The sequence below is a fragment of the Plectropomus leopardus genome, chromosome 4 (genome assembly GCF_026936395.1).
Source record: "Plectropomus leopardus strain MGB_pleo_1.0 chromosome 4, ASM2693639v1, whole genome shotgun sequence".
NCBI classification, from domain to species: domain Eukaryota; kingdom Metazoa; phylum Chordata; class Actinopteri; order Perciformes; family Serranidae; genus Plectropomus; species Plectropomus leopardus.
This window is the reverse complement of record NC_142179.1, coordinates 6,118,801-6,407,158: the sequence shown is the minus strand read 5'-3', so window position 1 is coordinate 6,407,158 and position 288,358 is coordinate 6,118,801. Positions and strand designations below refer to the sequence as shown.

The window sequence follows — 288,358 nt, the reverse complement described above, 5'->3', positions numbered from 1 at the left end:
GCCTCTACCAAACGGTTGAGATGTCCATTCATGGTAATGGTAAAACAAAGAAAAAAACAATCACAATTACAAATCATTTACTGTTATAATGCTTGAAATATGTTAGTATACCAACATATATCAATTTACCACCATGGAATTGGTAGTATTACCAGCACTTGTACTATTTCCACACATTTTTACAATTACAGGACTTTGAAAACATCTCAGAAATGGTGAAAAAATCATACTGATATAATTTTTTTCACCAAATATTTAATGGACCAACATGAAAGATATAGAATTAACAACAGTGAATATTCATCCTTTTTTATATCATTAAAAGAAGTAATTTTTGTTGTCTCAGCATCACCACTTTTACCATATAAGGCCAACTCAGCATGGTTTTATACAGTAAAAAAAAAAACATACGATTTTTTTCACCGTATATATAATGGACAACATGAAATATATAATTTAACAAACAAAAATGATTAGAAGTGTATTTATATCTTAGCCAATTGTCAATTCTAGTTTCATTAGCTGAGTTTCACTACCTTTACCATGGAGGGCCAAATCAGCTGTTTTTTAAAGCATGTTTTCTTTAAAAAGATCTTTGACCATTATAAGATGTTTAATGTTTTGTATTAAATTGCAGAAATCTGTTCATTAATCTGGAACTATGTGTTGAATAAATATGCCTACCTTTGAAATTCCCGCCACACAGAGGCCTCATGTCCGGTGTGATTGTTGTTGCTCCTGACTTCCTGTAACTTATAACTTCCTGGTGAACTTAAAAGACAGAGTTTAAAAACACAGCGACATCTAGTGGACTCTTTTCAGCATGACATACCTCAACTCAATGGTAGAGATGGCTCAATCTGGTTGAGTTTAATTCAACACATTTTTAATCAAGATATAGTGACTCAAAATGTGCTCTATCAAACAGTTAAGGCAGCTAAAGGGTTAAATAAATAAGGCCATGGGTAGTTCAAACATGTTCACTGGGGTGTTTTACAAAACTGACATAATTATACTCGTTAGAACTGGTAATATCGGCTTTAATACTTCATACATCCTTTCATAGGTTTTGGGGTTTTCACTTTGTTGTGGTTTTGAATGATTACACTTTTTTAAACCTCCTGTTCCCTCAGTGTTTTTGCAAAAATCTGTTCATGCCGTGTTTGTAATGTGATGCATTAAAACGTGCATCTGGTTGGCTGAAATAAGAATATTATATACTCTTTCTATATTTATAAAAGTTTGATCTACGGTTCAGGAAAAGACAGTTGTTATTATGACATCATATTAATGTTGGGCTAAATCATATTTTATGTGTTACATTAACACACTGGACTGGATTTCTTCACACTGCAGGTTAATTTATTTATTTAGACTTAAGATATTTACACTGTAACTCCAACATCTGCACAACTGCACAAGCCCTTCATTGCACCTTTTGAACATATATTTTGTGTTCTTTATATTCTATTTTTTCATTTATAGTTTTAAATTGCTGCTATATCTTTATCTTACGTCTTGTACTATTTAAATTCAATATTTTTATTCTTCCTTTATGTTAATTATTTTGCACAATAACATTAAGTCATTCCTTGATTCTGAATGCCAGTGGCTCCCCCTGCTGGCAGGATGTAAACCTGCATGACAAATCCTGCAGTGAGACCATTGGAAATTATGAATTTATTTGGATGGTAGACAGACATGTAAATTATGATGTAGTATTATGTATAGTGTACACTTAATCTAAATCTAAACGAAATACATCTGAAGTTACAAATTCACTTCTCAATAGTGCTATAGTGCTAAGTGAATAATCTATGCAAGTATCCAATATGTAAATATTTCTAAAAAAAAAAAAAACACATAAAAAAAACCCATAAATCCATATTGGAGTTTTGTTCATGTACTTTGGACAGTTTAAATATCAAGACTTATCATACTCATAGCTGCAAAAATAATTTCAAGTAGTTGTTTCAAAGCCAAACATGCAACGGGTATTTATTTAAAGATAAAATATGTCATTTCTCTGAACACACATTTTTTAAAAAAACTTTTTTTTATATTGAAAAATGTAAAGTACTCAAGTTCAGGTCATTTCAGTTTGTGCATGCATTTAGGTTCTGTAGGTACATTTTTAAAGATGATCAAATCTTCAAACCATCTTCTCCACATATCAAGTAATCAAGTGTATAGTAGTAATATGTGCCTGACAAAAGGCTCCACAGTGAGGCAGAAACTGCAGGACCAGCGTCACCTGATCACAGCAGCTGAGGATCACACTTTAAGTTTGACACATTTGTTGACGCGCTATAAACAAAAACACTGTAGCAGAAGACTGCAATAACTTGCTTGCAATTTTTTTTCATTTTGATGTAAAAAATTCAACTTTTAATACATCACTATCCATGTGCAGTTCAAAATATTACAGTAAGTCAAAAAAAGCACCATCTCACATGTAGCTGTAGTTACCTAATTTGCTGTCCAAAAAGAAACATCTCCTTAAAAACTTGTATTATAGTAAACAGCGTAACAAGAAAATAACCACAAAACAAGTTTCTTTTATATAAAAAATGTTTTTTAACAATTTCTTTCAGTATAAAACATTACAGAGTCCCAGGCCAATCAAACAAATCCACTGTCACCATTTGAAAGAATAATGAACTCCCCAGTCAAACGTTCTACAATGACATACAAAGATTTTTTTTAGTTTTTTTTTGTCGTTAGGGGGTTTTCTGAACTTTTTTTCTAGTTATGGGAAAATATTACAACACAAATCCTAACAATCACTCTTCGTTTTGCTATAATATTAATAATAAAAAAGAACAAATGTGAACTCCTGGTCCGATCAAAGCCCAAGCCCCGAAATTTCTGGTCAACATGGCATCTATGCAGTCTTCTGCTGGCCCTTCTTCCCAATGAGGGATTTGTGGATGTGGGGAATGACACCTGGAAAAACAAACAAACAAACAAAACGGTGAGATTAAATGATTCATATAGACGTGAATATCTCTACAGAATGAGTATTACAGAATTTGCAGAGCACCCAAAGACACAAAAACTTGACAAAATGTGGACCAAAATGAACAGTTTATGTCTTTGCAAAGCGGTCAGCTCACCTCCTCCAGCAATTGTTGCCTTGATAAGGGAGTCCAACTCCTCGTCACCACGGATGGCCAGCTGCAAGTGACGGGGAGTGATACGCTTCACCTTCAAGTCTTTGGAGGCATTGCCCGCCAACTCTAGTACCTGAGAATCACCATAAACAGCCATTAATACGACAGTACCATATCACACAGAAACACAGCATGACATTACATCCCGGGCCACAGTTAATCACAAACAGGCACCACATGGGGAAGACTTACTTCAGCGGTGAGGTACTCGAGGATAGCTGCACTGTACACAGCTGCTGTGGCACCTACGCGGCCGTGGCTGGTTGTGCGAGTCTTCAAGTGCCTGTGGATACGACCCACTGGGAACTGACAGGAAACAGACGCAAAAAAGAGGTTTTAGTAATAAAAAAATATTAATTAAAAAACAAACTGGGTGGTACACAATGCATGCCAAAAAAAAAGGCCACAAAATGTCCCTTAAGGCAAATTTCTAAATTGTAATACTGGACTTTAAACATAAAAGTGACTTGACAAACACTGAAAGACATTTACCTGCAGCCCAGCCCTCTGGGAGCGAGACACTGCTTTCGCCTTGGCTTTGCCACTGTCTTTTCCTGCCTTGCCACCAGCCTGCAGGTGTGATTTCAGGAAATTTTCAACCGGAAATAAAAATCAGACAAGAGAGACAAAGCTGAGAAAGGAAACGTGTGAACGTAAAGTGTTTCGTGCAATAAGTCAAACAGCACACCATATTTTCAAAATTGCAGGCAAGGGAGTTTAATCCACTGAAAAAGCGATTGCTAATCTTAATGGGACTGACCTGGTTAAATAATGTGAAATAATAATAAATAAGGGATGGATCAACTTTTGCTGTTTTCTTGTGATGTATTCTGACGCCTTTCAGCAGCATTTAAACCTCTTACCAGAGAAAACTGGTAAAAGAAATGTCCTGCACTCTGCAAATATGAATAAATAATTAAAAGGTGACAAGGAAATTGTCTGAAAATTAGCAAAGAGGGATAATAGCGCTTTCTTAAGGTCAATTTCAGGTAATTTTCTTGTTTTTTTTCCTTCTTTTTCTTGCAATTTCTTGTTTATTTTTTTGACTATTTTTGTCAAGTTGCTTAGCACCCTCTTCCCATTTTTTTTAAAGGAAATCATTCCAATTTGCTCAAGTTTCAAAGGGTTAAAGTAGGATTCCTGCAGCTTAAGACTTTAAGACATTTTTGATGCCACTCGGAATTAAGTTTTAGGCCATTTTTTTTAAAAACAAAAATTAAGGACATGTTTAATTTGCCCTGTTTATTGACACATACAAAATGATACGTTTTTTTGTCCAGTGAGAAAAAATTGATTACCTATGTTATTGGTGGGAAAAGACAACAATCTCTTTCAGACTGGAACACACGGAAGACAATGAACACATTAAGTTATCAATAATAAATATATCTGTTAGGTTTACCAACAAAAGAGGGATACATCTGGCATTTTTGCAGTTTTCTTGGCCATTTCGCTCTGCACATGAAATTTAACAGTTTGGATTCCCATGATGTCCAGTTTAGGAAGAATAATGTTTTAAATTATTTCACTTGCTATAAATGTTACCTTTTCTTTTTATTTTAAAAATTTTACAACGCAGTGTAAAACGACTCTTAAATCACACCTCCCAATTCTGAGCAGTACGAGACTATAGAAATATAAATTTGTATATATATATCTTATTTTTACCAATTCAGGCCTTAATTTTAGATGTCTGAATTCAGTGCCTTTTAACACTTTTTAATGATCCGGGGGAACCCTGTAAAAACCAAATATAAGTACGCTAAGTGGTTAAACGACAAATAGAAAATTCAACTACTGACCGAGTCAATACTTAAACAGATGCCCGGTTTGACTGTTATTGTTTTCCCGCCAATCACAAATAACACATAATGTTAGAAAAAAAACTCTAAGGCGATAATGGTGGCGTTTACCAGATGCACCATGCATAAAATAGATGGAAAATAGACGATTTCTGTGAGAAAACTAACACAGAGCCATTCTGACAAAAACAGCAGAAGCTCTCGGCGGGGTGCTGCCAGTGAACCCGCGACAAACACAAAACAGACGCGCCGCTTTAAGACCATCAAGTTTTCATTCACGAAAATCAACAGGGAAAAAAGTTTGGATCAAGAAGTCACCCATGAGCACAAATATCACATTTGTTGTTTTTATCTATTTGTTTAATTAAAGATTTATTTTGAAATCCTTGTAGTCAACTACTAATAGCTAAGCAACCGTTGGGCTAATGAAATAGCTAAACTTGACGTGCTAATGGTTGCTAATCCACCGTTACACCGAGTACAAGAAACACTACAATCAGTGTAAGTTTATACTTTATATGAACCACTTCACTTCAGCAACAGAGGAATCATCCGACACACGGTGTATGTATTGTCACAATTAAAGAAAAAGCAAAAAAAAACTCGGACTTCTGAAGCTAACGTTGATGCTAACGCGTTAGCTGTCAGTTAGCTCTTTATCAAGCTTTTTAACCACACACCTTCTGCTCGAATTTCCTCACTTTAAATTCAATACTGCGCCTTCTTCAGTTGTCCATTAATTACAACACAAATGTACCCACGCCCCTGTTTAGCCGCTAAGCACCAGCCGAAGCGCACATACCATTTTTCCGTCTCGTTATTTGATTGTAGAACTGAGCAGATAGCAAACAATTTCGGCTCCCGAAAGCAAAGAAACAATAAACCCTTTCGTAAATCTTTTGCATGCGACCCCTCGTGGGAGAGTGGACAGCCAATCAGGGTGTGTTTTGTTACTTCGAATCTCCGTTTCGACCAATCCGCGGGCGGCTTGCAGAGCACTCACCCATCCCCCACCCTAAGATCATCTTGCCTGCCTTTGCGCACGGAACCAACAAGTAGGCGGGACGGTGTGTGTGTGTGAGTGTCCTTCCAGGGGCATCCATCCCAAAAATGTACAAAATACATTATTAGGTGGCCGTAGTTGGAATAAACTATTGATTTTCAGCACAAGGGCACTCATGACTTTTTCAAAAAACAACAGCTGGCGTTACAAAACTGTTTTAGCCGAAGGTAAATTCACCAACGGACAAATTCTCGGTTTCACATTAACGTTACACTTCAGTTTAATACTAACAGGAGAGCAGCTATGAGCTGTAATATATATACTTGAATGTCATCTACTGGGCGGTTACCTTTGAAATGACGGACAGAATGATTAGCGAATAGAAACGCAAGCATTCTATCTGCTGTTGTGATTGGCGGCGGCAGCAGCCAATCAGAGCCCAGCAACCAGCGTCCGGTTTCCTCCGCGAGCTCGGCGAGTACGGGGAGGGGGAGGGGGGTGTGTGGGGGTCAAAGATACGCAGAGAAACGGGCTGCTGGTGGTGAAGATGGCGGATGGGGACAGTGGCAGTGAGCGCGGTGGCAGCAGCGGCGGCGGAGGGGGAGGAGGTGGCGGATTTCAGCATTACCAGCGGGAACCGGAGACCCAGGAACTGGCCTCGAAGCGGCTGGACATTCAGAACAAACGCTTCTACCTGGATGTAAAGCAGAACGCCAAAGGCCGGTTCATCAAAATCGCTGAGGTCGGCGCCGGGGGCTCGAAAAGTCGGCTGACCCTCTCGATGTCAGTTGCGGCAGAGTTCCGCGACTACCTGGGGGATTTCATAGAGCACTACGCCCAGCTCGGGCCTAGCACCCCGGAGCAGATCGCTCAATCATCCGGTGGGGATGACACCGGGCCTAGACGGGCCTTGAAGAGCGAGTTCCTGGTGCGTGAGAACCGAAAATACTACCTCGACTTGAAGGAGAACCAGCGGGGTCGGTTTCTCCGGATCCGGCAGACCGTCAACCGAGGCCCCGGTTTCGGAGCTGGGGTGGGTGGCATCCCCGGGGCTGGCCTACAGGCCGGACAAACCATCGCACTCCCGGCCCAGGGGTTGATAGAGTTCCGCGACGCCTTGGCCAAGTTGATAGACGACTACGGGGGAGACGAGGAGGAGCTGGCCGGCGGCGGAGGGGCCGGGGGCTACAGCGAGCTTCCGGAGGGCACCTCGATCATGGTGGACTCCAAGCGGTTCTTCTTTGACGTGGGGTCCAACAAGTACGGAGTTTTCTTGCGGGTGAGTGAAGTGAAGCCCAGTTACAGAAACTCTATAACAATCCCCTTCAAGGCGTGGAGCAAGTTCGGGGGAGCGTTCAGCCGCTACGCCGAGGAAATGAAAGAGATCCAGGAGCGGCACCGGGATAAGATGTACGAGAGGAGAGCCGGAGAGGAGTCAGAGGGCGACGACGTGGACGACGACTGATGGAGAGGAGGCTAACGTTACATGTGATAAATGCTACAACATGATGCAAAAGCCTGGCGATAAACAGAGAGAGAGAGGAGCGACTATTCTGTGCATGACGAATCCAACTTTAAAATGCTAAATCAACGGAGTTTAAAAAAAAAAGTATATTTGACTGAGAAATTACTGTCTATATAAGAGAATCATGTCCTAAAGTTTAGGTGGATGTTATAGCTTAATGAGTGCGGACTGCAGTAGCCAGCTCCTGTATGAGATTCCCCATTGATATAAAATTTTTTGAAATATATATCTATATACATCTATATATATAAATATATATTGATTTTCTATTTGATAACCTCACATGTAGCCCAGCAAATTAAGTTTGACAGTGCTCAAGATACACCACTTCCTGCTTGATATCCAATGGTAAGAGCTCACCTGGCGCTGACCTGTAGTCTGTGTGATGATAATAAGGAAGTGTACAACGTGTGACATACTCATACCAGCAGGTGCAGAGTGGGAGTGAGACAGAGCGCCTGCGTTACTCACCATGGCTGTGTGTGTGTGTTTTTGTCGAAAATGACCTGTATCGAACAGCTCGCCCGGACAGACCCACAGCACCCAGAGCCACGATCTCAGCTATAGGGGGCATCTCTGGCACCGCAGGACATCTGCTCAGCCCAGTGAGGGCCCATAAGGTGATCTGTTACAAGCACATGACTCATTTGGATTCCCAGGATGATCCAAATGAGTCCAAATGACCCTCCCCGCCCCATTTCTCCCCGTCTCTTCTCCCTCCTGGGCATCACTCAGGTGCTGACCCCCCTCCCCGCTCTGATAGCTGAAACGTGGTCGTGTGTGGCTTGTTTTGTCTCAGGGTAGGCAAGGGCCATCTGTATTTTGGGGTATATCAGCACTACCTGTGCCTGTGCATCATCCTCAGAGAGGTTCTGGGTGCAGTTCTGGTCAGCCAGTTGCTGCAGCAGAGACGTCTGTGGCAACTGATGATGTCTCATATGATGCAGGCCCATGTTTGACCCCTGTGACCTTTTTGTTAACAGGGACACGGTGAGCTCAGGCCTCGAGCACTGGTCACAATTTTTCAAGTCAAAGCTTAATATTGCCGGGCTCGAGCTACGGTCGCAAGGGAATCGACCTTGTTGACTTATTTGGGGTGCGCCATTTGGATCCTTTAATCTTGAACTCAGACCATTTATGACTGAAGCATTATTCAGTCTGATTGTAAGAAAAATTAGGTGCTTTTGGAAAACAAAACCCACAGTGGGGTGCTGTACCTTAAGGAGAAAAAAATATAAAAAAATATATATACTGGAAGAGATTTACTTACTAAAAAGATCAACTATAGATAGAATTATTTTTCAAAAGAGATATATTGAAATATGTCTTAGAATAATGAGACATTTATTAGATAATGCTGCCTAAAGTGGCTTATTTAAAACACTAAACTTGGATGCAACTGTCCAGGGTGATATTTCATACCTGCTTTTTTTCCTAACATTTCTTTTATTCCTTAGAGGAAATTAAGAAGAGTACAACAAAATGATAACAAAGTATGTTATAGCAATTTCTAGAAACAACTTCATTGAAGTAGTTTGTCAGCAAACACTCAGCACTCCAGTTCACTTTACATAGCATCGAATTGTCCCCTCGTTTCAGTCCACCCGTTTTACCATTTTTTGTCACAAATTGGCTCTCCATCAGTTGCCATACGACGCAAACATAAACACCTGCAATCATCGACATTTTGTCTTTAGTGCTCCTTTTAAAAATATAATAATTTTTGCATGCGTGCTCTTGCGCAGAGCTGCCTTGTGTTCTTTTCTTTTGCATACTCTGATTGCTGTATGATGGTATTTATCCATTTTTTTTTTGAGAGCGGTTTCAAGTTTTATTTCTTGCAATGGAGAAAAAAGTTAAAAGTTTACTTCTTAGCCTAATAAAAAAAAAAAAGCCACAAAGTTCCCGTGCTTTGGGGAATGTCACTTTCATTGTCCCACTTCCTTTGGTGTGTAAACCTCTCGTTGAATTTTACTTTACCCACTTCAACACAGCAGAGAAATGCCATATGAAAAAAATAAACACATGGGAGCAATAGTTTTTTTCTTTTTCTATTGATATAAATATACTATATATAATATTACACATGAGATTGAACTACATCCTTCTTCCTGTACTGTGTTACGTGAAATGGCAGCTGTTTCAGTCATGTGTGTTCTGCTGTAATATTCTACCAAGTTACTTTCAACGAGAAATAAAAAAGGTTTTGCTCAGGAGAGGTGTGATCTTTTTATCCTCCCTCTTCAAGGTGGATGTTGTGCTGTCTCTATGGGATCAGTGCAACAAAAGTGTAGGAATTTTTCTTGTTAATGTTTTAGGTAAGAATTTATCTCATTCACTGATTGAAAATAATTTTGTCCATAAAATGTCAAAAAACTGAAAAATGCTCATCAAAAAAGGTGAAAGAAATGTCTTTAAATTGCACAATTTGTCCGTCCAAACACATATATTTATTTTACAATCACAGAAGAGTAAGATTTTGCAGATTTTGTTGATTGACTATTAAGTTAATCAGCTCTATATGATCAGTATCTATGTGTTGTGAATTAGTTGTGTTTTAGTAGCTTTATTTTGCAACAATTGCCTTTTTGGATAACAGAGCATTTATTGTCAGGTGTGTGTTCCCGTTTCTCCAAATCATTGACATACAGTAAGCAAAGAGTTAAACTCCCATAATAATTCCAGTTCCATTATTTTATGTAACTAGCAGACTTGAACTATATTCTGTACCAGCTCTTGACTCCCTGAAAGTAACAGTGGCAGATGAAGTAAAAGTACTGGTGCAATCATGTAAAAATACTCCATTAATAGTTTAAGTTCTGTATGCAAAATCCAAAGTAAAAGCACAGAGATGTTATCAAAAAGCAAAAATAGATTCTCAACAAAAAGGCCTCGTGTGGTGATCATCACAGTGTTATCGCTGACACAGTTTAAATACACAAATATAAGTTTGCTGCTGTAGGGGGAGCTACTTTTAACTACTTTTGTTTAGTCAGGTAAGTTCTGCGGTTCAGGCCCCTCCGAGGGGTCACAGGATCAAATTTAAGGATTGTGAGATGACTAACATACGCAAAAACAATGTTCTGTTTCACAAAGCTTTTCACGTTTTAGAATTTTCTGTCATTTTCTCTTTTTTGTTGGTGAAATATTGAATACTTTAAAATTTTACTAGGCAGGATTATTGGTTAGTGTTTGTAAACACGGTGGCAAGAGTGAAAAAAAGCCAACTCCAGATTCACTCGTTTGCTGATTGTCTCACTATATTTGTGTTTTTCGGTGTTTTGTCTCTTGCTCTTTATGGTGTGACACCTGGTCACAACCTTTTTAGAAAGCCCACAGCTCACCTGAGAGCTGCGGGGGCACACATCCATAAACGTGCCAAACACAGAAAATAAGAAAATACAGATAGAGGGCAGAGTCTCTGATCCAAACGCCATCGCAAACATCTAGTGCATTATAGGTGACGTTGAGATTACTTTAGTATAAATCTATACATATATATACACGTTTTTTTAGGAAAATCCTGCACAGTATACCTTTAGCTGATAATCAGTATCTGCTGTGAGTTGTAAGGATGGCAATCAGTAAAGATGAAAATTACACAATAATTATCAGCAAATTTAATTTAAAATATCACAACTAAAAAAAAAAAATGCAAAAAGGCTCCATTCAGAGGGTTGTTGAAGTGGAGTTAATCTCAACTACTTCATAATCTGCTGGGTAGTTTTAATTTGTAGTTAAATTAGACTCTTTAGTCTGCGAGTTACTTTGCAGATTCAGATTCATAATGCAAAATATAAATTAAATGATATATTACTATAAGTTAAGCTACCTACCAATATATGAAGTAATCACGATAAACCCAATTTCTATTTGCTTAAACATTAAAGTGATGTACATCATGCTGCATCAATAATTATAATCCATTAATATCATATATATGATTCTGAAATGGTCCATACTGCACAATAAGTACGTTTACTTTCAGTACTGTAAGTATTATTATATGCTCACACTTTTTAACTTTTAATTAAGATTTTGAATACAGGACTTTTACTTTTAACAGAATTTTTTTTTGCCTGATTGCTTCAGCCAGCTGACAATCCAAAACTAGTCTTAAACTGAGGAAGTAGAGTCACACTTTTCTAACACCTGCTGCAACATCCTTAAACGAAACATCTAGGAAGCAGGGCCTAAAAATACCCGCTCTGTACAGGCCTACGTGGTGCAGGTCAGCAGGGTAATGTGTGAAAGGGCAGACAGGGCAGGTTCCACCAAGCAGTTTTATTTTAGAGGTACTGGAAGTTTTGCAGCTGTCTGCAGTCTGTCAACCGTCTCAGACAGAGGAAGGATGATTCACAGAAAAATCTGCTCAGCACAGACAAAGATTTCAGGTGATGACATGGACACATGATGTGATAGGGCACTCCAAATTACCCCAAACTATCACAGAAAACATGTTTAAGATGATTATTTGATGTGTTGAGCTGCGATTTTTTAGCCATATATAGTCTGTACTGTATATATCTGATCTATAGTGTAAACACTGTATCTATCTATTTATTCTGTATATCATGTCTTCCTTTTGCTATTGCTTATACTTTCCATGACCTACACTAAATATTTTTCATTCTGTTACTGCTGCACATCTTCACACGCTGACGGTAATACTGTATATGTATGTTGGTGTATTTATATCTACCCCGTATTGTTTATTTTATGTATATATTCTGTTTATTCTATATATCATGTACATTACTTTGCACTTTATTGCTTCTGGTTAGATGCATGAGAGGATTACTGAATAAGTCTACCAGACTTGGGCCAAAAATCTTAGCGCCCTCCTGGCTTTCACTTGCAAAATTTCACTTAAATGAACATTTAAGTGACATGAACTAAGATACAAAGCTCTAAGAGACATAAAGTGACCTTCAGAAGCACAAAACGACAACAAAGATGTGCAAAGGAACTACATAGAGACACAAAATAAATAAAGAGACACAAAGTGACCAAAGAAAGACAAAAAAATGGCCTCAAAGAGACACAAAATGATTACAACAAAACAACCACAACATGCAAGATTATTACCACAAAGAGACACAAAGCCAAAAAAAGATGCTGACAACCACTAAGAGTAAAAAAAACCAAAAAAAAAAAAACCAAAGAGGCAAAACCAGCACAAAGTCTCTGTGTTTCCTATGTTACCTGTATAAACGGAGTAAATGCTGCTTCACATAAAGTTGAATATCTACTAACTCTGTTCTTATGAGCTGAAAATCAGAATATGAAGTCTATGGAGGCCATCAGGAGACACTTAAAGTTGCACCACAGACACTCACTGACACTGACTGGCCTAAATAGAAAGCTGTTTTATCAAAATGAGTTTTAGTTAAATGTAGTTGTACCATGACATAAAATACCTGTGAAAGCTTCATAGCTGCTGTACTCGAGTCCTGGCGTTAAAATGGAACAGTAGTGGAGAACAGAGATGGCCAAAATAAATCATTAGACATTTGTTAAAGGCAAAGCATTCCTGTTAATAATTAAAATACTTATTATATGTGAATATATTGTATCTTTGAATTATTTTCTGTTTATTTTTCTTCCATTAAGTCTGTGTAGTAGCTCAGGGATTAGTATCTGGATGACATAATCGGTATCCAACCAGATAAAACCAGACAGCACCGAGGCCAAAAATATTTGCAGATGGGCTCCATCGGGCATTTAAAAAAATAAAATAAAAAAATGCAATTTGTAATTTAACTACATTCATGTAATATAATATAAACTCATAAAGTTAAAAAAATTGTATAAAATACTGTATATATAAATATATAAAATAAAGCAATAATATAAATAACTATATAAATATGGTATAAATTCTAAATAATTATAATATGTATTCAAATCTCCTGAAATTAACTGCCACACTGGGTCTGGATCAAATTCACACATAAGAATTAAAATTTTCCAATATTACAAAAGTAATTTGGATTAAAATAGATGCTTTTTAGATGCTCTCCTGTTTAAGACTTTAAACTATTTCACCACCAGGGAGCAGAACATTCACACCAGCACAGCCTTCAGAAACCTCTTTGATTTTGTTTTGATTTTCAGGTAGTCGGTAACTTAAAAATACAGCTGCATTTCTTTAGAGTTGTGCTTCTGGCCACCCGATGGTTACAAATGCAATGTTTACTTATATTTTAGCTATGATTTGTAATTAAGTCTGTATCTGAAAATTCTGAACAGATTTACAACACTACCAATACAACAATACCTGTGCAATGCAACCGAACACAAATCTCTTAACCACCACCTGAACGTCACACCCTTAAAGAGGAACACCGCCTTAAATAAGATGTTTTTTCATGGCCAAGAAAAGTTCAATCAATATTTTTGAACATGGCAGCTACAGCACACACACTGTGGGCAGCGGGCCTACGGATTCAAGATTCGATCAACCAGTGTCACCAAAAGGGGCAAAACACCACGGGAATAAGTCCTAAAACCAAAATTAGCTATTATTTCAACTCTTCCAGTTCCTTTGTCTCAAAGCCTGTTGTAGAAAATAATAATAATTCTACTATTATATTATGTAATTGTAATCATGAGTAATTGTAAGGATGTATTTGATGCCAAAAGATGTAGATTTACACTATGTTTAAGAAAAATGACAATAAAGTTGCCTTGTACCTTGTACAGTTCTTCCATGGTCATGTTTAGGTATTTTCGGAGGCCTCAGAGTCCTTTACTGTCTGCATGCAGACGTGAGGAGGCTCCATGGTGTCTGAATGTTAAGATACTGCAAGGGCAAAACCTTGATGTGACGTGTGAAATGTACTATTTAAAGACGAGTGATGTTACTTTAAGGTTTTGGTATGTCTCTGTCCGTGTAAATGTGTTGTGCTGAAAGCTTCTCTGATCAGATATATGTAAAAAAACAAAACAAAACATATATTCAAGGACAACTAAGGCTTGTCAAGTTTATTTCTTTTGTCACCAAGTTTTTGTTATTATTTATTAAGTTTACTTTTTTGTTAATCAGTTCATCAAGAGTACAAGATTTTCTACAAAAAAAAAACAACAATGGGTTATTTGAAAGGGTTTGTGATTAGATGTCTGAAATAAGGTCTGTGGTTAACACAAGCTTAAAAGATTTTCACATTTTGTTCTATGAAATAAGATATTTTAATGAATCCCCCAATCATACATTTTGAGTTTTTGATGCATGGTTGATAACAAGTGGCTAAAAGAGACTAAAGAGTATCACACTGAACACAGCTTTACAGACTTCTATGTTGCTGTGGTGGCAACATAGAAGTCATGTGACCATAGTGTAGTTCATTTATACTAATGTTAACTTTCAACTTCTGAGGATTGAATTTATGCTCCAAAACTTATAAAAGTGGTGTTCATTTGTGAAGATGATCAGACCCTGTTCACAGCCACTGTCTCGCAGCAAACTCAAAATCCCTCCACGCAACACACATTCACACAACCACTCCCAATCAACGTCAATTAGTACGATGGTGAGTCAGAGTAAAGCTGAATGATACAGGTCTCTCCTGTTACACTACTCTCTCTCAAAGCCACAAACCACAGGAGAAACCTGTGATGTCATCAGGTATAAAGTCTGGAGCTGCTCCGTAGACAATGTATTGGAGCCTGATTTCGTGGGCCCACAAATCAGTCCAGAAACTAAAAATGCACCCATATTATCAGAACATTAATATAGCTGTTCTCTGTCACTACATTTACATGCAGTACAGTACGTGCTTGAGTAAATGTACACAGTTACTTGCCAACGCTGAGTGATGCTTATGCAGCACAGCTGTTAGAAAAAAACAGAGTTGTGGTCAAATAAATGCGGATCTTCTGAAGACATGCAAGTGATGAAATGCAATCAAGCACTTTTGCATAATTTCACAAGTTAGATTCGTGCAGATAAGACGTCTGCAGAGACCTCTCAGGAATACACTTGAATTGGTTTCAAAACATCTGTCTGTCATAATGTTTGTGAAGTGACCCTAACAGGAAGAATCGTGGCTGACATGACGGCAGCACTGTCTGGGGAACTAACTGATGAGGTAACTTGCCACAGTTTCACAATCTTATGTGTAGTGAGGTTAAACATTCATGCTTTTTGCCATCTTAACGAGTGCAGCAGCGCTTTCAATAAGGCCACTGGAAAATCTCTTAAAGGGACAGTTCACCCCGAATATATAATTAATCTATTTATATATTTTTGATTTGAGTTGCTGAGTGTTGGAGACATCAGACATAGAGATGTCTGTCTTCTCTTAAATATAATGGAGCTAGATAGTGCTTAGCTTGTGGTGCTCAATGCACACACACACACAAAAAAAACATTTAAAAAACACAACAGGAATGTCTCTTTTCAGAAATCATGATCCGGTTACTGAACATAATCCACAGACCTTGTTGTGAGCAGTTCAACTGGATCCAACTGGATTACCATGCCGAAGGAAGCATGCATCTATATGGATCTGGCACCACCGGACAGTCCCTCCAGAATTTTGAGATCACAACAATTAACACAAATTCAGCCAGTCCCTGTGATCTCATAGCAACTTTGCAATTTTGTCCAATCACAGCAACTTTACTGCAAATTTAACTATTTAAATTGGGTACATCTCATTTCACTGTTGAGCTGCATGCAACATATTGATCCACTCAGCCCCTCTCTCCCTCTCTGTTTATCATGAGACTGCTGCTGCGCCTGCAGCAGACACAGCTAATGTTACCTGGTGTTTATCAATGGTTGTAATGACAGAGTCCAGCCGGTTTGAGATTACTTGGGGCTGTTTAACTGCACAGAGTCCGGTGTTGTGCTGCTCATGTCGGGCAGGGAGAGAAGGAGGAGAGAGGCTCACAGACTGATGGTCCCTCAGCGCTGATCAGCAACAGCCTTTCACCAGCAGTAACTGGGACATGATTTCTGGAAAGAGTTTTTCCAAATTATTTTGTCGTATCTAGTTTCATTGTATTGGAGAGAAGGCAGACATCTCTACGGCCAATTTCTCCAACAATTGGCAACTCACACCAAAACAATCTACACTGATTAATAGCACTAGAGGTGATGATGCGGGGGTGAACTTCCCCTTTAACATGGCATCAACACAAATGTTGAGCAAGAGAATGACCTTTGAGACTCATCTGCATACTTCATCCGTGCAATAAAGCGACTATGTGAATCTCTGAGCCAGAGGCTCAAGGCTAGCTGATAACATGACTGTTTTTTCGGGAGAGTGTCGGCACCATTTCAAAAGGTTTATTATCTGTATGATCATTCATCACATCAGCGCGTTCTGTAATCAAAAGTACCTGCCCTGAAAATGATATTAAATCCTCTGCTGCATACTTTACTTTCCACTTCCACTTTCCATAGCTTTTTGTTTTATACGCACAAACGCTGCTCATTTCCACCAGATGTGCACAGAATACACACAGGCACGCAGGTTTCTGCTCACATAAAAAAGCTCCACCCCTTCTGTTTTGTGTTACACACAGCCTCTGTGACCTCTTTGAGTGATGACTGATGAAGAGTGTGTGTGGAGAGAGGACGGCTCAAGGGCATGTAATACCATGCTGAGCTAGGTTCCAGTGAAAGAAGGGATTATTTCACATGGCCCTGGTGTCCTGATGGCCACGCTAAGCTGCCCATCCATCACTCTGAGCAGGTGAGGAGTGAGAGGGGGTGAAGGCCGAGCGCTGGATCTCGATGAGGCTGAGGGGCGTTGAATAGTAATCAGTGCCACTTGCTCAGCTAGATGCATTCACGTCGCCCATTAGTAATGCATGATGATACAAGATGTTAAATGGAAACGTGAATGAAGGCTCTTTGTTTGCTGTTGAAACCCATTTTTGAGCACATCCAGTCTTTATGTTTCTAAACGCAGGGACATTAACCATCACACCTTACAGTAAAGCAGATCCTTGTGTAAGGACAGCTCAGAAAAGTGATAGATTAATAAACTGATAGATTGTGATAGCACTGACCTGCTGATCATGTGCTAAAGTCCCTGATCTTTAAAAAAGGTAACTGAAGCATGAAAAGCAAAAACACAAGGCCGGAGAGCAACATTGCAACATTGACAATCTGACAGGAAACAAGTGGAAATGGGACCATAAGACACCACAGGGCTGACAAGGCAGTGCAGTCTCTAAAATAAAATGTTTTTTGAATACATCCCATGGAAAGATTTCTCAAGACCAACAAACAACAAAACTAGTTGTCTTTTCACTACCAATTGCTGTGCTTTCTGCCAGGATTGTGCTGCAAAAAGCAGTTCTTTTGTACTTAGACATCACCGAGTTTCCTGTTGAAATAGTGCCATTAAAAACAGTCTTTATTTTTGCAGAGACATTGCTGTGTTTGTAGTCAGGATAGCGTCACAAAAGCAGTTATTCTTCTACCAAGACATCACTGCGGTTACAGCAGGTCCTACTGAGATGGTGCCACAAAAAGTGGGTAAGCCAGGTCTTTTCCTAACTATAACCAAGTTGTTTTATGCCTAAACCTCAACTCCTAACCTAACGCTACATAATAATGCCATGTAATGTATCCTTGGTTTGCAAAAATGATCATTGCCAACATTAACTATGGTCATTTGGCTGGACAAGGGGAAAGTGGGAACAGCTGAGCACGTGGATGAGAGGGTCAGGTGACTGGAGCAGGAAGAAAAGTAAGAGGGAAGTAGGTGGACAAGCAGAGAATGGCAATGAACAGGTTTGGGATTTTTTAACTGAAAGGAAGCACAGAGACACCGAGTGTAACAGAAATCCTGCCTACGCTATATGAGTCACTGCTTACCAATCAAGGGAGTGAAGTAAAACTTAACCAACACCAAATGTTGATTTAATTATGACCTTTCCAGAAAGTGTCATGACCCAGCACACAATGACCTACTACCCACAGTTCAAACAACAGGATGTTGCTGCTTGTTCCAATCATAATCAAAGCAGACTTGTTATAGTAACCCCCACATGATCAACTATGCACTCATATAATTGTCTTAAAACTCTCACAAGTCATAAACATGAGAATCTTCTCCATCTCATCCATCACAAATAATGAAAGGATCATTACTATTGCAGCTTGTTGTTACCAAAGACAGTATAAATAATGGAGGTATCTACTGTGACACCAATCATTGGTTTGAGGACTTCTGTTTTGAAGCCTCGAGCTCAGCATTTTATCTGTGTCAGAAGTGACCATATGTGGACGAGATGGCGGCAGCAATGCTTCACGGACAGCTTGTCACTCAGGTGGCATAACTTTAGCTATGAATAAGTGATGAATTATAAAAACAAATTCACACCGTACAGTTGTCACAAATTTTGAAGTTAGCTTTAGAGACCAAAACTGTTTTTTGTACCAGGCTTCATTTTGGAGCCAAAAAGCAAGACAATCTTAAAAGCAGCTCATGGGGCGTCCGATGGCTGAGTGGATAGAGCAGACGCCCCATAAATGAAGGCAGTGTCCTTACTGCAGAGGCCTCGTGTTCAATTCCAACTTGCAGCCTTTTGCTGCATGTCATCCCCTCTCTCTCTCCCCCTTTCATGCTGTTCATTTGTCCCATCTAATAAAGGCAAAAAAAAAACAAAAAAAGAAAAAAAAGAAAAGAGCAGCTCACAGACCAGGGCTGTGAGCTGCTCTTTTCCTTGTAAATAACGGCTTTCTGTATCGAGACAACGAAAATCACTGAAATTACCAAAGATTTACCAGTCATCTGAAGTCTGAGGAAAATGTTTTTCATCTGGCTACCTCCCTCTATTTGATCATCCAAAGCCAGGCAGCCAGCAGTTCACCACAGAGAGCCCTGCGTGGCACTGCAAAAATCTGTGTACGTTCTCGTGGGCAGAAACCGTTTCATACCCCGACTGACTATCATGTTATGCTCTGCTGCCTTCCCCTTAATGAAGTGACTTCAGGCTGTGAGTCACTGCACGGCAGTGTGAAAGCAGCGCAATGACAGTGCACTGAGAAAATCAAAACAGAACTTGTCAGAAATACTCGAATCCTAGAAAAGCCCCTGTGTACCTGTTAAGGGATGCCGACTGGCACCTGACCTCCTATCTGTTTGCAAAAGTGACCCCAGGGCAATGCAAATTGAGTAGCCCTGAACTACAGTTTTTGGCACTTCTGCATTGGCTTAATTCTCTCAGCCTCAGTTTCACTTGACCACACCCAAGACACAACCATGATCAGATGCTTGAATCATTCTGAATGTTTGGCAAACTCACTTTTCATCAGATTTCATACATCCTGGGAAAATCCAGTAAAACCTGATGATGTATATGTGTAATTTTTCTGAACAGTGAAAGCAAAGAATCAGCAGATTGGTGTCAAAAACAGCTATGAACCGATGAAAAAAAAAACACATTTGTGCAGAGTGTGCAAGCAGAAGGAGTGAGAATTGTGACTGGTTTGGTGGGAGTTTTTTCTGTCCTTCACCAGCCTGATTGAATCCAGAGAACAGAGATGATGATGAGAGGAGAGGTGATGAAGACAACAGAGAGGAAAATATGAGGTAACAGAGTAGATCGCAGACATCGAATCTGGACCAAAGCAGTCGGGGACCCCACATCTGCCCAGCAAATATCCTATAGTGGTGAACGAGGGGCCTCTGAGCTATTTTTAGCCCGTGTTGCCATGTGTGAGGAATGCTTACTGCTGCGCACTCAAGCAAACTACAGACAAGACTCAGCATTATCCCCATCCAATGCATGAACAGAGGAAATGATCAACTTGATTACACACAACTTCCGACAGTTGCAGCACAATGCGATGCGCACGTACACACACACACACACACACACACACACACACACACACACACACACACACACACAAAATTCTGTTTAATGTTGTTATATCTCTACTCTTCTTCTTCTCCTAGTATCTTAGCATTTCTTTCTCCTTCTCTTTTTGCTCTCAATGTCAATCCAGTCCTCTGTGCTTTTCTGGCATGACAGCCGAAGACGAGTAATTTAGCCAAACCAAAGTCGTTTCTACTACTATTTTCCTTTATTTTTTGTTGTCTGTCCTCATTTCTTTATGTCCTTAATTAGTATGAGAGTTTGAAATTAAAAGCTGCAAACTGCACAATCATGGGAAGACTTTTTTTACCCCATATGTCCCTTTATAGTAACAGTTAAACAATAATTTTCCTATTCTTTTTTCATTGGTTTTAATTTATGGATAGGGGATATTTCATCCTAAACACATATAGGGAAAAAAACATTAAATAGCAACAACATATTTATTATATGAGACGATCATGTTATAAGTGAGAAACTGGTGTTGTTATTCCAAGATTATATTATAAAGTTGTGATTTTGACTGGAAAGCAGATTAAAGATCTCAAGATTACGAAACTGTGTTTTCCCAAGAAAATAACATTAATTTTAGATCTAGAGATGACAAATTAAGGCTTGAGATTTCTATCACACGTGACATGTCATGCCGTGCTGACTGATGGATACTCTGGACACTAATGAAGATAAGCTGTTTGCTTTGTGCTTTTATGCTTTATATTCTAATTTTTTTAACAAACGAATGAGTGTTGTGGTAAAAACTCGTACTCTTGATGAACCGATTAACAATAAAGTAAACCTGACAAATAATAACACAAACTTGATGAATAGTTCAATAAACTAAAAGAAATAACTCATAGAGAAATTAAATAAACTCGAGTGTATGGTCACTTAGGGCTTTCATAAAGATGCCATTTTTGGGTGCATTTTTATGTATTAATTTTGTTTTTTTTTTTTCATAGGGGCATCAGGGGGGATCCACTGAGTCCCTTGAGTCACCAGTGAATGCTGTGTTCTTCAGCTTATTCTGTTGCACAAGATATATTACAAATATTTCTGCTTTGAAGGCAAAAAAAGCTTCCTTTCCACAGAATTGCTTTGGGAAAAACCCTGCTAATTATTCTGCTCTCATGACCCATCTCTGGGTAAAGATTATCAACTCTTCCTTGCAGCGTCCTTCTCTGCCTCCCTTCTCGCTTTGTGGAACACAAACTAAGGTTTGCACAACTGTCTTGCAACCTGCCAATAACCAGCTTCACTGTTTGCAGATGTTTTGTCTCGGGACTTTTTCCTATGAATATATCACACGGCCGTAGAACAAAAGCAGCATGAAACCCTTCAGCAAAAGTTTGAGGTACTAAGTATGTGCAAAGACTTGGGGAGGGAGTGAACAGTAATGAACATGTCACGGGAAAACATACTTGGACCAACCCTGAACTCAGTCTCTGCCAGAACTCAAGGAGAGATTTACCAGAAGCTAAAAAAAATTTTCCGGCCTACATTCATGGCAAGTTTTTATCTTGCTGCAGTAATCAGGATGAAAAATGTTTCTGACATGCTGAAGGATGTCGATCCCACACATCAGCATCAGTGTCAAGGTGACACCAAGAGTGCAAGTTTCTGAGGCCAGTTTCAAAAGGAACTTGAAACCAAAAAAAAACTGTGTTGTAAAAGAACGAGGTCGAGGCACTCAGGATGGTCAGAAAAGCATTAAAGGCCTCTAATTTATAGGGCTAGAAACATTGAAAATACACCACACCAAAGCGCATTGTTATTCTTCAGGGTGTAGTGAAATACTGAGACAAAGAGAGTGATTATGGTTGCAGCCATCACAAGTATGCACTGGTGAAAGCAAACAACAGCTTTTTCTGGCCTCTATGTTGCCCTCTTTGTTTGCTGTTGTCATTTCAAGTTTAGTCAAGAACTAAATAGCTTTGTGCTGAGTATGAATTTAGACGAGAATCTTTCTGAAGTCTGACAAATAGTTTGATTTAAGAAAGTGTTTCCCAACATGGGGGGCCAGAAGTAAACTATGGGTCAACTATGAGTCACTATAAGTCTTTAACCGGGAGATCAAGAGACCTTCTTGACTTTAAGGGATGTAAGAAAACTTTTAAAAAGCAAACAAATAAAGTAGGCCTACATCTCAGAATTTCATTAACCCTTAGGGCCCGCTTTAGTGTTACACACATTCATATTGCTATGTGCACTAAATGTGCCTTTCAAAATCAAGCTTTAAAAAACATTATACATTAATATGATTTTATACTTTCACTGAGTTTATTTTGTAACCAACATCATTCCTAATCAGAATTTTTAAACATTCATTCATTTTCAGAATTTTAACCCTTTAAATGACAGTCATAATGTTACTAGATTTAAAAAAAAAAACAACTATCATAGCTTTAACTGACAGTATGTTTTTTCAGTCAGCTCCCTGTATTTGCTTTGAGATTGTTGCATTTGTTAACCTTAAGTTCTTGTTAATTCAAACTTTCTTTTGGTTTATCTCCACATGTGCCTCCTTTGTTTTTTTATGGTCTCAGAGCCAGGCCATAGCAGCTAATGAGACAGATATTCCAAAAAAGCTGAAAGTTAAATGTAATTTCAATTTAATTTAATTGAACAAAAACACATTCTGGCTGAGGTTCAGTCACCGCTACAACACAACGATACTCAGTACCATGCACAGAGTTTGCTCAGTCAGTTTCTTTTTAAAGTTTATAACTCAACAATCCAAGTGTTAAAATGTCACACTCATGTCTAATAGGATATAATGATGAAGTGCTGACATTTTATATCCATGGGTTCAAAGGTCAACTGCGACACCATCATGTTCTGCAGAAACACTTCTCTGGTCATTACTCAACGTCATGACTGTGCAGATCTTCCGTGCTGCCGGGGGAAGATGTGTGTTAAGTGTTTTCACAGACATGGATGTAAACTGTAACTTTACTGGAGCACAGAGGGATACAACTGCATGGCGGTAAATATTCTAGTACTAAATGTTCTGTTGGTGTCTCTGTGACAAAGAACGCCAATAAATCAAATCAAAAGTATCAGCAGATGGGGCTGCATGTCATTCCCTCTCTCTCTCCCCCCAAAAAAGGTATCAGCAGATAACCCAAGGGCTGCGGGGAAAAATATGTTCAGGTATTCAGTCAGGTCATGTTCAGGCTGATTTAGGGAAAGATGCAGCTGTCGGCGATTTAAGAGTTGGATGAGATCTCTGGAGTTTCTCCAAAGTTAACATGTCAATTCAAGTTTTTCATGAAGAGCAGTCAATTATTTTCCTCAAGTAATTATGCTAAACTCCTGTTTACCAATGAACTTAAAGCTGCAATTCTTCAACTTCTCAGATTTTCAAACTGCAGTGCAGATGACAGAGCTCCTAGACATTGTACGTTTCTGCAGAGCACAGATATGTTGCATTTGTACGTTTTATATGCATCATATCAACGTTTCTACACTGTTGTGACATTGTGTTGATTATGTGTTCATGAGTTGAGTTTCTCATTGGCAGTTGGGAAGGATGGTGTGACAGACCAGTGTTCAAGCCCAACAAACAACAAAATCAGTTTTTGTTAACATAGACATCGGCAGTATTTCAAAAACGTGATTGTGTCACTAAAAGCAGGTGTTATTTTGCAAGATATTTACAGCCATATTTCTGCCACCAGAATCAGGTGTTTTTTTTGTGAATCATCCGCAGTATTTCCAGCCATCATTTGTGCCACCAAAAGCGTTTGTTTTTTAGCAAGACATCAATGGCATTTACAGCTACATTTGTGTCACCAAATTAGGTTGTTTTTTGGCAAATCACCCACAACATTTTTTGTCACAATTGTCCCACTAAAAGCAGACTTTTTCAAAATTAAATTCTTTGGCCTTTGCCTTTATTGGATGGGACAGTTAAGTGTAAAAAGGGAGAGAGGAAAGATGAGATGCAGCAAAGGGCTGCAAGTTGGAACTGATCCCACGACCGCTGTGGCGAGGACTTGATACATGGGGCACTTGCACTATTAGGTGAGCTAAAAGAAAACAGATGTCTTTTCTCCAAGACATTGGCAGCATGTCAAGCTGCGATTGTACTACTAAAAGTGGGAGTTCTTTGGGAAACCTTGGTGGCGCTTCCAGCAATTGAGACAACAGTAGCATTTACGGCCATGATTGTGCCACCAAGAGGGTTGGTTTTTGTGAGACACTGGCAGCATTTCCACCCATGATTATGCCACCAATACCGTAAGACAAAGTTTGTATTTCTAGCCATCATTGTACTGCTAAAACTGAGTAGTTTGAGCCCAAATGCAATCTTTTCCCAACCAAAGCCAAGTTTTATGATATTCTTTGATTCACCGAAACTTGTCCAAATCCTGTGAGGAATGTGAGGGGCTGTCCCGTTTCTGATGCGGATCGACGCTACGCTGTGCAGAGGCAGCTAAAGAGCTGTTCAGGTCGGGATGAGCAACCACATGGCTGTACTGTTCAGGTCGGGATGTTTGGACAATCAAATCATCCCACAACCAAGAACAATGGATAACCAGAACCACCCAGACACATGGCTAATTACTGTATAAAGCAGCAGCCAACAATGTAAGAATATGCAAAAAGGACTAAATTACAGCGCACAGCTGATGGGATCACATTTCACTGGAATTGTACTTTTTATAATTCCATGTGACAAATAAATCATTGATTTATTGTTTGAAGTAATTGTCAAAAGGTACCAACTATATCTTTAACTGTATCTGTCACCAGTACTAAGTATCAGCACTTCTAATTTCAGTCCACAAGTACTTTTATTTTTATTGCATGCGCACCCCTAGGCACCCACGTAGCTGCATTTCGGTTTAAACACATAGTTTGCTTAACACTAAGAAAACTTCCTGAATGCTGCCGTGACTGTGCCATTAGTACCTAGCTGCAGTGCCAAGGACGCAGAGGATGTTGGTGCTAGTTCAGCGTCAATACCGAATCTCCTCTTTCAGCTACCAACTCCTGGAAGCACAATGGTCATGCTGGAAACAAAGCTGACTACTTTCCTAAGGCAAATAATGACTCATTGTGAAAGATAAGAAGCTCTGATGCCGGATTTGCAGGGAAGTTAACTCTTTAGGAGTACACAGTTGTGGACATAGCTCCTCAAATTGTTGCTTCTTCTTTGCTTTATTTTTCCATTTTTTTTTTCAATAGAGAAGCACTTATCAAGATCAGGAAAAGATGTGTGGGTTTTGGACTGAATGCAACAGACCACGAGAGGTTCCCCACATACACACACTTACAATATTCTGACTCTATATTCTGACTAAAAAATTAGGTCTCCTTGAGGAAACAGGACATTCTTCACAGCATTGTGTAATGCCAGCCCTTCCATTGTTTGACTTGAACATGCACAAGAAAGATAACCCGAAAGTGCATGTGCAAACATCTAAAGTGTTCTTTGGACTGATGTTGTTGGGGTGGAAATGGGACACTAAAACTCAGCAAATAGATCCACCACACCTGTTCAGTGAAGGAGAGGCCGTCATTGCACATTACAACGCTCAGATATCCTTTTAGTCAATTGTGTGAAATGTTGTCATAATTAGCTTATGAATTCTTGAGTTGTAGCCCCAAAGGTCTTTGAATTTTGAAAACCAAATTCTAATCACTCTGCATTCTTGTGAACGTTTGTGTCAAATTTGAAGAGCGTCCCTCAAGGCCTTCTTGAGTTATTAAATTCATGAGAACTAATAGATGCAAGGTTACAGTGAACTTTAACTACTAAATTCTAAACAGTTCATTGTTAAGTCGAAGTGGACGTTTGTGCCAAATTTGAAGACACTCCCTCAAGGTGCTCTTATGATATCCCGATCATGAAAATGAGACAAATGCAAGATCACAGTGACCTTTGAGTGCCAAAATGTAATCAGGTCATCCTTGAATCCAAGTAAATATTTGTGCCAAATTTGAAAAATATTCCCTCTAGTTGTGCTTTACGTTTGCATTCACAAGAATAAGACGAACAACGTTACAGTGACCTTGACCTTGGACCTAAGACCACCAAAATGTAATCGGTTCACTGTTGTGTAGGACAATTGCACAAACGGGATGGATGGCTGTACAGGCAGACAACCCAAAAACATAACTAACCCAACCACGACTATCCCCGGTGTAGAGAAATCGATAACATATTGGGCGTGAGTTGCATATGTATTTAGTCTGAATCAATAAATGTGTAATGCCTAAAGAAAATGCGATATTGCTCAACGAGTGATTGTTTTGTTATCAGAAGATACTTATGCTGCTGTTATCAGCGAAAAACCAGCCAGAACCAAACAGCATCCCAAGATATAATTCAGTCACTTAAAACAATATATGCTTGAGAATGACTCATAGAAACTTCAGTTGTAAAATAATTTTGATAAATTACTCATCTGCACAAGTCTTTCCTTGCAGCAGGTTTATGAAAGCACTCCCTGTCCTGCCTACTTACAGTACAGTTAGGGAGGAATCATCAGAGTTTAATAAGTTACCGTACAACACTGCAGCCTTTTCAAACAGGTGTGCAGTGGTGTTGAGGTATTGTGCAACAACACTGCAGGTGAGATTACATACCTTTGTCTCAGGGAGGTCGTTTGTGAAATGCTGGAAACAAACAGACAGTTTCTGCTTTAATCACCACACAGTTATTAGGGTAAAAGCAAAAGTTACATGATATTGATGAGATTGTTTAAAGCCTGGGTTGCTGACCCACAAATTATTATTTCACAATTTAATTAAAGATAGAAGATGTAACAATGGCCCACAAAATTATCATTTCACGATGTATTTAAAGATGAAAGATATCTAAGGTGTGTAAAATATTTCTGAAAATACACATTGTGATGAATCCAACATTCTGTTAGCAAAAATAAATTGGCCTATAAAAGTCTTTTAATTTACAGTATACAACATTAATTATGAGCTAAGTTAGACCAAAGAATCCTTGTACAGTCATGTGAGCTAGCAAATGCTTCATCACTGTGTGGCACAGTCAGCTAACATTCACATACTATTGAAACATGCTGGAAAATCAGCTTTACTTCTATTTCAAGTGTACAAACATTCATGTGAACCACAATGGATTGTTTTCTACTTTTGGAGCAAGAGCCTTTGACATAGTGTCCACCTCTGGCAACCACTGGCAACAGTGCAGTGAGTGTGACTAACTGCTGCTGTCTTAGCAGAGAGGAGACCCAAAATATTCAGAGAAGCATCTCAAATGCCACTCAGCTTCATAGGATTTGTAATTGGGGCTTCCCTGCTCTGTTTCTTTTTTAGCTAAACAGCATTGTCCTGAAAAACGAAACAAAATTTAAAACAATGCCTGAAGAAATTAATATTAACTCAAGGTGAAACAGCGCCTGACAGTGTATTGATTGATCAAAATGTTCTCATCCAAAGTCATTACATGTTGCTGTTTTGCAGAGGACTCCCGAGAACAAACACCAGACTCCTGCATGAAAGTCCGAGGTTTGTTGGATCCATCCACCCCCACTTTACCAGCCTTCGCACTCCATGTGAACGCTACAGGTTCTGTCCAGCTGCATTTACAAATGATGACGCCTATCCTCGAATCAGGCTGCCGCAGCAAGTGCCATCTGGCAGCGTATAACAGTAATGCTGAAACCGATTTTGTGCCGGCGTGTTCTCAGTTGATGCTGCCCATGGGCATATCATGTAACGCGAAAGTTGGCTTTAGGCGTCTGGGTTGTACACCGAAAGCACTGTCACGGCGAAGGTATTTGACAACTTCGGAATGAGAGCAGGCTGGAGTGACAGGCTGTCTACGAGGCACTGCTAAAGTCTATGAGTCAGATCCATCCCAAAAGTACAGGCATGGCTGTGGATTCAGTGAGCTTCTCACCACCATACGCACAAAAGGTGAGGGTGACAAGAGGTGATGAGTGCGGGAGAAAAGGAGTTTGGAGGTTGTCAGGGCATCTGATCAAGATCCCTCTGTCAACACCTCTCTTTGCGTTTTTTTTGTTTTCCTGGGCACATTCAGCTAGGTGAGGCCCAGACTGAAACCCAAAATACGATTGAGGGAGTGCATATTCTGTCTGGCCTGGGAATGGCTCCGTACACATAGTTAAGTTTTGTGAAAGGACATTAATACAAGGCAGCGAATAGCTTAACTTTCATCCTGGATTTTTCTGTTCTGTGGAATCCAAAATCCTATCACTTTGCATATCTCAGGCGGTTTGTGATTATCCCATTCATAATGGCTCACTCGTTTCCTCTATTTTGCTTTTACAATAAGATTTCTAACCTGCCCTGATTAGTGAAATTAAAGAATTGATTTATTGGTGACAGTCTATTCTATGTCTATTGTCTTTTGTCGCCACTATCCCTCCTTTGTCCCATACACACACACACAATGAATACTGTTTTTCTGTGTAAGTATTTTACTTACGTACTTCACAGGAAATGTTTGTCGTTGGAGACTGTGATTGATGGCAAAATGTGTTTAGTCTGTAAGCTTCGGCTGTGGAAGGGCTTGGATCGTGTTTCCACAGGAACCCGGGGAAGCACACTGCATCTATTTGTCTGGCCTGCAAAGAAAACAGGAGTGTGTAAGAAATCTCTGTTGTTTTTTCTTTATCATGCCCTCTGTTTTTTTAACTTGTTAAAAAAAATGTTGCACAATGTAACTTGATATTTTGGTTCCTGATTCTCACTATAAACTAATTTTGCAATGTCACTGAAGGGTGAGGGGTTATGTACAGTAATGGATGAAACATCTGAGAGCTGTGCTTGAGTAAAAACAGATATCTTACCACAAAATGACTTTGGTAGAAGGTAAAGTCACCTTTTATGTGATTAGTAAAAGTTTTTAAGTATCTGATATTTAATGTACTAAAGTTTTAAAAGTAATTTTGTTATATTAAATGTCTGTCACTCAAGTGGCACTGCCCCTATGCCTAACTTTGGGCCTTAATGAAACATAAACAGGTGAGTCATATAAAAATTCACCCTCTGTACAGTTTTCATGAATGTTTAAATTAACTACAGAGGCCAAACAATTTTGTTGTATGAAGCTGTAACCATGTTTATTTCTGTTGGAAAGTTCGGCATTTTAACATAGGGATCTATGGGGATTTATTCTGTTTTGAAGCCAGCCTCAAGTGGCCATTCAATGTACTGCAGTTTTGTGGCATTTCTGCATTGAAGTTTGCACGAGAAATGTGAAAAAATAAGGTATACTCAAAGCAGACGGCATGCATGCTTAAAAGTTGCACTTTCTCATCCCAGTTCGTCAAAAATCGCTGTTTGGTCAGTCGACTTTCACGTCTACGTAATGTCAAGCATGAAGTGTATCCTCCTGCGTTTGTCATTGACGTTCTGGAAAGGTGTGTCAATTCATGTCTGTTACATGCCAGGTGTCTTTTAAAATACACGCCTGTTTTCACAGGAAATGTGCAGTTCCTGCTCATTAAATGCATGCAGTCACCCAACCAATAAAGCAAGACTGCACATTTCAGAGTGGCCTTGATATGCCACACCTGTGAGGAGGGATGGATTATCTCAGCCAAGGAGAAGTGCTCACTAACACAGATTTAGACAGATTTGTGAACAATATTTGAGAGAAATGTGGGTTTGTGTATATAGAAAATGTTTTAGATCTTGGAGTTCAGCTCATGAAAAATCATCATCAAAAATAAAAGTGTTGCATTTGCATTTTTGTTCAGTGTACATATATATATATATATATATATATATATATATATATATATATATATATATATATATATATATATATATATATATATATAATGGTTTGGCTCAACATTCATACTGGTCGTTAACAGATGGGTCCCAGGTAAAAGTCTTATGTTTCTTAGACTCACTGCTCTAGAGGAACTTTCTCCTTGTATTACCTTGTTACCAACAGTGTCTCAAAGTGGCGCCATGCTGGCGTAACATACCGCCTCGGCAGATGCCTTTTGACATCAGTGTGCGATGTCAAAATCATTGACCAAGTGGTGATATTTGACAACTGAGACAATGAGCTGGCTTTTAATGCAAACTATTCTCCCAAAATGTAAAGCACAAATATGTATACAGTATGAATGAGAAGCTTACCCTCTTACCTACATGTACTGTCATAATACTGATTAGTATGGATTTGGGACACAGCTGGAGTTTACAATTTTGACCAACTTAGCTTAGCATTTTATCATGCTGATAATTTGCTTACAGGTTCTAAAGCCAAAGTACAGTTAAGCCTGATGGAAATGTCATTAGTATTGCAGGTGCTTTGTTATAAAGTGTTGAACTGAAATTTTGATCTAGTGATTTTTTCTTCTCTCTCTTTGTCTTTTGTAATTGAACGTGACTCACCATCCCAGTCCATTAAAAGTTCAAGAGCGTGATTACTGCTCTAACATAAACATGAAAAACCTGCACACCTGTCACACAACCTCCCTCGCAAAGAGGATCCGTCAGTTATTCTTTGAAGCCTTTTTGGCAGGCTAAATTATGCAGAGGGTATTTGTGGTTTATGAAAATATGTGTGTGGGAAGAGAGTGAGACTGACTGCGGTGAAGGAATACGACTCATATAACTGCTTTTCTACAAATTTAAATTCAATGTGCATAAACTTTGCTTGGGCATTTTACTTTTACGCACCTGTACTCTTTTACTTGATATATTTGTCTTACAGCTATACTAGTTACTTTTCAGATTATCATTTTTCATACCCTACCCATCCCTTTTGATTTTGAATGTTTCTGAAAAACTGAAATATGCAGTGTTCCTCTCTGTCGAGTGAAAATTATATGACTTCATACGCCAAATCAGCTCTTTAAAAGCCTCTTGAATTAGCTTCAATGCATCGTAACAAAGCTGAAAACAGGGCTGTGTTTCTGACACCAAGAACAGTTGACTTTTTGGAGATGGGTGACTGTCAGGACAAAACAAACATATGAAGAATTACAGAATATGATGCATTGTTGTAGAATAAATGAGTTAAACAAAAAACAAAAAAAACTTATATTTCTAAATGCAACATACACATTACTGCATCAGTAACATTAGCTCAGACACTTCATATATAATAGTAAAATATTTGACTACTTTGACTTTTCATATTTTGAGTAAATTTATCTGACATATTTCTATTAAGGTAACGTTTTGAATGCAGGACTTTTACTTGCGGTTGAGTATTTTCACAGTGTGATATTTAGTACTTTTACTTAAACAAAGGATTTAAATACTTCCTCCACTACTGCCTTACTCACTAACCATTTCTCCAGATGCTTCTTACACGATCACTCTTTCAAAGACACCAGGACATCCATTCAAGATATGTAAGTGTTTATTAAAATATTTGTTTATATTTACAATTACATTGTTAGTATAAAAATTACCCCCAAAATACATACACACATATATAAAAATATATACGTTTTTGTTTTACAGTGCCAGCAAGACAAGACATTAAAAGGCATGTGGCAACCATTGACATGCATTAAACAGCAATTCTTATGCGTCTGGATAAATTTAGCTGTTGCAGATGCAGCATGAGTCTGCCTTAATTGTTAAACCTACTTTTTTACATCATCAAACTGCATAAATAAAATAATGATTATCTCAACAGAATTGTTGCTCAAAGTGCAGTCCACGGACCAATGCTGGCCCTCGGAGACATTTTCTGAACATGTCGTGAAATGCATGTGTTGTATGTTAATCATTTGCTGCTTATTTCAATGCTTTTGCTTTCAGTAGCTTACATTTCACACACTGCTAGGAGACTGCATCAAAATGCGCCCCCCTAACGAGCACCTGTCAGGCTAGGGACGACAGCTTGTAGAAAGCTACTTGTTGCACGGCAACGGCGACCCTCAATTATATGGTAGCTCCCTAAATTCTCACTTATTCATTTAAACTTTGAGTACCCCTATAGTAAAATATTTAACTGCTAAGTCAGGGTCAGAAAAAGGCTTGTAAACTGGTATGGTTTTGATAACGCAGGGTCAGCATTAATGACAGTCAATCACTGTACTGAATCCTAAACATTGTTGCATTAAAGAACCCCAGACTGTTTCAGTAGAGAGTGGCCAAACCAAACACCTTAAATCTGCTTCACGGGCCCCTTTTACACAAAGATCGCAATATAGAGTTGCTATGAAGTCCCTTCTTTATGCCATCTTTTCATTTTTACACAGAATAAAATAAAGATGAAATCATCTGGCATCTTAGAATCAAAAGACGCGTGACATTTGACACAACAGCATCAGCCTCTAGCGTGACATTTAACATATTGGCAGAGCTTCATAAACAGTTACAATGGCGCCACGAGGCAATAACAACAATTTCCTGTCTCTCTGATAAAGCGGCTGATCTTGTCCTCTGCTCCAAGGGTAAGGAGTTCCTGAATCTCATTATTTTCCTAATTTGTGAACTTTTATGGCTGCTGTTCTTCTTCATTTTCTTTTTTCTTTGTGTTAAATTATTTTTTTAATTTCCCATAATGGGTTTCACGCATAACATGCAGTCAAAATGTCAAACTTGTCACACCCATGATCCCGTCCTGCTAAAAAGTGAGACAACTCTCTCACCCCAATCCAAAACTGTGCCTTTTATACAGGATGGCGAGGCGGCATAACAGCGCAATCTTTTCGCCTAATAGAGGCTGTGTAAAAGGGGCTAAAGGCATACAGTAGTCAACATCCCCTTCCCCACTTAAATACCAACACATTAAAGACATTTAAGAAGCACTTTCACATTAAAGGGACAATTTTACAAATAAATATCAGATTACTAGCCATGTGGAAAACTAGTCAGGATTGAAAACAGTTGTATAATGTTCTCTAACACTCGGGAGGAGTGTGAGAACATAATTTGTTTGGTAATATCATCTGGGAGCTTTTCAAAGTTTTAACAGAAATTTACAAACTGGGCCTTTGAAACACATGTTTAACAGAATCTACCACAAAGGTTGAACAGATTAAATCAAATGATAGTACAGGAGTATTTTGAGCTTGACCCATTCTGGTGATTAGATATCTCGAGCAACGCTGCCTCAAATTTGACCATTCTGTCTCAGTCTGTCTTTTCCAAGTCCCCCAACTTTCTGAATATATAGTACAAAATTGCAAGAGCACCCTATTAATAAGTTTAACAAGAAGACACTTAGCTACCCAAGAATGACAGGCTTACTAAACAACCCCCCTCTCTGCTTGGTCCAGAGGACGGCATCTCACCCAATATGGAAATCTTGTAATGTAGAGGATGAAGCTCAGCTTATGATGGAGACCTGTGGAATAAACAACACAGACGGACAGTGAGGACTGGGAGGATTGGCTGAATTAGTGTGAACTTCAGTTTTAATGAAAAGATACAGTTGGTGTCAAATCACTGTTGGAGCCAAGGTCGGCAAGGGGGAAAATAGTCCTTTTTCCCAGCTTTTAAATGTTGGGAAAGCACTATTACACTTAATATAGATATGACTAATTAAAATGACCATTAAAGCAAAGAGAAGTCATATGTTCTTGGTTAAAATGTTCAAACATTTTAAAGAATAAGAAATATAGAACATAAAAACAAATACAAAATAACTTTGGAAAAAGCAATCAGTGCATACCTCTACGCTGTGGTTCTAGCTGTGACCTGAACTCCCTCCTCCATGACTGCACAGAGGCGGACAGTGCTTTTATTGGAATCCAATGCGAGGAACTGACTGCTTCCCACAGACTGAAGGTAGTGATATTCACCAGCTTTTGGGTTTATCATCTCAAACCAATGACTTTCTGTGAAAGAAGACTTGGGAGGGATGGTACTGCTGGCAATCCTATCCAACTGTGAAAACACAAAACACAATGTAAACACACGTTTTCATTCACATGTTGATGAAGGTTCTCAGTCATCCAGATCATGTATCCATGAGTGCTTTTTCTTTGGCAGCTTGACTTATTTCAATTAAAACAATCCCAGTTGCCAAAGAAAAACCACTTTTGGATTTTTTTTTTTTTTGGATTTGGATGGATTTGATTCACAATGGATTTCACTAGCATTTTCATGTCTATTACTGATTTGGACATTGTTTATGCGATGAAGGTTTATATTTACCATGAGTTTTGTTCCATCAACCTTTGGGAGATAGAAACTGTTTGTACGCTTGAAAATGAAAGCTATCTGCTTTTTATTGTTTAGTTCCCGTGTCTGCACGTAGGCTGTGGGAGCTGAGGACAGAAGCAAGACAACAAATTATGTGCTTGAGTCAATAAATTTGCCTCAACAATCGATAATCATTCAATGAGGCATCAAATTAGCGGGCACTTTTTGCAGTTCTGTTACTCTGAAAATAGTCAAGGTCATTAGGAAGCAGTTGTACCTTGCTGATTATCCTTAGCGCACAGCTTCACTTCGCCGTTCTTCAATTTCGAGATTGTCACATATTTCCCACCTTTAATCTTAAGAACAGATTGCTCGGTTCCTTCAACCATGATGTCTCCTCAGTGTTGTTCTGACATGAGGGGAAGGACAGAAAAAACCTTCGATTAGACAAACACAATCTGCGGCACTTCAAAAACTTTATACTTTCCAGTTCAACATGGTTCAGAAGAGTCTCTCAGTACTCGCTCAGTACTCTTGAGCAGGCAGTGTAAAACAGGCATCAGATTCTCAGTCTGCTTAAAGCTGAGTGGATTAGAGATAAAGCAGATCCAGTTGCTCACTGATGTTTTGTTACTCTTTTTGGCATGAAGACAGTGTTTTGTTTCCAGTGGCTATGTCCAGCTATAATCACTGTTGACTAGGTTAGATTAACTTTTGTAATAAACTACACTACAAACTACACATTTTACATACAAAACACATTACTAGTGGTTAAGATGCATAAAGTATTCTATGTACACAAAATATTTCCAATTCTATTCCATGTTGGAACCTCTGTTACATGAAAGGGCAGCAACTACCTTTTTCTTTTATTGGTTCCTGTTACTCTTCAAGTCAATCAATTCATTGTATACTATAAAATATAAAAATATAAAAAATAAACGTCACAATATTCCAAAACCTATGACAAATTCTAGCTCCAACCAAAACCCAAAGATATTCAATTCTTGATAATCTAATAGAGATGAAAGTTGCAAATCCTCACATTTTAGAAGATGGAAGCAGATAAGTTGTCATTTTTGCATAAAAAAAAATGTATTATCTGATTGTTTAAAAATTGTTGCAAATTAACTTTACAACAATCTATATCAGCTATAGTTGCAGGTCAACCTCCCCTGTTGTAATTATATTCTTATGTGTTAAAAATACTCAAATTTCTTGTTTTGTCCAAATTGTGATCCAGTCCAACTGTTATCCAGTTTACTGTTAATGAAGACAATGATGACTTGACTGATTATTCTCAAATTTTGCATACTGTTGGGTAGTTGTACAATGCATCATATTAATAATCTTGTGTTTTGTATGCACATTCTTAATTTGTAAAGTAACTAGAGCTGTCAGATAATGCAGTGCATTTAAAAGTTCATGTACAAGTATAAATCGTCATGAAATGAAAATACTCTCGTCCAAGTAACTCAGAATTGTACTTAGTTACATTATTAGTGCAATAATATAATAACCAAGGAACGATTAATTGAGGTACATTTCCCCCAAAATCCGTTTTTACTAAGATTTTGAAGGAGTTACACTTTATTTTTTAATTGTGCTACTTTTACCGATAACCGATCTGACTATTTCTCCCACCGCTGGCACTATTTAGTTGAACTTTTAGCTCTGAGTAGTGGGATAAATAAGGACTGCAGTGCCACGCTGGTTGGATTAAAGCCCCATCCTATCAACACTGGCATGATTGAATTTCTGGCAGCATTATCTTGGCGCAAAACTGCTTCAGAACACAGAGACGCACGAAACAAAACATGGTAAAAATAATGCTTTCTATTCTGGCATAAACAAAGTAGGCTCCTTTCTAAAACATTTTCTGTAGACTGGAATTATAAACGAGTGTTATGCTGCAGAGTAATGTTTGAGGTGCATGCAGTTTGGAAATAAGTGTCATAACACCTCAGTGATCACGGCTGGATATTACACAGAAGAGAAATGCAAAGTTAATGTGCATGTTTGAAAAGTATTCAACAGTCGCTTACCTTAAGTGATGAAGTTTTGTGAAGATGCGCAGAGAGCGTATGAGGTTGTTTGTGAGGTCGGCGGTGTGCAGCGGTGCAGCTTTCTCCTCTCAATGCAGCGACGTGAAACCCTTTAAATAGGCTGACAGGCTGACTACGTAGTTTCAGCCTCAGCCAGCGGGACGCGATAATGGGATGGACCAAAAACACCACATTCCCGGAATGGCCATGCTGTCTCGCCAATTTATGTCTTCAACTGCATGTGACATCGCTCAGAAACTTGAGTGCAGATAAATGAACAACTTTTTCTTTTCCATGACGCTCCAGAGAAATAAAAAAAAAATTAAAATCTGATGTTTTTCTTGAAATATTTTACTTTTTACTTACCCGCGACCTATTTTTTTCTGAGTGCAGCACGCTCCTTATCTCTCCTTGTTGTTGCCTTGAATTGCCCCCATGATATAAACATCAGATAAAAATAATAGCAGGACTGTAAACTGATAGAGAGCCTGCAGTGTGCCCTTGATATTCAGCAGAAATGGGCGTATTTACACACAAGCAGGGTCTGGGGCATTTCATGAACTGCTGGCCCTCACTGACCCCCCTGTCGATCTCTTTGTTTTGTTTTGTGTTATGTAACCCATTCAGAAGATTACATATACATTATTACTTTTTTTTTTTGTCAACCAGAAATAAAATTTCTATTCTGCTGATATTTTTTTCCAGTTTCCTTTTGGGGAAAACACTACTGCAGACAAGATTATGTTTGGATGGGGATGTTTTTTTTTCCATTGATAGAATTGTTCTTACTGTGTGTTCTGTAAAAATGCTTGGCAAAATTTAAGGTCAAGACACACCAAACTGACATCAAAGAACTAGTGGTGACAAAAGTCAAGTGCTCCATCACCTATAGCTCGGACAAAGTTGCACATTAATGCACCACAAAAACTACAACCAGAGGCCACCAAGTACGTACGTTCTGCAACTGCATTAAAGAAAATAACTCTTAGCAGCGGCTGTCTGTATCATCATTCAAAAAGGGAAACTGGAAGATTGACAGGACGGACTTAAAATGCTAGTTAGCCAGTTAGCATGTTGACAACACAACCCGATTCTGAAAGAACTAAGGACATTTACTTTGTGCTAGCAAACAATAAAACATACAGTGACAAACAGTTTCTGCTAAAGACAGACAAGCTCTGTCATCTCCGAAGCCCATTCTATACGCTGAATTAATAATAATAATAATAATAATAATAATAATAATAATAAACTTTATTTGTATAGCATCTTTCATACAAGAAATGCAGCCCAGCATGCTTTACAACAAAGAAGTGGCCAAATAAAGCTGACATGGGTCTGCAATGGTGTGGGACACAGTGCAAAAACTAGGATGGCAGATGCTCACCCACAGCTGACCATCATATCAATGTTTCTAAAGTGAGGTATTACTGTAGATGACTGACTTTCTCTGCAGGAGGTGGAGGGTTTGGTGGATGGTGTTACATGTTGGCAAGACACCTGCCAAGCTGCAGACCGCTGTTGGAGACCAACAAACAAACTTGCTGGGATTAAGTGAGTCTTTGCTGCGTTTCCACCAGCTGTTTAGGCACAAGACATAATTGCGGGAAAAGCGGTTATTTTGCACAGACAAGTGGCTGATTTTCCTGCCAAGACAATGCCCAATGAGGTGTTTTAAGCCAAAACATGATCTTTTCCTGACCATAAACAAGTAGTTTTTGTGCTTTAACCTAACAACGTGTATTACAGCATTGTTGAAACATAAAATTAAAATGTATCTGCTACATAACGTGCAAATGCAATATATCTGTGACTTGTAGAAGTGTACAATACCAACTTTTTTTCCACTTTGTTGAATTAAAAGAAGCTTAAATTTGAGACACAATCTTGCTGAAAAGATGAGAACATTGAGCAGATATATTTGCCAGATACATCAGTTAACATTTTTCCACATTTTTTTAATCAAAATGAAATTAAGGTTCTAAGAAAACATATTTCCTGTTCTGGTTTAGTACATGAACAAATAGTACACCTAGAAACCATCCATTACTGGGCATACCATTAGAGGTCAGTCACTGTCTGACCGCACCTCGTTTAATTTTGAACACATTTTCTTACATGTGAATACATATAAAGACGAAACACAATATTCACTTCTTTTGAGAATTCAGTAGGCTTCTTAAAGGTCCAGTGTATATGATTCAGGGTCATAGATTTGCAGAAATGTTTATAATATTCTTAGAAATGTTTAATTTGTGTATAAGCACCTGAAACCATGAATCACTGTCAGTCAGTCAGTCATTTTCTGTAACCTCTTGTCCTCGTAAGGGTCGCGGGGGGCTGGAGCCAATCCCAGCTGTTATCGGGCGGAAGGCGGGGTACACCCTGGACAGTTCGCCAGACTATCGCAGGGCCGACACATATAGACGAACAACCATACACACTCACAGTCACACCTCAGGGCAATTTAGAGCCATGAATCACTGTGTTTTCATTATCTCAGAATGAGCTGTGTTGTAGCATAAAATGGACAAATCAAAAAGGGCTATTTGTCTTTTTACGTTTATGCTTCAGCCACCATAGTTTTCCTAAAATGGGTACACGGCAGAAGTGTCACTCCTGCAACCTCGTGATTTTTATATGCCACTAAATCCTACACACAGGCATGAGGAAATGTGTGTTGCATCATCCCATGGCTCCAACTGCACTAGAATACCTCTCCTCTGATTCAGCGGGACTGATGCCAGCAGCTGTTGATTTACTGAAGACTTTACAAGCTCCTTCTAGAGGCCAACAGGGCAACTATCCCTGATTGCTCAAGTGTGTAAGTTATTATTTTTCCATGACATAACCCCATAAAGGTTAAAAAGGTCAGGTTTATAGAATTTTTCAGTTCAGAAAGAGCCTGTTTACACCTGCTATAAAGCTCTATGTGTTTCTGCTCACACGTGGCATTAGACTGTAGCCCCTTTTACTCTGCCTCTTCAAGGCAGGAATTTCATGGCTTTATGTCCCCCTGCTGTTCTGAACTTCATGTTACACATTTTGCACGAGTAAAATCAGCACCTTGCACGAGTAAAATCAGCATGAAATCACCATTGCATCCCCAAATGTAGAAGCTGCACTGGCAGAGTTCAGATCAAATTATCTTAAACAACAGCAACTTAAAACGGACAAATTTTAACACAAATATCAGCAAGTGGAACTTTACAGACTCTCAGACAAATGAGTCGATTTGTTTTGCAATTCATTTCTGTGAAAAGTGTCAGGAAGACGCATGATACCTGCATGTCATGACATATACGTTTTGTCATGGTCACTTAATGCTTCACTTCACTGAATCACTGCCTGTCATTTGAAGGTGTGCTGAAACCCTTTCAACAAAGTTTCATGTTGCGTGGCGTACACAGTTTCAGTTCGAAATGAGGCAAGTGTGAGAAATTGCTCATCACTACCGACTCAAACTTGAAACTTTGCCCAGCATGACAAAGGTTTTGGTTGCGGTTCTAAAAGTGCAGGCGTCTATATGATGGAGGGGTCCACATGGAACATAAAGACGACAAAAGCATAAGATAAAAACATTGGGTTTAAAAAAAAAAAACAGCCATTTATTTTACATAACTATGTACACCACATTATTTGTTGGGATAAACCCAATAACGTCTTCATAAACAAGTGCAAGAAATACCTTATTACATAAAAACAGGACATTGCCAAAAATGTCACGTTCTACCTTTACAAGGATAAAACTCGCCATCTTTTTAGGAAAAGGGTGAAACAAGCCAAAACCAAAGTATGCACATACTTTTTCATTTTGTGAATCTGATTTTTTTCTCAGCTGCAAACTGGTGTAGATGAAGCATGTGCAACTAAACGCCTTCATCGTAGACAAGCTGGACGAACACTTTGTCTTTAAGGGCTTCATTCTGTCTGTAGACGTACATCGGCGTGTTGTTAACAGACGGGCTGGTTTCCCTGGCCGCCTGCTCTTCACTTTTCTCGTTATCCTCCTCGGAGATCAGGTCATTGTAGGAGGTCACGCAGAGATCATGGTCCTGGAGGGACGTGGGGTATCGCATTGAGGATCTCTCGATTCGCACTGAGCGTCTAACTGGAGTGAAAAAGCGAACCTCTTGGCCGTTAACTCGTGCAGTTTCTTTCTGTTGGCTTGAAGGGCCGCTTAAAAAGAAAAGAAAGAAAAATTCAGAATTTTCAACTGTTTCAGCCTTCGAGCAATAATTATAAATTAGTTTTGAGTACACAGTGTCATGCCAGCCTCAGTGTCATCTTTCTCCCTCCTCAGCCCTTTGACCTTACCAGCGTCTGCATACAACTTACTCACTCGTTGTTTTTCCTGTTAATAAAATGATAAATATAGATATACGTTGAGTAGATCTGTGAAATCGACAAGATTTCCTTCCAACAATCATTTCCTTTCCAAGGAAAAGAATGACTGTCATGTCTGAGGGGGAATGACTCGCCGCGCGTTAACTAAACAAGGATCAAGCATTACATTATCCCATGTTAATACTTGCCCTTCAGCCATCACATACTTTCGGTAACCAATGTCTGCCGGGCTCAAAAGTAACGGTTGCCGAATTGCAATTGGCAACCATTTTGACAAATTAGCAACCAATTATTGGCCTTTGGCCACTTTAACATATACAAAATAATGGACAACAGACAGCTGACAATGTGTGCCCAAAATCAAATAATTTCAATATAAAAGTGTTAATCACAAGTTTCATTACAATATACCGACTATTTCTACAACGATACGATATCTGCTGATATCACTAAGAAGTCCGCCACAATATGATTTCGGTGCGATTTAATTCAGGGCAGTGGTCGATATGAGATGACATCAATAAATATCTTCATTTTCTTTGTCTTGGCTCATTACTCTTGTCTGCCAGTCATCAGGCCAATAACACTGTGTGAATGTTAATGAAGGAGCTGCATTTGGACAGAAGTGGCAACATAGTGTGCCATGGGAATTTAAAATAAAAGAGTATCTTGAAACTGATGATATGTATTGATGTTCTCACTTTGCATCTGTGATTTTGGATCGCTGACCACTGAATAAATATATCGATCCTGTTTGATATCGACATCACTACACATGCATTGGTGTTTACTCGTGCGCACACAGACATCTACTAGTATTCTGAATACTGGGAATGGAGGGTGGACACTGATTACACTTGAGACTAAAAATCTGTAAAGAATCTGAGAAACACAAACCACTATTTTAAACTGTAATTAAGCCTTTAAATCCTAGTTTATGGCACGTCTATTGTTAAGCTGACCCATGACTGCATAGTGTTTTCACTACTCAAAAGACAACGTGACTAACAATGGCAACCAAATGTTTAGTTTCTGCAACATAAAGCAATTCTACTTTTAAAACTTCCTGCTGGCCTACAAATATAAGTAAACAAACATTAGTGGAAGATAGAAAACTCTATCTTGACACCAGGGCTGGAAATTAGTACCAGCCATCAGCAAAATGCTGTAATATTATACAAATGGCTGCCAGATTTGCTCCAATCATTAGTCAAAATAGCCATTGCAATTGAGTGGGTGGTAGGTTTTGTAATCCAACAGTTAATTTCCAACCCTGCTCGACATGTAGGCACATACTTTATGATTAACTAGTACATTACCTGTCCAAAAGCAGCATTGCAAACTCTCATCATGCTTGAATCTCTCTTCCTCATCCAGATGTTTCCAGTGTGAAGATATCAGGCAAAAAATTCGCCCTCGACTTGGAACAAATTCTTGTTTCTGTCTCTCGCCAGCTGCCATTTATGATTCAGTCATTCAGGCAAAGCTGAAATTTGTGCTGGCGACTAATATGTATTATCGATAATTACAGTTGAATTCAAACTGTTGGTTTCTGTTAGAAACTTTAAAAAAATGGGAGGAAAATGCATCCTGTGTGCCAAGTCTGATGGAAACACATTTTACTGGCGTTGTTAGCCAGCAGTTCAACCGAGTCTACGATGCAGATAACATAAAACTACTAAATGTGACCTGTGTTCATAACTAATGTTACAGATTTGAGAGTTTACAATAAAACAATAACCAGGTTCAGTAAGGAGTCTGGAACACTGACAAAATATTTTCTACTTCACTAAACAAAGCAGAAACAATTTGTGCAGCATGAAAAACATTCAAACTTAAAGTTGCTCAAAGTTGTAATAATGACCACATACCCAGGAGTTGCTGTGATCTTGTACTTGACTACAGATGAGTCTCCTCTCTCTCCACAGATGAGGGCTCTGACAGGTTTAGGAGTCATCATCGGGTTGTTGATGCTCTCAGGAGTGCTGTCACCTGTTTGACTGTGGTCCTCCTCTCTCTCATTTTCTGTAGATGCTGATGAAAACATGAAAATCTGACTTACTTCATTTTAGAAAACCTTATAATTTGCAAAACTTTGCATTCTATTTCAATTTCACTGCTGAAATAAAAAACAATAATAAACTAAACCTAATGCTGCATTAATTGATTTTTTAGTCAATTATCTGCAAACACAACAGCCACTTACACAGAGCCTGTTCAAAGCAAGAATATCGTGCCGCCGCTCTGAATGTAACACACATTTGGGAAAAGAAATCAACTGTTGCTGTTAGTTAACTGTAGAAAGGGCTGCTGATGTGTACGTTCTCCATCACACTTGAAGCAGACACTGCTGTTTTAAAAGTCAAAACCGTCACACCTCTTTTGTTCTGCAAAGCTGGAAGCTATTTAAAATCACAAACTGTAGCAGGATAATGCCACCATTGTTTGATTCTGTGTAAAAATGCAAGGAAGCATAAAGTGTGGTCTCTGTGTAAAAATTTTAATATCTCACAAATTGCCGAATGTGTTAGGAACTATGGCATCTACAAGATACAGAGCAACGTAGCATTAATCTGCCAGTAGTTTTTGTGTACCCCCAAACGCACGTCCAACATTTAGTCATCTTTTAAATTAGTCTTGGCCGACAACGCAAACGAAAAAATATCCACCTCTTCAGCTGCTAAATGCTCCCCTGTGTTCACCACTTAGTTCCTGACTGTCTGCCATTTGGTGCTGGGCACGCAACTGGATTTTTGAGCTTTTCACTTAAGTCTACACTGAGAAAATCAGTGAGCATAAATAAAAGCAGAAAAGCTGCCAAACCAAAAAAAGACTTAAACCCCTCCATAGAGTTGAGAGGAACTGCCGGAGTGGAAACTACAGTGGTTCCAAACATGCAGGCCAAATACCTTTGATCTCGTCCTTTTTCTTCAGAATCTCAAACACCACAGTCCGCAGCTCGTCCACTGGCTACAATAAAGCACAAGCAGAGAAGAAATTATTAATTTCAGATAACAAAACAACATAAATTGTTTATTCTGATCACTTTATAACAAATAAAGCTGTCAGGCACAATCTAAAAAATCCAAACTATACAGTGAAGGGAGGTGGGGGGGGGCACAAATCAGTTTTACAATAAAATGTATTTCTTTTGTTGAAAACAGACATTAAAATGACGACGACATGGGCTCTGGGCATCTGAGGGTAAAAAGTTAGAGCAACAGAAATGGCAATGTAAACAGATCTTTTACCGTTAAACGCAATGACTGACACTAAATTATTCTCAAGGTAAGATGTCGCCGGAGATTCTCCTATAAAAGATTACACGTTTGACAAGGATTGCACAACAGGGTGGATACTGCATCATTAAAAAAGTAAAAACTACACCTACAGTTAGCATGCACAACTGTCAATCACTATTCAAGGCAGATGATGTATTTATGACTAATAATATTACATCGCTTAACATCTGAAGTTATTTATATTTAGTTAGATAGCTAGTTTATTTACATATATTATATTTATTTTTTAGGTAAGCTTCCAAATTGAATTGATTAATGTGTAACAATAATAAAGAAACTATTTGTCCATAACATGAAAATCTTGTATTTAAATCACATTACCGCTTTGTAACTTTATTCCCATACATTGGTCAAAAATGTGATATTATGTCCAAAACAACCTCGCTCTGTGATGTTTGTTTCTGTTTTGCTGCAGCCAGCTGTAGCAGCCATGTTTGCCTTTGATAACTACAATTAATAGGCAGGAGGAGGTCAGCTGAGATAACTTTTGTTGGTTTTGTTTTGTTGATAAGTCCCAGTCAGCTATCTGCACTGGAAGGAAGTTTGCACTTCCATAATTTTTTGCTGCTGTGCCTGTCAATGATAATAGAGACTTAGCTGAGAGAAGTCAAGCAGAGTTCAGGCAAAATACTAATGCTGGTGCTTAAGCTGCTCAGTAATTTCAACAGGGCCGCTACATTAAACGTTTTTGTTGGATTCTGTTTTGAAGTTAATATTAAAATAACAAAAGCCTGAACTTACATATATATTTATAAAATATGTACAATCAGCAGTCTTATTAGGCAGTGCTTATATGAAACTTTTGTAAATGACTGAAAAATGTATCTGAGTTGACAAAGTTTTTCATTAAATTGCCGTTGAAAAAAGTAATAAATTGCAGTTTATACTAATATCGGTTTATCCAATAGTCAACATATCACAAAGCATTTTAAATGGCATTAATGTTGTATTGTGAGTTAAGTATAGTGATAATATCATATTGCGGGGGCTCTGGTAATTTCCACCCCTTTCTATCATACTGCCAAAACGTACAACGTACTATGTTTTGGAAATTTAATTGAGAAACTGTTTTTAGATTTAAAAAAATATATTATCAGGAAAATTAAACACACGATTCAATGTACAGTATGTGCAAATGATGCAAATGTATATACAATACTGCCTGAAACCAGGTCTGCTCACTACACATACACTATTACCTCCAACACAACACCAACAGCCTCTTCAAACATGGGCAGGACATCAAGGTTGCCCTCTTGTTCCATCAGGCGGACCTGACAGATCCAGTATTTGGCAAACTTCTGGGACACTGCCGGCAGTCGTGTGAGAACCTCCTTCACCTGGTCTGGAGGGCAACCCTGTGGATGCAAGGAGGGCTCACATCAAACTCACACAAGTAGGGGCATCAGCATGCTTCAACTAAAGTGCTTGTTGTGTGATCCAGCAACATAATAATTTGTCTAACTGCCCAAAATTGAAAATTATGCCCACTTATGCAGTGATTGGCCAGGTGAAGCTCAGTATGATCCTCTCCCAGAACCTCTTTTTTGACTTTACATAAACAAGAGCAGCACTATCAATGCCTTCCAAAAGAGACTGTGTGTGCATGGTTAAATTATTACTAGGCCTTCTGTATATAAGTCATCAAGTTTGGCCTTTTGGAAACATTTAGCATGCCAACGTGGCCAGGCAAAGTAGTCCATTTCGAGTACAGCGCCAACTCACATGGATTAAATTTTTTTTCATTTGCTCTCTCATTTTATCATCATATTAAAAAATGTCTATCGAACCCCACCTTCCAGGGTTTGTCCACCACAAGCATTCCAGTGAAATGTCATATCCAGTGGGAAATCAGACTAAACCAAAAAATCCTGACTCCTCACCACATACCTCTCCAAGCAATTTGATACAATCAGCCAGGGATCTGTCCACGGCACAGATGAGGGAGTGAGCCTCATCTTCCTCATTCATGGCTCCCCAGAAAGGCTGGGGCACAGCTATAGTGCGCCTGACCTGAGGTTTCACCGGCATTGGGGGGCGCTTGTAGGAAATTCCCTTGGCTTCCCGCCATTCCTGTAGTTTTCTCCTTGAGACCAAAAAATAGAGCAGAGAGCACATTGAAAAGACAGCTTTTTTTGTTTACTTTATTGGACAGCACAGTAGAAGCTGAATACCAGAGGTCCCTCAACAAACTGGGGTTGATGCCTTTAACATTCTATTCTGGATGAACGACTCTTGGTGTCTACTTATAATTAAAGAGACATATTAACCTTTTAGGAAAACCATCTACTCCTTTAAACAACTAGTGCACATTTTGACGGCACTTCAGACCTGAGTTTGTAGTTGCTTTTACTTTGAAACTTACTGTTTAATTAACCATCAAAACAACATGGAGGTGTGTGTTTGACAGTTTGAGTATTATAAATACACTGAGTATAAACTGCCAGATTGCTGGTGTGTCCACAGGATTCAAAGACCAGGGTGATGTGTGGGCATGTGTATCACCATCAATCAAATCTGAATAGAGTGGTGAAGTAACGAGTCCTAAAACGGTTCCCTTGTCTTAAAGTCTATGGGTTTTTGGTAAAATGCCGTAAATAAGGTCTGTGGTTAACACAGGCTAAACCCGATTTTTTAACTTTTAAGATTTTACTCGTCTTAAAAAAGGCGGTTGCTAACAAGTGGCTAAATGGGACTACAGTGTTTCTTTGGGGATGTTAGACGTCATCACAGCAAACTCATTAAGCCCACTTGTACGCCTTTACAGCTTTACAGACTGGCACTCGAACTTGAAGATTTATCTGTTTACAATATTTTTCTATCGTGTTTTAAAGCGTTTTTACAGGGTTTGACGTTATGACGTCTAAGTCGTGCGACCGTGGTGTAGTTCGTGTAAAGCCTAACAATAGCTTTTTGCTTCTAGTGATTTCATTTACGCTTCAAAACTCATAAAAGTGGTGTTCACCTGTGAAGATTATCATGCTAAACAAAACATGTAAGTCTCATAAACTTGTGCTCATCAGAAAGCTTATTTTTGGCAATAAATGCAAATCCCATTCAAAAATCCCATAAAGTTTTTGACGAGGGAACTAGTGCGATGTGAACTTCCTGGTTGGCCTACAAAAATACATCATCCCTTCACCACTCTGTTTCACCAGCTCTGATTGAGTTGGGGCACAATCAAATTGATTAGGACATCACCAATAATGAGAATCTTCGAATACAGATTCCCATTCTGATATTGAGATTGCTGCACAGCAATACTCAATCTGAAGTATTCTTCAATAAATCTTGTAAATCCATAAAACTAAAGGATGTTTGACAAAGTGAATCACCGGTAAAAATACATTGTGCAGGATTTTTCTAAAAAACCGTAAAGCATCAAAACTTAGCTTGGAAAGCTCAATCAGATTTCTTATCTTGTTTCATTGCCTGATGGCAGACAGAACTGTCAATTCAACTTCTTGCCAATGGTCAAATACAGTGGATGCAGAAAATGTAATGGTTCAGTGTTGTCTTATCATAGTTTCGGGCTATAAATTTACCGCTAGCTGTACCTCTTTACCCAAATTCTCTCCTCTTGGGTAGCAGGCAAAGTGATGCGTCTTTAGACCTCTGAAGACACACATGCAGAAATAATCTCTCTCAATCATCACTTATGACCCAATAGAAGTGTGTGTTGGTGCACCGTGTGTAAAGTAAAGTGGAGTTGAGCTAAGAAAGCTTTGTTTGTACATACTTAGCAATTTAATCTTGCGAATTACACTTTGTGAACTCCCAGAAAGGGCTTTGTTATTGGTAAATATTTTGACCCTTTGTCTTATCATGGTATAGAAAGCTTGGTCACATTCCTAATCTGTCACCTTAGTGCCTGATATCAGACAGAACTGTCAACTAAGAACTGTTACCAACCGTCAAGTACAGCGGATGCTGGAAAAGTAATGTTTCAATGCTGTCATATCATAGTTTGTGCTATACATTTACTGATAGTCATATTTTTCTACTTACATTCTCTCCTCCTGGGCAGCAGTCAGTTTCTTTCCCTCAGTCTGGGGAAGATTCCTGACAGGGAGCTTTGGCGTCTTCATGTCTGTGCCCTGACAAGTAATGCTGATGGTCCGTGGCGGCTGTGGCACTGTGTGGGACATCACTGAAGCGCCTATTCTTTTTGGTGGAGGGACATTTGCTGAACTGTGTCCCTTCTTGCCATCTGTCTCTTTACATGTCTTGGTTTTCCTTTCAAGCTCAGCCACAGCACCTCGCGTAACCCCACTGACTGCTCTGGAACTGCACCTGCTTGCTGGTCCCGAGGATGTTTGGGAGCCGACTTTGCATAACTGGCCGTTTTTATGCACTTCAGTCTGCTTTGTGGACCTGTCTGTGGGTTGACCAGCTGATTTATTAATTTTTGACAACCCAACTCTCCCCCCTGACTTCACAGGTGCTGCTGTGCACTTGGAGGATGTGGATGTTGATTTCATTCCACTTGATAGTTGGCTCCTGCAAGCTGGCTGAGATTGTTTACCCAGAAGTGGTTTAGAGTTTGGTTTGGTCCGATGCTGAACTTTATTCCCAGCAGTACATCTCTCATTAACAGGGTTGTTTAGGGTTGTGGATGGTAATGTTTTCCTCGGAACCATGGCAGACTGCTGGGAAACAGAAGCTGATGACGAGGCACTGGATCGCACCCTGTTAGCTACAGTCAAGGTTGCGGTGGTTGTTTCAGCTGCTGTGGTAGAGGTGTGTGTTAAGTTTTGTCTTTGATTGTTTCTTGGCTGCGTCACTGCAGGAATGAGTCCTGTTTTTGTTTTGACCATGGGGCCTACGCTCATCCTGATACTAGCTGTCTTTATTGGACATGACCAGTTAGCATTTGAGCTCCCACTGACTCTGCTGTTTGCGTTTGTTACAACTGTACGGGCTGCATTCACAGAGACTCTGCCTGAAGATGGAATTCCTGTATTTGGCTGCTTTTTAAGATGGATGGCTGCATTCAGGTTGGATTTGAGTGACACAACGGTGTAGGTTCTTGTCAGCACAGGGTTATGATTAGGTTTTGGCTTTAATGGGTTCTGGGTTTCAGATGAATGATTGGTATTCTGCCGTCTGGTCAGGATGTTGGCTTTTACATTCACTGTGTTTGTGACACCAGATGCTCTTCTGGCAGGTTGTTTTGTGGACTGAGCAGCCACAGTCGGAATTTTCCTAACTTCCTGTCTGAATGTGCCAGCTGGAGCCTTGTTCTCTTTTCCCATAACCGCCTGTGAAAGCAAAAACATTAAATGGAAGAATGAGTGAGACAAAAAAACAATTCAGTCCAAGTATCGCACATACCTCAGCACCATGTGGATGACAACATCATTCTTTTGAATAGGGGTGTCAACGTTTACAATTTTACACGTGTAAACGGGACTTCTAACCGACGTGTACCCGGTTCCACGATTTATGATCTTTTTCTATCGCAGTTGCTCTATATAACCACTAGATGGTTCTGTCTCCATTCAAATACCTCCTAATCTCATTAAATCAAAGCCATTCCAGTAGTTAGTTATGGCACAAAAACGTTTATTCAGCGAACAGAACTTAAAAAGTAGGCAATCCATCTCACCATTTAAGGCTTAGACCTACTTATGACAGAAAGTAAAATGAGTTGAAAATAAAATCATCAATTTTAACAGACAAGAAAACGTACAAGTGAAAGCTGGAAAAGGTTTAACCTTCTTTTTTAATCATTGTTTTAACTATTGCTCACTTTTGTACAATATATTTTTTTAAGCTCCGCTTGTTCATCGCTTGTTGCTTGTTGTCCATGCGGCCCAGAGTCAACTTGAAGTGACGCGACACTGGCTGTGGCTGCGGTTTTTTTTTAATATCAACGTAACATTGCCACCTGTGCATCTATAATGTATGCGGATAACTGCATTAGTGGGAACATTTAAGTGTATAGTTAGTTAATGTTATTATCTTAAGCTTTCAGGCAACATTATCACCCCTAAAAATACTATTGGTGAGAAATGAACGAGGAGGAGGAGAGGAAAAAATGACGTGTAAACGGTTATTGATTTTTCTGAACGGTTATGATTTGTTATCCGTGTATCCGTTTACACGTGTAGATGTTGACATCCCTACTTTTGAAATTATGTTGTTTTACACACCCTTAAATCTGCAAATGAGGGCTAAGAGTCAATATACTGCAGGTGAGTTTTGGTATTTTTTTGATAAGATATACATGCGCACTCATTAACACACTTTCACTCACTCACACACAAAACACACAACTGTTTATAAGGCACACCCACCTTTAGTGTCGATGTGACAGGCTTTTTAACCTGGTAGTCATTGCGAAGGTATGGCCTGAGGAGTTAAATTTAGTTACATCATTAACCACAACAGCAGTAGCAGATGAAGTTTAACACATTGTTTGTGAGATGTCATGCAAAGGGTTGTTTTTTCTTACTTAGGGTTTGGCTGTTTCAGTTTTCCTTTTCCTGACAAGTATTCCATCAACTTCTGCTTACGCAGCTCTGTGAAAGAAAAATTACAAAGGAATATAGCACTTACTTAAAGTGTACTTAAAGTATTTCACTGCTGAAAACACATTATTTTCATAAAACTGGGCTGTCTTCCCATTAGAAAGATGCAATTACTTTTGAAAAGTGGTGCTACATCACCAGATAAGACAGAGAGAGCTGTGGCATTTATTTTTGCAACCAGAGTGCACTGTGCTGCACAAACCAATAAAAGCTCCTGCAGCTGGGTGACATGATGCAAGTTGGTTTTGACAACATTTAAGTCAGGCAGACAAGGGCTGCAACTGAGAATTACTTTCACTGTCATTCAATCTGTCGATTATATTCTTGATTACTCAGTTAGTTTGGTCAATAAATTGTCAGAAAATGATGAAAATGTAAATCAGTGTTTTCCCAAACCCAAAATGACATACTCAAATGTCATGCTTTGTCTGTAACCCAAAGTTATTCAGTTTTCTGTCATATAGAGGTTGAAAAACAGATTCACATTTAAGAAGCTGGAAGCATAATATTTTGACTTTAAAAAGATCTAATTAGTTCGCAATTAATTTAGGAGTTAACAATTAATATTTGCAGCTTCTCAAGTATCTCAATAACTGAGCAAATGATTAGACACTTGCTGCCATCTAGCTACAGGTTTGTGAGACATGATGACTTTAAATTAGGCTCAGATAGTGTAATACAGTAATAAATCCAACTTGAGTCTTGGACTTTTGGTATTTTTTTCCTATTGCTTTCATAAGGTTTATAGAGATTAATGCAGAAAATAATGGGCAAAATGATTTATGAGGAAAAAGTCTATTCTCTGTTGACCACGACATCCAACTGTGTTCTTTATTTGTAAAATAAGCCTTTAAACCTGTTTTTCCCCACATTATGTTAACCCTTTAAAACCTAAGCAAAATGGCTTGATTTCCTTTAAAGAAAAAAAAAGGGTGTAGGGGGGGGTTCAACGTGTTTTACCATTTTATTTTTTGCAGGACATTTCTTGTCAAAGTGCTAATTAAGTGGGGTTTTGTATGTGTTTTAAATACTTGATATATTTTTTCTTAATTTTTAGTAATTGCCCTCGACCGGCTTATCTTCAGATCATTTCGTTGTCACCTTGTACTCCTTTATTTTTTACAGGACATTTCTTGCCATGGTGGGAGTTTTTTTTTGTGTATTTAAAATACGTATAACTTATTTTAAGATTTCAGCGGTTTGCAAGCTAGTAAAAGGCACATGGATGCAGCACAAGAAACCCGATGTCGAGCTAGCTGTTTAAGGGTTAAATTTTGCTTCGATTTTAGGGCATAAATCCATGCCTGGCCGAGCATGTTGTCAACATATTTTCGACGCTCTCATGACTTATCAAAACATATGAGCCAACAAAGGAAACGCCCACCACCAGAATCGTGCAGTTTAATCTCTTAAATTTTCAATGCGTTTCTTTATATGTAAAATAATGCAGATAGTCATAGCAGCTGAATTAAGTTCAGCATGAGAAAATGGGAACCGATAACGTCCACCACGAATTATAGAAAGCCTATTTTAGACTCAGATATAACACTACAAAGCCACAAACATAATATTAATATATATTTAGCATCAGCTATACATGTTAAGTTTCCTTTATGTTAACTTACAAACACCGAAGATGCTATAAACACGTAACATATGCTAAAGCTACCTAGCTTTCGCGCTAACACGGTCAGCTAACGCGCTAACAAACATTAGCTTTTATGAAATTTGAGGAGCTCGCTAACCTTTTCTGGAAAGTACCGGGACAGTCTCCGCTTCTTCCATAACTATCACAATTCACTTTCTTCTCTAAACTCGGTCCAGCAGGGTTATAAACACGGCTTGTTGGACTTGCGATGGTTCAGCGTACGTTAAAGTAACGTTAGCTTCGTAACAACTAAGCTCGCGCATCCGGTTTTGAAATTGCCGGCGGTTAACGCCTCCTCTCGTCTGATTGGTTGATTTAAAAAGTTCAAAAACATAATACGCATGCGCAGAATCCCGACGATGATTGGAGTAAAAAATGTAAACAAAAGGCAGTATTTTGAATACACAAGTGATGGAAAAAGTACTCAGGCTTGGTGAAATAAAAGTAGCAATACCTCACTGTAGAAATACTCCGTTACAAGTAGATAATTCAAAACATTACTTAAATAAAAGTACAAAATATTTAGCATACAAAATATAAAGTACAAAATGTAATAGTGTTCATCCTTCAAAATAGTGCATTTCAGAATAATATTCTGTGATATAATTAAGATGCATGTATGTATTACTGCAGCTTCTCAAAGTAGATCTTTTAATAAAGTTTTATCTTAATCCATAAAAAGATACTTAATAATTTATTAATTGAATTAATCTTATATCATTTATTAGTCTGCAGATTCAGATTTAAGAAGGATCCCTAACATGACACCAGACATACTAAAATTCTATAATTTCCAAAGTCTGGAAAACAGATTAAATTGAACAGTGTTGAAAGTCATTATGGGGGTACATTCATTGAAAGAGTTCACATTATTCTGAAAAAAACCCAGCATGCTTTCTCATAGACAAATTTAGCGTTATATTCCAAACTTTAAATTTATTTATTTATTTATTTATTTATTTTACAATAAAATGCATCATTATACTCTGTGCAAAACTAAAAAAAATAAAATAAATCTCAAAATACTTGAAGGTATTAAAAGTAAATGCTTTCTTGCAGAATTACCACTTTCAGAGCGTTAGATGTTTGTTAATTATTTTCATCAGCTGATTGGCTACAGCCAAGGTCTATTACAAAGTCCTTCATCACAGTAAGCTATGAATTGTGTCATTTACCATATCTTGAGTGAGCATGTAAAACACAAATCCAAATAAGTTATGAGGCGTTATTAAATACTTCACTGCACATCAAATATAAATAATTATTAGTAAGCAGATTTTCAAATAAATATATATGCTAAAATGGTGCATAAATAGATAAATAAATTAATAGATAAAAGCATTAACAGTGAGTCATGTCATTCAGCACAATAAATACACAGGTGCTCACCAGACAGCACAATGGTGCCACCTATTGGTGAAACTTGACTTATGTCAATACACCAAGCATGTTACTCTCTGTACTTGGTACATACAGTAATAGGATGCTCTGTAATACTTGCAGAAGTCTTTGTCACAGACATTGGTACTTACAACAAAATTGGAATCAAACTAGCTGAAGTGCAGTATATATTACACTCTACTCAGTGCCAAAATCTTTTCTTTTTTTAAAAAAAAAAGGATTAAGCTTGACCCCCAGATGTAGATCCAGTCTCTGCTATCTCTCGGATGTTGAAGGTTCGGTAGCGGTTGGCGGACTCTTGGCACATTTCCACGGGCATGTTGTCCGTATCTGCTGCTGTGCTGATGTACCAGCCAGGGTGAGCGACGGACATGAGGGTGCTGACGTTCACACCGCTGATCTGTTTGTAGAAGAGAAATCGCACCATGTCGCTGTCCGAGCTGATCGTCGCCAGACTGGCTTTGTCAACCGACTGAGGAGGGAAAACATGAAGGAGGATTGGTCAGGAAGAACTCATAAGCTCATTATGTTTACAGTACCTTTACAGTTTAACAGCACTAGAAAGTGTATTATCTTTATGTGAGATTCATGTCATAAGTGATTAGTTTTACCTCCAGATGCAAAGTCGGCTCGGCACCGTCCTTGCGGCAAGATAGGTAGTAATCAAAGCCCTTGATGCCCAGAGCAACAGTTCTGCCCTCAACACTTGGTGTAGCATGAAAGTATGTCGCCATGTTCAGTTCAACTGAGGAGAAAATAGAAGATACAGATTTATTTCAATGAAAGCTGAAAGACTATGTCACCGTCTGTCATGATGATACTGTCTTTGTAGGCCACCGAATGTTTTGCACTCTTTAAAAGGGAGGGCTGAGGAAAGAGGAAGTCAGCTGGTTGCAATCTGAAACCTCACCACTGGATGCCAGTAAATCCTGTACACTAGTCCTTTAATCTTTTAAACCTGAGAAAATTGGTATGACTTGTTTAAAAGACATGGGTAGAAAGCTATGAGAAACTCAACAGGACATTCCATTCCACTTTATGATTATTATTATTATTATTATTATTATTATTATTATTATTATTATTATTATTATTATTATTATTATTATTATTATTATTATTATTATTATTATTATTATTATTATTATTATTATTATGTTGAGCCAGGTTTTAAGGGGTTAAACCTCTTCAGTCAAGCTAACCGGTGCCACATGAACTAAAACAACCTTGTCATCCCCAAATTTTGAACATCTACATTGAAGCAAAAAATGATTCTCCAACCATATGATTACCTTTTTTGGTTTCATCGCCTCCCTGCAGCATCACCGCGTGCAGCTCCATGCTGTTTTGGACCAGAACAAAGGACCTCTTCTCGCTGTCGGTCACACTGCACCGGTACTCACGCCGCCTGGTGATGTCTTCTGGTGGAGTTGACTCACACTCGAACACGTTTCTCTCTGAGGGAATAAGAGGCACACATGATCAGTTATATTTTGATTTTTATCTTCTTTCTTCAGGAAGCAGCAGGAATTGCAAAAGTAGTTTCTTCCTGCATAGGTGAGTCTTAAAAGTCATAAATCAGAGCACCTTCCTGAGTAATGCACTGCAGTAAAACCAATAACTTAACGCCCCATGGCAAAGATATATATATATATATTATGGGCATTTACGCCTCAGCTTCCCACTGTTCCAACTTCAATGCCAGGATTTCTGTTTCAGTATAAACAATTAGCATTTTGGAAATTTTAAATGACATAGAGTTAAAACTCTAATCAGTCCATTGAGTTTTTTAATGCAATAATTAGGGTGACTATTACCTTCCACGATGCTGTCCAGCATGATGCTGAGCAGGTGTTCATCTGTGAATTCAGTGCTCAGAAATGATTCCGATTGGCTGCCCTTAAACCTCTCCATGGCGATGATGAGGTTGACCACGCGCTTCATGGTCAGTGGATGATGGGTAATCTCAAAGTCCAGTCCCTCGGGCATTGTGGGGCTCCACATCTTGCTCACGTTGCATGTCATCTCGGATTCCATCTTTTTCTGAGTTAAAAAGAGTCTGCAGAAAGAAAATAGGGGGGTTTCATTGTCACTAAATCTCAAAATATTTATGGAAAAACATGTACAGCTGGATTTTCAGGTTTACTTTTATGTTTTTACTTAAATATGATCATTTAGCCCTTTACTCTCCATTGTAAAGGCTGCACTTTATCTCTGTCTATTTTATGACTCACTACTGTATCGATACTTGACTATATACAGGTATACCATCACACTGAGTGGGAAATAGGTTTAGAAAACATATAAATATCTAGAAAGTGGACATTTTATACTTGTAGTGCAAACATTTCATCTGACAGCAACAGAATGAATCTTCAAGCAGTTGAAAGTGACACAGAAACTGCAAAAAGAAAAGGAAGGTAATTTTACCTGTAAAGTTCAGAAGATTAGAAGTTGTTGTTTTCGTGTTTGCTTATGATCCCAGCAGTTGTCCTGTCAGTGTTGATCTGCCTGCCTGTGCTGACATGCGGGGTTTTTATACACACTCAGTCGAAGATGGAATTTTCAGAAAGGAAGTGGGAGGGCCTTAATTTTCTGTCTTCACCTTCACTTCGCTGTGATGATGAAATACTGTAACTTACACACTGCGGCCGCATGCTCTTGGCTCAGGTAGTGTATGGGATTATGACAACCACTGAGAAGCATCAAAGTAATTAACAGTGACAAGCACACTGGTTAGAAATGAGGAATCAAATATGGCATTCTGTACACCATCTCATGCAGTTATTATGAATGTATTGTGGTTTTAGGAATATTTTTATGTTGGAATCCTGAAAAAAATATATTTATATAGCAAGTTTCATTTCAGGTGGAAGCACAAAGTGCCGCACAAAGTTCCCAGTACAAGTTGCAGGCACAAAACAATGCCAGTAACAAACCAAAAAAGTGAATGAAATCCGTTAAAACTAAAATAATAATCAAAGTGACAAACACACCAATAAAAGATGCAAGGACATGCAAGTAAGAACTGCTAAAAAAAATAAAATTAAATAAAATAATTATGCACACAGTAGACAATTAAAAGAGAATGATACATATGAATTGAAATAAATAAAATAACTAAAAACAGAATAAAATAAGACATAAAGTTAAATTTAACAATACATGAGTAAAACCAACAAAATAAGATAAAATAATGTATAAACCGATAAACTAGTAAAAGTAAAGACACACACTTAAAACAAATAAAGAAACAAATAAAATAAAATTTGGAAAAAAATCCAAAATAAAATGAAATTGTCGAATCAGAAAAAGGAATATCTTTTATTTAACCTTAAAAGATGATATTGTAGGGGCAACAAATGCTGGGGGTGAAACGTCTAATTTTTAATTCATATTAAAAGAACGTGTCTGTAAAGTATTAAAGGCTGATGAAAAGTCAGAAAGTGAGTACAAGTGAGTAAAAGTAAAACTTTGGCATTAACTACTCGGGTCATAAGGAAAACATCCTCCACTTCTCAACTGCTCTGTGTTTAAAATGTGAAGGGTTCAAAAATGATAATTATAACAACAAAAACAAAAACAAAAACAAAAACAAAAACAAAAACAACAACAACAACAATAATAATAATAATAATAATAATAATAATAATAAAATCTTGAAAAATTACTAAAGATACATTTTGATTTCACAATTTAGTCACAAAATGAAACTGAAAGTACCAAAAAATACACATAGCCCTCTGTAAATGGGTAATAGTTCAGATCATATGAAATGCTAAATTTTCTTATCTGCTGTTACCTAACATTTTCACGTCTTTGAGTAGGTTCTTTGGGGTTTTGCGGTTTTTTTGATGTGGAAAAAATTCCACGAGCTATAGTAGAATGGCTTGTTGTTTAGACTTGCATAAGAGCGGCTGAATCTGATATTTCTTCACTTCCCTGTGATGCAGGAAGAAGCTGCGTCATCCACGACTCACAGCCGAAGTTCAAACTGTCTGAGAAAAGGGCTGCAATAATATATTTATATCGTACACTGAGCGTGCTTTAAATAAGCTAAAAATATTAAAAAAGTATTTAGTTAGTAAAGTTTGTATAATGTTATATTGATGGGTTGTTTATTTATTGCTCCTTCAATATTGGTTACTTTTACATTATAACAGTATAATTCAGAAACCTAATGTATTATTTACATTTGAAATAGTTTTGGCCCCAAAAAATGAAGAATGGATTTCGCTGATGTCCCCATGGTGTTGCATGACAATGGAGAATTTGATCAATGCAACCCAATAAATGCAATAAATGTTGGCATTGTACATTTACGCAAACCGTGATACACTACATTTATATGTTATTATGTAGCTCATACAATAAAACTTTACATTTCAACAAAACTGTGGTTAACGAGTGGCTGGGTTTAAGCACAAAAACGACTTAGTTGTAATTAATAAAACATCAAGTTTTGGCTTAAAATACCTAACAGCCGCTTTTTGTGGCATATACTGGCAGGAAACACGATGATGTCTCTGTAAAAGACAACTGTTTTTGTTGTTTGTTAGTCTTGAGCAGTGGTCTGCATGCCCTCGACCATCCTCTCCAGCTCCCATTGATAATTTCAGCTCATACAGTACGTCACTTTAGAAACGTTCTTATGAAACGTATGATGTGTAAAAATGCACCATATCAATGGTTTGCAGAGATGTTCAATGCCACTTTCCTCTGGTGATTGGGCTGATCTTAGAGTGGTGAAGGGATGACGTATTTTTGTAGGCCAACCAGGAAGTTGACATCACACGAGTTCCAAGTTTATGAAACTTACACATTTTGTTTGGCATGATAATCTTCACAGATGAACACCACTTTTGTGTGTTTTGAAGCATAAATGAAATCACCAGAAGCAAAAACCTATTGTTAGGCTATACATGAACAACATCGCGGTCCCATTACTTAAATGTCACAAGTAAAAACACTGTAAAAACACAATAGAAAAATATTATAAACAGATAAATCTACAAGTTTGAGTGCGACTCTGTAAAACTGTAAAGGCAGACAAGTGGGTTTACTGAGTTTCTGTGTCCGCTGTGATGACGTCTAATGTTCCTGACAAACACTGTAGGCCGTTTTAGCCACTTGTTCGTAACCGTCTTTTTTAAGACGAGTAAAACCTTAAAAGTTCAAAATCGTGTTTAAGCGGATGTTATTTATGTTGCAGAACAAAACGTCTAAAAACCTTTAGCCTGTGTAAATCAGAGACCTCATTTAAGGCATTTTACCGAAAACCCTTTCAAAAAACCCGCAGACTTTAAGACGAGGGAACCGTAAGTGCTCAAAGACTAACAGACTTCCACGTTTTGGGACTCATTACTTCACCACTCTATTGACCATCGATCATTACTGAACCATAATGTTGGAACTGGACTCTAAATATTTAGAAAAGTATTTTTCTTTGGGCCCTCTGCAGTCTACACAGTGTGGATAAACCGAACAGGTTTAAACTGATTTTTCAGTCCATACTACATTCATCTGACAATCCCTGATCACATGCTGCCTTCACATGGTTCCCAGAATTATCATACTTCCTATCTGTGCAGTCGAAATGAAAACGTCAAAAATAAAAAATAACATTATTATTAGCTAATATTTGCTGAGCTAGCTCACTTTATGCTCCTGTTGTTTCAGTGTATATAAAGGGGCTTAAAGTGTTGCAGACTTAAATACAACAAAAAATCTGTTGACACTGTTTCCATGATTTCCACCAATTCTGCTGCCCTGAAACGTCACGCAAAACTCAAAACTCAGCAACTCGAGTGTCATGGAAATATCCCAATTTCCCACTCCTAATTACAGCTTTGGAGGGCTGTTCATGTTCTTGTAACTCCTAAATACGGCAAATACAACATTTACGAGGAGCACATGAAGGCATCAGCATTCAAGGAGATTCCAAACTTTTGCTAAACTGAGCTAACAGACCAAAAAAAAAAAACATTGTCTCATTAAAAACACTTGAACTGCCTTGTTTTAAACATGCCGCACAAGGATGCGGACGTACAGAGCGCTGCAGGGACGACATTTTTCTGTAGGCCGATGCAGAAGTTAGCATCGCCTTGGTTCCCTCCTCTAAAAGCCCAGGGGATCTCTCCATTAGATTTTGGATATCGCAGAAAATAAACTCTGTGGTACACAGATGTTTATGTTAGGTAGTAATCCAACTTCTCAGTCCTCTGACAACACGTATCACCCACCTACAAAGCAGTCCTGAGTTCTCTCCCCAGAGGGTTTAACACCTGTTCACACCTGGACCAATTTAACCCTGACGAGCCACATGACGGCCAGGTGGGTCAACGACTCACCTGTGACCTTAACGAGTCTGAAACTCAGAGCTCACATGTCATCTTTCAATTACTCCATTAGCGAACTGAGACTGCAAATTTAAAATACGTCTAATGGAAACACGTCAGTTTCGGAGAAAATAAAACAAACAAAAAACTCCCATTTATCCCATTTTTTTTCGCTCACGGAATAATCTTACTCTTTTATAAAAATAATTTTTCTTTAATACTAAGCGTTAACAACTTGAAGTTAGTTAGTTTGCCGTAACTTGATCATGACAATGCTGAATTTAGGAGATCTGTGAGTTGTGTTTTGTTAACATGTTTAAGAAAATACAAATATGACTGACTATTGCAGCCAGCAGAATACAGGTAACGAGCACAGTAAACTTGGTTTATTAAAGTTGCTAAAAATTAGACGGATTGATTTAATTAAACATGTTATTTTTAAGTTGCAACAACTCCACAGAATTAAGTAAATACAACTAACTTTTAAGTCAACTTAACATTAGATATAAAGTAAACAAAAATTAAGTATGATAGCTATATTTACTCATATTTTTCAAGGCAACCAGTTTCTTAGATTTTCTAAAAGTAAAATCAACTTTTTCAGATTTTATAGTGCAGTTAAAAGGACACTTTTGACGTAGATTTTTTAAAAAGTCTTTATCATTATTTTTAAGTTTATTATTATTATTATTATTATTATTATTATTATTATTATTATTATTATTATTATCATCATCATCATCATCATCATCATTATTATTATCATTTTAATTATCTTTATTTTCATTATTATTAAACCTTCTCAGGAACCTGGGGCAAAAGCTGGAAAATCAGGACCACCTTGTTTGACGTTTGATCATTGAGTGCAGCCTGATCAGCAGGAAAGTTGTGGAAATATTTTATGTGTGTGCGTATGTGTGTAATAGGCAGGGTGTGTTATTAACCGCACTGACATGCTGGTGCTCTCCCTCTGTGTGACTCACAGTTATCTAATGGCTGCTGTCTCCTTTTGGCATCTCTCAGCATCAGAGCAGCACTTTCACATCCCATTATCAGTTATCTTTTCTTGTTAAATTGGAGGAAGTGAGCAAAAGTATTAAATTTCACAATGGAGTTACTGAAATTTGAAAATATATGAAGTTGGGTTATTCTGCAAAAAAAAAACAAAAAAAAAAAAACGAGTGACGAATTTGTACTTTGAAATTGAAAAGCCATTTTAACAACTATGCATAATTTTGAACTATTAACACATGACTAGACACTTAACAGGGATTATTTTACTCATCATCTGAAAGACGGCAGAATTTAATTTGGGCAGAATAATAAAGCCGGGAAAAAGGCAAGGCAGGTTTATTTATATAGCATCTTATCATAGACAAATGTTATTCAAAGTGCTTTACAGTCAAAAGATGAGAGACAAGCAAGAAATTTAAATTTAAAAAAATTCAAGAATAAAAAGCTAAATATGAGGACAGGAAAATGTGAATCACAAATCAAAATTAGGCCTAAATGAAACAATCAATGATGAAACTTCATCTCAGATACTACATATTCTACATATTGCTCAATTGTTCTCTTAGCATTAATTGATGAATTAATACAGACACTTAGTATCATTACTTACTTTACATTCACTGGTGACTTTGTAAATGTGTCTTGTATAGTTTTATTTTTATTTATTTTTTACTTTTATCCTTATTTTAGTTGTATGCAACAACTAGATTTCCCCTGTCAAAATCAAAAAATGATTATAATATTTGAATGTATCATAACATATATTCATTCCTTTATTGTATTGTATTTGCCCTTTAACCCTCTGAAGCCTGAATCGACATCAAAATTTGGCTTCTTTTGAAAACAAAGGAAAAAAAGGCGGTGATCAACTGAATGTATCATAACATATCTTATTGTATCATATCACATTGCATCATATCGTATCGTATTGCATCGCATTGTATCGTATCGTATATTAATGCATTTTATTTTACTTGATCTTAACGTATTTTATTGTATTTTAGTGTATTGTAGCGTAGCAAATCTTATCTTATCTTATTATTCACTGAAGCAAAACTTTAACAGAAGCCACTCTAATTTCTAATGAGTACTTTACATCTGTGATTTAATGTACATTTACCTGGTAATGCCTCTTTACCTCTACTTTAGTCAAATTAGAGATGCAGGAGTATTTTCTCACTAAGGTATAATGACTTTTGTTCAAATAAAATATCCTTTTTCCCTCTTATCTGTGATTTTATGAATGTTTAAAATTGAGTAACGTCGTAGTAAGACTTGAGGGAACTTCTGGCCTGACAAAACCTCAGTACGGATTAACACAGGAGGGTGTGGTGGTTCTCCGTCACCCTAAATCCTCAGCTGAGCCCTCTGGGGGAGTGGTGGCAGTGGTGGTGGATGCGGTTAGAACAATGTGATGAGAGATGTCCAATTAAGGAATCTTGTGTTTTCTGTTTTCAAACAACAGGTTTGTACTCGCCCTCATAAATATCCGGAAGCTCCATCAGTTGCGGTGTAATTAAACACTGTGTTGTAATATCCATCTTTTTTCCTCCTATGGAATATCAGCTGTTAATGATTCAGTCAGTAACACCCTGCAGAGCCAGTTTGACAAACAAAATTCCCAGTGATGCAAGAGGACAGGAGGAACAACCCGCTTCCCAAAACTCTCACTTCCTCGTCCACCCCCGGCCGACATGTGCCATCCACATCTGCCGATCTAATCAGCAATAACTGCGTGTCATCATCATTGTTGTCTAACAGATGGAAATGTTATCTGATTTGTCTGTTACGCATGTAGGTGAGTAAATCTGCTTCAAAGATTATTACACACCAACAACGACAGAGGAAGGAAAAATACCACAGAATTCCTCCTCATCCTGAACTGGAAAAACTTTAAAGATATGGTTGAATATTTAAAAATTAAGTGTTTAAATGTTATATAAAGCTTATCGACAACAACATCAAAACTCTTGGGGGCCTGAAACCAAATAAAGGCAGTAAGAAAAAATAAAAAAAAATTAAAAAAAATATAAATATAAAGTAATAAATAAATAATAAATAAAATATAATAAAAATAAATAAAAAATAAATAAAAATAGAATTATGCTCAATTAAGTTGATCTTCTTTTAAAAAAAAAATGTTGTGGCTTTTTCTGCTTTATTTGATAGGAAAGAGTATACGTGTGAAAGGAGGAGAGAGAAGGGACGACACGCAGCAAAGGGCCGAGGCCGGGGGAGGACTCAGCCTCTGTACATGGGGCCACTTTTTTATTATTATATCCCTTAGACATTTATGTGAAATTTTGTCATAATTAGCGCATAAAATTCTTGAGCTATGGTCAAAAAGCATATTTTGTGAGTTCTCAGTGACCTCTGACCAACACATTTTAAACCATTCATTCTTGAGTCCAAGTGGATGTTTGTGCCAAATTTAAAGAAACTCCTTCAAGGTGTTTATGAGATATCGAATTCAGAAGAACAAGATGGATCCAAGGTCACAGTGACCTTTGACTTTTGACTGCCAAAAATCGAATCAGTTCATCATTGAGTCCGAATGGACGTTTGTGCCAAATTTGAAGAAATTCCCTCAAGGCATTCCTGAGATATCACTGTCACATGAATGACACGTACAGACAATCCCAAAACATAAAGCTTTTGGCCACGGCTATCGCTGGCATAAAAATGAAGCTTCATGCTTTACTTTGAACTTTAAAATAGTTGTTAAGAATAGAGAGAACCCTTTTTCCAAAAAAGTTAACCAATACACCTGTTAAACTAAAAAAAGCCCACTTTAAGTAATATTTACCAGCATGTGCTTTTTTGCTCATTTATCCTTCATTCCTTTATTGTACTGTATTTGCCCTTTAACCCTCTGAAGCCTGGATCAACATCAAAATTTGGCTTCTTTTGAAAACAAAGGGAAAAAAAGGCAGTGATCAACTTAGCAAGAAATGTCCCACAAATTACAAGAATTTTTTACCTGAAAAATGATTTTAAAAAGAGGGGAGGACTTTTAGAAAATAATCCAAAAAGGGGCAAAAATGTCCAGAAACCTATATCTATAATTATCATAATTGTAATCTTGGTTATGTTACAGAGAAAAAAAACACATAATAAAATATGTAAATTTTTTTCAGCATTTTTCTAGGTCATTTTCTTTTTTGATTTCTGGCTTTTTCTCAGGTACTTTTCTTGCAACTATTTTTCTATTATTATTTTTTTTTTTGCTGATGTTTGGCCCCTGTCTTGCTCAGTAGGTTAATGCCTTCCTCCTTTGTTTTTGAAAAAAAAAAAAAAACATTGCCTTTGGTTTCAACACTTGTCACTGTCCCCTTTTTATGCAAACAGGTTTTATTGCGGAATAAAAAGTGCAAAAGTCCTCTGAAGAAATCAACTCAATCACAAAGATCCATAGAGAAATATATCTCGGGTTTATTAATAACTTTCTTCATCTTCAAAACTCATTAAGACAGAAATTATAAAACAGTATTTACACCTTGTTTCTCTGTTGTTGTTTTTTAAGTTACAGCATGCCAGAGAGAATGAAGGACAATCAGTTTATTTCTCCCAAAAACACAAGTCGCTCCATTCACTCTGTTCCCAAATTAAACTCATGATAGATTAAAAAAAAAAGAAGACTGTCGTTTACCACAATTACTAACAGTGTTCTGAGGTACAAAAAAAAAAAGATTCACAGACGCACGCACGCACACACACACACACACACACACACGCATAAGGAACCCAAACCCAGTACAATTTAATGAATGAGGGAGGGGGGGCACATAAACAAAAACAATCTCAGCCATAAAAATCAACAAAATGAACAAAAACAGTTCTTTGAAATGAGAGAGTGTGTGTAAGAAATAATTCAGGAATGAACACCAGTACAGTCAACTTGAGTCGGCAACTTTGGCAAATTTGTGGTAATTTGGGAAATACTGCTTTCCTTGCTAAAGTGCTTCTATTTTTAAATCACAGAAGAGTCCGAGCTGTTTCAACTTCCTGCAACCCCTCCTTAAAAAAATGGAGAACAATGTGGAGTTCTCTTTGAAAACGTGAACATTTGTTAGAAACAGCTGCAAGAAACCAACTGGTTGAGTTAAACATCAGAACCTTTCAGAATAAAATCACTGGCTGAAACTAACTGGGACTTTTATATTCATATAGTTTTTTCTCTTTCTCAGAAGAATAAACACGTTGCTGGTGTTTTCTAAGATAAACAGGTACTATGACTGAGCTGGATATCCTCAGCAAATTGGCTTTGATGTCTTTCAAAAATATTGGAAGAAGGCAATGAGAAACAAATGCAGAAAAGATGCAAGAAATTACTTAAAAATAGAAGAAAATTACCTGAAAATGTTTGTAATAGTAAAAAAAGAAAAAAAAGGAAGTTAAAAATTATCTGAAAAAGTACTTAAAAACCACAACAATTTTATAACATAATTTCAAACATACAATTACGATAATTTTAAATATAGTTTAGATGTTTTCCCCTAGCTTTTTAAAAATAATTTCCTAAATCTACTAATTTCTTACAAACTGTGTAACATTTCTTGCCAAGTTGCTCATTGCCTTTATTCCCATGTTTCTGAAAGATGTTTAGGGTTCAAAGGTTTAAATACTTGTGAAAGCCATCTGACAGCAGCACAAAAGTGATGTCGCTCAGTATTTCAAAGGTTTCAGGTAAAACAGATGACTATATTTTCAGTCTTTAACAGCTTGTATAAGCCATTCTTGTTATCCAGTTTTATGACCTCAGCACTCCCTGCATGTCCGACAGACTGAGTCATAAAGCTAACCATATAGAAACCCGAGAGAAAGACTTTTAAATCCTGTTATCAGGCAGCAGATTGTATCTACAAAGGTACTTCCGTGAGTTTACAGACAGTCTGCCCGAAATGATGCAACGCTTCCCTCCAGGAGAAACCAATCTTCAAATCCAATATTTCCACAGACTGCACCAGGAATTAGCCACGGCCTCCCATACATGGTAAGAGGAAATTTTGGAGTTGCGTTTTGTTTTGGTACCAGCAAACATCTCATCATTTGGAAGAGAGATGGTGAACATGTGCAAGGTTATATACATAAATGTTAGGATTAAATTTAAAAGATTTACTTTGGATCAATGATTAAATCCAGCCTTTTCTCTGAAGATTTGAGATTGGCAAACTACCGAATCACAAAATAACGCACCGATTGTTATAGTCACAATTTGGGCTGCAGCTGTTGGCATGTTAAAGGCCTCATGGGAGTTGTGGTTTTTGAATGATAACAGTCCAGCACAGTACCTACCCATTTTTCTTTGGGATGTGAATATCAACACTAAACCTCATAAAAATGTTCCTGCTTTTCAAAATCAAAAGAAACTTTTTATAAGAAAATAAAAAGCCCAGTTATCAGAAGAATATGTTGGCTTTGTACGTTTCTGCAGACTTCGAATATGTTACATTCGCACGTTGTTGCAAATCTTAAATTTTTAACTTCCATAAAATACCTTGAAAACAGCAATATTTGATGGGCAAAATTGAAATTGAAGGCATCAAATTTTATTTTTTTAAAATTAAAAGATAAATATGACAAGGTTATTATCATGACAACCACAATTTTGCTTTTTTGGTTTAGTAGCGGAGAACAGCACGATGACCGTAGAAAACATTAACAATAAATGAGAGCGAGGAAGCGCAGCTGGTAATGATGCTGCAGGAAATTAGTATTAAAACCATTTTCAGTGTTGAGAATAAATGTGTATCAGTCAATATTTATGACACTCCATGTTTCAATCGTATCATATAATCATATGAGCTGACTTTGTCAGCCAGGCTGCAGACGGCTGTTTGAGACCAAAGAAAACAAAAGCGTGAGTAATTCAGGGAGTCATTGCTGCGTTTCTAGTGACTAATTAGGCTCCGGATGTACTGTTTTTTAGCAACATGATATTGTTTAGCGAGTCAGAATAGAGGCACAAAAATGGGTTGTTTTTTACTGTGACATTTATGCATTTGCAGCAGGGATTGTTTCACCAAAACTGGGTATTTAAGCCAAACCATGATCTTTTTCTAACCATAACCAAGTGTTCTTAGTGCCAAAACCTAACAACACGTTACCCCAAGTGCCGTTATAATGTTGAGTTTCAACTTATATATAATAATGTGCGAATGTTAGGGTTCTGTGCTTTGCAGAAATGTACAGTTCCAACATTTTTCTGAAGATTGGGTTGAAATACAGAAGTTTTATTGAGATATTCATGAAAAGTAGATGACTGAAGAATTAAGATTATCTTAAACATTAAATTGGTTTTGATCTGTCATAAAACGACCTGCACATGACACAGTCAATCAAATATTCACCAAAAAAAAAAAAAAAAAATTAAATCACTTTAACATTTAATCAAACTTTAATCACCAGTGCATAAAAAAATAGTATTTTAGTTTTTCTTCTTATTTATATTCTGACCAGATTTCCATCTTTTGCCCTCTTTGCTAGTGAGCGAACTTCTTGGCTTCGCCCACTAAAGTTTAACTCAACCAGTAATGTTCTAAAAAATACAGTCTGATGTGATTTTAGTGTGTGATCAGTTTAACTGTGAACATTTTCCAGTTAAAAATAAATAAATTGGACAGTACCACAGTGTATTAAAGGATCAGGTAAACTGGACACCAGACTCAAACTGAAGTGTTTTTAAGGCAGTGTGAGGCACACTGTGTTACGAGCTCAGAGAGCCTCCAGAACGGCCTCCAACATTTAGTTAAAAAACAAAAAAAAAAAACCCCACTGTGACTTGAATAGAGCATTCCCCATGTTAACTGACAAAGCATCGAGCTGAGCTCAAATAACAGTAACTTGTAGATAAATCGTAGCATCGTTGGCATAATGTTGAAAAGACAAAACACCAGAACGCGTCAGCCCATAAACCACCCCGTCGATTATTCTGTAGATCATCACGGCTGGAGTCTTTGGCAGAAAGTCGTCTCGTACTCAAACACATCACAGAAAGGGATTCAAATAAATGCTCTTGGCTACTCCAAGACACCGGCTGCTTGCTTCACATGATATTCACGTGCTCATTTGAAAGGCAAAACCTTTTTTATGTAAATGGGTTTTTGAGAAATATATTTACCAATATCGAAACCTGAAATTTACTGACTAAAAAGGGAGGTTGCTTTCTTTCTTCTCTAGAAACACTTGTGACATTTAAGTTTTTCCCACTGAAAACCTCACAGCACCAAGTCATGCTCATCAATCTGGAAACAGTCATGAAGCCACCTTCTCGTGTCAAGCATTTTGTTTCAGATTCATTTCAGAAAATGGAAATAAAAGTGCTTCAAAAGTCCTCTTTTAGGACAGTAGGAATCCTAATTTTGGCTGGAGAATGAAACGTCATATTTGCCGTGCTTCAGTAGTTTTACTTCCACACTGTTCTTTTCACTGACAGATGTTGAAACTGTTGGTTGAGGATCTGATGCTGTTGATCTCAGAAAAGCAGCAACATTAAACAAAAAAAAATCTAACTTTACCAACTCAGAAATATTCCGTTTGTGATGACGTGTGCCTCTGAAATTAAGTTACAAAAATGTTTTTGGTGAACCCACTTCCCTTCACCTTGTATTATTTACCCTATGTTTCCCGGGAACTTGTTGGATTCACCTGCGATTTATGTGTATTAAGTATATTAATTAATTATTAGTATATATTAAGTAATTTTTTAAACCTGGACTCTATTTTCCTGAGTTTTTGTGTCTAAATGACTAATGGGAACAACAATTCTTCAAGTAGGTCCAGTATTGAGTGAGACTGCTGCAGACTGCAGCTATGAAACAAGCTCCAATTAAACCCCTTCTGGCATGTTCGCAGTAAATTTTCGTCCACTAAAAGTGTTTATTTCTGCCGCTGACAGGCTTAGGTTTGCAGCCTGTTTCACCACTGCCGTCTGCAGCCGTCTCACTCATTCATGGCCCAGCTTCAAAAATTGATGTCTCCATTAGTCACTTAGACAAAAAAAACCAAAACAAAACAAAACAAAAAAAAACAAAAAAACAAGAGAAAATAGGTTCCAGATTGAAAAATATCAAACTTTAAGTGTAAAAAAAAAAAAGAAAAAGAAAAACTTGGTGATACTGACAGCGCAGCAAAAAACAGTATGGGCAGTGCTTACTAAAAACCTCCCCTATGGCTGCACTCAATCTCTACCATAGATATCTTTGCACAAAAATAACAACTAGAAAGCAGCTGTCTGTCTTTGGTTATAAAAACAAAAACCTGATGTATGATTTACTTCTAATGTTGTGTATATATATATATATATATATATATATATTTAGAAATTATCTATGACACTTCACTGTGGTTCTGCTAGACATCAGGCAAAGAAAAATCCGTCACAAGACACAAAATTTACGAGTTTCAGGAAAGATTTCTCCTTTAAAATCTCCTCAGAAGGTACAGTAAAATATAACTGGAGTGTGTGTAGTTCTGTGAAAAACATGCATTGTGATAATCATAAAATATACAACATTGTTTCCCGTAATAACTGATAAAAAGTTGGCTGATGTCGGGGCTGAGCGGCGAGTTTGGCTGCAGAAATACAAATAACAAAGGTTTGCTGTTCAGAGTGACCCCCTTCCCCTAAATCTGATTTACAAAAAAAAAGGAAACCCCAAACATAACCACTGAATGCAAACGAACATTTAACATGTAAAATCTCAAAATGAGGCAAAAATAAAAATCACATTTCTCCTCCCCCCTCATCGACAATAATATATGTACACACACGTATCGAACTCAATAAATAAAGTCTCTGATTCTTAAAGTATTTTCTAGTCAGAATGTGATCACGCTTCCCTCTTTTGGTTTCTGTTCCCACTAAGTCTGGTGACGGCCATTTTGGTCACATACACACACACACAAACACACACAAACACCTCTCGCTTGTAAAGCAGAAAAGAGCTCGCCAAGTCAAAGTGCTCTCAAACGCCTTTGCAAAAACTGCACGACCTGCCTTTTCAGAACTAAAAATCGAGGCACCGGGGAAGAAAGCGCGTCACACAGAGGCGTCTGTTTGAGAGCATGGGGTGACGGGTGGGGGGGCGCAGTTAACGTACCCTACACATTTAATTCAACACATTCATAATCATCATATTGATTGTCTTAATCACGATACAGACTGGCTGTCTATCGCTGCTAAATCTCTTGACAACTCTGGGATGAAGGCTCTGGGCTACTTACAGTTTCTATCCAGGAAACAAGAAGGAAAAATAAAAAAAGAAATCCACCTTAAACCCTCCCCCCCCCCAAAAATGTGTCCGTCTCACACAGAATTCATCAATAAATATCTCACTATAAATTTCTACGGAACATATATTACTTTGTTTGAACTCTGCTGACATGCTCGGGTCGTCTTTGTCTTCTAGCTGTATGGATGGTGAGGAGGGGACGCAGGGTGCTACACATGCGGCGGCGGGTTTCGTTTTGCGGGTTGGACCACACTTGCATGTATGTATGTCGTCGGCAAAGAGCAGGAGGAGGGGGAGGAGGAGGGCGGAGTCTCCCTGAGTCTCTGATTAGGGACAGTGAATCGGAAGCCACACACACATTTAAAAACACACACACACACACACACACACACACACACACACAGAGGACGAAGCCCGCAAATCGGCGAGGCCTCTGAAAAACATTGATGGGCGAGAGAGGGAGGAGCTTTCTGGTCCGGACAAGCAGGTCCTGCAGATGTTTGTCGTGAGTTAATACATTAAGGAGCATGTGCAAACACACAAACACACACAAACACACACATACAGATACTCCTTTACGTCGCTCAACTACCTTACATGAGTGTTTATGATGGAAATGTGTGCGTGTGTGTTTAAGCTTTGCATATTTACACAATATGCACGCACATGGCTTGTCTGTTTATGTCAGTGTGTCTGCACTCACACACACACACACACACACACACACACACACACACACACACACACACACACACACACACACACACACACACACACACACTCCTCCCCTCCTCAGCATACATTCGAGCGTAGTAGTGCATGCGTGCAAAGAGTATGGAGGGGGGTCGGGCAGGCGGGGGCGAGGGGTCAAACGCTGTTTTCCAGCTGGCTGTGGTGGTTGGCTGTGTGCGGTGAGTTCTGCTCGTTGAGGAGGAGAAGCGTCGTCTCGTCAGGTCCGTTCTCCGTCGGGGTGGAGTCTGCTCCCAGGTCCGTGATGGTGGTGTTAGCGGTGTTGGCGGGAGGAGTGGTCTGATCCAGGCGTATCGTGTTGTGGCCGCTCTCTGGGGACTGGGGCGTGCTGTCCAGACGGGACGCCATCAAGCCGTTCTGGTACTGGGCGCGTGTGATCTGAAGGCAAGACGAAGGGCGTCAAAGCTGAAATTGATGTCTTTGGTTTACCAGGTTAAAGCTTGACGTCACATATACACAAATACAACCTCCAGAATAAATCTGCGTCCACAATTACACGCCTGAAAACAAATATCACACGAATATTCACGTTCCTGCATAAACGGGTAGAAGACTGTCTATTCTGCAGTTAGTTGCTTAGTTACAGAAAATATTACAAAAAGGAGGAAAAGTAAAGGCCCAGACAAACCAAACCAACGTCACAGAAATAGTGGATAAAAAAGCTGATGCGTCGCCGTGTCTCAGCCAAAAAGCTGCACATAAACAAACGGTAGACGCTAAAACTGGCGGCTAACTGTCACAAACGTTCTGCGCCTGCGTGAGAGGAAATAACTACTCTAGCACACGGTGGTTGTTCGTCATCGTCATTCAAAAAGAGGAAGCCGGAAAACCGTCTTGATGCGAGTCAGTCCGTTAGCACAGAACACACTGTTGAAAAAACATTTTTTTACCGTGCAAGAGTGAACAATGACACAAACTACCAGGAAACGTTTCTGCTAAAGAGCTCAATGGCTAAAGAAAAATACTCTTACCTCATATAACAACTGTGTTTCTCACTCTTCACTTCACTTCAGCCTTTTGTTTACTTTCCTCACTTCTTCTTGAGCTGAACGGTCAATCAAAGTGATTTCACTCAACGTCGACTCAACGCAGCGATTAGACCAACAGGCCGACGGCCGACCGTCATCTCAGCGTGTCTTGCCTTAAGACCCAAGATTTTGTTTTTTCTTGGACTGATGACAAAGTGGAACTCTTGCCAAAATGTATAAGGAGGTCATGATGGCGGAAAACAGACTGGGAGTCGTCATAAAGCAAAAACAACTATTATAAACTAACGAAGGCATAGTTACGAATATCATATTACATTTTTGTCAAAATATCCCACTAAATCCTACATACTGGACCTTTAAACCCTGATGTTGTGAAAAGTGTCCACCAGATTTACGAGCGTACGACGTGACATCTTCAAATAGCTTTACTTTGTCTGACAAATGGCCAAAAACCAAAACATGTTCAGTTTACCGTTAAGTAAAACACAGAAAAGCAGCCATCTCTATGAGTGAATTGAATGATAACATTTTTGGCAAAACAGTAGCTGATATATTGGCATTGAAAGAAAATACTCAAGTAAAGTACAAATCCTTCAATTTTGTACTTGAGTAATTGTATTTAGCTACATTCCACGACTGTTTGTTTCTTCTACTTTATTTTTACATGTAATGTTTTTCATGTTTTATTGTATCTTGCAGCTTTTTACTTCACTGTTTATATAATAATTCCATAAAAGCCTTTCTAGGGTCGGTGTTGGAAACTCCCATGTGTTATGAACACGATGGTTCTTGCACTGGATATCTCAGTTTGTCTATGTCACTGATTTAAGACGTGACAGCTCCCCAAAAGTGAATCATCACCATCACCGCTCTGGTGGACTTTGGGCAGAGGTCACTTTTGATGAGTCACTTGACAGAAATCACTTATTTTCAACAGGAAAATGTGTCATTGACACTTTCCTTTCAGCTGGCGCACCCGGAGAATGTAATTCGATCAATGCAGATACTCTTAATAAGTTAAAAACATAGAAAAACACCACGATATTTGTGTGATTTGAAACTGCAGATTACGCTTCACTCAGCGTGACAGAAATAGACCAGGACCGTAAAACAATGCACAGCTGTAAATTCTGTTGAATGACTCTCACCAAAAGTGTCGAGCATAAATCAGGTTTTAAAGATCAATGCTTCCATCAAATAAATTACTCATAAAATGATAAATTTAAATTAGTTTTTTTACACTGATGTTTGCTGAAGTGTGCATCTTTCTGATAAGTTTTGGTTTTGGTATTTGATGCTGTAAAAATGGAGTGTGACGTCATGATTGACAGCTGTGTGTGCCAATCGCTCACGATTAACGGCGCCGCTTACGACTGGTCAGACAGTGGGAACGCCATACCACGAGGATCCCTACCGCAAGACTTTAGCTCAAAATGACGAAGATGGCAGCACTTGATCCGGGATATTTTTGCTAAAGTTTTAAACAGTGGGAGGAAGGAGATGTTGTCCATCTTTATTTTTATATGCGATCTGTCCCTTTCAAATAAACCATGAATCGATGATACTCATGGTATGTCATAACCAAATTTTCACTGCCTAATTCTATCAAAGATTAAAATTTATAACCAACCTTGACAAACTGCAGGTCGCTGAGAGCTCGGACGTAGAAGTCAGGCGTGTACTGCTGCGAGGGGATGCTGTTGTTGAGCTGGCTGTTGCTGCCGCTGACGGAGAGCGACTCCGTCCGGTCGGCTCCGCTCAGAGAGGCCGTGCGGTTCAACCCGCTGAGGTGGGACGGTGAACGAAACTCTGCACACACACACAGAAAAAAGACTATTAGCAGCTTGTAAAAGATGGAATTGCATGAAAAAGATCAGTCAGGCTGCCCTGCATTCAAACATAGTCAATCACTACAGAAAGCTGCTTTACACTAGTGCTTCAAAGCCATTTATGAAATAACGGCTCTATGATGCAGATTAATGGAGGACCTCGAGAGGGCAAGATGCAGTGTACAAATGCGGGTTAATATTAATGGTATGAATGACTAATTAGTGACACACAAGGTGTAATGAACGCATAAAACAGCATCTAGACGAATCTGATCCGTGAGAGCAAGAGAGACAGGGGATTTAAAAAAAAAAAAAGGTGTTAAAGTTCAGTTATTTCACTCATCACTGCTGTACATACCCTCTGTTTCACTGTCACAGCTGCAAACTGGTGTTTGTATCACACCCACAGGCGGTGACACAAAGTTTCCAACACATAACCAGCCGTGACTCAAAGATGCCTCACAAACAACAAACTAGTAATTCTACTCACATACAGTCCAAACAAAGTGATTTCACTGAATACTGAGCAGTGCAAGATGCAAGATAACGGCGCAATAACAGAGGTGGAAATTTATATGGATGAAAAACTTTAATCCATGAAAAGTAAAATCACTTTATGTGGGTTAGGACAATATTGGACAACACTAACTACTGCGCCAGCTGTCATTATTTCCAGCTGAAGGTGACGAGTTATTCGTGCGATAATGTAAGTCAAGCCCCTTATATGTCGGAGCGGCGACGTGTGAAGGATTTCTGGGAGCTGATAGAGTTTTTGTGGATTCAAAACGTCCGGATGACCCGCACATGCTTTTAAGAGTTATAAGATGCAATAACGCCTCTTTAAGCGCCTGCTGCATCGTGAGGGAACCAGTTGCTACCGACAAGCGCATAGCCATAGCATCATGTAAAAAAGTGAAAAAAAATGCTTCCATGATGGCAGTTTTACAAAATATGGCTTTTTCAAATCGCCTGAAATAACATCTCACGCGAGCGTAAATAACTTTTTCACGCTAAATGAGAGTTTTTTCAAAACTGACGTGTTTCCATTAGACATATTTTATATTCCTAATTTCAATTTGTGTAACTGACAGCTGCGTTAAAGGCTCCTCCGCTCTGAATGGTTGCTATTATTCGTGAGCAGTAATCGTATCAGAAGCAATTTGAGAGGGCAGGGTACTAATTTTCCCCCACAGATTATCCGTCTCATATAACACTGTGTGTATGCAGTGACAGTTTAAGCAAATACGACAAAAAGTTGCCAGCTGTAGCTTTAGAGAAGGACAACACCCAGGAGAAAATACTCCACAAACTACAGTCCAAGTTAAAAAAAGAACAAATCAAAACAGCTGGAACTACTTCAAACAGGTTCAAACTGGTTTTCTTAATGCATAACTCTTAGTCATTATTCACGCATCCTTAATGATAATAACTCATAATAGAAAAGAAGTCCTGTAGTTATTTTCCACCTCTGCTCAGACATACTGAAACTACAATGACTAACATTCATGTGCGTCACACAGCTGACTGTATGGCTGTTATTTTGTATTTTGGGATGCTTGTTTTATCCAAACTATCAAAGAGTCACATACACACGCACGCACACACACACACACACATCACATGCTGTTTACCAGCTGCTGTGTATTATTACCAGTAGGTGTGAGTCGTCCAGCAGGTGGCCTCAGTGAGTCATAGGAAACTGTTTTACCTGGACACGTCAACTGCGTTAGCTTTCAGGGTATTAAGCTCGCTAGTTAATCCAGGATATCTACGGCTAATGTTCTCGTTAGTGGTTAGATTTCACTTAGTCATGAGACAATATTTATTATATTGATAGTCGAGACAGTAACCGTTAAGATCCAGCAGGCAACTTCTCTTCAGCAGTTAGCTTCTGACTCACGGAGGAAAAAGAGCGGCCGTAACTGTCTGAAAATTGGGAAAACGATGAGATTCAGGAGCTCTTTACCCTTTGAGCAGAGGATGAGATCACCCGCCGTACAAAAGTGAAGGTAAATGATTGTTATTGTTTTATTATTGTTATTGTTTAGAAAGCTCTGCCGACATGATTGTTAAATGTCGCTGTTGTGTTAAACATCACGCCTGTCACGCCTCTTTTGTTTCTGTGATGCCGGCATGCTGTCTAAAATTACACAATAGGGCGGCGAAAAGAAGGGACTTTGTATCAGGTCTATAGTGTGATCTCTGCGTAAATAACGTTAATGTCAAACACAGTACTGTCTCTCGATTTTTGCCTCTCGGCAGGTCGCCCTTGGAAAAGATATTGTAATCTCAATGGGGCTTATCTGGGAAATATGGGTTAAAAAAATACTTATGTACAAATACAAATGTATTAAAACATGGAAAACTATAATATCATATAAGCTAAGTGTAATAAGATATTGCAGTGCTGCATAAAATGTAAACAATACAAGCTTTGATTTATTTGCATAATTACAGGTTAAACTACTGTATAACTATAGTTGTTTATGATTAATTATATCATATGAAAACAAGGAAATGAGTCTATGATCATATAATAAGAAGAGATAATTTATTAAATTAATTTTTTGAGGGGAAGATTTGCAGATTTGCCCCAATATAGACTTCATGGCTGCCACCTAGAAACCATCCAAAACCCAAAACACTCAGTACTTGTTTAACATTTAGAGCTACAGTAAGTTTTTTTTTTAGCACTCGTGTGACCAAGATACATCTAAATATTTGTGTTATTAAATCAGGCAGTAATTTGCTGTTTACGTCAGAAATCGCAGAGCTGTTTATTTTGTCCACGGGCATGGCGTATGAGGTTTCTTGATTTTCCATTTTCTCATTCTGTCCCATTAAACGTCTCCAAAATGTTGATACTAACAAAAATTTAGATACACTTCCCTCTGACCTAAGAACATACGCCGGTTTTTATTTCGGCATCTGTTTAGATGATTAGGTTAAAGAGCATCTGCTCTCAGGAGGACTGAGCTCAGAGAGGGATACACCATATGTGCATTTAAAAAAATAAATATGTATATATTTGATGGATTTAAGCTTTTCTCTCTCGGGTTAAAACTTATAGAAAAGTTACCCTCTGGATCTTTAGTATTTAAATATATCAGCGATGGTTTTAAAGCAAACAAACTTTCTACTTGTGACCTGATGATTGCAGGGTGAGTTAGTGTTTTTAAAAATCAAGTTGGATGAGTGATGAACCCAATTCCAAATAACACTCCTACCCTAATGCCGCATCTTATAATGAAAAGACATTTTCTCTCATAATTATAAGACTGAGTAGGAACTGGGATTATATTTGGAACTGGGAATTTGTGATTGTCAAATTCAAAAACTACTTGTTGTGCTCTAAAATACTACAATCTATTTCAGCAATCAGTGCATTTTAAGTCATGAAAACTAAGGTTTATACTACACCATGAGAGCGAGGGATAGGACAACAATAACCACAAATAATAAATAACCCCGGCTGCATCTCAATAACTCCAAATCAAGTTCTCTCCTTCACAACACCTAGATACAAATCTTAAAAAAAGAGGAGAAAACCATCTGAAGCTATTAGGATGCTTACAAAGTCGATGCTGCAAAGAGCGGACAGCTTAACCCCTCGAGGAGCTTCAAGTCCCATCTGGGTGTCTCGTGATGTTGTCCTATCCTTCTCCATTTTATCTTGGCGGTGCCACGTGATCATTTCCTGTCCCAAAGTGCCCCCAGTTTGAGAAATGTGCTGACGTTTTTGGCAGATAAGCTCTTAACTCTCATAAACTTTCTTAAGCCAAGCTCAGACTACAACGATTTTGAAACTCGGGTTGCATCACACACGTAAGGAGAGATATCGCAGATGTTATTTTCAAATGAGGAACTCCTGTTTATACTGGTAATAAAGTGTGACAACATATCTAAATAACTGGATATATTTAACTCTACCAGAATTAATGTGACCCATCAAACAGTATTTACCACTGAAACAGACAGACGTCTCCACTCTGAATACAAATGTGAGTGATACTTCAAAATTTAAAAATGTATCACCAACATTATTTTACATAAACACATAACATACAAAAAATACTCCATAAAGATTTTCTAAAATATTTTTTTTGTATTTTTTTGTACCTTGTTATAATGACAGATAATATGAGGATATCAATCCTTTAGTACCTGTATCTACTTCAGTTTTAATGTGCTGCATTCAGACGCTTTTTACAAGCATTTAAATCTGAAACCTGAGAAAACTGGTTTAATTTCTAATTTTTAAAAACATGGTGGAATAAAGTAATGACTGACTTGGAAAGAAATATTCTGTGAAAAAAGTAAAAAAAAAAAAAAAGTAAAAGGGTACAAGAAAATGGACAGGAAATACTAAAAAAAAAATATCATTTAAAGTTATGTAACACAAAACATTTTAACCTCTTTCTTTTTTCTTCTGTTTTTTTCTTCTTATTTCTAGGTAATTTGTGTACTTTCATAATAATTTCTTGAGATTTGTTGAATCATTTTTTGTAAAATTGCTCATTGCCTTATTCCCATGATTTTGAAAGACATCCAGCAAATATGCTGAATCTGCAGATTATTTTCCCAGAAATTCCCAGAGCCTGATGTGTCAACTTTAAATTTCTATTAATTTTCTATCTTTTACTGTGAAAACTGACTAATATTTACATTTCAGAGATTGAACCCTCAGGATTTTAGAATTTCCCATTTAAAAGATCAGTTTATTGGTTAATCAGTAAACTGACTCATCATTGCAGCTCAGATTTGTGCTCTGACATTTTTTTAGTTGAAAAATGAAGTTGTGAGCGCTCTCTGTAGGATAAAGTAGGCAATGACAGCGGTGGAAGAATCTTGTCTTAAACTTCTGTACAACCACTTTGTAAAAAAATGCTCTGTCACAAGTAAAATTCCTGCATTCAAAACTGCACTCAAGTAAAAGTACAAAAGTATCACCTCAAAATATAATAAATGTACATAAAGTAAAACTGTGCATCGCGATTAATGTGAAATTTCAGAATAGTATTACATTACTGTATTATAATTAGTGATGCATAAAATATTTGACTTATTTTTCTAATTTTATTTACTGAATAAACTGCTGAGTAGCTTAACATATAATAATAAATCATAATTCATTAGTTGATATATATTTTGCATTAATAATGTCAGCCGTATGTATGAATGTAGCTGTCAGTTAAATGTCGTGGTATAAAAGTTCAACATTTATCTACAAAATGTAGTGTAGATTAGAAGTTTAGAGTAGCATAAAATGGAATTAATTATGTACCTCAAACTGTGCTTAAGTACAGTACTTGAGTAAATGTACTTAGTTACATTTCACCACTGTGTAACGGCATCAGGCATCATGAATTTTAGTATTTCCATTCTGCAGTTTCACACGATTCTGTGATAACAGATCATTTTAGCTCTCATAAAATCATTTTTTCCAGAGAATCTAAATCCTCACGCTGCCTTCTGCTAATCCGAACATACAAACCTTCAAGAGAAAGTAAATTTTAAATTCGTGCCATACGGTACCATCAACGCTGACCTCCACCTACACGCGTTCGCCAAGAATAGATTACCCAACCACCTCTTCGTTGCCTCCTACACACCTGCTCTGCACAATGCATGCAAATGAATGACTCAGTAAAGCCAGATGTAAATTGGATGTTTTTTTTGGTTGAACAAAGAGCTTATTTACCAAAAAGTAGCTGTTGTCTTGAAGGTCTCTGCTGTCATAAAAGGGTAAATCTACACTGAATCACAATGTGCTGCTGCACTGCTGCATGTGGGGTCAACATGCTGCACCTTCGGCCACAATCAGTGACGTCACAGCAGGTATTTCGTCGCTGATTGGGGTGTGAATAAAAACCCACAATCAAGTGTTTCAGCCCACAAAGAGCATTTTTCCTCCCTCTGTGATCAGGCGTTAGTCTACCCTTTGACAGATTTCTAAGGCAACAAAAATTTTTTGAAGCAATAGCTGGCGAATCAAGCGCCAGGCCCGCCCACCCTCCCCCCAAAAGTCCCGCCCTTCGTTGGTGTTAAAGGACCCAGACATGCCGGAGTTTACCTGGCAACCGAGAGAACAGAGAAAACCTCTTAAAGGAGAGGTGGCGAGGACGAGGTGCAGCCACTGAGAGGAGAGATGGGAGGGAGGAGGAGGTGAGTGACGGGACAGAGGGAGGAGGGGGATGAAGGGGAGGGAGGAAGAGCGAGTGAGACAGTGGGAGACAGAGAGACAGATCTGCGTCCAGACTGGGCGAAGACATGCAAAACCAAGGAGAAATTCTCCAACAGGAACACAACACGACACATTGCACTGTGTGTGACGGTGAAGTGAATTTTTTTCGGGCTGTTTTGATGAAATGGGAGAATGACGCTGGTGAGAAAAATGGAAAAAAATTATGCTTCACACATCTCTCTGCCTGAAGCACCTGCAAGAGAGAGCAGTTAAGAGTTGAGATAAAAAGAGAATAGAAAGAAAAGGAAAGAGTCACGCCGGGATCAGACGCCATTTGAGTCTTTCCAGGTGGTCGATGTGTCAAATTAGGTGTTCATGGTGCCTTTAACCCTTTGAAACATGAGAAAACTGGTATGATATCTCAAATATCTTCAAAAACACTGGAAGAAATGTAAAAAAAGAAGAAGAAAAAGTCTAAATATGTAGATAAAATAATAATAATAATAATAATAATAATAATAATAATAATAATAATAATAATAATAATAATAAAATGATAAAAAATAAATGTAGTTTTATAGTTGAATGTAATTTTCTGGTCACTTTCAGATATTTTTTTTTAATTATTAGAATTTTCATCCTCTCTCTCTCTAATCTAAATTTCAGGTAATTTTCTTGTCACATTTTCCTAATTTCTTTCAATTTCTTTCATCTCTTACCAAGTTGCTCAGTGACTTTTTAGCTGTGTTTTCAAAAGAAATCAAACCAATTTGTTCAGGTTCGAAGATTTAATATCATGTGAAAGGTGTCTGAATGCAGCACAAGAAACTGGACGTTTTCCCAGGATTCAAAAGGTTAACTGCTTTCATAACTACGAGTGATCACTGTTTTTGGGTTTTTTAAAAACCCCATGACATAAAGAAGTGATCAGACAAGAGGGGGCCTTAATCTTCACTTTTGTTAATATCATATATTTATAGTAATTCAATTACATGAAAAAAAATATTGATTTTTATTTATTTATCTATGTATTAATTTATTTATCATTTAACATTTTTATACGGGTAATTTTTTTTGTTTATTACTTTACTTTTTTTTGCTTATCTTCAGGTAATTTTCTTGTATTTGAACTAACTTCTTATTTCTATTTTTTTGGGCCATTTCTAGAGAAGTTTGAAAAAAAAGCATGCTTATTTGCTTAGGTTTCAAAGGGTTAAATCATCAAAGATATAAAGAAATCTCACCATCCATTAAGTCCCAGCTTCCATATAGTACTTTGTGCTAAGGACACATTTCAGTGTGTACTATGAAAATACTTATTTTCGGTCCTTTTGGTCGACGTCACAAAGCTCATCAGAGATGATGTGAAACATGGCAAAAGAAAAAATTCTGAAATGCTGGTCGTTTCTTCACGGCCTCGAGGACAAACTACGCAGAATAAAGTAAAACGTACCACGAGTATCAGACAGAGATTTGGAAGGAAAATGAGGAGTTCAAAAAAGTACACAGAGACACAAAAACAAAGGAAAACTGGCAGAGAGAGAAAAAAGAAAAGCAGAAGTTTCTGTATTTAAAGGAGTGAACGTTTGTGAGAGATAAAGAAAGAGAGAGAGAGGAGGAGAGAGGTGACAAGGTCACAAAATCCACCTCCAACACACGAAGCCTCCCTCAGTGAACTCAAACCAAACCTTCCTCCCTAAATGATCTGGTTTTTATATCACTCAGTACAAAGAGCACATTTTTTCAGCTGGGATTTCACATCCGTTTGTTGTGGACAGATGTTCTCAAGCAGGTCGTCGAGGGCAACCCAAAAAGGGAGGGCACGTTGGAGAAATGTGTCCGTGTGTCTGGTATTCTTAAAAATAAATCCATAAATGAGTTTTAAGCTACTTAGAACTGCTTCATGTTTGGTTTATGAGATAAAAGTATATCATGTGCATAATTTTCTCTTTTTTCATGCACTCACTGATAGTCCCACCTGATACAAACATACATCTGCAGTAATTCTAAGTGGAAAATAACTTAATCTTTGTTATTTTGAGCTGCATTTTCTTCTGTAGTTCTGTTACTGTGTGTCAAATGTGCAGCCCAGTCGCAGGAAGAAAATGTTCGCATCGTACGTTTCTGCAAACCACAAATGTGTTACATCTGCATGTTTCATGTGTATCATTCAATAAAGATGTATGAGCTGTCACAGGGAGGTGGAGGGGATGGCGGAGGCGTGTCATAATGGCGTGATGCCCGCCAATCTTCGGACCGACGCTAAAAACCAACAGACAACAAAACTGTGGGTTTTTGGTTTTTTTTGGAAAGTCACCTTTGTAGATTTAAGGGACCTGCTGCAGTTTTTCAGCGGAGGTAGTGCCATGAAAAAGCGGTTGTTGTTTACATAGATGTTGCTGTATTTTATGCAGAAAATTATGCCCCCAAAACTGGGTATTTTCTTCTAAGACCTGATTTTTTTCCCTAACCACAACAAAAAAGTGTTTTTTAAGTCCTCCTTTACCACAGCCGTGAATTTTAACGTATCTGTGCTTCGCAGAAACGCACAATCCCAATATCTTTTATTACACTGGGTTGAAGTGTACGGCCCTGATCACAACTATTTTTATAAAATTAAAATAAAGAAAATAACAGCTAAAAAGCTTTTTGCTCTCTGGAATAGGATAACAGATTAAAATGAACACTTTTCCTAAAAAGGTTATCCTTTTTAAGTCATTTAGTCTGCTGGATAGCAAATAGTTTCCTTATTGTGATAAAATGGTGTAATGTGCAATTTTATTAACTATTTATTAACTATTCTATTTGATAAATGTTATTTTGTAAATATTGTCACACTGATTATGATAAGTCATGATCTCTGTGCTGTTTTATGGTAAATTATCTTTTTATCATTGCACCTCTTGCTATTTTTAATAGGGGTTTTTTAAGATTTAGTAATTGATTTGACCTTTTATATCTTATCTCTTTTCTCTTTTATTGTAAATCCATATATTTTATTATGCTTTTAGATTTTATTGCTCTGTAAAGCACTTTGAATTGCCATGTTGTATGAAATGTGCCTTGCCTAATGTTTTTTAGGATTGTGCTCACTTTAGAAAATATGTTATTGATAAATAAATGTTGATAATTAGTGACTCGTGTGTTTTTAACGGACCTGTGAAGACTCGTGATTTCACTGAGCGAACATGAGGAGCTACAGGCCAAACGCGTTGCTCGCTCTGAATAAAGTCACAGTGAAGTTCTTCGGTGTGTGGTGGTCGACTTTGTTTTTCACTTTAAATGTTCCTGCTACAAACCATCATTATTTTTATGAGCATTAATATCAGCAGATCAGGCTGCTGAGATGTAATATTTTGCCACCAGGTGGCAGCAGAGGTGTTTAAACCTAAGACGCCACACTGCAGATAATAATCTAACCCTTCTAGATTAATTAAAAGTGCACTCATAATTAAATAAAGCATTCACAGAGGAGAAGAGGGAGGGAGAGAAAGAGAGGAGAGGAGAGGAGAGGAGAGGAGAGATGGAGGTTTTGGACTCACCCAGTGTGGGAGCACTGAGCGCCATGACACCGTAGAAAGAGAAAGGTCCGGTTTCAAACTTCATGTTCTCGTTGCCGGCCTCCACCTCCACTCGACCCTGAATGAGAAAAAAAACAACAAAAAAATATGGACGTCGTGTAAGAAACTACAAATATAACAGTAACAACATTTTTATCACAGGTGGGATTTATTCTGCAAACTGCAGCTCATCATTTTGATGTCATAACAGTGACAGTGAAGCAGTTATTTTCTTTCTTTGCACAAACTCGGTCGTTAATTCAGTCTGTGAAATATCACATGTAGTGACAGATTTTTTAAAAAGCAGCTTTAAGTGTTTATTTTACAATAATAAAAAAGGTTAACTCAGCAGAAGACAAAAAACAGCAGAACTATGAAAGTCAATCTGTACACGTTTAAACCGTCTAACATTTGATTCAGTGAAAACACGCACGCATTCAATGATTTTCTCCCTTCTTAGTTTTTGTGTCACCTCGTGGTCGCAGTCAAGTTCATCAGGGATTTAACCACAATCCTAAAATTAAATTCCTGGACAAAAGGCCAATAAAATTACACCAGTGTTGTAAACTGGAAAACGTCATGTCAATGTTTCATTTGCAAACCCCAATGGAAACCATAGTAGTTAAATGCTATGATAAATTGCATTGAATAATTGTGCAATTCTCTGTGCATGCTCAATTTGGTCCAGTCAAATAACAATTAAATGAAATAATGAACACAGGTAGGTACAAGTTGTAAATAAAATTCTAAATAAAATTAAAATATATTTTATGTTATTCAACGGTTTGAACAGTTGCAGATATCTTTATGTTTATCCAACATTTTCTATACAATTTTTATTTTATTTTGTGTCACAAAAAAATCCACTGGAGTGTTACTTTTTCTGGAGATGAAAGGCCACAGATGCATCATGTGACACACAAAAAAATCCACTTTAAGTCATATGAATGAAATATCTGAGCAGCTTATCAGCTCCTTCAGGGTCAAGAAACTGTCGAGTACTGACATCATCTCCTGAGCTCCACCACAACAGAAGCAGGGCCGCAACATGTGATTTTCACTATCAGTGAATGTGCAGATTAACTGTCGTCTAGAGTCAATAAACAGTATGAAATGTTACAAAATATATGAAAAACGGCTGTTGCAATTCCTCTGAGTCCAAAGTGACTTATATGAATGTCCTTATTTGTCCAAATGCTTTTCAAACCCCCAAAATACTCAATTAACTATCAAATATGACAAAGAAAAGCTTCAAATCCGGACATGAGAAACTTTTGCTTGAAAAATAATTCAGAACAAAAGAAATGTTCACACATCTTTTTTCAGGTGTGTAAGTGAGGGGCAGGCAGGACACAAATTCATCAGGTTTGTCAAGTACCGCATGTCGCTTATTTTATTTTTCTAAGCTTAAAAATAATTAAAATGATAAGATTGATTTCTGTCAATCATCAAATCCACAGATCCATGATTATTTGCGCAACCAACACGTGTTGAATTTCACATTTTGCACATAGATAAGACACTTTGCACCTGCATATGCAGCCGTACAGTTTACGTTGCTCCTGTTAATGTACTTTTGTCCACTGTATGAATTGTTGTATTGTTTTCTTTTATCTATTTCTTTATTTCTATAATATCTGCTACCTGCGACTGAGGGTGTAAATTAGCAGTCCTGCTAACTCCAGAATATTTACATTTGAATTAATATGCTATATCCTTTTTTTAAATAAACATTAACCAGTATTAATTTACTAATTAAATTAGCACTGAACAGACCTGCAGGTGACGATGACTAACTCTTATAAAATCACTGATTCTGCGTTGTAACCCTGACTGCCCGTTTTCTGTGACATCACACGGTTGGGCCTCTAGAGGGAGCTGCAGTCACGGGTCAAAGCGAGGTGGCGTACAGTATGTCTTAGTGATTGCTCTCTGGAGAGGCTCTGCATCGTCTGTGGGAGGAAACATGTTTACTTTGGCCTCGATCAGACGGTATGAAGCACTCGGGATTCACACGTCTAAAAAGAGACGTGACTGCAGAGGCATGATGGGATGCAAATGAGGAAAGGAGGGAGGCGGACCTGCTGGACGTTGTTTGTAAAAAACAATCTAGCAGAATGATGGAGATATTTGAGTCACGGAGGGGATGAGGAGAGGACAGAGGACAGAGGACAGAGGACAGAGGACAGAGGGGGGTTAAGGAGGCCTCTGTGTTGGTACAGTGAGTTGGCCTGAATCGGCCTGCTGGAATGTGTGAACTGCAGCAACAACACAGCACAGTTAATCCACACTGTCATCCCTCCTTCCCTCCATTTATCCCCCCACACCCCTCCGACACACACACACACACACACACACACACACACACACACACACACACACACACAGGGACTGGGCTGATCAAAGCAGAACAGGTGGCAAAATAAAAGAGGGACAAAAGAGAAAAGGACAAACAAGACGGTTTAAATTAGGAATTCAAGATCGTTCATCCAAGGTACAATTTCATTTTAGTGATCTGAGGCTCCACCGTGGAGTATGAACTCTGCCGCTGGAGTCTGATTTTACAAAGTCACCGTGTGTATTCTTACAGAGTGAAGGATTTAGGTGGATGTATTGGCAGAAATTAAATATGACATAATAATTATGCTTTCTTTAGTGTATGATCACCTGTAAATAAGAAGTGTTGTGTTTTCGTAACCTAAGAATGAGCTATTTACATCTACAAAGGGAGCGGATCCTCGTCTACGGAGACTACCATGTTGCATCACCATGTTTCCAAAGAAGCCCAAAACAGACAACCAAACACTGGCTCTAGATGAGGACATTTGCGGCTTTTTGCATCGGCCGTTCTGCAACGAGCAGCAGTTACACTGATTTGTAACATGAAACTGTTTCACTCAGGGTGTTTAGCGGTTTAAATCACCTGATCCGTCCGTTTTGGAAAGGAAGAGACCTTTGCAGATAATTCAGCTCCCAGTGAAAACCTCCTGCACAAAAAAAAACTTAAGTAATTCAAGCTGGGAGAAGTTTTAGCTGGATGCAATCTGCAGTTCATAACTGGAAACCCCTCTAAATCATACACACTTCAACATAATGTCAGAATTTCAGGGTTTCCAAACGCGAAATATGTCATAATTGGCTGATTGGCTGCAGGAATTTGTACTTAATTCATTGAAACATCTTTCAAAAACATGGGAAGTAGGCAATTAACAATAAAAAAAAAAAATTACAGAAAAATTAGCAAGAAATAAGTAAAAAGTACAAGGAAAATACATGAAAACTGTTTGTTTTTTTTAAAGAAAACTTAAAAAAATACCAGGTGCTTTAAAGATTATAGTAATTTTGAAATATGATAATTATGAAGAGAGTTCCTACCAAACTTTTCTCTTTTTCCCCCCCTAGACATTTTCCCCAAACTTTCAAAAAATAAATTTCTACGTATCGCTCATTGGCTTTCTTCCATGTTTTTGAAGAAATCACACCAATTTGCTCAGGGTTCAAAAATGTAAACACTTGCTACAGAAGTCTGAAAGCAACACAAGGGAAGTGTAAAAAATGATGCACAAAAAATCTAGAATATTTCCTTTTGGTGGAAAAGCGCAGCCATAAAACCTATCACTTATTAGACAAGTATATTTCACTCATACAGCATCAAAATAGTGACGAAAAATGAAGAAACAGAAGACGTTTGACGAAAATTAATGGATTTTTTTCCTACAATGTTAAGGGGAGAAATTAAGAGTTTATGAGGTCTACTAGATGACATTTGTTTTACTAAAATGTACATTAAAGCAGCAACACTTACAGATTAATAACAAACAAGGTTCTTAAGCAAAGCAACAACTTTACATTTACGAGTCGGTCAAATCAGGCCAGCCGTCACTATTAAGTTGTGTGTGTGTTTCTCTTTAAGACCTCCTGGAATGAAACGACACGGAGATTTACAAACATAAACGATCTGATATAACCGTCCCCTCGTGCTATTTTAGGGTGTGTGCCAATTTAGAAACCTGGCTTGGATATTACAGAAGGAGGAGGCGGGGGGGCTGCTGGTGTATCTGTCACTGAAGTTACAAAGTAGGCTGCTCCCATCACAGACGCTGTGCTGAATTAAGCTCACGACATCTCCCCGCGGCTCAACGGCAAACGCTTCACAGCCGACGCCAACACCGATCACAACTGCACTCTAATGTCCATGAAAGCTCCTCTCACACTGCAGACGCATTTGAAGCACAAGAACGACTACTCTGCTGCTTCATTTTTCTCATCACAATACATCTTTGGCCTGATACCAACCCCTCAACATCCCAACAATCGATGATTAAATAAATGTAATTTAAGTCATTTTTTTGATTTATCAGTTAATTCCATCTTCACTTTTGCATACTTATTTGCACATTTTTTTTAATTTCTCTTTTTAATCTTTGTGGCCTTTTGTTTGTTCTCTGTACATACTGTACATATCTTTTTTATTATTATTGTTGTTGTTTTATATTATTCTCTTCTATTTTATTCTACTTTTGCTGCTGTAACAAAACAATTTCCCTCAATGGATTAATAAAGTACTTCTATTCTCTTATTGTGTCTAAAAAATGCCCTAAAGTTGTGAAACATGGCGATCACAAACCCTCAGAGTTGCAGTTCCACAAATATTTCTTTCATGGTGATATAAAACTGACAAAATGAGCAAATCCTCACATTTGAGAAGCTAAAAAACCTACAAATGTTTGCTGCCTCTGCTCAATAAATGTAGCACGGAGCCTCTACAGCCTCTACAGACGGGGCGCACATTATTATCTCATGACTCAGCTTACTTTCAACAGGTCAGAGAGTAATATTTGGGTGGATGATGATGTCGGGGAAGAGGATGTCACAGAGGATGAGGACAGCTCAGCGCTGACAGGCAGATAAGTTCCTTTTCAATGCGCGAAACCACATACGATACATACGGACGTAGTGTGCAAAGATTTTTAGGGTTTAGATTCATTTCTATTAAAAAAATAATAGAAACTGAAAAGATGTGATTAAAAAATGTGATAAATTGCAATTAATTACTGAAATTCTATTATTAATCGTCATTTAAAAAATCAATTTTTTATTTCGTTTTTACTGAATATTTGATTCACGTTGACATATAAAACTATGCGTCTTACTCTTTTATGTTCTTGAAATTAATAATGTAATATATTTCCATTTTTTGTCACATCATCAAGAATATCATTATAACAAAAAAGGGCAAATATTGTGATATTATTTTGGGGCTATATTTTCACCTCCAACTTATGTTTTTTATTTTTTATTTTTTATATTTGATTTTTAAAGGTTAATTCATGAGGCATGAATGCCTTTGCCGTAACGCACAGGTCCAAATTCATCCAGTTACACACATTCACACCTGCTCAGTGGAACCACAGGCCGATGAGTAAGCAGAGGTCAAATGCCTCGCTCAAGGACAACCTGCTGCCGAGTGAGGAGCAGACACTCACTGTAAAACCTCCTCTGGCTTCTGCTACAAGATACACAGAGTCAGCAAAATAAATAAATCAAACACCAGGATGCCATGGAAACTTTGTCTTAATCTGTCCTCCTGATGTTTCTTTGATAATCCTGCATTTCTCCGCATGTGAGGTTTACAGCAGCATGACTTCTTTATTTGACACTTAATGCAAAGGCTAAACCTCTCTGACTCTGTCGCCAGCTTTCTTCCACTTTAAGTATATCAGCAGATTTAGAAAGATGCTAATCACCTCTCAACATATGGTCGCCTGTGCATGTGTGCGAGCCTCGGCCGGGGTCAAATACTTCAGCCTGTAACACGCGCACACACATAAAAAAAACTCATACATGCCACACGAGCCTGCAGCAGGTTGACTGTGGGTGATTTGCAGTCGTCCACGCGGCTGCGTGGCTGGTGTTTAATTTAAAAAGGGAGGCGCGGGGGAGGGAGGAGAGAAAGAATAGAAACAGAGGGGAGGCGGAGAACAGGAGTGAGAGGTGTAAAGCCTGCCGGTGCTCCGGTCAGACCCGTTTTCCCAGATCTGCTCTCACAGAACAGCCTGCCAACACTTGGAACAATATACTGCACCAACGCTGGACTTTTATTAAAAAAAAACCCAACAAAACAACTTAAAAAAAAAAAAAAAAAGCCATGGTGGGTCACTGTGAGCCAGCACTGACACTATATCACAGAGCATCAACCCTGGACTCAGGCTTCAGTGTGCTGGAGGATTTGACCTCACAGCCTCTGCAGCCTCAGTCTACAACACCTGCAATAAACCCAGCCTCAAATTTTAATTAAGCTTCTAAACCACTTAAAAAAAAAGTATTTCACCCATATAAAGAGGGTTCTCGCATAAAACTAGGCCGTCTAAGCAGCAGAACGATACAAATATTTTTAAATTGGTGCTACATGACCAGAAAAAAAACAAAGAAAAAGGACTTTGGCATTGTTTTGGCTCTATAGAGGTAAACAAACTACAACTACCAGAATGCACTGCGCCAGACCAATAAATGCGACCTCATGCATTCGACACAATGGCAGCCAGTAAATCATTACTTCTTTCTGCTTTTTTTTCCCTGTAACTTTTGTCTAATATCTTGCAAATTTTAGGGCCATTTCTAAAGTTTCTCATCGCTTTACTTCTATGTGTTTGAGAGAAACCAGGTTTCAAAGGGTTAAAGTCCCGCAGCCTGTCGCACATTTCATGTTGGAAGACAATGAACAAGTGAGTGCTGTTTACAGACGACAGTACTCAAACACTTGCTCAACAATAACAACACTGATTTTATCATTTCTTTTCACTATAAACAGAAAAACTCCCACAAGCTTCTTCAGCCAAATCCAGTAAATGCTGTTATAGTAAAATTTATCTATAAAGCACTTTTTAAAGGCCAGTTAATAAAGTTTAAAAGGGGTCTTAAATCAAACTAAAGGCTTCATAGACTTTAGCTTGCTTTATGCCAAAAAAAGTATTGCACTTTGAGGAAAAACTTTCACAGGCCAAGTACTAATCAATGGATAAGACGGATGTTATCAAGCCTTTTTTTAGAAAGAGAACTTGCATAAAAGGGTCAACGGCACTCGAAAATATATGGAGTCCCTTTATAAATGATGTAAAGGATTTAGATTTATCACATGATCAAGTAAATGACTAATTTCTTTGGCAAATGCTGTTCTGAGTTTGTATTTTTTCTTTATTATTTTTTGCAATACCTAAACTTGATTTTGTATAGATTACCTTTTAATAACACAGAAGCAGTTTTCTTTTTGTTCCGTATTAAATTAGTGATTATATGTTCTGTTACCTATTATATGATTTTAAAAGCTGCATTTTACAGTAAAAAGTAAAAATATTATGACGTCATTATGTCAACAAGTTGAAATATTGATTATATGAATTTTTTAAATAAAAAAAATTATACCAGTATTATCATGAATGATATGATATGGCACACCCCCATATTGGAATAGACAATAGCGATATCAAACAGCAATTTTGGACTTTATCTGCCTTTAAAAACATGTTTTGGCCAGAGGCGACAGCTCTACGTCATCATAATCACAATACGTGTGCACACAAACAGAGAAAACATGGATAATTCTGCCTGAGAAAGTCACCTTTAATCGATCTGCACCACGTGTCTAAAGGAAAAAAAACAAGCGGATGAGTTTTGTGAAAACTGCCGAGGATGTTATTAAAGCTCAGAAGAGACTTTGACATCGTTACAGTAAAGAAACCATCTCTGACACATTTCTAACTCAAAGCTCAACAGGAGTGTGAGTTCCTGGTTGTGTGTTTTTGCTCAGACATGTGCGAGGACCTGCACCACTGTGGGTGGGTCTTGGCCAAAGTTCAAGTCTGCGCGTTATGACTCATATACCAACGTGAGCACGAACTTGGTGCCCCCGCTGACAGTCTCTATCCATCAAAGTGACGCACATCGAGGTGCTGATGTATGTAGAACCAACAACTTTCAAACGCCGCCCTCGGTGTGACCCTGAGTGATCAGTTAAACTCGACCGAGGAGTCTGAGGAGTTTCTGTTTCTGTGACAAAAAAACACGCGAAGACAGAAAAGTAAAGTCACGACGACGGAGGATTGTCAGTCTAAGTGTTGTAATAATAATAATAATAATAATAATAATAATAACAATAGAGCATTTAGGGAAGTTAGAGAGTAAAGTCAAGGGAGCTTGTTAAGGTGCTGAAATGAGTCCTGGAGGTCTGAAAAGTAAAATGTTCTGGACATTAGAGGAGAAATGAGTCCTGAAATAGAGCCTCTATTAACCCTTTGAAACCTGTATGATATGGTTGGATTCCTTGTAAAAAAAAAGGCAATAAGGCAGACAATAAACAACTCAACAAAACATGGCCTAAAAATTAGGAAAAAGTTACAAGAAAACTACCTGAAAATAAGCATAAATACATATATATTTTAAAATTCTGAAAAAATAAATTCTTTAATTCTATTTTTTCAGATATATAATTATAATAATATATTAGAATATTAATCAAATATTTCCCCTCTTTTTTAAAAATAATTTTCAGGTCATTTTCTTGTCATCTTTTACTGATTTTTTTGCCAAATTGCTCACCGACTCCAGAGAAATCAAACCAATTAGTTTATGTTTCAAAGGTTTGAGAAGCTCGTAAAAAGCAGCACATGAAACCTGATGTTGATCCAAGTCCAAGTATAAGTAGAATTCCAGTTTATTACAACTCATATGTTAATTTTATCGTTTTGGCCATTGTTTTTCTCGCGTAGCATGCCATTGTGTTTACGAAACAATTCGAGGGATCTATAATAACGAGGCAGGAAGCACCAGCTGATCAAACAAGCCAGCGTGTAAGTCAGATTATCTGAAGCACTTTATTTGAAGGAGAAACTGGATGCGAGCCCTCCTGACAGTTGTTCTGCAAATTACTATGGATGTTTACACCCACAACTCAGCTGATAATAATACAGTTTGTCTTTATTTTCTCTTTTAAACACACTGGGGGTTTGTTTGTTTAAAACCTGCCTCTCTCATTATCTGGTTTCTTTCAGGCCATGTTCTTAGTCCCCGCTGTGTTATTATTACCAACGGAAACGATGACAACAACTATGAAAACAACACAGTGAAACTTGAATCAATCTTTATAGATGATTTGTTTTCAAGTTTTTCTGGTTTTAGTAACAAAGAAAAAGAGAGATCACTTTAAAGTAGTTTTCACCTGAATTTGATGATCAGTTCCTGCACATTGTCGACACTTTTCAAAGGCAAATTTTGGGCCAAGTGACTCACAACAGGCATCCAACAAGCATGCATGTACGTAATCAGTCAGTCTGCAGGTATCAGACACTTAAAGTTAACGTTTTTTAGGCTTTTTCAAGACAAATTTCAACCAAATTTAAGATTAAATTCATCTTTTTCTAATTCCACTATTGCAAAAAGGCAAGTAGTATATTTGTGGTATTACGCAGAGGTGGGTTTTATGTAGGAATGAGGTTATTGAACTGTGTTAAGTTAATCTACATTTTAATCTACGTATAAAGACAGCATTAGGTTCAAAAGCTGTTTTAAAAATTTTTAACATCAGAAATGGGGACTTTAACACAGGAAGGATATAAATTAATTTAAAAACATAAAATAAAAGATAACATAAGACATAACATAAAATGTTTGTGGCAATAAACACCTCATAAATTCAAATATTAGACTATTTAATGATTTTTAAGGCCTATGTCTATATTTAAAAAAAAAATTTATAAAATTAAGAATAATACTTTTATATACTTTTATATATATATATATATATATATATATATATATATATATATATATATATATATATATATATATATATATAAGTAAGAATAGGAGGCACTACATAATAGAAGACATGAGACAATCGCTCACTGCAGTTTATAGTAACAATAGATTTGTTTCATCTTGTTTTCAGCTTGTTTTTAATATTAAAAATAAATACCAATACATTCCCCGCAGGTTGTTTGTTTTTTAATAAAACTTTCAATAAAGTATGATAAGTCAAAGTAGTGGTGAGATAGCATGACCGTCTGTAAGGGTACTGAGGAGGGAAACATTTCAGGATATTGAAACCAGGTCTTGAGAGTCGAGTATTAGTCAGAGTTTTGACGCCGGGCCTTGGAGACAGTCACTAAAGGCCCAGAAACACAAATCCCACATCAGAGAACTGGTGCCGACTGCTGCATCGTCTCACGTTGCCTGTATCTCAGCCAAAAACTTGTGCTTGAACACACTACAAAGACTACAACCAACGGCCAACCGGCACGTACGTTTTACGGCTGCGTGAGAGGAATACGCTCACGCCGGTCATCTGTAATCATCGTTAAAAATGGGAAACTAGAAGACCGAAAGGACGGGTTGAAGACACTTTTAGCCAGTTAGCAGATCAACAAAACAATACACTCTGTGTGTGTGTGTGTGTGTGTGTGTGTGTGTGTGTGTGTGTGTGTGTGTGTGTTTGACCTCACACCAATGACACTTTTGGAGTCACACCGTGTTTTAGACTGATGTCAGAACACTGAGTCACACTGTTACGACTCACCAAAGAAAACGGTCTGTGTGTGTGTGTGTGTGTGTGTGTGTGTGTGCGCGCGCGCGTGTGTGTGTGTCACAGCATAAATGACTCAGTGACTTTGCACAAACTGTTCAGTTTTGACACCAACCATTAACTGAAGTCAGTGGCTCATTTTATGACAAACACATGGTCACAAACCACTAAACACTGAGGCTAGTAGCACACACCACCACACAAACCCCCGCACACAACCACAATATCACACACACAGCCAGGGTGTGTGTGTGTGTGTGTGTGTGCATGTGTGTGTGGTTTCAGGCGGGGCCCCCTACTGGTTTGTTACAAGTTATTAACAAACCTGTGACTGTATTTCCTCCTTAAACGTCTGCAGGGGCTACACACACACACACACACACACACACACACACACACACACACACACACACACACACACACACACACACACACACACACACACACACACACATGCAGAGTCCAGGAATATTTCTTATTCTCACAGGACAGACATTTTTCCAGCTCTTGTCCACAACAGGAAGAGTTGCTCACAAATATGTTGTGACGTAATTATCCAGGAATTTAACCACAACAACAGACCTTAAACGCTCGACCTCATGCAGAACGTTAATAATCAGTGATAATGTTGATAACCGATCAACTGTTCGGCTCCAGCTTCTTAAATAGGAGCTGCTCGTTTCATCTTATTACAAACGCAGAAACTTTTAGGGTAGGATGTTGTTTCGGTCACACAAAATAAATACTCTAAAGATGTCATTTTATCACGGGTAATTAAACGTTAACTGATAGTTTAAAAAAGATTACAATTATAATTTGGAGCCCTGCACATCATCAGTCTATTTTCTTCTCGTTATACATCTGGTCTGTCTTTACTACAGAGTTTGTACAAGGTGCTTGAAGTACTTAAATTTGTTACTCAGAAATGTATGTACTGAAATACCTTAGAAATCAGACATATTTTAACATGGTCCTTCCAAAAAGTCCCGAATAAACTTAAGAAGAGAACAGACTGATAAATTATTCTAGCTGATATAGACAGATAGATAGATAGATAGACATTTACAGCAGCTCAGTATCCTGTACAGATAAAAAAAACAGGAGAAAAAAACACAACAAACAATAAAAGACATAAAAATATACAAAGGATGTAAAACTATACATACATACATATATATATATATATATATATATATAAACAAGAATAAAAGAGCCAACAGGAAATATAGTACAACGGTCAACCAGGAAGCGTACAGCAACATCCAAATAAAGGAAAATCTTTTATGAGCCTCCCAAATGTTTTTTCAGTTTATGACAAAGCGACAACAACAGAGCTAATTTTGTATATGAGCTGAACATCATTCCTTCCATTCATCCGGACTTGATCTAATCAAAACATTTTTCAAATTCTTGAACTGACCGAGTTCAAATTTCCATACATTTCCCGAAGCTGAAAACACAACAGTGATCTCACTCTGCCCGAGTGGACCGACTCTGCTCTGTGAGAGTAACAGAGCATCTTTATAGAGGCATGAATCACGCTGGTCATAAACAAACAGCCTGTCTGCTGACAGCGAAGATCACAACCAGGAAAACACACACACACACACACACGCAAATGTACACACACTATAAAAGGAGTGGAAAAGGGACAGTGAATAATCTGTTTCTGAAGATTTTAGTTCCCATGAGCGTACTGCCGGACTCTCACACATCAGGCATGCAAACACACATAATGCAAAAACATAAAAAATACAAAGACATTTGCTTCATTTGTTCTGCTCCGTTAGTTTCCCCGCTCTGATTTTTAAGTGCCTCAACAAACCTCTTCATTAACAGATTTACCTGAAGTCGTTGTGTTACTTTAACGGTGCCGTCTTAGTGGGAGTGCTCGCTGTTTAGTTTTGCACTCATGATGCTCATGATGTACAGTTTGAAAAAAGCAAAATGATGAAAATCAGTGCTGTAGAAGAAATCAATAATGTAGCCTGCAGGATACATTACCCGCAATGTGACGACGTGAGATGAGGAGCGGACGACAGCTCTGGTCAGCTCGCTTCTTTCTAACCATTTCAACACATTTCTTTTTCGAGCTTAACCGAGATGACCCTGCCTCACGTGACATTACTTGAGTCAACTGATCATTTCAAGCGTCTTCCTCAAACGCCATGAACAGCTTTACGCAAGGCTTTTAGAAAAAAAATGCAGTCAAGAAAGAAAGGAAGACTGATATTTTTAACATCAAAATTCCTAACTATTCTGGAAAGAAAGGGTTAATAACGTGCAAAAATGCAATTAAAAAAACATCAAAATAGAGCTTGTTTATCCAAACAATTACAAGTGTGATGATCCCCCCTCCGACCTCCCTACAGAGGTCACACCAAGCCCCGAATGTCCTCAAATCCTAGAAACGCCCCTGCCTAAGGCCCCAACGTGAGGGGAGAGGAGGGGTACTCCAAAAACAATGAAAAGTCAGTAAAAGAAAGAAAGAAAGAAAGAAAGAAAAAGTATTTTCAGGCACTCTACTGTACAAAATAATAGAAATCCCACATAAGGAACCTGCTTGTAATATTTTTTAGGAAATGCAAACACGAGCGTCCTTAATTTCTTCCCTCAGATTAGAATATGTTAAAAAATTTACAATGAAGTTGAAATTAAGTTCCTACGAGAGGTTATTTTCCTCTGAGCAAGTCTTTCTTTTTAGTTCTCAACATGCAAAACGTTGCGAGTGCTCCCTCGACACCAACACCAACACTTCACTTTAGGTAGATTTTTTTAAACCAATAAGGTAATGTCAAAACATCAAATTAAAATAATCTCTCTCCCTCTTCACTACCTCTTCTCTGTCTGTTTCTCCACTTCTGTTTCCAAATAAGCTCTCCAGGAATGCGAGAGTATAATTTTGTTTACAGGACAAATACGAGCAGCTCACAAACTCCCGATTCTCTGCAACACACCGGCGAGTCCGAGTCTCTTCAGAGAAACTGGAAATGAATAATTCATTGAGTGGTCTGCAGTGTATCTGTAATTACCGAAATAAAATATTCATCAGCGCAGGATCTACTGAAAATAATCTGTGTCTATTCAAAGTGAGTGTTTATATAGAGACCCAGAATAGAAAGTGTTTATACCTGCAACCAATCTCATGCCATTAATTTGTTGACTTTAATTTAACATTGTTTTATGCGATTTAAACATAATCTGGGAATTTTAACAGAAAGCAAAACTTTCAGAGTAAAGACGGGAGATCAGTCCATCTACTGTTTTTAAAATTCATCTAAAATCCAGAGGATTTTCTGCAGAATCCAGAAGTATTCACTGGTTTTGATGGCATCTCTCTCTCTCCGGTGGAAAATTCCCTCCCTGGCAAACTGACACTTAATGCCACTGCAACTCCAAAAAGGTCTCAGCGGATTACTCCACATGTGGGGTCTCTCCACAACATCCTCGACAATATCCGGCCTCCCACGGTGAAAATCTCACCGAGAACGAGCGGCGGGAGAAAGTTGAAATGATCCACAGATTACTGAACTAACCAGCTAATGACTGTTTGAGGACAACGACGTAACCGACGCGTGGGAAGTAAAAGTGTGTGAAAGAGTGAGATTAAGACAATGAGGTGTAATTTCCCACCCTGTGGGATTTGAACGCACGTGTACATGTACACAGCGTGGACACAGGAGACGTGCTTTGTGAGTTTTGTGTGTTTTCACAGTGTGTAAGCATGCAGAGGGGAGGTGCAGGAGTGTATTGACAGCTGACAGACAGCAGGAGAGTAAAGTGTCCTCCCTCCACTTACAGCTTATATAATGGGGATCAATTAACGAAGAGCATGTCCTTTAGGACATTAAAGGACATAGGACCTTTAGGATCTGTCTGTGTGTCCAAGGTCACAGATTTCTGAAACTTCTTTTGTCCTTTCTCCCCTTTTCAACTCCTCCAAACATTTATTAATATAAAAAACTGGTTTACCTGTCCATACCATAGTGGGTTGTATATGAAATTATGGAAGTTGTTTATATAGAATGTAAATATATATATGTGTGTGTGTGTGTGTGTGTGTGTGTGTGTGTGTGTGTGTGTGTGTAGGATTAAATAAGTGTGTATTCTTCCGACTTTATAAACATAAGATATTTAAGTTTAAGAGGCTTGAGTGTTTGTTTATTGAGATTGATGTTTAGGTTTTGTCTGGGCCTTCTTTTTTTATCTTTTTGTTTTTGTTCATTGCACTTTGCTGTAAGGCTCGTTTGACTTATTTGTGAATTTTCTTGTTGTTTTTTTTTTATTATATGTTCGAAAAAAAGGACCACAAAGTATTGTGGCGTGCATTTACATGGACATGATTAACCTGTTTACGATCAGGCTCGTGCAGTATCCTGTTTATATATTTGATTATGTAAACACCATATTCTGTTCATGAGAAACCCAAATATTCTGGCTGGAGTACTCTGACAGGAACCAGGATGTATACAGTGAATATGAATCAACCAATTTCTCTGCGCTCATGTAAACACCATATCCCGAATATGATCATACCCACTATAAGCCTTGTGAACGTAAAAATCTGTAATGGAAACCCGCCTACTGACATTTGCTCCTTTATGTTTATTTTCCCCCAAAATTAGAACTATTATTGAAATATAATGAAATGTACAAAAAAATCCTCAGCATAACCTTTGAATTTTTTGTACATTTACCAGATATTTTGACTCTTTGCCACTCTACTAATGCTTCTCACAGTGAATCCACTATTCATTTTCTCATGTGTGTCAACATTTAACGCTACTAGAGGGCCAATTCTGCAGCTCGGCTTATTTTATCCAACAGGACGTTAAACTGGGACTTCCTATTTACTCACATCCTGTATGTAAAATGTTTCTGGTTATTCATTTATGCAGCCACACAACCGCATGAATGAACACTGGAAAAATACAAAGAGAGCACTGGTCAGATTATTACTATGGTTTAGTGTAGCTTTTATAGACTCCTTTACGGTGTTTTTATGATTCAATTAACTGATTTTTTTCCTCTTCCCCACTTCCCATTTTTTTTATTTTATTAAATAGCACCAATAAAAATAACAGCAGCAGTTTGGGCTTTCTTAGAGGTTAAGTATAAATTCTACAAACTGATTTGCTCTTTAAGTTTTCCCATGTTGTGAGAATTAATGGTGATTCAAATAAACAATAAACACCAAACTAATGTGGACTTCTTTTTGTGTGCTTTTCTGAATGCACTTATCTGCGCCTTCGCTGTTAATCACTCACTTAATTGCTTGTAAATATTTAATAGACGTTAAGGTCAAATAAAGGTAAAGTTAATATTTGATGAAACAGATACCAAGCAAGATTGCTGTACAAAGAATTTATGGGCAAAAGCAAACTCAAATTTTGCCCAAACTGTTTTTTTTGGCATGCTACATAAAGGACAGAAAAACATTTGCAGCAGGAGTCTGGAGTCGATGATTTTTTGAAAAGGTTTTTAGTGAAATGTGACTTTAAGCTCCTCCAGTTTGGCTCTCCACCAAACGTGCCTCTTAAAACCCTTAAAGCAGCCAACTAATCTCCTTCTAGAGTTGATCGACTTTGGATCAGTTGTGACTTTCAAACTGTTGTTGTTATAACTACACATACAAACACAGCATAATACAGGTCATACCGCTTTAGGCAATAAACATTTAAGGCCTTTTGAGACTTTTTAATGCCACTTGGAATTAAATTTAAGACCAATTTTACAACAACCAAGATTGACATCAAGCGACAATTTAGCCCAAATTTTTTATTGTCACATTGAACTTTTTTTTCGGTGACATGACTACCAAAATCTAATCAGCTCATCCCTGAGTCTACCTGAACATTTGTGCCAAATTTGAAAAAATTCCCTTAATATTTTCTCGAGATATTTTATTGTGTTCACATGAATGAGACAAACAAGGTCATAGAGACTTTGACATTTGACCACCAACATTTAATTAGCTAATTTTTGAGTCCAAGTAAACGTTGGTGTCAAATTTGAAGAAATCCCCTTGAGGCATTCTTCATATATCGCATTCACAATAATGTGCCGGACGTACAGACAGACAGACAATCCAAAGACATAATGCCTCCGGCCTTGGCCATTGGCGTAAGGCATAAGAAATTAAAAGGGATTTTTAATTTATTTCAAAAATGCCAGAGCACAACTTCCCTTGGAAGATTTCCACAAGTTTCCTGGAAATTTCCAGATCATTTGCAGCCATTAGTTTACTTTTTGCCCAAACATCATGTGAGTCAGCGACTTTTACACTGCCATTTAGGGCCCTGAGGGAATATTAACCCTTTAATAATAATTTAAGGGTTTAATTTTTTTAATAATTCAAATTTTTTCAAATTTTAATGATACCATAACTTATTCCATTTAGGAACTTTTTACTGGCAGTAAACAGCACTCTTGGAAGATTTTGTTTTGTTCATTGACTTAATTTTGAATGTTTCAAACACACAAACACAAAGTCAAGGCGAACACCAACACACTTTGCTGTATCAACACTTTCGAGACCCCTGTTGGGTCAGTGCTGCGTGCGACGCCTACCGCCATCTGTCACAAACCGCAGCTCAAAGCCGCGTTTAACTACAAGGCACGCCGATCAATGCCGCTAAGCTCCAGATGCACTGTGTGAGGGGATGAGTTGACAGGTGGAGAGAAGAAGAGGGGGAGGAGGTGGAGATAAGGGTCAAGGAAAGAAAGAAGAAGAGTCAGGCTGTGCAGCTTTTATCCAGGCTGAGACAATGAAAATATGACATTCAGAGAGCGGGATGTGTTCATCACGGTGAGTCAGACGTCTGTTATACGTCTGTAACTGGTCTTTCAAAACTATTTGGACATCAGGAAAGGAAGACCACGTTAGTTGGTTATAATTCAGACTTGACTGTCGAGATCAAATTTTACAAGATTACACCATCTACACTGGCCCCTGACGAACTGTCGGTGGGATTATTTTGTAACCGTATGTGGGAAATCATGTGAAAGCCATTAATCCTTCCTCTTTTTTTACAACTTTTCACTGACCTTTTCTCCCTTTTTGTGCAACAGCTTGCTACAAAACTATGTCAAGTTCGAATCATAACAAAAACTCAACTGCTAAACCAACATGGGCAAGAAGTCAAAAAAGCAATCAGTAACATTAGATGTTTAAAAATGTGCTGTTGTTTTATTTTTTTTTTTTAAATCTCTTCATGGTGGGGGCATATACTGTGTTGAAATTACATAGTGGCGGCACGGCTGACTGTACGCACCAAAACCACTTGGTTAGTTTTAGGAGAAGATTGTGTTTTTGGTTAAAATAACTATGATTATTTCGTACAGGATGTAACTACCTCGTAAAGTGATGTAAAAATGTCATGTAATATGATGTCACTACGTAAAGGACATATGTAAGGTAAGTCGAAATAAATCAACGTTTTCATTAAGTTTCACACTGCACACAAACAGCTGTGTCCAGGGTGAAAGTTCTGTGTTTATTGGACCAGGGTTCCCCACACAGATTTTGTATGTATACCGTATTGCACCGTGTATACCATATTGCAGCACAGTCTCGGGGTGCAGAGCGTACTCTGGGCAGAGACGGAGCAGCAGAATGCCAGGCGCAGTTAAAATAAAAAATATACACTAACAGAGCGTCCCAGGGATGACGTTTTTCAGTAGGTCAAGCTAACGTCCCCCTGCTTCCCTTGTCAAAAACCAATGGGATTTTTCCATTGGGTTTAGGATCACTGCAGATAATAACCATATAAAAAGTTTATGATACTTCCGCGTTTTGTTCACAAATGAACACCACTTTCAGGATTTTGAAGTCTAAATGTAATCATCGGAAGTAAAAAGCTAATGTTGGACTAAAACGAACTACACTATTGTCCCGTCGCCACCACTACGAGCCTGTAAAGCCGTGTTTGGTGTGGTTCGTCATGATAACATTCTGTAGTCTCATTTAGCCACGAATTAACAACCAGCTTTTTAAAGACACGTAAAAGCTTCATAGTTCACACAGGATATTTACTAACATATTTTATGACATAGAACAAAATGTTACTTCAAGCATCCAACCAAAAACACATTGAAAAAATCTCATTGACTTTGAGACGAGGGAACCAATGCCAATGTGCTTCAATGCCAACAGATGTCAGGGTTTTTGGACTCGTTTCCGGGGTTCTCTATTGCAGTGGTTCTAAAAAGAATTGACTTTCACTTAGGTCTATAGCAGCTGCTCCTCTCGTCCATTAATCTGAATTAATCAAATCAAAGGATCAATTATCATCCCCACTAATCAAATTCCACAAAGTGCTGCTGAGGGAAAAAAAAACTAATGACGAGCTCCGCCCATACTGCGTTCACAGACCAGAAAAAAACTCAAAATTTAGAGAGGACACACACACACACACACACACACACACACACACACGCATACACACAAAAGGAAAATTTGTTGCCCGTCTGGTGTCAGCTTCAACCACAGATTTTAATTCTGTGGGAAGAACTGCTCAAGACATCACGTGTCAACATCATGTAATACAGTGTTAAGAAGTCGTGGTCATTTCATGTATTTCTGTGTGACCACTTTGATATTTGAATATCTCATTTTCAGGACAACAGGGCAAAATGAAAATCATGTGATGATCAACATCTCCAAAAAGGCACTAAATGTTCAGATTGCTGAACAGATTGCTGACAGCTGTTATTTCCCAAGGTCAAGTATAAACTATGAAACTCAAACGAGGTACATTTAGCATCCAAGAAAGTTGCTATTTGCACACTGAAGACAAAACAAAGACGCAACATAATTACTGCAATTGAATCTGACGGTAAACAAAGAGGCTAAGCAATGTGACAGCTGGAAGAAAACTAGATATTTTCCTATTTTGCACGTGTTGGCGTGTTCATGCATGTGTGGGAGGGGCTGTTTTAAATCGGTCTGCTCTAGAAGATCGCACTGCTTTTGCATTCAGATCTGCTATTTCACCCACACCGAAGCAACAAGCACTCACAGACAGAAGACATGCAACCATCTTTCACAAAATCTTTGTGTACCTGCAGGATGAGAACGAAGTAGTCGACGGGCTTGCCCCTTTGGTAGACGTAGTGATGGGGCGAGCGCTTGTCACTGTCGTTGAACTTGATCTCCTGGATCACGTCGGGGTGGCGAAGGATTCGCAGCAGCACCTTGTCTGAGATCTGAGACGGGCTGAACAGGCTCACCTCTGCAGGAAGACGAAAGTTTTACTTTTAGGTAAAAATGGCACAAATTAAGATTTTTTTCTCTTTTTTTTACTACACCATAACACATTTCTTGTTGCTGATATAGTTCAGTACATATTTTTAAAAAAATCAAAATTCTAGATATGCAACAATATAATTGTTTCATATCACACGTGAGTACCACGTGCTTTCTGACTGTAAACAAATCGGCTGGCGTCACTCATCCAGGCGCCTTTAGATGAGTCATTCATACCTGTTTCTGTTGTGCAACAAAACAAACAGTTACATAAACTGGTGTGCCAACTACATCACTTTTACAACAGGTGATCCTACACTTAACAAAGGAGCCTAATATTAGCTGCCTTAAACTTTTCTTTGACAAACAAATTATTACAAGGATCAAGTAATCAAGGTAAATAGAGCATTAAGCTTGTCATGATTTAAGTGACATAAATGGACAAAACATAAATTAATATAAAAATTTAGAGCTTCCACATGCAATCAGTCTTTGTTGGGTTTTTTTATTTGTATTTTCTAACATTTTGAGACAAATCTGCAGATTAATCAGTATTGAAAATAATCATTAGCAGCCTCTCTGTCAATCAGTCTACAGAAATTGTTCCAAAGTTTCCAGTATACACGTGTGCAGGTGAAGATCGGCGTGTCGACAGGTATCAGACACTTAAATTTAACCACCTTTTTATTATTCAAGCATTGAACTGAAGTATAAAGGTAAGTAGGATGCATGTGGTCTGTGCAAGGTTTTATTAAGTATTAGGCTCATAAGACATAAAGATAGACATAAAATTAAATTATTTTTGTAGCAATTAATACTTCACAAAATAAAATTTAAGACTACTTAATCACTTTTATGACCCAATATGTATAAGATTGGACATTTCAAGTCTTTTTAAGGACCTGCAGACACCCTGGAAGACACTGATGCTACAGCCTCTGTTGATAAACCTCGACTAATTTGCTAATTTTCTCATCTTTAACTGACTAAATGGTTAGTATTTAATTTGTGGACAATTTCGGGCAATTGTTAGTTCAAGGAGAGGCCAAATATCTTTCAAAAAAAGGGCGGAAAAGGAACTAAAAGTAACCTCACCATAGACACATAAACTCCCACAAAGGGAGGATTTGTCATCCTCCTGAAATAACTCCTGACAGGTTTGGAAACGTAACACTGAATCTGCATTTGTCTCATGATGTCAAAACTCTAGATGCTTATCAATGCTTGGATTGATAGATTTCCTTATACCTGTTTTTTTTATTTCTGTGCATCTTTTGTATTTAATGTATCTTGTCTCTTATTGTGTCTTTAGCTGCAACCAGCGACTCTACAGCTGTCTGTCCACAAACATTTCCTCATACTTTGTCAGCCAGAGTTTTAACCTACGAGGCTTAAATCTGGCATGAAGGTTAAGTGCTTTATTGTGAAGGTGTTTGCAAAAGGAGGTGGGGGGAGCAATGGTGATGGTTAATCACAAAAAGGCACATGGATACGCAGGTTTTCCTCAGGATTTTGTGGAAAAATTGAAAAATTGGAAACAAGTCAAAGACAGCTGATTATCTGTTCCTAACAATTAGCAGAAAGGGGCAACAAGCAGATATATGCAGGTACGTGGTGGCAGTTACTGCAGATTTGTGCTTGTTTTTTTGTCAATGTAAATTATGTTTGAATGATGAAATGTAAAGGGGAAACAATTACTGCATTATTTAATTAGCTGATTCATAACTAATAAGCAAAATATATTGATAATTGATCAACTGTCTCAGCCATTTTCCCAACAAAAATTCCCAAATTTCTTTGGAATTTGCACTATAGGTTGCATAAAAACAGCTGGTGAAATTAGCCTACAGGCGGACAGTGACATATCTACAGAGATGCATTTCTCAACTGTCACAGGCCCGACTGTTGCAATCAGAGCTCAACCATAAGTGCCTTCGACCCCACCCAAACCGAGAACAAAGAAACGGTCCACCCTGCAAACAAAACCTGATGCAAAGCACAGTGAGAGGTGAGGCATATATGACCGATGTCGGCATTCATCGACTGAAAAGGCAGACAAACTGCTTTCATTCTGGTTTACATATTAAGTCATCAAGTTCACTCACAAAAAAAACAAGAAGAAAGACTGTGAGTGTTTTGCTGCGACTAAGATTAAATGTTGCAGGACTTTTTACACTGTATGTTTTTTGCCTTTCTGGTTTGTTTCCTGTTTTTTTTAAAGCTCCCAAAAAAGTATAAAGACTGACAAAACAAAACACATAAGCCCTTAAAAATCCTCTGACTTTCCTGTTTGGAAAATATCTCTCAGCGATCAAAGACACTACAAATATTTCAGTTTCAGATATCAATGACATCAGAGACCTGACCCAATCTAAAAAGAGCCGAGTGTAATGATCACTGATGTGTACAAGAACAAAAAATAAAAAAAGAAACTGTGACTTCCTGAAAACTGAGAAATTAAAAAAATCTCATCCTTGTGCACTGAACCAGGAAAGAAAATTGAAACCTTTATCCTGAGAAGGAAAACAGAAACACAGTCAGCAGACACTGACGTTTCGCCTGCAGTGCTGTTAGACTCTGGCGAGCTCCTCCACCACAGTGTCTGTAAGATGAGGAAGTGCTACGTCATGCTAGCCACAGCTCGTGCTAACTGCTCCTGGCAGAGCATTTCCACTAACGCTTGCTAACAGACATATTGCGACACGTTCTCAAGTGATTTGTAGCGGCGGTGAGGCATCACATCCAGCTGGCAAAGGTCCAGAGTCCTCAGGCAGGCATACTGCTCAGATCCCAAATAGACCCTCCGAGTAAATAAACACATTTAAACGTCCTCTCTGCATGTCTGGACCTGCTCTGCTTGTCAGATGGACAGAAGACAGAATCCATCACGTCCTGACATCCTGAGGATATTCATGTAGTGGCTACATATCGAACACAAGTGCGAATGCACACTCAGTTCACAAGTTATAAATAATCTTCTAGCTGTAATATTGCGGTCAGCGGCTGCTCGTCTGTGTGTGCACGCACGCTTGTTTCAGTGCATTTCCCACCTGTAGCCAGGAAGCGATGAGCAGCCAGCAGCAGCTGAGGGGAGATCTTTACTTTTGATTCACTCTCGTGTTTGAAGGCCGAGAAGTCTCTCTTGTTCTTGTTGGGCGCCACCTTTTTCCTGGTGCGGTTATCAACTGAGAAGAGACACACACACAAGTTTTTTTTATTAAAAACATAAATAGTTAAAAGATCAAAAGGTTTATTTAATCAGCAGATTAAGATTTTGCTGTTCAGGATTCATAGCAGCTAAACCCTTAACTTGTGCTGCATTCACAAGCCTTTTACAATCATTTTAACCTCTAAAACCTGATTTAATTGTTTTCTAAGACATTGGAAAAACATAACGAGCAACTTGGTTAAAATTGACAAGGAATTAACCTGAAGATTAGCTGAAAAATGTCAAGAAAAACGTCCGGAAAACTATATTTAGAATTCTTATGATCATTCATTTAAAATTATGTCACAGAAAAAAAGAATAATTTAGCACTTTCTTAAGACAATTTTCTTGGTTTTTTTTTTTGTTTTGTTTTTATGCTACTTTTTTACTTTTCTGCGTATTTTCCAGTAATTTTTCATGTAACTTTTGACCTATTTTTTGTTCATCCTTGTGCCATTTCTTGTTAAGTTGCTGGTCACCACCCATGTTTTTGAAAGAAACCAAGTCAAAATGGCTAAATCTAAAAAAAAGTCAGAAAATAAAAAGTTATTTTTAATTAAAAAATTAATTTAAAAAAACATTTAAAAGAAAATGACATCAATAAAGTGGCAAAAAAACTTTTTTCTCTTTTTTTCTGTGACATAGTTATAAATATCTACTGAAGACTACTATGGTCTTCTGGACATTTTTCAATTATTTTGATTTTATCTAATAATCCCCCCAGCTAATATTGTGATCATCTCCTTGTCACCTTTCAATTATTCTTTGTAGTTTTCAGGACATTTCTTGCCAAGTTGCTCATTACTTTTCTTGTGTTTTTAAAAAAAAATAAAAACCAATTTTCCCAGAGGTTTAAATGCTGGTGAAAAGCATCTGAAGGCAGCAAGAAAACTGATATCGATCCAGGTGTTAAAAGTATGGTAAAGAAATTTAAAAATCTTAGCTGTTTTTTTAAGTAATTCTTAAACTTGTAAACGCATGCTTAAGTCCACATACCTTAAAATAGTCTGTTTACAATAAAAAACTAAAGTTATAGAAATTGTAAGAAGTAAATACATGTCGCAAAATAGCCTCGTCTGCTTTGAGAGTGAGGACAAGCTCAGCGATAAGACTCACTGTAAAGGTCCGATTCATCCAGAATCTCTGATTTAATTATCTCCTCGATGACGTCTTCGAGGGTGACCAACCCCAACACCTCGTAGAACGGATCTCCCTCGCCCTCGTTGTTGACCTTCTGGACGATGGCCAGGTGGGATTTTCCTAAAGTGGAACAAAGACAATCATTAGTGGGATTGATGCGATGTGCATTTTTGCAGCTGATGTACAACGCCTACAATTTTTTGGACTATAAAACTTCACCCAAATTTCCACCTCCATGAGGCTGAGTAGATAAAGACTGAATGTTAATTTTGGAGGTGAGCTATCCCTTTGAGCTCTTAGTTCAGTGAAAGAGAGAAACCTGAGTTTAGAGGGTTAACAGTTGCATTTCTCTGTTAAACAAGAAAAACAGCTGTGAGGATATTTTTTTGTTTATTTATTAGACTACAAAAGCTTGAGCTAAAGCTTATGTTGGTATGTACAGTAAATGCTGTTTGTTTTTTTTGTTTTTTTTAGAGTTTTCTCCTAAAACCACTCGAACATTAAACAGATTCAGACACTTTGTTTGAGTTTTAATCGACATCATGCTCAAAGCATCATTGATTAATATCTCTATGCTAACTATTAACGGTTGATTGTGGCGAACTTGTTCAGCCCCTCAGTCGCAGTCACATGTTTCAGGACTCATAAAGCTGACGTGACTGAGGCCACTCTCCGACATACACCCCTGGCGAGCCCTTCAATCATGACAAACAATCCCGTCATGATGAATTCCTTGCTGATAGCAGCTCTGCTCTAACATTAACCCATCTGCACACTCCCTCTGCTTGCACCACAAATAGCCTGTTAATGTGTTACAGTTGGGGTTTGGTCTGGACTTTGGCCGTGACCGTTACTGTACAATAAAAAAACACACACATATGTACACTGGGACACACACCCTGCTCAACTCCTCACATGACAAACTGTTCAAAGTGCAGATGGACGCTGGCCGGCTGCAGACTCGCGTCCAAACAAGAGCAGAGCTGGCCTGAATTATTAATGATGGTGCCAGAGCGGAGCACTCAGAGGATATCTGGGGGTTTGATCCCCCCCAGTGGATAATTTCCTCCCCTCCACCCAAACAAACATATGGAAATACACACGCAGGCAACTGGTTTAATCTACACACTCATTCATGCACACACACACACCATTAAGAGATTGGATTCAAACCACAGGACGCTTTGATTTCTAAATATAGAAGGAGCTGTCTTCACTGTCGCACTTTTTATTCTCATTCTCACCTAAAAATCCCACAAGCTTTCAAGCTGTGATAAAGCGTAAAACAAGAGAGAAAAAAGAGGCACGGGGAGCGAGAAATCATACAAAGGTCCATCGACTGCCTTTGTTTCCAAAAAGAGAGCAGCAGATCAATGGGATTTACAAAGAGCTCATATGACCGGCAATTAAAGCTAGACCAAAGGCTATAAGTGTTTTGTCTTTGTTGTGTGTGTGTGTGTGTGTGTGTGTGTCCTTCATGTCTGCCTGCATGTCCTAGCGTAATGGGCGCTGCTGGCACGATGACACAAACACACTCCACACATTCTCAGCTTTGACCTTGCTTGGTTTTACCACATGAATAGCGCAGAGGGACTTTGAGGAATACGTTTCCCACAAGAGCCGGTTTTACTGTGGGAGCCTGTGATGTCACCACATGAGATGTCTCGGTGGGCGGATGATGTCCTGCGTATTTAGTCTGGACGCTCGAGTCTCGAGAGGAAGCAGTGAAGCTGGACATTCATTGTTGGCTAAGTTACAAAAACCCCAAACAGTACTCATGACAGCTTGAGGGCTGTTTCATTTTAAATTCAGGATCTTTTTTAGAAAACGGAGAGAATTATTTAAATTTTGCAGGATTTACTGGGTATGTCAGTCACAAAAAATACATTATATTAATGTTAAGCTAAATCAGTTTTTATGCGTTACATTAATGTACACTGGGCTGAATTTCTGTACACTGCACACTTTAACTATTTAAACTTAAGATATTTGCATTGCAACTATACTTCTGAAAAACTGTACAGTCCCTCCATTCCACCTTTTGTATGTACATTTTGTATCTTTTATATTCTATTTTGTCATTTTCTATATTTAAATTGCTTCTATATTTTTTATCTTATGTTCTATTCTATTTAAATTTACTGTTTTATTCTGTCATTTATATTAATTGTCTTGCACCAAAACACAAGGTCACATTCCTTGTTTATGTAAATGTACTCGGCAATAAAACCACATTCTGATTCTGAAATTCCATTAAGTACCAGATCAGATTTTGTTATTACTCAAAAAAAAAGTACATTGCAGGGCGTCCACTAGCTCAGTTGGTAGAGCGGGCGCCCCATGTACAGAGGCTAAGTCCTTGCTGCAGCAGCCGCAGGTTCGATTCCAGTCTAGGCCCTTTGCTGCATGCCGTCCCCTTTCTTTCTCCACCTTTCATACTAACTGAATAAAGGTAAAAGCCAAAAAAATTTTTTTTAAAAAAAGGACATTGCATTTGGGACAAAAAAACTGATGTAGACATCCCTAAATGTGACATAATTCTGCAAGACTGCATGAAACAGGTACTTGAACTTCCAGGAAAACTGCTTTTTTAGTGATAATGACCTTAAGTGTAAGAGATGTGCAACACAACATTTGACAACTGACGCCTGCAGCACACACCAAGATTGTGGGGTTGTCATCTCCACCCTGCAATCTTGTTTTAATCATGACGTGAACCACATAAAGGAGGAGTGATATCATTTCATGGGACATTTAAGGTGTGATTTTGCCGTGATGGGGAACATTAGTCAACAGTGTCCTGCAGTAAGAAAGCCTCTGAGTGCGTTCATTAGCTGCTCGCTGTTCATTCCACACGAGATCACTGTAGCAACAAAAATAGAGACATCATGTAATGGAAAAGGCACTCTGTGTGGGTGCGAGACCTCTCCCTGTGGTGCTGAGTCAATATTTCAGAGGAAGTAGGACCCCGGGGGACATACTTACCCCCAGTTACTGGAGAGTCACTTGAGAGTCTATTGACTCCTCCAGAGCACACACACACAAACACACAAACACACACAGACAGTGTACAAGGAAGTTCAGCCAAGTACAGGCTGCTTCATGCATCCAGTGTCTGACCTGTGTCAGCTGAGTCCACAATTTAAAAAAACCCACAAAGTCACCCAGCTCCTGTGTGTCTGCAGCTGCTGAGATGTTTCACGCTCACCTCGGGCTCACACAGAAATACGAACAGCTGTCACTTATCCGACCGAGAATCCGACATGACGGAGGAGTGAGGCTTTTAAAAAAAATAAAATCCACCCCTCCGTCACTCATGCTCTGTACAGACTGTGAGCTGAGGTGACAGTGATGGCCGTCAGTGCTCCTTGACTTTGTCAGATGTTTAGATTGGTCACCTCTGATGTCATTCATTCACTTTTTCGTATAAACATGCTTTAGTGCACCCAACCCTTTATTAACTGCCCTCAAGATGTGTGCCATAGCAGATCACTCACAATAATTTTTAATGTGATAAAAAAAAATCATTTTCTGATAAGTGATGCGCGATAATGATTATTTCAACCGATACCGATAAACTGATCATTTCCAGCGTCTTGTGGCCGATAAGATACCGATTTTTGTTTTTTGTTTGTTTTTTGTTACCTGAGGGTATGAAAGGCTGAGATGTGGTGAGTACAGATGAATTTTATTCGTGCATTTTCATCAAAAACACAAAAATGAGAGCGGAGCAGACACCGGTGAAGACATCGGCAGAGAATGTGAGTGGAGCAGATATTCGGAGACATCGGCGGAGACACCGGCGGAGACACCGGAGGAGACACCGGAGGAGAATAAGAGCAGAGCGGACACTCGGAAATCAAAATCAAAGTTTTGTGTTGGAAATGTGTTTGTGATATTTAGAATTGTAAATACTGACAGAAAGATTTTAATTTTTAATGTAAATGCATATTGATTCCAAACATCAGTTATCGGTCTCATTAAGTACTAATTATTGGTATTTGCCCTGAAAAAACATCAGTCAACCCCTAAATGCTACAACCTGAATGTTTTATGAACAGCTTCACAGTTTTTAGAGTTCCTATTCGGCATCTTGAACCGGTTGAACTCTGCGATCTATCCATGGCTGCACGTGAGGATTATTTTGATTATTAGTGAATTATTTGGTCGATAAAATATGAAGTTTGTGTCCATTAAATTTTCCAAAGCAAAAGGTAAAATCCTGAAACTGCCATTTTTCTCTCTGACCAACAGTCCAAAATTAAAAGACATTCAGTTCACCATCATATAAGACAAATATGTGCCACAAATCATCACTATTAAGTGGAACTAGAAAATGTTTGCTATTTCTACTGTAAACAATCATCTATGTGTGCACGTTGTACTGTGTATAGATTTATTATTGATTGAATATGTTTGTCTGATCACGTGATGCATCCTGTGCTTTAAAAGGAAAAAGCACTGCAGATTTTCTCCAAAACGAGGACACAGTGAACTATGTGAGAGCAGAGAGAAACACTTTGCCGAAACAGGAACCGAGAAACACGATGACCTTTGTCACAAACACTGAACTCTGCTGAGCTTCAAGGCTAAAGCTTCTCGTTCTTTGACATTAATGAACAACACCTCTCCATACATAAACACTAAGCAGTTTATGGCTCCGTTCTCTGGGTGATGTTTTACTTTCACACAATCTTGTTGAGTCTGTTCCGCTCCTCCATAACCTGCTCGCAGCTTTTAATATGTGAAGATTTGTTTGCTTTTGTCTGTTTCATTTCATCATTAATTGAACACACACAGATATTCCCAGCAGGTCGGGTGACCTTCCAGTCTGTTTCTCTGCCCTCTGGCTCTTCCGTCACCAGCCTGCGAGCCGGCCTGTTTGTTGACATGAAACATCGACGACAAAAGGGCGAGGGGGAGCGTGATGAGTCTGTATGGGAAAGGAATGCCACACGCATACCACCCACGCACAAAACACAACCGGCCCACCACATATCAGCAGCACTGACCACAGCCGCTGACTGCAAAACATGCATGCTGTGCGGGGATGAGACAAAAAAGCATGGCTGCAAATATGCACGCTCATGTAAACACTTGTGTAAATAAAGTACACATGCACACAAAGACTAGTTGTGCGGGACAGGTCAAGCTCTTCCAACCTGTTTTTCCAGCTAAAACTGGAGCCCAGTGCAGATACATCTACCCCGGTCTTAAGGCTGTAAGGAAATGGCTTTATTTTACTTCGCAGATTATTTACTGATCGTTTTAGAAACAAAAATACTTTAGTGCATCTCCTGTTGTCATGCACAACACTTCTGGCTGGTGGAGGTGTTAATATTTTAACGTTTAGGCTGAATTCAGAAGTAGAACAGCGCTGCAGAAATACAAAAGAAAGTCAAGGGACGTATCGGCGAGGAGATGAAATATAAACCAGGTTTCAAGATTTCTGCACAGGAGATTCACCTTCGAGTCAGGATTTTGTAACTCTTGAAGTTATTACAGCCCAAGTCTTGGGCTACAACTAATGATTACTTAGGAACAGTCGGAATATGATCCATGATTTCCATTATTGGAGATCTGATCAATCATTTGGTCCATAAAATATCAGAAAATGATGAAAAATATCCATCAAAGGTTTCCAAATAATAAGAATTTTTCCTTTTATTTATTTTTTTTGTAGGGGCGGGGGCATTATTGAATAGGACAGCTAAAGTGTGAAAGGGAGGGAGAGAAGGGGTGACATGCAGCAGAGGGTCGCAGGTTGGAGTCAAATGCACAGCCTCTTTATATGCATCCCCACGACGATTTTGTACAAACTAGAGCCCCAAAACCTAAAGATATTAAGTTTAGAAAATACATAAAAGCTAGTAGCAGCAATCAATGCATTGAGGAAGCTGAAACCAGGGAACGCTTGGAAATTTTGCTCAACAACTTCAACTACAAATCAAGTTGCAAATTAATTTTCTTTCCATCAACAGATCAAACAACTAACTAATCGCTGCAGCTCAGAGCCCTGACACACCAAGGTGACGGTATGCCTTTGGTCATTGTTGTGACCATCTGTCCCCCTAGTTTTTGAGCTGTGTCCAACACCGTTGGCACCAGTCAACCCAGCCAGTCCGTCAGAGCCCATCACAGCCTGCCGGAGCCCATCAGAACCCATCAGAGCCCATCAGAGCCCATCAGAGCCCGTCAGAGCCCATCAGAGCCCATCAGAGCCCGCCGGAGCCCGTCAAAGCCCATCAGAGCCCGTCAGAGCCCATCAGAGCCCGCCGGAGCCTGTCAGAGCCCATCAGAGCCCATCAGAGCCCGCCAGAGCCCGCCAGAGCCCGTCAAAGCCCATCAGAGCCCATCAGAGCCCATCAGAGCCCGCCGGAGCTCGTCAAAGCCCATCAGAGCCCGTCAAAGCCCATCAGAGCCCGTCAAAGCCCATCAGAGCCCGTCAAAGCCCATCAGAGCCTGTCAGAGCCCATCAGAGCCTGCTGGAGCCAGTCAAAGCCCATCAGAGCCCATCGGAGCCCGCCGAAGCCCGTCAAAGCCCATCAGAGCCCATCAGAGCCCATCAGAGCCCATCAGAGCCCGCCGGTCAACAGCAATGAAAGTAAACAAACAGCTGAAGTCAAGAGGCCGTGTGATCAAAATAAACCTCTCATATAAGCCGACATATTTATAAATAATTGAGCTCTTCGGCACAAACAGTTTGTATTTTTTTGTGTTATTGTTCAGTAGCACACAGTAAAAAATCTTTTGTTCTGTCAACAACAGGTTGTGTTGTTAATGTGCTAACAGGAAGTCTGGCATGCTGAATACTTCCTGCTGGTTTCCCTTTTTTAATGACAAATACAGACTATTGCAGCCTTCTAGTATTGAGAGTTATTTCCTCTCATGCAGGTGCAGAACATACATGCCAGCCGGCTGTCGTCTTTTGTGGTGTCATCAAGTAAAGCAGTTTGATGTGTCTGGGCTTTTAGGAAACTTTGAAAGGCACTTTTTCCCAGTTGCTCCACTTTTTTCCCTTTTTTTAAAAGCATATGATTAATTAAGATGTCAGGATCAATTTTAAGCAATAACAAAAAATAATCTGATCTGATATCTGATATCTGATCAGGTGTCACCTGATTCAATTTTTTTTATGGTTTGTTTTTAAAAACATTTATTTAGTTAAAACTACATTGAGGCCAGTAAGTATCTTTCTGGTTACAGCACTAAATCTTGATACCAAGCTGGCACTGTTGCCCAATATGATCTGACACTAAAACAACTCCAGCGTGATCTGCTCATCCAAAATAGCTTTTGACACGATAAAAATCCCAATATTACATTTACACCAAGCCCAGTGTTATATAATATGATGTGTGGCAAAAACCTCCATTCAAACAAATAGACGAGACAGCCGTGCGTGCTTGTGTTTGAGACATCCAGTCATTTGTGCTGAGCTGCTTGTTCTTCATGCTGACTGATATCATTACGGCACACAAGGCTCTGGACGTGTTGGTGTGACACACACACACAAAACAAACACACTAAAAGTTGAAGTTAAGAGGACTGCGGCTGCACTGTCAGCACTTCAAGCCACAACGACGCGACAGGAAAGGAGGGAGAAGCAGCAGGCGGCTGATAAGAAGGGAGAGAATCAGAGAGAAAACTGTCTGCTACTGATTTCCAGCTGCTGATTTCGAGGGTCTTGGTGAGACGGAGTAAAGGTTAATGCACTATATGTCCTCCCATGTTTGGGGTCAGTCCACATTTGCCACATTTGCCAAAACAAAGTCCTAGATGTCCCGCATGTAGGGCTTCAAACAACGACTAATCTGGTGTAATATCGTGATAATTAATAATTCTCACGATGAAGATTTAAACTTTTAATCTCAACTTTTAAACCAAAAAAAATCCTTAAAGGAAAAGTCAACCTTAAAATTAAAAATACATATTTTTCCTCTCAGTGCTTTTTATAAATCTAGATTGTTTTTCTGCAAATTGCAAAGTGTTGGAGATGTCAGCCGTAGAGATGTATGACTTCTCTCCAATATCATGGAACTACACGGCATTAGATGACGCTCAGAAAAGGTCTGTGGAGTATTTTGAGTAACTGGGTCATGATTTCTAGAAAGAGACATTGCTGTTGAGTTTTTTTTTATTTTTGGCGCTTTGAGCACCACAAGCTGAGGGCTACCTAGCTCCGTTATGTTGGTGGGAAGGCAACATCTCTATGGCTGATATTTCCAACACTCTGCAAGTCACACCAAAACGATCTAGATTGAAAAATGTGTATTTTTGATTTTGGGGTGAACTGTCACTTTAAAGTGCTCAGAAAAAACAGAAATTTGAGCATCTTCTATTCGGGTAATGTGCAAAATTCATCTGCTGAGGACGACGGCACGACAACCAGTGAGAAAAATGTGTTTTTCATGGAACAAAATGTGCTTTATAGCCTAAAAATAGCAGCAGACAATGTAAGAATATATTTTCTTAGCTGGCACTGAACTTATTTAAGAGATGAAAGCATGATCTGGCTGTGGAGCTGTCTGTCTTTTGGATTAAGAAGTGTGTTTTTAGAAGCTGTCACACACAACCGTGAAAATAAAAACGGCGGTGGCTGCAGACCTAAGTCAATCATTCAGGTTTTGTCTTCCATAAAGAAATCAGGAGGCAGCAAGTCAGCTGATGTAAGCGTGAGTTAGTGAATGCTGGTTTGAGCACATGTTTTTACTCTCTGTGAGTCAGCAGGACACCTGAGGGGTTGTCTCTAAAGAAACAGAAAGTCGAACAAACGTTGACATATACACACACACACACACACACACACACACACACACACACACACACACACACACACACACACACACACACACACACACACACACACACACAGCTACCTGCAGAAAATGCTTTTAAAATCCAGCTGGCCGGAGCTCCAGCTGTGGTTAGTTCTGCTAACCCCTCCAGCATCACTGTTTCTGACTCGATCACCAAGTACTGCAGGACTGACCCCTGCATGAAGAAATTGTGTCTAATTTGACTGATGTTGTAACATGCCAATTTTCTCACGCCAGTGCGACCTAAAGATGATATTTAAAGACAAACAGAGGCACGATAAACAAAGATACCACGTCCATTTCTACACCTCTCCACCTCTGTTTGTGTCTAAAACACGCTGCAGGCTTCCCCTGCCCTCCAGTGTGTTTAAGATCCAAACTTTATGCCGTCTCCTTCAACAAAGCACAGACGAATTCCAGTTTAAGTGTTTAGATCTGACTTTGTATTGGAATTTGATGAGTTTCACATAAAACAAAATTAAAACAAGTGACCATAACAACATAATTTTACGCTTCACAGTGTCCAGAAGAAAATTCATGTTAATTTTGTCACAGTTTTATTTATTTATCCCTATTGTAAACTGAATCGCTGAGAAAATATAAAGAGCGGATAGGAGAGCAAAAGTCTTCTCCGCTGTACAAAACCTTTAACAATTAATAAAACAAAAGCATGATGCCACGACTGCAACTGCATGGCCCATTTCCTGCCTCGATTTATCATAAAGAGCTTTTAGTGAATAACTCAGGGGGGGTTTGTTTCCAGTATATCTGGCAGGTTCTTGTTTTGCAAGTCCATGTTTTCACTTTACCGTCGCACCTCCATGTGAAAATAGCGGCTGTTACATAACCTGATAGCTGCTTTCTTCAAAACTGTTTATACTGCAGCAATTAGTAATTTATCACACTCAAATCACTGCCAGAAGTGATTCAAAGTGCTCTTTTCTTGACAGGCGAAACAAAAAACTAAAGAGCAAGGACAGATGGGCAGAGGCAGAGAAACAGGATAATTGCGGGAGAAAAGGAGGGAAGAGAAAAGAGACACACCCACCATAGAGAAAGAGGAGTGGAGATTCAGGTCTACCCTGTAAACACCTTATCAGGAGCTGAGATTGGGTAATCTTTTACTCAAAGCTATAAAACTATGTTCTTTAATACTTTAAAAAGAGGCCAAGGGAGTAAATATTTCTGGCTTCTTAAAGAGTCAGATTCACAGACCGGATTTGGGTTAAAGGTTGAGATTAGAGCTGAGATTAGGTTTAGTTTAGATTAAGAGTTTAAATTAGGGGGTGAGGAAGGACTGTAGTAAATGGAGCTGTTCAGATAGCAAATGTATGTATTAGTATGAGTGAGTGTGTGTGCAAGCAGGGAGTGTCCCAAGATCACACCTTATGGTGTGTTTAAATGTGTATGTGTGTGTGTGTGTGTGTGTGTGTGTGTCTAGCAGAGTGCAAAGGTTACTGAGTCTCATCTGTCAGAACTGTAGTGTTGTTTTATATATATATATATATATAATTATTATTAACTTTTTTAACTATATATATATTTTTTTTATTTTATTTATTATTGTTATTATTTGTTTTTATTTATATTTTTCTTGTCCTTTTTTGCTAAATTTCACAGAATTTTCTTATATCTTCATTTATATATATATATATATATATATATATACGATTATAGTTGTATTTATTATTAGCTTTTTTATCTATATATTTTTAATTTATATTATTTATTTATTTATTGTTATTATTTGTTTTTTAGTTATATATATATTTTTTTTTTCTTTTCTTTTTTTTTTTTTTACTAATTTTCAGGTAATTTTGTTATATTTTCTTCTCATGTTTTTGCTAGAAATCAAGACAATTAATTCAGGTTTGAAAGGCTTACAAAAACTTTGCTCTGTACCAAAAGAAAAACACTGGTTGGCCCACGAAATTTCACTTATGTGTCAAAGTTTTTGGGATATATCCTGCTACCTAACAGACAAACAGTCATTTAACCGTAGCGCACACAGCAGGGTCGGAGACACTGGGCGGGGCAGACAGATAAGAGCCCGAATACTGATAAACAGCAGACAATGAAGACGGTCCTGACAACCACAAACAAAACACAAGCTGCATCATTTCCTGAGAGGCTCAAAGTGTTCAAAGGAATGTTGTGTTTAGTCTATTAGTGTTTGACCTGCACACTGACTCAAATCCAAACATCAGAAATACTGCAAAGAAGTGCAGTAATTACTTAACTCAAAAAAAAGATGCACTTTATTCATCCCAGAGGGGAAATTTAATATCAACTCCAAAAATAACCAGGATGTTTTGTGTTGTTTTGTCCTGAAATATCACATTTTACACAAGACAGGAGTAAAATATTCTAATTTCTTAAAAATAAAACAAAAATATTGACTTGATTTAAAATCTCATAGCGAGAGGCAAAAACAAATATGCATGAAAAAGTGATGGTTGCATCAGTGACTTTAAAGGGAGCCCACAGAGTGAGCTTTAGGGTGTCATGACCGACATACGTGCAATACCAAGGCTGGGCGATATATCAATATTATATCAATATTGTGATATGAGAGTATATATCAGCTTAGATTTTGGATATGTATTATTGTAAGTGTTGTCTTTACCTGGTTTTAAAGGCTGATTTTCAGTAAAGGGGTGTTATTTTCTGAGTTTTCTAGCTGTTATATTATTTGCCTTTACCAGGGCTGCAACAATTAATTGATCGGTTGTCATTTATTAAATTAATTGCAGACTAATTAATCAGTTTCAGTATGTTTTAAGATAAAAAGAGTGATAAATCTCGTTTAGATTTGAATATTTTCTGGTTTCTCTACCACAACAAACTGATAATCTTTGGGTTTGCACAAAACAATTATGATACGTCATCATGGGCTTTTGGGGAACACTGATTGACATTTGGGTTTTTAACTTTAAGTTGCTTAAAAGGCGACTTAAAGTTACTTGAAATGATGAAAAAAATAGTTGGTAAGTTACATTTTGTTGTTTAATTGACTAATTGTTTAATCTTTCATTGAGTTTTTGATTAAAATGGCAAAAATGTTAACATTTAGAGAAAAATTACTATTGCAAGTGATTTTTTTTCTTCTTACTGTTATTACTGGCACTGTGTTTGGATGTTCCTTCTTCACTACACCATTAAAAACACATAAAAACAATACAAAGGAAATATTGTCTTACATACTTTTTGATTCTATACTGACGTTATTTTAAGTCCCCGGGGCCAAGACGTAAGCTATTATAACAGTCTGTGTGAGGGTACAACATGTGACGCTCTGCTGACAGAGTGTGATATGCCTCCAGTGAATTCATGGTTCACTTGTGTTTGTGTGTTTTTTAAATTATCTGATGTCCTAAGTGCATGAATTTAGACGTCCGTGCATGTAATGATGAGCACACGAGGCACAAATATAGAACTTTTAGTATAGTTTTAGTAAATTTAAGTATGCAACTTATACCACTATTTTAAAGAATCTACATCCTCTTCTATTAATATGCATTTAAATAAAGTTTCTTTTCTTGCGTGATTTTTCATTTTTGTCTGCTGTTACTATTTTCTGAAATGACAGCCAGCGTGTCATTAAAATTTTATTCAATCTAAAAAGGTCATTTCATAGTCAACCTGAAAGGTCACATGATGTTGACTGAAAAGGCTGCTGTGCACACACACACACACACAGAGTGAGGGAGGAAATGTCAGAATATAAAGCATTGATGAGCTTTCTAACTTTCAATTCAGAACTGATCTTCAAACGTAAACAGTTCAAAATCTCATGCGGACAGAGCAGATTTGATAATAAAGAGAACCACCTACACAAACAGGTTGTGTACACACACACTGAAGCTGCTGGATGCCATCACCGTGGCAACTGATGCCAAGCGGCAAGTGAGAGGAACTTGAGATGTGAGCGGGGAGTCGGGTCAAAGGAGAGGCCAAGCAAGTCTGTACGTTACCACATGGACACGGTCACAGCGTGGAGGCTGCAAACAATGTTGTGCAACTTCTTTGGAATGAAGTTCTCGCTGCTGTGTTTTTGTACGACTTGCAAGATTCATCAAAACGTGTCTGCAAACAGTCACCATATCTTTATGTAAAGACTTCCTGTGGGTGTTCTGGAGTATGCCTGCTTGCTTAAAAAATAAAATTACACCCCTCCCCCATCGTACTTTAGAGGTTTTCTTGAGTGAAACTCTACCTGACAGTTGATGAATATAAAGATTAAAAAGAGAAAATGAATAACATCTGCTCTGATATGCAACCAGCTTAGAAAATACGTTTGCATATCAGCAGCATAATTCTTAATCTGACACACTGTGCAATCTTTCTTCTTTACATTAAGTGCTATTCAAAAAGAGTTATGCATTTATATAGTTTCTGGGAGGGAAAACTCATCTACGCACATTATAGGAGGTGCATTTCACACAGCTGGATTCGAGATATTCCACCCAATTTTACCTTCGAATTCAGAGATCTTCCGTGCACTTTTGGGTTGCGACAGTATGAGATTTTCATGTTACAACAACAGCCTTGGGAGAAAAATTGTGGGTTTGTGGTATTACAGAATATTATTATTATTCAGTCAGAATGACCCTTTAGGGAATGAAAATAAAAGAGTTAGTTTTAGTTAAATAAAACTTTTATTACTATAATTTAAACCATTTTTTAATGGAAGTATATGTAAGAAGTCGCCCTTTTGAAATTTCATTTAGTTCATTTAATTGTTGTGGCCCACCAAACATCTGCCACCACAAAGACATTTTATATTTTAGGAGCTGGGCTGTTTCGTAAGGAGCGCTGTTGTAATATTTATACTGTTCGGTTACTGATTGCACCACGCTCTCAGAGCGCAGAGCGTACTCTGGGCACAGGTGGAGCAGTAGGTCATCAAGCGCAATGGAAGTGGGTGAGTTTTTAAGGCTGTGGGAAAGAAATGCATGCCCCAAAAAAGTGCATATATCTGGTTGGGAAAACAGACACTTACTTTTATTATGTAAGACTTGGATATCAGCGTGTTTTTGGATATGCGCGAATAATGCTGAATGTTTTTGAGAAGGTGCTTAAAGAATGAAAGAGGGAGCCTGTGTTGGCACGGTCAAACGAGTCCATCACTGGTGAAAAACTTAGAAAAAAAATCCTATTTTGACCCCAAGGAAGCAAAATGGCACAATAAGCTCCAGCACTTTCTATTTTCCATATTTTGAAGTAGTAAACAATATTAATCTGAGTACGCACAACTGCATGTACACAGGAATATTATGTAAACATAACTACTTTATAGTAAATGTCTCTGCCAAGCTTTGAGCCAGTACATTGTTTTCAGCTCTCTGTACAGCCGGAGTGTGTGTGTGTGTGTGTGTGTGTGTGTGTGTGTGTGTGTGTGTGTGTGTGTGTAGGCACTGCAGCTTGTTGCCAAACCCTCCCACCTCGCCAGCCAAGCCTACAGAGATGAGCCGCAGAGCCGTTTCTTGGCCAAATGTCACACAGCGCCGTGCACCAACGCAGCAACTCTAAAGCCAATCTACAGCAGCTGATCTGAGATAAGCAACGTTAAAAAGATTTGAATTAAGACAGTTATTCAGTTCAGATGCATTCAGTGAGACAAATTCATACCGTTATGAACATGAAGCCGACGCTGACGCCAAAGTTTAGAGGGGTTTCACCTTTGTTAACGTGTCACGCTGTTAGAGACAGAAAGACAATCGCTCATTCCTCGCTGTGCTGAGATACAGACACAGCAAGTGGATCTACTGTCTGTGACCTTGAGACGAGATGCCTGAGAAAGGAAAAATACATCCCTGCAGGGGATGGCGTCAGTGTGTGTGCGTCCTCCTGAGAGAGGGAGTGTGCACGTGTGTGTGTGTGTATTTATGTGTGTGTAGTAAAAGAGGAAAAGCAGCAAAGCAAGAACAGAGAAGTAAAAGGGGGAAGTGTTTTTGATATCACACATCACAAAACACGACTGAGGTTACATTGATTCCTCACAAAGCCTCAACACAACTTCTCAGCTGAGTCAGAAGCACGGCTTTAGATTAACAACACCTTTTCCTTACTTTGGAAGAAACAAACCTACTCTCTCCTACTTTTTGTAATCTTTACAGTCCTACCAAGAACATCTATAACCAGAACATACAAAACGACAAACTTCATTCAGTATTCCTCCTGAAAACCAAAGAAAATACCACCAGTTTGAAATGTAAAACTAATATGACTTCCCCCTCAGATACGCAACACACACGAGAGTCTGGCGGACAGATACTGTCTCTGAATAAAATGCTTGATGCACATGGTGACCACAGATGAGTCACGACAGCTTCCTTGCACATCATCGATGCAGTTGGTTTATGAAGCACTGCACAGTTTAGGGCCAAAAACATTTCTGACCTTCTGCTACACCATGAACCATCCAGACCTCTCAGGTCGTCTCGGACAGGTGCGTCCCCAGAGCCGAGACTAAACATGAAGAAGGAGCGTTTAGTTTTTATGCGCCACATATCAGGAACTTACTGAAGGTCTCCTGCATCTCTCTGTTATTTTAAATCAAATTTGAAGGCTTTTCTGCTCATTAAATGGCCATCAGACATTTTAGAACAACCTACTTAACATTACAACAATCAATATCAGCTTACTCGTTTTTTAAAAACCATCCGAAAATGGCTCTAATCTGCAAAGACTTCGTTGATTCATTTGTAAGGCATTTCACTTTGTAAATACAAGCTTGTTGTCATTTGTACATTTTCATCGACTCTGTATTCCTGCTTAGCCTTGAAATTTTGATCAATTACACAATCTTTGTTTTTCTCTGTTCTTCATTTTATGAATAATTATAGTTATTGAATAGCGGCGATATCTCTTTAAGACACGTTTTTGGCTTCTAACCTATCCTGCATAATGTTTAAACGTTTTAATTTTCTTTTTTTGTCTTTTCTATAAATTTGTATGTGCAAATAAACCAACCTAAATTAAATGTTTATTCCTTTTTCTTTTTTTTTTAAGATTGGGCTTTTTGTGAAAGGGCAGAGGGGCACCCGCTCTACCAACTAAGCCACTGGGTGCCCCATTAATTTCTTAAACCACATTGTAACTTTTCTTTTGTATTTTAAACCTATCTTAGTCATTTTCCCTCATTTTAATATTTGATTCTCTAGCTCTTTAATCAATTTTTAATTGCATTAAAATTTCCTTTGATGATGTTTTTTTCCACCATGTCTCGATGCTTTTGATGATTTATGTAGAGCGCTTTGATTTGCCTTGTTGCTAAAAATGTGCTATACAGATAAACTCGCCTTGCCTTGCAAAAGCTGAACTTCATCCCGACACTCTGGACAAGAGCATCAGCAAAATGCACGAATTCACAGTAATTTACGAGTAATTTACCACTCGCCTACAAGCAAACAAAAAACAGTTTGGTGTTTTTCTTGGTTGTGTTGCAGGCAGGATTAATCAACACATCACCCATCCCCAACATGGAAACTTCTTTTACTGCTTGGCCAACTGCACAGAGGTCAAAGGTCAACCTCACTCATCGGCTCCTTGTTTAAACAGCCTGATTGACAACGGGACTCACTTGTGTACTCGAGACTTTTGCAGCTGCTTTTTGCATTTTATCACGTCACCATATGAACTGTCTGCATCCGTCACAATCAGGACAAAATTAAGTAATCTTAATGAAAGGTTCAAAGGTTCATAATAACCATCTTGATATTTGCCAAATATGGGAAAATTGTACGAGAAAAGCGGAGCAGAGTACTACAAAGTAAAGCCTCAAAAATGAGCGGCAGGTTCAGCCAAAACCGAAGACAGTCTCATTTCCCATTGTATATATTGTATATGTTGGTTTGCACCTTACTGTTTCTTATTGTTTTGCAATTTTTTAAATATATTTTGCACCTTACTGTTAGCTATTTTTTGGTATATTTTGCACCTTTTTATTAGCGTTTTTGTTATATTTTGCACCTGTAATCCAGTGATAAACAGTATTTGAAAACTGTCTGTATGCTTTTGGGACTTTGATTCTGATACTTTTGGAGCTTTTTCTGTGGTGAGATTTTGAATGCAGGACTTTTACTTGAAACAGAGTATTTCTACACTGTGATACTGCAACTTTTACTTCAATAAAACTGCTGGGAAATTATCATCCCTAATCTAAATGCAGTGGTGGAATGTGACTAAGTACACTCACGAAAGTACTGTACTTAAGTATGAATTTGAGGTACTTGCACTTCACTTGAATATTCTCTTTTCATGTAACTTTATACTTTTACTCCACTTGCCTAAATTTCAGAGGGAATTACTGTACTTTTTACTTCAATTCATTTCTGTCAGCTTTAGTTACATTACAAATTACATTTTGCATAATATTGCAAAAGTTTCTGAAAAATGATATTTTGTTATGAATTAAATTATCAAAGAGTTTATGCAAGTAGCTGCAACAATTGCAGATTAATCAGTGGATTCAAAGATACTTGATTGAATTATTAAAATAAACACAAAAGTCTTTTTCTATTTTTTTATGTCATTGTGTTATTTTCAATTTATCTATATATATATTTGTTTTTGTGTTTTTCTCTCTTTTGTTTTTATATAATTTTGAGTTTGGGCACATTTTCTTTTTTATATAATTTTAAGTTAGGGGTGTTTTTTCTGTTATGTTTCTGGGTTTTTTTTGGGGGGGGGTATTATTTCTTCTTTAAACTAATTATGAGGGGTCTAGAGTGTTTTTTCCCTATTTTCTCTAATAATTGTGAGTTTTTTAAGTGCATTTTTTTGCATTTGGGTACTTTTAATACTTGAAATACGTTTTCCTGATAATACTTACTAAAATGTGTTTTTAACTTCCTTACATCACGAAATTTCCACAAACCTTTCTTAAACTCCTCCAGCATGGAGTCCAGCTTGGTGTCGTGGAACACGAAGTGCACGGGATGGTTGTAGAACTTGGTGATGGTCTTGAGGGTGGTGCAGTCGTCCGGGTCCACAAAGGCCAGATCCTTAACAAACAGGATGTCCACGATGTTGGACCTCTCTTGCTCGTACACAGGTATCCTCGTGTACCCGCTCTCCATGATCTCGGACATGGTGTTAAAGTCCAGCACGGCGTCGCTGTGGATCATGAAACAGTTGCTGATGGGCGTCATGACATCCTCCACTGTTTTGGTCCTGAGCTCCAGCGCGCCCTGGATCATGTTGAGCTCCTCTTTCACCAGGTCGTTGTACGGCTCGGTGACTTTCAGCATCTCCACCAGCTTCTCCCGGTTGTACACGGTGCCGATCTCCTGACCCAGGACGCAGTCCAGGATCTTGCTGATGGGCCACGACAGCGGGAAAGTTAGCAGCATGAACAACTTGGTGACAAGGATGGTGTTCGCCCCGACTGCCAGCCCGTGCCGGGAGCACAGCGCCTGCGGCACAATCTCGCCAAAAATCACGATCCCGACTGTGGAGGCGACCACAGCGCCCACCCCGGATTTGGTGAGGTCGTCCAGGAGGATGGTGAGCGTGGTGTTCACCAGGACGTTTCCGAGCAGCAGCGAGCACAACAAATAGTTACCCTTTCTGCGTATGGGCTCGATCTTCCGTGCGTATTTCTTCTCCTTCTCGGTGCCGCAGCTCTGCACTATGCGGAGCTCCATGGGGTCCAGCGCCATCAGCCCCAGGTTGAGCCCGCTGAACATGCCGGACAGCACCAGCAGGAAGGCGATGAGGATCACCTGCAGCCAGATGGGAAGCAGAGACTTCGCCACCTCCACCACGCGCACTCTGCCGTCCTTATCGTCCAGCAGGTACCACGTCTCCTCCTTCGCGTGGATGTCAAGGACGCACAAGCCGAACACCTTCACCGCCTCTCTCTTGCGGAGCTCCTTGATCCGGAGGCTGACCACCCCGGAGGTGTTTTGGTTGGTCACCTCCATGGACCCCCTTACTTCTATTTCCTTCGTGCGTTCGAGACAAGTCCTGCTCAAGTTGGTCGTAACCGCGCCGAAAGTATCATCCTCTTTCTCGCTGGAGTAAAGTTCCATAAACTGGATGAGCTTCGAGCTGTTTGGGCGCAAGTGGAGCCCGTAGAACCTGAAGAGGATGTCGCTGCCCTCGGTCACCTGAATAACCCCTTTCTCGGTGGTCCCGGCCGGCGTGTCGCTCCTCTCCAGCCTCATGCCGAGTATCCGGGGGGCGAGTCTCGACTCCGCCGCCGCCTCCTCGGCCTGCCTGCCCGCAAAAACGCAAGAAAAGACGAATAAAGTTAGCGTAAACCCCCGTCCACTCGAGTCTATCGCCATGTTTGTTTCGCTCTATGCGAAGGGGGAACTGACGTCACCTACTCGTTTCCACGAGCCCACCCTGCTCATTTGCATACCCGCATATCTAAAAAAATGCAGCCAATCAGCGGGAGAGACGTCACTCAACCGAGCCCCCTCAGTGTACATACTTAAGGTCGACTAATATCATTATTTTGTTTTTAAGGTAGACTATGTGGCGTCTATAAATTTCACTTACGTGCCTTTTTAGCTTGTAGATTGTATGATTTTATTTTATTTTTTTAAAATCAATTTTGGAGTTTGACAGCACAGACAACGCAATGAATTTATTAAATTATTTAAATTTCATAGTCACATTATTATTATTATTATTATTATTATTATTATTATTATTATTATTATTATTATTATTATTATTATTATTAATGCAATGAATTTATTATATTATTTAAATTTCATAGCCACATAATTGTAATAATAATAATGATTATTATTATTTGTAGTAGTAGTAGTAGTAGTAGAAATAGTAGTATCCATTTTATATTTTTCAAATTTTATTCAACTTATTTCATTCAGTAGTTTTTATTTTACAACAGTTTGTTTTTATATTGATTTTTTGTTGTTGTTGTTGTTTCTTTTGCTTTGTTTTGTTTTGTTTTGTTTTATTAGCAAAAATCCAGAGGCAGTAAATTGGCATTTTAATTGCAACTTTGCAACTTTTTGCATCAAGTGAACTTTATTCAAAGTAAATCTTCAGGCTTGTATATTTCTTTTTAAAGTCATTAGTTAGTAGTACTAGTAGTAGTAATAGTAGTGGTAGTGTTAGTATCTTTTACTGAACACTAAACCCACCTGCTCCTGTCTTTAGCCAAAAATGACCTTTGGACAGAAGTATGTTGGTGATAAAAGTTAACACGGTGCTGTAGGAGTCTTAAAGATCACTTGTTTAAGAAGTACAGAAGAAACAGGGAAGAACTTAGAAATAAAAATACTCAAAAAGACGTGTAAATGTCTTTAGTGAGAACAGAGCTCCATCTTGTGGTGAAATTATACTCAGTGCAGCGTCAAAAATGTGAAATAGATGATGCTCAAAGAAAACTCAACTCCATTTTTTTTACACAATTTTAATGAGGCCTAAAATTGTGCTTCACATGGCCCATGAAGAGCCAGTGATGCAGTTATTAGTGTAACTTATGACAAGAAAAGAAGATTTGTTGGATTGAAAAGGAGGGACATTATTTTAATTTCAGCTCTGAGGAAGATACATTTACATGGAGTTTCTCAAGTGAGGATGGTGTGTTCCCAGTGATATTTTTATGCACAATACACTACATATAATTACAAATAACCTTTTGCCACTTAATGACATTTTGGCCAACACTGTGTATCAAGAAAGGACAGTCACTTCATTTACACTATAGGAGCAAGATAATCTTAAAACTGGGTAAACACATAAATCTATAATCCCATTAACTAAAATACATAAAAATGGCATCCTAAACACATTGAAGTGGTTAAAAAGCTGCAGGTTTTTAGGTGCTGAATCAAAAGTTCAACATTTTGACATATACCTTCATCAGGCTCCAAACAAAAAAGCTGGTTCAAACCCTTTTTGGACATTACCAAACATTTTCAAACATATCAAGGCATCCTAAACTGGTAATCAAGTCATTATTTTTATCACCTGCGTTACCACCTGTGTCTGCTTCACAATGTTATGGCTCCCTCTTGTGGTTAAATACAATTAAAATACACAAACCCAACCAAAAAAGCAAAACAAAAAAGGTTTTTCTTTAAAGGTTCTGTGTTTTAGGGGGATTTCATGGCATCTAGAAATGAGGATTGCAGATTGCAACCAGCAGAAATTTCTTCAGAATTCCTTCAGTGTTTGTTGTTCAGGAGGTTTTTAATATAAACACAGAATAAAGAAGTTTCATGTTACTCATTAGTGTATTTCGGATGCTGTTTGGCGTATCAGAGATGGGTTGACCAGACTTGCACCTGCTAATGTGTGCTCACTTCTGTTTCTCTGAAAACTGCATGAGTGATCACGTTATTTCTGTTGCAGACACTAAGACGGTTTTCACTGGGAGTCAAATTACTTTATGCTTTTACTGTAAAATAAGTAACAGTTGTGGTAGACAGAAATTATAACTTTATCTACCATTACATTCCAAGTTTTTAGCACTGCTGATGTTACACATGAGGCTGGAGTTTGAGTCTGTGTTTTGTTGTGTAAACACTTGGTTTTCCACAGAAGGACACACTATTCTGGTCTATATTAACATGAAAATAAAGGTATTACAATGATTATATTGTTTCTTTATTTGTTAATCTTTTTTTTTCAGGCAAAACATAAGGATACATATATGTGTGTGTGTGTGTAATTAAAAACCAATTTGCTCAGGCTTCAAATGGTTAACTACATTAGTTGCAGCAGTATTATGTTAATGAATAAAGTTACTTTCGAAGTTGTTTTTTGACTTGTGTGTTTCTTAAATGATATATTTCAGACCTGCTTTTAAAAATTAGCTTTTACTTATTTTGCTTCTTGGACCCTGTAATAACACTAAAAATCATTTCTCAGTTAATAATGGTTTAGTAATTTTAGTTCAGTTAAATCTTTTCTTATCTTAAAGTTTAGTGGAGGTAGAAGTCAGTCAAGAATCTCATCTCCACAGAGTCCTGTGACCTGGAGCTCGGGACCATCAGGAGGCAGCAGGGACAAAGGGGTGAGACACAAACTGGTTCCTGTTCAGCAGCACAAGAGCATATTATAATACAAAACAAAAACAGAAACAGTGGACAGAGACAAGACAATAACAAAAATATAGGCAGCTACATAAACATTACAGATAAGACGTTTTAAGTGGAGTGAGGAAGATGGTACTTCAGATTTGAATCAGTGGTTGCAGGTATGTCCTTCTTTCAGATAGTCTCATAAGAATAAAACAACACTGGCCACTGCAAACGGAAGAACTTTAGTAATGTGTTTCGTCTGTAGCTTCTTCAGATTTGCTCAGTGAGATTACAGAGTATTGCATTTTGGCGACACCTTGTGGTCACATTATTATCTGAGTAAACTGTGATTCAGGGATGCTGTTGTGTTTCTGTAAATACAACATGCTCAGTGTATTCACAGATCAACATGATGATTATTATTGTGCTCTGAGGTGCATCAAGTTAACACATTGTTGTAAATTACAATAACCATAAAGTAAGACCACCTCACAAAAACTGAACATTATAAACTTTTGGTTTTCTGCACGGCTCTTGTGTTAGACTATTTAACTTTTAGCTTGATGTACTTGAAAAACAGAGTAGATTTGAGTAGATTGAGGGTTTAAAACACAGTGGTGGTTTTCTCTTCTGGGTCTCCAGGAAACTGAAACCTGAGTCAAAGGGCAGAGACAGACACTGCAGAGACTTACAAGGAAACAGAACAGAAAGCTCAGAAAAGGAGGGAACAGTCTATGGTGTCAAACAAAGAAACTTTAGTCAGACATGAAACCAGCTGCAAAAAGCATATTTACACCACAGTATACATATAGTGTGTAAGTCATGCATTCAAAATAGAGTAAACGTTAGGGTTGAGCCAAATACTCAGGTATAACGAGCATCCAGTACAGATCATGTCCTTACAAATACATACGATTCACGTAAAATGTGTCAATATATGTACTTGTTTTGAAAAAAAATCCTTTAAAAAATAATCTGAAGCTCAATTTTGAGGCTGGTCTAAAAATTGTCTCATAATAAATAATAAACAAGCAAATTCTGATCAAACCTTATCAATTTCAGGCTTAGAATAACAACTTCCAGTTGGGTCCCACTAATTCGGTCCCAGTTTAAGCGTTAACCCTTTCAATTTAAACTCCACCCATTCTGAGTACAGATACGGATACAGATGGGGTGCGTGTCAAATCTCCTACTTTTTATTTTTACTACTTTTACTTACTAGAAACTGTAACTGATGACACTGATGTCAACACAAGCACATGGTGGCATGAGACTGCATGTTATGTTTAGGAAAGAAAAGCACATGCTGGCACAGATGGTTAGGATGAGGGGAAGGAGGTGCATGGTAAAGTTTAGAAAACAACCATCAGTTGTTGTTGATGTTGTTACCTGCAGCTTTTCAACCTGACGCCATCCAGCAGTGGATCATGCGGGCATGACAGGTTCTGATCCGGTGCTTTCGGTTTTGTTTCTCCCCTCAGGCCTACGCTTGGCATAAGCCTTTGGTGGGGATCCTATTGCAGTCTGCTGCATTCAGTCCAAACCCCAAACTACTTTTTTTAATGTTGATAAGTGCTTGTCTATCGCAGAAAAGTTGTGCTTCGGCAGAAGGGGCCTTGGAGTCAAAAAAAAAAAGAAATATAAAGCAAAAAAAGTAGCAAGGATTTGAGGAGCTACTGGCTGCTGCATCTACATCTACATGTGCTGCCATCAACATCCAAACAATAAACCAATAAACAATAACATTTGTCTTAAACTGTCAAACTAATTGATGCAGTCATCATAATAGCCCCACAGAGTGCTGTTACAGTGTGGTATTTGTATTTTTCTGGAGTTCAGATCTGAATGCCTCTTCCACCTCTGCCTGACAGAAATTATGGCTGCTTTCTAAAAACGTGTGAAAGTCTGGGCTGTTGTCTCATTTATAACTTTCCCAACTTAGAGTCATAGTTGACATAGCTTCTTAATTGCTATTTTACAGCACATACTCATGTTAAGTGTTTTTTTTCCCAATAGATTTCCGTGTTTTCACGCTTTTAGTTGATTTTTAACTGAGCGGAGCGAACAAACACTGCGCCCACGGAGGGGAGTGAAGAGAGGAGGAGGGAGGAGTGGAGGAAATAGAGGAGGGGAGAGCATGAGACAGGGAGGGGAACAGAGAGGCGGGTAGTGGGAGGCCAGGAGTAAAAACATTAGTCCTCGTTCCTCTTCGTAGTTGGGAGACTTTTCTTGTCGCTTTTCAGGATTTTCTTTGGGGACACGCAGCTCAGCCGCAGGACGCACGAAGCCAGGACGCACGGTAAGAAGCTGTAATTTCTCTTTTTTTACTGACCTTGGAGGGGACGAAGTGAATGAGAGTGAGAGGTAACCGATATGCTGAGATGGATTTTGGGGAAGAAATGAGGAAGAGTGAAAGGCGGACAGGCGAGCAGGAAGCTGAAGTGAACGCCGGAGCGCCGTCTCCTTTCTCTGCTGTTCCTGCTGCCCTCCGGGGAGCCTTCAACCAAAGAAGTAACGGAAATAGTGAGTTAACGGAGGAGAAAAGAGTTGGCATGTGTAGTCTGAGAAGTAGAAATCTCTGCCTTTCTTTATTTTTCTTTTTTTTCCCCCTGAGAGCAAAATAATCGTTTGTTTTTATTTCCACAACTACTCCAGGGTTACTTTCGTGTCGCGTTGTGTGCGTAAACTTTTTTAAAACTTCCTTTTCTTTTTTTTAAACGATCAATGTGTTTTTGTTTGTATTTGCTCTTAAAACTATTTTATCTTAATGACTGTTGCAGTGTGCAGTGTGTTGCAGGTGAAGATGACAACATCTTTATGAGAATAGTGATGATAAGGATGATGTTTATGAAAACTAGGATGAGTTATTGCTACATGATTACTCAGTGGGAGGTGGTGTAGTACTCATGCATATCCTTTATCAGTTGTGTAGATAATTTTCAATAAGGGCCAGACTGTGAAGTATTTTGTCTTTTCTTTAAATGATGAGCTGTGACTGAAAGAAGATATTTGTTTGTTTGTTTGTTTGTTCACTAAGATCTCAATTAGCTTCTGTTTTAAAAAGTAGCTACTCTTCTTGGTGTTTTCATTATTTTCATAAGCATTTTCTTATTCACATTATGCTGAGATATTCTGCCTTTCCTGGTGATGGTTGAGTATAATACACACACTTTTTCATTCATTCATTTTATCTGCGATCACTAAAAGAAAACACCAATACAGATAATTGGCAAATGTTGGCCTGATAATTGGCCAAGCCGATAATGTGTAGAACTCAGACATTTCAAGATAAATCAAAACTTTGACCCGCTGGTGGCGTTAGAGGGAAGGTCAAAGGGTCACCAAAGTCAGCAGGATTCATCATCAGGGGAACATGAATGTTTTTGCAGTGTCATGTGGCAATCCATCCAGCAGTTGTTGAGATAATTCAGACTGAACCAATGTGGATGACTGACAGGAACCAAAAAACAACCAAAACATAGAAAAAAAGGAAGTATTACAAACAGAAATGAGATTCATGAAGGAGATGTATTCTACAAAAGCAGCATGCTGCAAAATTGCAAAATGAATGCGGTGAATTTGAGCATTTGTCTACAAGTTGAAGAAGGAGACAGATTAAGTAAAGATAGTGTGTGACAGTCAAAACACCGAATCAGAATTTGCAAAAAATGCAGAGATGAAGCTTATATGTGACTGAACTTTAGCAGCTCCATCCAAACTCAACACTGATTCCCATGAAAGAAGCTCAAAGGACAAATCCTTCAATTTTATCTCAATAACTCTCAGGCGGTGCACAAATGAGTCGAACATGGGTCAAAATCCAACTTTGTGTCACAGCTTGAAGGTCGTTTGTTGTAAGATTGATATGATGCTGCATCTGGGTGCTTATTGTACATGGAGGGAGATTATTAAGTTTAAAAGGTCAATCAAAATGTCGGGGTTTTATCGTGTAAGATGAGAGGAGGAGTGGCTCTGTGGCCTGAGAGGTCAGGTGAATTATTCAGAGGTTGATTGTTCGGGTCTTTTGGTGCGGCGCTCGGGGCTCGACACTGTATTGTGCCCTCGTGTCATAACTGCATCTCACTTTTCCTTTCTGGCTTTGTTAATGTTCAGCATCAGCGGGGGGGAGAGGTCAAAACAGGCGACATCTCTATTCATAGATGCAGCAGAGTCACAAATCAGTTCTTAATGCAGCAGCAGAATTTGCTCAAAATGCTAGAATTTTCTCCCCAAATTATTATTTTCATTGTTTCAGACACAAATCTGTGAAAATTAAGAGAGGTTTTGAGTGACGTTCACACAGAAAACTTCCTCATTTACTCAAAATGAGATCTACTGATGGAGCTTCATTAATCAGTAACACACAGGAACACACTGGCAGGACGTCACCTTCTGTTTATTCAACCCAGTTGTCCAACTGAGATCGAAGCTGTTTCTGTGGTCAGTTGCCTGGGTCCAGTCAAAAGTTTAACGATAAATTTCCAAAACAAAAGTGTTCAAACACTTGATTACAAGTAAAAGTCCTGCATATAAAAGTGCAGAAGTATCTAAATTAAAATTACCTGTCCCCTATAGCTTATACATTGTCATACTTTGCATATTATTGTTACTGATGCATGATGTTAATCTACTTTATTTACAGTTATGTGTGACCCATAGGTTGTTTCTAAATATAGGGCTCGGGCTCCTCCATATGGCCACAAGATAAATCTGTAGGGATGTAATTCTGCCTTCATGTGTTCCTTGAAAATATCTTAATTACCGTAATTACGAGCACATGAGCAACCCTCCAAAGTCGTTATTATGAGTGGGAATTCGGGGAATTTCGATGATGCCTGAGTTGTTATGACATTTGTGTGATGTTTTAGGGAAATGACAGAAATGTCGGAAAGCATGGAAACAGTGTCAACAACTGATCATAAAGAATTATTTATTTCATTATTTTGTTCCTAATAGCTGTCATTTACTTTTAGTATTTGCACATTTATGCATCTAATCATTCATAATCAATCATAATCATTTGCAAGCAAGCAAACTTCAAACTGTAAAGCATGATGAGGACTGATGTTGGTCAAAAAAAATAAACTCAATGAAAGCAGAAAATCATATTAATATAATAATAATTATTTTTTAAAAAGTGCATTTTGTACACAGAGTGATACGAGTGAGTGTAATATTAGAGTGGGCCTGAAATGTTAAAAAAAGCAAATACATAGGCTTTATTCAAAAAACATGCAAAAGAGACACAAAAAAGATCACAGGTAGAGGCAGTAAGTCCAGCAGCACCAACACCAGAAGCCCCTCTCCTCTGCTGCTGTTAGAGGAGCTTTTTTAGCACCTCCCTCCCCAGCCAGGTGCAGTGCACCTCGTTAGGTGATGCAGCACACCTGGGCAGATCTACAGAGAAAGCAGGGACATCAGCAAAGAACACAAAAAGCTGCAACTGTAATCCAACTAATTTAGTAAGAGGTTTTGTGTTTTGCAAGCTCACCAATTTGTAACTACAGTTTGGTTTGGAGAAGTATAAAGTGGTGTAAGTGTTTGTTTTAGTGCTGTGCATTATTCACACGCCCCTGTTATCAGATGATGTAAACAAATTAAACGATAAAGCATAATATGAAACTATAAACGAACAATATATTTTGTCATATCGCACAGTCCAGAGTACCTCACAACTGTCCTTAACTACAGTTCTTGAATAGCTGTATGCAGTTTTCCACCGTTGCAGTTGTTTTCTGGTGGTGAAATTTACATGTAATTTGTGTCACATTATACAAACGTATGAGAGAATACATGCAGACTGCAAACTACAAACTAAGAAAAGAGGACTGTTTCAGTGGCTGCCCTCTATAGAGTTAATGTTTTTTTTTCTTTTGTGATCAAATTTCATAGCTGAGGCTCTAAATTAGCAGAATAACCAACAAACCCAAACAGGTATGGTCTGTGTTTTAGTGGCACAGAAAACAGGTGAAAAGAAGAGACCATCAGCCTCCACTCAGGAAACCCAAAGCCTCTGCTCAGCATCTTCCTGCTTTGAAATAAATGTGATAATAAAGAAACTCAAGCTGACTGCACACAACATATCAGTACAACTTATTGTACTAAATCCTCATTTGTTATAATGTGCAGAATTACAGTTACAGAATTTTTATTGGCGTGATCCTTTGAATCTTCTGCATCAGTTTCGCAGATGATGATTTCCTTTTTTGTGATCTAAGTACAATCAAATTATTAAATGTGAGCCAACTTTCTGGGTACAAACAGCCAATGAAATTCAATGCTTAAGAGATACTTGACATTTAGTGCAAAAGCTTAAAAAAAAAAACAGCATTAGCTCAACAAAAACTCAGTCCGTAAGTCTGTTGAGTTTTTTGTCAAGTCTCCTCAAGTTGATGAATAAGATTCAGAAAGCCGAAATATGAGATTTTTGCTCAAGCTGAAACATTTTCAGCGGACATGGATGCATTTTTTATCTGCCTCTCTATCATATTGTGTCGCGGGAGAATTTGAGTCTTATCGCGTCTTTTCAGTCCAACTACAGGGAAGGTGTTTCAGATGAGTTCATCATTCATGTGCTTCATGCCCATCTGACGAACAGATACACTTTTACCTTGATGCTGAGATTGCTCAAACACCATATTAACACCATTGGACTTTAGGTTGTCATCAAAGCAAAACTTAGCAGTTCTAGTTGCTACTTTAGTTGCAATACCTTATTAATAGTTAGCGAATGTTAACCAATGTATGGAACTGATACGCGTTGAAAATAAAATTGAAAATCTTTGTGTCAATATTTAGAATTTGGAATATAACAAACTCCAACACAAAAGTTTGTTTAAATGCCTTTATGCCTTTTTTGAAACTCTCAACATCATAGGTAATAAAATTAAGTGAAAATTTAAATTAAAAAAAATCTCTCTATATATAATCAGTTATGTATTTAATAAAATAGCTCCCTGATGTTTTACAAAGTAAAAGTTCCTCCCATGCTGACACTTTCTTTGGCTTTTTAATGAATTTATTTATTGCCGATCATCAAAATACAACTCCAATACAGATTAAAAAAAGGTTTGATCAGTCAGGATTTGTCATTTTATGTTCTTTGGGATTTCCTTGATTATCAGCGAAACTAAAAAGCGACGTCATTCTAACCCCGGTTTCTCTTTATAGCCTGCAGCAGTTAGCATGTACTCTGCACAAAGTGGGTTTTCTATAACAGCTCTGACTGTATAGACCTCCACAGACCAAAGGCTCTGAGCTCGGGGTACGAGGGTGTCAGTTTCGGTTGAGCTGTGGTTGAACTGTGGGCAGTTCAAATCTAGAGTCCTCTGCAGAGTGAGAGTCATTTACTCATTGTTTGACCTAGATACACAACGTTATTCAGATTAACAGTACATGTTGGCTTTTTACTCAACAACAGTCCAAAGTTTCAGTTTGCTTTACATCTGCGTAGCATCCTGTTGTTTAGGTGTCCTGAAGAGCTGAGCATCCTTAAGGTGCCGACAGATGTTGGCAGTTATTTTTTCCAGCATTTTTTAAAAAAATCAGACAAAATAAGTCTACTCTCAAATGCATCCGTGTTGTCTTGTTGTCAAAAAGAGCTGAAACAGTTGGCACAACTGTTGAGCAACTATTTTGATGATTGGTTTATCATTTTATTTTAATTTTTTTATTTAAAAATGCCCAAAATTCTACGTTCCAGTTTCTCAGATGTATTATTAGCTGGTTTTCTTTGTCTCCTTTGATGCTAAATTGAATGTGTTTGGTTTTTATCTTTTTAATATGTCAAGATCCTTCTAAACACAGCGCTACATATTCAATAGAAGTTGCTTTATATTGTTAAACCCTATTTTCTATGTACTGAGCGCTCACACAGTTTGGATTTCTCTCCAAGCTTTGTTTAAGATACTAAATCTCCAAAATAAATGTTGCCATTGTTCGTTTAGACAAACCGCTGATACATTTGTATATTGGTGAATGCGTTGAAACTTTTTTGCGGTTAACATGATTATTTTGTTCAGGCACATAAACTACTTGGTTATTGTTAGGAAAAAAAAAAACTTTGGCATAAAATGCTTAGTTTGGTTACAGAATTCCTGAGGAAGCGCAGTGATGTTTCAGTCGGAATAAAAGAAAAAAAGCAGAAAGCTTTGTGTGGCACCATTTTACTATTTTGAAATAGACAAATTAAAATAGTTGTGTGTAATGTTATGTAATGTATGTCGTTAGCGGAAAAGCACAACATTTCCTTCGGGGTATAGGCTGACAGAAGTGATAGTTCATGACACTATAGTTTAAATTGGTAAATCAATAGTGAAAATTCTGTATGGAAGAGACATTTAGAAAGAGGATTTTGTATTATCGGCACATCAGTGACAGTTTTTTCTACATGTCGGATTGTGTGAATGACATGGAGGCTGCTGATGAGTTTTTCTCAGTAGTGCGTGTTTGAGCAGCTACATGAAAGTTGCATGCTGGTCTAAAAAACATTAACCCCCGTCTTATAGAGGCGTACAGTTCGAGTCCTGTTTTCCATTGTTTCAAGTTGCTTGTTGGGGGCAATTAGCAAGAACTCGCTATCAGTACTTCCTGCGATTGTTGAGTCACTGTAACAGATTTCTGGGCTGAAATCTAATGGCAGATATGGTGAAACAACACAGACGCCCAATTTTAAGTGTTTTGCAAAATCAACAGTTGCAGGTGCAGTTTTTACATGAGAGCCACGTTTGGTTGTGGATAAAACAAATCCAGATAATAAACTTTTAGACGGTGAAAGCTTTCATCCACTTGGAGTTTCAGTTTTGAGTCTGTGCTACTGTGCAATTTCCTCCCCTACCCTCCTTTGTATGGTTGCATTGGCCCATGATCTAAAGTACTCAGTAACAATACAGGATGTACTGTGTAATCCACAGAGAGAAGCTGACCGGGAAATCTTTGAAGGATAATGATGGATGTGCCTCTAGGGCTGCAACTAACAACTATTGTTATAAATAATCTGCAGATTAATTTCATAATTGGTTGTTTGGTCTGTAAAACCTCAGAAATCACATGTCAGATGAGCATCAGAAGTCCTGTCTGATGGACAGTCTGAAATCCAAAAATATGCAGTTTACTGTAATGTAAGAGAATTACACGTTTACATTTTTACAAAATAGTTGCAGATTCATATTCTGTTGACAGAGTAGGGATATACCGGTTTTAAGGTATACCATGATATTAAATTTAACTATTATCACGCCATGTACATTTCTTTATCTACAATATTGAAAAAAATGTCAGTTGGAGGGAGAATCTTACCTTTACTTTAGTTATTTTCAAAAGGTAGATTTTTTTGCACATACTTTCATTTTTTTAAAAAAAGTTTCAACTCTAAATTGTGATGATAAAACATTTGTACAACCACATCTTACCCCTTGTTTTCATCAAATAAAGGATGATAATAATGATAATTCTGTAATACCATGATACTGTGAAACCGTTATTGTACTGTTAAAATCTCAAAACGTTGCAACCCTACGACAGACTAATCAATTCACTGAATAATCGTTGCAGCTCTGATTGACTCTAAAAGTTGCTTTATTGCTCGGAGTTTATGTGCTCCGAAAAGCCCAGAGTGGTCTGCTAGCTATTCTTAGCCGGAGGCCAGATAACACAAGTACCTGTTGATAGAGATGAAACAGAAAAGGCTGGAGGATTTTGGAATGCAGAGAACTGTAAAAACCAAAATGCATTTTAGTGTTTCAGATTTAAATAAACACCTTAAAGTTCCTCACAGAATACCTTGTTTGTGGACGCTTTATGAAGGAGATCTGTCGGGCAACTTTCAGTGGTTTCCAGTTTTAAACCAACTTCATATCAAAACAATGTGGGTAGTATGTGTAGATGAACTGTGATGGACTTCCTCCCATCCTACTCCTGCCTAGATTTCCTCCTTGCCACCGGCGAAACGATGCAAACTGCAAACTGATGCAGAACACGATATTCAGCAGAGTTTCGCTGGCTGTCTGGGCTGTTGCTTGAACCACAAGCTCTGCTGCTGCGTTTTGGTATTGCCCACCACACTTGCCGTCATCGTGGACAAATAATATAGAAGCATATCAAGAGACGACCTGCTCGTCAACGTTTCACAAAACATTTGTTTAACCACTTCAGTGATTTGTTCATTTGAAGCTGAACGAGAAATTATATCAAGGGTTGAATTAACATGATGTACGAGGAGTTAATCATGGCATAATGATGAGTGCCGCTGCCTCGTAACTTAATAATACTGGTTGACATTTACTCAGGTAATGTAGCTAGTTATAGTTATAATTTGAGGTAGCTTTACTTGGGTAATTCCATTGGACCACTTTATACTTCTACTTCATGACATTTCAGTGGGAAATATTTAACGCTCTCCTGCAATAGATTTATTTGACATTGATTTAGTCACTTTTCATGGAGAAACTCGGCGGCAGAGTTATCATGTTTCTGAAAGTTAACCAACAACACTGTAGCTGACGTGACGTTACCCGGCTAATACCAACATTAGCTCCACCTTTGTCATTGTAATGCCGCTGATAACTGTAAGTAGGAAACTCTTTCTCCACTTCTTGAAGAAAATAATCTCGGTAAAGTCATACACACACTTATGAACGGGAATAATGCAGACCGATCATAGACTGTATGTAAAGACACAGATATTATATACAGAGTGGTGAAGTAATGAGTCCTAAAGTGCAGAAGTCCGTTGGCCTTTTAGCACTTCTGGTTCCCTTGTCTTAAAGTCTTTGGGTTTTTTTAATGGGTTTATTTGTAAAATGCCCTAAATAAGGTCTGTGGTTAACACAGGCTAAACATATTGAGACATTTTGTTCTGCAACATAAAATACGTCCGCTTAAACACGATTTTTGAACTTTTAAGGTTTTACTCATCTTAAAAAAGGCAGTTGCTAACGAGAGGCTGAAAGGGACTACAGTGTTTGTCTGGGACATTAGACGTCATCACAGCGGACACAGAAACTCATTTAACCCGCTTATCCGTCTTTACAGCTTTACAGACTTGCACTCAAACTTTATGTATCTGTTTATAATATTTTTCAATCGTGTTTTTACAGTGAAGATGTTTAATATGTCCGACCATGTAGTTTGTGTGTTGCCTAACAATAGTTTTTTGCTTCTGGCAATTTCATTTACGCTTTAAAACACACAAAAGCGGTGTTCCTTTGTGAAGATTATCCTGCTGAACAAAACATGTAAGTTTGCCACAGAGCTTATTTTTGGCAGTAACGGAAAATCTGATTCAAAAATCCCATAAGATTTTGACCATAAATCTATCACCACTGTATAAGACTGATTAACCAAAAAATCTGATGTGGTACTACCTGGTTTTAACTTTATACTTTTTCTCCATCTTGAGTAAAATGTCTTTTCTCTCTGTTTTCTCTGGCAGCACCAATTTCAAAAGTACTTGCATCTTTGTACTCCTTATACAGCCTAGTTTTGCAAAAGCACCATATTTAAAAAAAAAAGTCAACACGTCATGTTGGAAAGTTACGTAGATCAATTCGAGATGGGCCGTACTGATTAACCAGGAGAGACACAAAAACAACCTCAAAGAGAGGAAAAATAAACAAAAGGAAAGGGACAGCTAATGTAGTCATTTTTCATTCTGAGGGGCCACTTACACGGCAACGGTTCTTGCACGAAACCTTACATTTTTGTTTTGGCTTGTTTGTAATCACGGCTCTGTAGAAGAACAGCTTTGTGCACATGTGCGTGATTTTCTTCTTTGGTAGGTCATTACAAAGTTACATCACCAGCAACTGCCCTTTCAGTGTCTTGCTCCTATGTAGGAGGATTGGGGGGCGTTTTCATGTCTGTGCCCGTTGTCTCTGAATCCATCCATGCCTCTAATGTATGTTGCCTGAGAGGCCCTTAAAGTTTACCCAAAGCTTTTCATTTACTCTGAGAGCAAAAGACGCCATGGAGAGCCTCTTCAGAGCCTCTTCAGAGCCTAGACTTTCAGAAAGTTAGACTCCTCTCGTCTTGGAAACACAATAAGCAAACGTGTTCTGCTCTACACCTTTCTTTCCTGCAGTTCATTGAAAATAGATCTCATTTAGCCAGAGCTCTGTTTGCTATTAGACAAAACACACACACACACACACACACACACAGAGGAAACATGCTGAAACCACAGCAGCTGTGCTCATTGGCTTATCTGTTACTGTCGGACACTGTGATCTATGGAAAATATTATGCAAGAACTCCAATCTTCCCCAGTTGTTTTGAGTACATGTTGCTTTATTCAAGTCAAACACAACACACAGTACCAGTGATGATGTTAGGTACATGTTTTACGAGCAATAATGGAAAAGCAAGTCCCTTATACATGGGAGCGGCCACGTATGAGGGTTTTCTGGGAGGTGATAGTCCATGATTTGACAGAGGAATTGTGGAGTTAAAACTTCTGGAGAGTTTTGGAGAGTTATGTGATGCAATAACACCACGTTTAGTGCCTGCTGCATCATGCCTGAGGGAGCCAGTTTCTACTGACACCCTTGATTGTTCATCATGTGACTTATAAAATCAAAATAGTGTTTATATTGTAGTTTTGCGAAATACGGCTTTCTTGAATCGACTGAAGTACCACCTCATAGCAAAGAAAAAAAAAACGAGGACAAGACACAGCGTGTTCTTAAAATTATTCTCACTGGCTGCCACCATATCTTTTGCAAAACGAAATGCCGTTTTGTTGTAGTCTCAATAAGTGAAGATATCATGAAATTTTACTTAAATTTTCAGCCGGAGAAAAGGCAAATTTCTCAAAATGTTGAACCACTGAATTCATACAGAAGCTCATTTAAATTTGTATGGATTATCACATAATATCAGTCATTTCTCATATTTAATCTGTTTGATCCTGGGTAGATGATTTTGGTGCGCTCTTTACTCAGTTTAAGAGATGTGACATTTCTATAATGTTTTGACTATATAAAAATACACATTTTATTTAACTTTCAGATGCATTTCCAACATACATGAATATAGCCATAATTAGAACTATTAAACATTAAATGCCAGTTTAACCTATGATTTGTCAAACAGCACAGTTTTTTTGGTTACCCACTCAGATCACCACATGTGGATCCCAGAAACTCACTACAAAACCTATCAACGTCAGTTTCAGTAAATTACTGTGAGAACTGTTTTTCTTTCTGGGGGGAGGTGTGTGTTCACGTCATTACACTTGTGTATTTTTTGATAAGAGAGGTTGTTTGGACGTGGGTAAAGTTGGATATAAATTGGGTTGAATAGGTGGGGCCGGACTGCAGCATGTTTCAAGAGAGATTAATGATACTTTAATATACCCAACACATGCAGCTCTCCCCTTTTATTTTCACCAAAGTAGCTTTAGGTAAGAGATGTTATTGCTATGAACTGTATTTAGCAAACAATGTGTAGGTCCTTAGAACTTTATCAGGTTTTAATTAAAAGAACAAAGAACATTTAAAATCAAATACAGATAATTATGCATAATTTCGTGTATTATTTCATATAACAGCTAAAGTAGCTTTAGAACATATTATTCCTCATCTGTGACAGATTCAGTCTTGGCATGCTCTTTATTAAAGCCATGTGATGTTTACACTGAGTGAAATATTCACCTCATGTGTGAATCGTCATGTTTTCTAGACGTATGAAAACTTTGATGAATTATCATAGTGTGTACATTTGTTTATCTACAGTATTTTCAAAAAGTACAACCAGAGGGGGGACTTTTTAAACATTCTGTCATAAGAAATGTGATTTATAAGTTTCAATTAGGACAATACTAAGGTGTTTTTCAACAAATTCCTGTTACAGTTTAATTTTCAAAGACGGTTATTGAACTGTGAAAATCTCACACTGTTGCAGCCCAGGTCTCCAGTCTACCAATAGCTGTATTTGAATCTTTTTGCGCCACGGTTTTACTCTCAGCCCATCCCGACTACCATGCCAGATTAGCAAACTTTCTGTGTCTGTCACCTGAGCCGCTCTCCTCCCGGTGAATGGTCAGTTCATCGTCTGCTCAGTTAGCACGAGCTAGCACAGTGGGCGACTAACATCTAACAATGAGCTCTTAAACGGTTCCAACAAACTCACACTCAGCCAAAATGGATCAACTCTGATGATAAACCTGTTAATAACTGGTAGGCATTGTAAGCTGTGTGATGTTTAGCTACTTTCACTGCGTGCGTGCGGCTAGACGGACTCTTACAATTGTCCCTGGCGAGGAGCTCATACACCTGAAGCAGCAGCTAAAACCCACACAGTCTGTGGTGTGGTGGGTTTTTTTGGGGGAGTTTTTCCTTAGTCGATGTGAGGGTCTGAGGACAGACGGATGTCCTATGCTGCAAAGCCATCTGAGGCAAACTGTGATTTGTGATAAGAGGTTTTTTAAATAAAATTGACTTGACTTAACTTAACTTGGTGAAGCTAAGCAATGAGTTGGCAGATCAGTGTGCCGAGATGCCATCAAAACGGTCGAAAGAATGACTACGCACCACTTTTCTCACATTATGGTTATTGATTGACATACTCTGTTGGTATCCGTATCATTTCATGGGGTTCTGGTATCGTCATTTTTTAAAAAACGATACCCAGCTGCATCTACCTGTGATTTAAATGACGTTTTGAGGACGTAAGCCATAGTGTCATCTGTTGTTAGAGTGAGCAGGGGAGGCAAAACCACAGTCAAACACAAAAGGGCTCTTCAGTCATTTGGATACACAGTCATCTGTGTACACACACACACACACACACACACACACTCAAACGAAAAGGTTGTTTCTTTCAGCTGCAAACAAGCGTTCAGTTTTGATAATAGAGCACTGTTCAGTTTGGGAAACCAGAGATCACTGATCGGACAAGACGCTCATTCATCTGTGTGACCTCTGACCTGTTGAGCCTCTGACAGGTGGCTGTGACACTGGGGTTCTGTTACCCACCTTTGTCTGCCTGGAAAAGCATTAATTCCAGTGTTTGTTGCGCTTTGAAAAGTAAAGGTTTGTGTGTGTGTGTGTGTGTGTGTGTGTGTGTGTGTGTGTGTGTGTGTGTGTGTGTGTGTGTGTGTCTGCATGTGTGCGTGCATGTGTGTGAGTGTGTGTGTATGTGTTTGTGTGTGTGAGAGAAAATAAAAGCAGAGACAGAGAAATAGGACATTTCCAAAGCATCACAGGGCTTCATTGGTAAATGGGGTTTAAATTAAACCACAACATGTTACAATTCACCTCTTCATATACCCACTTTGTTTTTTTTCCCACTGTGGCTTTAAAGCTCAACGTGAAACTGCTTTTACCTTTTTTGACCTATAAAGACACCACAAAAGCATATCCGGACACAGATTTTAGACTTAGTTTCCCAAGATTCAACTTTCTTTTTTTTTTAACAAATTTTGGAAGTCAGAACACCATGTTTACAATTGACCATGTTTGAAGAGATCTTAAAGGACTTTCTTTGTGGTTTTACTGTTTTATCTCATTTACTGCACTCACCAAACATTTAAATGCAAATGTTTGAGTTTGCTCCCATTTTTCTCAGGTTAAAGTAAAGATCTAACCTTTTTTGAGCACACAATAGATATATTTCTTTCAAATTTTGGCTGCAAATATGTTAAAATGTGTGTTAGTGAGCACTTCTCCTTTTCCAAGCTAATCCAGCCACCTGACAGGTGTAGCACATCAAGATGCTGATTACCACTCAGGTGTGTCTTTGGATGGTCACAGTTAAAAGCTGCTCTAAAATGTGCAGTTCTGATGATGCTGTGGTAAAGGTGAATTTGGGTTTAGGCACCAAAAAAAAATTAGGATTAGGATTAGATTTAGGATTTAGGAATTAGGATTTCGGAAAACAACTCCACATATAAACAGACAACTTACTGTTTATCATTTGAAAGTGGTATAAGACAATTGAGCTCTGCTAGATTATTTTGAAGTATTACAAAAATAATTCAAAGTACTAGGGTAATCTAATGAAATATGTTACAAATTACATTTTGGGGTATGTATTCAGGAATGGAAAACATTTTAAAACACAGTGTGCAAGTAAGAAGCACTTCTAGAATAACTTTCATTACTTGAGAGCTGCGTTTGTCTTCCCGGCATCTCTATAATTAATTCTCTGGAGTCAGTTGTGTTTCTGTGGTATGTCTGTCGTAAAGCCTGGAAAGTCTGTGTATCTGCCAAAACCAAGAGAGAGAAACTCCGAAACAGCTCCCCATTAATCTACACTCACCACCGTTTTGACATTCAGATTTTAAACCCTCGTTAAATCGTCATGATGACTGTAGTGAGTTTAAATGTCTGTTTTTTCCTGTTGAAGAAGTTGGAGACGCCTCGCAGTGTCGGGTCACATGACTCCGTGTTTGGCTGTGGAATATACTGGGTGGTTAACTTAGAGTGAATGAAAAGGTGGACTGTTTGTTTTGGGGTTTTATGGTGGGACTTTGTGAAAGCGTGAATATAGTCTGAGTCTGTTTAGTTGTGTTACTATGTTTGCACATGTAAGATGACACAAGAATGTACCCAAAACACCAGAGGGAACATGTGGACACAGATATTTATACACACACGTAGAAACAATGATGCAGACAAAACACACACTGTCTCGACCATGTGTGTGTTTTCCAGAGACTCGGCATTCCTGTTAAAACACAAACATTCTTCAGCAAACACATGTGGTTGTTATTTATAGCTCTAGTGCTGACGTCACCTTGGCAACCAGCACTCAAAAAACCACGGTTTCCTGTCCGGGTATCCTCAGCATAGGCAGAGGGCACATGCACGCACACACACACACACGCACACTTTTTCCCTCACCTATGATGACATTTACTCTTGTAAATTTTCTTCAGCAGTTTGTGGCTTTTGTAAAACTTCCCGTTTTTGCACAAAAGCACAAACACACCCAAAAACAATCCTGTATATACTAAACCAACTGGCCGAGTAATTTATTAATCGTGCTCAGTTTCTCAAACTTTCCTCATACAAATGACTAACTTTTCTCTTTCTCATTATGACTACACACCAAATTATTCAGAACTTGTTGAAAAATTAATAAAATCAATACATAGTGGCATATGTTTTGATCATGGCAGGCCACCACAAATAAATAAAAGTGTGGGACACCCTGGATGTGTTTTATCTTTAGTTTTCTTTCTCTTTTGGAAAATTTGGTTATATTGCACGTGTTGCTTGTGAGTTTTTTAATGGATATCTTGATATAGTTTTGCTGTTGTTGAACATGTACCCCTATGATTATTTCATCAAGAACTTTCTCAGTTTTTCTACTCTTCATTCACCTGAGGCATGCAAGAAAAACAAAGTTTGCTTCACAATGTAACACGGGGTGAATAACTGATTCACAGGTGGTTATTTGGTCGGTTGAGTATTCCTTTAATTGGTTTCAGCATTTGAGTTTCGGGCCACTGATAAAAACTCATGGTGCAGGGCACACTACAGCAACCACCAGTGACTACTGATGATTGCTGGCTTGGTGTGTCAGGGCTGTAAGAGAAGAAACCTCTAAAATAACAGTGGTATACCAACAGCCACTTTTCGGCTGAGACAGACCACAGATGGACAGACGTGGCTCTTGATTTTGAAGTCTCGCTGTCGGAGGGAGCAGATAGCAGAACGAGTGGATGTCTGTCCTGAGAGGGGAGTCTCCCTCTGAGTCACTCTGCCCTACATGGGAAAAACATTAAGAGGCTCATGGGCTGATGCAAACCTGGAGTAACAACTTTCTGGATTGAAAGCAGGAAGTGAAAGCAGATAAATATCCATGTAGTGGAGCGAACGTAAACACTCAAAGCTTAAAACTGGACTGAGAAACAATGTTGAGGCTTTCTTTCCTGTTCTTCACGTGTTTTGTTTTTTAAATTCCTTTTGCCTGCCACTTCAGGATGTTCTTTATATACACACTTTCGTGGGTACCACAAATTCCCCCACGAGTGCTTGATGTATTGCCCAAGATCATTTTGTTGTGTAGTTCAATTAGATGTGAAGGGAAAAAAACGTACCAAAGCCACCAGTTTCATTTTAGTGAGGAAAAGAGCATTTCTGATGCAGAAATAATCTTATTGTTTCTAAAAAGGTTTTTAGGTTTTACCTTTTTAAAAGGTTTTAAAAAGGTACAACCAGCACTGCTCCCAGTAGACCACACACAACAATAACTGACTGCACTTGTACAGCTTAATACCACAAGTGCAATTTCACTTTCACCCATGCAACTGTGAACATTCTTTATTTAACTGTTGAGTTTCTCAGCGTTGTAAATACTGTATATATTGTTTGTTTATGTCGTCCTCTGTGCTTATTTCCTTCATCTTCATCCTGCACGTTTTTGTACTTATTTATTAATATAGTTTATTTTGCACAATCTTTGCTATCCCTTTGCTGCTGCAATGTTGGAAATTTCCCCACTGTGGGACTAATAAAGGATTATCTTACTTCACGCTTAAAATGACCATTTGTGAATCCCCCAACCTTTGTTGAAAATAGTGAACATATTAGCCCCTTTCACACTTCCTGTTCAAAGGAGTATTTGGGAAGTACTAGGCATACTGCTGTATAAATAAGTGTTGGATTAGTTGTGCTCAAGTTGTGTTAGAGTGTTTAGATAGTTGTTGATCAATGTGGTTGATCAACAAATCAATGTTTTTTTCCCCACTAACTTGATATGACTAATTTATTAACAAATAGCCATTTCTTGGGTGAAATATTCCATAAACGTGACCCTGTCACTTACAAATGATGTACCCTTTAACAACGAAGACTCCACCATTTAGATGTGGTTTACACTGTCTATACCTTGCCTCAAAAACTTTTCCAGTCAGAAATAAAATGTGTTTTGAAAAAAACCCAGCTGTACGAGGAACCTAAAACCTGCTTTAACCTCAGTTTTAAATGCTATACGAGTGGGGAATGATTACTTCATAGGGCACATTACGGAAAATGTCCTAATGGCAGCTGGCGGGCATTAAGTCATTCTCACTTTAACAGCAGTGTTTAAACTCTCCAGTTTCCAGGAGAAAGCCGATGTTTGACAGGAACAGTCTGGGGTGTGTGTGTGTGTTTACTCTTGTGATAAAGATATTTCTCAGATTTATCCTTTTGCTCTGCTGTGACGTAACAGCTGTCTCTTCTTCTCCACAGAGCGGTATGATGGATAGATAGCAGGAGGAGGAAGAGGAAGAGAAGATGTCGTTCTTTGGCGTTGACTGTGTCAGAAAGAAAGAGAGAGGTACGTCTTCACCACTTGGATTTTATTAGTTATAAACATTCAAATTACATGTTTGACCTTGGAGGCAGCAGTCGACGAAACTTGTTCCTGTTGTGACGTGCTTTGGATTAAACCTAAAAATCATCTCTGATAATTAATGATAATTTCTGTCTTTTCGAACCAGAGCTGGACAGGAAACTACGTGCCAACGACCGCGAGTACAACCTCTCCTTCAAATATGCAGTAAGTATTCGTAAGTGTGTATGAGTGTTGTTGCTTGCACTGGCACAGTTCATCAATGTGAGGGTGAATTATCCTTTACAAAACTTCTGAAACAGAACAGGGGATGTACAGCAAATGCAGCCCACATACCTTATAGACAAAACAGCTCTCTACCACATTGTCAGTACAAATATTTAGAAGAGAACTTCTCCTTTTGGGGTGTGTCTTGCGACTTGTGAGTCTGGCCGTTATCAGGAAACTGGACGTCAGCCAAAGTCAGAGTTGAGGTTGTCTCTGGGTAAACTTATGCTCCTTAGTTTGTACTCTGTGTTGCTGCAGTCAGAACTATGTATTTCTGGTTTCAAAGAAAAATAAATGCATATATTACCCGTTTTTACATCATAAATATACATCTTGATTATTTTTTAATTTCAGCATACATAAAGTAAGAGGTGATATTTCTAAACTGGCAAAGTCTGCTACGTCCATATGGAGGATGATTTTATTCAAAAAAAGAAATGTAAATGTCCGGATTTGGGGACCTCAGAATTTCATCTCTGCTCTTTGCAGATGATGTGGTTCTGTTGGCTTCATTACATTGTGACCTCCAGCCTGCACTGGGGTGGTTTGCAGCCGACTGTGACGCAGTCTAAGGCTGTGGTTTGCTGCCGGAAAATGAAGTCGGGAGAGAGTTGCTGCCCCAAGTGAAGGAGTCTAGGGGTCTTGTCCACGAGTGAGGGTCAAATGGAGTGTGGGGTGGATAGGTGGTTTTCTGCAGCATCAGCAGTGATGAGGGTGCTATGCAGGACTGTCGTAGTGAAGAGAGAGCTAACCTTGAAGGCAAAGTTTTCGATCTAGTGGTCCATCTACATCCCAATCCTCACCTATGGTCCTGAGCTTTGGGAAGGGACCAAAAGAATAACATTGCAGACACAAGCAGCTGAACTGAGTTTCCTCTGTAGGTTGTCTTGGCTCAAGCCTTAGAAATAGGGTAAGGAGCTCAGACATCCAGGGGGAGTTCGGAAGGGACCAGTTGAGGTGGTTTGGTCAGTTGAGCTGGAAAGTGTTTTTTGCTCAGCCCGTTTCCCCTACGGCCGAACCCGGATAAGAAGATGATAATGGATGGATAGAAATGTGAATAAATTATTTTGCAGTACTATGAAAGGATGATCAAGACATATTGAAATGTTAAACATTTGGTTCACATGATGTATTTATCCTTTGCTCGTCCTTGTCATGATTAAACTGAAAGCAGCTATTTTTTTTAAACACTATAAGCATTTAAATGCCACCCATCTTCTTTGTCGCTTCCACGTTGTTCCCAAATTACAAGTCAAAGCAAAAGTCGGGAGAATGACTTCCAAAATCGTGTGAATGCAGCAGGATACATGTCAGTGTAATTATAAATGTACACATACTGTAAGTACACATATAAACACACAGAATATGACACTATAAAAACCTGAAATGGGAAATTGGAAAAGCACATTAGATTATTTACCACAACCTTTTTATATTTAATTTTCCCTTTCAGTCATATTTTGGTTAAAATCATCCTCCATGCAACTCAGAGGAAATGAAACTTGTGGAAAAGACCATATAGGGTTTAAACACCCATTTCCCCTGCTTGTTTATTTTTACATTGACAGCCCGAACAAAATCCCTGGTTTGTGGGCGGTGGTGATGTTGTTGATGAAGAGATGCAGTGATAAACTGATGAGAGAGTCACAGTCCGGCTGCGTTTAAGAGCTTTCAGCCTTCTGATAAGATCCACCTGGCACAGAGCAAATGCCTCCCACCAGATTACACGCTCATAAAGTCAAACATCTGCAAAGAACTCCCACATAGACCAAATGAATGGTTCACAAAGTTTTATCCCAGAAATTTCTAACATTTGAGGTATTCTGAAAGACTTCTTTTTAAGCATAATTTATTAGGATCTGCTCTTTGGTTCTGCTTTGGTCTGAAACCAAAGAACCCCTGAACATTTGGGGCAGATGCATCCCCAAATTTTTATGTTATAAATGCATAGTCTGGGTCTCCAACATTAGCAACTGCTGGATGCTATTTTGCATATGTTGCGTAATTTACCTAGTTTGTCTAAATGTGAATAATCAGCCACCATTCAACCAATTTGGACATAATTTATAATGTAAAACTTTGGGGTACTCAACATTTTCGGGCTCACAATGGGGCTCTGTAGGCTGGTAAATGGAAAATGGAAATTCTCTGCACACTTTCTTATCAGTTATATGTGGATACGTTACCAGGATAATCATGTGCCCACCACAGAAATGTGCATAATATAGAGGAAATTACATTACCTCTGAGGCAATATCAGTGAAATCAGACATAATATAAGAAACTTTTCTCAGTGTAATTCATTGATAAAAACATAAAAATAGTGCACTGAGCCAGATAACCAAACTGATAATCCCTTATTGGCCAAAGTCGTGTATCTTGTGTATTTATCCAGGTGATTTTACTACCGGGGGGGTGACCATGCGCTAATAGACTGGTGTCTGTGACATCTAGAGAACAGTAGGTATAGGATGGAAATATGTGAACAAACCAAGTAGAAAGCAATATATTTAGGATTTATCAACATGTGTGTCTGCTTAAAAACTAACACGTATTACAAAAGGAAAGCTGACAGTTTTTGAAAATATATGGGGGATCTTCATGGACTTTTTGAAACGGGATGTTGATGGGGGTCAATGTAACCGGGGACAGCAGTGGGGTCAGGACAATCTGACAGAAGAATGTTAAGTGTTTTAGCCCATGTAATCTGTTAGATTTCTGTGTATTTTAACTACAATTAGAACATCTGTTTCTTACCTGTCAATTCATTTTTTCTTTTATTGTTGCTTTGTTTTGTTTTGTTTAGTTTTTATTTTTTATTTTAGCTTTTGGTGTACCTTTTCCTTTTTTTGGTGTGTCATGTTTGCTCCAGAGTTTGGGGGAATTCAATGTCTTGCTCAAGGACAGTGAGGCAAATTGCTTTCTTTCATGAGGTCAACAACCATGGCACTTTTGGTTAAAAGGAAGGCCTCTGTAACAAATGTCCTGCCTGCAGACAGAGTGTCCTGTAGACATTTCCTGACATAATATTTTGGCCTTTGAATATCTAAGGGACCACAAACATATGCAAATATTTGTTCAAGCCATGAATGGGATTATATAACAAGGTGTCTTATCATCCCGGATGCACAGTGCTAGATTTCCATAATGAAGGTTTTATGAATTCATAAAAACACAGTGTGTCCAACTGAACTAATGCCTCACACGTTGAGCACCAGACCTCATTTTTCAGCTGGTTGTTTGTTTGTTGCCAGTTTACACCCACCATTCCAGTTGCTGTGTTTTGGCCTATTTGTATGATTGTTTGTTTGTTGTGCTATTATGAAATGATTTGCATAATATTTAATGGATATAGCTTTATAATGGTTAATCCTTTTACTTATTGACTGTATGAAGCTAAAGAAAATAGGCTACTAAATTAATTTGAGAAATACACAATTGAATGATTTGAAATTTTTGAAAGATCTGCTTTGAAAAGGTAATTATTGCAATCATGCATTGTTACTTTTGACCATAAATCAAATAATGGAGATTGCTTCATTACTTAAAAGAAACAAACTTGCTGGCAACTGTGCTAACGCTAGCCCAGTTAGCTACTGTTGAATTGCTAGTAGCATAGCCCTGTTTATGGTATGTCATTTTCAGGTTGTGTTGTTTTTATATAATTTGCCCCAAGTCTACAAAAAGTGGTTGAGATAGTGTTGCTACTTAAACTCAACAAGCTTGAGGCCTACATGTCTGTTTCCTCTGAACAAACAGCTACCATTCATTGACTCATTGATAAACTCATTCAACTGTAACATTTATTGCAACAATTATGTCAATTATGATAGTGACAGCGAAGATGAGAGGTCACAGAACAAATGTTTTTCTGACCAACCTCAAGAATTTTTCTTTCCTGTTTTGATAGTTGTTTGACCTCAGTTTCAAAAGGAGAAAACATATTCAGCATGTTAACCACCAACACACAAGAAACTCGAATCCAGTTTTAAGTTCCTCCAACACTAAATTAGGATGGATTAGTGTGTTTGTATTTCGCATTAAAATGTGTCACAACCTAAAATTATAAATGAATCAGTGTGGTGCTACAGATGTAAAGGAGCACGCTTATTTTGAACAGACCCCAGCAAAAGCCACATCATCATTTAATTTTGTTTTTCAGTGAAAATGAAATGGAAAACTATACTTACCACTCAAATCGGGATTGTGATCGCAATATTTGTGAAAATAATTGCATTATGATTTTTTTTTTTTTTTGGCATATCGTGCTGCCCGAACTGAAACAAAGGTCTGAAATATCTTGAAAGGGCCCATAAGTTTATTCAGTACAAAAAAAGTCTAAATATCTTAAGAGCCTGAGTATTTCAGCATTAATATATTGGTTTAACACTAAATCTTATTTTTCTGTCACTTCTTCACCCTCCCTTTACGCCTCTTCCAGACTAACGCCATCAAGACCTCCAAATACAACCCCTTCACCTTTCTACCTCTCAACCTCTTTGAGCAGTTTCAGAGAATCGCCAATGCCTACTTCCTGTTTCTGCTGGTGCTCCAGGTGAGGGAAACAAACGCACACAGAAAACAGGCAATGTTATCCAACTGTCAATGCAAATTTTATGGAAAATGCTGACATGTCTCAAATAATAAAATGCAAATTAGTTTCTCAGATTGGTTGAAGACACTGAATATTTGACACCTTTGAAATTTAAGATTCAGAAATAACATAACATCATTATGTTGGAAAATGATTTTGACTCCAATGTGGGAAGATAAAACAATTACTAAGTTTTCTGGAACCATATGAAACCATGACAGACCTGTCATAGACTTGTTTTGTGACAATGGCTGTCAAACATACTTGCAAACATGTCATCCAACACAATCGACAGTGAGTACATTCTCAAAGTGAAGCTGCGTGTTAACCAAGCAGGAAATGGATGAATCAAGTTCAGTGAGATAAAGGAAGTGTAATATCCAGTACAGGAAATTGCCTCATCGTGTGCAAAACGGTCATGTTGCACCACAGAGGACGCCTGCTGAGGCTGCTGCTCTGCTGGCAGACAAGGAGAAAATGAAGCACAAAAGCAGTTTTGAATGAATAATAATATACACATTCATATATTTGCTGTATATGTTTAAATCCATGTTTCCTTGTTATGCATCAGGATCAATCAGGTCTTTATTGGATCTGTAAAATGTTTTGGGATTCACATTAAAAAACAATCAGTTCTTGAGTGTCACATGCCTTAATGTTCAACTGATTGCTGTGATTGCTTGTTGTCATATTCCCTTTCTCACCAAAACAATTTGGATTCCCCCTCTGTTTATTTGTTTTTCACTAGCTATTCTATGCAAAAACAAACTTGAACTATGTGTGTGTCTTCTTCAGGTGATTCCTCAGATCTCCTCACTGTCCTGGTTCACCACAGTCGTGCCTCTGGTGCTCGTGCTGGCAGTCACTGCTGCCAAGGATGCCACTGACGATATCGTAAGCAAATGTGTTTTATGTAGTATTTCACCTTTCATCAATTCAATTTCCTTCAGGATTAATTAAAATTAATCTTATCTAACACATTTTATTACTTTCATTTTATAGGTATTAGTATAGTAAACAGACAAAGTAAAAAGCACACAGAAAAAACTCATACCTCCACTAAGGCCAAATCATCCTAAAAATGTAAATACTTTAAACCTATAGAAGCCTTGGCACAAACATCAAAAAAGGAAACATGTAATAGTCTGAATCTAATCCTAGAACATTCAAAGATAGTCTGGCAGGAAGTACATAAAAGGTGTAAAATATCTCACAATAGTCAAAAATATGCACCCATATGGTACAATACTAAAATAAAAATAGGCAAACAGACAATTTATTTGGCACAGTGGTTAAGACATGGTATCAGAATACTAAATGACCTATATGAAGGGGGTAATTTTCTCTCCTATAATAGAATGAGGGAGAAGTTTAATCTGGAGGGACATGGCCATCTTTGGAAATATTTACAGATTAGAAGCTGTCTTAAGGATAAAATTCACTTTTCTCAAGTTAAAAACCCAATAGAGCAGTACTTTCAATTGCCAACAATGTATCACAAAGCATCGAAGTGGTATGAGCTATGTCCATGGGTAAACAACAATGGCTGTAAAAATCTTAAGATTATATGGGAGAAAGACTTTGGTTATACATTTGCCGAAGAAACATGGGATGGAATTCTTTCCAGCAGCGGAGAAAACATCAGAGAAGCCAGAGGCAAATTTATCCAATACAAAATACTTCATAGATATTATTACACCCCAACAAGACTCAATAAAATGGGTCTAATTAAAGACAGTTTAAGTTGGAAATGTAAAGCAGAACATGGTACATACATACATGCATTTTGGGAATGCCCCATTGTGTTTCCCTTATGGAGAAATGTTCTGGAATTTATGAGTAACTGGTTGAAATTTGATCTGCCCACATCACCAAGGTTGTGTCTTCTTGGGGACAGAACAGTAGTGCCACAGTTAAGTAAATCTGCAGTATATTAATAGTATTAGTATTAATAACTGGCGTAACTACCTGTACCCGGATGATTCTTAGATGCTGGTCAGAACCTCAAACTCCCACACTGAAAATGTGGAAGGAACAAATAATGGAAATAGTTGCATGTGAAAAGATGCTGGGAAGACTGAGCTGTAAAAATGACATGGTGAAGGAACAATAAGACAGCCTTAGTGGATATATATGGGACTTGACCTTGGCAAGAACATGAGGGTGTAATACAATATTGTGCCATTATTGTCATGTGCTAATGCCCACCAAGTTATAATGAAATAATGAGCACTACTGTGTCAATGTCTGTTTGGCTACCTGCCTGTTTTTATTTATTTTAGGTTGTTTTTGTTTCTCCTGTTTGTATAATGATTATTACTGACAAAATCAATAAAACTTCAAATTCCAAAAAAAAAAAAAAAAAAATGTAAATACTTTCACAAAAAAGAAGATTTAGAACTAGGCTGGCATCAAAATACACAAAATGGGAAGAATCATGCAATACCAGATTTTTTTCAGCTCTCCGATTTAATCTTTGAAGCTCGTGGAAGAAGAAATCAGTGCATCAGCAGACATCACCATCTGAACCAGGCTGAGTAGAGAACGCTACACAGCCTCATGTTCACACCTCTTAACTTGTTTGGTCTAAAACAAGCGTTTATCAGTCTGCTCAGTTTCAGATTAAGATTGCAGTGGCCGCTGTGTCTCTGTTTGATTAAGCTTTAATCCATGCACATTTTAACTCACGTCGACCATTATTACGAGAAGCATTTCTGCACACTGAAAATACATTACATTCTTTGCATTCAGTCGTTTAATCAAGGGCTTGGTCCCGTTACCGTAAAATTACTCCTCAACAGACTTTCATCAGTCAGATTTGTGAAAATGTCGTAATGTAGTGACAAAAAATGATGTCTCATGGGAGTGTAGACTGATTAAGAAACAGAAGAAATCCCCCACTGAATACCACAGCTGACCTAAACTACAAGTTCATCAGAAAGTCAGCTTTTTTTATCTTTTTTTGGTCATCGCCTAATGGGAACCAAAACAGAACAGAACGCACCTCTAAAACAATGAAAGGAAAATGACTTTGTTTCAGTTGTCGAGGTCAGTCAAACAAATGTGTATGTACTGTGTGTGTGTGTGTGTGTGTGTGTGTGTGTGTGTGTGTGTGAGAGAGTGATGCCAAACCACCAAGAGGAAATAAGTGTTGTCATGGGTTAATCATTAACTGAAGGAGGAGAACAACAGTCTTTTTGTTTGGCAGCGGCGAGGATCCTGAACGGTCCTCTCCGCTGGTACCCATCTGTTGCTTTAGTGAGGTCACTGGGTTCAGGTTTGATTTGATCGAAGCAGGTACACAGCAGCTCCAGACTGACCGTGTATGGCGAGGTGGATGACCTTGCAAAACAAACGCTGAAACAACGTCACTGTTAGGAAAGCTGCTGTGAAAGGTCCAGTTTTACAAGCTACTGTCTGCTGAAGTATGAGAATTTACTAGAGAAATACATTTTGGGTGTCTTATACTTTTGGGATTTCTTAATTTTGTGTCTATGGATGTAATTTCTGCTTTTGATGGTGGTACGATTTTGTTTCATTTTATGGGGTCACAAGTCAAAACAGTTGTATGGCAACCAAAATTTAATTGGTTGTCTTAAGATTGTTAGTTAATCATACTGTGTAGAAATCAGTTAATAAATAATGTACAAGGTAAAACAGAAACTCCTTGACCTGCAATAAAGTAGAATAGAAAACCTAAACAAAACACTTTCTAGGTTTGACACAGAAAGAAAAGTTACATTTTCTTTTAAATTTTAACTTCCCTCTATACTGTGTGTAACATCTGTTCATTAATTCTGCATTTTCCCTCTGACTGTTGTTTAACAGAGCCAGAAATCAGAGGTTAAAGCCTTGGGCTTGTGGACAGAAAGATGAAAGAGAGCTTACTTTCTGGGCAAAACTTAACTCTTTTATATCTGACCTGTGCAATTTTAGTTTTTTAGTTGAACTTGTCCGTTAGGGTAGATAATTGTTAAAGTTGTTTTTAAAAAAAAGAAATGAAACCCTGCCCAAAGTTACAAAAGGGAAACCACCTGACTGCGCTGACTGTTTCAGCACCTGCCTCTGTGTCTCACTCACAAAAAAAATCACTGATCAGAAACTTATGAGAGAGATAAACTAAGACAAAGGGAAAAGAATCATCATAGTTTTGAAGGGAAGTGGATGTTTCTTAAATAGTCAAAGGTTTAATTCAGCAGAATATCTCTAAAGGGAGGTTGTGGTTTGATACTGTAACACCATATCTCCTCCTACACTTTAGCACGTCAGTATATCTGTGAATAAACACATTGGGAGTTTCGTGAGAACTATTCAGTATGCAGTGATAAATTGTGCTTCTTGTGACTTCTTATGACTCATTGTTTCATTGTGTGTGTTTGTCATTTTTGTGTTTTTCCAGAATCGCCACCGGAGCGACAATCAAGTCAACAACAGAAAAGTTCAAGTCCTTATTGATAGAAAGTAAGTCTGTTTTGTGCTTACAAGTTTACTCATGTGCTATTTATCCAAAGTTTCAGCTCACTACATGGTGTTTTTAGTGTATTTGTGGAGGCACCATCAGGGTGTTTTAACTTTTTTGTACAGGTGGGTGTTCCTCAGGGAACCTTCTTGGGTTCTCTTTGGCATTATTATGAAGTAACCCCAAAAAATCCAAAAGTTTTAGTATTTACTTGTTTCAGCCCTAAGGGTAGAGTAAAGTCCACATGCTCATCACATACTATGTACAAATTAAGCATACCTCAAATATTTGAAATAGCACATCTCAGGTCAACAGGATACAAAACAAGCTCTGCCCACCATCCTGCAGCTGCTTCCTGTTGGCTGGACTCGAGTTTAAGTTAGGTTAAATGTACGATGTATATTATGTCAATGTCTTTGTATGCGTGTGAAAAGGGGAATGTGGTTGCTTATGGTATCTGGTCTTTTGATGACTGCTGCAGGGGTGACCTTACAGATGTTTAATGTGTTTTTTTGTTTGTTCATTTTTATGTTATTCCTGTTGATTGTTCAGAACAGATGGATGCAGGACAACTTTCTGTGTGAATGCACAATAAAGTATTCTAATCTTATTTTATGTAGCACACAAGGAATACTCAGATAAGACAAAACACAGGAATAAACACTAAAAATACACAATAAAGATCAACGTCCATTGCGTTTGTCTATAAGCAGAATTGAAGGTCATATAAAGTTGAAAGTGGGCTTAAAATATGCATTTAAACATTAGGTCCAAACTTTCCAACACAACCACATTCCACTGAGAAATGTTTGACAAGGCACCTTTTTCCCATTTATAATTAAAGTTCATCTCCTAATGTGAATGTTACAATATTTCTGGTAGAGAAAGATTAAACTAAATACTTTATAATGTCAGTCAAATGCATTTTCTGATCGATTTGGAAGGCTTTTTTGTTCACTAAAACCAAACTTGAAACATAAAGGGAGCTAATTTAAAAGGTACCAAGAAATGTATGAATGAAATGTTGATTGTGCTTATACTTACTGTAAAGGATAATTTTTTTTAAAATTATATATTTAACTTTAATGTTCATGATGCTTTGGAAAGAAAGATACATTATATTTTATCAGTTTTGGACACAGACAAATTATGAAAATGTCCATTGTCATCATTCATTTGTTAACGTTTATTGTGAATATTTACTCAGTTAGCTTCAAGCAGTGGAAAACTAGAAAGATGTGAGCATAACCTTGTCCTCTGCTTAAAACTGAAGTAACAGCACAGGGTGAAAGATGAAATGGAAAACCTCCGAAAAGCATCAATACTTTGCATTACAGCCAAGTTTTAAAACTGTTATTGGCAGACAGATACTCAGACAGATAATACAGGAAACTGGCAGGAAGCTGCAGCAAAGCAAAGAGGGCTAATACTGGGATGACCATGGTGTTCCATGCTTATTTATGGACAGTATATTTCCTGACCATCCTCAAGGAAAAGGGAAAAGAAAACCTCTTCTCTGAACTCTGAAAGTCCAAACATGCACTCACCATCCTTTGTTTCCTGTTTTCAGACTGCGGAGCGAGAAATGGATGGACGTCCAAGTGGGAGACATCATCAAGCTGGAAAACAACCAGTTTGTCACTGTGAGTGAACTAGTGAAATGTATATGTTTCACTACACTTATATTTGTGGGATTTTGCATCTTGTTGTGCCTTTTTTTTCTGTGAGTTGACAGTGTAATATACTCTCAGATTTCTTTTTTTAAGTCATAGTAAAATCTTTGCATTTTTAGTAGGTGTATGTCAAGAAAGATGGCTTCATATTTGCCTGACAAAGGCCTTAAAGATAATTATTGTTCCTCTGCACGCCCAGGGAATCTGTGCAGACTGTATGGTCTCAGACAGTTGTACTTCTCATAAAGTAAAGGCATGTGTATTTCGCTTTCAGTGTTTGTTTTTCCCCAAAGTCAAAATTTGCCACCACTGTTTGAGCAACCGAGAACTGCACAGGTTCTTTCTAAACTCCTAGACATCGTTTTCACACATAATGTTGCACAGGTAAAAGTAGAAATTGTCACACTTCTCAGGACAGTTTGCAATATGTGCAGAAGGGAAAGAGATGCCACTTCAGCAATGGTGACTTGTTTACTTCCAGTTCTTTCCCGGATTTGCGTACATCGCTGTAATAGTATGATAAATAAGAAAACTGATAATTAGACTTGGATTTCGATTTGATTTATTTGAAATATAGACAAACAAATGAATCCCTGTATTGTAATTTCAGGCCGACCTCCTGTTGCTCTCCAGCAGTGAACCACTCAACCTGGTGTATATCGAGACAGCAGAACTGGATGGGTAAAAATACTTTTTTGTGTAAAGTCAGAATATGAGCTTGCACAGATTATGTATTAACCAGAATATACAATTAATCTCATTTTTGTGCTACTTCATCTCTTCCTGTGCACCTCCTCTTCCTCCTGTCTCTCTTCCACCTTCTCCTTCTCTACGCGAATATCTTATGTCTCTTGTTCTTTTTGTCTCTAACTTGTTTGTCTTGTCCCTTCCTCAGAGAGACAAACCTGAAGGTGAGACAGTCCCTGACCGTGACAGGAGACCTCGGAGAGGATATTGAAAAACTGGCAGACTTCAACGGTAAGACTACTGTAGAATGGCCAACTGTTAGTTTCCGACATTGCGAGCATGCACGGTACATAAACACACACATTGTCCACGTTTCTTATCATCTGTGTGCAGTTGTGTCTCGATTTCTCACCATCTAAGTCACTGTTTCCTGTACCAACACATAATGTTGAAATCTGGATAAGTTCGTCCCACAGTTTTCTGGTTTCTATCGGAGGACAACAGGTAGCACAAAACAAAGATAAGAGCTTATCGTGTTTTTTTAGCTCAAGATGTTTATATGTACAACACAAAACCAGGATTGTCCAAAAACTTGATTATAACCAGGGTACTGGTCACGTAAAGACTTTTTTTTTGCATAAGCAAAAAAAATAAAAATGCAAGAGTCACACATACAGCAGAATGTAAGCATATTAGCTTTAATGGTTAATTTTATTCTGAACACAATCTCAATCCTGCTGCATCACCCTTTTCTCTCTCAAGGTGAGGTATGCTGTGAACCGCCCAACAACCGCCTCGACCGCTTCACAGGAACACTAACCTACGGCGGTCAGAAATATTCTCTGGACAACGAGAAGATCCTGCTGCGAGGCTGCACGCTGAGGAACACTGACTGGTGCTTTGGGCTGGTGCTGTTTGGAGGTTTGGATTTTTTTCATAGGGAACTATAGTGGAAACTGCAATCCATGTGACCATATTAACAACAAAACTTGAGTGCATGATTTGGCTTTTATTTCACTTCTACAAACACAACGATGGTTATAAATGGAGGAACCTATGAGATCATTTGTCGTCCTGAGTGTTTCTGTTCCTCTTTTTTTCTGCAGGTCCAGAGACGAAGCTGATGCAGAATTGTGGGAAGAGCACGTTCAAGAGGACCAGCGTAGACCGACTGATGAATGTGCTGGTCCTTTGTGTGAGTCCTCAAATTATTCATCTGTCTGTCTGACCTTAGGACGACCCCAGTTCATTATTCAACTATTAGAGGTACAGATAATTTAGAGAAGTATTTTCAGTTCATTAATTGGTTAGATTACAATGAGTCTTGGAAATCAGTGCATATGGATACTTCAGATCATTACATTAAAAATAAACTTAACAATAAAATAAATTGGAGATGATGATGATGATACAAGGTACAAGGTAGATTTATTTGTTTTTTAAGCGTAGTGTAAGAAAAAATTAAATCAAAATTTGTCCCCGCTACAGCTTTTGACGTTGGAGGAGTTTATGAGTGATGATAATGATGATGATGATGATGATGATGATGATGATGATGAAGGTTTATGCCAGCAGCAATTGTTTTTTTTCTCTGGAAATAACAGAGCATTATGACAGACAAAAGAAAACTGCCACTGACAGGAATTGTAACTTCTTCAAGAATGAGGGGAGTTCAAACTTGTGAAAATTGGGAACAAAGTCATGCTGACTTTAGCCGTCATTTCATGCTGCTGTAGTCAATGACATCATCCTTGTATACATTTTCCAGTTTTTTGTGGGTGTTTCCAGATGTTTCTTTCTCTGCAACAAGGAATTTTATAACAGTTTTTTGCCTCTGGTGAACCTCAAGAGCAGTGGCCATGTTGAACTTTGCTGTGGGACTAAAATTCCTGAAAACAATAAAACATTTTATATCAGTCTCAAGAAGACCCAAACAAAAGTTTGAACAAGTTTCACTTTTACTTTTATTCTGCTCAGAGAAAATCAAAAGCCATACACAGCAACTCACCATCAATCAAAAAAACCATTACCTGGCAACTTCATATTGTGTAACTACTGTATTTACCTTCTTATACATGTTCTTGAACTGAAAGATATTGATATTACCAAAGTTGTGATACAATCCAAGTTTAAAAAAAATCTCTGCCTTTTTTTACTCCCCTCATATATGGCCAAAGAGTTTGACTTCTTTCATGAAAAATCTGTCTGGCTGTTGTGTTTGTGTGTCAGCTGATCATAATTTAAAATATATTTGCCAAACCTTTTTTCGCACATCCTTAACATTTCAGGTACATCAGAAAACATGAATAACTTATATGTAGTGATGTTCTTATGTTAATTAGTGGATTCAAAGTCCTGTCAGTCAGATTTTGTTCTTGGCTTTTAAACATTTGATAGTGGCGTGAACGTTTTCTTTAGATTTGGATTACTAATTGTATCTTTTATCTTTTTTTAAGAGTGCTCAGTTGACCGGTCATTTTTCATAAACCAAACCTTTAACTTCTGAATTCTTTTCAAAACTTTTCATGCAGATTTTTGGTTTCCTGGCATTCATGTGCACCATCCTGGCGATAGGAAACTGCTTCTGGGAGCTGAACGAAGGTTCACAGTTCACAGTTTTCCTTCCCAGACAAGATGGCAACAATGCTGCCTTCTCCGCCTTCCTCACATTCTGGTCCTACGTCATCATCCTCAACACTGTGGTGCCCATCTCGCTTTATGTTAGGTAACAGCATGTGTGGAAGTGCTATTTATTAAGTTTTGAAACAAAACATGGGTTTGAGTCGACAAAACAAGATTGTATCAGTTTCTTCTCAAATCCTGTATCTACATCTTTCCGCAGTGTGGAGATTATTCGTCTGGGGAACAGCTTCTACATCGACTGGGACAGGAAGATGTACTACGCACGTAACAACACCCCCGCCGAGGCTCGCACCACCACGCTGAACGAGGAGCTCGGCCAGATCAAGTACGTCTTCAGTGACAAAACAGGGACGCTCACACAGAATATCATGACCTTCAACAAGTGCTCCATTAACGGCAAATCTTACGGTACGTTTCAAGACTTTTATCTGCAGTTCTAAAACTGTTTTCTATAAGATGGTTTCTGTTTTTTATCTCTCCAAAATATTACATGGAGAGGGCTTGGAGATCTGAAAAATGGTAAAACTATGAGTACTGGTTAACACGCAATAATGTCAAATATTCATAATTACATTTCAACTGAAAGAAATTAAATAAATCGGCACACTGTCCCTCACTTCTACTCACTTTATTGACAATGTTTTGATCTTCAGAGCTTCATCTGGCAAAATACAGACAGACAAACGTCACCATACACATTGGCCACTAATTTGTGCAAATCAGTAAGCTCTTAAAATATTAGAACAAATGTGATTCTGAGCTCCTCCAAATGTAAACAAACAAATTAATCAATATTATATGAAGTTGATGCACATCACAATAACAGCCTAAGGGACATTAAAGAAAACTTTTTTTATTATACAATGTAACTTATAGTCTTCAAAACGATCTGCAAATGGTGAAAAAGCCTAATAAGTCTGTTTTTTTGCATTTTTTCTTTTTAGGAGATGTGTATGACTACACGGGTCAAAGACTTGAAATTACTGAGGTGAGTCTGACTTCATTGTTGTAAACTCAGTCCTGACAAATTAGGCCATTTGTAAGTATCTTTAATATGACGCTTGATTTCAGTGGACTGCACCACATTTAATGATACATCTTCCTCATCCTAATCCTCATCTCTCTCTCTTTCTCTCAACAGCATACGGAGACGGTGGACTTCTCCTTCAACCCGCTGGCTGACCCGCGCTTCATGTTCCACGACCACTCCCTGGTGGAGGCGGTGAAGCTGGAGAACCCAGAGGTCCACGCCTTCTTCAGACTGCTGGCCCTCTGCCACACCGTCATGGCCGAGGAGAAGAAAGAAGGTGAGGAGGGATTAAGTGTTCCCAAATAAAACACAGCCTCTGTCTTTTTACAGATTAAAGCTGGCTTCTTAAACAATACAGAAGTAGAATTAGATTTTAGTCAGTATCCAAGTATGGGCAAAGGACTATTGCTACTATTCTGTCTTCTTAAATGAAAGATTCAAAATTTCTAAATCAATCTTATAAGCAGAGGCAGCCAGCACTGCCAAAATGTTAACCATTGTGTGAGAGGATGCAGGACTGAGTGAGCTTGATGTTGTCAAAAGTAAGTATGGTGTGCAAATGAATGCACATACTCATACATGCATAGAGGTGCCTCTACACCTGTATGTCAGAGTCTGCAAAACAGGTGCCTCAACTTCACCAAATCTGGAGATCAGTGACCAAATTAATCTGAAAGAAAGTGAGGAAATATTTTTGAATTGCATATATACAAAAGATATCACAGATAACCAAATACTAAGCTGTTTGAGCATTCAAGAGTTATGGTGTGATGTTATCCTAAAAGTAAACAGATCATTTCTGTGTAAGGAAACTGGTGAGCAAAGCACTGTCCTTAGAGCTGGCGAGTGTCATAGCCAAACCATAAACGGAACAACAATTCAGCGAGGGGCAGAAAGTTGGTGCATATTATGTTTCAATTCCATTTCACTGCTTTGATTTCAGGTTTCTATTACTAACACCTTTGAGTATGTCAAAATGTCTGATTGTGAAAAAGGTCTATTGGCGGACAGCTGATTGCATGTGAGGATCAGATGTGCGTGTGTGTGAGTGGGCGAGTACGAGAAGGCGAGGGGGAAGGGACACGAGCAAACAGACAAAATCAAAACACACCAAGCACACTCAAACAAAGGCAGAAATTAGTTAGTTTACTTCCTTTTTGGGCAGAGATGAACTTGTCTGCAATGCAACAGCTACAATCTTCTGAACAATTATTTGGCAACTTTATATCATATGTCATCAGAATGCAATATGTATCTTAACAGTTTGATTTGAAAACCATGTTTTTACATAATAAAATTTTAGCTTTTTGCACTGCAGTGTCAAACATGATCTAAAAAAACGACAGAGAAGTCTGGAAATTTGCGTTTGAAAAATTATGGAATTTTGAAACGGAAAATGTGCAGGAAGCCTGTGTATGCAAGTATCGTTTTGTGACAAGAAATTAAAAACTCTACCAAATCTTGGCTGCATTATCGTTGTTACTTTACTCAGCTACAACTTGGAGAAGGATTCGTTTTCCCTGACATAAAAACGACCTTTTTGCTGCTTCAGGTGAACTTTTCTACCAGGCCCAGTCTCCAGATGAGGGAGCGCTGGTTACAGCAGCCAGAAACTTTGGATTTGTCTTCCGCTCACGTACACCAGACAGCGTCTCCATCGTGGAAATGGGACAGCAGCGCAGCTATGAACTCCTGGCCATCCTGGACTTCAACAATGTCCGCAAGAGGATGTCCGTCATAGGTACATAATCCTCTGGAAACAGACTGTTAGGAGTAAAGATTCCTGCTTAATGTGAATATAGATTTTTGTCTTTGGAGATTTGTATTTTCCTAAAGCCAATAATTGAGATTTTGCTTGTCTTGAAATCAGAACGCATTTTTTCTTTCATGTACGTGTGTGTATGTTTGTGTTCACAGTTCGGAGTCCAGAGGGGAAACTCTCTCTCCTCTGTAAAGGTGCAGACACAATTATCTACGAGAGGCTGCATCAGTCCTGCAGCAAGCTGATGGACGTCACTACAGAGCACCTTAATGTCAGTATTATTTCTCTGTGTGTGTGTGTGTGTGTGTGTGTGTGTGTCTGTCTGTCTGTGTGTGTTGAGAGAAACAGGAAAATATTTAATATGTATATTTTATAATATGTGTGATTTTCACACTTTTTCTGAATCCCTCTTGGGTTTTTCATGCCTTTTTCGCTGGATGTTTGTCTCTACATGCCTGTGTGTTGGTTCTGTCATCATCATGTGTCAAGTGTGTTTGTGTGTGTTTACAGAGACAAAGTTCGCTGCGCTTCATCCAGCTGTGAGCAAAGAGTTGGATGAAATTTATTGTAAAGTAATCCAAAACCCTCTTGCTGTCTGGAAAGCACAAATAATTTAATTTACATGCTTGGACCTCATGATAATGACAATAACCTTCATTGTGAAGCACTTTTGTATCACCTCAACAATTGAAGCAATCCAAAGAAAAAGAGGTTTAAACAGAAAAAGATCCAAATTAGAGTTAAAAAAGAGAATGCAGAAGTTTATAAAAAACAACTTTGAAGTAGAAGTCAATGAGGTAACTGTTCCAAATCCTTTTTAGTTTAAACAGTTTAGCCATGGAAACTTTTGGGCTGATTTGGGGTACACAGTGCTTTAAAAGTAATAAGTAAAAACTTAAAATCAGATCTAGAGTGTTGCATTAATGAATCCCAAAACCTGCAAATGAGTAAGCATTTGTTACATCCAGTTCCTTGTCTTGACGTCATTGGGTTTCTTGAATGGGTTTTTGGTTAGATATCAGAAATAAGGACCAGCTCAAGAGGCACTCACATCACAGGCTGCAGAACAGCTCTACTTAAACCAGGCCAAATATGCACATCCACGACCAAATTAGTGTGAAAGAAATGAGGAAATATATTTGAATTGTATATATATAAAGAATATCACAGTTAACCAATTACTAAGCTTGTCTGTCATTTATGAGTACTGCAGTAATGTAGTAATCAGAAAACACCTGTCTTTCCAGCTGATGTGTTCATCACTGTTTCCTCTGACGCAGTGAATGAACCAGGCTGAACACGCCATGAAAGTGAGGGAAGTTATTCTGGGATGTGTTCAGCGTATTTACATGTGTTTACCTGCATGTGCAGGAGTTTGCAGGGGAGGGGCTGCGGACTCTGGCGCTGGCCTACAAGGATCTGGATGAGGATTATTTCAATCAGTGGAAACAGCGCCACCATGAAGCCAGTACTGCACTGGATGACCGAGAGAGCAAACTGGACGAGCTGTACGAGGAGATAGAGAAGGATCTGCTGGTAGGAAAAAGAACAAGTTTCTGTAAAGCTCAAGGATTTTTTCGTTTAAATTGCATGTTGATTATACATCTAAATGTGTGTGTCCAGCTGCTCGGAGCAACAGCCATAGAGGATAAGTTACAAGACGGAGTACCGCAGACTATCGAGCAGCTGTCCAAAGCCGACATCAAAATCTGGGTTTTGACTGGTGACAAGCAAGGTACAAAACTTAAACTTGTACTCACCAAAGTAATGGGAATAGAAAATGAATGCTTGTTTGATCAGACTGGTCCTAATAAAAGCAAATGATTAAAAGTCCAATGTGTTGGATTTTGGGGAAGTTATTAGCAGAAATTGAATACAATATGCATAATTATGTTTTCATTATTTTAAAATCACCTGACAATAAGAATTGCTGTGTTTTTGCCACCTTAGAATAAGCTGTTTATATCTATATACAGAGTCGTCCAGTTCCACGGAGTCAGACGTGTTGTTTCTATAGTAGTAGGGCCATACACTTGACTCATGCAGAGAAAACTTTTTAGTCGCAGCTAGATGCCACTAAATCCTCCAAAGCAGACCTTTAAATTCTAACTTGAATATGTAAACCATTTCATTTTAAGGTAAAGAGAACACACCCAAAATGTTTCAAAATAATGCAGATAAATGCAGAGGAACACTGAACAAACAACTCTGTCAAAACTAAAGTTGGTAACTTTAATAAATGTTTTTCTCATATTTGCTGAAACCATCGTCACATTCACACAGCACTACATCAGACAAATAAACTGTAAAGAATAAATTCGTGTTCCTGTGCTTACGTTTTTGCTGCATGTGAGCATCCAATCAGAGCCAACGAGTCTCTGACTGTCAGTCAGGTCAATCACAGCTCATGATCTGCAGCTCCGATCAAGTATGAACCACGATTCTGTCACTGCGTTGTCTATTTCTCTCCTGAAATTTGTATAGAGGCATGTTTTGGTGTACTGTTTGGCTGTAAGCAACAAGGCACTTATTGATTAACTGATTATCTGTGTTACAGAAACTGCAGAAAACATTGGGTATTCGTGCAATTTACTGCGGGAGGAGATGAACGAGGTCTTCATCGTCTCCGGGAACTCACCTGAAGATGTCAGACAGGAACTGAGGTCAGAGACAGTTTAAAAAATGTTTCAGTTTAGACTGAACAGGAAGAACTGAGCTGATTGTGAGATGTTTTAATGCATACATCAATTTTATTTTCCTGTGACGCAGACATGCACGGACCTCCATGAAACCGGCGGAGGATTCGGTGTTTCTGCCAGAGACGACTTTGGGTAAAGGTGCGAAAGTGATCACAGACGAGGTGGTGAATGGAGAGTACGGCCTGGTCGTCAATGGACACAGCCTGGTACGTCAGAGGAACTTTTCTACTTAAGACGCAGACTGTAACCTTCTGCTTGACTAGTGTTGCCTATTTCTTGAATTTAAGGAGGAAAATGTGATATCTTGCTATTAAATCAAAACCTTAGAAATCTTTTTAATGACAACACAATAGGTAACATTCCTTTATTTGTGTGGAAAATAATTTCTTCTTGATATGCTTTAAGACATTTTCAGGTAATTTGGAGAGAATTTTAATTGCTTATGTAATATTTGATCCAAAATTTGTCAAAACTTAAAGAAAACAAAAAAATTACAACATGTAAGTTTGGTGATTGTCTTCTGGAGTTTGTTGTTGTTATTTTTCATATGTGCATGACTGATTTGTTAATCAGTCAGGATTACCATTCATCAGTTGTGCAAAAGTAGCCAGCTTTTGAAATATCAACCTCATGGTGCCTTCGTTTTGTTAATGATAATATCTCATCTTTGTTCACTTTGACCGCTTGCAGGCTAATATCTTGTTTGTTACCTCCTTTTTGGTATTTTAGCTGCATGGACATCTGCAGTTGCTAACACGGTACAGCCTACGTTTCCAGCTGTTGTATATTTCCTTCGTGGGCCGTTGAGTAGCTCACCTGGTAGAGCAGGCGCCCCCATTTACAAAGGGGTTCGATTACAACCAGCGGCCTTCCAGCCCTTTCATGCTATACCTCTCCTATCACAATTAGGCAAAAAAATAATCTTTTAAAAAATAATAATAATTGTAATAATTCCTCATGTTCCCTCAGGCGTACGCGCTGGAGCGCAGCATGGAGCTGGAGTTCCTGAGGACGGCGTGCATGTGTAAAGCTGTGATCTGCTGCAGGGTCACTCCTCTGCAGAAGGCTCAGGTGGTTGAGTTGGTGAAGAAGTACAAGCGGGCGGTCACGCTTGCCATCGGAGACGGAGCCAACGATGTGAGCATGATCAAAGGTATCAGAGCTGAAATGATGATGTTGTTAGTACGAAGTTATTTGGCAGCTTTTTGTCATAATCTGTTAATACTTTGAGACATTTTTTCAAACAAAAATGGCAAACATTTACTTTCCAGCTTCTTAAATGTGAAGATTTACTGCTTTTTCCATTTTATATCACTGTAAACTATTGATAAACAGTTTAAACAAGCAGTTTGAAGTGATGCCTTGGGCTCTGGGAAATCGTAACAAGACTTTATTTATCTTACAGCAAAATTGTGTAGTAGTTGTAGTTGTGCAGCAGCTGCCGTTCAAGGTGGGAAAAAGTGCAAAAATATACAATAAATAAAAGAAAAAATAATTTCAATAAGGTAGTAAAACCAAATGTACATAACATGAGCTGAACTGGACATTTGCAATTTATTTTCATTAATTAGAAAAACAGTTTAAGTTAAATTAAGTTACCAAATAAAAGTTGATTTTTTAATTTTTAAAAAAAAGTTAGATGGAGAGGAGAAACCTTTGCCATATAGACAGAAATATGGATGACTGATAGTATTCTGTCTGCTACTAACATGTTATTCATAATGGTGTAATACGCTGATGATATGTTGAGTATCTCTTTGCTGGTTTTGGTGTGTTGCTGCCTCCTAATGGCCAAAATGTAGCTTCAAATTGTAGGATACGATCTGCAGTTGCATGAAACCACTGTGACTGATATATGAAATGATATTCTCGACAAATAGCAAATATTGCTCCTTCTTTCTGTTCTTGCTGTTTTAGGATACAGAAATATTCAAACATACTTTTTCTTCATCCTCTCTGTGTGCAGCGGCTCATATAGGCGTGGGCATCTCGGGTCAGGAGGGCATGCAGGCCGTGCTGTCCAGCGACTACTCCTTTGCCCAGTTCCGCTTCCTGCAGCGCCTCCTGCTGGTGCACGGCCGCTGGTCCTACCTGCGCATGTGCAAATTCCTGCGCTACTTCTTCTACAAGAACTTCACCTTCACCTTTGTCCACTTCTGGTACGCCTTCTTCTGCGGCTTCTCTGCACAGGTGAGACGGTGAGGGGAGAGAGACTCCAAAACAATAAAGGTCTGTGACAAGAAGAGGCTCAGAGGAAAGAAACATGCAAAATGCAACATTTAAACAGCACATTTTGCTGATCAAACCTCTGTTCTGAGTGGAGCAGGATTTTAGATGCAAGCCTTTAACTTTGAGGGAGTATTTGATATATTGTTTGCACTGGAACTTTTGCTTAATCCTTATTAACCTGAGCTGGATTGGCTTGATTTCTCTCAAGACCATGGGATGAAGGCTGAAGAAACAGCTTAACAAGAAATGGCCCAAAAATTACCTTAAAATATATTTTTTAAGTAGAAAAGAAGAGGAAAAAAACAAACAAAAAAATCACCTAAAAGTCAGTGCTAAAAATATTCTGTAACCTAATTATAAGAATTATAAATACCGTTTTCTGGACATTTTGCCTCGTTATTTACATTATATCTAATAATATTTTCAGGTCATTTTTTTGGTCACCTTTTACTCATTTTTAGCATTTTGTAGGACATTTCTTACCAAGTTGCTCATCATGTTTTCCCTCCATGTTTTCAAAAGAACTCAAACTGGTTTTACCATATTTAAGAGTTTTAAATACTTGTGAAAGGTGTCTGAATGCAGCACAAGAAAACTGATGTCAATCCAGATGTTAAAAGGAAACTTTGGTAATTTTGAGCCTGGACCCTTCTTTGGTTTTGTGCCAGTGACTTACAGAGACAACAATTTTTGATACTGGTCCAATATTGAGTGAAACAGCCTTTCAGTCCCCAAAACGAGTGCTTTTAGTGGAAAATTGACAGTGCAGCCTGTTTTTTGCTGCCAGCTGCAGTGGCCTTCCACAATACTGGATCAGTTTGAAAAACTCTTGTCTCCATTCGTCACAAAAACATGAGAAAGTAGGGCCCAGGTTGAAAAACACAGAAGTTACCCTTTAAGGATCTGAGTATGTCTTCCACCACTGCTATTATAAAACTGAGGTTTCAGAAGTTATAAAAAGCTTTTTGACTTTGCTTTTCAGACGGTGTATGATGAGTGGTTCATAACACTCTACAATCTGGTGTACACAGCACTACCTGTACTGGGGATGAGTCTGTTTGATCAGGTAACTATTTGATGTCTGCATAAACTTTTCATGATCTCGTTTTAAATAAAGAACGACGCTGGAGGTGTTAAATCTGAGCAGAAAACAGACAGACTTCTTATCTTTGTCTCTCAGGACGTTAATGACGTGTGGAGTTTCCAGCATCCTCAGCTCTACGTTCCCGGTCAACTCAACCTGTACTTCAGCAAGAGGGCCTTCTTCAAGTGTGCCCTCCACAGCTGCTACAGCTCCTTGGTGCTCTTCTTCATCCCCTACGCAGCCATGCACGACACGGTGAGGGACGACGGGAAGGACGTCGCTGACTACCAGTCCTTCGCCCTCCTTACTCAGACGTGTCTGCTGTTTGCCGTCACCATACAGGTACGAGGAACTTTTTCTTTTGGAGTATCTTCTCTTTCTTATTCATCAAGATAATTAAACACATTTTTATGTTCTCTCTGTGTCTGTAGTTGGGGCTGGAGATGTCTTACTGGACAGCGGTGAACACTTTCTTCGTGTTGGGCAGCCTGGCCATGTACTTCGCTGTCACGTTCACCATGTACAGTAACGGCATGTTTCTCATGTTGCCGTCGGCCTTCCCTTTCATAGGTGAGTAGTGAACTCATCAACTAACCACAGAGATGCAGCATTTGGCTGGTAGCTGCGGCTCAGTGGACTGACTTTCTGTTGGAAAGTTTTTACATGACTGTGCAAAAATCTTAGGTCAACATAGATTTGTTGTTTTTGCATTTATTTCTGAGTCTCTTTATTCAGATAGAGAGAATACAGAGAACATGTATAATGCATTAAAACACTGAAAAAGTCCGAAAAAATGGTTTCTTCAGACTGAAGTCATCGTTTAGTTTGACCTCCCTTTACACCAAGCACCTCTTGAACTCTGTTGGGCAGACTATCTTACAGTTATCTGGTATACCAGAAAACTAGTATTGAAAATATCACGATGTCTGCCCAAGAGAGGCCAAGAAAGGCTAAGTGAAAAGAGAGGTCACACTAAATACTTGCAACTTTAGGCTGTTTAAATTATTTTATTCTGAAATATTTACATGTCTAATACTGCATACATAATTTTTTATATGTTCTAGTTGTATTTTAGTAAAAAGACTACTTAGAAATAAATGTGTGTTGCTAAAATAACAAAGTTTAAGGTGGCCTACGACTTGCACAGTTCTGTATATGTGACAAGCTTTGCTCATTATTTTCATGGATAGGCTTTTTCACAGTAAAGGTGGCAGGAAAATTCAAACGAGTTAAATTATACTTCCAAATACACAGTGTCTGAACTGAGTTTGATGTTTGCACAGGCAAAATATCAGTTTACAACAAAACCATATACCAAAACTGGCTTGGATCACTGGTGTGTGTGCAGAGGTCCAAACAAATGTATTAGGATAGGCCTAATCATTTTCTGCTCCTTAAATATACTGTTGCATGTATTTTGTGAACAAGATGTGATCAGAAGGGCTTTTTTCAGCACCAACGAAAATGAGTATACAGCACTAGCATCAATGTTTGGTCTGACTCATGACGCCCGGGACACACTGCCTGCAAGAGCAGCGTGTGACGGATGCCACAATAAAAAGCCTTGTGTTAACAATTCTGCCCACAGAAATGTCGTCAGGAGGCTTTTATTTTGGCACAGAAACAGGAAATTTTGAATTCGAAAGATTTTTTCCATGTCTGTGAGTGATTTAGACATTGAAAGTGTATGTGACAGCTGGTATGCAGTCAATATGATTATCAAAAGACATTTTTAGGGTTTATTTCAGCTGAAAACACACTTAACAGACGCCAAAACAGGAATCTAGTGGAAGAGCCAAAACACTCACATATATGCAGCGCTGAAAAATAAGGTTATTGTTTTAAAGTCAATACAAGAGCCAAACAAGTGTATTAATATAAACCTTTTTCCTGTATGTGTTTGTCCAGGAACGGCCCGAAACTCTCTGAACCAACCGAACATTTGGCTGACGATCCTCCTCACCTCCATCCTGTGTGTCCTTCCTGTGGTCACCTACCGCTTCCTGTTAATTCAGCTCTGCCCCACCATCAATGACAAGGTACAGATGGAAAGACTCCACGCTGAACTATTTACTCTGCATGTTTGCAAAGATGCATTTGCACTTGTTATGCATGAACTGAAATCACATATAAAATCTAAATCTGCTTTGAAAAAAAGATGCTCGTTATAACTGCAAAGCTTTTCTGAGAATCGTGTTTTTTTTAGTTTTCTTCAATATCAAAGGGATCTAGTGAAAGTTTTCTGTGTGCATCCATAGAAGGATAAAAAGCAGGAACTACTAATAAATCACTCAGTGATTAATAGTTTAATGATGCCAGTTTGCCAAAATGTAAACAGAAAGAGTTGTAGCCCACAGCTCCAAGGCAAATTATGAAAACTGCAGTTTAAAAACTTAAAGCAGGATCATCCACCTAATAGAGGAAAGACAAAGAATAATAATAGAGTGACAAAATATAAACATTTTTTGTGCACTATGTTAGAGGATGTAAATTATCCATCCATCCATTCATTGTGTTATGAGCATTTTTTGTGTGATTGTTCACGACTGGGATTCAAACCTCTGACCTCCTGAGGAAAACATTTGGCCCAACCTCAATAATCCTTTTTTTTTTCTTTGACTTCAAGAAAAGTCCAACTGCAGATTATCAGGTTTAGGATAGGCCATAAAGTGTAGCTTCAGCAAAATCACCCATTAGTTTGTGGACTCCTATTTTGAAGTGAGTTTATTTTGAGGAGGCTGGATCTGTGGAGTAGCGAGGGTTTTATCCGGTCAGATCTGACTGAGGAGCCAAAAGACACGTTCAGCAGACAGCCTGTTTCTTTCACGATGGTTATCTTTATTCTGTAACAGGTCAGAATCAAACAGTGTATACCGGGCTTTAGAGCTTTTGGCACCTCCACAGTGGCTTCAGTTTTCAGCCTCGGTTTGCAGACAAGCCAACTTACTACTGAGTCCTTAAAATCCTTGTTTGGATAAATGTGCCTCAATCAGATGCTTTAACTCCAACACTGTCTGCCCAAACTTCCAGGTGATGTTCAAAGTGAGACAGGCCAAAGCCACTCCTCCCCCTCCGCCTCGACGCACCCGCATCCGCCGCACCAGCTCCCGCCGCTCAGGCTACGCCTTCTCACACGCGCAGGGCTACGGGGACCTTGTGACATCGGGTCGCTTCCTGAGGCGTCCTGCTGTGTCGAGGTCTTCGGGTTTCGCTCACACAGGTCGCACCACCACAGGCTTCAGCCCTATGGGGCGATCGGCGGGATACAGCCCGACAGGACGCCCTCAGAACACCAAGGTCCCCGATGTGGAGGTGACGTCGCTTCAGATGTACAGAACAATCACGGATGCTGCACTCTGACGGTCAGCTGACTAACTTCAAGATGTGAGTCTGGGAGAAGGACGAATGCCGCATGGACAGCGGTGTGCCGCTTAAAGTTCCCATTTGAAAAACTCGCTCGGGCTCTCCAGAGAACTTCACATCACAGAGGACGAGGTTTTAAAAAGTACCCGACTTTTGCTCCGGGCATTTTAGTCTCCAACTGTTTTATCAAAGGGAACTACAGCAAAATATGTCGCTGATTTGATGGATTCCTCTCCGCGGATCATGAGCGCTCATGTAAAACATGCGTCATGCAGAGCAAATAGATGAAGTCTTTCTGACACTAGAAACCGTAACCACATTTTGGTGGAAACATTTTTGGCGGATCAAGTTTACAGATGACCCAGACTTCCTTAGTCCAGATGCACAGCAGGGCTTTGTACAGAGGATGCAACCAGCAGAGCCATTTTGGATAAGATTATTTTAATTTGTACTTTATGCATATTTGTAATTATTTTCCTATCTTGAAAGCTGTTAGCACTTTGGCGGCGTCACATGACATTGGGAGAAAACCTGAATGTTTGAAAGAATGTATCGTAAACGGCTCCCAACAACGGCCAGAAATTTTGGAAAGTGAACATTATTTCTGGCAGTAAGATTCAGGATTCACACATACACATTTTTTCTCCTTGGTGTAGTTTATTTCATATGCTGAAAGAATTTTATGCAACTGAAATGAGCTTAAAAGAAAGAAATCAAATTACTTTCTGTATATCAAATCCTTTTTTTTTAGTTAAACTGAAAACAGGGTCATTTAAATTACAATCTTCAGTACCACTGTGCAACAGGACATTTTAAGGCAGCTATACTCAACTTGCAGCCCAATCAGGCTCCCAAAAGGGTGCTGGGTGGCCCTCCAACCATTTTCTAATACACAATAAAAATAAAATTTCACATTGGAAATTGTTTTTGCACTTTTAGTATACACAAGGTGCCAGAGTGCATAAAACAGCATCAAAATAGAGCTTGCTTATCCAGAAAAAGTGCCACTGGATCCCACACACCCCCTGACAGAAGTCCTAGCCATGCCCCTGATCTCCCTAAAACATAGAAAGACCCTAAAATCCCAGAAAGGTCCTAAAATCCTAGAATTGTCCTTAAGTCTTAGAATGTGCTAAAAAAATCCTTTAAAAAATGTCCTTAAATCCCAGAAAACATCCAACAATCTGTGAGATTTCCTAAAATCACAGAGAGCTGTGTGGGACTGCCGGTCTGGCCCCCTGACGTCCTGTCAAATTGCAAAAGTGCCCCCACGCAAAGCACGTTGAGTATCCCTGCTTTAAGGGTTTAACTGTTTTATTGGTTTGAAAATATGCAGTTAATAACAACAATGCCTGGACTGCCGGGTTGTGAAAATCTATATTACTTTTGCTGTCTTTTCACAATCTGGCAACCCCAAAGTTTGCTCATTCTAGAGCCTTATACCTGACCTGTTTTTTTTAGTCAAAAGTTACAAATAATCAACCATTTATGGAGAATGCCCAATTATAAAGTGGTACCAGATCTCCTACAGTGCAGCTTTATGGGAGCCTGAAATATCGAAATGTGTCTCAGTGTTAAGGTCTTGGGTTTATATTTTGTTTTCTAATCACATCCAATTAATGCTCCGTTCAAGCCGACTATATTTTACGTGAATATAACCAAATCAGGTCTGGATCCAGTTTAGAGGGATTGTAGTTCAAATCAAGCTCCGGTGTCTGAAATCAGCGACCACTTCAAACCAGATTCAGCATCCACGCTTGTGTTTGTTTTTTAGCCAACTACCAAAAATGATAAAAAGCACATTTTGCGTCATCAAACAGCATGAGAAGTGGACTATGGTAACTATGCAAATTTTAAAATGCTGTCCAAATTTTTTGCGCATGAAAATAAACCTTTTCGACCTGTGTTTGGGAGGTTTATCGCACTGTGCGCACACTTCAAAGCTGACGGGCGTGATCCTTTAATCTACTCTCGGGCTCACGCGTCCACATATCTTTTTATAGATAATTCATCATCTTTATTGCAGTTTTTGCTGCATCATCACACATCACACAGGATGCCTTTTAGTGTCACATGTAAACAGGGCCCTAAAAAACCACTGCCTCCATAATTCCCATGAACTTTTAATGGTTCAGCATAAATCATAATGATTTATGTTTCATTTTAAAACCACTTTATCAGATTCTGCATCACATCATGATTAGTAGTTATTTCAAAATGTATCATGTATTTTCTTTGGCATCAAGCTCGCTGCTGTTTGTCCGACAATCAACTTGGTGCTTAGCCGCACTTCTAATCAGAAAAGCACTTCTGCATCTCAGCTGTTGTTCGGCTTGTTTTTAAGGTCCATTTCTCCTCAGCTCACTGAAAATATGAGCTAACTTACGACACAGAAGCTGCCCAAATATTAAAAGAAAAGGAAATTGCTATTTTATGCAATGCAGGAACAACAATAACAGCAATGTTTGGTGGAAGATAATGATGTTTTATGCAGCTCAGTTTAGGAATATCTATATTTTTGGGGATATTTCAGGTCTTTTGATTAGGATTTTATGAGATATCTGTCTGTAGTGACCATCTCGTGCTATCTTCTCAGGAAAGGGGCTAAATATTGCTCAAAATTTAGGCAGAATTTTGGAAAGGAAAAACATCACGGCCATTTACAGGGGTCCCTTGACCTCTGACCTCAAGATATCTGAATGAAATTGGGTTTTTGTGAGTACCCCCTTTACAGACGTCCCCACTTTGTACTAGTCCCATGTAGTTTTGGGCAAAAACATGCAGTTTTTTGCATGTGCATTGAATATTTCTGCTTATTGGAGTTCCTGAAAAGTCTTGAAATTGATCACACCTGAGCTGAGCACACAGGTGCAGCTAATCACACTGTGTCAGCAGGCAGCCGCATCTCCAAAGTCCACATCATGGGGGACTCAGGTCTCAGTGACGTCCTCAGGTTAGCACGCTGTGAGCCGTCATCTGTCTTACGGTCTCAGTGTTGTACGGGAACCTGTTTGAGTCAGAAAAACGCAGCAAAACTGGAACTCCTAACGAGTGCAAATTCTGTCATTTTATTCCCAATCTGGTAAGAAATGTTTTATCTTGTTAATCTGGACTTTAAAACTGTATTGAATAATGGAATTGTTAATGTGATTAATTGCAATTAACTATTAAAACTCAGCAGTTAATAGAGTTTTAAAAAAATGACTGTCGACAGCCTGAATAGTTCTGCTTTCTGTCTCACGTTATCCATTCATGTAAAATGACTGATGTTCGTGTTTGGACACCTTCTGATGTGATTCCGTTATTTGTTGCGTAGATTTGAATGTCTCGTCCACTAACCCTGGAGGTGAATCAAAGGTTTTTTGGGTTTGTTTTTTTGAGGCCTTGTGTGTCGTAGTTTACTCTAAATTTAAAAAGTTTCTCTTCAGACGGTTTCTGATGCTGGAGGTCAGTGTGGTGAAGCTGGTTTGCACCTCTGACAACTAAAGTTTTCCTCCTGGTGATGTTTCAAGGTTGAAAGTAGAAGAAAAGAAATACTTTCTGCATGTTTGTAAAACTGTTAGTGTATTTTGATCTCTACCCAAATGTTTTTTAATCAAGCTTAAAATCAAATTTTGTTGTATGTTTTTTGAGATGCAGTTTTTGGGTTATCATTTTTATCGTACTGGGATCAGTTACACAAAAGCAATCTGCGATCTTTGTTCACGTACAGATCACAGGTGGTGACAGCTTGACTTTTTTTTTTTTAAATCACAGGTTGCATTTTGCAAATTTGGTGAAAAGAGCTCCTGAATCCCATTCAGCAGAGCTTTTTACTCCAATATTAATGCAGAATAATTTCATTAAGAGCTGCTGCTACTCAGTCCAATAATGTCTTTTTCCAGTATTTTTTCGATTCTTTCCAAAGTAAATTGTAGCCATAATGACTGTAGATATTTATCATCATATTTCTATCATCATATCTCAGCCCTGAAGACTGAAACTGTAACATGAGGGATTTTTGATTACAGTCTCTTAAATATGAGAAAACAAAGTTGTTGTTTTTAGCTCTGCTCTTCCTGATAACCATTTTATATCATTTTGTACTTAAAAAGTTGCAAATAAAAAGATCTAAAAGATCAGTCGTCTGTGCAGCTGTACCTTTTTACATCAGTAATATGATGTGCAATATATATAATTTATGAAAGTGTTTTTGCATTTACATAAATAAGTCAATCCAACACAAAGTGTTTCATTGCGATACATGAATCATCAGATGTAAAACTTTGGAAATCTTCAGTGTCCTGAAAGTTTGGTATGATATTTTTACCTTCAACAGAATAGTTGTTGTTTGTGGTCAATTAAAAACGTGATCACTTGTTCTTTGGAAGTTGTTAATTTGATGATGATCTTTCTAATCTCTTGATGATGGGAAACACTCAAGTCCTCCTGTGACCCTGAACAGGTAAAAGAGACATCTTGGGAGGGTGAATGAATGAATGAGAACATGAGGGAGGAAAACATAAACGGTATAATATTAAAAACTTAAATGTTTGGTGTAACATGTTACTGTTGGCGTAACACTCAAAATGTTGTTGAATTGGTTTAGTGTCGGTCAGCTTTGCCCTTTTTCATGTTTATGGTGTTTTTTTGAGTTGTAGAAATGAAATTATTTCTTAAGTATACATGAAACAAAAAGGCTGTTACTTTGTATTTTGTTTGCCTAAAGACATTTTTTACAATGAATTTGGGCTCTACTGAATGAAGAGTGAAATATTTGAAAACTTTGATCCTGACACTACCTGCTGGTGACTAAATGACACAGGAGCATTTCCTGCTCACAGGTTACTCTGTTGGTGAAAATGAAAGTAGATTTTAACGTTGATCAGAGCTGAGATGCCATTACAGGGTGTGACATCTCTGCTGGGAAACACACGTTTGGAATAAAAGCAATCAAAGGAAGAGACTGTACCTTGGTGAGTCTTGCTTTTGAAAGACAATTTAGAAACCCAAGACAAATGGCTGAGAAAATTGCTCTTTTGGAAAGTTACCTGAGCTGTCATGTGTGTTCAAAGACTTTCAGAGATCCTGTGTCTCTGAGCTGCAATCACAGCTTCTGTTCAAGATGCCTGAAACAATTCTGGGAACAAACTAAAAACAAAAACTGTCCTATTTGTAAAAGAAAATCCTCAAAGGACTTTACAGGAGTGAACTTTATATTAAAGGAACTGGCTGACTCTTTTGCTAAGAGACTGAAAACTGGATCATCTGAGACAGAAAAAGGAAAGAAGACACTAATGTTTGTGTGCGGTAAACATCAAGAAGAGCCTAAATTGTTCTGTAAGGATGAAGACAGAGCTGTCTGTCCTGTCTGTGAGTTTTCTCTCCACCAGAGTCACAAGGTGGTTCCTGTAAAACAAGCAGTCAGTGAGCTGAAGGACGAGCTGAAATCTGACTTAAAGTCTCTGCAGGACAAGAGGGACAAATATGAACAAGTGCAGGAGACATACAGAGAAGTGAGTCAACACTCCAAGAAGCAGCTGTTGTCCACAGAGAGACAGATCAGAGCAGAGTTCAACAAGCTCCACCAGCTCCTGAAAGAGGAAGAGGAGTCCAGACTGGCAGCTCTGAGGGAGGAAGAGCAGCAGAAGAGGAGGACTCTGAGCAGAGAGATGAGGATGATTGAGGAGCAGATCTCCTCTCTGTCAGACAGTATCTGTGCTGTTGAAGAAGAGCTGCAGAAACACAACGTGGCGTTCCTCAGCAGTTACAAAGACACTCAGAGCAGAGCCAGAGTCCAGAGCTCACTGTCAGATCCACAGCTGCTCTCAGGAGCGCTGATAGATGTGGCCAAACACCTGGGCAACCTGTCCTTCAGGGTCTGGGACAAGATGAGGGACAAGGTCCACTTCAGTCCTGTCATTCTGGACCCAAACACTGCAAACAGCTGGCTCTATCTGTCTGATGATCTGACCAGTGTGAGACAGGGAGACACAGACCAGCAGCTTCCTGATAATCCAGAGAGATGCACTAACTTTGCAGATATTCTGGGCTCTGAGGGCTTCAGCTCAGGGAAACACAGCTGGGACGTGGAGGTGGGAGACCATCCTTACTGGAATATAGGTTTTGCTAAAGAGTCAGTTGACAGGAAGGGAGAGAGAAGCACATCACCAAAACATGGAACCTGGTGTTTACGGCATGGAGATGGAAAATACGCTGATGTTGCTGGTAAGACTGTCAGAGTGAAGAAGAGTCTCCAGAAGATCAGAGTCCAGCTGGACTATGACAGGGGGAAGATGTCCTTCTACAACCCTGAAGACATGACTCACATCTACACTCACAGAGACACTTTCACTGAGAAACTCTTCCCATATTTCAATATTGGACGGGCTGTTGATGCTAAAACTGCTGAAATCAAAATCTGTCAAACAGAGATTTCTCTCTTGTGTTCAGGGATGTAAATTATTTGTCCAAACTTTTACTTTTTACTTTTTGTATTATCATGATTGTTTGAGGGTTTAATCTGCACTAAACTCCTCATTATAATTAACTCCCAAAGCAGCATTTTAGATCTGCTTCTGTTTCATTTATTCATTTTTTTTTTTATTTTTTACATCTTAACAGATTTGATTAGTTGTTGAGGATCCCTGAATATTTTGTGCTCATTGTTTCTGTGATCTGAAATAAATGATTCTGAGGAAACACAGTCGATTTTAGTTTGTAAGATTTCCAAATAATCTGATCAGGTTTTGTTTAGGGTTTTTTTTTTTTTTTTTGGTTTTCAAGCGGTTGGTTGTTGCATTGTTTCTTTACACCCAGAGTCTCAGTGGTTCAGTGAATGAAAACACATGAGGAGACAAACTTTACAGATTACAGTTGTTAATTATTGTGATTATCAGCAGCTTGTTTTGATTCAGACAATATCATATCCTTCATCAGCTTTGGTTTTTGATACAGTGCTTCTTCATAATATATGTGATCTTTTTTGTGATACATGTATAAACAATGCAGTGTGTTTAGGTTTTTCTCATTTAATCAACTATATCTTTTGTAAAATGTACATTGTATGGGTGCTGTTTCACATGATATGTAAATAAATCAAGGGCAGATTTTGTTAAGAATTTTGTGTGAGTTTGTTTAAAGTGCCTGTAAATAGTGTAAAAAAATACAATAAATTGCAATCAATACAAATCTTAAAAAACAAAACACATTATCTTTTTGTTTGTTCTTCACATTAGAAAATAAATCATACTGTAAATCTGGTTAACTTTAACCTCCTACACCTTCAGTGCATCATTAGAAACGGCCTCACTGAAGAGGCGGAGGACTGAGGGTCGAAAACACACAGATGTAAAATGATTTGATCTCGAGGAGAATTAAGATTTTCATGACAGATTATTTTCTTGAAACGTGTTGAGTCAGTCAGCAGGACTGTTTGATGCTAATAGTGTATGAAGCCTGCAGAGATGGAGAAGCTTCTCAAAAGAAGACATTTGTTTGAGAAATGTTTTTTATATTTCATTTTATTCATTCTGTAACCGACTTACTGCAGTTCTCAGAGACAACATGCTCACACGTGCAAAATATCATCCACATTATTGAATGTACAGTATGTGTAAAGTGTGTGATTGTGTGTGATTGCTTGGACACATTTTACTTCCCTTAAATGCTGCAAGATGGAGACAAAGTCCACGTTTAATTCATAGCCTGCTAATTTTTTAACACTGAACATTTGATTTCTGTCACTTTTTACTGAAACTCCTGACGAGTGCAAATTCTGTCATTTTATTCCCAATCAAGACAATCTGGTGCCACTGCAGCTTGTTACTGACATGTTTGTGAGAAAAAGTGAGAAAATGCATCTGTCCATACAATATTGTTAAAAATATTTTCCACAAACATATATAAAGCGCTCGATAGTAAATAAGCTTCAGCTTTGTTTGTTACTTATTAAAGCATCAAAATTACCTGAATATCTCTGATAAAAACAATGAAATTATGTTTTATAGTCAGTCTGTCTGTCTCAGTTGTGTTTTTCTGTCCCTCCTTTCAGCCTCATCCTACTTCCTCAGGCCCCTTCACTACTGTCCTCTACCTGTCCTGCAGATGTCCTCAGACCCTCCCACCACTCCCAGTCACCTGACTCTCAGTCACCTGCTCACCTGATCCCACTTTCCCTCATCAGCCATCAGTACAAATACCTGCTGCTTTTCTTCATCTGACACCTGAAACTTGCCTTCCTGCCTGATTCAGTGGCATTTATTTTTAGGATCAGACACAGTCCAGTAAACCTCAGACACTTTCAGTCAGAGCAGATGCAGGATTTAGTTTTCAGTATTTGCAGTTGTGGATCTTCAGGATCATGTCCACAGGTATCCACATATGTTGACCCCAAACTAAAAATGCACCACTAAACCTCTGAGTTAAAGATCCCGTAATTAAAAAACGGTCACACAAAATCCAAAGATGTTAAGAGCTGAATATATATTCATATAAATGAGTCGACCCAACACAATTATACAAACACCCAATGATGTCTTTTAACATCATAGGTGCCATTGATCGAGATAGTTGAGTTTTTCATCGCGATACATGAAACATCAGATACAAAACTTTGGAAACTTAAAAATCTTCACCATCCTGAAAATTATGATATTGTTACCTTCAACAGATTAAGGTAAAAGAAGGTCAAAATTTTGAGAGTGAATGAATGAACTGGTTTAGTGTCAGTCAGCTTTGCCCTGTTTTATGTTTATTGTGTTTTTATGAGCTGTTGAAACAAAATTATTTATGAAGTACACATGAAACAAAAAGGCTGTTTAGACAGTTACTTTGCATTTTGTTTGCCTTAAGACATTTTCACAATGACTTTGTGCTGTTCTGAATAAAGAGTGAAAATTTTACCTCTGAAAACATCCTGACACCATCTGCTGGTGACTAAATGACACAGCAGCATTTCCTGCTCACAGTTTACTCTGGTAGTGACAATGAAAGTACATTTGATGTTGCTGATCGGAGCTGAGACGCCATTACAGGGTGTGACATTTCTGCTGGGAAACACACGTTTGGATTTTATTAAGTGGAGAAGTAAAGAGACTTTAAGTCGGTGAGTCCTGCTGTTGAAAGATAACTTCAGTTTAAGATGGCAGAGAGAGCTCTCCTTAAAAGTTTCCTGAGCTGCCATGTGTGTTCAGAGACTTTCAGAGATCCTGTGTCTCTGAGCTGCAACCACAACTTCTGTTCAAGATGCCTGAAACTATTCTGGGAACAAACTAACAACAAAAACTGTCCCATTTGTAAAAGAAGATCCTCAAAAGATCCTCTGGTGAACTTTGGACTGAAGCAACTAGCTGACTCTTTTGCTGAGAGACTGAAAACTGGATCATCTGAGACAGAAAAAGGAGAGAAGACACTAATGTTTGTGTGCAGTAAACATCAAAATGAGACTAAATTGTTCTGTAAGGATGAAGACAGAGCTGTCTGTCCTGTCTGTGAGTTTCCTCACCACCAGAGTCACAAGGTGGTTCCTGTAGAACAAGCAGTCAGTGAGCTGAAGGACGAGCTGAAATCTGACTTAAAGTCTCTGCAGGACAAGAGGGACAAATATGAAAAAGTGCAGAAAACATACAGAGAAGTGAGTCAACACTCCAAGAAGCAGCTGTTGTCCACAGAGAGACAGATCAGAGCAGAGTTCAACAAGCTCCACCAGCTCCTGAAAGAGGAAGAGGAGTCCAGACTGGCAGCTCTGAGGGAGGAAGAGCAGCAGAAGGGGAGGACTCTGAGCAGAGAGATGAGGATGATTGAGGAGCAGATCTCCTCTCTGTCAGACAGTATCTGTGCTGTTGAAGAAGAGCTGCAGAAACACAACGTGGCGTTCCTCAGCAGTTATAAAGACACTCAGAGCAGAGCCAGAGTCCAGAGCTCACTGTCAGATCCACAGCTGCTCTCAGGAGCGCTGATAGATGTGGCCAAACACCTGGGCAACCTGTCCTTCAGGGTCTGGGACAAGATGAGGGACAAGGTCCACTTCAGTCCTGTCATTCTGGACCCAAACACTGCACACAGCTGGCTCTATCTGTCTGATGATCTGACCAGTGTGAGACGTGGAGACAAAGGCCAGCAGCTTCCTGATAATCCAGAGAGACACACTAACTATACCTCTGTTCTGGGCTCTGAGGGCCTCAGCTCAGGGAAACACAGCTGGGACCTGGAGGTGGGAGACCATCCTGGCTGGAATATAGGTTTTGCCAAAGAGTCGGCTGACAGGAAGGGAGAGAGATGTGCTACACCAGAATATGGAATCTGGTGTTTACGGCATGGAGATGGAAAATACGCTGATGCTGTTGGTAAGACTGTCCCAGTGAAGAAGAGTCTCCAGAGGATCAGAGTCCAGCTGGACTATGAAAGGGGGAAGGTGTCCTTCTACGACCCTGAAGACATGACTCACATCTGCACTCACAGAGACACTTTCACTGAGAAACTCTTCCCATATTTTGGTATCGGAAAGTCTGGTGATGCTAAAACTGCTGAAATCAAAATCTGTCCTTTTTAGTGAGGAATGTAAACTAAAGCCTCCTGCAGACTGTGAGATTTTTCCTGTAAGTTTATTGCAGCTACACTGTGTGACATGGATCTTATAAACTTAAGTTTGATGTATGCAGACTGTATGATGACATCACCTACTAAATCGAAAGCTATCATGTACATCCATCAACGTCAGCACACAAGAACAAATCGTCCTCGGCGTGCATCATCCATCTACACAGCTGTAGTGTTAAAAGCAAGTTGTAAACAAATTAAGCCCTCGCTTTTGTGGCATTTATATGTGTTGAAAAAAGTTAGAAGGAAAAATATTTATCCTGCACTAATTTTCTAAAGCGTTAAAACAGCACATGTGGAGATATGGATAGAGATATATAGAGTACTAAAGTTTATTGTTTATTTTTTGCCCAATGACACCAAAATAAAACTACCTGCACCAGCTATAAAAGAATACTTGAGACATAAAATGACCATTTTTTTAAATCAGTAAGTAATGCCTTGTTATCTTGAATTTGTCAAGAAAATCTTTTTCTTGTTTTCCTTCATGAGAAATGAGAACATATTGATTTATTGATTGAAACAAACAAAAAACAAAACAAAAAAGCTTGTAATATAATAGTCTCATTTCAATCTTGTGTGCACAGCAAATACATGAATGTTTATTTTTGCAGCTTCATCTCTGTTCAATACAACCAGATAATCAATAGAGAAATGCCGTCTCACAACACCAGCAGATGGTGTAATCACTCTTCAAAACACAGCAGGAGTTTATCTCAGTCAAACTACACAACACCAGCCTGATGTTTCTCATTATTAGTAGCAATGAAAAAAATCTAATCACAGCTACAGAGATTTATTATCACCTAACAATACACGCTCCTGTTGTTTTTTACATTCTCATACAGCAAAATAATATGATTTATGAAACTGTTTTGGCTGAAAATGAGCATCATATATGAGTAGAAAGCTCTGACTGCTTCACCTGAGAACCAAAAATGCACATTTGTGATCATGAAGAAGAAAGTCATAATTACAAATCTGCAACTGCAGCATTTTCATTTCATGCTACTTAGTATTTTTACTCCACTTCATTAATTAATTAATATATTTTCAGATTAATAGTTTGCACACAAAACACATGATGAGTTTGTAAATGATACATTGTCTTAGATTAACAGCGAAATGCCACTTTCAGACAGTGATACTCCAATGATATGATAAAGTTTAACAATCAGGGGTTCATTTTTAGAATTTTTGCTGTAATATTTAAGTAGATATTGCTTACAGTATTTAAAGACTTTGGCTATAAGTGAGTTTTTTTTAACGTCTTACTTGGAGTATTATATATTTAAGTATTGCTATTTTGCTTAAAAAGGTGATATTTAATGACTTCTGGTCTTTAACTGGGCTTTAACATGTACCAACCAGGAAAAGACTCAAAATGACCACAAAGAGACACAATTCAACAACAAAAAAGAGGACAAAGAAATGCTCCTGTAGATTCAGTAGTAGATTTATCAAAAAATGTTTTATAAAAACTAGGGAAAAGTTTTTAAGGGAAAAAAAGAAAAGCTTCGGGTAAAAGCCTTTTCTTGTATTATTAAGTGTTGGGTAAAAGTAAAAATTATGGGGAAAACTATATTCAATTAACTATATTATTATACAAGTTATTATAACATTTTAAGCACTTTTTTGAATTTCATGTTTTGTTGTTTTATTAAACTGTTTTTCAGGAAACTTTCTATTTTACTTTTTTTTGCGATATTTGTTTCATTGCTCATAATTTTTTTTTTTAATTTTTACTTAAGAAATCAAGCTAATTTGGTCAGGTTTAAAATGATTAATTGACTGAATTATAATTTTAAAAAAAGACAGAGGATCTTGAAAATAATACAGCTGCAGCTCTGGACTCTTTACCACTGATCTGATATCTTTACAGTGGGCCGTCTGAAGGGAAAACACCAGATCAGATCTGATGGTAACACCGTTTCACACTTCACCTTGACTGAGCATGTACAATACAAATCAAACACATAATGAGCCTCAGAGAGTGAGAGGTTGGCAGGGCCTCCTGCTCTAATTTGTAAGGTTTATTCCTCAGTAAATTCACCAGAGTGTAACCTGCCTCTTTCCCAGTGCATGCTGGGATAGGCTCCAGCCCCCCGCAGCCCTGAAGCGGATAAGCAGCTTAGAAAATGGTCCGATAGATAAATGGATGGATCATTTATTCTCACACCCTGAGATCACTGTGGGGATGATGAGGATTTTCCCACCAAACTATCATAACCTGGGTTGTATGTGCTGTATTTACAAGCACTTATAGTTTTCTCAGAGGCAGACATTAAGTATATATACTGCGTTTTGTTTGATGTAATTTTATTATGTTTTTCTCTTCAAATTTTGCACCTTAAACAAGTGTGAAGCATTGAAAAGCACAGAAATGTTCACAGACAGAATCAGCTTTTGTTTATCATAAAATTTGTTTTATTTTAAAACAAACAGATCTAGTGATGTACAACTTTTTTATTTTTTCAGGATAAGTCATATATATTTTTTAATGATCGCATTACAGAGATGCATGCATTACTTAAGCAAAAAAACTGATTTTTAAAATTATTTTTATATTTATAAGAAGTTACAAAAAATAGTAAAAACACTAATACTAATAATAATAATAAAATTATTTTTATATTTATAAGAAGTTACAAAAAATAGTAAAAACACTAATACTAATACTAATACTAATACTAATAATAATAATAATAATAATAATAATAATAATAATAATAATGATAATGATGATACAATGGAAATTAAATCAATTTCAAAATTAAAATCCAAAAAGCTCAAGTGCTGGCTAAAAGCAAACCACAGCTATACCCACTTTTAGCTAACTAAGGTGGATTAGTGGAAGTGTAGTGTGGTATGTGTATGATTTAATTTTCTGATCATTTAAAATATATAAAAAAATATTTTTTTAATGTATATGCAGTATCTCTGTAACATTTTCATTTATCATAGAGGATGAATAATTAGGGTTAGACTTTTTCAATTTGTGCATACAATAAAAGAACAGAAAAAACAAACATTTAAAAAATTTAATAATAATAATAATAATAATAATTATTATTATTATTATTATTACATGCATATATATATATATATACACATACATATTCATTTTAAAAAGACATTGTAAAGCTCAATGCAAGTCATTTCTATAAAGATGAGTTTAAGTTAGAACTTGAAGAAGCCACAGGTGTGCAATGGACTTCCCAAAATAAAATAAACAACTGGACTTCGCTTTAATGAGCATTTTAATTACAAAAAACCTCTGTAAAGCACAAATTATCTGTTAAACTGTCATTAAAATAAAAGTGAAAGCTCTGCTGCCCTCCTGCGACCAGTGGAGCGCCTTTAACTGACTTACAACGATGCTGCATTTACGGCGCATAAAAATACGGTAAATACGGCTTCGGCGTGGAAAAGAACTGTTTTTTTGACAAACCCCTTTCCTTTAGCGTATATATATATGATGTATCAAGACAAAACTTATATCTGTTTTTTAAATTACTGATTGCCTAGTGTTCGCGTTTTTAGCATACAATAAAACCGATCAAACACGCAACGCTCCCATGTGTGCTCCCAAACTTCCCACGGACCCTGAATCCAGCACCAGGACCAGACTGCCTTACATTGTTAACGTTGATTTCTCCCGTTGAAGCATTTTTGTCTTCCGTGAGCCAAACCGGGGTCACAGGCTCCCAAAAAACGCATGAAATCTCGGCTACTGTTGGCAGCGGGACCCACAACCGGCAAACTGTAAGCGACTTTACGGCGAAATCATTCAATTTGTTGTTTTGCTATCAAGAAAAGAGCCGGTTGACGCTCCGAAATTCAAGCTAATGTTTGCGAATATTTCATATTACAGGGGCGAGTCGTTGGTTTAATTTAGGGGGAAAAACTGTTTGGCGTTGAATTTGTTTTTAAAATGTATGAGTTTTTTTAGTGCACAGTTGTGTTAAACACCTGTCAGGGTCCGCTCAGGTCGTTATTTACGGCAGATATGACTTTATACTGAGTCTTTTTTTCTTGCTGGACTGAGAGGAGGGAGGCTAGCGTGTTTCCCATGGCTACGCCAAGCTTTCACAGGGGGTTATTTGCATTCCTAGCCAGCCGGTGGTGATATGGTTATGTTACTATTATCTGCAAAACTGGCAGCTGTTGTAGCACAATAATTCAAACGGTTGCCCGGGAAAATAATACAGATAGTCCGGGGAGGAAAGATCAGCTCCGGGAGTCGTGACGTCTCCCCGGAGGTGCAGGTTCATTGCTCCGTCAGTTTGCTTTCCTTTTGTTGATTGCACGCCCACCTTTCCCCCACTCACTCCTGCTTTTAATGCTTTATTCTCCTCCTCCGTCTATGGTTTTTTTTGGCTCTGGAAGCTCTAACATGAGGAGGACTCTTGGCTGTAACCCTGCCCAGAACGGAGGCTGCTGGTAGGGATGGTGCCGCTGTGAAGAGCCGGTGTACCCGCTTCGGAGGACATGCCTGCGGTCGGGGGGAAAGGAAAGAAGTGCCTGGACAACATGACTGTTTTCAATCAAGAAAATGTTGAGGATTTTTATGAGATTGGAGACGAGCTGGGGAGGTAAGTTTGAGCTATTGACGTCTATTCTTATTCCCAAATGCGTATGAACTTCCTCTTTTCATGATAGAGGATAGAGGGTGGGGAAAACACCTTATTTTCATCTCTAAATTCATATGATTGCATTTGATATTTTAACCCATCCATCCAAAGTGTTCATATGGTAATCCTAAATATATGTTTCCATACTATGCTGCACGTACAACTCTGCAGTCAGATATGCCGAAATTTACATGATTATATTTCTCATTTCAACCCATTTATCCAAAGTGTTGATATAATAATCCTAAATATGTTTGTATGCCATGCTGCACCCATGACTCTGCATGCAGGTAGTCCATATGCTCAGGTTTATATGACCATATTTATCATTTTAATCCATCTATCCACAATGTTCATATAACAGACCTAAATAAATGTTTTCATGCCATGCATACAAATAGTCCATAAACACATGCATTAATGCATGCTCAAACGTGTATGATTTTCCAATATTTTGCATTTTTACCTATCTACAGTGTGCATGTAGTCCTAAATAAATTTTTATGCCATGCTGCATCAAAAACTCTGCATAAACATAGTTCATATGCTGAAATATCTATGATTATATTTAGCATTTCTAGCCATCCATACTAACTATTCATTTAATATTTTGTATTCATGACATGCTGCATCCACAACTTTGCATACAGATAGTGCATTAACACAAACACTAATGCATGCTTAAATTTTCATGCTTTGACTGTATTTAGCATTTTAACCCATCCACAGTGTGCATATATTTTTAAATATATGTTTTTATACCATGTTGCACCTACAACTCTGTATATAAATGATTCATAAACACCCATGCATGCTTGAATTTATATTATTAGCTTATATATTAGCATTTTAACCCACGCATCCACACTGTGCACATAGTCTTAATATGTGTTTTCACGCCATGCCACACCTCAAACTCTGCACACAGATAGATCATAAACCCTGAAATGTTTATTATTACCCTATATTTTGCATTTTAACTTAAATATCTACAGTGTGCACATAGTCCTAAATATGTTTTCATGTCATGCTTTACCCACAACTCTGCATCCAGATAGTTAATATGCTCAGTCATATGATTATATTCATCATTTTAACCCATTTATCCAAAGTGTCCAGATAATAGTCCTAAATATATGTTTTTTTTAATGCCGTGCTGCACCCACAATTGTGCATCCAGATAAACTCATACGCTAATGCATGCTCTTACTCAAGCATGGACACACAGTGTGCCTGTGAGTCGTCCCCAGGACATACATCCCCCCACTGTGTGTGCGTCTGATTAATGCAGTCCATAATGCATCATTGTCAGTGATGAAGAGGTTAGCGTCTGTTACTGTTGCTGCCTCTTTCCTGGAGATTTATTGCAGGAGGGAGTGTTGTACATCTTTACAGGGAGAGGATTTACATCGCGACAGCCTGCTTTTCATCCAGACTGTGTTTGGGCAAAGGTGAAAGCCTGACAATGGAGATAAAGAGGTTGAAAACACTTTGACAAGACATGAGATTTGGTTCTTTGGGTTGTTAATTATGTCCGTAAAGTTGCTTAAATGACAAAGCAGGATGGTCACATTCAGGCTGAAGAGTAGGTAACATACAGTGTCAAATCTGGTGTTTTCAGCTTAAATTTACTGATTCATGGAAAAACATCATTATATTATAATAAAAGTAGAAATAACACAACTAAACGTACAGAAACAGAAACATAGAATTGGATCTCCGTGAGTTTCTGGTTATCAAAGTGACAAATGTACTCCGTGTTGGTAATAATCAACCAATTGTTTTCTGCTCTCTAGGGCCTGTCTGGCAGCACTGCTTCTCCTATTAGCGCTCACCTTCCCGCACTGTGGGGGAGAGCTGAAGTTGCCGTAGCTGCTTCACTATGCTACTTTGGTAATAGAGACGATTGGGGAGCTTTGTGTAATGGGATTGAATTTCTGGCTGGAGGTAAAGAGACGACTATGTGAGTGTGATAGTCTCATTTGGTTGTAGCTCCAACACCAGCATCCATTCTCTGAGGTAGCCTGATTAGGAGAGAGAAGCATTAAATTGGGTTGTCTGACATCACACTGTGATAATCATGGATTTTTCAACATTTTGAGTGTTGAAATATGGTAAACATTTGCTTTTTTTGCAATAAAGGCGTCCATGCAGGCTTGTATTTTTAGAGTTAGAACAGGATTTTATTTCCGTATGAGATAGAAGAATTATGTATGACTTGAGGGGGAGCTCAAGGCTGCTGCATGATATTGAAAAATGCATTCAACCCACCTTTTGATAGCTTGGTTAATATATAAAATTCTATCAGCCTACTTTTGAAAATACATCCAGTGATATCCTGAATGGAAACAAATAATCTGTCAGTGGGAGGCATGTTTTGCTTTGGCTAAAAATTGCATAATGCACATTGTCAACAACTAGAGCTGGACACAAAACCTCATGCATGTATTGAGAATTTTCTTCCTGATGCCAACTTGTGTGATAAACCCATCCCAAAGACTAACAGCTGATGAAATTACATTATGTCTGTACTGTAAGCGCTTTTTTGTCTGATATCTGCCATGCTGTTGACTCTCTGGCCCTCGGAGCTGTCGCCAAATCATCAGATTGGTCAAAATTAGCAAGGATGCAAGTGAGGATTAGTGAGGCTAGTGCTGCAGTTTCACTGTGCATGGTTGGAGGAAAGTGTGACAGTGCAGACAAAAGTGTTAATATCAGAGCTGAACTGGTGCCTGAAAAATAGCACGTCAGCCAGATTCTGGCAATAGATACAGAAGAAACAAGCAAAGGTACTTTGCGTCAAGAACTGAGCACACTTTAATATCTGTTTATTTATCGCAAGTAATAATGTTATCCTGACATTCAACAATGTTATCTCATATTCCTCATATTGCACAGCCTGGAGGACTTAAGACTTCTTTTTATTTTGGGGTAACATCTTAATGACTGAAACTTGCTCACCAATACTGCAGGAGCAGGTGGCCTCATAGCAGCTTGTGGATATTGATTGTTCTAATGATTGAAACTCACAAATGGGGACATATGCATAAACGGGTCACATTCAACAAGTTGAAGTGAGAAATTTATGGCACTTTTGTGCTGTTAAAACAGTTTGGAACACTTCTGTATGTGAAAGGTTAGGATAAAGATGTAAAAATGACCATAAAAACCACTGCCAAACATTTTTTTCAAGTATTTTCTTACGTTCATTAACTCGGATGAACTTTGGGATAAACCAGTTAGTTCTTGATGAAAGCTGGTGAATCTGTCTATTCATAGGCTTGATAACAGCAGCATGACCTGCACTCACTGTAATGCCTTGCACGCTTAAAGACAGAGAGGCTTTTGATGCGACTGTACTGCAGGCTTCAGACTCTGGCTGGAATGGGAATGAGGCCCATTTGGTTTGGCAAAATGAGAAAATCACCCAAGCAGGGACTTAATGCTTTCAGTTACACTGACACTGCCTATGTTTGGTGTGTGCATGCATATTCAAACTCAAGCCTGGTGAAGCCGAGCATCTAAGCTTCATTAGTGTCTGGCTACAGTGAGCATGCAAGCGGTATAATGAGGAGGGGGGTGTGTGGGAGAAGCAATGCAGCTTCAGAAATACAGCCAGAGGAGACGTGTAGCGCTTCTTTCAGGGTGAAGTGTGCAGTCTACAGTGTTTGACTATCCTCTGAAATCGTCTGATATAGTCTTCACTATCCAAAATGATCGATTTATCAGGCCACAATTTAACATTTTGAAACCTGAGGAAATTGGCTTGATTTCTCACAAATATGGAATCAAGAAATGACCCCTAAATTAGCAAGAAATGAATGAAAAGTTGCAAATAACAAACGTGAAAATTCCTCATGAAATTATGCTATTGCAGCCATTTTTTTCACATTATTTTAAAGGAATTATAGGTGTTAACTGCCTTATGACCAGGCCCAGATTTCTCAGCCTTGTCAGTGTGATGTGTGTATATATGTGGGAGAACTAGCCATATTTTTTTTACCAGTCTTCCAGAGGTGCAGACTCCGAGAACTGGAATTATTAGAAGTGCAAAACGAACTGTCATTCTGGGAATTGCCGGAGTCACAGCGGGTTAGCTGTAGAGCCTCCAGGCGAAGCATCAAGTTGTTACCTGCAGAGCTGCATTAAAAAAGTGTGATAATCCTGCACAAATGCATCAGTTGTCAAATTCTCCCTCTTGAACCGTGTCCAAAAAATGTCCAGTTAGCCTGTAATCCCAGCTGTGTTTTAAAGGGCTCCTGATAGAAATTGCCTCTGCTGCCTCTCTCCTCCCAACCTCTTCTCTCTAATCAGCCGAGCTCTGACCACATCTGTGCTCCGTTGGTCTCTAATTGCCTCACAGATTGGCAGAAAATTCTCACTTTAGGCCCAGAGATCAGCAGGGGATTACTGAAGACCTCATGGTGGCTGGCATCTAAAAGGGACTCCTATTTGATACCTCCTCAAAATGATGGTTAAGTGAGGGGAGAAGCATCGTTGAAGAGTTTAAGGGTTTCATAGTGGTGGTGTGTGTGTTAAACTGCAGGGATAAAAAAAAAAAACCACACTATTGGGGCTTAGGGCCTCTCCAACCTGCAGGCGAGGGATAACAGCACAGTCAAGGGCATATATTTCTTTCCCTACAGGCTTCCATACCTAATATTTGTTATATAGTTCAATACTTTGTGCTAAAGCTAAATGATTAGCATATTAGTTTAGGATTTGCTGCTTTTCTTTGTTTTAAATTGCTGTAGAATCAACATTTTTAGGGGATTTTTAAGATTAGGCATATTGAATATGTCATTCAAGGATCAGGATAACATTTTCTTTCACTATTTTTTTTAGACCAAACAATAGTCTGTTAGTTAGTGGTTGTGTCTGTACAGCTGGAGTCGGGGTTCCAAATTTGCGCAAATTGAAATTGCGAATAAAAATTACACCTAATGGAAATGTGTCAATTCTGAAAAAAATCCCATTTATCGCACATTTGTTTTACGCTCGTATGAGAGGGTATTTCAAAGCCATGTTTGCAAAACTGCAATGGAAACACTTTTTTTTTTATTTTTTAGGTCACATGATGAACAACAAATAATCTAAGAGTCGCTACTAGAGCTGTTATTGCATCGCATAACTCTTCAAAAGTGAAAGGATCATTCAGAAGTTTTGAATCCACAACTCCTCTGTGAAATCGTGGACTATCTCTATCGTACGTGGTCGTTCACACGTATAAGGGATTTGCTTTTCCATTATTGTTTATATAACACACCTATGTTGCCTTTGACTGGAAATAACGATGGCTAGTGTGGTGGCGGCAATAGAAATAGACCTGCTAATGTTTTGAACATGTCTCCGGCTTCCTCCCACAGTCCAAAGACATGCAGCTCAGGTTGATTGGTGACTCCAAATTGCCCTTAGGTGTGACTGTGAGCGTGTATGGTTGTCTGTCCATATGTGTTGGCCCTGCGATAGTCTGGCGACCTAGCTTAACTTTTGTGCAAATCTGCAATGGATACCCGTCTGCTGTTAGTAGAATTCAGCACGTCTCCTTCCATGAGGCAAAACAATGGATATTTTGCGTCTTTTTACTTCATAGACAGCCCAGTTTTGTAAGAAAAATCTCAGCATATTAATCAATAAAGAAAATAACCATTAGTTGCAACGGTAATATATCTATTTATAGCTGATTTCATGACAAAAAAGACAAATATTCAGCGTTTACTGTAGCATTTTCTTGCCATGATTGCTTTTAAAACAGCTTTTACCCCATAATCTGTCATAAAAAGCCTAATTAGATTCTAATGTGACCAAGAAAGCAGCTCTCAGGTGCCTCTCTCCTGTTGTTTTGGGACAGGGGAAATCTGGGACACTGTACAGGCTTTACAATCAAGAGTATTTTTCCATTGCTGTCAACAGCAGAGAAACCCCCATCACGTCAGCCGGAGACGACACCGACTGTCTGATATCTGATCTTTCATATCAGTCTAGAATATCAGCAAGCCTTTGTATTGGTCTGACCAAAGCATGCTGGTTTCTTCTTCTGCAGCAAAACAGAGCAAGTCTGCATGAAAAAAATAGGCTATTGGGTCATGTGAGTTGAGTTCAGAATTTTTTTGTTTAGTTTCCATGTTGTCATTTGTTTGGAGACCCACTGACTCAGCTGCTTTCTGGCTGACTTGGAGAAAGAAAGATGAACTAAGACATTAGCTGACTGGAATATATTTTGGTCTGCACCTTTCATTTGGTCCGCAGGGCAGTTTTACACTTTGCATATTTTTTGCAGTGCTTGGCCTCTATCATTAGTCTACATTAATCTGACCGCTGCGTGGCTCTCTACCAGTTGGCCCTCCTTTTGTGTCTATGATGTGTGTGTGTGTGTGTCTGGGTATGTGGCTGCCGTTCATCAAGGAGGAGGGGTTGGTATATTTCAGCAGGGATTCTGCAATGCAAATGAACATAAAAAGCATAAAACTGGGTCTGCATTTTTTTTTTCTCAGCAAAAATCACCCAAAGACATTTCTATGAATACAAAATAGGATTATATCCAAGATATCCACATGGGCTCCTACATTTAATGGTGATATTCAGAATTTCTTTTCCCCTCAAGAAACCTCTCGTCTTTATGCACACTATTAAAAATAAATCTACAGAATATTCACTCCCGCCAACTGTGACATCCTTTTTTCTGAACACAACCAGCACCGAGTAATGCCATGCATACACTCCATGCAGACTGTGCCCCAGCCAATGACCTAGATTTACCCCCCTACCCTGGATTGCATTATTGGGTGGAGGGGCAGTCTGGGTAGCAGGAGTGTCCTTGATGAGGCCTGCCACTCACTCACCCACCCAAACCCACCCCCCGCGACCCCAGGGAGCTCCAGCGCTGTCGCATAAACGCGGCGTTACCTCTTTTGGAGTACAAGGATTTGATTTTAAGTACATTAATGTTCAGTTATTCTCTCAGTTATCAATATAAACTTTATTATTTTCAAAACAGCTTTGATTTGAGGTAGATTTAAACACTGTAAAAAGGGGAAATGCAGTTTAGATAATGTGACTGATTTATGTCATAACGCTACCTATTTTGACCCTCAGTTCAGTTAAGTAACTGTGCAGCAAATTTCTGCTGTAATAATCACTTGGTACTGATAATATTGACAAAATATCTACCCAGTGTTTATTGTTGGCATCAGATGCGGGGTCAAAAAGTCAAACTTTGACTTGTGAATATAGAAAGACGCCATTGACACCAGTCATAGCAGGATAACATTACAAGATCTTTCCTTTATTTCCTCCCTCCTGCATGTATTTACATTTTAGTCATTTAGTCTGACACACTTATCTACAACCCTGCATGCAGAGGCACATTAAGCTTCAGTCTGCATTGCCAACATTTTGCAGCAGTAGTAAAGAGTATGTGTCAGAGAGGCATGATGATATCCCTGTGACTTCAAGATCATCGTGCAAGAGAGGAAAATAAAAATAAGGAAAGAACAGAAGGAAAAATGGTGCAGAAGTACTGGCGGACAGTAGGCTATTCCTGCAGGGTTCAGACTTCAGTTCAGATTTTCTTCCCTTTCTTGCTCGATGTCTCGAAATCCAGTCTGTCCATCTCTGTCTGGATGACTTAAGCCTTGTGATCGTTCCAGTCAGACTCTTCAAATTGCGAGTCAACTCACGAGTCAAATTGAAATCTGACTCACATGGAATGTCCTCGAGGAGCGTAATGAGTTATTTTCAATTAATCTCTGCAGTCAATGGAGGATAATTGGATCCCTGCCAACTGTGTTAGCGGGTGAATGGCAGGGGTGTCATGCTCTGAGTGTGTGTGAGTGTGTGTGTGTGTGTGTGTGTATGCGTGTGTGTGTGTGTGTGTGTGTGTGTGTGTGTGTGTGTGTGTTGTGGAGGGGGAGTTACAACCCTTTGTGGTCAATTAGTAGAGATCTGCAGGCGGTCAGGCGTGGAAACTGAGGGGCTATAATCTTTGGGGGAAAGACAACTTTCCTCTTTGCTGTCTTTCATCCTCTTTGTGTAGCTTTTGCACTCTTGCTAATACTCTGTCACATGCTCTTTTGACCTGCAGTTAACAATAATGAATACATAAGTAAGTTGCACATACTGTATATTTATATGAAACCTTTTATGGTCAGAATAGTTGAAATCAGAACAGTTGATCAGAAAAAATAGCAAGCAGTTTTATTCATTTTTAAAGGTTGTGGTGTAAACATTTATATTACATTCAAAAGATTCAAGTTTGTTGTGTAACAATCCTCCCTCCGATGTGTTATTTTTTTGGAGCATCTATTCTCTTATCACACACACCCACATGAGTCGAAGACGTTTCTCTGGAAAGATGTCAGACTATATTTACTTACAAACATAAGGCAGTTTCAGTAATATGCAGGGTTCCCGTGGAAAATCTGGAAAAGTCACAGATTTTCACAATCTCATTTTTGTAGTCTGGAAAAGTCATGGAATTAGTAAAAATCAGTGAAAGTTGTGGAAAAGACATGGAATTTGGTTGTGATTAATAAAATTGTGACTGTAATCTTTCGTGGATAACTCTTCACGGTCCATCTCTCCCTTCGTGTATGCCAGCTAACTGAAATTATGTTTGATAGTTTGAATCTGAAATGTTGAAAATTGCTGGGAAAATGCCGCAATTTTTCTTCGTTGTGGGTCTCTGAAAAGTCATGGAAAAGTTTTGAAATTTTGTCCATAAAAATGTGTAGCAATATGGCACCAGTAGGAATGCAGTGAGGAAGTTTTCCAGAGGCGTGCTGGAACTAAATCAAAACTGAAGCATAGACACGTATTTTATGAAATGCTTATTTATTGGTTTGAAAAAGCAAAACCACAGTGGGAGCAGTGGGCAGGTAATTTAATCGGTGTATGCCCATTAATACAGGTAACACTGACTACCACTCACTACCAAGCCTTGGCACCATTATCCCAGTTTCATAACTTAAGGTAATTTCCAGTTATTTGTAAAAAATAGAGTATGTACTTTGTTTTTTGTTTTTGGTGTTGATCAGTTTTTCTCATAAAAATCCTCTAACGCAGAGAAGGTGGTGCTCTTGGTCTCACTACAAGCAGCAACAGCTTGCTCATGAGCCGACAAAGAACGCAAAAATCGACCATAAAAGCAACCATGGCACCTTGTACAGGACCAGAGCTGCATCTCTATGTGTGTACTTGCTTGTATACATGCACCAAAGAATCCATGTGGGCTTGTTATGAGATGTTGAAGACAAAATGTCAAAGTGGAGGTCATCTGTCAACAGGCGTACAAGCAAACTTGTCAGTGAGTGCATGCAGGTCGTCAAGACATCAATACATATGCAGCTTTCATACTAAAAGCTGAAAATACTACTACACATCCCTCTGCTGTTCCATTACACGCTTTATTTCCATTTCTTTGATTATTAGCAACAGTATAAACAAGAAAACGACACCTACGCATTTTCAACACATGCATAATTAAAGTGCATGAATTTTGACACACTCTCTTAGTTTTGTGCGCTCACTGTTTTTTAAAATGTTTCTTCATCTTTTAAAAAGCCTTTTGTTGCCTCTACACTCTCTGATGGATGAAATGGTTTTTTTTAGCGTGGGTTTAGGGTAATTTGAAGCACTGTGAGCAAAATGTCATCAGCCCTCAAAGGGATTAAAGATCATTGTTGAAAAATACTCTGAGGGCTTAACGTATGACCGTTGCTCGCACTGATATATTAAGTAAAGACTCCGTTTGGTTCAAGCTCGCCTGGCTGGAGCAGTGCAGACTGAAAAACTTATTCTACTTGCTGTCTGGTTGTTTCAAGAAACTACAGCAGGGCTCAAGCTTGAGCTTTTAATCTTGAGCCCATGTAAACAACAGGAGCAGCAGGTTTTAGCCAGTAAAATACATATTAAACTGGGATTATAATTGTAATTTTAACCGCTGTGTGCAACCTTGGGACATGGTAATGTTATGGTTTGTTGCTAAGGTGTTTCTCTGAGAGCGTTGCTGTTTCTTTTGGCGATATACTCAATTTGTGGTCTTCCTCATCTTAATTTGGCACAAGTTTCCATCTTGACAATATGCATTCACTGTTTTGTGTTGGAATTAACGCCAGTGTTGCCCGGTCCACGTAATGACCAAATAAAGCTTGAAATAGGAGTTTCTGTCTGACTGTTGATAAAATGTTTTCTGTTTAAAGAAAATGTTTAGCGACACAACTTTTTTACTTACCTACTTAACTACACAATAATTAAAGCTTCTTTTTTTATAATCCAGGAAATTTTCATCCCGATCAGTGTTTTTGTAGTTTATATGGCTCAGCCCTGCGTTGGAGTAAACTATGCTGAAAAAAGTTGCTTCTCAGATCAGCCCTCTCTTTAATGAGAGCCAATCAGAACCAAAGCTCGAAGGCCCCAAACATGTATTTAAGTATTTTACAGTACTTTAGAGGAGATTTCAAAATATTGAGATATATATTGTGTATAGTGATATAGTCTAAAAATACCGTGATATTATTTTAAAGCCATATCGCCCAGCCCGAACTGATCAGAGTGCCTATACTGGCACACCTGTATGGAGCCTGGAATTAACTGGCATTATGCACCTAGGTGGCTGCTAAAAGCCACTACTGCTTCTGAGTTTTATCTTTCTCTTTTTTTGCACTCACTCTTCTGTCTTTTCTCACTCTCATCAGGCAGTAAGTTCATTAATGCTGCTTTAAGGCCACCAACATGGATTATATCATGCCTTTTATGTACAGACATACACATGAAATCTTCAGGTATTGGGGAAATTTTAATCCTTATTTTGTGGTTCTGTTAATTGTCACACAATTTGATGCCAAACATTTTCTGTTGCTTGTTTCTAGGCGGATCATTGTTGTCGTTCTGAGTTGCCTTGGCAAATTCATGCTCACTCAGTCTATTCTGTTTGGTTTCCTTGAAGGTCCTCTCCTTGGAAAAACAACCTTTTGTGTTGTCTGATGTGTTTCTGCTTTGAGATAATCAAAAGAAAGGGCAAGGGCTTTCAAAACTTTCTGTGCAGTTTTAATTAATGTCAACAAGGTTAGACTGGAAGCGAGGAAATTCAGCTCCGTTAATCACGCAGTTATTACTAGGACTCATAAAGCGCAGTCATCATTTAGTTTTTGAATGTCATCTCCTGCTTATCGTCATTTTATAGATTGTCTCATAACAGCAGGGTCACATCAGCGCAGAGAGTCATTGCTAAACCTACAAAACCAGTCTGCAGACTTTCCCCTGAGTCATGACAGAGTTAACCACCTCGAAACCAGCTGAATGTCAGTTTCACCAGACGTATGGGGGCCCTGTTTTAAAGAGCGGGCACGAAATAAAACAGGAGACGATGGATGGAGCAGCTGAAGCACCAGCAGCCCCCCTCCTCACCTTCTGCCACCATCTCCTCGGTTGTCAGAACAACGGTCTTGCACTTCTCTCCATTTGTATGCATAGCCTGATATCAAGCAGGTTTCTGTGTGTCTCTCAGTCCCTCTGTGAGCACATTAGCATATACAGAGGACAGGTACACCAAAGCTTCTCCTCGTTCTGAGTGCTGTCTGGGAAATGCTTAACCAGGATAACCAAATATTAGATGTTATCAAGGCTAGTTATGCACAATTCAGAGGAGCCGAGATGTCAGCAAGTGATATTGGGTTATTGCAACTCAGTTTTGTGGTACTGACCAAAATGGGTCTGTGATGCAGAGTATTGATAACTGTCAGAAGTGGCCATTAAAGAAATACTTCACCCACAAAATGACCGTACAATATGCATTACTCAACGCATGTTACCTTTAATTTTTGAAGAAAACTTTTGTTTTGTTGACAACTTTATGATTTAAAACACATCATTACAAACAGTCTAAGGCATGGTTGAGTGGCATGCTTGGTCAAGGGCGTTTATTTAATACATATACTGTATAGAATAATAGATGAAGCCACCGTGATGTCACCCTTTGGTTTGCAGACTGCTGTTTTGAAGACTTAAGTCTGGCATTTCGGTTGCTATCTTGGGTTTTTTACCAAATTTGGACAACAGGATGAAGCTGACTCATAGACTGGAGCACAGCCTTGCAGACAGCCTGCCACTCAAATGGCCACATACTTAAATATTTGCAGCTTAAAGGCTTATTAAAATGTAAATTGGTGAGTTATATAAAAATTCATCCCCTGTACAGTTATCATGATAGAGGAAATTAGCTAAAGAGACCTTTTAAAAAACATTTTTTTTTGTTTCAGGCTATAAACATGTTTATTTCTGCTTCTTCTTGCTTCTGAAGCCACCACGCTCTTGGAGAGCAGAGTGTACTATGGGCACAGATGGAGCAGTAAAGGCCAACTGATGTGAAAGTGAAACTTAAATGTCTCTTGCGCTGGGTGTAAAAGTTTGCATTCACTCACTTATGCAGCAGTTGCTCCTCTCATCCATCGATTTGATCTGATCACTTCTGAGATGATGGAGTGATAAGCTATTCGTTTTGCAACATAAACTCCTCAAACTGCTGCTGAGGGAAAGAAAAGAGCATGTGATTTGTCCTAATGTGGTTGTAGTCATACACAGACCATTTTGAGTTCAATTCAAGGATGTTCGCCTTTTTTGGATTATCCGTTCACCATGCCAAAAAAACAAGGTTTTCTTCAAGAACTGAACATAACATGCACTGGTTATGATAAAGAAACAGGTGAAATATTCTTTAAAATGTTAGATGCTTTTGTTTCAGACTGAAATATCTGATCAGCTATTGTATTGGATGGATCTGCCATGAAATTTTGTACAAACATGAATGGTCTCCAGAGGATAATGCAAATGATTTTTGGTGACTTTTGCTGTAGTGTCACTGTGAGGTTGACATTTTATGTTTGAAATGAAAAATCTCTACAGCCATCGGACTGGATTTATTGCCCAGATGTCTGATACAGTCACGTCCTCCCTTCCTCTTTCACTTCCCCTTTAGCACCATCGTATGTCCAAAATATGTTCAATACTTTGATTTTTGACATCGCCATCATTTTACCTGCCAAACACCAGTATTATAGGATCTTAATTGTGGTGTATTAAAGTTTCATTTTTATTTAGGCAAAGTTGCTTGTTTTTAGACAACATTTCACATTTCTGTTTCACATGTCTGGTTTCTGTTTCTTTTGTTGAAAAGCACAGCAAGTAAGGTAGTTAAAAAAGTATCACTTTGATATGAGTATAGTGGCGTCATATGAGAATTAGTTGTGAAAATTGAAAAACAATACCAAGGCCAAATTAGAACGATATTGGCGTGGACGTCGGCCGGTCAGTGACTGAATGATTTTACTCAGTGGCTTCATTGTGAGCAGCGTGTGAAATCTGCAGTGATGTGTGTCCCGCTCTGCCTGAACAGATTTTAATCAATACTACACGAATATTAATATGGACTTTGATTCATATCTAGAGTTCTCTGCAGCTTTTATAGCCAACCAAGAATGCAAATTACAGATAATTACCACGTCTTGGTAATTTATGAACAACATTTTGATGTTTATATCAATGGATATTCATATGGATATTTGCATACATTATAAACTAGTGTAAGCCTTTGAATCAGAATGGGGATTGAGAACTTCATAGTTTATCAATTTATTTCATTGTTTCACTTTTAATGTTTTTATCAGGCTTTCCAGATGATCTCTGCATGATTGATTGGCTCTCAAAGAGCACCGTAAGATTCTCCTAAAGAGTCTTTGTAAAGTTATCACAGATTATTTAAGGTCTACCTGGATGATTATCTTTATATCCACACTGTTTTAATCCACCCCTGTGTTTCTGTAACAAATAACACCAGTTTTTTTCTATGGGGCTAGAGGAATCTGTTGTTTGGGACCCATGTTGGCTGTAGATCATAACAAGTCTGAAGATGGTAAAAGAAACCTTTCACCTCTCTTTACCTCTAAGCACAATGTGTCCATTGTTGGCGCTGCCTTAAAACCGTGGAGCTGGGGGAGGTGAATGACATTCCTGTGACACGTTGAATGGCTTTTCACTGTGGCTACTAGACAAGGGCAAACACTGCCTGCCTCTCATTTAGCTCTCTGTCAGTAATCTGTCCGTCAGTGCTGTCGCTTATAGTTTTGAAGCTGCAACTGTGACTCAGTTTATATGTTGCTGTTAGACTGTAAGACAGCACGGACAGAGAAAAAGCCTAAACACCTGTAGAGACGTCTGAAGTGACAGAACGTCCCAGGCCAACAATAATGTTGTCAAGACATTTAAATATTAAAGAAATCTGGTGCTGTTTTTAGCTGGATACTGATTTTACTGAGACCACTGATCACTTCTGTAGTTTCATTTCTTGCCTAGATAGTTTTCAGTTAACAGGTAATGTAACATTGGCAATAGGTAATGTTGCCGTGGTTACCTGCACTGTATTCTGTTTTTTGCGGGTCCGTGAACGCACAGCAGATGGAACTTTTTCCTCTACGGCAGCAATTTGTTGAGTTTGAGTCACGGGGTGGAGGAAGTCGATCAGGTTGTGGTCAGATCAATCACAGCTGATCAGATCAGCCTTATTGATCAGAGGAGCAGCTGCTGCAGAGGTGAGAGAAGCTGCAGTTACACGGGTTAGACAGCACTGGACTACTGATGTGCAGAGAACATGCAAACTAGACACAGAATAGCTGGCTAGTGAGTTTGAATGCGGGATCCTCTTCCTGTGAGTCGTCAGGGCTAATTTCTGTAATACTGTTATGCCTGCAAGAGCAACATCTGAATAATTAATCTGATATCGGTCCTTGTATTACGGATACTGGTCACAACAAGTTGTGATTTTTCCAATCAAAACTTCAAAAACATCTGTTCAACCCCTGAAACAAACTCACTGAGAATCTCACATGGCAACAGTTGTCCACATGCAAAATAACTCATATGCAAAGATGTGAACTTGTTTGCTTTTACATGTTATGGTTCAGTCCATAACTTAACAATGCAGTCAGTCAACTTTAATATAACTCCAAACTGGTGGAAAAAAGCTTTTCATCAGCTTCATGCACCTTTCACATCAGTTTGGGACATTTTCTGTATCCACTTGAGTCCCACCAGGTTCAGACCACAGTATCAAACTAACCAATGACTTAGAAGCCACGAGGACCTTTGCAGCGGAGCATCAACCACGGGCTCCGAGGCTCTCTGCTGTCCGACATGATTCAGTGTGAAAACTCCCCGGTGAGGCCAAGCTTTTCATTAGCATGGAGCGAAGTGTGGGAGGGCGGCTCGGAGCGCTCCCTGCCCACTCAGCTGTAGTGGGCAAACTGCACTGGCAAAAAAACATTATGCAACACCACCATGCCATTGTGTACAGCGGAAGGGTAACCACAGCAACAGGATTCAGAGACTGAGCAGAGGAACCAGCGCTGGTTTGAGGAAGGAAGAGTGTGGTAGATAACCCGGGGTGGGCTTAAACAGCGTGTGTGTGTGAGAAAGCGTTTGTCAGGACATCTTATGATCCCAACCTCTTTTCACATTAGTTCATATAAATGATGCCAAGCAAACGGATAGAAGTTAACTGATATGGCATAACTATGTCTGAGCTACACTGGAAGACCTCAGTTCCTGTTTAACAGCCACATATTTCCAAATCATTAAAAATGAGAAGCGTTGATAGGGAAGACACAAGCAGTGCAGAAACAATAAATCACATCTCAGAAACAAAGTAATCAATCCTGTGTGTAGTCCTTTAGGAATTTAAAGCGCACTACCAAACAACCAAAAGCAGGGTTAGCATGAAACAGTTATCTTTTACAATGTGCCGTGTTGAACACATTGCTCTTATATCCCCAAATAATTGATTAGTCTAAAACATGTCAAAAAAACAGTGGAAAATGACGACCATTTTTTAAAGCAAAGTGACTTTTATAAAGTGCTTATTTTGACTGACTAACAGTAGAAAACAAAATATATTCAGTTACACAGACAGGGAAAAAAGCAGCAAATCTGTGGAGCCAGATCAAGGCCAAAATATTTGTGAATTTGAAAAAGAAGGGCACAGAATGAGCAGCATTAAAGATTTCTGTTTTATAATTTGTCAGCAGTATGTAGTTTCTGTTCTGTTTTTTATCTGCTCTATCATCTATACACACCACTTCCTTTAGTGTATGTGAAACGTAGAGGAAGTGCTCAGAGCTGTTTTGTCTCCAGTTCTGGACGAGTAGACTGATGTGGTGAATTTGGACATCGACAAAAGATGGTGTTCAGCGCCCTGGGGCTTTATTCATCCCCCATGAGCCAAAGACAATTTAATTAACTGGAGAAGCAGAACTGTAATTGTAGTAACTGGGCATCTCACACAAAAGCAGAGATTGTTGGTTTCTGTCGTTTCGTGAGAGGATGTGGATGGGAAATAACCCAAATTCACACAATATATGGTTGGAAAAAATAATCTTATGGCTTCCAAATAGAGGTGGAATGAGTGGATTTCGAGCTCAGTTTTCTAATGCTGCATTCAGACGTCTTAAACAAGCATTTAAACCTCTGAAGTGTGAACAAATCGGTTTCATTTCTTCCAAAAACATTGGGGAAAAGGCAATCAGCAATTTGGGAAAAAATGCAAGAAATTGGTTAAAGATGAAAAAACATACAAAAAAAAAAAACGGGAAAACATACAGAAAACTGTAGTTCTAATTATTATATATTTAAAATTACTTCACAGAGAGCATGCTGATTATTAGTTCTAATATTATTATTGTTTTATTTTTCCAGGTCATTTGATTGTTTTCCTTTTTATTTCTTTTTTTTGTTTTCTGTTTTTGCTATTTTGCAGGTAGTTTTCTTGTAACTTTGTACAACTTGCTTGCCATTTTTTTGTGTCATTTCTTGTGAAGGTTTTGCCCTTTGTCATGTTTTTATATGAAATCAAGATAATTTGCTTGGTTTCCAAAGGGTTGAAGCAAGGGGGGAGCAGATATCAAAGTTAAAAATGTTCTCAAAGCTTTTCATGAGAAGTTAGTGAAATAACTTAAATGTGCATCACATTTTAACACTTTCAGAGTCATACCGCTCTCCTTCTTTCTCTCTCTCACTTTGCCTCTAGTTGTTGCTCGTCTAAGTGCCAAGCAATTTGGCAGCGCTCAGTAAAGATGATTTTTATCCCCATGAAATATTAATCTCTGATTTGAAAGGCAAAATGCATCATTGCACAGCATGATGCACATCCAAGGTTTATCAGGAGTCCTGTTTTTCCTTTTGACTGTCATCTGAAACACTTGGCCTTCCTGTTAAGCCCTCAGGTATATCACCAAATCCATAAAACCTGGCAGCTGCTGTGCTTTTCCGTTACATTCGGACAGATGAGCTTCACTGTGTTGCTTTCTTCTATAAGTATGGAAACACTTACTGAGTCAAGGTCATTCCCTGCTGCGTCAAAAGTCAACAAACTAATGAATAATTCATGGCCTCAGTCTTTAAGTGCTAATTAAACAGTCATTACTGTTTCACCTGTGTAACCCCACCTGTTGAAGCTGCAGCAATTTTGCTTTCGATAGACAGACACCTCTTAACTGATGACTAACTGGTTAATTTAAAAAAATATATATATATATAAGAGGCCTTTTGTTTAGTCTGAAGCTCGATTGCCTCATTGAGTTTTAGTGCTGCGTTTCAAAGCGCTACCCATATAGAGGTGGTGAAATTTTAATGTTTTGTGATTGAAATATAAATTGCCATTACATATTCATGCAAAACTTAAGCATTTTTTGTTAAATGTCAAAGCACAATTGTGAGATGACTGTGTAACCATTAAATGTGATGTTATGCGATCTCGCTCGTGATGTTATACAACTTCTCTTCTCATGATAACATTCAAAGAATCATGGCGATGGATGTTCCAAATATCAGCAGGTTTATTTCTAAATGCAGCCACCCCACCAGCTGTCACTTCCGATCGAAAGCGACGTGGGCTTGTTATGTGAGCGATAATGGAAAGGCAACCCCATACACGTGCAAGTGGCCACATATGAGGGATTTCTGGGAGGTTATAGTCCACAATTTCACAGAGGAATTGTGGACTCAAGACTTCTGGATGATCCGCTCAACTTTTGAATAGTTATGCGATGCAGTAACACCTGTCGGGTCGGGACAGCATTAAAAGCGGTAATCACTGGTAGCTAACTAGTTTCTACTAAACCTGGTTGGTTTGCAGTGCAGTAAACTAAAAATTAGCAAAATTAACCCATAGACCACCATGTGTAAGCGGTCAAAAACATCCAGCCGTGAACCGATTAACCGTTGCCATCCCTAGCTCATAGTATTCATACTGTACATTCACATCTGTGTGTTAGGGGTGTTTAAAAACCTTAAAAAGCCACTTCATTTCATCAGAACATTTACAGTTTCTCTCCTTCACTTCATAACACAGTCTTTTGCAGTAAGCTGTAATGAGGTTGCAAACTTCTTTGAACACAGGTATTGATTTGCTGAGACTGGCTGTTGTTGGAGTGCTGCAGACTTCGTGTGAGTGGGCAGCATACTGGAGCACTTCAGCCTGAAAGAAGTAGAATAAACGCAGTGCAGGCAGTTAAGAGAGGTTACATAGTGCTGATATCACACTGCATCTCCCCGTTTATTGCTCTTACCAGGGACTCTGGGCTTTAACATAAATTGTTGAGTCATATTAGAATAAAATAACAATTTTACCTACTGCAGGAGGTCTTTCTGAGATCTTTTAAAAGCCTGCCGCACTTGACCGCTCTCTGCCAGGCCGACATGGTGATGACTGATCCCATCAGCCAATCATTGGGCTCCATAAAAGCTGCTTTGTTGCAAAGCTGACAGGGATGGAGACTCATGCCAGATTACAGCACCTCACTTTCATCAGATTGCTGCAGCCTGAAACGTAGACCTGTGTTTAATGACGTGAAAATCTTTTTAGGACATCATCTCCAGAAAGTATGTCAGAGGCAGCGAGCAGATTTAACAGGCAGATGTGAGGCAGCTGCTTAGATTAGGTATTTGCTGAAATTATCGTACTGGGATATAAAAAAAGCAGATAAAGACTTTTGAGAGGACGCTAATAAAGTCTCTGTTGTTTTTCATTATTTTTGCAATATTCTGTCACACTGAAAAAAGATAGGAAAACTTATTCACTGTAACAAATTTCTGTAAAAGTATTTGAAATTCTAACATTAATGTACAGGTACAAAGTTTTTTTTTTTTATACAGTAAAACACTGTAAATTGTGATGCTTTACAGAGCTAATATTGCACTTTAAACTGAACAGTCTGATGTAGAATATTTAAATAAATTTAATAGTAATATACTGTTGAAGTATTTTATGATACTGACACTCTAAAATAACACTAGGATGCTGGCAAGTACCTGTAATTCGGCAGAAATCTAAACAGCAATAAATTGCTGTAGCAATATTGTACAGTATTTTCAAACAACAGTAAAATGCTCTATTTTAATGCTTTTTGGAGCCAGTATTACTGCTGTGTTTTAACAGTAATGTATATTTGTACACTGTAAATTTTGATGCCTTTTGGAGCCTCAGAGTGATTATAGTTGCATTTACCATAGGTTTGTACAGGTCAGAGTATGCAAAATTATTTTAGGGAAATTGTAATAAAAGGTCCTGTCAAGGGCTGAGATGATGTTACCATGGAAATACATACCAGGAAACCAACAGTAAAATACAATATTTAAAATTTTCAGTCGACTAGTCAATCACATGAATTGTTGTATGTCACTGTAAAAAATGACAACACACACATGAAAAAACAACACACAAACACATACAGAATGACCACTCGTCTGCTGCAAAGCTGTGAGCACAGCTCTAGTCTACTGGCAATGGGAAAGGAGTCTGTTGTCTATTTTAGAAGGTTCTCACATGTTTAGAAAACATGCAGCTGGTGACAATAATAGAGCATTCAGCAGCTAAAGAGACACATATTTCCCCCAGGAGCTGCTCAAGACCAAAAAGAGTGCTAGAAGAGAGTGAAAATTGGGATAACATTAACTATTTGGCCAAAAACACACCTATAAATGAATAATAATGTCACTCTATTACAGCTTGATTTGTTATTAAACCATTTTTGCCAAATGATGTTCAAAAAGGCGATGACATGTCAGTTTGGTGAAGCTCTCAACTAACCAAATAATCAGCTGTTGCTGGTTTAAACAAATGTCACACGACTTCAAATCATGTGACATGCAGTTTGTTTTGCTTGTCACTGAGCAGCATAAACCAAAATGACCAAAATCAGAAAAAAAGCACCTAAGCAAACATCCCCTGTGGTTCTCACTGAAGGAAACCAAACTGTAGGTGAGATCACACTCATTGTGTTCCCACTCGTGTGTCATCCTCCGTCAATCCATGTGCATTAGCATCAGATGTGACAGAGCAGCTTTGTGTGTGCGGTGTGTGTGCCTTCCTGCAGCTCTGCTGGCCCGCCTGCTATTGTACTTAACACTTTTCAGCTTTTCAGCACCCTCTCCTATTTCACAGTAGTAGCGCACAGAGCCAATCAATAGCTGGCTCACAGTAGTGGAATGGAGGTGATACGCCGTGTAGTACTGGCAACTATAGCACAAGGATAGCGTTTCTTACCTATCGCAGTTATATCAAATTAGCTGTTAATGCTAACCTGATGACTGCATTTCATGTAAGGAAAATATTTCTAAAGCTTCAGCCTGTATTGTACATGTTCTCAAGTCGTGCTTCAGTAGTTATTCAGTAGTTTCCTAAGTGATGATCAAAAGAAAATGCATGGCCTAGTGTTTTTTAAATTGTTTAACGAATTTATTCAGCAAAAATGCTTTTGCTTTCAGCTCAAAAAAATATATAATTTGCTGCGTTTCTCTGTTGAATATTGTGGAGCCCCTTTAGTCCCAAAAAAGTGACATTTTTTATCTTGTGTGCAAATGTCCACTTTGACTCAACAATGAACTGATTACATTTTAGTGGTCAAAGGTCAAGGTCACTGTGACCTCGCCATTCATGTTTCTATCTCTATAACACCCTGAGGAAATTTCTTCATATTTGGTGCAAACGTTCATTTGGACTCAACAATGAACTGTTGTTGTATTAAATGTTTGTCTTTAGAGCCAGCAGTGATCAGTGAATTGACAGCTGCGTAGTGGTGATGTAGTTGCAGGATTACAAATTTCTTTGAAAATCCCAGACGGTGTGTATGGTACACTGTGTGGATGATTTGCTGCAAGCAGGGCTTTTATTTGATCCCTGTGCATTATGTGGGATATGTATTTGGGTGTATGGTTGTTTTAAAATGTCATGATGCACATTATACTCCCACGAGTGTAGGCTGTATTTAAGAGGCTGTAATGTATAGATGGATTATGGTGAGATTGAGGGCAAAGATTAGAAGGGTATCATACCTTTCTTTTCCAGACCAGTCCCCGTAGGAACTACTTATACATTAGATTATTTTGCAGTAAATGATTAACATCTAATGCTGTCCAGACGAGAAAAAAACGTGGTCTTAGAGAAGGCCTGGTCATGCTTTGTCTGGATGTAAAAAAATATATATTTCTACTGGAAAGAAACAGCAGGTCTATCTCCTGCATTACAGACTCAGGAATGCAGATGCATAAAGATATCACAGCGATCCTGAAGCCAGCTGGAGCCAGTGCTGAAATCAACCCTCCAGCTGGGAAAATACAGATTTCCTAGGCAGGTAGCAATGTGTGTGTGTGTGTGAGAGAGAGAGAGAAAAAAGTAGCTGTATGTGTGTCATCTTCAGCTGCTGTCAGCCCAAGCTGTGCCAGACACCCTGCGTTGACGACTTGAGCTTCAGACTGAGCTTGTTATCACCTCATTCTCACCGAGGAAACTGCCTTTTCAACACAACCCCCTGACTACTTGTAAAGCTAAGAAAAAATCATGTGTCACATATAAATCATGACTACACATAGGTCTGGTTCCCATCAATAGCAAACTATATTTCACTTGACTTTTTGCCATTGCAAAAATAATATTTTCATTTATTGGCGTCAATATTTTGGGTCTCCAGATCTGTGGAAATGATAAGTCATAATGTCTAGACCGAGGTTTGGCAACCGTGCCACAGATTGCTGAGTGATTCTGAGCAAACAGAAACCTTAAAGCTGTTGTTGTTTGCTTAAAATGTCATAATCAATGTTACCTTGAACAGTCAGCAAATCCTTCCTCATACTTGAGTGTTAAAATAAATGATAAGACACTGTGAAGGTAGTTATTATCAATCATTGCTTTATTACCTTGATGGGAGAGTTCATCTCAAGTCGCTTTTTAGAAAATAAAAACTAATCAAGGAAACGAGGAGAGGTGCTTTCTTATGTTTGTGTCTCCAGTATGTTTGACATGAGAGACTCTAATTCTCTAGCAATTTAAATCGTGATTAATGGCCCGGTGCGTAGGATTAAAGTTTGGTAAATAGGCTTTATTTCATGGATAGAGGGCAGTTAGCAGCTTATCAAGAGATGACAAAGAAATTAGCAAGAACTTAGTAAAAAGTAAAAATTTGAAATAAAAAACAAAACAAACAACAACAAAAAAATGACAGGAGAGTAGTACCAGAAAAAAACTAGACAATGACCTTAAAAATTTTAAATAATAATAATAATAATAATAATAATAATAATTATGTTAAATATTTTAAATATATAATTTTGATAATTATATTAAAGTTCTCTCAACATTTTTTCCAAGCTTTTTAAAAATTATTTTCTAAATCTACAAATTTCTTGCAATTTGTGGAAAAATTAAAAATGAAGAGACCTGGATATGGGTTTGAGGCAGGGCCCTGTTCATGACTATGAAAATTGCTCAGTGGCACATGAAGCCAAAAAGCTCTATTTCTGTGGTATGAAATTACCCAGATGATCGGCGCTGCTTTCACATCATTTAGCCCATACAGTAAGCACACTAGAGACTTAATCGGACTGAGCTGGCTGCTTACAGTTTAGTGCCCCACTAACTTGAATGGGGATAAAACGACTTTCCAAATGTTATTGGACCGAATGGATTAAATCCTGATCGTCATATTGTGGGGGTTGTGCAGTTCAAAAAAGTGACTGGCTCAGAAAATGTAATTCCACTATGAAAATTGGCTTCAAAACCCAGCATACTTCCTGTTGGCCTGAGATTGCCATGTACACTACCATATGGCTCCATGTAAGACCATTCGCGTTTTCGCATTGGCCACTGTGGTTAGAAGCCCATCTGCAATGAGCAGTTCTCATGCACACACTTCCTTCAACTTTTTATTTCGGTACTGTACAGCTAACTTGTTTTTGTTTTGTTTTTTGCAGTAAGTCTCGAGGCTTCCATTTTTTTTGTGCATGTAGTTGTCATGTAGTACACCCATGGTTGGCAAGTAAACTTTCAGATAAAGATATCCTGATCTGATCCCAAGAAAAGAGGATAAAACAGGAGTAATGATAAAGTCTAAGCTCTTATTTTGAAATACATCAGCAGTGTTTACATGGCCTACTGTAAAAGAGCTGCCTCTGGGTGTGTCAGTATTTCCCATGGGGGTTTACACAGTCAAAATATAGAGGTAACAGTGCAGAAAACATCCACAGCTGCTCGTTCCACCCAGACTCTGTTATCCGCCACACCTCACAAACTGGCCACGTTTTGTGTTGCTTGTTAGCATCAAATTTATTCCTTGCCCTGCCCTCTCCCACATCCTTGACTTTTGTTTACAAGGCCCTTCTGCTGCTCATTACTGCTGAACATTGTTCATTCCTGCGCTGCCTCATTTTGACAAGGCCAGACTCCCAGTCAGGGCGGCAACCGCCTAACTAACATCAGCCAGTCGAGGCTGCGCTGATTTGACAGCTCACTGGTGTCCAGTGGTCAGTCTTCTCACTGAGTGAATACCTGACTCTGTACTATCACACCTCACTTTTATTTGTTGCTGTTTCTGAAAGTGAAAACTTCCCTCCTTTTTTTATTATTATTTTTTAAATTTTATATTGTGTGCGTGTATTCCCTGGTGTTCTGCTGCTCCGTCTGTGACAACAGTGCGCTCTGCTGTGCAGCGCATAACGGCACAGTACATATATTTCAGTAGCGCTAAAAAATTACTTGTGGCGGCAGATGTTTTTATTATTTTTTTATTTGTTAATTGTTTCCTTCAGACACCAGAGACAGCAGTATTAAAAAACTTTTGCATACTTTACTGACTTGCTCCAGGGAATGACAAAAGAAGAGGACTGCATAAATACAGCTGAATAAGTTAAAAGTTGACGTTTTAACACAATCAAATCAATAGACAATACATATTGAGGAAGACACCTACATACATAATTGTGTACAAATATAGTAAAAGAAAAGGTACGTAAATGAGAAAAAATGAAGCGATATAATAATAACAATAATAATGATAAAAAATAATAAGCGTATGAGAGACAGTAAGTTGAGTGCCTGGTCTGGGAGGGAACTATTTTCTACTTTCTCCCACATTTCACTCCAGCTGCAGATGTTTTAATCATGGCTGACAGCCACCAATAAATGAATGTGTGGGAAACCCTGGAGAAGGAGACACACTAAATCTTTGGCATTTGTGCCTCAAATTTGATTAAATAGTTATAATCTTTTATGAAAATAGTGGCAGATTTTCTGTTTATTTATTTGACTCATCATTTCATTACGTTCATTAAGCGGCTGCTACTGTCCAAAGCAACTTGTAATAAGTCCATGTTTGTCGTGTAAAGAAAGGTGTTTCCAGCATCAGAGTAGTATAATCAGTGCCTGTGTGCAGCCCGAGCTTTGAAGCAACACTTGTGCAGACATAAAATCTAATTTGCCATGTTTGCACCAGCTGAACTGATGCTCTTAGCTTGGCTTCTGTGCGCCTGTTTGCATGTAAATTGACAGAGAGCATGTCTGTTTTAAGAAGCAGCGTCAGTTACTTTGTACTTTGTATACGCAACTGAGCGTCCATGTGTGCACATTCAACAGGCAGGACTGTCTATAGTAAACCTGAGATATCAGTCAATGAATGTGGAGCACTAACTGAACCGCCTCTGTCACACAGACCTGCTGTATCAAGGGTTAAGAAACGCACGCAGCAATAAATGTTAACCGCAACAGTATCTTTCCACAGATAAGCGCTGTCCAGCCAGCAGTGTTAGGTAATGCAACACGCTGCAAGTCATTGTCACACAGCCAGGCAGCTCTGATAGACACAAACAAGCCTCTCCTCTGCTCTCCTATCATCCCCGCCCCTCCAGCTGCTTTAGAGAAACAAGTAGGCCAAAAGTAGGAAGACTTGTCTTTGCTTTAAGCGCAACAAAGGGAACGGAGCAATTTGATCCATGCAGACTATCTGGGGTTTTGCACTGAGCAGGGCTGAGGGGGGAGAGCTGCTCTTGAAAAACAGCCTCCCTGCCTCTTGTTTGTCAGTGATTCCCAGGAAGGCTTTTTCTTCTCTGCCTGCTCATTATTTCTGCCCTATCTTTGAGCTTACTCGGCAGCATTCATGCAAGTCAGTGCTCTCCCTAAACATCCCTGGAGGATGAAAGGGATTTCCCAGCTAGCCTCTGCTAGTAGGTAAATATAATGGGTCTGTCATATGGGGGGAATCCACCACATTAACTCCTGTTAACTTAGCTCTTTGCTAGATTTTAAAGAGCTTTAAGTCCCAGAAAGAGAAACTCTATCGGGGAAAGGGTGTTTGATTTTCGAGGCAGCGTTGGATTTTGGTTTCCCTCCACTACCTCACCAAGGGAAGAGAGCTCAGTTGAACCGCTGCCATTTTCCCCTTGTTTGTATGTGTGTGCAGCTGGTGTTGTTAACAAAGGGTGGGCTCACTTCCCCCTCTTCTTTATGAGCGTACAGTGGGAGAACTTTGGAAATAACACAAGTGTGGAGTTTGATTCCCACAGGCTGCATGCTATCGCTCTGAACATGCTGCTGTTTTCCTGATGCACTTTTTAGCCACCAGCGTGTTATTGTTACCTGTGTTCATTTGTGGACAGTAACAAAGTCTATTCACCCAAGTACTGCACTGAAGTACAGTTTTTAAATATCTGTACTTTAATTGCATTGCATTAATTTTTTTGGAAAATTATTTTGACTCAATTATATATCACAGACAAATATTGTATTTTTGACTTGACTACAAGTCAAAAATGCGAGTGGTTTGTTTGGCAAAGTGGTGTTCTTGAACTCAATAATCTAAAAACAAGGCCTTAATTGGCATTAAAACATTAACAACTACAACATGCTTAGATGCAGTCGCCTCTGACTTCAACTCCTCAAATATTTCTTTCCAAATGAAATGTTACAAGTGGTGAAGACTTGACATACAAATGGTCATTTGCAGCTTGAAGTTTTCCTTTAATAAAAAAGTGAAGAGGTGTTTAATTTTCACATTTTTTCATTTAATTTTTTTTCTCAACCATCTTGTGGACTAATGTAATTCACCATTATCTGATAGAATTTTACAATTATCTGCAGTTGTAAATATAGTAGAAATGCACATTTTGACTCATTCTTATGCTAATATTTTTTGCCATTATTCAGTTTCAAGCTGTGCTTTACTCACCTACATCTTAAACTGTTTTGAAGCTGTCTTGCTGTGTAGCTCTTAAAGACATAAAAGCGCATTATAAACGTCATGCATTAATGTTGTTACAATCTGGCAAAACCTCATCACACATTCATTATTCTATTATCAGTCAGACCATCAAATAGTCCCCTCCCAGCTTTGGAAAACTGACAACAAGATGAAATAATTACAGTGCCTTTTATACATGTATTATCCTCCTCCTCCAGACTCACTGTTATGCTTCACTGCAGTTTTTGTTAGAGCATGCTCAACCTGACACCCAACAGGTGCTTTGACATAATAGCCCATGCAATATAGTCATATAACTTTTCATGTGTAGTAATGTTTTTCCCTGTTGGTTACAGTAGTTTAAGATCTGAAGTTATTATTCCTGAAGTAATATGAAGTTTAGGGAAATTGTAATTTAGGTATTAATGGATCAGGAGGTGTATAGGTCAAATATGCATGGCATTAACTTGGCAGTTCACAAGACTCAACTTAGACTTAAAATTGAACCATTAACCTTTCACTGTATTGGGTGAATATGATTGAATTGGCTCGAATTTGTGTGCTCACAAGGCTGCACATGCTTATTTAATTGTCAGGCAGCATAAGAAGGCTTACAAAATATCACATAGAATATTTTTCAAATGTCCTCAACGCTTCATTTTTTGTGCTAAATAGTCCAACAATCTTCTCAACCAAGATTGCCTTTTGCTGTTCTTTAACATCCTTTTAATCCAGCCTCATCATAGTGCATAATGTCCCATTTTTTGTCACAGTAAGTAGATCAACGGTGTGAATAAAACCATTATACGGATTCAAGAGTGCTGTTCTGACTAGAAAAATAAATGTGGGAAAAAATACATTGAAAAATGTCACAGGATGTCTTCAAAACCGCACAGATGGTGCATAATCAAGAACAGGAAATCAGTTGTGTTTTCCTTTCTCATCCTCAACAGTATTTTAACACCAAGTCCCACGGCTTCACAGATTGCACTTTTCCTCTGCATGAACCGTCAGCAGTGGAAAGTTTGACAGCACAGGAATGAGTTAAAGGATGTTCCAGTTAAGCTGCTGGCTGCTTTTTGGGGTTCTGGTTTGTTGCTGTTGGCATCTCAGGGTTCGTTAGAGGCCAACTGATTTCCTACTTTTCCAGTTTCAGTGGTTAGCATATGAAGCTGCATGCTCAGCTTCACTGCAGTTTTTCTTCTAGTCTGCGCGTCTGTTTAGCCAGTTTGTGATTTTAGACGGCATGCTTGCTCATTTTCTTGTTTTTTTTTAATTTAAATTTTCTTTCTCTTTTCTTTGATTTTTATTTAGCAATTTTGGTAATTTGCTTATACATTACACTAATGTCTTGCTAATTTTTCTTCTTTTGTTGCTCATTGTCGTCTTCCCACTTTTTGGAAAGAAATCAAACCACTTTGCTCAGGTATCAAAATGCTAAACAGAACGACAAGGTGGCATGACGATGCAATATTCCCGCCTCGAATGAGCGGCATCAAAGGGGCTTTTGTCTAGAAAAAGGGCCAAATATTAGCTGTAAGCATTTGCATCACATTTGCTGTCAAAACTTGACCTTTACAGCTGCACATTTGTAGCTAAAGTGATAATCCTGTGAGGTATGATCACATGCAGAGTTCACTCATTGCCTTACTGTGGCCTCATCCAGCCAGGCGTGTGTGTAACAGGTGCTCAGTCTTTTGAATACAGACTGTGGAGGCCTGTGTGATATTACACAAACAGTGTGAACAGCAGCCCTCTTCTGTTTTCTGTCAGTTTCTGTGGAAATAGCAGATCACATCCTGATGTTTTCTGTCTCCTCCATCTACTCGGAGAGGCCTGACTGACAGGTGGGGAACACAATAGGGTGAAGCCGGACTGAATGGGGATGGAAGTGTCATTAGCATGAGAAAGCCCTCATCCTCAGCTCTCTCTTCCTCTTCACATTGTCTGCTTCATGTCTCTGGCTTCCTTAAAGAGACATCATTTCCCTTAGCTGGTCGGTAGTTCAGTTTGCCAGCAAACAACTTTCATTTTACTTCCCTTTAGGATATGTCAATGTGGCTGATTTTAATATGATTCTCAAGTATATCCTCAATATGTAAAGATTTTTTTTACCAAGTAAGAAATGTTTGAAGTTTTACGTATTTACTGACATACTTACTTTACTTTGTTATTTCCAGAAGGGAAATGTCGTCGTCACAGCAGCACTATACATTAAAACATGACAACATAACAATACGACTACAGATAAGATCTGACACATAAAAACACAGCGACAACATCTTAAAAACACTGAATAAATAGAGGAGGTGCTGCTACAAGCTGATTTTGAAGTGATGTTGAATAGTGTGTTTTTTTTGCAGGCTGTTAAAGGGACACTTCATCGACTTTCGACCAGCTTTGTATCAAAACAATGTGAGTAGTATGTGTAAATGAACTGTGGTAAACTTTCCTCCATCTAACCAGTGCCTAGATATCCCTACCAAATGATGCAAAACGCATCATTAGGCAAAGTTTTACTGGCTCTGAAAATGTGCTGTCGCCCAAACTACAGGCTGTCCTTCTGCATTTTCGTATTGCCCGCCACCATGGACACAAAGAGTGTAGAAGCAGCTTACCACAGTTCATTTACACGCACTGCCCACATCACTATGATCCAAAGCTTGTTGAAAATCGTAGTATTCTTTTACATTTTTGCGCGGAAAATGACTTTGACACGAGTCTGAGCATCCAACCTGAGAATGTTAGTGTAAAAGCAGAAGTTAAAAAATCTAAGCAGCAGTTTCAGATTTATCCTCATGAATGTGGACGTGACCTCAGACACCACTGATGGGCCCACGAGACGTATTATAGTCACGCGTCAGAGCAGGGTGACATTTTTGTCACGGATACTCCTCGAGGCCTTATTGCTTTTTTCTTATAAAGCTGCGCTGCAGCTGGCAGTGTTGTAGTCTGGATCCTGCATTTACTCATCAAATATTGGATTGTAGAGAGAATATTAGAGTGGGAACATATAGCTAAATTACTAAACTGCTTCCTGACAACTGTGCACTCCAGTCTTGGCAGGACTGTGGGAGTCAAACGACAGCGCAGGGATCTCTCTTTATTGTCGCCATTTTTTTTGTTGCCAAGGCAGAGGAAGCTTTTGCCATGAAGCTGTAAATCTGCGTGAAAATCTGGCCGCGATGAGACAGAATGCGTCTCTCTCGTTTTCTCTCGCTCCTCTTTCTCTATTCCCCCCTACTCCCTTGTTCTCCTCCTCCCTCTGTGGGTGTTCGGTACACTTAGTGCTTCATGATTGCCAGGGCCGCGAGGAGGCACAATCGGCGGAGGCGTCAACAGCCCTCAGCCAAGTGTCCCTGCATCCCCGAGTGGTTTTTCTGGCGCTGTGTCGGTGGAGTGACAGTGGAGTCAGCGTTATCCAGTCAGATCGCAGCGTTCAATAACAATGCTGCATGGCAACGTGATGGTGGAATTTCCATAACAGCTCTTGTGTTGTTCATACGTAGAGTAATTTGTCACGCTAAAATGTCACACAGGCTCACCACACGTGGATTGCCTAGACAGTGAAAATGCTTATGTGTGCACTTCAGGCTGAACACTTTTTTTTTCATATCCACTTAACTTGGAGCATGTCTCCTGCAGCCTGTTAACACCTCTTAGAGGGAAACAACACCTGGGCAGGTGAAGAGTTGACATGTGCATTAAAGAGATGATTGTTTCTCAGTAGTATCTAAATCATTTTGTTTAAAATTAGACAAAAAGTGTTTATTTATTGCTAAAACTGTGTATATTTACCAGAGGGGAACATTTTGTTATTGCTGGTTTATGTTGAGTCTGATAAAGGTCAGAAATGAAAAATGCCCCTCTCAGTTTCGAAAAGGCCAAGATAACATCTTCATAATTGCTTGTTTTGTGCAACCAACGGTATAAAAGCCGTTTTTTAACCACAGTTTAAAGGAACTGTGTAAGATTTAGGGGGATTTATTAGAATCGAGGGATGAGGATTGCAGATTTCCACAGGCTGAAACTTCTCCCAGTTCGAATTCCTTCAGTGGTCTTTATTCAGGAGGTTTTCACCGGGAGCCAAATCATCATCTGCAGAGCTCCAAAACAAACGGACGAGGTGATTTAAACCAGTAAAAACAGAATAAATCAGTTTCACTTTTAAAAAAATATGGGTTTTTTTCGACACTCTTGTCTCAGAGGGGCTTTTTTAACTTTGGTGGTGACCACGAAAAATCAGAAGTCCCCATCTAGAGCCAGTGTTTGGTTTCCCATTCTTGGTTACTGTAAAAACATGTTGGTGAAGAGTTTAGCAAAGTTCACAGCAACATTTTTATTTTTATTAAGTGAAAATTTTAATAAGAAATCAATAATTATTATTTTTTTTTTTAAAAAAAAGCCTCTGGAGGTTTTACAAACAAAAAGTTTCTCCCATGCTGACACTTTCTTTGCACTTTTTAATTAATTATTTTCATTAGCGATCATTGAAATAAATTACAGGTACAGATAAATGCCAAATATCAGCCCCAATAATCACCCAGGTAATCTGTCAACCCCTAATATGATGCATTTCTAGGCTTTTTTTTTGGCAAATAATTTGCACATAAAGCTTGTGAGAGAAATAAAACACACTTCCACAGGAAGCCTGCTGTTTTCTTATTATCATATAATTATATTAGTATAAATTGAGGTTGCCTCTGCTGCCAGTACTTCGTATACTCATATCAGTCAATCCTTTCATGATTAAAGCTTTTCAACAGGTATGGTAGTTTGAACTGTTGAGGTACAAATATCTAAAGAGATGATTCCATTACTTTATATTTGACCTCTTTACTCCTATGAGAGGAATAACTGAACATATTGTACTCAGCTTTAGTTCTTACTGTACAAACACTATGCATCTGGATTTTATGTGACCTAATAATGCATTTATATAAGCAGTAAAGGTCTTTCCTTTCTAAATATGTGAGTGTGTGGGGTGTAGGATGACTGCTTGGATGTTTGTCAGCTGTGTTGATGTTGTGCTGAGCTGTGATCTTTATCAGTGAGAGTTTTGCTGCGTAGATATAATTTACACACTGTTGTCAAAATGATGATGAGGGGTTGCTTCAGGTGAATACAGGTTTTTTGGTTTTTTTTGTCCTCTGTAGATTCACAAATACTCTTTTCCAATGATAGTAAGTCTTGCTTGGTTCACTTTTGTGTCTGTAATTACAGATACATTTGAGAATCAAAAGAGGAAAATATATATATAATATGTATGGATTAATATTTTAATCAGCATTGCATTTTGGGGTTTTAATATTGCAGTATGTCTCTGAAACACCTCCACAGGTTGATCTGATGCCACCCTGATGGATCTAAAGATGTTTCCTGATTCAGCTTTCATTGCTATTTGTGTTTCAAGGCTGCGCCGGCTGCCGTGATGCATCAGCCAGTTATTAATTAAAGCTGTTTCTGATCAACCGTTTAAATGGCTTATTATCCCGCCCACTCCTTTTGGCTCAGACGTCTGTGTTTACCACATTGAAACTGATACAGATATAGCAGAAAGTCTGTTTTTTAATGTATTAGTGAACAATGTCCAACGCTGTGGGAATGTAACATTTGCAGCTGATGTATTTGTTCACTCCTCTTTAATCAGACATCATTAGATTCTGGTTTCTATATATATTTTTTGAATAAAGCAATGTCCACTTCTTAAAGTGTTATCAAAAGCTGACAAAATCTGCTTACAAGCACTTCTGATGTATGGATCAACAAATTAAAAATAACGCATTAAATAGTGAGCTTTAGAGATGCTTGTTGGCAGATTTTTAATTCAGTATTAATGTTTTAAAGCTTGACGGCACCTTTTGACAATTTCTTCTTCTCTTCTTGCTAGCGGTCAGTTTGCTGTGGTCAGAAGATGTCGGCACAGAATTACGGGTGTGGAGTACGCCGCCAAATCCATCAAAAAACGACGCAGCAAGTCGAGTCGACGAGGGGTGACGAGGGAGGACATCGAACGCGAGGTGAACATCCTGAAGGAGATCCAGCACCCCAACATCATCACGCTCCACGAGGTCTTTGAAAACAAGGCGGAGGTCATCCTGATCCTGGAGCTGTGAGTGGCCTCATCTTTGTTTTTTAGATATTAGATGAAAACTTTTACAAATTTGTAATATGTTTCTTAAAACGTAAAGGGGGAAAAATGTATGACTTGCATAAAAAGTATTGAAAAATACTGATCGCATTTCAACAAAACGAGATGTTGCCATTGTTTGGCGAGTGAGACATTTTCTAATTATTATGGTTTTCAAAGTGTGAAATGTCAAAATGATCATAGCTTTATAGCCTATGTAGCAAATTTATAAAAACAGTTTAGGTGGTTATCAGAGATGCATTCTTTTACGGTTTAAAATTTAAATTAAAGTGACACTGTAGTGAGTTAGCGTTAAACTTTCATGACGATGAAGAGCCAGATTTTTAAAAAAGTGGATGATCAAAATTAAAGTTGCAGAGGCCTATTTTATGACTTTTAATCCTTAGTATCAGTCAAGCTCCAAAAGCACTGTATCCTACATTTCCCATGATTCAGCTGAACAACATTTTAAGTCTCATGCTAAGCCGAGAAAACCATGCTAGCTGAAAAACTTTGGAAAGCTCCCTTCAGTCCCGTAAAATAATATTCAACTCTTCTCTCAGTCCGGCCGAGTTGTATTCTTCATGAGAAGTAAATTGAACTGGAAATGTGTGGCATGCTCCTTTAAAAAAGCAGCAGTTTGAGTCATGAGGTCGATCATTGTTCTGTCAAATAGCCAATCAGATCATAGTCCACTCTACGCTCCGAAAGTGTTGCGTAATTAAGCAATATTACATGAAAGACTATACTTTAATTTTATTTGAGCACGACAGTGATGTGTTTAAGACCGAGGCGCTTGCACTGAGGTCTGCGAGCATCACTGAAATTTACTGCTGCTGTGGAGATCTTTTTTACGTCGCCAAGTTTGAGAGAAACTTTGTAGGTAAGAAATTTAGTAGCAGCCAATGTCAAGTTTTTCCACATGCCTCCATGCTGCTTTCTACCTATTTTTTTCTGCTTAAAAAAGTTGCACGTGCGCGCTAATTTTGCTGGAAAATGTGTGTTCTTTGTGTGTGTTTTTTTTTTTTTTTAACTCAAATAAATGTCTTGCTGATTACAAGTCCTCGTAGTAACCAGTGTTTAAGGTGGATTGTTTGTAAACTGTGCCTGTAGCTGTTAACTATTTGAGGTGTCGTGGTGTGTGGCACAAAGCTCACAAAGTACCAGTTAGACCAGTTTCACAAAGCTGGGTGGAATTCAAACCTCTGTAGACTCATTCACGTTCACATTACAGTTACCCAGCCGACACGCTTATTCAGAACAAAAAAATCATGTAAGCAGAGTTGAGTGCACCTCAATTAGTAGGTCACCTTACAGCCAGCGGTAATGAGTGTGAGGGCTGCAGCTGCAGGACAGCATTCCTGACCGATGATCACTTAGCAAGGAAGGAATCACAAAAAGCAAAACAGCCCGGGCGTACAGTACAGCACGTGTGTGAATATTACCTCTATGGCTCATTTCCAGCTCAATAAAGTGGTAGAGCTGGTCACCATGGCAACATCTCAGTATTTGTAAAGCTTGATTGAAAGCTTCAGAGGAAAAATCTTAAATTATGAATAAAAATGAGAATTGAACAGGTGTCAATTTATGCCATTAGCTTTGCAAAGAGCACAAATATGATCTTATTTATTGAGTTATTGAGCTGTTTTAATAATGTTTTGTACAACACAGACATTATGTTTTCTAAAAAATATTCAGGTTTGTGAACAATGGCTGTAGAGCACTGCTGACTGTACTTCATTTATCAGAGGAGGGGATGGCTGGAGTTTGACTTTTTTTTTTAACAATAAATATAAAATACTACCTTTTCAAGCTGTATGCCTCTCACCTAAGCCAAAATACAAAACACAAGTCCCTCAGTGCTTACTTTTTTTTAATGCCTGACCGGTTTTGCAGCACCCCTTCCCCCCTCTTAAGTAACAAACTCTCCCTATCCCTAACCAATGAGGGAGACCGGCGCAGCGATAAGGAGCACACACAGAACGCTGAGTCCACTTAAAGTTCATTAAAGTGTGCACATGTTGAAATAGCTCTACTGTCAATCGAATTATCTGGATGTGTTAGTCCGACTTCAAGAAATTTGATTCAGTCTTATTTCAGTGGGACTAACGTGTTTACGTGTATTGTAAAAGTCCAGTTTTAGTCAGACTAACCCAATTATTCTACTTTTTCTAACATCATGTAAACGAACTGACTGTGCGGGCAGCGTAAACCCAGACAAAGGAGAATTTAACTTAAAATGTCAGGGAAAGAGTGGCTGAGAAAAGTCCAATTACTGCAGAGGTCCCTTTTTAAAGCAACTCATTATAACCAATATCTGCTGTAAAGAGCAACTATGCTGAGCCACTTCTCCGTCTTTCTAAAGGTTAATAGGAACAAGACAAATTTCATTCCACTTAATTATGGAATGCTTTCTATTCTTCCTCTGAGGTTATTTGATTATTTATGACCTTGTGTCAATGTTTTCTTTTCAGATTTGTCCTGAATTAAAGTCATTATAGCCCTCCTTGCTTCTGATGAGACTAATCTCAGTTCCAAACAGTGAAAAACACAAAGGACAGGTTGCATTTCCATATAATATCTGCTGCAAATGTGGCTGAGAAAAGTCCAATTACTGCTGAGGCCTCTTTTTAAAAGCAAGTCATTATAACCACTAGCTGCTGCAAAGAGCAACTATGCTGAGCCACTCTGAAGGTTAACAGGAACAAGACAAAATTTCACTTCACTGAGCAAAGGAGAGCTTTCTATTCTGTGTTATTTGATTATTTATGACCTCATGTCAGTGTTTTCGTGTCAGATTTGTCCGGAATTGAAGTTCTTATTAATCATAAGCGGTTGTAAGGACTGTTCAAACAGTTTCTGACTAGTTGGCCAATAAAGCTCGCAATAGCTGGGGAATTCTGGGTCAGTTGAACATGTTTAAAATCTCAGTGCTTAGAAAAAAAACCCAAACAGGCAGCACTCAGCGCAAAATAGACGCTCATGGCTCAGTCACGGTGCTGGCTTTTGTTGCATATCACAACTACGAGAGATGCACCATATGGATTATTTTGCATCTAATACAATAATTTCATATTTTTGCATTTTAAAAAGAAGTTTATAACCTGCAGTTTATATACACCTGAGAGCGATAAAGGCTTGCACACATTAAAAGTGTACCGTCATCTACTGTACTGGGGTGCATAGATGCTGCCCGTGTTAAGTCAGTGAAAGTAGTCTGGCTTCATATTATTGCTGCTATCATTATTGGAATTATTGGCGCTCCCATTGCAAAGAAAATACCCTGGCTCCAGGAAAGCACAGTGGTGGACGCGGCCCCTGAAGCCGGTGTAAGACTGGCCCATTCGCTCTCCCTCTCTCCTCCAGCTGGCATCCATCCTGTCTGTTGTTTGGCTTCATCCACACAACTCCTCCACAGCACATACTGTATCTCACACGTTCAGGCTTTGCTCTCACTGACAATGTTGCTCATTTCCACGCTGCATTGTTTCATTGTGTCAAGTTAGATTTCAATAAAGGGTTTCGTGTAATTAACCTCTTACAGGAACCTCTTTCTCTTCCACTTTCTGAGCTGCTCCTGTGACAGGAAGTTGAGTTTTACAGTCGTATTGTTTGTGAAGGTACAGCCACAAAATCTGTTTGGAGTTTTTGGTAAAACGTGGTTCTGTGAAGTACAAGATCGGTGTTGAAACTCAAAATGTTGCATAGTCTTATGGCTTCTGTTCTGTCTGTGGAGACCTGGCAGGTAATTATTTTCTGACCAGTCTGTCGCAATGATTTAGCAAATAGATTTCCAAACTTATTAATGTCAAACACTCCCAAAAAATGTACTATGAGCCACTGACAACCATTTGATAGGATTTACTCCCAGAGGAACTCGTATGACGAGGTGTTTGTTATTGTTATGTCAGTCAGGCTGCGTTTGTGCAGGCATGGTATGTTTGGAGGCGCCGGCAGAAGATTAAAAATGAAGCAGGAAATGTAGCGTGAAGATTTATTACATGCCAAGACACCAGATGGTATGTTTGACATGTGATTCAAGGTGCTTTGGTCAAGACATATAACGGTTTGAAAATCTAAAGGTTTTTTTTAGATTCTTTGGAGTGTTACCTTTGTATATTTGAGGGTGGTCTTTAAGAATAATGCAAGTAATAAGGATTTTTAAATCTGTGAGTTTTACCCATCAAAATATAACAATATGTTAATCAACTTTCATAGTCAATTTTCAACAATCAAAACTAGTAAGATACACAAAATTAGTCTGATAGAAAGACACACAATAATTTAAAAAAATCTATTAATAAGAATAAAAATTTTATTATCACTGTCTCATATTTGTTAATGTTTGTATACCAGAACTTTTAAAATAGAAGAGGCAAAAAGTCTGACAAAGAATCCATCAAACAAGTTTGTTAATCTGTCTTTGTGTCAATAAAATCTGTTATTTCTTTTTGTATTTAATGTAGCTGCTGTCGGCAGCAAAAATAAGAGCAAAGTTTGATTCTTTTGATATAGCTTTTTGAAATTGTAATTTCTATTTTTACTGAGAAATGTGCATGTTTTGTTATTGACCCACGTTACAAGATTTTTTGACCTGGTGTGGGCTTGCATGTTTTCTTTTTGCAGCACTGTGTGATTTTTGAAGTCAGGACCGACTTTTCATGCTGGATAACCCTGTGTACTGGAGCTTTGAAACAAAGGCAGCTTCCAATTTTCCTACAGGCTAAAGTCAGTCTGAAAAAGCCAAAATACAGTCATCTAACTCCAAATATGAACTCAGGAAATAAAAACTAACTAAATGTTTTTCATGACATAAAATCAGGGTTTATGAAATAATGAGATAATGTTTTGTCAGGGAGTGATCCTATTTCAGTCAAAATGATGACTCAGCGTTAATGCCGAGCTTATACCGTTAATGCTCTGTGGCTGCTGACAGCTCACACAAAGAAAGACAATCTCAAGACATTCAATAGTTGCTTTTTTGTGTCCACATAAATGAAAGTTATGAGTTTGATACTACAACTTGCAAAGCGTCAAATACTGGGAGTATTTGTCTTTAGTTAAAGGAATACTTAAATCCCCAATTGTTAATTTGTGTGTCAGCTACTCATCCCATGTTACGCTGAAAACCTTGTTTTCTCTTGTATGCTTCGACAGTGATTGAAAAATCCCAAAACTGAGAATTCTTGATAAATTGGAGCTATACCAGGTTTAAAACCAGCAAAACCGTATCAAAATATCTGTTTACAAACTCTTACACAACTTGTGCAGTAAAAGCCAAGTCCATGCTCGCTACCTCCTGAACACATGCATGTTTTTGAAAACCTTAATATTTAAACTTAATACTTAATATTTAAAAAAAAAAACTTTGCATAAACAGCCCAACCTTGCTACTCGTCCATATGTAAGACTGGATAAATGAGAGTAGGAATATACTGCGAGAGTTGTGTGAGTTTCTAAATGTATGTTTTGATAAAGCTTTGCTGTTGTTAAATGTGGTTTTTGGATTATTTGTCCGCCGTAGGCATGCCAGATAAACAAAGCTTTCCTTCCAAATTCAGCGAAACATGGGTCTAGTTACTAACATGCCAAAGATCATTTGGGGGGCTGAAGTATTCCTTTAATCTACTAAAGGTCATCTGCCGGAGGAGACGGTCTTTTTTTTTTTAGATGATGACAGCTGAATGCTCTGTGTACATTATTATTAGCATTCAAAGCTGGTAGGGGGACATCATGGTTGTTATCAGCCCTCGGCAGGTAAAACTACAGGTCACATGTTGGAAGCTAAAAATATTTTGCTCCGTGTTGTGTCCCTTTGTCCTCCACATCCTCTCCTCCTCCTGCTGCACCCTGGGTAAATACAAGCGCTACAGCGACTGTCCGTTGACGTTAAACATTGACCAGCCCTGTGTGAATAGAGGCAGAGGTGACGCGATCGGATAGAAACCTTCTTTTCTGTCTGTGATTGTGCGTTAACACCCTGATAACCACTGAAGCAAATGATGAAACAAACATCTGAGATACAGAGTGGGTGTTGGGTGGGAGGAGGAGGCGGAGGTCCCAGCTGTGCCGCTGGCCTGGTGTTTCCTCCCAGAAGGGTGGAGTAAAATGTTTGTAGAATTTGATAAGGCTATGATTGGTGGTAATTTTTTTAACTTATTTTATATAACACAAGACAATAGAAGAAAGTTCTTCAGTTCCATGAAGGAATGGATACTAAAATCATGTGACTGTTTGACTTACATTCCTCACTTATACACTGACATTACAAACACGAGACAAACACACGTTTGTATGTCAAAGTGAACGCTCAATGGCTGGATGAGCACAGCTGTAATTATAGTTATCGGCTCACTTCACTTTCTCCGTCGTACTTCCCCTCGCTGCAGGTTCTCACTCACGCTGTGACCGTGATAAATCCTCTGCTCGCTCCATTCCCTTGTCTCTACTTTTCTTTTCTATCTTCAAGTGCAGAATCAAGCTGTGCTTTCATTAAATGAACAACGTGTCTTTAGATAAAAGTGTAGGGTAATGTGTTGGTAATGATTTACAAGTGCTGATACTGATATGAACAGGGTTTTTATTTTATAAGAAATAATGTAATTAGATTCTTATAGCATAAGATAAACTGGATTAAAATTAGTCAGTTTTGAAAAAATGCTGAATATCATTTTATTTAAAAACTAGCTAGATCTGAGTCAGTCTTGTTTGTTAAACGTCATGGATTGAAATAGGATTTAGTCTCAATATTTTCACTTTTTTATACTTTAATTTTCATTCAGGCAAACATTTTCTTATTTCATTGGATAAAGAAGTCACTTTCATGATTCTGCGAAAAAACAGAATTGAACTTATTTATTGTTTTTATCCTTAATGTCATTTATAATTCCTCCATGGTCTTCCTCTTTATTGGAGATGATGTAATAGTGCAAAAACTCAAGAAAAACTTCAAATATTACAATAAAACAAACATAGCTCCAACAATATGGCATATTCCTATTTTTTTAACCTCCCCTTTGTTGTTATGTCTTTGCGCTGGTGATAGCTGTGGCCTGAGGCAATAAGTTTTTGAACTGTCTGTCCGTCCATCCCATTCTGGTGAATGCGTTATGTAGAATACCTCGAGGAAATTTCCTCAAATTTGGCACAAACGTCTACTTGCACTCAGCGAAAAAGTTTTTAGATCCTGGTAGTCAACGGTAACGGTCACTGTCACCTTGCCTCTGTCTCATTCTTTCGAACGCAGTATCTCAAGAAGGCCTTGAGGGAGTTTCCTGGAGTTTGGCACAAACGTCCACTTGGTTTCAGTAATGAACTGATTAGGTTTCGGTGGTCAAAGGTCAAAAGTCAAAACAAAACATGTTTGTTGATCACAATTCAAGAATTCATATGCTAATTATGACAAAACTTTACATAAATATCTAAGGATAAAAAGGATGAAAAAATGATAAAACTGTGCTGATTGTATAATAATAATAATAATAACATTGTGTAATGTCTGTGCTGTCAGGGGGGAGATGCATGTGAAGCATCCATGTTTTCACTTTCATGGATATAAAATGTAATTTGGACTTGCTGTTAATTCTAGTTTTAAATTAAGGTTTTCATTAAAGAAGTTTACTCAGAGCAGCGCTGTTTAAAATGTTGTCGGGATGTGTAAATTGGTCGGGCTCTAATGCACCAGGATGATTAGATTACATCAGCTGAGCTCTGATAAGCAGGGATTTGTGGCTCGCTCTGATCTGCCAGATCTCACATTGTAATTCTCTCTCTCTCTCTCTCTCTCTCCCTCTGTGTCTCTCGTCCAGCGTGGCCGGCGGTGAGCTCTTTGACTTCCTGGCAGAGAAGGAGTCACTGAGCGAGGAGGAGGCCACTCAGTTCCTCAAACAGATCCTGGACGGAGTCTTCTACCTGCACGCCAAACAAATTGCTCACTTTGACCTTAAGGTACTGCAGCAACTAAAGATAGACAACAGTGTCCCTGTTTGCTTCCTTTGGTCAGTCATGTGCTCCAAGCAGGAGACCGGCAACATTTTTGAGATATTATCCATTCAATCAGTTTGTGTTGCACACACTAATAACACACCGTAAACCGAAGCGAGCGAAGATTCCCAATTCTGCACTCCGTGTTGTTTAAAGTGTTTGGTCATTTATTAAGCAAAAACTCAAACTATCTCCAGTTCCAGCTTCTCAGATGTGAGACTTGCTACTTTTTTTGTCTTATGGCGCTGTAGATATGATAGTAAACTGATTATCTTGTGGTTTCTTTATCAACTTATCATGAGAAATGATGATGATGATGTCTGAGAAATAAAAAGGTGAGAAAGCCTCTATCAGGGTACCTGCAGGGTCATAAAAAGCCTCGAATTTAATATTTCCAAATTTAGGCCTTAAAAAGTCTTGTTTACAAAGGTCTTAGTTTTTTTTCTTGTCCTTTCCATTAATAAGTTTTCTTGTGCGATTTTGTTCAATACGCATCCTGATCCCCCTCTAAGAAATACAGGATAGCATGTGATAAGCGTTTTTTTTTTTTTTTTTATTCCCTTTGTTGTGGGTTTTGTGGCACTCGACCAGTTGCCGGACTCAGGAGTAGGAGTGTAACAATACATGGATTTACAGCGATGACTGACATGTTGTCATCTTTAAGATATGGATTTATTTTTGAAGTTCCCATAGCACTTGTCACTATTTACATCGGAGCACACCTTCTTTTTTTAACACCCAAACAGTGCTAGTGGCATAGCTGCAGGCAGACTATGACAAGCAGCCGGGGAATATTAATGATATCGTCTCATTGTGATCACCGGCCTCTGAATTGAATCAAAATCGTAACATAGCAGACTTTATGATATCCATAGATATTGTAGGGTTATTGTAAAGAATTTATATAATATTTTATTAAGATGAAACTTCTGATTTACACCCTAGTATGGTACTAACCTCATGTTGGTCCTTCATAGATCTTTTGATTCAGACGGTTAAACAAATTCAAATGACCCTTTTCAAGTGATTAGTTTTGGTAACATCCTCAAACTGAGAACTAAAACAGAACTGTATAATTTCAAAGACTCTTCTGATGATTGTGAGATTTGCATGAAAACACTTTGGATGCAGAGGATGATGACAGCGACTTGTCCAAGGTCATGTTTGACAGCACAGTTGGATATTTTCTCTGAAAAGACGAAACCCCCATGCTGTTTCCCTCTTATCCGAGGTCGCAGTGAAGTGTTGTCTGTTGTTCAGTCTCCCCGGAGTTCTTCACATTCGTTCTCCAAAATGCCAGCTCACTGGAGAAGTGGATTTGCAGCATTATGTGAATGTATGTTTGTTTTTTGCATCAGCATTTGGGCCTCTCCTTTTAAATCAGCTTCTCTTTTTATCTATGTTTTCAGAGCCAATTCTTTTGAGGCTAATTACCATGACTAATCAGTTTTGGTTTATTTTTGGATTCTCTCCTTTTTATCATGGAGCGTGTGTAGTTTAAAACTCCTGGGGGAAAAAGAGTTAAGGTCACAGTGTACTCACAGCACAGATACACCACGGAGTGCGTAACGTTCTCGAACATTACCTTCATGTTTGGTGTGTTGTTTTCGTTGTTCTTAAATCTGAGTCGATATCATCGATCAGTTGTCCACTTACGACTGCACGTGCAGAATAAACAGTCCACAGCGACTCCTCCACTTACAGAACAATCGCCACAAATCATCCCTCAGAGTTCGGGACATTCAGCCTCCAGGTTTGCAAATAATAACCTCTGTGCCGAGCCAGCCACTTGTGATCAATGCCAGAGCTTTTACCAACCACTGCAGCCTCCGCTTTGCGTATTAGCTGCTGTTATTCACCGTCTCACAGTGGCTCAGATAAGGACTTCATATGTTTAGTTGAATGACTCTTTACAAAACCACAGTATTCCACTTCAAAGGGTGGAAGTTCAGAGTCTCTACCTATGATGTTCTCTTATATTCTGAGTACATCTTGCCTTTTTTTCTTGTGTTTGACCCCATTTAAAAGACATTTGGTTGGTGTTTGTTCAAGGCTATATATTTCAACCACAACTGTACATTGACGGCACTGGTAGATATTCAGGGACAAAAATGAAAAGCTGCCTGCTCTGACCTCTTAAAACTGCCAGTTTAAAGGGACAGTTTATATGCAGTAGATGTCTGTCAGTATGTTCCCAGTTTGGAGAAACGGCAGGACTGCCCAAACAAAAGCTAAGCAATGCACTGCTGTGAATGAGGGTCAGCAACAAAACATATTTTAGCCACCTAAAAAAGGTCCACCCAAAAAAAAGTTTAAGTGTACGCCACCAGAATCCATTGAGAAAAACAGTAATTTTAACATGCTGAACACGGGAGCTGCTGGTGCACCGCTGCTTTGATGAGTTAGTTTGTTAGTGTTATTGAGTGATTTTTGGGAATCCGAATTAACCCATTTAAACGCCAAATTCACACAATAACACACAAAAATCTACTGATAAAGGCAGTGGTAGATCAGCAGCTCCTGTGCTCAGCAATATTCAATCACCCTTTTTTTCTCAATGGAGTCAAGCTTTGAAAAGTGCAGTATAACGGCTTTGTTTTCCAAATCACTGTCCGACATTAAGATAACACTTTGAAAATGCTCTCAACATAGTGTACACCTAAAAATGATGTTTTTTTTAGGTGCCTAAAATAGGTTTTGTTGCTGAACCCCTCCACAGCAGTAAAAGTAGTGGTGCTTAACTTCATTGTCGAAATCCAGCCAGCTTGCCAGCTGATATCTTCTGTATGTAGTACCCCTTCAACGGATAGGTACCCCATACAAGCCCACTTCAGAAAAACTGAACTGTCCCTTTAAGTATGAGCAAGACAGTTTTCAGAAGAATATTTTTGAGAGTCAGATCAATTCTACAGAGACAGTAACGTTGCCAATCAATGTACTTATTATGCTCAGGAGCTTAATAAGTCGGGCAGGGCAGACTAATGATGTCTGACTCATCTTCTATGCAATTTGTATCTGAACTAACGGACCAAAAGGATGTAAAGCCTGCTGTTCCTCTCATGGAAAACACTTGAAAAGAACCATCTTTTAGAAAAAGACAACTTTAAATCCTCTACTGTATCGTTGTTTATTAGTACTCTGATTAATGCCGTAATCCTTGTGATTTTCATTATGCCGTGAAGAAATCCGCAGGGAAACATGTTTTTGGTTATTAAGCTTGCATGTTATTAAGCTCATGATGGTGGAGGAATTATTCAGGTCCTTAATTAAAGTAAAACTGCTGACACCACACTGTGGAAATGCTCTGTTACAAGTTAAAGTATGTGAGTATAATTTGATTAGTTTTAAAGTAAAAGTACTCAATACAGAAAATAATTTCCTCTGTGACTGTTAAACTATTATATCATTACATCATTATTGCATATGCATTATTGTAAAAGCAGGATTTTACTGTTGGTTGGGGTGCTATTTTTTATTTTTATCATCAGGAACCAGTATTGTACAAATATCAAATACAAAGTACAAATATGTTCCAGTGTTTTTGTTTTTCTCCTCCCAACCTACTTTGGGGCGTGGTAGAACAGAAAAACAAAACACCACCTTATATTAACACCCCACCCACACACCTCAAACCTCAATAAGTAATTAAAGCAAAGATAATAATAATAATAATAATAATAATAATAATAATAATAATAATAATAATAATTATTATTATTATTATTATTATTATTATTATTGTTGTTGTTGTTGTTGTTGTTGTTGTTGTTGTTGTTGTAAAAAGGATAAAGATTAAATGGGAGAAAACCAGAGGAAAGATAATGCTAATTTTTAACTAGTTTGCATAAGACTGTAACTAATCATTACTTCAATTATGTATTGATATACTCATTTTCTCCATCAAAGGAGCAGTGTGTATAATTTAGTGGCACCTAGGGGTGAGGATTGCAGATTGCGATAGCTGAAACTTCTCTTGCGTGTTTATTATTCAGGAGGTTTCTACTGGAAGCTGAATTATCCACAAAGGTCTCTTCCCCTCCAAAGCAAACAGTCCAGGTGATTAACACCAGTAAAAAGCAATGATTAAAGTAGTTTCACATTAAAAATTATTATTTTCCCAACAATGTTTGGCTGATCATGAAGGGGCTGCCGACTGCCATGGCAGATGCAAAAGCACGAGTGGCCATATCTAGTGTTTAATTGTCTGTTCTGGGCTCCTGTAGAAACATGGTGGGCTCCTTAAACAACGCTCCCTATCTAGATATCAACATCTCATTCTAGACTAAACACAAAACTAAAACACAATTCTTATTTTCAGGTGATTATACACTAAAGAAAACAAACTTTTTATATTATATTCAATTTCTGACCCCTAAACTCTGCACACTGGACATTTAATTGATTGATTGTTTGGTTAGTAAAAAAAAATCTGAAAATGGTGAGAAAAAGTGTCACAATTATATGACACCTTCAACAATGTTTGTTTTGTCTAACCAACTGTCCAGAATGTAAAATTATATGAAATTAATTGCAATTATTTAAATAATGTAAGGAAAAGCAGTAAATCTCATTGTTTTGAGGAGCCTCAATGAAATATTTTTTTCATAAAAAATAACTTATGTTTATCAAAGTAGTTGCTATTAATTTCCTGTCAGTTGACTTATTGATTAATCGACTTATCATTCCAGTTGCACTATAAACTGTTGGGTAGATTACTTTATTAAAAAAACAATGTATTTTGTAAGCTTTCTGTGTGTAGTGTGCACAAATCTGAACTTAAAAGCTGTCAAATAATGTTAATGAAATAAAAAGTACAATATTCTCCTCTGAAATTTAGAAACATAAATGTAGGAATAGAGTGAAGGTGGAAGAAAATACTCAAGTAAAATATCTTAATTTTGAACTTAAGTACATTACTTTGTTGTATTCACCACTTCATTTGTAGATTATATAACTAAAATAATTTGTAACCCACATTTGATATCATTCTCCTTGATTCTAGCAGCAACATTTAGCGTATCAGTGTTTGTAGCTGGAAAAAAAAATACAACGAGCTGAGCTGCAGTCAGATTGTATTTTCTCAGCGCCTCCTGTTGCCACTCCGCTGCCCACATTCAATCTGTTCGTGTTCCTTCCCAGACTAAATCCTCCTGCTCGGCTCACAGTCGAACTGAAAGGATAAGGTTTGGAGGAAAGATGGCTTCGTCTTGAAAGAGGCATTGTGGCCTTTAGGAATGCCCGGCCTCTGTTGTTTGGCTTTGCTTAAAGCACATCTTTGCCTGTCCTTTCCTTTCTCCCACTTCCTAGAGAGGTTTTTACTCGTGTTTTGCATGGGATTTCCATGGCTGATGAGCCTCCTTCCTGCCAGCCTGTTCCTGGTTTTGTGTCCGACTCTGCTACTTGCTCCCTTGTTTACACCTAGTTTGTGTCCCATGCTGATAATCTTTAATTTGTCTGCGAGCATCATAACTGTCCCTTATCAAAATCACCATGCACACCTGGCTTCATGCTTATAAGAGCTTTAAAAGAGACGGTAAGTAAAGCAAGCAAAACTTAATTTGTTATGCGAGGTGGAAGCACAGTCTACTGCACAAAGTGTAAAGGTTCAAGTTGCCGGCACAATACAAAGTCAGCAACAGACCAGGTGAATCAACTCCCTTAAAACCAACAATAAAATCTCAGATAATGATAATGATAAAGATGACAAATAATACAATAAAAGATACAAAGTCATGAGAGTCAATGCTGATCGTTAAAATTCAATAAAATAATATTGAAAGTAGACCATTAAAAAAGAATAATACTTAGGAATTAAAAAAAACAACTAAAAACAGAATAACATCAAATAAATAGACCAATAAAAGATGATAATATATGAGTAAAACCAACAAAATACTTCTGGGGCCGTCCTAATGTACAAGAATAACAATAACCAAGCGACCTGTTCCAATAGGGGTCAAGCTGGTTCATAGCATGTGTATAGCATGACATGTCTGTGCGCTGGAGCGGGCTGTCAGACATGTCCAGGCGCTGCAGCGGCCTGTCGGACATTTCTGTACGCTGGAGCGGGCTGTCAGACATGTCTGTGCGCTGGAGTGGGCTGTTGGACATGTCCAGGCGCTGGAGCGGGCTGTCGCGCATTTCTGCGCTGGAGCATGTTGCTGGACATGTCCACACTGGAGCGTGTTGTCGGACATGTCTGTGCGCTGGAGCGGGCTGTCAGACACGTCCATGCTGGAGCAGGCTGTCGGACATGTCCATGCGCGTTTAGCTGTGGAGCCATTTTGCCATGCTTGATGCCAAAACAACCAAAATACTAAATTTTTCGCAGACAGACAGCAGAATGAGTTTTTGGGCATGTTTAGACCTCAAAAAATGCGATCCATTCGGCAGAAAAATAATAATAATAATTCCTTGCATTCCAAGAGCTCACACAGCGAGGTGCTCGGGCCCTAATAAATTCTAAAGAGGAAGCCAGTGTAGTGATTTCAGCACAGGTGTTATGTGGTCCAATTTCTTTGCTCTTGTTAAAACATCCAAAATGGCAAAGATTTTTAACCTATGTGACACACTGCAAAGAAAGCTGCACAAATTTAAAAGAAATTTCCTCTGGTAAAGAGTTTTGTCTGTTTACCAACATCCAAAATGCCACTGCACCTCACCAGGTCTCCATCTGTCCAATGTGTCTCACTTCTTTGACTGTCTCTATTTTTCTGTCTTTCTAGCCGGAGAACATCATGCTGCTGAACCGCTCAGTGCTTCACCCGCGCATCAAGCTCATTGATTTCGGCCTGGCCCACAAGATGGATTTTGGCAATGATTTTAAAAACATTTTTGGAACTCCAGAGTTTGTAGGTCAGTACTTCTTTGTTTGTGTGACGTTGAGCAGTCACGATTCTTTATTTTTTCTCCCTCTACATCTTGTTTAAACAGATAGTTATCTAAGGAGTTTGTGCAAATATAGTCTCCATCTTTTCTCTACTAAACGCACACGCAGACATGCACGCACACACACACACACACACACACATGCACACACACACACATGCACATACACACACTGCATCACCCTGCTGTCCTGGCTTTATCCCAGGGGTTGTGCATTGCAAGAGCAGGTGCCAAATGTGCCATAGGGACTAAGTGAGAGAGACCTGATAATAGACTGGAGATTATCAGAGCTGCTCCTTCTTGCCAACACAAACACGCACTAATAGACACATCAGTGGCTCTGTCCCATCTCACCTAACCCCCTTTTTGCCCGGGGCGGCTGCCAAGCCAGCACTCCCAGCCTGCCCCTGCTCGATGCCAGTGCCCACCACCAGCATCATCCAGGCCAAAACCAGGATCTGTTCCCAGGATAGCTGGGTGGCAGTGGTCAAATGGTGTAAATAAAGATCAAGTGGCAGAAAGCCAAAATTATATGTTGGATGGCTGATGCCGTAAAACAGGCCTGGCTGCTGAGAAATCCATCAGCTCCAAATAATGGAAATTATAAGGAAAGTGCATTAAGAATTCATGGGAAATATAAATTATGAGTCTTGAGTTTATTCAAAATAAATGTGCATAAAAATCTGCTGGGGAAAAAAATAAAAAGATGCTCTTTTTAGCGCCACACTGTAAAATCGGACATGTTGATCTTGATTAAAATAATCAAGGAAACCGAAAAATGAAAATAAATTTATGATAACTTTCAATTTAAGTGTTAAGTTTACTTTATTTAACTTCATTTGCTTAATTTTACAAATAAAATTAATTATATAAATTAAAATACAGTTGCAAGCCTAGTACAGGAATGGGTACAATGCAAACAAGAACTGCATATAACTTATTCGGTGTATTTTGTATTTGCTAGAATGTGAAAAATCTAGGCTAAAAGTCTTGGCTCAAGGTGGCAGTTATACCTGCATAATGTTTAACTTACTAAATTAATACTAACTTAATGTTAGCACACCAGGAAGGTGCAGGTACTGAAGCTGCATCCTCCTGTTTCATATGAATTTTCTTTTTTCTTTTTATTAGAAATAAATATTCTGATTCATCTTCAGTTACAGTATTCACACATCTGAGGACAAGATCAAGAGAAATAATCACACTTCTAGCAGGTGTGATTAAAAAAAACAAACAGTAGCTCCTGAAACAACACATCTAAAGAAACAGAAAAATCTGAACGTGTTAACAAGCTCAAACAAAACTTGTCAAAAAGACACTGCAAGAAGAAAATAAGCAAACGAAAAAGTACAGAGACAATCAGTGAACATTAAATCAAACATAAAGTTGGTGTGTGGCTGTTGTTTGCATGCTGACCTGAATATTAATGGCGTTCTGTTTTGTGCTTTTGCCTCACAGCTCCAGAAGTCGTCAACTATGAACCTTTGGGCCTGGAGGCAGACATGTGGTGAGTAAACAAAAGCTCAATCTGCTCCACAATACGCATTGTGTGCGTAAGCTGTTTGAAATCATTATTTCTGAAGAACATCTGCCGTTAAGTAAATGTATGTTTTGCATGATGCGCTGCTGTCAAAATGCTCAACTATGCTCTCTCTCTGTCTCCCTGCCGCTCTTCAGGAGTGTCGGTGTGATAACCTACATCCTGTAAGTATCTGAAATGTTACCAGTGACGATGGATAATTGTGTGAAATGCAAAGCATGCATGAATCAGACACATGGCAGGGTTTTCACAGCAGCCACCTTTCACCTTATGTTCACATTTTCTTCAAACACCACGATGTCATCACTCACTGAACACAACTGTAGGTCAAATGTAAGGGGTTACCGGCTGCTCTTTGACCAATATCTCAAGAAGGTCTTGAGGGAGTTTCCTTAAAGTAAACGTATAAATTAATATGCTAACTGTGTCATATTTCAAAGAAATGTCTAACTGGATGAAATGATGAGATTTTATATCCAAAAGTTCGAAGGTTAGCTTCACTTTGACAATATAACGTTCTGCAAAAACACTTATGGCTCACTAAACTAAACTATGTCTTACTAAACGTCATAACTCAGGAACAGACGGGGAGACATTTGGTGTGATACTGAATTGGTGACACTATTCTTGAATCTGTGCTGATTGTAGATTGTATAAATCTTGTGTGCTGCAGGGGGTAAGATGTGTGTGAAGCATCCATATTTTAGAATAAATAGTTTCTTTGCAGCAACGTTTATATGTGGAAGATTATCTGCCATCACGGCTGTATTTGAGTCTGGACCAACATGGATGTAAACTGTAAGTGCAATTTGTGCAATTTTCATGGAGGCATACAACCATGACAGTAATTCTAGTTTTTTGTTTGTTTGTTAAATATTTGCTCAGTCTTTTTTATTAGTATTTAAAGCCATACAAATACAGTTTATCACAAATTTAATTGGGAGGCCCCCTCCCCCTATGTTTCTGCTTCAGCAGAGCCCCATGTGTAATTCTAGTTTTTAAAGGAAAAGCTAAAATAACAAGCTCTAAAAAATGCGACGTCTGGCTGCTTGAGGCTAATTTACTGAAGCTAACTGACTCTGGAGTTTGTCCAAGCTCTGGTCTGGTCAGTCTCCTTTGATTTTGTCGGCCTGCTCTGCAGTTAATAAAGAGGATGTGACCTCAGAAGCGAAGTCCTTATTAGATGTTCCCTCTGTCATAATACATTATGTTAAAACATTTCACCTGTACGGCTGTTTTTCATATACTTCAGTCAACCAATTGATCTTTAAAACAACCAACGCGTCCACAGCGACAACATTTTCTACAGCCAAGGGCTTCTATGGAGTTTGTGAGTGTTCTTTAAGCAGGCCGCGTGCAGACATGTCAGCGCAGTTTAATTCAACAGCGAGAGAAAAGTTCATGCTCTCGCCGACCCACAGATCAACTGCTGTTGGCTCTCAACGATGCTGTCCTTCTCTTTATATACCCAGCTACGAGCTCCGAGCTTTCTGAGCTCCCACACACCTTTTATCCTTCAGAGAGACACCTACACGAAGCACAAACACAGAACATAAGACAGCACGTCAGGTGCATTTGCCCACACAAACATGTAGAGAGCTCTCACTAAAATACAGTGAGGTAAATAAAGGGCGAGTAACGATAACACAAGTGTTATCTCGTTATTACATAATCAGTAGCTGCAAACATCACACGCTTTATTTTCAAAGAGTAAATTGTAGATGATGAAATGATGCATCACTTTGTCTCTATAGTACTCGTACACATGCATCGCTGCACACATACGTACTGTACGCATACACACACAATCTTTGTTCATGCTGTCCACCCACACAGCTGTCACAGCTCTGCCAGGCAAGGTAGAAAATAGATCGTTCACTGCCTATTATCACAGCCGAGCAACAGTGAGTACACCAACTGCTCATCTCCTATTGTCAAGAAAACATGAGGAGAAGGAATGGCTTGGAATAATTCAATAGTTAGGAATAACAAATACAAAAAAAACATTTTAAGGTGATTTTTGGAAGCACTTGCAAACTCTTAATGGGAGTACTCTGGATGAGTGATGACATGATTGTTATACTGTAATGAAAACTACGCAAAAAGCTCCATTAGGGAACTTTAAAGTACTTACAAAAGATGCTGAGACTTCCATTTTGTAAGATTTCGAAAGACTTCATTCGTCAGAGATAATGTAACCTGAAATAGTTTGTGTGAATGTGGTGAATCAGCCAGCTTTCTGCCCTGCTGGAGCCCTAATTTGGGCTTCAGGTTGTTCAGAATTGTGCACTGCGCATCCTTAAGTGTCATTTGGGAAACATTTTGGTGGATAAAATGTCGCCACAGCGTCCTGACTTCACACTTTTCCTGCTGATATTGCTGCCTGGCTCGGCGAAGAGTTGCCTTTAATTACTTGTTTGTTGTGAGCAGCTGCACCTCACATAGTCGATAAATTTATACATTTCCGCTCAACTTGAGCTTGACCTGCACCACCTCCACGTCTATCCCAGCTGGCGTGTTAATTAACAGCTGGAGCTGATGAGCTGGAGAGGTTTCAGTGGAGAAGTGAAGGCCAGGGCTTTGTCAGGGATCGCTGTTTGGTGTCACTGAGACCTTATCTGCATGCATGACCGCTCAGCTCAGTGTGTGGGCTGCGGTCAAATAGTCTTTTTGAATAGGAAGGTTCCTAATTGCGTGAAATGACCCAGAGGTAGCCAAGTGGAAGGAAGCCATGATAGGAGCTGTTTGAATTCTTTAAATGTTGAGAAAGGGTTTTCAGTGCTTCCTCTCTTATCTCCTCCAGCAAAGGATGCACTGAAGAAACATTGCAGAAGCAACAATTACAGCAGGGTACAATTCAGTTGTTCATATTACAGCAAAGCAATTTCTGAAGACACATTTTAGTTTTTATTTTATTTGTTGGAAAAACAATGCTGCAGTGGAACTGTGATGAGAGCATATATGAAGATATGATAGAAGATGTGAAGTACTTGAAGTGTGCATTGTGCAGCTGTATTAACCAGGTAAATACAAGTACTGGGAATCAATATCAGCAGATACTAAATATCGAATGACATCCCTACCCATAATGCATTAATTTCACTATTGTTTTCTTAAAATCATACTAATTTTGGCTGGCACTGTGGTACATTGTCCCCTTCAGCAAGAGGGTTCTGGTTTTGTGTTTTGTGTTTTGTGTTTTGTGTGTATGTGAGCGTCAATGGTTGTCCGTCTTTTTGTGTCAACACTGTGTTAATCTGGCAACCTGTCCAGGGTGTATCCTGCCTCTCATCCAATGTCAGCTGGCATACGCTCCATCACTGCTTGTGTATGTTCAATTTAAAGGTGTAAAAATATGTTACAATTCCTGCACTCTGCTAAAACTCCTCACGTATCCGTTGTTAGTGAGAGACGTCCAGCTGGCTCTCCTCTGATAATGTTTGACTAACACACAGAATACGTCAGTTTGATAGCAAGCCTTCACTAATGAGTCACCAGTAGTTGCAGCTCCGTAATCACATTCCCGATATCAACGAACAGGAAAGTCTCAGTTTCATTTTCAAGGGCTGCAGCTAATCAGCGGCGGGTGATTTAGTGTTTGAATTGAAATCTATTGATTACAAGAACCACTGAGTCAGATAACGGGAGAAGAGTGTTGCTTTTAGAGTGGATTAAATTAGCAGGTTTTGAAGATGTTGAGTTGATGAGGGCACAAACACAGAGCTTCAAATGCAGTCAAAAAGAAATTCATCAGATTATCTTGGTCTTTTATCCGTTTGTACACCTCTAACCTCATGCTTGTCCTCTGTCCCGTCTGTGCAGTCTGAGTGGTGCGTCTCCATTCCTGGGCGACAATAAGCAGGAGACTCTGGCCAACGTGTCGGCCGTCGACTACACATTTGATGAGGAGTTCTTCAGCGGCACCAGCGTCCTGGCCAAAGACTTCATAGCACGGCTCCTCGTCAAAGATCCAAAGTATGTATGACCCCTTTGTCTGATGTTTAAACAGGGATTTAAAGCTATCATATACATTTTCTTTCAAGATATTATTGTTTTCTGTCAATAAAATAAAATGTGACAAAATTGTGCAAAATTAAAAATCACAATTTTCAGTGATCCAACTTAAAGTCTTTAAATCACTTATTTTATCCAAACAAAAGAACATTTCTGGCTTTCCACCTTGATGACAGAAATAAATAAAAATCAAAACTTCTGCATGTTTTTTTCTTTTGCAAACAACCAGTTTATTAACTAACTTTTCTGATCTCTGCTAATGCTCAGACATCGAGGAATATTTAAACTTCCACAGAGCATGGTATGAAGTGAAGGGCACAAGTGCATTTAGGGTGTGGCCAGCCTCACTTTTCCTGGTTAAATGGCGCATATTCTGGGTGCAAAGTAAGGCGAGGTTGTATTTAGTCCATTAATTAATTATAGGTGTCTTTTGGGTGTAACAGGAATTCAACCAATCAGATGGTCATCATCCATTCCCATTAGTGAGTCTGCAGCTGGTGCACAGCGGGCATTTTTCTGACAGTAATGCAGTAAGAACAGTGATATCACTGCAGCAAATATCGTGGGACATTACAGAAGCGAAACTAAAAACTGCAAAACTTTGAAAGCTTGACAGAGGAAAGAGAACTTAACTTTAAGCTTCTGAAATGAAGGTACGCTGCTCCTCGTGTTTAAATGTGCACAGCATCTCTCTTAATGGGGAGTTGGACATCAAGTCCTGCAAGTCCTGCAAGTCCTGCAAGTCCTGCTCTCTGCTACACTCATATTTTACAGAATGTAATTAATATTTAAATATTTCCACCTGTAACCCATCAGTGCATCCTTGTGTGTATAACAAGCAGAGTGTACTGAATAATGCACCATTTAAATAGCGGGAAATCACTGTACCATTCTGACTTTAGACCAGGTTTTTATTGGTTTTGTTGGTTGACCACAGCTCATTTTAAGACCCAAACACCCATGGGGGGACAGTTGGGTGTAACTTAGACAACATGGGCACTTCCCATCGATATAACTGCGTTGGTCTGAAATAAGCAATGACAGTTTTGCTTACTGTTACTGTTTTTTTGCCTCCAACACCTTATTGTTTTGTTCATCTTACCTTTTGCTTATCTTAAAGGAATAATCAGTTTAAGTAAAATTGTTGGTAATAGATTTTTCTACCAGTTGGTTAATATATGAATCGGAGTGTGCACCAGTCAGACAAGTTTAGTTGTGGGAAAATGGTTTTCAGATATGAAGTCTTACAGTAAAGTCAGAATTTGAATCTGAAGTCTATGTATCTGTTTTAGAGGAATATACATTTAAAGTCCATCTTTCTGAATACATCTAGAACAAGATAAGACTTCAGATGAGAAAAACAGCAGCTCATTTCCAGTTAGAATACAAAACTAATGCAGCATTGTAAATAAAAACTTCCATTTCAACACTAACTCGATATAAATTATTTAATAATTAACTTTAAAAGCCATTTTTCTAAGTATTTTCTTGTTGATTGGTTGATTTTTTTTTAATTCTAAAACTTTGACAAGAGAATTGAAAACTGGCCCACTGCAGGTATTCCAAATAAAACCATCCTGTCACCAGAGATGATTCGGTACCTAAAACTGTGCGCGTCTTCCTTATTACCAAGTTGCTCTAGCAACAGCTGAGTGGCTGCAGCAGCACTTATAGACTGAACAATAGAGCGAGAGCGAAGGGGGCGAACAGTGGTGAATAATTATAGGTGTGAAGATAATTTCATTTAGACAGGATGAAGAGAAAAAAGGAACCAGGCGTTTTAAACAGACAGCGGGCGAAAGAGGAGAGTGACTTTACAAACTTCAGCTAATGGGGCTTTTAGATATCGTCCACCGAGTGCATCAAAACAGAACGGCTTTTAATTGATCTACAATGTGAGCGGACATGGATCCACTCAGCTGGCAGGAAGATTAATGACGGCTCCCTTGAAAAAGACACATTAATAGCGTTGACCATGAAACTGGACTGCACAAACACTGTGATTTTACCAGTGCATGTGGGACATTTCCTCACCTTAAATGTGGAAAGACACAATCACCCCTCAAGTTCACTGTCACGGCCGTCAGTACAGTGAATCTGTGGGCTTCTACTTTGACTCAGGTGTGTGTGTTTGTGTGTGTGTGAAACAAGGATGTGGTATTGAACAGATGTCAACAGGAGGAAGTGGCAGTGGTGTGTGTGTGTGTGTGTATTCGACCACACCAGTTTCGTCAGTGGTTATATTGCCCTACGTTGAACCAACTGAAACTTTGAAAAACAATGTCTTGTTGTTTTCATTGTTCGTTTACAGCAGCTGTAATGAGGGAAGCGGCGTCTGTGTTTCAAACCACACCAGTTTTCTGTAAGGCTTTTATTGAACGTCAGGTGGTAACTGAATATTGATTGTTGACTTTCAGAGGGATTGTCTGTTGATAATGTTAAGTAAATATATAATCTGTGTGTTGATGGAGTGCTGACTTTATGTTTTTTGAAACACCTACTCTACTCTTGATTTTTAAAATTTACATATCGTATGGGAAGTAGTGCACAATTGATTGTCACGTAGATTGTTCCCTTCTTTACTCGGATGTCTCAGTACCTAAACAGACACTTTATATTATACATATTATTATTATTATTATATTACATATTATGAGAAGTAAAAAGAGTTTCTAAAAAGGAAATGAGATGTTATAGGTCAACAAAGGTTAATATCAAGAGATTCACACGCATTCATTTATTTGTGGCGACCTTCCACGATTAAGACATCCTCTGTCATGTATTTATTTTATATTTTTGGAGCTGGACCACTGAGTAGGGGCGCTGGTTGAGTATATATACCACTCAGTTAATGATTGCACTCTGGGCACAAACTGAGCAGTAGAACAACAGGGGTAGTGAAAGTGAAACTAACCTTTCATTAAACTGGGTCTAAAAAGCTCCAGCAGCTGTTCCTCTCAACCTTTGATTGGATCAGTTTTGGACAGGTCAACGGACCAATTATCAGCCCTGAACTTTAAGTCCTTTATCTGCCACTGAAGGAAAAAAGAAACTCATGATAAGTTCCCCCTGAGCTGCGCTCACATACCTGCAAAAACGTAAGAATTAGAGAGGGGACACAGAATGGTAAAACACACTCTCACTAGATTTAAAGAAAAAATATATACTTTCTAATTATGCAGAAAACACTGATATCACACCATTTAAATGGAGAGGAGATACAGTGAGAAATGACTGAATTACCTATATATAAATAAGAATATAGCATCCAGGAGTCTTTTAATTAATAGGAATCCTGTTTGTTTATATGACCCATCAGATATATTGTCATATTGTTTATACTACTAAGGCTTCAGTTGGGATGCAGCAAACTTAGAAAATTGTTTTCATTATCGAATAATCTGCCATTATTTCCTCAAAGAGTTCAAGCTGATGTATTAAATGCCTTGTTTTTGTGCGACCAATAGTCTTAAACTCAAAGATATTCAGTTAACAGCAAATAAAAAGAGAAAAGCAACATATCAGCTAATTTTAGAGGCTGGAACAAGTTAAGTTTTGGCATTTCTGCTTTAAATAAAATTACCTGTATGATTAATTTCATGTTGATTTTCTAATCGTTTCAACTCTATATTTGATGAATTTCACCTATAACACTGTGACAAAATGAAATTTTAAATCTCCATTGGCTGTGTTGGAGGGAGATTGCTGTTTACACAGTCCAGGGTATCTGGTTAAAATGAGAGATCCATGAGCTTGATGGCTTATTTGACACCAAAACACTGGATTTTTGTTGACCAGTGTATTTTCTGTTGTGTAAACTCAGTGGCCTCGTTATACCTAACGAGAGGCTGCGTTTCTTCACGCAGTGCTGATGCCGGTCTGAACACAGCAGGCTGAGTCATACTGCTGGAAGAAAAAACTCTCTCAAGGATTGTGATAATTTTATAACAAGACTCGATATTAGTATCTCGCAACTGTATCATAACCATTTCTTTACGGCTACTTGAGATTGACGATTTCATTTATCCTTCTGCACACACAGCTGTGTTTGCTGTCTGTGATCAGTAATCCCTCGTTCAACTTGTCCGCAGCTTTCATGGACTGTTGACAGCAATCAGTGTCTCTGACTGAACAGCAGGGTGGTTGCATTCATCACTTAAATCTCTCACATTTAAAAAAATGCATCTGATGTGCCTTATAAGCTCTGGTGTTCCTGGAGGTCAAAATAAATTAATTTAAAGAGAGAAGAAATGCTTTGTTGAAATACAGGGATAAAATATAACATATGAAATAAAATATGATACACTTGTGGAGGACAGTCATACAGTAATTGTCAAATTAATTAAACTAATGTAAACAGGAATGTGGTATATGTATATGCATAATGAAAAGTAATATATATGTATATATATATATATTTGTAGAGCTGTAAAAAGGTAGTAAAGCACTAAGTAAAAATGACACATTAACTTAAGTGATTGGAATTGATTTTTTTTTTCTATTTCACACAAAACTCAGGGCATATTTTTTCATCTTAAAAATAAAATAACATTAATTTTATAGTTTGGTTTAAAGTGACCTCATACCTCTGTGTGTCTTTGGTCATAAATAGTCGTTGCTTTGAGTATATAAAGGCTGTGTCATGCTGGAAAATATTGGATGAACTTTTGAACTGCGAAATATCAAAAGACATCCCTTAACTATTCTGTGTTTAAAATGTTTTTTTCATCTTCTGTCTGCAGAAAGAGAATGACGATTCAGGACAGCCTCCAGCACCCCTGGATCAAGGTTGGACTCTGCTTTTCTCTGGCTGACTGAGGGCATTTCTATTTAATGTGAAACTTTCCAATCCTTTAAGATTTAAAATGTTTCCTTTATTTTGTGGCAGTATTTGAAGTTTGAAACAGCTCAGGATTTATGAGCTCGATGTTGCCAAGCCTCAACTGATTGATTCTGTACCAAATCTATCTTGCCAAGATCATTCTCACAAGTTTCTTTCTCTATTAATTCATTTTTTTCTGTTCGTGAAATCAGCCAAAAGACACTCAACAAGCACTGAGCAGAAAGGAGTCGGCGGTCAACATGGAGAAGTTCAAGAAGTTTGCAGCTCGAAGAAAATGGAAAGTAAGTGATTTCCTTTGATGCTGTCTTTCCAACTTTGGGAAAGACACAAAACTTGCTGAGTAAACTCATCACATCCCAAAAACACTTCACTTTGACAGCTTATTGCCAAAAAGCCTCCTCTGATTTTCTACTTTAATGTCGCCACAGTTGCTGCAGGCTCGCCATAAGAACCATCACATTTACCGCCAATGCCGCTTTAGTGGTCGTCTCCTTGTCTGTTGCGGTTTGTCACGGCTGACCCAGCATCGCTTCTTAGCCTGAAAGAAGCGCAGGGACAGTTTATCTGTGGTGGTTTGGCGGTGCTGTCATGCCATGTCTCTGTCTTCATGCTCAGTTGTGGCACGCTGGAAGCGTCTGGCTTTGCAGTAACCTCGATTTCACTTTATTTTTTTCCACACGTGACTAACGCCAAAACATGACAAAGCAGAGATGGGAATGTTGGTTGTTAAAGTAGACTTGAAAAAGTGTCAGGTTTATGAAATATCTCACAATCTAACTAAAATGGAAGGAGCCTCTTTTCGCATGTCTGTCCTTCAATTTTCTCAACAACTTTTCACCCCATGAACTTCTCATTCGGTGGGTGTGTTGCTGAGGACCCAGAGGAGTGCAGTGTCAAGTGCCAGCTCTTGGGATTTAAAGGACATTTTTATTAGTTATATGTAAGGCAGGGAAATTTGGCTTTAAAAGAATATCATGGTATTTTTTGGCTACATTGTACCACATAATATATCTCCACTTTTTGAAATACTACTAAAATACAAAATTAAATGAACTACAGTTAAATAATTTAAAGTGGAGTGTCGATGTTTTTCGCCGTAAGACCTGAAGCTTTGGATCAACAGTTAGCAGAAAGTTAAACTGTTACTGCAACGCCATTAAACATGCACGACAGAAACTATCAGCTCTCCAGTTCATAAGTGACAAATATTTGCAAGTTGCGCTGTTGCTGAGGCAGAGCCGTTAGAGAGGAAGGGACACAAAAAATGGCATGACAACAGTTTATACTCGATGTAGTCATTTTAAATGTCTAAAAGCCCCAAGACCTACTCGGCACTAATTCAGCAGATGACTCGGATTTTGTTTATTCTGAAAAAACAGAGAGATCGATTGCACAGTTTAATACCGAACAAGCCCTCAAAAAGGCATACAAGATAAGGGGACTTCATTTTAGTTTGCCTGTACATAAAACAAATATAAGGGATTTATTCCAGAAGGGCTGTGGTGCCAGGGATGGTCTGTTTACTTTGAGATAAACAATAATAATACTAATAATTGTCTTTTGGGTGTTGGATATCGTTGGTTTCTGCCATTATCACATCACACGTCATCATATCTTGTATTTTATGTGTGTAAACATTTTGTGTGTATTTGTGTTTGCAAACTGGCTTGCCTCAAATTGCTTTTTGAGGGACAAAAAAATATCATAAATAAAATTATTGTAAATTTTTTTGCACAGCAGAAAAAAGTCCAGAGTCAAGTCACCTCACAGTATGAAGGGCAGTGTGTTATCAAAGAATGGATCACAATGAGTGAAGCTGACTTAAATGGAGCAGAAAAATGCTTTATGTCTACACCTGCCTGCCCGTTCATGGTCCCTTCAACGTGACATTAACCTGTTCTACTTCCTCTCATTCATGATCCGCCGTTCTTCTTCTCCTCTTTTGCAGCAATCCGTCCGACTTATCTCCTTATGCAACCGCCTGTCCCGCTCCTTCCTGTCCAGAAGCAACATAAGTGTGGCGCGCAGCGACGACACGCTGGTAAGATCTGATTCTCTGAACAAGTACACAAAGACATTAAAGCAGAGGACAGGCGATATTGCTTAACTTCACAAATTCATTAAGTTGATTGAGTTCAACAGCTATTAACACAACCAAGGCTTTAAATTGCACTTGAGTAAAACATCTAAAACAAAAGAGCCATTACTTTAATCTCCGCAGCCCTTTCCTATCTTTAATATAAACCAAATAAACGTAATTGACAGGAGACTGGCAGCTTAATGAGTTTCAGATTGCTTTTGCTGAAGTGCATTTTGTTATAAGGACCCCGAGCTCTCGGTTACAGCTCTAGTATTTGTAGCTCCACAATCTCTCCGAGAATCTTGAGCTCTTACATGTAATTGATCTGTTCCTCGTTTCCCACGCGGTGCCACAGGTCAGGTGTTTGCAGAATTGTTGGAATTTCTGTGTGTGTGTGTGTGTGTGTGTGTGTGTGTGTGTGTGTGTGTGTGTGTGTGTGTGTGTGTGTGTGTGTGTATAACCTCAAAACCAGGTTGAGTGTTCAGGAATGTGAGAGAGAAACTCGTGTAAATGTACAAGTCAGATTGTTTGCACACAGATGGTGATACATTAGAGAGCTTTTATGTTATGTTTGTATGGATGTGGATACTGTCAAGCCTGCGAGATGTAAACACTGCAGCTTCGGTGAAAGGCTTAATCATTTACAAAGCATTACCAGTAGGCCAAGGCCAGGCCTGTTTCCTTATTACAGGATTACGCAGCAGCTTCACACCACACCACAGGTGAGCTGACAGGTAGAAGTAAACGCCCCCTGTAGTCCACAAACAGAACTGCAGCTTTCTAATAAAGTGGTTCTCAGCTGGTCCAACCACAGGGTCCAGATTTTGGTCCTTAGTCATTAGTTCAAGGTCTACATGTAAGATAAATAACTGCATTTTAAATTTCATTTCACAAAATGTAAATAACACATGAAATAAGACATATTGCAAGAATAAAGTGCAGTTACTTAAAACTTAGTAAATAAATAGCAATGCAAACACAAAAAGTAGGCCTACATATTATTGCTTCAAGATAAGATAAAATAATCCTTTATTAATCCCACAGTGGGAAAATTCCCAATACTACAGCAGCTAAGAGGTACGAAGAAATATAAGCAGTGAAGGAAACAATATGATTGTAAGAAAATAATTACAAATGTAAAAATATGAAGATATTAAAATATTAGATAATAAAAAACAAGGTGCAAAAACAGTAACATAAATAAAATAAAATTACAAAGTGCCAACAAAAACGGTCTAGAAATAATATATATATATAAGAAATATGTACACTAATTGCACATGTGAAAAATTGCACTTTTTTAATAGATCAGTGCCATATCAAAGCTGCAAAGGCGCAGCGTGTTAATAGGCCAAATGATACCAACAACATGGCAATAAAAAAGTTTGCTGAAAAGCAGGATTCGGCACTTCAAAATAAAAGTTCTGCAGGAAATTTACCATACTGTTTGTTTTTTTTTGACATGTTCACAAGTCACTTACAGTCCATTCTGAACAGACCTGCCACCCACTTTTGGACCGCAACCCACCAGTTGTGAACCTCTGCTCTAATAGGTGGTTGTCTTTATTGCCTGGGCAGCTCCAGGGTTAAGTGCTTTACTGAAAGACTCAGAGGTTGTTTTTAGTGCAGCGGCCCTTCTGTAAATTTTCAACTAAGAAGTTGTTTGTGTCAGAGGCTCTAAATGAGAACGTGGGAGGAAGTGCACACATCAGAGAAAAAGGAGTATGAGAGTATTGGTATTAGCAGAAGGGCTGAAACCAATGTTTATATTAATTATTGATTTATCTGCCAATAGTTTTTGATTCATTGTTTAGGTTTTAAAATGAACCAAAGTAGAATATGAAGTAATTATATATTATTTTCCTCAAAACCTCAACATTTCTCAATGTAGAAGCAGTGATGCTTTAATGCTTTTGTTCAGCTGTCAGTTTTTATACTTTATCTTTGAAACCATGTGTTTTCTCTCTCTTTGGTGTGGAGGACGACTCTGTAATTCTGCAACACTCATGAGATATACTGCTGTTACTGTAATTTTTTGAGGGCGTTGAGTAAACACGGATTTTTTAAAGTAAAACTGCTTTATTCAAATCACGGGGTCTGCTTGTTTTGGAGAGGAGGACACCTCTGCAGATAATTCTTACCAAAAAATTATTTAGAAACAAGAAAATTACACACAAATATGCTTCATTATGAGTATTATAAAAAAAATGTGAATTTATTTAAATGTATACTTTTTTCTATCGCATATTTTAAAATATAAATAATTATAAGTATAGTTTTCAAGACATTTTCCCCTAGGTTTTTTTTTTTAACCACCAACATCAACTATATTCTTGTAATTTTTGAGACATTTCCTGCTAAATTGCTCATTGCTATATTTATCATTTATTTAAAAAAAAAAATCAGACCAATTTTCTCAGTTTTCAGAGGTTTAAATGCTTGTAAAGGCGTCTGAAGACAACACAACAAAACTGATGTAGATCCTGGTTTGAAAGAGTTAAACGATGAATCAGTTATCACACTTTTCTGTCAATCGACTAATCGGCTTATTTTTGCAACACAAATTATTATAAGTGAAACTGGCAGAGGAATGAATGACTGTGGACTAAGACGAACATATTTTGGGGAGTCATCCTGCTGAGGTAACAAGCATACAAGGTTTAGTCACCTTTACAAAACACCTCAAAAATAACTTTTTAAGGGACGGAAAAGCATTACTCATCCCTGCTGCCTGCCCTAGTTTTCTCTGAACTTTTAGTCATACGAGACCACATCTTTATTTCCCGGATACCAGCATCCGTCCTTGTGTTTTTTTTAAATGTGGAGACTGTTATTCAGGACCAGATGTGTCACATCAGGGGTCAAGAAAGAGAAAAACAGATATACTTCTTACTTCTTAGACTTCTTTCTCCTTTTATTAGAGTGGGAGGCCTACTGTAGAATGTTAATAAATTTTATATTAATAATAACTTCATTTAAAAATAGTTACTTTATTTATATAGCACCTTTAAATGCAGAGTTTACAATGTACTTTGACAAACAAAGCAAAACAGAAATGGGATACACAGATGGCAACAACAGCGGAAAGCCACACAGTCCTATTAAACATAAGCAAGAAGAAACTAAGAGTTAGGAGTTAGGATCAAATTAAAACCAGAGGACAAATAACGCAAGATGCAGGCCGCATAATGTTGATATAAACTAATACAAAGAAATAAACCAAAAACAACAATTTAAAAAAACAATAAAGCCACAAATAAAAGGAAATAAAACAGATAAAGCATAAATTCAAATGGCAAAATAAATAAGTGACAAATATTTGCAAGTTTGCACACGTCACATTTTATTACACATCAAAAAGAAAATGAGGTAGCTTGATAAAACTTCTCCATCCTGTCATGAACTGCAGTTTTCAGTAAAAAGGTAAAAATCCCAAACTGAGTTGACAGTGAATCCCCAGCAGGCGGTTTGCTGCTCGTACATATTCGTGTTGTATTTGCAGCCCCTCTGAGGTGGCGTAGTCACGGCTCCTCCAGCAGGGAGGTTATGTTGAGGAATGTAACCAAAGTGTCACGCTTGGCAGAATAAATGCCACCTCCGCCTCGCCTCCTCTCCTCTCCTCTCCTCCCTCCTCCTCGCCTCCCTGCCTTTCTCCTGCTCGTCTCTTTGTGCAGCAGAGCGTCACAGCTGATTTCTGTGCCATCCAGCTGACTCTGGATGAAGGTTATTAGGTCACATGTCACAGACTTGGAGAAAAAAAAAAAGTCTTGATATATTTTGAACCTGAAACGTCTGTTTGTTTCTGTGTGTGTTCATGCATGAGCGTAAAGATGAAAGAGAGACTCAGAGAGAGCATGTGATAGAAAGAATTCACAGGATTAATGTTCACAGGATTAGATCATCATCCCGTGAACTGTAGAAGAGTAATAACTATCTTTCCCACCCGTCTAGGATGAGGAAGACTCCTTTGTGATGAAGGCCATCATTCACGCCATAAACGACGACAACGTGCCCGGTCTGCAGCACCTGCTCGGCTCCTTGAACAGCTACGATGTCAACCAGCCAAACAAGGTGACCAACATAGTCTAAATAAAGAGTAATAGCCCTGTTTTGGCGATGATATATTATGTATGAGATTTGTAAAATGTGTCCTGTTCTGGTTTTATAATAATTACACATTTATAGCTGTTAGAAACACACAGAATTTCACAGAGCTCACGTCCTCAGGATCTGCAGGAATGACGCCGTGATGCCACGTCTGTACTGCAGTCCACTTTCCCACAAACAGATCTCAGTTCAGTTCAGCGTCGTCACAGAGGCAGCTGACTGGTCAAGAGTCTGTTAACTTTTGTGTCTACGTGATTTTTCCTGGAGGAAGTCCGGCGGCCTGTTTTAGGAACTGTTTTGGAAGTTTGTGATCACAAGATCATGCTTATTTTTAGGATGACTGTTGAGACAAAGGCAAAGGAATGGAGTTTGTCTGATTTTTTTAGTGTTTTTAAAGGGGTAGTTTTTATTTTTTTAAAGTGGGGTTATATGAGGCATTGTCAGTCAGCACATTTACATGCACAGTTTAATTGAGCTACGGTTAAAGCTCGATTAGGCCATTTAACTGGACTGCTGTCCTTGTCCCAGTATACATGCAACGAGGGAGAATCGAATTTTTTGATGGAAGTATGTCTGACTCTGCTTCAAAAATATCTGATCCGTCCCTTAAAAGCTACGAGTGCAGCAGACACCACTTCATCCCAGTCTCAACAATCACAACAAATATGAAAAGAGAACTCCAAACACAGATTTGAATAACAGGGTTCCCACATTCATGGAAAACCTGGAAAAGTCATGGAATTTCACAAATAAATTTTTCAGACCTGGAAAAGTCATGGAGTTTTGTTGGCTGTAATGACATTGTTACAGTCGTTTTCTGTGAATGATGCACAAGTAATGTTGCATAATGGCAAATTTTAATTTAAATAACAGTAGCTGTGAATGAATTGTTGCTGTGTGTGTGTGTGTGTGTGTGTGTGTGTGTGTGTGTGTGTGTGTGTTGCTTTGTTTACCATCATGTGCATTTATTTATTTTACAGTTTGAAAAACGCTGGGCAGATGGAGCAAGAAAAAAAAAGGGCTCTCGAAAAGTCATGGACAAGTTTTTAAATTTTGCCCATTAAAATGTGAAGGAACCCTGAAAAAGCCGAGGATATGACACAATACTTGCATGCTAGAAGTCACACCTTCGTTTTTGTCCATATCGCTCAAAAATGATCTCCGAATCACAGGTTTTTACCCGAGCCACTTCTGTTTCAGCACATTTTCTTTCTATATACGCAGAGGTCGCAAAGTTCAAACACCGTATGTAAACAGGCAGATAACGGATAAGCCTCTTTGTTCCGACCATCTTAAACAGAGGAGCTTTCTGCACATTCAAAGGCAACTTAACAGTCAGAGAGAAACATCCTTGTTAATCTCTGACACTAATCCGTGTGAATGACATGGAAATGGAAAACTAGATGATCCGAGGTTGAGGACTCGGCTGAAATCAGCCGCAAAAAACAAAGTATTGAGCCTTCTTAAAGAGTAAAAATAATGATAATCAAAGAGTTCAAATGTAGCAGTTAACGCTTATTAAATTTTTATTTATATGTATTTATTGAAAAAAAAAGGACACGTAAAAAATAATGCTGAGTTAAAAGAATTTCAGTTTGATTTCCAGACTCAACAACTCCCTCATCTTCATTCTGCTCGCTGTTTCAGTGGAGATGAGACGCTGTTTGTTGACAGCTGACGGGCGATGGGGGGATGTGATGTTATTAAACTCAGTGAAGTGTAGAGGAAAAGAGGGAAATGGGAAGAAAAAGAGGAGAGGGGGAGTGAGAAAATAGTGATATGGAGAGGAGAAGGAGGAGAACACACTACAGTCGGTGACAGAGAGCTTTAGAGATCAGAGTTAGTGCTGGTAATTGCCAGATTTCTCACTTTCTTCTATGTTTAAGCTCAGGAACTTGGGCAGAAAAGGTCATCTTTACATTTTCCTCCATCCTCTTTCCTCCCTTTATTACCTCGGCTTGAATAACCATCACTATACAGACACCCAAAGTTACGTAAGACGTCAGTGCTGTCAAAAAACTAAGATACATCCATCCATATTAATTTCCAGCTTTTTTAAAGAAGCAGTGGGAGAAAATCCGCCTATTTTCAAATATTCCTTAGTTGTAATTACTTGTTATCAGATTGAGATTACAGCTCCATCTTTAGCACACATTAAAGATATACAAACATATCATGGTCATTAATAACTAAAAATCACAATGTGTGCTTTTTATTTTGCAGCACGGGACTCCTCCCCTCCTGATCGCAGCCGGCTGCGGCAACATTCAGATCATTGAGGTGCTGATGAGGAAAGGCGCAGAGATCCAGGCCCACGACAAGGTAATTAAAACTCAAATCAGTGTGACCCTGACAGCCAGCTGTGGAGTTAAACAAACGTACATTAAAGGCGTCACAGCTGCAGTAATGTGACAGTCATTTGGATCACGAGGGTGGCTGTCTACACTATAAATATATGTCCCCATAAACTCATTGCCCCGATGGTCCCCATCGAGTTAAGCCACTGCATCCAGATTTCTCTTTAGTCATGTGCACATATAAAAAATTACCACATATTCAATTTTATTTGACAAAATGTAAATGACATGTGGGCTTAAAACACAATGAAATAAAACATATTACAAGAATAAAGTGCAATTAGTTAAAACCAGGGTCAATGAATGAACCCCCCCGTGCACGGCCAGTGTAATCATCAGGTGCTGGTTGGTAGCAGGAGCATTTAGAGTCCACAACCGCACACTGACGATCTTTACTGTGACTTTATTGAGATCGATTATGCCTGTAGCTTCTTCAGGTTTGCTCAGTGAAAATACAAGAGTGTTCACAGGTGTGATATATACACACGAGTCACATGACTAATAAGGCAATTTTTTGTATTAATAACATTTTCCGAAGTGAGCATAGTTCAAACAACATTTACAAAACATATCAGAAGAACAGCAAGGATTTTATGACTTTATATATATATATATATATATATATATATATATATATACAATGACTCAATATAACAATATTTACAAAATAAAATACATCAAAAACATCAAGAAACCTAGAAAAGTAAATAGAATCACATACATATTACACCATATAATCACAATAAGGAAACTAACTGCTATCCAGCAGACTATATTTCTTCAAAAAGGATAAACTACCAGTCCTACAGCTGTCCCTCTGACTCCTTTAGTGGGAAGGGTGAGTGTCAGGGGACCTAGTGGCTCATCTGTTTCTATGGTCAACATTACCAGCAATAAAAAAAAATTAAAACTCGCAAAAAAATTTTAAAAGATTTAACCCTGCAGGCCTGTAGGCCTGCAGGGTTAAATATGATCCATTCCTTCACTGTTTATCTGCACTTGGTGCTTCTCGTAAATCTGGAATTATTTGGTCTATTGTAAATCATCACTGAGTCATCAGGATTGCAAACATCAGTGTGCTATTATGTGCAAATTACGGACACATTGTCACCAGATTTCTAGCCAGCAACAACGACAGCAAGTTGCAGCTCTAGTGGTTTAACTGGGGAGAATACGAGCCAGCATGTCCTCAAAATAGTCCCAAGCTCTTTGTCAGAAATCGTTCTGTGCAGCATTTTAGGAGGATGCGTTCATATCATCGTGCCGCAGACACATTCCCAGAGAGCTTCATTTTCTAGTAAAGGTCAAGGCTAAATCCTGGAATTTTCTTCTCTCTTGAAACCCTCAGAGTGGAGCCAACGCTATCTACTACGCAGCGAGACACGGCCACGTCGAGACCCTGAAATTCCTCCATGAAAAGAAATGCCCTCTGGATGTCCAAGATAAGGTGAATCAAGTGCCTCCTTTTCCTCCCAACACACATGCACACGTGCAGAAACACACGTACTCACTACTACTCACCATACTCTGTTATCTCTCTGCAGTTACTCACACACTCCCACCTATCAAGCCTCCTGAGGAGCATTACTTTGATTCTCCCAAAAAATGCCCACATATACACACACACACACACACACACACACACACACACACACACACACACACACACACACACACACACACACACATTCACCACAGTAAGCACCTGGGGAGAAACCAGTTAATCTGGCATTTTATCAGCTTATTTGCTGTTGCTATAGAAACAGGTCTTGCTGAGAGCGATGGGTTGTATGTGTGTTTGCTTTCGATGCCAGTGTAGCCTCCATCACAGAGCAGGGTGGACGAAATCCCAAAAGCATTTTTTCCCCAATCTCTTCAATCATTTTCCCCGCTGGTGGCGTCCCCTTCTGTCAGAGCAGCATTAAAGTTTATCTTTATTTAACTGTAACCCTAAAAATCACACGCTGAGGTGTCTGTGTGAAACCAAGTCATTGTCTTATACGAAAGGAAAAAGCTTTCAACACCTTTTCTTAACAACTTCCACGTCTGTGCATTTACGTAATTCCCCTAATTAAATTGATGTGCAAAGTTTTTCCAACATAAAACCGCCAGATGCTATTTTAAACTGTTCACTTTCCCACCTACAAGCCAACACGTCGTCTTGGGTGTTGTTTCACATAAGCAGCTTCCCCACTAACGAGCTTCCCCTCTGACTGGAAGCCATAAAGTTAGAGCTGATGGATCGATTTAGAGTCTGATGGCTGCATACGCAGGACAGTAAAAAATCTGGATGCCTTGTTTGAGTGGAGGTTTAAGGAGACGTCACTGCCTTAAAATAATTTTCCTTATGGAAATGATTATCATAAAAATTGTTAAGACATTCTTCTATTTTATTTGAAGTTGTGGTTTATATAAGCGTCTTGATGGAGTTTTAACTGCTGGTGATTTTATCATGTTTCTTTGGCACGAGGCACTATGTTTTCAGGTTATCTGTGCTATTCTTATGATAGAAGGTAGAGTTATTTGTCATTTTTTAATCAAAGTTTAAAAAACAAAAAAATCTGGCTACATTTCTGGAGCTGAAGGATGAGTCAAAATCACCAGCTACTACAACGCGATATTTCAAGATTTCCCTGAGGGATTTTCTTCAAAACTGGCACAAATGTCCACTTTAACTCAGTAATGAACTGTTTAGATTTTGGTGATCATAGGTCAAAGTCTGTCTGTCTCATTCTCGTGAACGCCGTATACCGGAAAACGCTTTGAGGGAAAGTTTTCAAATTTGGCACAAACGTCCACTTGTACTCAACAATGAACTGTTTAGACTTTGGTGGTCATAGATCACTATTTGGTTATCAATTTGGGGCAAACGTTCACTTGAATTTAATATTGAACCAATTACAATTTTACAATTGCGTCTGTCTCATTTCGTGAATGCTCTCAAAAAGGTCTTAAGGGAAACATTCACTTTCACTTTACAATGAACTGATAAGAATTTGGTGGTCAAAGGTCAAGGTCACTGTGGCCTCACAAAACAGGATTTGGCCATAAATCCATAATTCATGCTCTAATTATGACAAAATTGCACACATGTCTAATAAAATCTAACCTTCAAGTGATGATATTATATATTCAAAAGGTCAAAGGTCAGTTTGACTGTGATATTTTAATGTTCTGCAAAAACACTTTTAAGGCCATTACTCAACATCAAATCTCAGTAACAGAAGGGGAGACATTTGGCCAGATACTGAATTGGTGACACAAATCTAAAAACTGTGCTTGTGTAGATCATCTGTGCTGCTGAAGGAGGGGAGGATTGTGTGAATCACCCATGTTTTAACTGACATGATTGTAAACTGTACCTGCAACTAGACTGTTTGTGGAGGCAAGCAAGAGTGAGGCAGTAATTTTAGTTCCTCATAGAAGTGATAGTTGTAAAAACTGTAAAGACATCCTGTCATTTTATTATTTGTTGTGGTTTATATGAGCATCTTTGTAGACTGCTGATGATTTTATTGATGTTAATTCTTTGTTGTGTCCTCCAGTCTGGAGAGACAGCTCTTCATGTGGCGGCTCGCTACGGCAACGTGGATGTGGTGAGCTACCTGTGCAGCATCCGGGCCAACCCAGACCTGGCGGACAGGGTAATCACATGAATACGTTCCCATACAACAAAACATCTGCAACTTTTCTTGAGGTGACCTCTCTTCAACCAGAGAACCAGAGGTTTTTATTCTTCATTTTACGTCTCTGTCTCTAGGAGCAGGAGACCCCGCTGCATTGCGCTGCATGGCACGGATACTCGCCAGTAGCCAGAGCGCTCTGCCAGGCAGGTTGCCACGTGGATGCAAAGAACCGTGAGGGGGAGAGTCCGCTGCTGACGGCATCTGCTCGGGGCTTTGTGGACATTGTGGAGTGCCTGGTGGAGCACAGGGCCGACCTAGAGGCGACTGACAAGGTAATCAGACCTGAACGCTTCAGCTCAGTTGAACTTGAACTCTTCACCCAACCTGTGCAGCGCAGGTTGACTGCCTCCTGAGCAGTGGGAGGGATGTGTGCTACATGCAACAAGGAGCGGTGATCATCATCTGTGTTCATCACCAGGAGACACACCGGTTGAGTGAACCTGTCACCTTTCTGCAGTGCACTCACTGAGCTTTTAGCTCCACATGAATGCAAATGTGTTGAAAAGCACCAACAATCATATGACTCTAGAGAATTTTCATTGTCTCTCGCTCTCTCTGCAGGACGGCCACACAGCCCTCCACTTGGCCGTGCGGAGGTGTCAGATTGAAGTGGTCCGCTGCCTCCTCAGACACCACTGCCACCTGGACCAGCAGGATCGCCATGGTAACACACCGCTGCACATCGCCTGTAAAGACGGAAACCTGCCAGTCGTCACAGCGCTCTGCAGCGCCAAGGCCAGTCTCGACCTCCCCAACAAGGTAAGGACAAACCACTGCCAGTGCCCGCTGCACCAGTATCACTCACAGAACTGTAATACCCATGGACCCAGACCTAATCGCCCATTCGTTTACACAGACTTTTATATTCCACTTATGATCAGAATAAAAGCTCCTGATGTAACAACCTCTAATGGAGGAAACTGATCTAATTCAGCCCAATCAGAAGGAATTTTCAGTCATGTTTAGGGAGGTGGTATAAACCTTTCAAGAAACTGTTCAATTTGATCAAATTTTGGCATCAAATAACCATGTGAACACTTTATGAGATAGTTTCTCTGTGGTTTGAATAAATAAATACTTTCTCCATGTCTCTCCCATGTAGGGGTCACATTAGGTGATGTGGAGGTGACATGCCACAACAGCTGTTTGTATTGCTCACCTCTGCTGATTTTTTTTTTTTTAAGATATTTTTGGGGCGTTTTTGCCTTTAACGAATAGGACAGCACAAGTTTGAAAGGGTGAAAGAGAGAGGGGATGACATGTAGCAAAGGGCCGAGGCTGGAATCGAACCCGCGGCCGCTGCGGTGAGGACCCAGCCTCTATACATGGGGCACCCGCTCTGTCCACTGTGCCACCAGGTGCCCCACCTCTGCTGACTTTGACAGAGAACCAGATCAAGCAAGCTCATTTTGTCTTCTTGTTTTTGATTATTTATTGTTTCCTTTTTATGTAGGAGTACTGCAGTCTTCCTCAGAAGCATCACCTGACCTGAAGGACGCGTCACAGCGGTCAGGTGACGCTTCTAAGGAAGACTGCAGTTGTCAGTCGAAACATGTCAAGGTAAAAAACATCTACATTTTTTGTCTGATAACAAAGAAACAGAGCACATTGACAGAGTACTGTTTATAAATTCAAATAATATTAAGCGCTCTGTTAGTGCTACTTTTGTATGTGAGTACATTTTTATTTTTATTTTGAAACCGTCTTTATATAGTATAACGATGTTGCTGCAAATTGGTGTCGCTGGAAAACAATGGTCTGAAGAAGCCTGCATGTGAGGCAAAAATCGTTGTTTCTGTTGACAGTCCACATCTGGGATGTTTTGGGGACTTCTGTAATTTGTAGCTACAGAAAATAACCGAGGTTACATTAACGTTCCTCTCTATTAAATTAGATTAACTTCTATAATATGTGTAAACTTATATTTCGATTAAATGCTGGGGGCATGTAAACCCAACTAATGTGATCACTTTATTTAGCATCCATGAAACAAATCTCTAATCTGAACGGTTTCAGTGTCAGATTACAGAAGCATCGTCCATGTAATTGCAGCTATTGTTGGACCTCCCTAATGCCTGAATTGGAGAAATCCCAGCAAGCAGGTTCAATATCTGGTGTAAAGCCCTCCCAAAAGAGCCGATGCTGTTATTGCTGCAGATAAATGTCCATGTTTCAGAAATGAGATGTTTTAACAGTCATAAATGGCTTCATTGGTCAGGTGTCCACATACTTTTGACCATGTAGTGTTAGCTGCTCCATCCAGGCTGAACTAAAGCTAATCACAGGCCAAACAGAGGGATAAATAAACACAGAGAGCAAACATATTAAAGGGATTAAAGGGATTTCTCTGACTGTAAATTTATACAGCCTGAGGATTTTTGCTGTGTGATCGATTCTAATCTTGACTGGGCTCATAAATCTGGCATTCAATATATAACTATTATAAAACTATAAAAATATTTAATCCACATCTATTTATTGTGGCTGTAGTTGAGATTCAGGACTCGTTTAACTCGTGACGTTTAACATCTGTGAGTGTTTTTTTTGTGTAAACTGGTCCTTTACGAGAGCTTTCATACACCAGGGTGATCCCATCCTGCCGCCAGGCACGACTTCCCACACATGTTTCTGCCTTTTCGTTTTCTATTTTGACGCCATCCATTTTAATGTATTCTGCGATTGGGTTGCTTTTCTCTGACGCTGGAAACATGTTTTTTCCCAGAGCGGCTCAGGGAAGCGATGTGTGTCAGGAGCAGACAGCACTGCTGGAGATGTTTTGATTTATTCATTATTTTCAGTTTCTGCTTGTTTTTCTTCTTTCTCTCTTTTTTTTTTAAAGTTTATCTGAAGCAGCATATCACACATTGCTGAGTCTGTGCCTGGATTTGTGTTCACTGTCAGCTGCAGACACTGGGGAGAAAAATGAGAAGGGTGGAATTGAAAATGTCTCCAGTTCTGTTTACGGCAGAATGAAACGGGATGAATGCCTCCTTGTGTTTTCAAGTTTTCACAAAAGGGAATTGATTGAAATTCTGCTTTCTAACAAGATTATTTTGTAGTGGGCATTGATATTTTCAAAAGCCTTTTCTTTTATTTTCAGGCACAGAAAACTTTTGTAGGAGTCAGTCAGTATTTGGGGTTTACTCTGAAGGTATTTTGGTGAAAAACTGTGATTGCTGATGATTATTCCTGTTATTATGGTAACTACAGAGGACGATGTGAACACAGTGGTGCTCCTGCTTTGATTACCCCTCCTGCTACATCATAAGCTGTAAATGTCAAACAAAAAATGTCCATATTTCTCTCTCTTTATCCAGTACGGCAGAACTCCCCTCCACCTGGCTGCAAACAACGGGAGCCTTGAGGTTGTCCGTCATCTCTGCTTGGCCGGTGCTAACATCGACGCCGTCACCAACGTAAGTCACCACACAAGTCACCACGCAGCTTTCCTCTCTTCACTTTTTCCTTTCGTTTGACAATAGCAGTAGCTTAAAGGGTCGGTGTGTAAGGACTCTTTTTATGCTTAACACTACATACGGAGATATATGGAGCCTTCAGTCTGTTTTCTGCTTTCAAATGCAACAAAACCTGCACAAATACGTGTGTTAATTAGTATTAAAATGTCTTAAATCAATCTTTCAGAAGTCTTAAAACTGCTAAGACATTGGAAGTAGGATATTATGAAACTGTTTTTGTACTCTTGCACTGTAAAATCCCTAAAATAATTGGTAATTTCTATTTTTTGAATAATTTACCAAATTTAACATGTTTATTTAACTTTTTACATCACTAAAGCATCATGTTGAAGTAAACAGTTGGGCAAAAAATAACTGATCATGTCTTTTTATTCTTAGATTCGAGTTAGTGGCATTAAAAAAAAGTCTTAAAAAGGCTTAAATCTAATTTGCCTGAAGCTGTAGGGACGTTGGTCATAGTGCGTTATGAGGTGAGGAAATCGTAAGCACTGAATTTAACTTTGAAAGCAGTTTTTAACCGTTTCAGTCGGATTTGTGGATGATTTTGATCATTTTGATTAATTATACTGCACAAACTGGTTTCTATATGAACCCTGCTGCTGTCAGTAGAGCTGAATGCATTCGTATGTAGAGGGGATTTATCACCATGACAGATTTTATCATATGTGTCTTCCTACACCTCCTGCCATGGTTGAGTGAAATGAATGAACATACATGACACAGCTCATAAAAAACAGAAGACACCTTTGTCTGTACTTTTTCAGATGATGGCTCATTTGTCAGTGAGTTGTTAATTTCCTGCTTGAGCTGCAGAGCACGTCACTGCTCACTTCTTACACTTAATAAACGTGGAAAAGCTGATGGCAGCTTTTTTAACTCACACTGGATTTAATCAGCAGGAATTCATTATTAGCGCTGCCCTCCTGATACTGAGCTGCGCCGCCTTTCTGTTCTTCTATATCTGCCGCTGTGGGTTTAAACTTAAAAGTCTTAATGCGTTTCCTCCCTTTTTATTATTGAAATGGATTTAACCTCTTGACATTCGCTTTAAATTTCCCTTTAAGAAGCTTCAAAGTTTTGACAAAGCAGTTTTTCCTCACAGTACAGTTAGTGGTCCAAATATTTAAAACCCAAGGTGGAAGTTTTTATAGCTACACCATTACATAAGATAATAAAGTTTTTGACCTCCTTTTTATACAAATTTTGTTTAACACAGCCAAGAATATTTAGTATCTTTGGAAACTTTAGGATCTCAAAACTGAACAGAGCTGGGCTGAGTAACATGCAGCTATACTGACACAGTGAGACTGACAGAAGACAGCCTGTCTTGGACAACTGTTCGCCAAGATAATGAATTGTGACTTAAAGGTCACATCAAAAAAAAAAAGTTTTTGTTTTATTTTACAGATCCATAATTTACTGATTATTTCCTACTTATGAATACGAAATCTAAATTAACTTGGTACAAATTATATGTTAAAGAGAAAATAATCTGAGAGAGTTATTTGAGTTTATAAGCACTTTAAAGGTGAATTTCCCTCAAAAAATGATACAATTTAAAGGTCCAGTGTTTAGCATGTAGCATTTAGTGGCATCTACGAGCAGAAATGGAATGCAATATTGATAACTATGTTTTCACGAGTTTTAAATCACCTAAAACTTAGAATTATTGTGTTTTTGGCACCTCAGAATGAACAGTTTATATCTACAGATGGCAGGGTCTCCCACACATTCATGAAAACGTCTGCCAGCATGTGTTGACCCTTCTACAAAGGTTATGTCCTTGCAGCAGCAGCTGCTGTTTCAATCAAACAAAGGCAAAAAAACACCAAAAACATAAGGTTATTCATTGCACGACACTCAGAGCGCAGAGCTTACTCTGGGCACAGATGGAGCAGCAGCAGCAGCAGCCCGATGTAGTGAAACTGCAGCCGTTCATTCTGCTTGGTCTAAAAGTTTGCATTCACTCGCCTCTGCTGCAGCTGCTCCTCTCCATTGATCTGATCTGATCAGCTGTGATTGCATTTAATGATCAGTTATCTACTCTGTCACTCAAACTCCACAAACTGCTGCTGAGGAGAAAAAAGATTTCTGCCTGTGTTTACAGACCCAAAATAAAGTCCAAATTTAGAGAGGGGATACAAAATGATGCAAAAAGAAAAAAAAGGAAAATTTTTCAGATATGTTGGATTTAATTATTCAAATGTCACAATTTTACAGCCCAGCAGCAACTACAAGATTATTTGATTAATTAATTAATTAATCAATCCGGTTTTTTGAGCATTGTCGTTTTCCTCCATATAATTAGTACCAAATTAAATGTTTATTTCCAATAAATTATGGAAATTGTGGACCTGCAAATTAAAGCAAGACCAAAATTCAGATTCAATACATTCATAATACTCATCAGTGTGTGTGCATATATTTCAGTAGGTTTTAGATTAACTCTTATGAACCAAATGTACAGTGGATTGCTCACAATAAAAAAACTGTGTCTTTATTTTAAAGTACAATGAAGTAGTAAAAACTGTCATGAAAAATGAGTGAATGTTTGTGCGGAGGAGATTGTCGGGAATCCTGAAGAAAACTGTTAGGTTTCATGATTTCATTGAGTTGTTTCTGCAGAGTCTGAACAGCAGCTAAGGTGTTGAGGGCTCCGACAGCCGCGGGCTAAAAGAGCTTTTATCAAACCGCTTAGGATCAAATGGAGAGCAGAGTCGCTACGAGGAGTCAGAGACCCAATTCACTCATTTCATCTTGATACGGGTGTGTTTGACCTCCGGGACAGATACGAGTTCATGTTCAATGATTTTTAGAAGCTACATAAAAAAATGATCTTTTCACTGCACGGTGCGCCTGTAGAAGTAAGATCCATTAGCTGATATTTCTCCAGGATAATTTAAACTAAAACTAAATAAATTAAATTAAAAAAGATAAATAAATAAATCCATATTAAAAAAGCTACTTTCTATTTTGTCCAGTTTTCAATAATCTGGACTGTTTTTCAATAGTAATCTACTGTGAATATGCCCTCTTGGGATCAATAAAATCTCATGTAATCTTATTAGATTTAAACCTAAGTGCAATTCTTCACCTATAACGTTATCTGTCGTCTAAACTTCTCTACTTATTACATTCACAGAAACTGCCTGCTTTGCATTGTACATAGAAATATGGCCAATCTTGAGTTAGGGCTGGGCGATATGGTAAAAAGTCTTATCACAGTGATTTTTTTCATGTCAGTATCGATATACATCACGATATACATCAGATCACTATTTCGGTTCCCTTTGACTCCTAAGTGAGCTATGAAGATATCATAACCAGTGAGACACGATAACGATTATTTCAACCAGATAACCGGAGAATGAAAGTGGAGCGGAAATTCGGAGACACTGGCGGAGAATGACAGCGGTCTCATATTTCAATCGAGGAAAAGTTATATCGCGAACGATATCGTCATTGTTTTATTGCCCTATCTTGAGTGTATTTTTTTTTGCCAGTTTTGCCCATCTGCTTTTGAAGTTCATGTCATAGTAAGAGAGCAAAGTGTGGTGCTGTCTCTTGTTATCTCCACCTTACTTTTCTTTGTCACTTTATTGTGTTTGAGACATTATTTCACTCTGATCTGGTGACTAAATACCTTTTTTTCTTCTGCAATAATTCAGAGAATAGGATATGAGAAGGTTTTTCTCCACTGCCAGATGTCTCACACTGAGGTTTTTTCTCTCTCTCTGCATTCTCTAGCTGTTAATATTGTATGACAGCTGATGTGCCATGCATGTTTAATCTGGCAAAAGCACATATTGAGATGTATAATTCATTGTCCAGTGGCCGGCGGTCAGCGGTTTGTTGCAGAGCAGCTGAGGGAGGATACAGTGAGCTCAAGGCTTGATTTCTATCATTTCCTCTGTATTTACATGTCAAAGGATACTGAAAGAAACTAGGGCCGGGCGATACACATCGAATGTGCTTGATGTTCCACGTGAGATAAATAAAATGACAATGTTGCAAATAAGTATAAATTGTTAATGGCTTTGACATTTTGGTTCCCTCACTCTCCCCTGTGGTCATGGCCCCTTTCACACATGCACACAAAAAAAAGACTCACATATATGCTGTTTGTACATATATTATATACTAAATGTTTTGTGCCAGCAGGGCTTCAGGCTGTAATTATTTAGTTGTATTTTGTGACCATGGTGCATCAGTGCGACTTGCAAATATTATTAATATATGAACTGGAGAGTTGTCAGTTTATTTCCAGCTCACAGTGAATAAATTCTCACTTTCTGCCTTAACTTTCTGCTAACTGCTAACAGTATTTTATGTAACCTTATAACAACAGTGTTTTATTTAACTGGATTTTATTATATTATTGTTTTTATTTAGCAGTATTTTCATAACTTTTATTATTTTGTAAATTCTAACAGTATTTTATTTAACTTAATTATATGACAGTTATAACAGTATTTCATTTAACTTCATTATATCATTATTTTATTTAGTTCTATTATAACAGTATTTTTTTTAACTTTTATGTAACTATATTTTATTCAACTTTATTATAACATTATTTTATTTAAGTTAATCAATTGACAGTATTTTGTTTTACTCTATTATAACAGTACTTTATTAAACTTTATTATAACTGTACTTTATGTAACTTTGTGTAAAATATTATTACTATTATTATTAAAGACAACAGATATTTAATCTGAAGCAGCGATACTTTAGATGATCTAATATCTCAAGGCCAACATAGCACCAGCCATCATCTGCCAGTTGCCAAGCAGCAACAGTAATACTCGTAACACCCGGCCATTTGTGAGAGCGAGTCCAGTGATTTTGCCCACATGTGAATCACACTAAGTGGTCAACTTTATGTTCAGACTGCACTTTGTTTTCATTTCTGACATTTCTCTGATCCCAGCAACTTAAAGGTAAATTTTCTTGTGCTCTCATAACATTATCTGATCTTAAAAGAGAGTAAAAAAATACTAGGAGGAATAGGAGGAAGCTGGAAATTTTCTTTTATGAGTATTTTTTATTGGTTTTACTGGATTAAAGAATCATTAATCATTATATCACGTCCTTTGCCGTTATGGTCTGCAGAAGGAGGAGGTGCTCTGTGGGTGTTTCAGGCTGTCGATGCAGTTTTTTCCCCGTGGAGTCGCAGGCAGAGCCGGACAGTGACAGATGGCTGCGTTACTGGAAGAGACGTGAAAGTTGTCAGGACTGTGGTGTTTCTGTGTCAGTGTGTGAGAGAGTAACAAATTAGGACAGTTGTAGAGCGAGCTGGACGGAGGATGAAAAAGCGAGTGCACAAAGTGTGTGTTTGTGTGTGTGTGTGTGTGTGTGTGTGTGTGTGTGTGTGTGTGTGTACTGCACAGACTGAAGCGGTAGTTAATCTGCTTGAAATCAACTAAGAGTTCAGATCTTAAAGAAGAACTCCACTGATTTTACACATTAAAGTCCACTGCTTATGAGAAAAAGGTAACATAAAGCCTTTTGTGGCTGCAGAGGGATCGGAGTGAAGTCTGAAAATTTGACTCAGGTGATGTCACTTGAGTCAGCGTATTTTGGGTGTCAATACTGCAAGTTTGAAAATTTGAAGTTTTGCAGTTGGGAATAAGAGAGTTTATCAGACCTTTGTAGCTCATTTCTCATCACTACGCGGATTTCCATTACATATTTGCACAAAAATTAAGCAATATATTGTTAAAATGTTGATAAAGCACTACTGTGAGAAGATTGCGTTTCCATTGAGTGATGTTATGTGACTTCTCCACTTGCAATAACAAATAAAGAAGCATGGTGATGGATGTTCAAAACCGCACTAGCTGACATTATTTCCGAGCAAGGCGATATAGGCTTGTTATGTGAGTGATAATGGAAAGACAAGGCCATTATACATGGGAGCGGCCACGTATGAGGAATTTCTGGGAGGTGATAGTCCACAATTTTACAGAGGAATTGTGGATCGGCTCAATTTTTGAAGAGTTATTCGATGCAGTAACACCTCTTGTAGCACCCGACAGAGACAGTTCCTACTGTCAAGCGCAGGTTTCCATTGCAGTTTTGCAGAGTATGGCCTTTTTGAATTGCCTGAAATAACACCTCATGGGAGCATAAAAACCTTTTTGCAATAAATCTGAGTTTTTACGGAATTGACGTGTTTCCATTATGCATATTTTAAATTTTCAATTTGTGCAATTTGAGGGTTAATGGAAACCTGCCTACTGCTGCAGCTTAACAGCTCAAGGCTACATGAGCTGCTATTAGCATAACACCTGAATCTGCAGCTGAAGCGTTGCTTTTTGCAGTAGGTGTGTTGAAATATTCTGACATGTTCGGCTTCCTAAATGAGGCGTCAATAAAAAAATGTTTTAGAAACACTCGAGCGTTCATGCACAGCAAACTAAATGTAAGGGATTATCTGTTTGATTTCTCCTGCATATATTGATCCCTTTCTTTTTCTCTGTTCTCTCTCAGGACGGGAAGACAGCAGAGGATTTGGCTCACACTGATCAACATGAACCCATCGTTTCTTTGTTGGGAAAGCTTAAAAAGGTAAAATATGACACGCCTAAGCCTATCAATAAAGGTTTTACTGTCTAAATGTAACGGAGGGGAAAGAAACTCTGTTAGGTGCAAAAGCAGGTTTCGCAGACACCTCACACTCGGTCTATTTCAGTGCAGAGGTGTGGAGAGAGACGTCTGCAGCAGAAGGGTGTTAAAGGGATTTTAGCAGCCCACACTTTACTCAACACATACAGGTGAAATAGATAAAATTATACACTATCTAACAGGTTTTATCTTCAAGAGAATAATTAGACACTCCTCGGGGCTCTGTTTTTGACAATTATGCAATATAAAAACAAGCTTTAAAACTTAATGGTTCTTTGTTGCTGTTCTCATGTTACATTTTAGGCTTTTGATTGACTTAAAATATGTTGTAAATGTATTGGCTCAAATGTTAACCAGGTAAAAGTCTCTCTGAGATTTTTCTGTTTTTATTTAAAAAACGACAGGACTCAAACCTTCTAGTTTCATGACTTTCAGCTTGTCCAAACTGTTTGCTCCTGAGGTGTTCTGGGATTAAGGCCAGTGTTCCCAGTCTGCCTCGAGTCACATCAGCCAGAACACCTAAAGCTAAAATTTTACCAACTTCTCCTCAAATCCATTTTTCCAGAAAACCTGCTGAGATTCAGAGCAGAGCGTGAAAACATGACAGCAGCAACTGTGAAAACAGTCATCGTCTGCATATGCCGGCTAATTTAAGACTCTTTGGCACGTTGATGACAGTTTTTGACTTTCCAAGAACCCAGAGGAGAAAAAAAACAAATAAAAAGCCAAAACACAGTCCCGTTCCTCTAACTTTAAAAGAAAAAAATGTCAATAAGTTGTGTTCTGCTCAGATGTGAATCACACTGAAATTATAAACTTTATTTGTTCAGTGTGTTCACATGACCCAGGTGGGAGAAAGGAGTGATTTTTATCTCCCACGCAAACCACTCACAGTGTTTGAAGCCACTTCTGACTCATGACTCATCCATTTGACAGTTAAAACGTGTCTTTCATGTTAATAAATGTTATCAGTTGTTGGCAGAATTACAGAAATCGGCTTTTTTTGTTTATATATCTGAATATACAGCGTTCCCTGTTGTTTTTACAGTGTTAAACTTTGTTAGATTTGTGGGTGGATCCAAATAATATGAAATACTTCAACCCCAAAATGGAGAGAAATTTAAATGTCCAAAAATAAAATAATTTGATGTGATGATTATTTACACACAAAATATGTTATGGTTGAATTATTCTTTTAGCCATGATAGCAGTATAGTCAGTCAGTTTGTCCACAATTGTTTGTTGGACACCATGAACTTTTGTGTCGACATTCGTGGTTTCCAACAGATTATTTACTTCAGAACTTGTTCTGTGCTGCAGATTTTCTTATCACACTCTTGTCATGCCCTTAAAAAAGAATTTTGAAGTGGTGTCTGTTCAGAGATGTTTTAAAGTATGTACTTAACTGATACTATTATTTTGTTCAACATGGTTTTCCCACATAATCGTCTAAAAAAACTCTGAAAACTCTTAATCCCTAATTGAGAAATTCTGGATCTAGCCTCGCCCACCCCCACTGTTTGTGGTAGGTTTTTGCTTTCTGCTTTCTGAGTTGACCGGTGCACACCAAGATGGCTAATGTTAGTGTGAGAGGAAAAGTCGACAACATTCATCCATGCAAGCGCTTTTTTGTCTGGTGTGTTTGGAATTTTCTCAGAGGAGATACAGTATGTGGAGCAAAGTCTGATTAATTAAAGTCAGATTTTTGTGGCTGCTTGAGATAAAAACATTTGGGAGTCCATGTCATACAGTAGAAAAACGTGGATCTCTGTGACCTGACCTGTCAGTGGTTTTTAATGAACCCTTTTCTGCAGGACAACCACAAGCTGAGCTACATCCAGCAGCTGCGGCCCACTCAGACCGTGCAGCCCAGGATCAAGCTGAAGCTGTTCGGACACTCCGGAGCCGGGAAGAGCACCCTGCTGGAGTCTCTGAAGTGCGGCATCCTGCGCAGCTTCTTCAGGAGGAAGAGGACACGCATGACCAACACAACACGCCACCCCAACTCCCCCGTCAACTCCAAACCTACTGGTAGGTGACAGACGGCTCCGATGAGGCCGAGATAATCCCTCACAAGATTAAGCCTTCACCTGCCAAGCACCAGAATGATTTCTTCTGCCAAAACAAGCCAGAATAATTAATTCACCTTTCTTGTCAGGTGCAGGGAAAAAGGGTTTATTTGCTGCTTGTTTCCCTGTTCAGATATTTACGTATTCATCATGACATGCGACTGTTTTCAAGAGATTTTGAAGCATGAAACATAACTCCAGTTTACCACAACTTTGTGTCTTATTTTTGTTCCGTTTTATTCTGTTGGTTATGTTTACATTTAACAAAATTCAGTGCTAAGAAAAAAATGAGATGAGGACAGTGTTAAGAGTTACAAAAATAAGACACCAGATGACTGGGCTTACCACAACAAACCAGGACGCAGAACCTCACGCCACTGAATCTTTTCAGCAAATAGTGGTTTTCTGTGATATTAATGCTATGATTGTGGCACCCAGAAGCTTTAAAATCAGACCCTCTCACTGATGTGTGACATTGTGGCCTAACACATGCAGAAATTTTAAAGGGATAGCCAGTTTGGTATGAAAAGGCTGGCAATTTTCTGTTATCTCTGAGTATTTTGTCATACAGCCCAACCCTAACCTGTCAACTCATGAAGTTAATCCCAATTTTTAAGCTTTTAAAGGTTTGCAGATCTCTAAAAATGAAGACATGAGTGGCTTTACTGTAGAAAAACAAATGTGTATTTCTGCCGTTAGCAGCTGGCTGCTGTTTGCCCTCCAGTTCAGTCCCCCTTTTTTGTGGACGTGTAGGTTTTTAATGTATTATTCCTGACTTTGTTGACCTCTAGTGAGAGTTTCCAAAAAGGCAGCGTGGATGGCATGAATGCATGCCAGTAACACACCTGTCCCTTTTAATAGATCTGATTCAGGGGCGCTGAGGTGAATGGGTTGAAAGGAAAACAGAGAAAACACCCATTTTTGTAAGAATGTCTTGTTTTACTGCAAACAAAGATGCTATAACAACAGAAAAGGTTAAACACTGGGAAACAACACCAGGACAAGTCTATATGATCAAACTTGAAACATTTCTCACCCCTGTAACCCAGTTTTAACCCCATTACTCCAGTAACACGAACTGGAATCTTAAAGTAGAAACATTCGGTCCTTCTCTTCTGCTCCTGGTCTTTTTTGTGGAGCTCAGTCCTGCAGGTCTGTGGTCAGACTCTGATACGTTCAGTGACGTGCACAAAACGCACACTTTGTCTCCAGTCTCTCTGTATTTGCACTCTGTCTGCCCTCCCTACCTCACACACACACACACACACACACACACACACACACACACGCCATTGTGTTTCCTTTAACTGCTCTATTTTGCGGCGCTCTGAGCCATTACCTCCCAGACGGACGTGAAGCTCGCTCTGATAATGGTCAGTTACGTGAGCCGTATACTGTTACCGATCCCATCCTCTGCACTATCTGGAAATCTGCGGCCTCTGTCAGAGCTGCAGAGAGGTTAAAAGAGCTTTTTTTTTATTCTTCGTCTTTCTGCTCCTGCTGAACTCAGTAACGCTCTGTATTGACTGTGTGTTAATATCTGCAGTGATACGTGACAAGAGTCCACAGTGAGACACAAAGACCCAGAGCTGAGAGGAAACAAGTGGCAGTTATGATGTCCATTTGTCCCGTTTTTAGATTTTATTTTACAAAGAGCATCAATTTTGTTCTTTTGTAAGCCTGTCGCAAGTCAAAGTGTGGCACTTTAAATGCATACTTACTTTGGTCTTGTATAAATATTTTTATCTTTATAGGAACACAAAATTTAACATGACCTGAAAGTATTCTGCACTGTGCATTGATTTCTGGGCTTTCAGGTTGTTCATGCTTCAGTTAATTTAGAGGGGCTGAACTTCTTTTATTCATTCACTTTAGTAATCTGTGAAACATTGACAAAGGGTGTGAATACAGCCGAAGGTTTTTATAAATCATCCTTTCTTCAAAGTGACTCAGTCCTCTCATGAAGAGAGGTGTTGACACAAACATATGAGCATCTTTGCATCCCTGAAGTCCAAACTGCTTTTTTTATTAAAAAGGATGCCAGACCTAAAACCAGAAAATGGCATCGAGTCTATTTTTCATAACTTAATAACTGTCTCACCCTTTTGTTGCTTATGTAGAAGGATGTCTCAAAAGAACAAGTGATGCCCAGGTCACACTGTCTGTGTGAGCTGCATGTGTGCAGCGTTTTCAGTTCTAGTTTTAACAGCAGCCACATTGCCTGTGTGAGCAGTGCTGCTCGGCTGCTGCTCGGCTGCTGCTCTGCTGCTGCTTGGCTGCGACACATCTAGAGAATAGAAGTCTTGCCTGTTTTTCAGCAAAAATATACAGTGAAAATAGTGTTTTGATAATTATATTGACATCATACCACCTTTAACAGTTTTAATGTCTATTTGTTACAAACATGAAAAAATATAAATATTTCTTTTAATCTCAGCCTTTTCTGTTTCCATTTCAAAGTCAAAGCCCTCTGAAAACCTTTCTGTCCAGAGAATCACCTCATTTGTTACCACAAAGCCTTTTCTTGTTAAATACTTGTTGGATGATGTTGTTTATAATGCGACGGCTGCACGGCTCCATAGCTGTAACGACTTTATTTTCACAGCTAAAAGCAGGTGCTTTAAACTGTGGAAATACAGTAGCTCTGCAGCAGAAACACTGTTTCGTGAACACAGCAGTCAGCAAGGTCACAGGCTCCTCACGCAGGCAGTGAGGGGAGACTAAAGTTGAAGTGATCGACAAACGTGAAAAGCTTCTTTTGTTTGTTTGTTTGTTTGTTTTTTAGATATGAGAACCTTTTTTGTGTTTGTTTTTTGACATGACCAGTTCAACAGTGTAGTGTCGTTGCCGGTGCAATCACCATGAAAACAACAAAAGTGATGACTGTCACATGTCAAAGACCCCAAACCTCATCACACACTGTCCCCTCAGTGTGCTTTTGTGAGAGTTTTAACACACCAAACATCCCTGAAGTAACTCAAGCATGTGTCCTTTAATTCTGTATTTGGCTGACTGTCCAGGACTGAGAACATCAACTGGCTGCAAGAAGTAGATGTCGCAATCTTCTGCAGCAATTCCTCAAAAATATTTTCCAGAATTATTACTTTGTGTAGTGACAAGTTACAAAACAGTATGATTTACCAAAATGAGGCAGCGTGGACCTAAACTGAAGCCAAAAAGACATTTTTAAACCCAGAAAACAGACTAGCTGTGGTCCAACAGAGTGTGATTTATATCTGCAGAGTGGATTTATTTCCAATGAAATGGCACCCTCTTGTGTTTGCAAGTGTGCAGTTATTGAGTAGAAAATGGGCATACCGATCTGTTTGCTCTCAGGTTGTTTTTGTACAGTTCTGAACTGGAATCATCGCAAATATTTCAACAGTCGTGTTTATTAACACACTCAGTTACAATTGGGATTTGTGATACATTTGCTGTGACGTTATATTTGATAATTTTAGATTTGATAACATGTCTAAGCAACTTTTTCCTCACGTTAGTACTAAGAAGTTGAAGAAATTTCCCCATTTCTGTCATATGGTGTTGCTTTTTTTTTTTTTTATCCGTGTGAATTTTCTCCTGAATGAAACCACCACCTGGCTTTTTTTAGAAAACATTTGGTAGCTTTTGTTTTTACCCATATAAATATAATTTTTATATTTCACCATATTGTTGTCTTTCAAAAGAGCATTTAAGCAGCAAGACACTAAAGAAAAGAAAAGATGCAACAAATTCTCTTTTTCTGATGCCAAATTCTTCACTGTCATCTAAATATATATTCTTTAATACGTTCTCTAAATCAGTCCCTGCTGCAGACGCTGGTTAACAGTTTCCATTGTGTGTGTTTTCCTGTGTGTTTAGTGTCGGTGAGTATTTCCAACCTGTACCCGGGCTGTGAGAACGTGAGCGTGCGGAGTCGCAGCATGATGTTTGAGCCCAGCCTCACCAAAGGAGTCCTGGAGGTCTTCTCCCCCGTCCACAACGCTCTGTCCGCAGCTGACGATCAGGCCACAAAGGCCATCGACATCCAGCACGGCAACATCCACGGTGAGAATCAGGGACACATTCATTTAACCCTTTAAAACCTGAGCAAGTTGGCTTGATTTGTTTCAAAAACATGAGAATGCAACAAGCAGCTTAACAAGAAATGGCTCAAACATCAGCATGAAATTAGTAAAAATTTGCAAGAAAATTACTGGAAAATAAGCACATTAATAATAAAATAAATAAAGTAAAAAAAAACAATCTAAATAAATAAAACAAGAAAATTAAATACATGTATACATTCCTTTTTCTGTTACATAATCTTAAATATAAAATTAAGAGAATCATAAAAAAATATAGTTTTCTGGTCAGTTTCAGAGGTTTAAATGCTGGTGGAAAACCATCTGAATTCAGCACAAGAAAACTGATGTCATCCGAGTGTTAAAAGGTTGATTGAAAGCTAAAAACAGGAAAAACGTAGAATAATGAACCCAACTTAAATGAATTGTAACAGTTTTTTATTTAACTTTATAGTAACATGACTTCACTTAACTTAATTATGGCAATAGCTACTTTATTTAAATGTATTATAACTGTACATCATTTAATAATTTTGTATTTTATTTTTTATAGTAGTTTAGTGGTTTCAAAATATACTTTATTATAATGATAATAGACCCTGTATTTCGATGTACCCTAAAAATAATAATAATTTTTTTAGCCATATCTCTTAGCCCTACTCCAAACCAATATTTAAATATTTTTTATTTTTTAAAGCACTATACCTGCTAATATAACATAATAGCTGGTATAAAAATCTGAAAACCATCATGTTTTTTTGCTGCATTATTTTTGCAACAGAAGGATGTACACTAGGTAATTATTACCGTGATCCAACAATGCAAAAGCTGCAGCAGCAGGCTATAAATATGTATATATCACTTACAAATATCACTAATTTCCCTCTCCGTAGGTGTTGGGGAGTTCAGCGTGTGGGAGTTTTCGGGGAACCCGGTGTATTACTGCTCCTACGACTACTTTGCAGCCAACGACGCCACCGCGATCCACCTGGTCCTGTTCAGCCTGGAGGAGCCGTACGAGACTCAGCTGGGACACATCACCTACTGGCTGAACCTGCTGAAAGCCCTCAGCCTGCCGCAGGACAACATCGGTGAGGACACCAGACTTTTTTAATGACCGCATTAATGGAGCAATGGACAGGCACATTTTTATAATATATTCTGCTCATCCTAAAATACACTCAAATATTTGATACCAGACTAACATTTAACATTAACAAGTGATTTTAATGCTGAGTTTGAACTCAGTATCGCCTTGACTCTGGATAATAAGACACTGTGGTGAAAATTTGTCTTTTAATGTACTTTTTTATGTCAAAAATGGACATTAACCTTAAAAAAAGTTGTTTCTTGTTTTGTGAAAAATTTACATTTTGACTAGTTTGAATTAGTTTGGAGGTTTTCGCCTGATGACGATCTTTGGTTTTACTGAAGTTAACAGACTTGACAAGTCCCCTCCTGAGCTGTGTTTTTATTTTAAACCTCTTACTTTAACTTAATCTTACTCAGCATGTGCACACAGTACCAGTAATACAGTAGTTTAAAAAACAGACAGTATTTGTATGAAAACACTATATTTACTTGATTGAAAAGAACACAATTTCCTTGATTATTTTCTTTTTAATGAGCTCATGTTAACTCAGAAGTTACAAAAAACTTTTCTAATGATGTCTTATGCTTTCTTGTGTCAGAATTAAACATATAAAGGTATTTATTTTCGTGATTTCTGCCCACTGGGTAGTTTATAATTTCCCTCTAGGCGATCGATTAAGTTTTCTTAACCTATAATGTAACATCATAATTTATTTGTTGTTTTTATTTTGTATTATTAATCTGGCAAGTCACTTAAAGTTGTTAAACAAATGTGGAATAAAAAGTATAATATTTTCCTAAAATGCAGCAACATAGAAGCCTATAGTAGCAGAAAATTAAAATACTCTTGATTACTTGATTAGGTGTTCTTGGTCCACCACTGAATTTAGGGATCTGTAGGAACACACATTATTATTTTGCTGAATCTGCCTGCAGTTTTCATATTGTTGTGTTTGTAAAATAAGAGCTAAATGTAAAAATTTGAATGACTAAACTGTGTTTGTGTTTTTCTGTCTTACTCCAGCCTTCGGAGGTCGTGTCCAGCAGCCTCTCATGGTCGTCCTGGTGGCGACGCACGCGGACCTCGCTGATGTCCCCAGAGCCTTTTCTGGAGAGTTCACCTACAACAAGGAGAAAGCGCTGCTCAAGGAAGTGAGGAACAGGTGGGAACTCAAACTGCAGCACACAGAAGGGACATGGAGATTTTTTTGTTTTATTTTATTTTATTGCAGAGGGAAGTGGTTCTGTAAAGAATACTCGTTCATACTCCGATAAAGAGAAGTTTTAAAAATTGTGGTGTGTGTTTTGCTTTATTTTCAGATTTGGGGTCGACCTGCAGATCAGCGACAAATTGTTTGTGATGGACGCCGGAGCCTCGAACTCCAAAGATGTGAAGCTGCTGCGGAGTCACCTGCAGGAGCTTCGTGCCAACATCATCTCAGTGAGCAAACACACGCGCACACACACACACACACACACACACACACACACACACACAAATATCTCTCCTCTCATTTGTTTTTTTCCTTCGTCTTTGTCTTTGTCTTTGTCTATTTTACATTTACTTAATATTCCTCAAAGAGCATCTGCAAATAGAATTTATACGTCAGAAAATGTTTTTTTTTATGTTGTTAAAAGTAATTTCCTTAATAATCTTGTTTTATGAGTTCATAGTCAGTCTGATGAGGACAACACTTTCCCACAGTGTCTTCTGCTTTATCAGAAATAGTCCTGAAAGTATTTATTCCATGATTTCCAAAGCAGAATATCTTGGAAGAATTCAAGACTGAAACTGGAATATTTTTCTCCTTCATTTGTCGGTTTACAGGGTCCCCGCAGATCTTAAAAAGTCTTAAAAGGCATTGAATTAATCAATCTAAAAAAATGGCCCTCATTGGTCAAAAAATGTCTTAAATAAATGTTTAATAAGTCTTAAAAGTGCTCAGAAATAAAAGTTTTTTTTCTGATTTTTTGTTTGAAATTGCATTGTTAAATCTCAACACATGCATTGCTGTCACCCAAAAGTCATGCTTTATATAAAAGCAAATATTTGGGCAAAATTCTCCCTAACCATAAGTAAATGGTATCAGGTCTTTTTTTTCCCATTTTGTCGTTCCAACTTAGGTTAAAGTGTAATCTTTCTTTCAGTTCATTCTGAGTGGCATTGAAAAAGTCTTGAAATGTCTTAAGTTGCTGTGAGCTGCAGGAACCCTGTTTGAGTTAATATCTTTAGAAATGTTCACAGTGAATCCACATTGTCCTTCTCCTCCGCTGCAGAGGTGCAGTCCCATGACGCTGCTGTCGGAGCGGTTGCTGGCCACCCTGCCGACCTGGAGGAAGCTGAGCGGACCCAACCAGCTGACGTCGTGGCAGCAGTTTGTCAGCGACGTCCAGGAACACATCAACCCTCTGGTCAGCCAGGAGCACCTCCGCACACTGGCCCTGCAGCTGCACAGCATGGGGGAGGTGAGTGTTTGTTTTATCAGCTCCAAAACAGACTGTGTGTAGCTGCAGAAAAATAAACTGATAATTATGTTCTTTAAAGGTAAGAATAACATGAGACAGGTTCCCAAGCTTTAGAGAAACATCTGTATTATCACACAATCTTTTGATTTAGTTAAAAAGTCACATCATTTGTTTTATTTTTTTCAATTTTAGCACTGAATTTTTTTTAAATGTACAAATAACCAACAGTACAAAACTTAACAAAAGTTTGTGATAAACTGGAGTTATTTCATGCTTCATAATCTCTTGAAAACTGTTGCATGTCATGATGAATAAATCAACTAAGGGAACAAGCATTAAGTAAAACCTTTCACCTTTCATTTATACAGATACTGTTTGTTAATGATTGATAGTTACTAGTAGTTTGATGGTAGTTGTAAATAAAATCAAAGGTTCAAATTCATCAAATCCCGTCTCCAGCAGCTGACCGCAGTTCACCAGACGATCACCAGGGTGCACTGTTTGTTCAATAAATAAAAAACACATTTATTATTATCTGTAAACATTGACTCAGAATTACTCTGCAGCCGAACACGTTGTGTTTCTGTTTATTTACCAGAATGACTCAGCTCAGGCAGCCAAACGAGGAACCATCTGAGTCTGAAAAGTTTTGTGTTTACTTTTGTTTTTAAGCACACTGGGTGCTCTGTATCACTGTCACTGCAGCAGCTTTGCCTTTTTCAGGGTTTCCTTTTTCTTTCTTTTCATATCTTTGGCAATATGTTTCACCACATTGAACTTTTTTTTACCCACACTTGTTTACCTCTAATTATTTTCTATCATCTTCTCTGACTTTTTTTATCTCTTTCCTTTGACTCTTACAATCTTTCTTCTTTCCTCCTTCTTCATTTCCTTCCTCCTCACACAGATCAACATCATGCAGAGCGAGACGGTGCAGGACGTCGTCCTGCTGGAGCCTCGCTGGCTCTGCAGCAACGTCCTCGGCAAGCTGCTCTCCGTGGAGACGCCCAAGGCCATCCACCACTACAGGGGGCGCTACAGGCTGGAGGAGGTGCAAGCTCTGGCCCCTGAGAGCGACGTGGACGAGCTGCTGCAAATTCTGGACGCCATGGACGTCTGCGCTCGTGACACCACCAACCCCTCCATGGTGGACGTTCCCGCCCTCATCAAGACGAACGGCCTCCATCGCTCCTGGACCGAGGAAGAGGAGGAGGAGTCGCTGTTGTACGGCGGGGTACGACTCGTCCCCGCGGAGCACCTGACCCCCTTCCCCTGTGGACTGTTTCACAAACTGCAGGTGAACCTGTGCCGCTGGAGCCACCAGCAGAAGCCGGAGGAGGAGGGCGGGGAAGATTTCGACGGAGATATCCACCTGTGGACCAACGGGGCCAAGGTGAGCCAGGGAGCAGTCGAGGCCATGATCCTGCTGGTTAACCACGGCCAGGGGGTGGAGATTCAGGTGCGCGGCCACGACTCGGAGCGGGCCAAGTGCTACACCCTGTTGGACACCATCTGTAGTATAACGGAGAACCTGCTGGCCTCCACGCTCCCCGGACTGCTCACAGCCAAATACTACCTGAGTCCTCAGCAGCTGCGGGAGCACCACGCCCCCATCATGATCTACCAACCCAAAGATTTCTTCCGCGCCCAAGTCCAGCGGGAGTCCTCGCTCACCAACACCATGGGCGGCTACCGAGAGAGCTTCAGCAGCATTCTGTCTTTCGGCTGCGCTGAAGTTTACCAGCAGGGGACTCTGGGGACGGACATTCACATATCAGAGGTCCCCCTGTTGGCTCGCAGAAAGCTCTGCCGCATGCTGGACCCTCCGGACGCTCTGGGGAAAGACTGGTGCCTGCTCGCCATGAACCTCGGCCTCACAGACTTGGTGGCCAAATACAGCAACGGGACACCAAACGGCGCCCCTGAGCTGGACTCAGACCCGGACTCCCAGCAGGCCGTGCTGCAGCCCAGCCCGACTGCGGCGCTGCTGCAGGAGTGGAGCGGGCGAGCGGACAGCACGGTGGGCGTGCTGATGGCCAAACTGAGGGAGCTCGGGCGCCGAGACGCCGCCGACTTCCTGCTCAAAGCTTCCCCTGTTTTCAGGGTCAACATGGAAGCGCTGGTGGGGGCCGCCAACGGCTACCCGCCCACCTGCAACGGCGGCACATCGTACAACTCCATCAGCTCCGTCATATCCCGCTGAACTGAACGGGGTCGCCAAAACGTCACGCAGTTTGATGTGACATTTCCCCTGAAACAGGACTCATGTGTGAATGAACATGAAGTGCAATCGTTCAGCTGCTCGTCCCTTAATCGCTCCATTAAGTTGGCGTGTAACCCAGATGTCGTGTTTGTGCTCTCCACGCCTGTACAGCGGACCTTCCCTTCCACGATGAATGTTGTGAAAGAGCTGATTGTCCCGAGCTCCAAAGAGGAATCCTGTGCTTTTATTCTGTTCTTAATCTTGTTGTGCTGCTTTTTAATATCCCTCCGACTCTACTGCACATTGCACTCATCTTAGAGCTAAAAGACAGAAAAACTCTTTAATAGTGATCAACTCTACATTAAGGAATGGACGCGGTTAAAAAAAGATGGCCGCCTCACGTTTGGACCTCTTTCTTGTCGGAGGCCGTCATCTCTCCATCCACCACAGTCACGTATTATCTCCCTCCTCGCTTCTGTTCTACTGATGTGACATTTGGGCCGTGCAGCTTAGCGTTTAATAAATTAACAGCATTTTTCAGTGTGCCTTTGTGGCCTTCTACCTCCCTAAAGAGCACAAATAGTCTTCTTATTAATATTTTAAAAAACACAGTAGTTCTTTCTAAAGGTTTGAAGAACTGTGCCTTGTTGACACTAATGGTAAAAATTTATTTCAATCAAGTCTTAAAATGGAGATTAACGAAGGAAGAAGTACTGAATCTCGGCTCATGTTGCAAATCATTTAGGTGAATAAAAAACAAACAGAAAGCTGAAATCAGAGATCAGAGTTGTGCTGGTTTCTGTTTAGTGTTTGGGAGATCAAACATCTTATCGTAAGCGTGGAGTCGATGAGATGCTCTGTGGGAAACAGTCATGTTTTAATTGCTGTATCTGTGGGTTTATATCTTTTTTAAGTATTATTTATTCATTAATCCGACAATTTAAATCTTCTCATTGTTGATACATTTTTGGTGACACTTTATTTTACAGGTCCCGTAATTTTTCTGGTTCGCCCTGGTTCGCCTCGTCAAAAAGCCTGTGGGATTTTTCCATTGGATTTCAGATTATTGCAGAAGATACGCTCTGTGGTTTATGATAATTGCACATTTTATACAGAATTATAATCTCCAAAAATGAACACCACTTTTATAATCTTTAAAGCCTAAATGCAACTGTCAAAAACAGAAAGCAAATGTTAGGCTATTAAAGAACTACGCTACGGTCGCATGACTAACGTGGCCACCGAGATGAGATTGTTTGGCGTGAATTTGGCGAGCCATTTGTTAGCTTTTTTTTAAAACACATAAAAACTTCACAGTTCATGAGTGGGGTATTTATTGACATATTTGATGTATTTTTTTCTGAAATTATCACTAAATTAAGAAATTGTGCTTTCCAGAAAATTTACAGAGTTTACCGTTACATCAGTTTCTTGCTTGGAAATCTGAGTCAACTACGGGTCCTGCAAAATAAAGTGTAACTATAAATGTTATTAATGTTCACGTAGAAGTCTATTGAGTTTTTTCGATTCACACAAAAGGATCTTTAGCCATTTTAACAGAAACAGAGGAGGGTTTTTTCCCAAAGTGCAGTGTCTTATTGAAGGATGCAGATCCTTCAAACACCAAAATGTCTTTGTTGTAAAGGGTCACACAAAGTTACGAGATGTTAAAAATCATGATGGCAGACAGGGTGGAGCTCAGCCTCCCTCACTTTGAATAGTAAGTGCGTCCAAAATGATAAATAATGATGTAATTTCTAACATTTTCTACTGAGCGAAAAGGTAAATTTATTAAATCCAGTAAACACCCTAAACTGCAGCTTTTTAATGCTTTTCTGCACCGGTGAAGTTACCGTCCACAGTGTCAGATTCGCACGCAGCGGCATGGACGCCGCTTCTGTCGAGCTGCATTTGAGCTTCGCTCGGTATCGCTGTCAGTGTTGGTCGGGCGTGCGTGGCTTCACATCTTCTTTCACTTTGTCTTTTTATATCATGAAGCCTGGCTCGGTCAGCAAAAGCAAAGGAGAAGATGGCATGAAGTTAGTATTGTGAGCCAAAAAAAGGCCAGAAATGTCCTCTGTGTGAGCTGATGTTTTATATTTTGCCCAGAAAAATCCTCTTTTTTTCACGTTTAATGAAAAGACTCTCATTCCTAAAAAGTTCAGACTTTGTGAGTCTTTTTTGGGACAGTGTCACAGTTTGATAGAAAAAGATGAGCTAATGTGCCAGAGTGCAGTATTCTCTATCTGCTTTTCTCCCCCAGTGTTACCATCAGAGACAAAACTTTAAACACTATTTCAAAAACTTTTTTTTTTTTAATCTCGGCGTGAACTTGCTAATCCACGCAGCAAAACTTCCAGCTGTGTTGTAAATACTCGAGGCCTGTTTCCTCGACTTCATCCTCGCTTTTCTTTTCTCTTTTTTGGCCCAAATATGCTTCCAATTTCAATAAGGCAAAATGAATGTACTCCGAATCTCTAAAACATCAAAACAAATCAAAGACGTGTGCAAAAACGTGATGAAACTAAACGTCCCAGACAGGTCAGGAACATAATTTAATTTTTCTTTCTTTTGTCGAAGCTTTTGTTGCCAATGTCGTGTGCCTAAAACACACTCGTCCATTCCTCTTATTATTGCCTTGTACAGTAAACAAGCTGAGAAGTGATGTTTCAGAAAGGGAAGTGAAAATTATGTTTTTGTAAAAGCTGGGAGTCACTATCTTATTATTACGATCTATGTCTCTGTTTTAGTGTCTTTTTTCAGAATGGTTCTGACCAAAACAAGTGGATTTAAAAGTGTCCTCAAAAAAAAAGAAAAAAATCTTGAACATTTCTGTTCTTAAAGAAAGACAAACTCAATATTTCCCCCCTCGGAGACTCCGGTCGAATTGCCACATTGCACACATTGTCTTTTTGTCGCTATTTATGTTTCGTTCTTTTAGCATGTCTTGGAATGCCATGTTCTTAGTAATTCTGACACTTTATAGTGTAAAACATTTTATAATAAATTCTTTACCTAATGTCATCGTCTCTGTCCTCACTGAAGACGTAGTGCAGAAGAAGATAGTCGTTACTGTATCATCACGCCATCCACCTTCTCCTCCACCTACTGATGACAAAGTCAGCTCATGATATGATACGTATGAAACATACATATGTAACGTGCAATTTTTCTGGTGTCTGAAAACAAAGATCAATAGAAACATCACTTTTGATTCTCTTTATCAAAGGCAGACAGGGACAGGAGCAGGGTGCTTTTTGGTTGTTTTTTGTGTGTGTGACACTGAGATTTTAGGAAATGTGGCCTTATTCTTTTACTAAATATGCATTTAAAACATTACTGCAATTAGAAGCAATTCACTGTTATCAATGTTGTGCAAATAATAAAGATCAGATAATCCTTTATTCGTCCCACAGTGGGGAAATTTGCAGTGTTACAGCAGACATGAAGGTACAGGATAAAAAGAAGAATATAATAGTAAAAAATAATTACAAATATAAAAAATGATGATAAAAAACAAGTTGCCAAATAAATAAGAAAAGAAGGTGCAATGTAGTAACACAAAGTTACAAGGTGCAACCTGGATTTGTTAAAGGTTAAAAATGTTACTTGAAGCAGTTTTGCAGAATTATGTATTGATTTTTGCAGTATTTATTTATTGTAACAACTTCAACATCGTTTTATATATTTATTTTTGTGTGTGTGTGTGTGTGTGTGTGTGTGTGTGTGTGTGTGTGTGCTTACAGGAGCAAGTTATGCCAATGAGGTGAGGTCATTTCCCTTATTTTTGACACAGTTAATATTATTTTTACAAATTAGTGTCATCAGTATATCATAAGAAAATATAACTATAGGGCTCAATAATTGATTATGAATTGTAATAGAGCCCAAAATAATCAAGCTTACAATGAAGTATGTGTGTATGGAAAAAAAAAAACCTCCCCCCAAAAAAACAACACCCTTCTGGCTTAACAAACTTAACCAAGATCAGAAAAAAAGATTCAAATATATCCCCTTCAGTGTTAGTTCACAGTCGTCCTGTGATCACCTATGATCTTTGACTGCAAGGACAGACTCTGTGTGTCTTTTGGGTGTTTTGCTGTATTTGTCCTCCACCAGATTCCAGGCTTTGTTATTCACACGTCTCTGGGTTCGTTGTGGAGCCGCAGGAACGTCGACCCTCCACCCACACGCTCACATGACTCCGGGTGAGTCTCAACTTGTCCGAGTGCTGACGGTGTTCACTGTCATTCAAACATATTTGTACAGAGACAGATAAATGAGGAGGAAGGCGTGACGTTTAAAACCACGTGAATCTGAATCTCTGTCACTCTTGTTTTGCAAAGCAGGTTTTTAAAATGTAGATTTGGTGAGGGATTTTTTTTTTGTTTGGTTTTTAGGTATATTTTAAATATACAGTATTTTTGCAAAACTCCAATTAAACACCTGCAACTTAATCTATGATTTATTCCACATTCAGCAGTATGTAATGTTTCTAGCTGTTTGATTAAAATATAAATCATACATAATTTAGTATATCACAATAATAATAAAATTATGTTTATTTAATAACAGAATTAATACATATAAATAATGTTCAGACAGGAAACTCAACTTCAGAAAATAAGTTCTCTGGCGGTGTCTCTGTTTGAACTCACTTTTTTAAATCATATTTGCACTTAATTTCAAGCTTTTGCTTTACAATAATGAATAAGGAAATGCAATTTTAATCAATAACAATCAATAATACATGTGCTCAAAAGATAGTTTTTCCATGTGCTGGACCCAAGCTGTGAACACAGTAAATATTAAAAATTAACAATACTGTTATCATGAAAAAATAAAAAGAAATATGGAGATTCAGTGTTCAATAAAACTAAAAAAATAAAATTGCACAAGTAGAAAATGAGAATCTAAGACAGAAAATTGTGTTAAAATTAAAAAAAAAAAAAAAATTTACCTTTACAAACATAAAACCTACATTTGCATTAGGCCAGTGTGCACAATTTCAAAGAAATAAATTGTGCGTAAACAATGAATGTAGCCGTGTTTGTGCACGTAAGCAAACAAAAAAACAGACTACACCAAAACTTGCAAGTACATATAAAGTACACACCGTGAAACTTCTGTCACAACAGAACGTGATGAAGCAATTCTCCGTTTATAGTCTGAATAGGGTGAGTTTTATTCTCGTCAGAGTTACTGCGAGGACGTTTATTGACAACACAATAAAGCCGTTACTGGTAACCTGCAGCTCACATGCAGAACACTTCCTTCATACTCTGAATACTCCTCGCTAACACTTCAGCACTGTGTGATCTGAAATACCGCCCGGGATCAATAAAGTTACCTAACTTCTCAGTCGAGGTTGTTATGTGAAAACAACAACATGTGAGAGTGAGAGTGACCCCGGTGGTCTGCAGACGTGTTCATCAGTGTTCGTGTTAACCTTTGTGTTTGGATGTGAGTAGCAGAGCCGCGGCTGATTATGTCCCAATCTGAAGAATGTATAAATGATACGTTTGCGGTTCACAGAGTTCATCAGCAGCCACTTACAGAGGAGATAAACTGAATATTCAGCAAGTCACAGATTACAG

At 38.5% G+C, this 288,358-nt stretch overlaps 9 protein-coding genes and 2 long non-coding RNA genes across 13 annotated transcripts in view; 5 read left to right on the top strand and 6 right to left on the bottom strand.

Moving 5' to 3' along the window:
* LOC148189686 (uncharacterized) overlaps positions 1 to 749 on the bottom strand; it is a 6,588-nt gene extending 5,839 nt beyond the window's left edge. Inside the window, exon 1 of the long non-coding RNA XR_015776342.1 lies at positions 685 to 749. This is a non-coding gene — a long non-coding RNA (uncharacterized LOC148189686). The remainder of the gene's footprint in view (positions 1 to 684) is intronic.
* Positions 750 to 2,553: 1,804 nt separating this feature from the next.
* Positions 2,554 to 5,895, bottom strand: LOC121944323 (histone H2A.V). Its single transcript, XM_088076392.1, is given in 6 exon segments — positions 2,554 to 2,946; positions 3,117 to 3,283; positions 3,285 to 3,353; positions 3,355 to 3,479; positions 3,666 to 3,743; positions 5,770 to 5,895. Coding segments are annotated over 6 exon segments (612 nt in total). The 5' UTR covers positions 5,881 to 5,895; the 3' UTR covers positions 2,554 to 2,884.
* Positions 5,896 to 6,477: 582 nt separating this feature from the next.
* LOC121944778 (transcriptional regulator protein Pur-beta) lies at positions 6,478 to 9,719 on the top strand. The gene has a single exon (XM_042488675.2). The coding sequence runs from the start codon at positions 6,526 to 6,528 to the stop codon at positions 7,441 to 7,443; it is 918 nt and encodes a 305-aa protein (XP_042344609.1). The 5' UTR covers positions 6,478 to 6,525; the 3' UTR covers positions 7,444 to 9,719.
* Positions 9,720 to 31,669: 21,950 nt separating this feature from the next.
* LOC121944965 (uncharacterized) lies at positions 31,670 to 36,854 on the bottom strand. Its single transcript, XR_006105933.2, has 6 exons — positions 36,840 to 36,854; positions 36,474 to 36,708; positions 34,706 to 34,837; positions 34,441 to 34,553; positions 33,956 to 34,170; positions 31,670 to 33,628 (listed from the first exon to the last, which is right to left on the bottom strand). It is a non-coding gene; the product is annotated as an uncharacterized LOC121944965 (long non-coding RNA).
* Positions 36,855 to 38,410: 1,556 nt separating this feature from the next.
* Positions 38,411 to 52,588, bottom strand: ckap2l (cytoskeleton associated protein 2-like). Its single transcript, XM_088076391.1, has 9 exons — positions 52,401 to 52,588; positions 50,580 to 50,646; positions 50,422 to 50,476; positions 48,131 to 49,383; positions 46,013 to 46,208; positions 45,322 to 45,480; positions 43,730 to 43,790; positions 42,692 to 42,854; positions 38,411 to 40,652 (listed from the first exon to the last, which is right to left on the bottom strand). Exons 1-9 carry the CDS (start codon positions 52,438 to 52,440, stop codon positions 40,343 to 40,345), a joined length of 2,304 nt encoding a protein of 767 aa, XP_087932517.1. The 5' UTR covers positions 52,441 to 52,588; the 3' UTR covers positions 38,411 to 40,342.
* A 624-nt stretch (positions 52,589 to 53,212) lies between these two features.
* LOC121944262 (interleukin-1 beta-like) lies at positions 53,213 to 56,286 on the bottom strand. Its single transcript, XM_042488003.2, has 5 exons — positions 56,135 to 56,286; positions 55,522 to 55,763; positions 54,997 to 55,161; positions 54,316 to 54,449; positions 53,213 to 54,176 (listed from the first exon to the last, which is right to left on the bottom strand). Exons 2-5 carry the CDS (start codon positions 55,739 to 55,741, stop codon positions 53,925 to 53,927), a joined length of 771 nt encoding a protein of 256 aa, XP_042343937.1. The 5' UTR covers positions 55,742 to 55,763; positions 56,135 to 56,286; the 3' UTR covers positions 53,213 to 53,924.
* An 8,180-nt stretch (positions 56,287 to 64,466) lies between these two features.
* Positions 64,467 to 127,184, bottom strand: cnnm4b (cyclin and CBS domain divalent metal cation transport mediator 4b). 3 transcript variants are annotated; one of them, XM_088076389.1, is made up of 8 exons: positions 125,473 to 127,180; positions 107,749 to 107,892; positions 106,475 to 106,609; positions 103,241 to 103,410; positions 83,584 to 83,680; positions 79,931 to 79,993; positions 73,659 to 73,837; positions 64,467 to 71,417 (listed from the first exon to the last, which is right to left on the bottom strand). In XM_088076389.1, the coding sequence occupies exons 1-8, from the start codon at positions 126,884 to 126,886 to the stop codon at positions 71,157 to 71,159; spliced, it is 2,463 nt and encodes an 820-aa protein (XP_087932515.1). In that variant the 5' UTR covers positions 126,887 to 127,180; the 3' UTR covers positions 64,467 to 71,156. The 3 variants fall into 3 exon arrangements, with proteins under 3 accessions (XP_087932515.1, XP_042343697.1, XP_087932514.1); XM_042487763.2 differs by lacking the exon at positions 79,931 to 79,993 and having other exon boundaries at positions 125,473 to 127,176; XM_088076388.1 differs by lacking the exons at positions 64,467 to 71,417; positions 73,659 to 73,837 and having other exon boundaries at positions 79,869 to 79,993; positions 125,473 to 127,184.
* A 4,562-nt stretch (positions 127,185 to 131,746) lies between these two features.
* Positions 131,747 to 179,496, top strand: LOC121944006 (phospholipid-transporting ATPase ID-like). Its single transcript, XM_042487652.2, has 28 exons — positions 131,747 to 131,903; positions 148,783 to 148,870; positions 149,034 to 149,092; positions 153,594 to 153,707; positions 154,542 to 154,640; positions 158,146 to 158,207; positions 159,776 to 159,848; positions 160,489 to 160,559; positions 160,774 to 160,856; positions 161,328 to 161,486; positions 161,672 to 161,760; positions 163,097 to 163,290; positions 163,408 to 163,616; positions 164,153 to 164,196; positions 164,350 to 164,515; positions 165,791 to 165,979; positions 166,156 to 166,271; positions 167,372 to 167,536; positions 167,624 to 167,735; positions 168,558 to 168,663; positions 168,770 to 168,905; positions 169,669 to 169,852; positions 170,666 to 170,889; positions 171,911 to 171,994; positions 172,109 to 172,354; positions 172,444 to 172,582; positions 173,921 to 174,051; positions 175,043 to 179,496. Exons 2-28 carry the CDS (start codon positions 148,828 to 148,830, stop codon positions 175,370 to 175,372), a joined length of 3,627 nt encoding a protein of 1,208 aa, XP_042343586.2. The 5' UTR covers positions 131,747 to 131,903; positions 148,783 to 148,827; the 3' UTR covers positions 175,373 to 179,496.
* Positions 179,497 to 179,636: 140 nt separating this feature from the next.
* LOC121944893 (zinc-binding protein A33-like) lies at positions 179,637 to 182,475 on the top strand. The gene has a single exon (XM_088076387.1). The coding sequence runs from the start codon at positions 180,373 to 180,375 to the stop codon at positions 181,813 to 181,815; it is 1,443 nt and encodes a 480-aa protein (XP_087932513.1). The 5' UTR covers positions 179,637 to 180,372; the 3' UTR covers positions 181,816 to 182,475.
* Positions 182,476 to 184,320: 1,845 nt separating this feature from the next.
* On the top strand, positions 184,321 to 187,633 carry LOC121944844 (E3 ubiquitin-protein ligase TRIM35-like). Its single transcript, XM_088076386.1, has one exon. The coding sequence runs from the start codon at positions 184,497 to 184,499 to the stop codon at positions 185,904 to 185,906; it is 1,410 nt and encodes a 469-aa protein (XP_087932512.1). The 5' UTR covers positions 184,321 to 184,496; the 3' UTR covers positions 185,907 to 187,633.
* A 1,940-nt stretch (positions 187,634 to 189,573) lies between these two features.
* dapk1 (death-associated protein kinase 1) lies at positions 189,574 to 285,780 on the top strand. Its single transcript, XM_042487731.2, has 26 exons — positions 189,574 to 189,718; positions 190,343 to 190,548; positions 223,024 to 223,245; positions 231,072 to 231,210; positions 237,972 to 238,101; positions 239,593 to 239,641; positions 239,812 to 239,838; positions 243,497 to 243,649; positions 248,431 to 248,476; positions 248,723 to 248,812; positions 250,480 to 250,572; positions 254,563 to 254,682; positions 256,942 to 257,040; positions 258,424 to 258,522; positions 260,621 to 260,719; positions 260,836 to 261,033; positions 261,323 to 261,520; positions 264,079 to 264,177; positions 270,733 to 270,810; positions 272,682 to 272,898; positions 276,798 to 276,983; positions 277,894 to 278,091; positions 279,117 to 279,255; positions 279,413 to 279,533; positions 280,370 to 280,558; positions 281,466 to 285,780. Exons 2-26 carry the CDS (start codon positions 190,445 to 190,447, stop codon positions 282,759 to 282,761), a joined length of 4,389 nt encoding a protein of 1,462 aa, XP_042343665.2. The 5' UTR covers positions 189,574 to 189,718; positions 190,343 to 190,444; the 3' UTR covers positions 282,762 to 285,780.
* The last annotated feature ends 2,578 nt before the right edge of the window (positions 285,781 to 288,358 follow it).

What these genes read in the sequence shown, in the direction of transcription:
- cnnm4b (XM_088076389.1), bottom strand. Translation starts at nt 126,886, where the DNA reads ATGGCGATAGACTCGAGTGGACGGGGGTTTACGCTAACTTTATTCGTC. An exon ending in GGATGAATCGGACCTTTACA is followed by an intron (nt 106,610 to 107,748) that starts GTGAGTCTTATC and finishes GTCTCTTCTCAG; the next exon opens with TTGATAACCGCACCAGGAAA. An exon ending in ACTTCGTTCTCATCCTGCAG is followed by an intron (nt 83,681 to 103,240) that starts GTACACAAAGAT and finishes TTTCTCATTCAG; the next exon opens with GGTCGAGTGGAGGTGGAGGC.
- LOC121944262 (XM_042488003.2), bottom strand. Translation starts at nt 55,741, where the DNA reads ATGGAATCCGAGATGACATGCAACGTGAGCAAGATGTGGAGCCCCACA. An exon ending in AGGCGATGAAACCAAAAAAG is followed by an intron (nt 54,450 to 54,996) that starts GTAATCATATGG and finishes TTTTCTCCTCAG; the next exon opens with TTGAACTGAACATGGCGACA. An exon ending in AGCCGACTTTGCATCTGGAG is followed by an intron (nt 54,177 to 54,315) that starts GTAAAACTAATC and finishes TTCCCTCCTCAG; the next exon opens with TCGGTTGACAAAGCCAGTCT.
- LOC121944006 (XM_042487652.2), top strand. Translation starts at nt 148,828, where the DNA reads ATGTCGTTCTTTGGCGTTGACTGTGTCAGAAAGAAAGAGAGAG. An exon ending in GGCCGAGGAGAAGAAAGAAG is followed by an intron (nt 164,516 to 165,790) that starts GTGAGGAGGGAT and finishes TTGCTGCTTCAG; the next exon opens with GTGAACTTTTCTACCAGGCC. An exon ending in CAAGAGGATGTCCGTCATAG is followed by an intron (nt 165,980 to 166,155) that starts GTACATAATCCT and finishes TTGTGTTCACAG; the next exon opens with TTCGGAGTCCAGAGGGGAAA.
- LOC121944778 (XM_042488675.2), top strand. Translation starts at nt 6,526, where the DNA reads ATGGCGGATGGGGACAGTGGCAGTGAGCGCGGTGGCAGCAGCGGCGGC.
- dapk1 (XM_042487731.2), top strand. Translation starts at nt 190,445, where the DNA reads ATGCCTGCGGTCGGGGGGAAAGGAAAGAAGTGCCTGGACAACATGACT. An exon ending in ACCCAGACCTGGCGGACAGG is followed by an intron (nt 260,720 to 260,835) that starts GTAATCACATGA and finishes CTCTGTCTCTAG; the next exon opens with GAGCAGGAGACCCCGCTGCA. An exon ending in CCAGCACGGCAACATCCACG is followed by an intron (nt 276,984 to 277,893) that starts GTGAGAATCAGG and finishes CCCTCTCCGTAG; the next exon opens with GTGTTGGGGAGTTCAGCGTG.
- ckap2l (XM_088076391.1), bottom strand. Translation starts at nt 52,440, where the DNA reads ATGGAAGAAGCGGAGACTGTCCCGGTACTTTCCAGAAAAG. An exon ending in GTATCAAATTGCTTGGAGAG is followed by an intron (nt 45,481 to 46,012) that starts GTATGTGGTGAG and finishes TTGCATCCACAG; the next exon opens with GGTTGCCCTCCAGACCAGGT. An exon ending in CTGTTGGTGTTGTGTTGGAG is followed by an intron (nt 43,791 to 45,321) that starts GTAATAGTGTAT and finishes GCTTTATTGTAG; the next exon opens with CCAGTGGACGAGCTGCGGAC.
- LOC121944844 (XM_088076386.1), top strand. Translation starts at nt 184,497, where the DNA reads ATGGCAGAGAGAGCTCTCCTTAAAAGTTTCCTGAGCTGCCATGTGTGT.
- LOC121944893 (XM_088076387.1), top strand. Translation starts at nt 180,373, where the DNA reads ATGGCTGAGAAAATTGCTCTTTTGGAAAGTTACCTGAGCTGTCATGTG.